At 39.8% G+C, this 288,358-nt stretch overlaps 3 protein-coding genes across 6 annotated transcripts; 1 reads left to right on the forward strand and 2 right to left on the reverse strand.

The window, feature by feature from the left end:
• Positions 1-526: 526 nt before the first annotated feature.
• On the reverse strand, positions 527-119,733 carry CDC42SE2 (CDC42 small effector 2). The gene is made up of 5 exons (XM_070792046.1): positions 119,622-119,733; positions 51,314-51,654; positions 12,267-12,368; positions 3,563-3,678; positions 527-3,036 (listed from the first exon to the last, which is right to left on the reverse strand). The coding sequence occupies exons 2-4, from the start codon at positions 51,365-51,367 to the stop codon at positions 3,580-3,582; spliced, it is 255 nt and encodes an 84-aa protein (XP_070648147.1). The 5' UTR covers positions 51,368-51,654; positions 119,622-119,733; the 3' UTR covers positions 527-3,036; positions 3,563-3,579.
• Positions 119,734-166,863: 47,130 nt separating this feature from the next.
• LYRM7 (LYR motif containing 7) lies at positions 166,864-198,003 on the reverse strand. 4 transcript variants are annotated; one of them, XM_070793210.1, is made up of 5 exons: positions 196,084-198,003; positions 194,516-194,718; positions 187,960-188,032; positions 185,180-185,247; positions 166,864-170,548 (listed from the first exon to the last, which is right to left on the reverse strand). In XM_070793210.1, the coding sequence occupies exons 1-5, from the start codon at positions 196,268-196,270 to the stop codon at positions 170,519-170,521; spliced, it is 561 nt and encodes a 186-aa protein (XP_070649311.1). In that variant the 5' UTR covers positions 196,271-198,003; the 3' UTR covers positions 166,864-170,518. The 4 variants fall into 4 exon arrangements, with proteins under 4 accessions (XP_070649311.1, XP_070649310.1, XP_019820142.1 ...); XM_070793209.1 differs by having other exon boundaries at positions 185,180-185,250; positions 196,084-197,994; XM_019964583.2 differs by lacking the exons at positions 194,516-194,718; positions 196,084-198,003 and adding exons at positions 179,550-179,631; positions 191,931-192,048.
• A 160-nt stretch (positions 198,004-198,163) lies between these two features.
• On the forward strand, positions 198,164-204,848 carry HINT1 (histidine triad nucleotide binding protein 1). Its single transcript, XM_019964584.2, has 3 exons — positions 198,164-198,377; positions 203,283-203,387; positions 204,528-204,848. Exons 1-3 carry the CDS (start codon positions 198,267-198,269, stop codon positions 204,690-204,692), a joined length of 381 nt encoding a protein of 126 aa, XP_019820143.1. The 5' UTR covers positions 198,164-198,266; the 3' UTR covers positions 204,693-204,848.
• The last annotated feature ends 83,510 nt before the right edge of the window (positions 204,849-288,358 follow it).

A 288,358-nucleotide genomic window follows, 5' to 3' on the forward strand; every position in this document is an offset into this window, starting at 1 on the left:
ACCATTTCTGATACTTTTATTGTAGAATATGATGATATAGCACATCTAAGTGATCTGTTCCCAATCCCTGACCAACCACACATTAAAGATTCTCTAACAGGGTCTGGGATCTGGTGAGTATACAGACGGGAATGTCTGTATACTCTGTTCTAAATCACAGTTTCTCAACTAGGGCACTCTGACAGTAGGTCTCTTGTGGGGACTGCTATGCAGCAGCACCCCTGAAGGGGTACCCCATCCTCAATTTCTGACATCAAAAAGTACTTCCAGACACTTTCAAAACTTCCCACACTTTCTGTGACAATGGAAATATTCTGTAACTCTAATATGATAGTGTGACTGGGAAATAGAATTCTTAGCTTTACTATTAAGTCCTACATATATACTGTGAGGACAAAATGCTTCAGCATGAAAAACTGAGCTGGATAATACCTTTGTTTAGTAGTCATAACTCAAAAGTCACTTGCAGCACCTTTTTAGCATTTCTTGTGTTTATTAAATATCTCCTAGAAAGAAAATAACCAAGTCAGGATTGAAAAACATTTATTGAATCAAAATCAAATACTTTATTATCTACAAGCCAACACTGAACTTACTTTATTCAAGAATGAACACAATGTACAAAAAAAGTATGCTTATATTATAAAAATATGTCAATTTTATCTCCTGGGTGCTGAGCAGAAGTCATTTTAAACAAAATCAAGGCAAACTTGCTTTCTATAATAGAACTGCTATAATTTAATAACAAAAGTGAGAGCTAATATATACTCACAAAGTATCTTTAAAGGCCCACCGATAATGCTGCATCGGAAATGCTGAACCCAATCAGCACAGTTCACATTTCCACTCTATGCTCACTGGCACCACCTCACGCCTACATCACAGGAAAGCACCTCTTTTAAGAATGCATGTCATTAGTTAACAGTTGTTAGCACATGTTTCAGCAAAATATTAACAGTCAATTCTATTTAGCTTCAATTTTCAAATGAGACACATTGTTATCGGGAGCAAATGACATCCCAAGGTTTAAAAACCTACTTATCAATGGGGGAAAGTGGACTCCCTAAAAAAACTGTGTCCAAGGTTAGTATCTTAAAAGTCTTGGTAATTTTCTTGAGTCGTTATTGGCACCTTCCTTGGCATGTGTTCCTGCACACAGTGGGGCTACTTGTGCCTGCCAGAGGCAGCTGCAGAACAATTAGAGGCTGAGGAGCGCAGCCTTTGGCTTACCCTGGAGACACGCTCCAGTGCTCACTGGAGAATTTGGTCCTTGGAGAATCAGGAAAGCGAGCGATCGAGAAAAAGAATAAAGTCAAATCATCAAGTAGGGAAAAGGGACCAGGGCTCCCTGTACTGTTCTAGGAGTTACACAATTATAAACTCTGTACTAAAGTCAAAATAGAAGTAGGCTAGCATTATCACTGACAGCACTAAAACAATCCATCGTATTTAAAGAGCGTGCACACTGCAGCGTCCGTCAGGACCCTGACTGCCAGTCAGAATGACACTGGTGGTCAAGCAAAACCCAGAATGTAGTATCAACACAATTAATGACATTAAATGAATTCAAGTTTAGAAGTTATTAAACTGCAAAATGCCTATTCTGATTGCTAAGCATAAATGTTTTTTCTTGACAGATTCTCTTGAGATTGACATCTACAGAGATCAAAACTGTAGAAATAAAGGACTGAATAATCTAGTGCCTGCTGTACAGGGTAACTTAAAAGAACTGGGGGAAGAAATCCTGCCATGTTTTACCTCTATAACCCAGTATTTATTCACTTACCTATTTATTAAGAACTTGTGACTAAGGTGAAGAGAACAGATCTAGATCTCTCTCTCTCTATGCAGTTACCTAATTCCTTACTGTTTTCTTCCAGTTAAGCCCATTTCCTGCAGGATATGGGCTAAACTGGACATAGGATTTTAAATTTCTAGTGGAAACCAAACCACTACCAGGCTTAGCACTACACCCTTAGGAGGAGCGTTTATAGAAATACAATTTGTGAGGAACACACACTTTGAAGCCCAAGCATTCTTGGCAATACCTTAAGTCACCACGCAGGTTGTTCTCACGGGCAACAACACAGCCAGATCAACCGCTGCTCCTGGCAACTTCCACTGTCCCACATTGTGAACATGGAGAGGCCACGGACTCCAGAGGCCGTGCTTAGAAGTAGAGGCTAAGAAACTCAACAAACTGCTACTGGAAGCCAACTGGATACCACAGTATTAAACATAAACAAGCAAAAACTGAGACCAAGCACACAAAGAAATGAACAAAGAACATGATGCTCAGAGTCAGACTGGATGAGGGTATTACCACACACTCAATAGATAAACACACTTGTTTACAATCCCAGGTCCTTGCTCGCAAATAAATAGATCGAACATTTACAACAGAATGAATGCCTTTTGAATGCAAGCTTTTCTTTTATTATAATTCTAACTAAATAAAAGTCATACTTCTAAAATAAGCTACAAGTTGCCTTTTTCTGTGAAACTGATGTGACTTGGTGCCACAGCTCACCTTTCTCTAATAGCAGCAGTATCATCCACCCATGGCAGCCAGGAACTCTCCATCTGGCATCCTGTGGGGTCCCACACAAGCAACTTCATAAAGCATGCAGACACTACTCTGCTGCAGTTTCATATGAATAGAAATGATCATTGTGCTTACAGGTCGCATACGTTCCAAAATATACAAAAATGGTGTAAATTAACAAATAAAAGCAGATCTTTGCTTACCAATAAAATCAATAAGGCAGAGGGGTTGAAGGTGGAAAGAAAAATGTGGGGGAAGAATGCAAAACAGTGCCAGCATTCACAAAAAAAGATCATGCTAAAATCAGACCCATAAAAATCAAGAATTAAGCCACAATCCAAAGAACTCTGTCCATGAGTCCAAAGGCATGCATGCCAGCTGAAGGAAATGCAGGATTCTTCTGACAAGTTTCTTCAGAGCAGAACAGGAACGTGTCACTGGAGCAGTCACAACAGGGTGAACAAGACGCCATCACGCTTCCTTTCTTGTAACTGAAAAGGAAAGAAAAGCAACCATGACAAAAAATTAACAGTTGTTGGAACAAAATACAGAAATTCACAATGACCTACAAAACCAGAAGAAAAAGCCAAATTATTTTTATACTTTAGGGGTTTCATGCTTCCATTTAGAAGTTGTCTTTTAAATTTGAAAATTTTATTATGTACGATTTACCCATAATGGTGTTAAATATAAAATTACTTCACCACACATGGGTTTCACACAATATCAGTAACTCAGTAACTTCATGTTTAAAGAACACATGAGAGAGATCTTGTCACTAGAATCTCAGTCAGAGGCTCCCCCAGAGCGAGACGTCTGAAAACATTTAAAGTTTCTCATAAGGAAAACAACAATCTGAAACTAATACCCAAATGCTGTAACTGACTGTGGACAGACTATTTTTGCCTTTTCCAGTAAGTTCACAAATTTTTTTTAATAAGACTTTTATTTTTTGAACTCGAGTCTGAACTAAGCCTCTCCTCGTCGTCGGTGGCCGTGGGGCTCTGAGGTACTCACTGAGGAGAAGTCCGGGGCTATCCGGCCTTTGTGTCCACCAGCTGCATCTGCACGTTGGCGGCCATGCCACCCCCGTAGCCTCCCTTGGACTGCATCTGGTTCTGAATGGAGCTGACCTGAGACAAGAAAGGAAAAGAACGGGTCAGGAACTAGGGCCACTGCAACCAATCAATTGACAGTTTGGCTGGGCTGCTTTTCCCAGAAGGGTACTTTTTATAGAAAAAAAAATTATATATATATCTATCTTTTTACAGACTTAGAAATTGTTTTCAATATATGGGGAGTGGTAAGCTGGTGGTTGAACAATTCTTTTTTTTTTTTTTTTTTTTTGGCCAAAACACCCCCTACTCCACTTCCCTATTACAAAAAAAAGTTTTGTAGTTCACAAGGTATTTGGCTACATTTCAAAACCAGTCAAAAGGATAAAGACGAATTCAAGTTTGTTCCTCAACCACCTTAATTTACAACCACCTCACATATTAAATCACCTCAATTTCTTGGATTAGAATCAGATACAAAAATAAAGTAGGAAACTGAACCAAAGATAAATTTTAAAAGTCCATGTGGTAAAATGTACATAATAGTAGTATCCTTATTCTAAAAATGACTTCAGTCATGTCCTGCTCTCTGCAATGCTATGGACTGTAGCCTGCCAGGCTCCTGTCCGTGGGATTCTACGAATACTGGCATGGTTTGCCATGCCCTCCTCCAGGGAAACTTCCTGACCCAGGAATCGAACCTGCATCTCAGGAATCTCCTGCATTGGCATGTGGGTTCTTTACTACTGGTGCCACCTGGGAAGCTCTAATATAGTCTTAGTAAAATCAGTAAAATGAAAAAGTATAAGCATTCAAATGAGGATTCAAAGACTTGGAACATTCAAAGGAAGCTTAGAGGCCACACCCCAAGAGCCAAGTCTGCATATTGAGGAACTGAGTAGTATACCCTTTCTCCTCTGAGCCCAGGGGAATCATTCTCTCCAGCTTCTATCACATGATTAGAGCCCCTGAACTTTATTTGACTCATCCTCTGCTGAGCCTATGATGTCTCCTTAACACACTGGGGGATTTTTGCAGAAACCTGTGGCCAGCAATTGGTTATGTAAGAGAAGACTGAAACATCTCTAGTCAATAATGAGTGAATACTCCCTCAGAATAGGCTGCTCTCAGGTTTACAGAATCACTTCAAAATATGACATCATGTAACCCTCACAATAGTGCCAGGAGGAAGCAGTTAAGAGTGAAGCTGTGAAAGCCTCGGCATTTACCCTCATCCCTGATAAAGGCAGAACCCCAGGCCTGCACCCTCCCTTCACCTGTGACCGTGCTGTGTGGCCCCAGGTGTGCCATATACCCCCCAGGACACAGCCCTGCCCACCGGAGAGACAAGCCCCTGTGCCACCCACCAGGCGGAAAGCTCCGGTTTCGCCACCAGGAGGCTTCCACAAGCCTCAGGACCACTTTGGGAACACACTGCAAGCAAGAGGAACTGTGATCCTGCAGCCAGCATGAAGGATCCCATAAACAGACAAAATCAGATGGCAGAGAGATGTTTCGGATGAAGGAACAAGATAAAAACTCACAAGAAACAGCTAAATGAAGAGAGCTACAAAAAAAAAAGAGAGAATTTAGACTAACGATGGTAAAAATGGTCCAAGATCTCGGAAAAAGAATGAGGCACAGATTGAGAACTTACAAGAGATGTTTAACAAAGAGCTACAAGATGTAAAGAACAAAGAGATACAAAGAATACAATACCTGGAATGAAAAATACACTAAAAGGAATCAAGGCAGGATAAATGAGGCATGAAAAATGAATAGCTGGAAACAATGGTAAGAATCACTGTTAAGGAACAGACTGAAGAGAAAACAATGGAAGGAAACAAAGCAGTCTCAGATACCTCTGGGGTATTAAACACACCAACACGTACCCTATAGGGTGCTAGAAGGAGAAGACAGAAACGGCCCGAGAAAACACCTGAGGAGGTTATAGCTGAAAACCTCCCTAACGTGAGAAAGGGAACACTCAAGTCTAGGATGCGCAGAGTGGCTCACAGGAGATGAACTCAAGGAGGGACACACTGAGACACATGACCAAATGACAAGAGAGAAAATATCAGCACAGTAAGGAAGGGCAACACATGATATACACGGAAATCCCCAGAAATTCATAAATTTATCCGCTGATTCTTCAGTATAAACTCTGCAGACCAGAAGGGAGTAGCATTATATATTCTAAGTAATGAAAGACAGATGGAAAATCTCTATACAGTCAGCAAAAACAAGTCCGGGAGCTGACTATGGCTCAGATCATGAACTCCTGATCACAAAATTCATGCTTAAATTGAAGACAGTAGGGAAAACCACTAGGCCATTCAGGTATGACCTAAATCAAATCCCTTAGATTATACAGTGGAAGTGACAAATAGATCTGACTGACAGAGTGCCTGAAGAACTGTGGATGGGGGTTCGCAGCCCCGTACAGGAGGCAGCCATGATCAAAACCATCCCCAAGAAAAAGAAAGCCAGCCAGGCAAAGTGGTTGTCTAAGGAGACCTTAGACCCAATCATGAGTATGAAAATGAAACAATGATTAGAAAATGTTCAACAAACAGAAGTCCAGGACCTGATGGCTTCACAGACAAATTACATCACATGTTGAGAAAAGAGTTAACACCTATCCTTTTGAAACTCCTTCCAAAAGAATGAAGAGGAAAAAATACTCCCAAGGTCATTTTATGAGGCCAACTTCACCCTAATACCAAAACCAGACAAAGATACCACACACAAAAAAAGGAAAGAAAATTACAGGCCAGTATCACTGATGAACACAGATGCAAAAATACTCCAACTGTATATTAAAAGGATCATACACTATGATCAAGTGACATTAATCCCAGGGTTATAAGAATTTTTAAATATCTGTAAATCTACGTCACAATCCATTGTCACATTTATTCAAAATAGTTTCAGAAGTCCTAGCCGTGACAGAGAAGAGAAAGAAATAAAAGGAATCCAAATTGGAAAACAAATAAGACTGTCACTGTTTGCAGATGACATGATACACAGAAAATCCTAAAGATGCCACCAGGAAACTACTAGAGCTCATCAATGAATTCAGTACAGTTGCAGGGCACAAAATTAGCACACAGCAGTCTTTTTCATTCCCATACACTAAAAAGAAGACCAAAGAGAGAAGTTAAGGAAAGAATCCCGTTTATCATCACATCAAAAACAATAAAAAACACAGGAATAAGTCCACCTAAGGACAAAAAAGACATCTACTCTGAAAACTATAACATGTTGATGAAAAAAATCAGAGATGACACAGATAGCAGGCTATATATACCATGTTCTTGGTAGAATCAGCACTGTCAAAATGAGAGTACTACCCAAGGCAATCTACATACTCAATTCCATTCCTATTAAATTAGCAGTGTCATTTTTCACAGAACTAGAACATCAGCCCTGGGATTTCTTTGGAAGGAATGATGCTACAGCTGAAACTCCAGGACTTTGGCCACCTCATGCGAAGAGTTGACTCATTGGGAAAGGCTCTGATGCTGGGAGGGATTGGGGGCAGGAGGAGAAGGGGACAACAGAGGATGAGAGGGCTGGATGGCATCACCGACTTGATGGACGTGAGTTTGAGTGAACTCCGGGAGTTGGTGATGGACAGGGAGGCCTGGTGATTATGGGGTCGCAGAGTCAGACACGACTGAGCGACTGGACTGAACTGAGAACAAAGTTATTAAATTTATATGGATACAGGAAAGACCCAAAATAGCCAAACCAATCCTGAGAAAGAAAATCAAAGCTGGAAGAAACAGGCTCCCTGACTTCAGACTATACTATATAGCAACAGTAATCAAAACAGTATGGTACTGGCACAGAAACACAGATCAGTGGAACAGGATAAAAAGCCAGAAATAAATTCACCCATCTATGGCCACCTAATCCATCACAAAAGGAGGCAGAAGTATGCACTGGAGAAAAGACAGTCTCTTTTCAGTGGTGCTGGGAAAACTGGACAGCTATATAAAAGAATGAAATTAGAACATTCCCTCAGAGAAGGCAATGGCACCCCACTCCAGTACTCTTGCCTGGAAAATCCCATGGACGGAGGAGCCTGGTGGGCTGCAGTCCATGGGGTCGCGAAGAGTCGGACACGACTGAGCGACTTCACTCTCACTTTTCACTTTCATACATTGGAGAAGGAAACGGCAACCCACTCCAGGGTTCTTGCCTGGAAAATCCCAGGGACGGGGAGCCTGGTGGGCTGCTGTCTATGGGGTCACACAGAGTCGGACACGACTGAAGCGCTTAGTAGTAGTAGAACGCTCCCTAACACCCTTCACAAAAATAAACTGGAAATGGGTCAAAGGCTTAAACGTAATGAGGCCAAACACTATAAAAGTCTTAGAAGAAAAGATAGAACACTGACATAAATTGCAGCAAGATCTTTTTGAATCCACCTTCTAAAGAAAAAAACTGAATGGCAGCTAACTAATTAAACTCAAAAACTTCTACACAGCAAAGGAAACCATAAACAAAATGAAAAGACAACCCACAGAATGGGAGAAAATATTTGCAAATGTGGCAACCAACAAGGGATTAATTTCCAAAATATACAAACAGCTCATGCAGTTGTATGTCAAAAAAAAAAAAAAAATCAAAAAGTGGGCAGAAGATATAAAGACATTTTTCCAAAGAAGACACACAGATGGCCAAAAAGCACATTTAAAGGTGCTCAACACTGCTAATTATCAGAGAAATGCAAATCAAAACTACAATGAGGTATCACTTCACAAGGGTCAGAATGGCCATCATTAGAGAAAGTCTTCAAACAATAAATGCTGGGACGGGAGTGGGGCTAAAGGGAGCCCTCCTACTGTTCATGGGAATGTAAAGTGGCACAGTCACTACAGAGAACAGCTTGCAGGTTCCTTAAAAACTAAGAGAACTGCTATATGACCCAGCAATCCCACTCCTGGCTGGGCATATATCCCAAGAAAACTAATACAAAGGATACATGCACCCCTCTGTTCACAGCAGCAGTATTTACAACAGCCAAGACAGGGAAGCGACCTGAGTGTCCACCGACAGAGCAGTGGATAACGAGTACGTGGTAGATATATACAATGGATTTTTATTACTCAGCCATTTCACAGAATAAAAATGCCATTTGCAGAAACATGGATGGACTTAGAGATTGCCATACTGAGCAAAATAAGAAAGACAAGTACATGATATCTCTTATATGCAGAATCTTTAAAAAAAAATGGTACAAATGAACTTATATACAAAACAAAGAGTCACAGGTGTGGAAGACAACACTGTGGTTACCCAGGGGAAAGGGGTGAGAAGGACACACGGGGAGGTTGGGACTGTGTAAAATAGAGAACTATTACAAACAAGGACCGATAACGGCCTGTATGGGAGAAGGATCTAAAAAAGAGCAGATGTGTGTATAACTTATTCATTCTGCTGTATGCCTGAAACTAGTACAGTGTTAACCAATTATATTCCAATAAAATAATGTGATTAATGAAATAGTGCCATTCACAGTACAATGAACGGACCTAGAGATTATCATACTTAGTGAAGTCAATCAGAGACAAATATTATCACTCGTGTGGACTCTAATTAAAAAAATGAACTTATTTATAAAACAGAAAGATTGACAGATATCAAAAACAAACTAATGGTTCCTAAAGGGGAAACACAGGAGGAACGGATAGATCGCATACACTAGTCTATTTAAGACAGATAACCAGCAAGGACCGACTGTATAGCACAGGGAAGTCCATTCAACATTCCATGATAATCTATATGAGGAAAGAATGTAAAAAAGAATGTATGTATAACTGAATCACCTCGTTCTACACCTGAAACTAACACAATACTGTAAATCAACTATACTCCAAAAATAGAATCCAAAGACTTCAACTGCAATCCCGGTTTATTCATTAACACCGTAACTCTGGACGCACTATTCATCTTCCGTGAACATCAGGTTTCCTACTTGTAGAGTGATTACAGATGATCATCCCTCCTAACCATCTTACACGGCTACTTTCTAGGGAGATATAAAAATGCTGGGGCATCTTCCTTTTTATTCTGGCTGTGCTGTGTGGCATGTGGAATCGTAATTCCCGGAGCAGGGATGAAACCCATGACCCCGGCACTGGCAGAGTGGAGTCTTAACCACTGGACCACCAGGGAAGTCCCAGTGGGGTATTTTCTTACTTTACCAAAACAAAGGCACAAGGTTATCTGCAAACTCTCAAGTGCTCTTAGTATATCCTGTCTTCATTTGTATCAATCAGAAGCATTTTGGAAACTCAGAATCACGCTAGATTGCTCGGAGCAGGAGGAATAGGAGGTGATGGCCTAACAGATTCAGAGTGAGGCAGGTTTAAATACATTCTAAGTGAAAATAGTAACAAGACATAAAATGCATAGCTTATTTGGGTCCAGTATGTTTAAGGCGAGAACATGTGATGGGGTCTTAAGTGGGTAAGTTTTCACTCATTTACTGAAAAATTCACTTCTGTGGAACTAACTCCAGTGACACCACATGAGTTACTGCAATATCTATATTCACATGACTAAACAACCAGTTTAGGTAAGAGTACCCTAAAAAAGAAACTAAAAGCCACAGGTCTGTTTAAGCAAACCTGCTCCACCTGAGGAGGCTATGGCCCACAGCCTATCAGTTCACTTTCTGCTCCTTTTTGGCAACACCAAGTTTTGTGGCAGAAAGTTGGATTTTACCATGGTGCCAAATAATTTCCTACCTAACACAACATGTTATCCTAGACTTTATAGGTATCCTAGGCCTATTTACAACAACATCTTTATATATTTTTACACGGTACATTCATAATGCCATGCAGATTATAAGAAAGACAAATCTGTTTTTCTTCCAAAAGTCAATTCTTTAATTTCAAACAAGAATTTGGACTTCCAGTAAGTAACCCTCATCACTCCTGTGAAATGTCGGGCTGAATGAGTTACAAGCTGGAGTCAAGATTACCAGGAAAAATAGCAACAACCTCAGGTAAGTGGATGATACCACTCTAATGGCAGAAAGTGGAGAGGAACTAAAGAGCCTCTTGGTGCGTGTGAAGGAGAAGAGTGAAAAAGCTGGCTTAAAACTCAATATAAAAAAAGTCAGATCATGGCATCCAGTCCCATTGTTTCATGGCAAGTAGAAGGGGAAAACGTGGAAGCAGGGACAGGACAGATTTCCTCTTCTTGGGCTCTTCCGACTCTTGCGACCCCACGGATTGGAGCCCACTAGGCTCCTCTGTCCATTAGATGTCCCAGGCAAGAATACTGGAGTGGGTTACCATTTCCTTCTCCAGGGGAATATTCCCGACTCAGGGATCGAACTTGGGTATCCTTGTTGCAGGTGGATTCTTTACCAACTGAGCTACAAGGGAAGCTCTTTTTTGCCTACATAGTTAAATTTTTATGAACACAAGTAGGGAAGAAGACGTGTTGATGAGAAATAAATTAAAATTCATCAGCTATAATAAATTTGAAACCATTCATTCTATTTATCTTTGTCACAATGACCTTAATATTAACAACAGTCAGCAGTCCATTTGGTCTCATCATTCCGCACAGATCCAGGAAACAAAGCTACTGAATTGTATTTTAACAGCAACCTGACGGCTCTTACGTTTCCACCAAAGCCGTTCAGTGTACTTTTCCTACAGACTTAAAACAAACAAGCTGTTTCCTTTCCAGGAAGCTACGAATGTCATCCCTTAGCCTACCCAGTAACTGCAGTGACAAACTTGTTTGCTGTATCCAGGACACCCATCCACCTATTTCACAAGTCTGTTCTCCTGTTAGGTTTTTTGTGAACAGAGTCCAGTCAGCACACAATGCAGCGTATCTGTGTTATGAAAGCCTTACTGACTCTCTGGTTCTAAACACTTGAGGGAACATTCAGACACACGTGCGCACTTGAGATCTGGGGGGAAAGTGACTCTGGACACACGGTCATTTGCTTCAGGGCAAGGATGAGGCACAGCCCGGGTAAAAACCCCCTCTAATGGTTTCTGTCACACTACTCTCTGTTTCTCTTAGATGCAAATTAGGGAGTAAGAGTTCAACTGAGTACATCTAAAGTCTCTTCTGAAGTTCACTGAAACCTCTATAACAAAGAGCAAATATGTGCAAATTTTAATCCTCTGCTAAGTGCGTGAGAACTTATGTTACAGTAATAAATTGCAAGCATTCTAGCATCAGATAAAGGCTAATATTTTATAAAGTAAAGGGGACAAATACATTTGCAAAGGCAACCCAACTGAACTTAAGAGAACAAAAAGGAGATTAAATATTACTAAAAAGCTGACCTCAAAGTTGCTGGGTGGGGTGGGAGGGATGGGGGGAATGGCGGCATGAGAATCCATGCGATAGTAACTTCCTTTCTGAACTCAAATCCTTTAAAAATTTTAAAGCGGTTACTCAGAAGAAATGTAGCTACAAAGAGTTTAGTACAAACAGAAAAAAAACACATGGCTTCGCAAACTAAATAAGAGATTTTTCCACTATTCATTTCTTCTCTTCACACTCACATTAAGTGTGTGTACTAAATGTCTGCAGTTCACTGGGCACAGCGCACTTGCCAGACAGGCACATCTGACCGCGCCCCAGGCCCCACCCACCTGCTCCACCCTCGTACTTACAGAGTTCATCCCACTGAACAGGTCACCTGACCCCACGTGAGCTGTGTGCACGAAGTTTGTGGGCTCTCCAATCATACTTCGGTCAATCCGCCGGCGCCTCTTCTAAAATATAAGGGATAATGTTCAGAAAATGGTCTTAACAAAAACTTATTCTGGTAGATTTATACATTATGCACAAATGACTCTCTATGAAAAATGTTTTTGCCCAGGACAGGAAAATACCTAAATCTTGGTATCGCCACAACCATCTCCTACGATGAACTCCCCCAGAGAAATATATGCACCAAAAAAAAAAAAAATTGGTAAAGCAGAATAATATTTAGAATTTAAAGTAGATTATTTGATCTAACTTCGGCCATCCATGTATTTGTATAATAACCATTTAAGTTTTATTCTTAAAAAAAAAAAAGATATGTAAAAGTATCATCTGTAACCATCGTTCATAACAAGACAGTATGACGTAAGTACTGAATTCTGTGTCTCATCATTAAACACCGATGCTATTCTGATGGTTATTACTTAGATCATAGCCAACTGCCCTTTCCTGCTGGAGTGAATCTGTCGGCTAGTGGTACAGGGGAGGCTGGGTTCTAGTCCAGTCACTGATTTCCGGTCTCTTCTGGCTCTAAGTTACAAACCGCCTCCCCGTCGCTTCTGACACCCATGTCCCAGCAGCCCCCAGGACTGCAGCTGCAGGTCACGGCAGCCCTTGCTCCACCACACTAGGGACACTTCCTCACCATGCTGCTGTGTTCAACTGAACCATCCAAGATTTTTCAAGAGATGAAGGTGATTTTAAATTAGACCCAAGTTTTCCATGATGCCTTAGATTCTGTGATCGATTGAAGAGGCCACGGGCACAGCTGCCTTGTGTCCCAATGCCAACTCTGTGTAGCCCCATCTTCTTCCCTTTCAACAGAATATTTCTCCTCAAAGTGCTACCCGATCAAAACCAAGGCAAGCTGCAAACTAGTGGAACCAGGTCAGGCTGCCTCCCAACGTAGTGTTCCATGTCGCCATCCCCTGAAATGTTGCTATGCACATGATACACCCTAAAAGCTTATCCAAGTGACAGCTCTCCAGGGTTAGGATGTGATTTTCTATAAAACCACAAAAGTGGCGTGTTCACACATTAATTTTAGACCTAAAATAGGTATTACTTTACTGTCTCTACCTTTTATTGCCACAGAATCCCAAAAGAAGTCTCGAGTTCAACAGTGGCTCTGGAGCATCTCCAGGATCATTGCTTCTCCCTTCCAGTGTTCTGTAGGCATATGGGATCCCTCTCTAGCTGAACACAAATTTTGCTACAGTGTACCAAAGTTTCTTCTATTATTTCTTTGATACTTTTCCTTATGTTCTTTGTTTGCAATTTCTAGAGCCTCTGTTATGGGGACATCTGAATGTGCCTGTGTGTCTAAGGAGGGTGGGGATGAGGAGGAAGGGAGAGAGTGTGTGTGTGACTTTCATCAGTTACTTGTTTCCTTTGTATGTTTCACTGAATTACAAAACAACTCCACTTCTTCCTCTTCAGGAATCCACATGTGTTCTTGTAGGCCAGAGAGTAAATATTTTAAGCCTGCAGGCCACACAGTCTGCCAAAGCTTTGACCCACTGTTATCACAGCAGGTAAGGAGCTGGAGACCGTGAGGCAGCAAGTGAGAATAGCGGTGTTCCATTTAACTTTTAAGCACAAAAATGGGTGGCTCACAAGTTCTGGTTTAGTGACCTTAGCCCTAGATCAGAAATTTTTTTCAGTGGTAGATATGTTACTTTTTTATCCATTATAATTTTAGGGGGAAGTTCTTTGTTTGCAGTTATTTTCTGATCTGAGACTTTATATTACACGATTTCCCTTTTTCTCTCAAAAATGCCTGATTGAATAAATTAGAGTCTGTAACAACAGGTATTATAATCTATAACAACCTCAGAGCCAACTCACTGGAAAAGAAGCTGATGCTAGAAAGACTGAGGGCAGGAGGAGAAGGGGGTGAGGGGGTAAGATGGTTGGATGACACCATCAGCTCAATGCACATGAGTGTGATCAGAGGAGATAGTAACAGGGAAGCCTGACACGCTGCAGTCCACGGGGTCGCAGAGAGTCAGACACGACTGAACACCACCACCACCACCTAGAAGCAAAATATTCATTCCTTTACTTCTCCAAATTTAATTACTTCAAGCCCCTTTTTAAAGGGTTAAGATTCAATCCATCCTTGGGGCCCTGTCCCCTAGGGCTATACAAAGACTTCAGGTTAAAAGGCTTGGCAGCAAGCCAAGTATAAGGCCCTAGATCCTCTGTCTATGTCCTTCAACCTTCTCTTTCTTGGCGAAACATACCACCCCCTGCTGCCTTTACACAGGGCCACTTAAGGACCCGCGCGGACTCCCCGAGCACAGGTCCGCCACCTGCAGCCCTCCTTCGATGCAGGAGGCCAAGTGCCGCCAACGCAGTCGCTTCCACCCAGTTCCTATTCTGCCCCTGGACTCTGAGTTTGTCTATTTCTATCCACCAAATTCAACAAAGTTCCCTTCACACTCTTCTCATCTGAGATGTTACAGCACAAGTCCCTAAATGGTCCTTGAGAAGCGGTGCCATCTCTTGTAGGACTAAGGAAGGGAAAAGGCAATGCAAATGCTAGTTTTGTGCCTACTTTTCCCTCGACAATACACTGCTACATTTCCACCAAACTTGTCTTATCAGAAACCCATGTTTCTCCAAGCACATCCAAATGCATCTGCACCAGAACAGGACATGAACTTTCTTGACACCTGATCAGGACAAACTGTTGGGGTTTCTTCCCCAGGATGCCCCTTGACTGACAGTAAAGGAGGAGGCTTCCAGGTTCTTGGCACACTCCAGACATAAGCAGAAAAGGGGATATGTCTACAGATGGAGACAACGGTCAGCAGTTATAGTCGCTGGACTCGTGGCATCTGTAGGACTGCGGACTTTGTGCAGACCAGCCTGAAGCGGCCACAGCTCCCCAAGTACAGAGGGTGCCACCTGGCTCAGCCAGAGGGCCCTCTAAAGCAGGCAATGGGCTGGCCTATTGCAGAGAATAAGATCTACTTCCATATCATTCTTGCCCCATGAATACATAAGACTTCTAATAGTTCTGAATCCACATCATCTCCTTCAGAAGGGTGTGTCTGGGGCTTAGAAGGTGGCTACACTGGGCCCATGAATCCACATTATGTGAGTTATTCCAACAGCTGAATTATTGCAAGATGCGGGGAGAGAGGAGTCACCATGGTACACTGAGGCCACCAGCTATCTCACCCTGAAATGTTTCCTGAGAGATCAATGAACGGATGTGCTTGTAGGTCGCTGTGCCTCTGAAGTAGCTGTAGTAATATGCACTCATAAACAATAACACAACAGGCATGCTGAATGAGAGAGGATGTTCAGGAGGAGACAGCTGAACTGATTCAAAGGACAGGATGACATCAACCTGCTTGCATCATAGTAATTATGTTGGGTGACTAATTCATCATCTGAAAATAATGACTACTTTTCAACTTGAACTTTATGGAGCTGAGCATCACACTTTTCCTTTAGACTTCACTTCATGACATCTAGTCTAACCTTGATTTTAGGGTAAAAAAGGAGAAGTTTCAGTCCTCCCTTCTTTAAGGCTAGAAGGAGCCCAGCTTGTTAAGCAGGGGAATGACATGATCAGCATGGTTCTAAAAGGCTACTCCATGATCACTACAATGGAAAGCACGGCGGAGGACACCAATGGAAAAGGTATTAGAATGATGCTGGCTAAAGGAGATTACTGAATTTCAACTACCAGTAGCAGAAATGGAAAGTTCAGGTTGAAGCTAAAATCAAAAACTGGATTTGAGAACTAGGGAAAGGTAAAAGTTATGAAAGATGAGCAGATTTCAGACTGAATACAGGGTATATGATTTACTGGATTAGACAATACTGGGAGAGCCTTGCTGGAAGAGTCATACTGGAAGAAGATGAAAGATTCCGTTTAAGACACACTGAATTTGGGACTTAGCCAGCAGTCCAGTGGCTAAGACTCCGCACTCCCAATGCAAGGGGCCTGGGTTCCATCCCTGGTCAGGGAACTAGATTCTACATGCCACAGCCAAGAGTCCCCATGCCACAGTTAAAAATCGCGCATGCTGCAATGAAGACGGACAATCCCACGTGCCACAACTAAGTCCCGGGGAGCCAAACAAATAAATGGAAAGAAAAAAAAAAAAAAAAGACACACCAAATCTACGATAGCTATGAGACATTTAAGTGAGGCCTAGCAAATGATATTCAGCGTGCCTCACGTTCAAGGGCACTGAATACACAGATAGAGGATTCTGAGAAGCGCTAACTAGAGATGAGAAACAGAGTCACCAGGATAAAGTGGTCTGAGTTAAGGAGACTTCCCAGGAAGAAAAGTGCACAGAAAAGCACTCCTCATAAGGCTGGATGAGGAAAATAAGCCATTAAAGCAAGCCAAAAAGGAGCAGCCTGGAAGTCAGGGGCAAAGTCAGATGTGGGCTCTGACTCTGACCCCAAGTGTGATGGGGGTTAGGTGACGCGCTGCACAGCTGGAGGGAGGTCAGGTGAAGAGAAGCGTGTCCCCTGGACTCAGCGCCTGCTCGGCACGCTGGTGACCCTGTGCCCGCAGTGACGGGGGCGCCAGCCATCAGGGGAGTGAGGGGAGGGGGCAGGGAAATGAGAGCTCCCACACAGAGGATGGGACAGAGTCTGGCCTCGAACGGGAGGAGACAGCTGTAGCTCAAGGGAGAAGAGGAAACCAGCAGACTGGATTTTTTCCCTTCAAGATGAGACAGACTTGATTATGCTTAGTTTCTGATGTGATAGATCCGAAAAGAAACGGGAGGTAAAGAAAAACGAAGGGTTATCAATATTATAAGTGCTCCAGAGAAGGTAGGAAGGACGGGATCCAGACCCGGGCTGAGGTGTTCTTCAGACTTCTGTTACTACTTTCTGAGTCAAAAACCTAGACTCTGAGTATAACTAAGTATTTTAAGATACAAAACTGAAATATTTTTCAGGCACAAGTCAGACATGTGAAGAACAGCCCACTTCTCTGGTGTGCTGTACCGAGAGCACAGGCCAGAGACAAGAATTAAATCGTGGGCAAACAGGGGAATTCCAGAGTCAGGCCTCTGCAAAGAAAAACAGGAAACGCTGTACTTCACTCAATACGCACGAACTGTTGTCAGTAGCAGAGTCACAGTTTTTCCTGGAAACATACTTTATTCTTCTTTATTCCTTATAGGGAACTTTACTAAAACTGTCAACCTTCTGAATAATTCCTGCCAACCTTAAAATATTAACTGTTATTCTGCGTAAGGCCAAGGCCCAAAGGTTAAAACAAATGAGTGGCTGTATTACCCTGAAGGACTAGGGAACATGTCTCTTCCCATTCAATGTGTGTCCACTACGCGTCATTAGAACTTTTGAGGGCTTCCCTGGTGGCTCAGTTGATAAAAGAATCTGCTTTCAATGCAGGAGACCTGGGTTTGATCTCTAGTTGGAAAGATCCCCTGGAGAAAGTAATGACAGAATCCCACTCTCCAGTATTCTCTCCTGGAGAATCCCATGGACAGAGAGGCCTGGCGGGCTACAGTCCACAGGGTCACAAGAGTCAGACACGACTTAGCGACTAAACCACCACCACCACCACCGTTATTTAAGTCCTAGAGACTAAATCTTAGATACTAGACAGTTGTTCAATGAAATGTTGATATCCAGAATTTGCTTTTATTTATCCAGAAGGGGTGGAGGGAGGCGCTCTTCCTTCCCTTATTAGTTTTTAAAAAGATACGTTCATGCATTTTGTTTTCCTCCTAGTCTACAACTTACATAAAAACTTATGCACTGAGTACTAGCAAAAATGGTTATGTCACAAATATGAATAAGAAACATTTACTTTCATGTCTGATTTTCATTAGAACATAATCTTATCTGTACTCTTTCTGAGGCCTTACAATTCTAAAATGCACTATGTACTTCCTGTCTTCCTCTCTTAACTCTAACAGATATATATATATTTAGGAGACATATTTGAAGTTTTTAAAAAATACACTGTGGAGCTACCACATCAACATACGGCGAACTGCAATACCCATTTAGTCTAAAACGCTGCTATCTATATGCAGTATTCATGCACTCCCATCACATGTTCCTTCTTTGAAAATAAAAATTACTAGGCCAATACAAAAGTAAAAATCTGGAATATAAAATTCAGACAAAGGATCATGCTGAGACTATGTTTCCAAAGGATCCCCTCTCTGCTCTCCCGCTCGTCTCTGATGTGCGCTCCGTCCCTCTGCGCCTATGTGCTCTGTGCACGCGGCCTTCTCCAGGGTGTCCTAGGGTCCCCTTTCCCCTCCGCCCCCATGTCTTCACCTTATTAACTACGCTGATGACTCGTGAGTCTACTTTCTCTTCTCTGAGCATTAGACATACATTCAACTGCTTACTGGACACGTCCGTGTGAATGCTGACAGGATACTCAAACTTCCTATGTTCACAAAGTGTAAAGCGTTAGTCACTCAGTCGTGTCCGACTCTTTGCAACCCATGGACTGTAGCCCGCCAGGCTCCTCTGTCCATGGGATTCTCCAGGCAAGAATACTGGAGTGGGTTGCCATGCCCTCCTCTGGGGATTTGTCCCAGGATCGAACCTGGGTCTCCTGCATTAGCAGGCAGGTTCTTTGCCATCTGAGAGGCCAGGGAATCCCACTTGTGATGGTGGTTCAGTCACTAGCTCATGTCCGATTCTTGTGCCGCCATGGACTGCAGCCCTCGAGGCTCCTCTTGTCTGTGGGATTCCCCAGGCGAGGATGCTGGAGGGGGCCACCATCTCCTTCTCCTGTGTCCACAAGTAAGCGTGTAACCTCACTTCTGCAGCCTGGTCCTCCTTTCCATGCCCCCTGGGGTGGGCAACGCTCCTAGCAGTACTTCAAGCCAGGGCTGAGGGCTCTGCTTCGCTCCTCCTCTTCCTCACAGTGTCACATCACAGCATCCTGGGGATTCGATTCTATCCTACCCTTCCTCTCTCCACCCCACGGCACTGCCACAGCCTTCCTTCAGCCCCACCGCCTTCCACCTACATCGCTGTAGTCACTGCCTAACTGATTTGCTAGAGCTTCACAGCCTTCCTTCCCTGCCTGATACTCCTTGCCCTGTATTTAGATCTACCTTTCCAAGTACAAAACTGATGTCACGCACCACTTTAAAATCCCTCAATGGCTTTTCAAAACCTGCAGGCTAAATTTAAACTCTCGAAGCCTATGAAACCCTGTTCTCTCTCCAGCCTCATCTATCAACGTTTTCTTGCATTCTAAGCTTCGGTCTGCTACTCGAAGTTCCTTAAACATGCTATGATCCAACTTTCTCACTTCTCTGCCCTCGATCTGAAGGATCCTTCCTACTGCTCCGTGGCTAACTCGGGCACCTCTTCTCTATACCCTTGCTCTGAGGTTCCATGCTCCTCCTTTCTGTACTCACAGAACCTTGTGTTCACCTCCACCAAAGTAAAATTTGCATTTCACACCAAATTTAAAAGGTCCGCTGCATCGCACATGTGCTCCTCACGGAGAGGGCATGTAAAACGTCAGCCCACCAAGGGCCACTGCCATACACCGCACAGAGCAGCTCATCAACACACGTTTTCTGAATGAATACTTTTATGAATATATAAACGTCACAGTCACGTGGTTTTTCAGGCCTAACTTTTGGAGTAATATAAATGCCCCACCTCCCTCACATTTCTATGTGCATGCGTGCGTGATAAGTTGCTTTGGTCGTGTCCAATTCTTTGCAGCCCCACAGACTGTAGCCTGCCAGGCTCCTCTGTCCATGGGATTCTCCAGACAAGAATACTGGAGTGGGTGGCCATGCCCTCCTCCAGGGGCTCTTCCCGACTCAGGCAGGGATCAGACCTGCTTCTCTTACAGCTCCTGCATTGGCAGGTGGATCCTGTGTGCATTAGCGCCACAGGGAAGCCCATATTGATCAAATATAGCTTCCAGGAAGTGATTACTGACTCACTTAAAAGTCCCTCTAAGACTCTTCTCTGGACAGCTTCCTGCACAAACGCATGCCACCGAGGAGCAGTTTAAGGCCAGGTTCCAGAGGCAATGGGAGGCTCAAGGTAAAAGCACAGGTGGAGCAGCCTCAGGCCCTTCAGGAAACACACACGAAATATGAAGGAAGAACACAAGAGCCTGCCATCTGGAGCAGGGGGAAAGGCTCGTACTCTCAGGCTCTAAGATAGCAATCACTTACGCCAATGTGGACGAAGTATTCGGAAGGCTAAAAGACAAAGATATACTACTGACTTAACTTTGTGACCTGGAGAGAGAAAGTTGAGAAAGAAGTATCACCAAACCCCCTACCTGTGAATGTATCAAGTAACTCATGATTCCCAGACTGTGTCGAGCAGTCGGCAAACATCCAGGGGCCCCATGGGATGTCTTCAGTGTGAGGGGAGCACAGTGATACTTAATATATGTACAACGCTGTGTGAACTAGTCCAAGATGACTCAGAATTCCAGTCTTAGAGCACACACTTTTTACAGTGACATATATTTGCAAAGCAGAGTTGTTCAGCAGCTGCTGTGCAAAAAGTCCAGTACTGCAGAGAAGTAGGTACGGAGCTGGAGAAGACGCTGGTGGTGTTCCGTCTGAGCCCAGAGTTTGAAGAGCTCTATAAAGCCGCACAGGCACACACATAAGTAATCATGGTTATTTGGGAAGGAAATAAGAATTTATTTTCTTCCTATGTATGTGTGTAACTTTTTCAAGTGACAGCTCAGTTTTTAGAACATAAATACTAAGTTGTTTCAGTTCAGTTCGGTTCAGTCGCTCAGTCGTGTCCGACTCTTTGCGACCCCATGAATTGCAGCACGCCAGGCCTCCCTGTCCATCACCAGCTCCCGGAGTTCACTCAGACTCAAGTTGTTTAGAGCAAACCTAATAAATAAATCTGTGAGGTATTTCTCTTGCCTTGCGAACACCATGAAAAAATTACTGAAGTGTTAAGGGAAATAAAAACAAAAGTTTGGGAGCCCCTGAAATAAGCTAAGTTAATCTTCTGAAATATCGACAGGGTCGCTAGGCATTGGGCATTTCTAAAACAAACAGCCACTTTTCCTATGATGCCACTGACAGTCCATGATCCCCGAAGTACGTGAGCTGCTTTCCAACTACATCCTACTATCCATCCAGTTTATACGACGGGGAGAAAATGACTAACGAAAGCTACATAAAAAGCTGTAACACAAAAAGAGATTTGATATTTTCTATAGTAAAGGAAAAGGATTTTACTAGTGGGTCTCACACAAAAATCAAAGCAACAGTTATGGCTTAACATCAACAAACCATGTGAAATGCCCTCTCCCAACCCCTGCTGTGTGGCACTGCCTGAGACTCAGCTCAAACATGACCTTCTGAGATGAGGCTGCTGGGCGTTCCTTGGTCCAAGCACTTAGAGCACAAAGCTCATTATTTCAATTTTAATGCTTAAAAATACTGCTTATAATTTATCTGCCCACAGCTGGACTTTCCTACCATGGTAAGAGTTCTTTGACCACAGCTGTGCCTGACACATTGGACAATGGCTGCTGAATAAAAGGATTTTAAATAAACAATGTCAGCTCAGTTCTCTAAAAACTGTTTGTCTTATCCAATAGTATGACCAAATATTTCTCAAGGACCTATCACATATGGAAGATGTTAAAAAAAAAAAAAGATGAAAATTCTAGTGGATTTTGTATTTCCACACAAGTAAATTACTTATCTGTTTTGTTGGGTTTTTCGCTTTTACGTCACAATACTGCTATCTCCCAGAGAATAGCTGCACCGTCTTTACTGTCTCAGCTTTTATGCTGGCTGTTAATAGGAAAGCAAGCTTTACTGTGCATCAGAATCTCTGTGGGGGCTTGTTAGAACACAGGCTGCTGACCTCTCCTTGCAGAATTTCAGATTCACCAAGTTTGGGGCAGGTCCAGGAACGTTCAAGGCTAACAGTGATACTGATGGCTCAATGGTTTAGAAATACTGACTCTGAAGATTTACAGCTGAATATTTTAAAACAATGGGCAATTCTTATGCCAGGCATACTTCTAAGCACTTTAAATACAGGAACTCATCTGATAATACCTTGAAAAGCAGTATGCTACGTTTTAACACTCCCTTCAAATCCAGGAAACTCTGGCAAAGTCTCACTTGGACTCTCGGCCAGTGCTCACGTTCCCGCCTTATATTCACATTAGTTAACCTCTCGAACTCTTAAACACTATTTTAAAGTTTGTGTGTGTGTTTAAATTATTTGGAAAGCCATTGGGTTGAATGGTTTCTCTCATTAAAAACAACAACCTAGCCACCAAAGAATGTGTTTTAATCCATAGTTTTCATCAAAAAGAAGAGCCTATTCACTGCAGCAAACAAAGAACGCTTCTGAACCTGCGAACTCCACAGGGCTCAGGGCACAGGCAGCAGTCAGGCATGCCCCTCTCCCAAGTCTTTCCGAGGAGAGGTCTATTTGCGTACTTTAAAAGCTGCTACCTGAGAGTTAAGCTTCTAATTTAGCACACACAGATAGACTAAGAGACTGCTCAGAAACGAGGCCAGTGGGCACCATCTCCACTTTCCTCTTGCCTGTTCCAAGTCCCCTAGTGTCTCCCAGGGGACACACTTTTTGATTGCCTCGCTGTGGTGGCCAGCTGGGCTCCAGGTCATGGGTCCCGGAACACGAAAGCAATCAACTAATTCTTTCCTAGCTATCACCGCAACGCCTTAGTGCATAGGGAACAGACAGAGATACCCAGCTCCCCGCTTTTCTGTGAAAGGGGTCTACTTGCGTAGCTCAGAGACGCTGCCTGAGCGTCTGACTTCCAGTCGGCCTGCATCCAGGTGACTGCACCATGCTGCCTGAGAGCCTCCCCTCCGAGCACTGATAGGCTTTGGCACACCCTCAGCAACAAAGAATGTGGCTGTGGGCGATCACTGGGTTTGAGAGCCCACCAAGAACGTGGACCAGGCTGAAGATAATGTTCAACCCCTGCACGTGGCCAGCACATCACACCTGGAAGAGGCGGCGTTTAACACACAGAAGAAACCAACAGAGTGTCCAGGAAAATGAAGAAACGTGGCCCCAAGAAAAGAAGAAAATAAAACCCGAAAACAGACCTTCACAAGATGGAGATAAGTGATTTACCTGATAATGAATTCAAAATGAAAGTCATCAAGACGCTGACTGACATCAGGAGGGCAATACCGGAGAAGAGTGAGGATTTTAACAGCAACAGAAAATGAAAGTACCAAACAGAAATCACAAAGCTGAAAGAACACAATTACAAAAAATTCAACAGAAGGGTTCAGCAAAAGACAAGCTCATGTGAAAGAAGGGATCAGCAAACTCAAAGACAGTGCAGTGGAATTTGACAGAAGGAGAAAAAAATAAAGAAACAAAAGTGAAGACAGAGTAATGAACAAGAGACAAAATCTAGCAGACCAATGTGTACGTTATATGGTGCCAGAAGACAGAGAGTCAAAGGCAGAAAGCTTAGCTGAAGAATACTGGCTGAAACATCTGCAACCTTGGTGAAAGAGACAGATGTCCAGACAGGAAACCCAGAGAGTTGCAAATAAATTAATATAAAAAGACCCACACTGAGATGCATTACAGTTAAACTGCCAAACCTGAAAGGCATACAGATACACACACAAGGGGCAAGAACCCCCAAAAATTATCTTTAAAAAGCAACTTGTTACATATAAAGCAATCCTCCACCCCTTATAGAAATGTTGGAGAATCGAGTGGGAAGGTATATTTTAGGTGCTAAAAGAAAAAAAACAAAAAACTGTTAAAAAAAACTATTCTACTAGCAAGCCTATCCTTCAGAAGTGGAAGAGACAAAGAATTTTCCAGACAAGCAAAAGTTGCAGAAATTCATCATCACTAGAACAGACAAAAAGAAGTTACAGGGAGTCGTTAAAGCTGAAACAAAAGGATGATAGGTACTAACAGAAAAGCATATTAATGTGTAATTATCACTGATAAAGGTAAATACACAATTAATGATGGTGGATAAACCAATAATTTATACTTACAAATACATATAAATCTAGTATAAATATTAGAAGACAAAATTAATAAAAAGAACCAGAACTATCATTTCTAAAACATTATGCAAAGTAAAAAATATGTAAATTATGACATCAAAAATATAAAATGGGGAGAATAAAAATATTAAGCTTTAGGATGCATTCAGTCTAAAGTTGCCACCTGCTTAAAACAGACTGTGATAAATGTAAGATGTCTTACATAAGCCTCATCATAACCACAAACCAAAAACAAAACCCTACAATGGATATACAACAAGAGAGATACAATGAATCTATACCACAGCACTAAAAAAAAATAAATCACAAAGGAAGAGAAACAGAAGAAACAAGAGTTATAAAACAACCAGAAAAGAACAAAATGGTAATACTAAGTTCATGCCTATAATTACTTTAAATGTAAATGAACTAAACATTCCTGTCAACAGACGTAGAGTAGCTGAATAAAACAGAAACCACAAGACCCAGCTATATACGAACAAGAGCACTTCAGCACTTCAGCTTTAAGGATACAGGTGGAAAGTGAGAAGAGAAAAAGGTATTCTGTTCAAATAAAAAACAAAAGAAAGCAGAGATAGGTGTGCTTACATCAAACAAAACAGGTAAGACTGTAAAAAGAGACAAAGAAGGTCGTTAAAAGGAGTCACTCCAGCAAGAGGACACAATACTTGTAAATATTTATGCACCAAACATGGAAGCACCTAACATATATAAAGCTAATATTACAGACCTGAAGGAGAAACAGCAATTCAATAATAGCAGGAGACTTCAATAACCCACATTCAAATATAGATAGATCATCTAGGTAGAAAATCAACCAGGAAACACTGGGCTTAATGACCCTTTTGATCCGATGGACTCCACAGACATTCTCAGAACACTTTACAGAACACTTCATACAACAGTAACAGAATACATATTCTTCTCAAGTACACATGGATCAGTCTACAGGATAGATCATATGTTAAGCTGCAGTTCAAGTATTAATAAATTAAAAAGACTGAGGTCATATCAAGCATTTTTATCTGAGCATGAAAATATGAAATGAGAAATCAATTACAAGGAAAGAAGTGGAAAACTCACTTAACATACCACTGACTGAGCAACAGGTCACAGAAAAAACTGAGAGAGAAACCAAGGGCCCTACCAGGCGGTGCCCGCCAACGCAGGCGACACAGGTTGGATCCCAGCCCCGCAGACCCCACAGGGTGCAAGGTCACGGAACCCACCTGCCACGACTACCGAAGCGCAGGCACCGGAGCCGGTGCGCCACGGGGGAAGCCGCCACAAGGAGGCCTGCTCACCACAACCAGAAAAGGCCCACGCGCAGCAAGGAGGTCCGGCAAAGTCAGAAACAAAATGCATTTTTAAAAACCTTTTCCAAGGGAAATCAAAAAACATTTTGAGACAAAAATGGATATATTGCATACCACTCTTCCGGGATGCAGCAAAAGCGGTACTAAGAAAAAGTTCATAGAAACAACTATGTTAACAACAGCAGAACTCCAATACAGTGTAACTCTATACCTCAAGTCGCTCAGTCCTGCCCCACTCTTTGAGACCCCATGGAATACCAGTCGTGGAATTCTCCAGGTCAGAATACTGGAGTGGGTAGCCGTTCCCTTCGCCAGGGGATCTTCCCAACCCAGGGATCGAACCCAGGTCTCCTGTACTGCAGGTGGATTCTTTACCAGCTGAGCCACTTCCCTGGTAGCTCAGATGGTAAAGAAACTGCCTACAATTTAGGAGACCAGGGTTCAATCCCTGAGTTGGGAAGATCCCCTGGAGAAGAGAATGGAACCCATTCCAGTATTCCTGCCTAGAGAATTCCATGGACAGAGGAGCCTGGTGGGCTATAGTCCATGAGGTCTCAAAGAGTCGGACACGACTGAGCAACTAACACACACACACATACCTCAAGTAGTTAGAAAAAGAATAAAGCCCAAAGTTAGTAGAAGGAAGAAAATAAGAGAGGAAATAAATGAAAAATAAAAAGGCAATAGAAAAGATTAGCAAAACAAAGAGCTACTTTTGAAAATAGGAAACTCTTTAAACTTACCAAAAATAGAATTAAGTTACAAAAGAGGAGACATTACAACTGAAACCATAGAAATACAAAGAATCACAAAGATTACTAAGAACAATTACATGCCAAAAAACTGGACAACCCAGAAGAAACTAGTAACTTCCTGCTACTGCTACTGCTGCTGCTAAGTCACGTCAGTCGTGTCCGACTCCGTGCGATCCCACAGACGGCAGCCCACCAGGCTCCCCTGTCCCTGGGATTCTCCAGGCAAGAACACTGGAGTGGGATGCCATTTCCTTCTCCAATGCATGAAAGTGAAAAGTGAAAGTGAAGTCACTCAGTTGTGTCTGACTCTTCGCAACCCCATAGACTGCAGCCTACCAGGCTCCTCCATCCATGGGATTTTCCAGGCAAGAGTACTGGAGTAGGGTGCCATCGCCTTCTCTAGATATTATATACAGAAAACCCTAAGACTCCACCAAAGAACTGCTAGAACTCATAAGCAAATTACGAAGGGTAACGGACCAATGGAAAAGATAGTCTCTTCAATAAACGGTGCAGGGAAAACTGAACAGCCACATACAAAAGAATCCAACTGGACCAATACCTTACACTACATCCAAAAATCTATTCAAGATGGATTAAATACTTGAATGCAAGACCTGAAAACATAAAACTCTAGAAGAAACCAGGAATAAGTTCCTTGACATCACTCCTGGCAATGATTTTTTTGAATTTGGTACCAAAAAATGAAATTTTGGAAATTTTTGGTACCAATGGAATTTTATTCAGTCATAAAACAAAAGATGGAAACACTGCCACTCACAACAACACTGATGAAACTGGAGGCCATGATGCTAAGTGAAATTAAGTTAGAAAGAAAAAATGAGTACTGTGCAATCTCACTGCTATCTGAAATCTGAAAACAAACAAACAAACAAACAACTAATGCAGAAACAGAGAACAGACCAGTGGTGGCCAGAGGCAGGAGGTTAGAGCCAGGGGTGGGGATGGAGTGGCAGAAATGGGTTAAAGGGCCGAAAGGTACAACTCCCATTCGTGAGTTCTGGGGTATAAAGTACAGCACAGGGACTATAATTGGCAATACTGTCTTCTATATTTGACTGTTGCTAAGAATAAATCTTAAAAGTTGTCATAAAAAGTAAAAAGAATTTATATGAGGTGCTGAGTGTCAACTGAATTTACTGTGGTAAGCATCTCACAATATATTCATGTATCAAATCATTACGTTGTACGCTTTAAACAAACACAATGCTACATGTTAATTACTTCAATAAAACTGGAATGTGGGGACCTTGTCCTACTTACAGATGGGAAGTAGTGAAATAAACTTTAGCTCCATCACCCTCGTATGACCTACTTCTCACCATTTTCATTCCTTACCTCTGGACTCTACCAAGATTTCTACAAACACACCACAAGTGTGAGTCATGGTTTTATTCCAGTAATGACTGGATAAGTCTTAAGCATACCAAGATGATTATAGAGTTCATATATCTATTTACAAGTATCAGTGATGATGTGAGTTACTAAACTCACTATCTCCTATCTGTGTCCACGAACTCCAAGTTCATGCCAAGTCTGATGAACACCGGAGGCAATATATAAAATACATTATCTTATACTCTACAAATAGTAAGCAAAACACATTATAGCAGAGGAAGAACACACAAAAACCATTAGACATAATAGAGTAACTGTGGGGAAAAGATATTATTACCATGACTTTAAAATATACAAAAATAAATGATTGACAGAGGATTTTATTACCTATTAATATTTGATGAGCTCTGATAGAGTGTTCAAAATGACATATAGTGGTTATGATTTGGTGGAGAGGATGAAAACCATGTGAATAAACTGCTTAATATAGGCCTCTACCTTACCTTTTTCTCATTATATCAAGTTTACTTAATAGGGCACAGAAGCCAAAAGATAACTGAAGTAACTGCTTACAGACCTTAGCTTAACTAGAATCCTGATGAAGGTGTACATAACCAGCACAGAATATAGCCTTCTTTTACTTTTTCACTTTGGTGACTGCAGCCATGAAAACAGAAGAGGGCTGCCCCTTGGAAGAAAAATTATGACAAACCTAGAACGCATATTAAAAAGCAGAGATACCTTTGCCGACAAAGGTGAGTATCGTCAAAGTTATGGTGTTCCCAGCAGTCATGGACGGATGTGAGATTTCAACCATAAGGAAGGCTGAGCGTCAGAGAACTGATGCTTTCAACTTGTGTTGAAAGGTGTTGGAAAGTCCTTTGGACAGTAAAGAGATCAAACTAATCAATCCTAAAGGAAAACAACCCTGAGTATTCATACTGAAGCTGAACCTCCAATACTTCGGCCACATGATGTGAAAAGCCAACTCACTGGAAAAGACCCCGCTGCTGGGAAAGACTGAAGGCAGGAGGAGAAGGGGACGACAGACGATGAGATGGTTGGATGGCATCACTGACATAAGGACATGAGCTTGAGCAAATTCTGGGAGATGGTGAAGGACAGGAAAGCTTGGCATGCTGCAGCTCATGGGGTCACAAAGAGTCAGACACAACTTAGAACCAAACAATTTTATCAATGTTTACTTCAGCATTTGCTAAAGATGTTCAAGTTTTTGACATTCAAAACTGTTGTTTCTTAAAGCTGTTTGTATAATTCTCATATCCTTAGTTTTTATTTTACTGATTTGGATTAACTTCTCAGTTTATTTTTTACACCTAAACAATAGCTTAGGGTATTCTAGAGCTACAATGATTAAATTTTTTAAACTGTTCTGAAAGGATTTGAGGCAGCTTTGTAACATTTTTGGCTTCCCTTGTCGCTCAGTTGGTAAAGAATCTGCCTGCAATGTGGGAGACCTGGGTTGGGAAGATTCCCTGGAGAAGGGAAAGGCTACACACTCCAGTGTTCCGCCCTGGAGAATTCCATGGGCTGTATAGTCCATGGGGTTGCAAAGTGTCAGACATGACTGAGCAACTTTCACTTTCACTATAACATTTTACCAGAGGTCAGTTCAGTTCAGTCGCTCAGTCGTGTCCGACTCTTTGCGACTCCATGAATCCCAGCACGCCAGGCCCCCTGTCCATCACCAACTTCCGGAGTTCACTCAGACTCATGTCCATCAAGTCAGTGATGCCATCCAACCATCTCATCCTCTGTCTTCCCCTTCTCCTCCTGCCCTCAATCTTTCCCAGCATCAGGGTCTTTTCCAATGACTCAGCTCTTCGCATCAGGTGGCCAAAGTATTGGAGTTTCAGCTTCAGGATCAGTGCTTCCAATGAACACCCAGGACTGATCTCCCTTAGGATGGACGGTTGGATCTCCTTGCAGTCCAAGAGTCTTCTCCAACACCACAGTTCAAAGACATCAATTCTTCAGCGCTCAGCTTTCTTCACAGTCCAACTCTCACATCCATACATGACCACTGGAAAAACCAAAGCCTTGACTAGACGGTCCTTTGTTGGCAAAGTAATGTCTCTGTTTTTGAATATGCTGTCTAGGTTGGTCATAACTTTCCTTCCAAGGAGTAAGCGTCTTTTAATTTCATGGCTGCAATCACCATCTGCAGTGATTTTGGAGCCCAGAAAAATAGTCAGCCACTGTTTACACTGTTTCTCCATCTACTTCCCATAAAGTGATGGGACCAGATGCCTTGATTTTAGTTTTCTGAATGTTGAGTTTTAGGCCAACTCTTCCACTCTCCTCTTTCACTTTCATCAAGAGGCTCTTTAGTTCTTCTGCACTTTCTGCTATAAGGGTGGTGTCATCTGTGTATCTATCTGAGGTTATTGATATTTCTCCCGGCAATCTTGATTCCAGCTTGTGCTTCCTCATGCTTCCAGCCCAGCATTTCTCATGATGTACTCTGCATAGAAGTTAAATAAGCAGGGTGACAATATACAGCCTTGACATACTCCTTTTCCTATTTGGAACCAGTCTGTTGTTCCATGGCCAGTTCTAACTGTTGCTTCCTGACCTGCATACAGGTTTCTCAAGAGGCAGGTCAGGTGGTCTGGTATTCCCATCTCTTTCAGAATTTTCCACAGTTTCTTGTGATCCACACAGTCAAAGGCTTTGGCATAGTCAATAAAGCAGAAGTCGATGTTTTTCTGGAACTCTCTTGCTTTTTCTATGATCCAGCAGATGTTGGCAATTTGATCTCTGGTTCCTCTGCCTTTTTTAAAACTAGCTTGAACATCTGGAAGTTCACGGTTCACGTATTGCTGAAGCCTGGCTTGGAGAATTTTGAGCATTACTTTAGCGTGTGAGATGAGTGCAATTGTGTGGTAGTTTGAGCATTGTTTGGCATTGCCTTTCTTTGGGTTTGGAATGAAAACTGACCTTTTCCAGTCCTGTGTCCACTGCTGAGTTTTCCAGATTTGCTGGCATATTGAGTGCAGCACTTTCACAGCGTCATCTTTCAGGATTTGAAATAGCTCAGCTGGAATTCCATCACCTCCACTAGCTTTGTTCGTAGTGATGCTTTCTAAGGCCCGCTTGACTTCACATTCCAGGATGTCTGGCTCTAGGTCATTGATCACACCATCGTGATTATCCGAGTCGTGAAGATCTTTTTTGCACAGTTCTTCTGTGTATTCTTGCCACCTCTTAATATCCTCTGCTTCTGTTAGGTCCATACCATTTCTGTCCTTTATCGAGCCCATCTTTGCATGAAATGTTCCCTTGGTATCTCTAATTTTCTTGAAGAGATCTCTAGTCTTTCCCGTTCTGTTGTTTTCCTCTATTTCTTTGCATTGATTGCTGAAGAAGGCTTTCTTATCTCTTCTTGCTATTCTTTGGAACTCTGCATTCAAATGTTTATATCTTTCCTTGTCTCCTTTGCTTTTCGCTTCTCTTCTTTCCACAGCTATTTGTAAGGCCTCCCCAGACAGCCATTTTGCTTTTCTGCATTTCTTTTTCTTGGGGATGGTCTTGATTCCTGTCTCCTGTACAATGTCACAAACCTCTGTCCATAGTTCATCAGGCAATCTATCAGATCTAGTCCCTTAAATCTATTTCTCACTGCCACTGTATAGTCATAAGGGATTTGATTTAGGTCATACCTGAATGGTCTAGTGATTTTCTCCACTTTCTTCAATTTCAGTCTGAATTTGGCAATAAGGAGTTCATGATCCGAGCCACAGTCAGTTCCCGGTCTTGTTTTTGCTGACTGTATAGAGGTTCTCCATCTTTGGCTGCAAAGAATATTATCAATCTGATTTCGGTGTCGACCATCTGGTGATGTCCATGTGTAGTCTTCTCCTGTGTTGTTGGAAGAGGGTGTTGCTATGACCAGTGCGTTCTCTTGGCAAAACTCTATTAGCCTTTGCCCTGCTTCATTCTGTACTCCAGGGCCAAACTGCCTGTTGCTCCAGGTGTTTGACTTCCTACTTTTGCACTGCAGTCCCCTATATACTCTATTTACCAGACTAGTTAATAGATATTCAGACCAACGAAGTGACATTTTATTTCTATCCTGCTAAATAGGCATCAGTCTTTATTGTGGACATACACCATTTCTTTCTGCATACTTTGTTCTAGAAGCAACAACCCTCTTCCTTTCCTTTGGAGAAATCACCTCTTCCTGACTCCAACCGTATGATTCTGATAGGGTGTCAACCAGAGTAGTCCACAACCATGACCATGGTGTGTGCACAGGACACAGCCTGGGCAGAATCCTTCCCCAGGAAGGACTATACAGCAGGGAGATGCCCTTTCCTCCTCATGGTGGTTAAAATGAGATGATGAAGCTGGAGCTGAGGGCAACCATGGAGAAAAGAACACCCACCTCTCGTCAGAAAGTAAGACGCCAATGTGCACAGAATCAAGAAAGAGAGTTGAGAAGCCCCAGGTCTTGGGGATGCTTATTAAACAAATGTTTCCTTTTCTTAAACAAATGTTTAAGTAGCCAGATCCAGCTTTCCTGTGGGTAGTCTATGCACTGATAATACCACCTATGGGAGTTTGGTTTCTAAGATAATAACCAAAAATCTCTAATTACTATGTAAGAATTAGTATTGATCCTTGATAAGTAAGAAAAATGGAGAGAAGCAAGGAGTAGACTGCAAGGATTGAAGGAAAAAAATCTGCCAAAATTTCAGAAAATAATCAACCTTTTCAGAATGCCGACTTGTACTGTATGGAGATACACTCTGGGAATAATAAATGACAATTCTACTTCTCTGGTTTCCACAGTGCGTGCACTCGCTGGAACGCCGGCAGTGGTCCTCAGGTGAAGAGGCTTATGTAAGAGCCAATTCTACAGAAAATGAGAGCCATGTCATCAATCACCACAGAGAAATCCAAACACCCAGCTAGCGTTATGAACAGGGACTGAGACCTAAGTCGAGGTACAGAAAGGCAAGGGATTTCATACTCGAAATACTTAACACAGGTGGGCTGCTGGTGACACACGTGAAATTCACTCCTAAGCGCAGTGCTGTCTTCACCTGGCCCTTTAGAGTTTAGCAGAGAAACAGCCTTTTCCCACCTAGTATAAGTTTCAAAGCTGGTAACAGATGAGAAGTTCACAGGAGGCCCCCAAATTTGTTTTTTTATAGGGAATCTCAAAGCAAGTTTACAGAGATCTTTTCAAGGGCAGAACTGCTAAATGCAAAACTGAAGGAATTAGCTGTTCTCCTCTCTCAGTGAGAAACCTCACGTGAACACCGTGATCTCCTTTGCTCTTCAGTGAGTGTCTGGTTTAAGCCACACACTGCAAGTATGAAAACGGAAACACAAAACAGGCTTGAAAACAAGCCTGAAATAGCTTTTCTAAGTACCAGTGATATATTTCTCAATCTCAAGAGTGCTAAAGTCTTTACACTAGTTTCTGCTACCATACGTCCACCTGAAGCTGTTCCTGTACATGTGTGCATATGTATATGGTGGGGGTGTGTATGTGAGCACACACACGTGCTCGCAATAGGAGGGAAGGGGCAGGGCACACACATCAGAAGAATGATAAGCCTGAGGACACGACATGAACTGATTAGAACCAAACAGGTGCAAAATGGCCGAAGAGTCAACTTTCACTCGACCTTAAGCCTCAGTGTATGCTCACTGTAACGCATCAGCAAGCTAAATGACGCCCTACGCCCTAGTTCCAAGGCTAATCAAAGTGGGCAGTGGTCCAATTCCTGGAAATCCCCGCTACCAGTCTCCCTGAAATAGTGGGAATAATCCTCCCACCCCAACCCATAATAACTAACCACGCGGTATGTCGGGGCTGTTCTCACCTTCCGAGATGGCCCACACTCTGTTGGTGGAATATGTTTCTCACTAAATAAATCCATTTTTCACCTATCACTCTGTTTCTTACTGAATTATTTCTGTGCTGAGACAACCAAGAACCTCAGCTTCATTAAGTCCTGAAATCAGGTGTGTGATCTCAGTCGAAGACCGTGGGTTTTGGCCAGGCTGGAGACCTGGTTCAAGTCCCAATCTGAGTTACAGTTTCATGTGTAGTAGGGCTTCCCTGGTGGCTCAGTGGTGAAGAACCCACCTGCCAAGGCAGGGGACACAAGTTTGAGGAAATGGCAACCCACTCCCAGTATTCTTGACTGGGAAACCCCATGGACAGAGGAGCCTGGGGGTATAGTCCAGGGGGTCGCAAAAGAGTCAGAAATGACTCAGCAACTAAACAAGAAGAGATAACTTCAGGAAATGACTGTATACTGAACAAAGAAAATGTGGAGTAATACACTGATATTACAGCAGTGAAACCTAAACTGGACTTCTTACCTCTGGAAGTAAAGATAATAAATTCGTGTTGTTTACGCCACTAAGCCTGTGATAATCTGTTACTGCAAGCCGCAGGACAATACTGTACCGAGAGGGCATATCACTTGCCAAGGACCCACAGCTAACGGAGGCAGGTCTGGGAGTCTCCCTTGTCCATTGTTCTTTTCTTTCCACCACCACATACACAGTTACTCAAAAATAAACACCTTCGTGTTTCAAAAACAGTCATGTAATCCCCCCCAAACATATATGTAAAATAGAAAAAGAAGATAAAATGCTTGTATTAACTTTTTGTAAATATTGTTCACAATTAAGTCAAGCAATGTTCTATAATTACTTTTCTTGTACTGTGTTTTGTGTTGAATTTCTTATTTGCTTAACTTCCTATGAAACCAACATATTGTTTCAACACCATCCACAAATTTCTTGCAGTATAACTGGTTAAAACGCTAAATGACTTACCCATATAGTCTGAAATTTCACTAAATGGAATGAGTATCTTTCACTCAAATGACCTTTAAAAAGGCCCAAAACATCTGCTTTTTTTTTTTTTAAACTTCAGGGTAATGTTCCTGTATTATTACTTTGATAATTTATTCTCCTCAATGACTATTTTCTACTTTGTTAAATTCTGTGGCAGATCTGAACTTTCAGGATTGATCATCTAATTTTCTTAACCTTTCCCTTGTACTTTCCATCTATTTCTTTTTTTAAATTTTGTTTCTACTTTTTACTTTTTAAAAAAAGATTTATCTTCTAGTCCTTCTCCTAGGCTTACTTCAGCTATATCAATCATTTCCAAACACTATGTGTTCCTCTGAATTTGTTCTTTCTCTCGCCCCCGCCCCTTTCTTTGGAGGCACACTGTTCTTGCTTCAAGGGCCTAACATCTCAATCATCTGAGGAATATTGACAGTTTCATTGTAGTTCTTCTTTATTTCCTGTATCATCAATTTCCTCAGTTCTTTCAGTGAATTTCCTTTAGCTTTCCTCAAGCCTGAGGATTATCTGACTGTGCACACGAGGGTTAGTACACATGGCTCTAGGCATGCTGACTGTTGTGATCAACAACAGATGAAATAATGGTGAATGGATTTTTCCCTCGGGGAGTCCACAACCACACACATCACTGGGTTTTTTCTGTAGAGTCAGTTCTCTAGGGAAGAACCTGCTTCAGGCCAGCCTGGGCCGCTCAAACCTAGCTGCAGGCCTTGCAGGAACAAGTGAAAGCCTCCGGTGTGCTTCTGGTCGGTATCCCTCTCTGCAGACAACTGGGTGTGGCTACGTTCGGTAAATTCCCAGTCTATCATCTGTTTTATTACCTTTCATTCATACTTACTGCTTTCTGTGAGTTCTTTTCCTTGTGGAAAAGAATACCATTTTGTATTTTCGACGCCTCTGTTGTTGCTACTGTTTAGTCGCTAAATCAAGTCCAACTTTTTGTGACCCCGTGGACTGTAGACCGCCACGCTCCTCTGTCCGCGGAATTCCCTAGGTAAGAATACTGGAGTAGGTTGCCATTTCCTTCTCCAGAGGGTTTTCCCAACTCAGGGAGCAGACCTGCGTCTCCTGTGTTGGCAGGCAGGTGCTTTACCAATGAGTCACCAGGGAAGCCCTCAGACTCCTTTAATGTCATACAAAGTGTAGTTTCAGGAGGGAGAAGACTGAATGTGGATGTGTTTGGTCCAATATCCTCTCTCTGTTACATACCTGGATCTCCCTTCCTGGTAACAAAACCAAACCGAACCAAAATACTTCTAGAAAGAGGCCCATTTTTCAAGCTTTGAAGGTTCCACTCATTTCAGATAGAATGTGCTTGAAAATAACCAATGGAGATTTAAACAAAACAACAAAACAAAACCAACCATTATTTAAAATGAGAGCAAACTACAATTCATCAACTCAGCGTCCATAAAAAGAGCACTAATGGGGCTTCCCTGATGGTCTGGGGTTAAGAATCCGCCTTCCAGTGCAGGGGTGCGGTTCTGATCCCTGGGGTCAGGGAGCTAAGAGCCCATATGCCACGGGGCAACTAAGCGCAATGCAGCCCAGCTACTGAAGCCCAGTTCTTAGCGCCTGCACACCACAACAGAGAGCCTGCCTGCCTCAACTAAGACCTGACGCGGCCAAATAAAGAAAGGCTAAGAAAAACAAGAGAGCACTTAACTGCAAGCCAGGCACTATGCTGAGTACTTAACCTGCCTGCCAATGCGGGGGCTGGAGGAGATAAGGATCCCTGGGTAGGCAAGATTCTCTGGAGAAGGGTTTGGCTACCTACTCCAGTATTTCTGCCTACAGAATCCCGTGGACAAGAGGAGCCTTGTGGGCTACAGTCCATGGGGTCACAAATACAACATCTACTTTAATATACTGAAGTCTATTAGGTATGTGTCAATATTTCTATTTGCTGAGGTTTAATTAATTTGCTCAAGGTCGAACAGTAAATATCCAATGTTGTGTATAACTTCCATTTAATTTATCGAAACACGTACTAGTGAAAAACTAGTCTGAAAATGGTAGGGTTCTGCCCATTAATTCACTAGCCTTAATTCAGTCTACTAGTTCACTATTCTTAGTAGTTTCCAAATCTGTGTGTAACGCATTTGACTAGACACTTGCCTCTATGCCTTTAAGATTATATAATTTTATGATTGTATGAAAATTATCCTCAACTCACCAAAGAAAACAAGTAACACACAAAAATAAAACAAATGCTGTCCCACCAGTTAAAACAGAGGGACATAAGCATTGAAACAGCTCTTCAAACAACGAAAAGAATGGTGAATCCACAAAACTAAGTGGAACATGAGCACTGGAAATATCTAAAAAATTAGAAGAATTTTTACTATGTACAAAGGTGATAAGAGACCAAACTTTACTCAGTACTGAAAGGAGCTATTTGGTGAGATCTTAGAATCTGTCTTGCATACAAGAGCTAACAAACTGATCTGGAGTATTTTCTACCCGTCATAAACATGTTTAAAGCAGAGAAAGATGAAAAACAGAATGGCTTTTATGTGTTTATGTCACAGATGAACAGATTAAGTGCTTTTAAAAAGGTCTTATATGGTACTTATAAATATGTCCCAGATAATTACTAAAATATTACTATAGTACAATATTAGGTCCCAGAAATTACTTAAACTCTAATTCCTCTTTAATCACAAATTATATAAAGTTAGCATAAACATTTTACTCTTCTACAACTATGAACAGTTTATTACCTAGACTTTACCTCTCTGATACTGACTTTTCTTTTTCTTCTGATTTTAAAAATAATACAATTGAGGTCCTTAACTTTCTATCCCATTTGTATATACCAAGGCCATGTGAGAATCAGGACCCAAACCACTAACTCTGGACAAATAAAGGCTTAATCCTCTTTATCTTTGCTGTTTCTAGGTTTATAAAACCCAATAATCAGTAAAAACAAAACAATGCAAAGGTTCATGCTATTGATGTTTCAGAAGAACCTTAATTTTAGCCATTTTAAAAATTCAATGCCTTATGAAGACACGCAGACTTTCACAGCATTTATACAAATGACAGAACATGTACCAAAGAAACTGTTTCCTACAAAAACACAACCATCTCTCAGATGGTGAGATGATTTGCAAAATATCTTTTAAGAAATGTTTCAGCATTCACATAAGCTGACAGTTCATAGGAGCTCACTGCTGCTGCTACTAAGTCGCTTCAGTCGTGTCTGACTCTGTGCGACCCCACAGACGGCAGCCCACCAGGCTCTCCTGTCCAGGCAAGAACACTGGAGTGGGTTGCCATTTCCTTCTCCAATCAATGAAAGTGAAAAGTGAAAGTGAAGTCACTCAGTCATGTCCGACTCTTCTCAACCCCATGGGCTGCAGCCTACCAGGCTACTCCGTCCATGGGATTTTCCAGGCGAGAGTACTGGAGTGGGGTGCCATCGCCTTCTCCGTAGGAGCTCACAATAGCTACTTAACATGACCTCATAGATGAGGAACATTTTCTTTATGAAGATATAGACAGTATTTTGTAATGAGCATAGAGAAAAAAATTGTTAGGACTTATCCACCATACATATATATATATATATTTTTTAAACTATTTGACCACAATATTTTTTTCTCTTCCTACTCCCCGAAAAAAATCTTTGAGTTTCTTTCCTATTTTTCCCCCCAGTGATAATTATTTTTATCACAATAAAGGTAAAATAATCCTGTTTCTCAACTCCAGAGCTCCATGTTCTGAACTGTTCTGTATTCAATGGTCTCATATGTGAATATGCTCACCTGGGAGTGTTGTAATGTTAGAGGAAAAGACTTAATCTTCTATTTTTACTTTGCATCTTTTTTTAGAATTAAATTTCAGTAATATTTAGTGCATAGGATGACAGACACGCCTGGTGGTTTCTCAGTGCACTTCTATAATAGTTACTAGAAACAGAGTAAATAGAATGCACTCGGACTAATGCCTAATCATACTTGAAACTAAACACGAGAATGAAAGCTCCTAGGGCATAACATCTTGACTTACTCTCTTCAAGTCACCTAAATGTGTCTTTCTCTGTACTCTCAAAGAACTCATGGTATAAAACCAATATGCAGAGGGGACAGTGTGGAAGAACTGGATTGGAGAATTTTATTTCAAGGAATCTCTGATTTGTGTATAATCCTGAAACTCACGACTGGAAATTAAAAAAAAAAAAATCAGGTTACTTTTCATTCTCATTAAATTAAAATGAAAGATTAAACATTTCCTCTCAGACTGATAAAAACTGAAAGTCTGAAAATACCATGCATTTGATGAGTTTACGGAACAATGGTTGGTACACTCCAACTGCTGGCGGGAACGAAATTTGGTAAAACCACATTTAAAACAGAAGCAAGGAGATTAAGAAGAGGTGGCAAGAATACAAAGAGTCCTTAATGACCTGGGTAACGATGATGGTGTGGCCACTCACCCAGAGCCAGACATGCTGGAGTGTCAAGTTTAGTGGGCCTTAGGAAGCATCACTATACACAAAGCTAGCGGCGGTGATGGAATTCCAGCTGAGCTATCTCAAATTCTAAAAGATGATGCTGTTAAAGTGCTGCACTCAATATGCCAGCAAATTTGGAAAAGTCAGCATTGGCGTTTTCCACAGGACTGGAAAAGGGTTGTTTTCATCCAAGTTCCAAAGAAAGGGAATGCCAAAGAATATTCAAACTACTGTACAATTGCCATCATTTCACATGTTAGCAAGGTAATGCTCAAAATCCTTCAAGCTAGGCTTCAACAATACATGAATCAAGAACTTTCAGATATTCAAGCTGCGTTTAGAAAAGGCAGAGGAACCAGAAATCAAATTGCCAACATCTGCTGAGTGTCATAGAGAAAGCAAAGGCATTCCCGAAAAACACCTACTTCTGCTTCACTGACCACACTAAAGCCTTTGATTGAGTGGATCACAACAAACTGGAAAACCCTTAAAGAGATGGGAATATAAGACCACCTTACCTGTCTCCTGAGAAATCTGTATGCAGGACAAGAAGTAAGTTAGAATCAGACACAGAATAACAGACTAGTTTCAAAACGGGGAAAGGAATATGTCAAGGTCATATGTCACACCCTGCTTATTTAACTTACATGCAGGGTACATCATACAAAATGCCAGGCTGGATGAATCATACACTGAAATTAAGATTACCAGGAGAAATATCAACAACCTCAGAAATACAGATGATACCACTCTAATGGCAGAAAAGTGAAGAGGAACTAAAGAGCCTCTTGATGAGGGTGAAAGAGGAGAGTGAAAAAGTTGGCTTAAAACTCCACATTCAAAAAACAAAGACCATGATATCTGGTCCCATCATTTTAACACAAATAGAGAAAAAGTAGAAACAGTGGCAGACTTTGTTTTCTTGGGCTCCAAAACCACTGAGGAAGGTGACTGCAGCCACAAAATTAAAAGATGCTTGCTCCTTAGAAGGAAAGCTATGACAAACCTAGATAGCATATTAAAAAATCACTTTGGTGACAAAGGTCTGCATAGTCCAAGCTTTGGTTTTTCCAGTAGTCACGTACAGATGTGTGAGTTGGACCATAAAGAAGGCTGAGCATCAAAGAATTGATGCTTTTCAATTGTGCTGGAGAACACTCGAGAGTTCCTTGGACTGCAAGGAGATCAAACCAGTCAATCCTAAAGGAAATCAACCCTGAATATTCATTGGAAGGACTGATGCTAAAGCTGACGCTCCAATCCTTTGACTAACTGATGCAAAGAGCCAACTCATTGGAAAAGATCCTGATATGGGACGACTGACGGCAGGAGAAGTGGGGGACAGAGGATGAGAGAGTTGGATGGCATCACTGACTCAATGGACATGAATTTGAGCAAACTCTGGGAGATAGTGAAGGACAAGGATGGCTGGCGTGCTGCAGTCCATGGTGTCACAAAGAGCTGGACATGACTTAGCAACCTGAATTAACAACAATAACATTTAAAACAATTGTGTCTTGCATGGTAAAAGCTAGTGTCCTTAAGACTTTAGAAACAGTAATTTCACCCCTTAAACTCTAGAGAAACTTATAGCATGTGTTCACCAGGCAACACATTCACAAAGACCCAAAAGAGCATCATTCATAACAGCCCCGTATTGGTAACAATTCAGAATTTCTAAAGGACTATATGGATGTACATGGTGTAGTCATACAACAGAACACTCTAGAGAAGAGGGAATTAAGTTCAGCTAACGTGAGCGACTTCACTTTCACTTTTCACTTTCACGCATTAGAGAAGGAAATGGCAACCCACTCCAGTGTTCTTGCCTGGAGAATCCCAGGGACGGGGGAGCCTGGTGGGCCGCCGTCTATGGGGTTGCACAGAGTCGGACACGACTGAAGTGACTTAGCAGCAGCAGCAGCAGCAACGGCTTCAATACAGATTAGTCTTTTAAATTTAATATTGAATTAAAGAAAACATTATATTATATTGTTATAATTATATCATTATATTAAAAAAAATTATATCCAGTGCAACACCACTCATTTAAAGTTAAAACAGTAAACCAACTACAGTGTTCAGGGCACACACAAATAGTAAAACCATAAAACACAGTAAGGAAATGATTACCCTAAGAAGCAGGGCAGCAGCTCTCCAGGCGTTGGAGAAGAGATGTAAATGAGAATGCTGGGGGGCTTCTGGGGGTGTTGGCAATGCTCCACTTTTTGACTTGGGTTGATTCATAATACAATTGTTTTTGAATTATTTATTATATAGTACATTTATAAGTAAAAGAAAATTTTAAAGTATTTTTTGGTGTGATAATGGTGCTGTGGTTATGTGAAATAAAAGTCATTATCTCAGAGAAAAAAACTATAGATAATTATAGATAAGATGAAATAATGCTTGGAATTTGACTTCAAAATATAAAAAAGGCAAAGTAGATGCACTGATCAGATACGAATTGATGCTGCTGGAGCTGAGCACATGAGGTTGAGTATACTACTGTCTACTTTTGAATTATTATTTTTGCTGATGTCACTTTTTAAGAAATGATAAATGGCAGCAACCTCATGGCTTGCTAAGGAATAGCTTGCTTTACTTTCATGTATATATCAAAAAACTCCAACTGAAATTAAATCAAGATCAACTTAATAAAAGCATTAAAGAAAACAATTTTCTTTCCGACATCAACAAATATAAAGGCCTTCTAGTTTCTAAGAAAAACGGCCTTCTGCTGCCATGTTCCTCCCGCCTCTCACCCGCCAGCACTCCTGCGCTTCTCCAGCTGGCATCCACATGGAATGCTAGGGACACGAACCAAGCACTTCCTGACCGTGCTGTAGGCACAGGCCAGGACAGGGGCACCTCATGCCAAGAGCCCTTCTAGTCTGTCTTCAGAGTTCATGTACACAAGTCCACACTTTCCCCACAGGTGTGAGAGCACACAGGGAGTACCACCCACCGCATCTGAGAGCAGCTTACTGTCTCTAGGAGGAAATCCAGAAGCTGCTCCCGAGACAGGACAGGCAGTTCCAGTGAGTGAGATAATCCTGCCTCATTTCCAGGTTTAGCATATGGTTAAGACATTTGAATCAGTCCTCTGCACTGCCTTTCTACAAAGTAGGAATATTTTTCATTTGTCTACTGATAAGGGTGATTTTTAATTTTCATTTACATAACTTCATCTGTTAAATGGTTTGAGAGGACTATAGTTATATGATTTTTTAGTTAAATTAAGAGCATGCATATTTGCATTTTCAGAAATGGGAAAAATGACACTGTATCAGTCAAATTCACACTTCATTTAGGGTATTTGGGAATGTGATTCCTGAAAAAGGAAGTTCTACATGAATCATGCCATCTGGGGTCATCAACACACAGTACTGATGGAGATGCATCACACACGAGCAAACACTCTTGCCTGGCATAAATCCTGTGAAATTCCAGAATGCCCTTACCAAGAGCTTCCTCTAGCCACCTTTCATTGAACTATTGCTGGCTCTTCCTCTCGGTCTGAGGTCTAAGGTCTGCAAGCAGCCTCTGTCTACTGACCACCCCATCTCCCTCCAACTCTTCACCTATTTCCCTTGAAGAAACCTCAGACTCTCTAATACACGGAGAACAGTGCCCTTCATTTTTTTTTAAATGACAGTAACCACTTCATCACTGACATACACAACCCCTACTATTATGGATTAGAACTGCACATCAAAACAACAAAAAAAGTGGAAGTAAGAAAAGTTACTGCAGGAAATAAGCAATCTTACTTCAGATGTGCTAGGCACACGACTGCAGATGGCAGAAGAGGACCCCCCGGCCGGCAGCGCAGGAAGGACACGGTACCGCGCGGCTGCAGGACGAAGTCTCGTCAGGCAGCGCTGCCTCTCCGTCTGGGCACACAGTAACACTCAAACCACTGAGAAGGGACACGCACTTCACTTAAAGAACAAAGCCATCCAATGATTTCCCATTTCCCAAGTGTAAAAACCAGTCTTTCCATGGCCTGGAAGGCCATACATGACCTGGCCCTTCACTATCTCTGACCTCATTTCCCACTACTGCGGCCTTGGCTCACAGCCACTCCGCCCTCTTTGATATTCCTCTCATACATACAACCCTGCGCTTCCAGAACTCTTGCACTCTCAGTCCCTCAGACTGAAGCGCTCTTCCCTACCTAACTGTGTGCCTTAAATCTTAGCTTAAATATCATTTCATCAAAGAGGTCTTTCCTGTACACTCTTAATCCGTCCCCCACTTCCCCTTCTCTATCTTTTCTTCTGCTTTCTTTTTCCACAGAACATTTACCATTATCTGACATCACAGACTCCTCCACTAGAATGACAGTGAATTAAGTCATAATGTCTGTTTCGCTCACTGTTATTTCACCAGAACCTGGCTTGCTGGAGAAATATTGGTGTTAATATGATGACTAGCATAGGTGTCCAAATAAAGTAACACATTTCAGAGATAAAAACCATTACAAAACATCAGTACCGTGTGGGAAAACACTATATAGGGAAAGCATGTAATGTGAGTAGAAAGGGGGGAGGTTGTAAATCAATATTTATTGTTTCGGAGGATAACTCAGAAGTTTATTACCTTAACTGTGGTGATGGAATTCCAGTTAAGCTATTCCAAATCCTGAAAGATGATGCTGTGAAAGTGCTGCACTCAATATGCAAGCAAATTTGGAAAACTAAGCAGTGGCCACAGGACTGGAAAAGGTCCGTTTTCATTCCAATCCCAAAGAAAGGCAATGCCAAAGAATGCTCAAACTACTGCACAATTGCACTCAACTCACACGCTAGTAAAGTAATGCTCAAAATTCTCCAAGCCAGGCTTCAGCAATACGTGAACCGTGAACTTCTTGATGTTCAAGTTGGTTTTAGAAAAGGCAGAGGAACCAGAGATCAAATTGCCAACATCCACTGGATCATGGAAAAAGCAAGAGAGTTCCAGAAAAACACCTATTTCTGCTTTACTGACTATGCCAAAGCCTTTGACTGTGTGGATCACAATAGACTGTGGGAAATTCTGAAAGAGATGGGATACCAGACCACCTGACCTGCCTCTTGAGAAATCTGTATGCAGGTCAGGAAGCAACAGTTAGAACCGGACACGGAACAACAGACTGGTTCCAAATAGGAAAAGGAGTACATCAAGGCTGTATATTATCACCCTGTTTCTTTAACTTATATGCAGAGTACATCATGAGAAACACTGGACTGGAAGAAACACAAGCTGGAATCAAGATTGCCGGGAGAAATATCAATAACCTCAGATATGCAGATGACACCACTCTTATGGCAGAAAGTGAAGAGGAACTAAAAAGCCTCTTGATGAAGGTGAAAGAAGAGAGTGAAAAAGTTGGCTTAAAGCTCAACATTCAGAAAACGAAGATCACGGCATCCGGTCCCATCACTTCATGGGAAATAGATGGGGAAACAGTGGAAACAGTGTCAGACTTTATTTTTTTGGGCTCCAAAATCACTGCAGATGGTGACTGCAGCCATGAAATTAAAAGACATTTACTCCTTGGAAGGAAAGTTATGACCAACCAGACAGCATATTCAAAAGCAGAGACATTACTTTGCCAACAAAGGTTCATCTAGTCAAGGCTATGGTCTTTCCTGTGGTCATGTGGTTTTTCCATGTGGATGTGAGAGTTGGACTGTGAAGAAGGCTGAGTGCCAAAGCATTGATGCTTTTGAACTGTGGTGTTGGAGAAGACTCTTGAGAGTCCCTTGGACTGCAAGGAGATCCAACCAGTCCATTCTGAAGGAGATCAGCCCTGGGTGTTCTTTGGAAGGAATGATGCTAAAGCTGAAACTCCAGTACTTTGGCCACCTCATACGAAGAGTTGACTCATTGGAAAAGACTCTGATGCTGGGAGGGATTGGGGGCAAGAGGAGAAGGGGACGACAGAGGATGAGATGGCTGGATGGCATCACTGACTCGATGGACATGAGTCTGGGTAAACTCCAGGAGTTGGTGATGGACAGGGAGGCCTGGCGTGCTGAGATTCATGGTGTTGCAAAGAGTCGGACACGACTGAGCGACTGATCTGATCTGATCTGATCTGTGGTGATGGCAGCATGTGTATACATACATTCAAACTCAGCAGACGGAATATATTAATTATGCACAGTTTTTTGGGTATACCAATTATAACTCAAAAAAAAAAAGCTGGTAAAAAAGTCCACTAGCATTTCAATGCACAATAAGAAGTAGGTAAAAAATTCACTGAAGTACTATAAACAGCTGACAGATCTTGTTTTTTAAAAAATTAAGGTGCAAAACAGCAACCATTTAAAGATTCCTACCTTAGCATATACGTAGCAGCAACAACCGCAGCATTTACACTACAGCCAATTTTAAAGGTTTAGATTACCACGGCTCAAAAAAATGGGACTCTATTTTATTCTGTACTATACTGTGCTAAAACTAAAGAGTAGGAAGGAAAAGTATGATTCTTATGCTACTACTCAGAAAAATGCATTCTAAGTTCTTCCCAATACTGAGCTGTTCCTTTTCCACACATGGAATGCGCAAGAGCAGGGGGCGGTAAAGGAGTGGGAGAGTCGGCACACAGCACTCAATTCTGGTACAGACTTTGGGGAGCTTTAGAGATGACCAAGCAGCTTTCGAATAAGGCACTCTTGATACTGTCTACTACAGCTGCAAGGTACGCTTCTGTAGGCTGTAAGCACGCACAAAATGATTAACGCACCCTTTAAGTGTCTCTCCCTAACGCCAACAAGCCAGCTGTTCTTCCACCACAGTAACCATGAGGCCCTGTGCAGTGCTGTGCCGTTTTTCTCAGCAAGTCAAAAAGGTGGAATATTTCAAGCAATTACCTATTATTAAACAATAACACAATACAGACATGTTATATGTGCACAGAAACACTCAAACCGCAAATGCTTTGTGTATCAGAAAATGTATTTCTAATGTCCTGTACTTGTAATTCTAAAGTCTTATGGCTCCCACTCTTTAAAATTCCCAATCTATGCCATTCTAGTTTGAGTATACCTGTAAAACAGAATGTTATATTCATTATGAATGCTGGCAATAAACAAATCAACCTTAAAAAATATGGAAATAGAACTTGTGGTTTCCTGTCAGACATGTAAGGGGCTTAGAAGATGTCGTGCCAATCCACATGATCAAAAAGTTGAACTGAAAATCAACAATTCTCAGGTCCTTTAGAAAACTGAGATCACAGAACCAACCGCTGCCTCCAGAACTGGAGAGACAGGCCAGTACAGAAAACCACCATGGACTAGAGTGGAAACCCCCAGGTCATGCAGAACCAGAGCAGGACAACCTAAGACTGTAACTGAGGAGTTCCTGGGTGAGGAGTGTGGACAGCTGTAGCGTTTAGGGGGGCCTGTCTTAGGAGGGCCCCCGTGCTCCTGGGAGTTTCACCAGCAGGAACTCTAGCATGTTCTCAAAGTGAGTACCAGAGAAAACTCTCCTTTTCCTTCAGCCAAGAGGAGGGAAAGGCAGACATTTTAAAATAAGATACAACACTATACGCTGGTTCAGTGCGTTTGGTTCTGATGTTATCTGAACAGAGACAGGCCTATCTTCCCTGTCTCCTCTAAAAGGGTATTTTGTCTATCCAGAGAGTACTGTAATGGAAGATATGCCACTGAAACAGAACAAATTCAACATCTTTCTTTTCACAGTCTAACTCTTTTAGATAAGATGATTTTCCTCTTTGACTACATTTTTCATGTTGGCTAGCTACAGTTAAAGAATGTGTCACAGCTATCCGGGCACTTGACTGAGAGTCTCTGAAGTTGGGGCTGGAAACGGAATGCGTGGCCTCTTTCTGGGGGAGAGAGAGGGAAGCATTCACAGAATGTGAGCGCTGGGAGGGGCCTTGGAGGGAATCTGTGGTAGGCAGCCTGTGAAGTTGGTCCCAATGATCCCCGTCTCCTGGAATTCATGCCTTTGTCTACTCCCCTCCCTCGGGTGTGAACTAGATTTAGCGAGTTAATTCTACAGGCCAGAGCACAGCAAAAAGTGGTGGCAAGTCACAGAGATTCTGACGTCCACCTTGCCTGCCCTCTTCCTCACACTAGCGGAAGCCAGTCACCACGCCGTGAGCTGTTCTGTGGCGAGACCAGTGTGGCGACTAACTGAGGGAGGCCTCCAGCCAACAAGGAACCGAGGCCCTTATTCCAGCCGAGACTCTTGTCAGGACTCAGAGAGAAACCAAACCCTGCCAATAACTGCTTCAGTAACCGAGAAAGCAGGTACGCTCGGCACTGAACCCTGAGGTAGTTATGGCCTCAGCTGTAACTGTCACCTCAAAGATACCTTAAGTCAGAGGACTTGGCTGAACACTGCCTGGCTTCCTGACCCACAGAATCTGTGAGATAATAAACGTCTGTTTCAAACCACCATGGCTCAGGTTACCTTGCATCATCTTAGTTATGGACAAGGAAGTAGCAACCCACTCCAGTACTCTTGCCTGGGAAATCCCATGGAAGAGGAGCCTGGCAGGCTGCAGTTCACGGGGTAGCAAAGAGTCGGATGAGACTGAGCGACTAACACTAACTAAGTGAATCTGTGAGATAATAAAAGTCTGTTTTAAGCCACTATGGTTTAGGCTAACTTGCGTCATCTTAGGTAACTAATACTTCACCCAATCCAATCTCTATATTCTCAGTGACCTAAAGGCGATCAGGAGAGGTTTGATACTTTGCCTGAACTCTGACTCAGACCACATCAAAAAACCACACCTAGACCACTGCCACACACAGGCCCCAGGTAGGGTTCTCACAGCAATTTACAATTGTTGTTGCTGTTCAGTCACTTCAGTCGTGTCCGACTCTTTACAACCCCACGGACTGTAGTCCACCAAGCTCTTCTGTCCATGGGAACTCTTCCAGGCAAGAATACTAGAGGGAGTTGCCATTCCTTCTTCAGGGGATCTTCCTGGACCAAGGATCAAACCCACATCTCTGGCATGGGCAGGCAGGTTCTTTCCCACTGAGCCCCACCAGGGAAGTGCAATTTATAATGCCCTTCTGCAATCTGGCACTATGGAAATTTGCCTGCTCTTCTTAACAAAGCATCCCCTCAAAAGAAACCTATTTTGCCAGCTCCTAATTGACTGAGGTTATATCAGAAACTAACCAACTTTGGGGAAGGGAAATGTCCAACTGCAGCCTCCTCCAGCCCGTCTGTCTCAACTAAGGAGTAAAAAAAAAAAACTGAAACAAAACTGAGAAGCGCTTGTGTAGGTCACAGTCCAGGGGGCTCAGGCTCACTAAAGACCGAGACCTAACCACGCAGTGTACCATGCTTCCCGTCCCCAACATCTCACCAGTACATCATCAGTGTTCCTGTGTGAAAATACAGGGAAATACCATCGAAAGCTCTGGACCTCTCAGACCTTACTTAAACACAAGTCCTACAGAGACAACAGGGCAGAAAAGCAAGGACACCACGGAGAATGTTATCCCGGGACGCCTACAACTGCAGCAAAGATTAAGCAAAGCCTGATCCCCACACAGACAAATACAAAACTGATACTACAGGCCTGTTTCCCTCAGTTTCTTTTACTCAGCATATTATCACAAATGACTTTCAACAAAAATTACAAGGCACAGTACAAACAGTACGGTGATGGGATTCAAGTATTCTAAAATCTTTCAAAACTGCTGAAAATGCAATCACTGGCAATGTAAGTCGTAAATGATAAATTGTACACAATAACAAATGCACAGGTAAACATGGTTACTGAAATAAATATTCATTTTATGCTTAAGTAAATTTGAACCTTTCTCATTAAAAGTCAGGAGAAGCAAGAATGTTCAGCCATCATCGACACTATTCAATACTATATTGGAGGTCTAACCAATGCAGAAATATTTCAATAGGGATAAAAGTTTATATATGAGAATTAAGACAAACAAAATGTCATTATATGGAGAAATTTAAGAAATATAAAGCGTTCAGTATGGTATCTGGATAAAAAATTGGTGTATAAAAATTATTAATTGCTTACAAAATAGCAAAAAAAAAAAAAAATCCACTAGGAAATGTAATAGCAAAACAATTTCATTCAGAATAGCAAGGAAAATTCATTTTAAAAAATCTAGAAAAAACTGAGCAAGAAATATGCAAAACTTACATGATGAAAATTTTAACTTACTAAAAGAACATGAAAAGGTCTGTATAAATGAAGATGTATGCTATGCTTCTCAATGGAATTACTCAAAATTCAAAAGATGTCAATTCTCATCCAATTACATCTAGATTCAATGCAATTCTAAAGTAAACACCTAAATGATTTAAAAGATGCATGACATATCTCATTCAAAGAAAAAAATACAAAAGACAACACAGCAAAAAACCATGTCATAATCCGTCTTAAAAACAAGATTTATCAAAATAGTTTAAGAAGAGCTACATACTAAGTAACGGCAGCAGGTGCAACGGCACAGGTGTAAACATGTAACCAAAAGAACGGAACAGATTTTAAGAGCAGTCTCTTTAAATACATGAAAACGTAGTATATAATAAAGGTGACATTTCATATCACTAATAAAAAGACTGGCTATTTAATAAACTGTTTTTAGATAGCTGACTTAACGTCAAAGAACAGTCAGACCCCTACCTCATCCCACACAAAGCAACCCTCCATACTTCATGGATCAAAGAACTAAATGTAACAGCATTACAAAAGGAGTAAAAGGGAAGCTGGTGAGCCGTTAACAGTAGGAATCTGTACCCCCACCACCACTGTACAGGCATTATGTTTCTGCTGTATCTATTCTGGAACTCTGGAGTCTCTTTAAGGCTTGCAACTTCCAGGGGAAAACCTGAAAGGTAAATTGCAGCTAGTTTCAGTCAGCGTCAGCTCTCAGCAGAGGAGCAGAGCAGGGCTCCCCTCCTCCCACAGCTGTGGTCTTTGTACATCACGCGCACAACCTCTGGGGAGCCAGGGTGGGCAAAAACGAGCCTGTCCTCCAAACATCTCCACTTCTGATCACAGAGGAGCAGACCAGCAGACGGGCGGGCCGCCACTGCTGGTGCTCAACTCCCCAACTGTTGCAAGGCCCTCATCCTCTGGCTGAAGTGATTTCCAGAAGACTTAAAAAGCCAGTGCCCTTTCTTCTCCTCTCTGCCCTCACTTTTTCATATTTTCCCTTTTCCAGAGCCAGACATTAAAGACTAGGAGATTCTAAAACAACTGTATATACAAGGAAAATTAAAAAGTGGACTGTGTATACGACCAGGGAAAGGGTCAGAAAAGATCTGAGGAGACCTTAAGATTACATCTCATTCCTCCTTTCATATTATTACAAATGTTACTCCAAACAGAATACAATAGAAATTCATTTATTCAGCCAGTCAGCCAGCAAACCAGCTAGCATGTATAACCACATTCTCCAAGGTATTAGATGCGATCCTGAAGTTATAAAGGAAACATGGTCAGGGCCCCTAAAGAAGAGACGGCAATAGTTACCACACAAGAAGGTCCATCCTACCATAGAAAAATGAACTAAAAGAGCTGGTGGAAATATTGCTGAGGGGTTTTCCCCTAAGTCAGGAGAAAGTGGGGAAGATTTCACAGAGTTGACATTCGATATAGGCATCTTAAAAGATGAAGAGAAAACTGGAGGGGGAGGGTAGAATTTTGGTAGAGGTAACAAAATGTGCACAGGTTAGAAGGGACAAAAGTGAGGCAGGCAGCAAGAAATGGCCAGCGCAGACTTACTGTCCACTCAGGGCAAAAAAAATGGAACCTACGTCTACAAGGAAATAAGGATAACGGCATCTTCCCCAGAGAACTGCTGTGAGGACGATGAGATGGTAAATCCTGGCTCGCCACCTTCCACCCACTCATCTCCAAAGCCGACTTGGCTGTTCCACCGCAGGGTGTCTCCCTCTCCTCTCACGTGTCCACCGGAAGTTGGTCTACAACGTTCTCAATCACATTTGGTAGTCTACTACAGCTCTTCACATACAGCATTTACTCAAAAGCAAACTTACTTTTTTCTTTCTTTAACCAGATGTTTAGAATTTCACTGACAAGCCTTGGAACGGCCCTGCAATCACTACTGGAATCCTGGTTCTTAGCCTGAGAATCAACAGTATGCATACCAAGTACCCCACCCAATTTGTGTGTGTATCACGTCATATACTTACGGGTTGAGGCTGTTCTGCGATACAGCAGTTGAAACACAACCAGAATTCACTCATGCTGATAGTCCAAGTTATAAATGAGCACCAATGAAGTTTCCAAATCTCAACTCGGGAAGCTTCACAAAGCACGCTTCTCAATGCGATCAATGTCCAATGATGCCAAAATAATAACTTTATTACTTCTCTGTACTTGTTCCTGGAAGTCAAGTGTCTTTTACAGTCAATCTAATAAAGAAAAGGTCAGATTATTTCCTTTCTTTGTTTCTGGTCTACAGAGACTTGCTTCTGAACCACCAGGAAAAGTATAAAAATTGTTGTCTTGACTCAGGGCCTCAACAGGTGGTCTAGAAAAAGAAAAAAGGAAAGAAAACAAGTTACTTTACTTATCCTTGGAAGCTTATTTCTTAAATCCCTGATAAAATTAAGAATATTTCAAAAAAAGTAAACACTGAAAAAAAATCAAGACTTTAATAAACTGATAAGTCACTCAACAGAAAAATATTTAAGTACTGAGTGTCAGGTATTAGTAACATAGGAACTCAAAGGAAACGGTAATCCTTGCCTTCACAGAGCATTCTGTTTTGTGACTATAAAAGCTTTTCCCAAAGCTATGACTCTAAACCAGGAAGACATAAATGACTGCTATTTTTACATTTGCATAGAAGATCTTCAGTGAAGATTAATGCATACATGTTCAATGGCACACATGTAGGCCATAACAAGGCATGAATTTGGGACCCTCATTCTACACAGTCTAAAGGACGTGCCTTCTAACATATTACAGGAAAATGATACATTAAGTTTTAAGCATATGTTCAGAGAAGATAAGGAGGAAGAAAATGTACACTATCATCACAGTTAAAATTCAGAAACTGGAATGCATTTTCAAGGAGAGGTGAACTTTCCTCACCTCACCCAAACTCTGAAACAAAGAAGAAGCAGTCTTGCAACTGGCTCTGTCCAATGAAGCGAGTAAATACTATGAAGGTTTATAAGCTCAAAAGAAAAGTATGTTTCATTTATTTCCTCAGCAAGAGTATCAGAGCAAAGGGTTATATTTACAACATCAAGAACATTATTTCAGCTACTATTTACTTGACAAGCTTAATTCCACCCTGAATCAAAGATCTTGGCCATTAAAAAAATTACTGTGAAATCTTTTAACCAATTCTATGAAAACAAATATGCCTTTGTTTGACACTGAAATTCCTTTTGCTCACCACTGCTATTGTAGCACATACAAACACTGAGTTACTCTGATGTTTCAACTCTACTGGATTTGAAATCTGAGGTTTTAAATCTACTATATGATTTATTCTATCATTATATTTTCTCATCTACATACCATGCCAGGCAACACCCTTTTTACTCATAATTTATCTTTGCCAGAAACCACTGTCAAATTAATTTTACAATGGAAGGTGTTTTATTTTCTTCACTTTTTAACTAAGTAAATGTTCCTTCTGTTTAACACTTAAAATTAATCAATGGCTTCCCTATTTAGAAATCCACATTTCCACAAATTCAAATGTCCTTCCCAGAGTAAAGCTATTCCTTATTTTTAAAATTTTAAAATACACATTTTCCCACTACATGTACTACTTTGAAAGTGATATTCACAATAATTCTTAATGTTTAGTTGAAGTATGACTGCTTAAAGTATAATAATTTGTATTTCTGGAGATAAGACAGAAAAGATACTTAAGTGTATCATCTAGAAAACAGATAGGATGAAATACATTTTCAAACCAAGGGGATGTTTGCAGCTCCACAGGTTTTTATTTGTTAAGTAAACATTTAAGTCTAAAAATGTTTCAAACACGCCTTGGAATATCATACCAGTATACTTTCCTTCTTCTTGCTTTTCTAAACAAAATTTCTTTTTAGAATTTTTTACAAATGTGTATATACTTAGAACACATTTATACATAACACCTTTAGAGAAGTACTGAATTTGTCACAAAAATTTCCACAGACACTAATAATAAATATACTCATAGTTACTTTCACTTCCTGAGCTCAGTGTTGCTTAAAACACATCCACACTGAAAACCTTACTTTTAATACCTTAAGATAACAAAAGAAGTATCACTTTGCAACATCAACAACTAAACTTGGCTTTAAACACAACTCAGCAGATTCCACACATACATCAGGGGTCAAACTGGACTACAGTACCAGAGCATCTCACCAACCACAGTTTCATTAGACATACGATTTTAGAAAAGCTTACGTGAACTGTCAGGCTACTTAGTGATTTGCAGAGCTTCCTTGCATTAAAAGCTCAGTCTCTCGACTTTCAGAGACTGGCATTGAGTAAAAAAGTATGGAAGTAAGCAGTATGCTCTGGTCAAAACTCTAACCTCCTCAGCCCCTCCCCCTCCTCCTCCCTTTCCACACCTAAATCAAATGCTGCAGATATAAGCTTCATACTTGCCTGAACAGTTTCACTGCTGACAATTTAAAGAATTTATGTCCCAACATCCTACACACAAATCAATAAAACAAAACTTTTTAGGTCAACTTCCAAAGAAACAGTAAGGCCATGACTCGGAAAAAAAAAAAGAAGGCAACGAGGCATACCTCTAACCAAAAAATTTCTTTTCCTTTTTTTGTGAAATACTTTAACTCAGCTGAGGTACAGAGCATGCTTAGTTTGTGTGAAACAGAATTGGATAAAATTTAGAATTTAGACTTTGAAATAAAAGAACAGTGGCAATTGTTAATACTACCTTAATTTTTCACAATGTTAGCCTGAGGAACTGACAAGCTCTGTTAGTTATAAAAATGGAATGCTACACTGCCAGTGTCACAAGTCTGAAATGAGGGCTAAATGAGGGTGTACATAAGGGTAGTGCATATATTACAAAGAGTTATACTGATATAAGATGCTCTTATTTGTTATCAAAATTAAAATAGCAAACAGTACAATGAAGTAACAAAAAATAATGTGTAATAGCTGTGAATTTTTAGCAAACAACCTAAAAGTCTACATTCCCCACCACACCAAAAAAAAAAAAAAAAGGAATAAAAAAAATTTTTTTAAAGAACTGAGACAATCTACAGAGTGGGAAAAAATATTTGCAAACAATGCGACCCACAAGGCCTTAATTTCCAAAATATACTAACAGCTCATACAACTCAACAACAACAAAAACAGCTTAATCAAAAAATGGGCAGAAGGCTAAAGAGACATTTCTCCAAAGGAGACATACAGGTATATGAAATAAGTACATGAAAAGATGCTCAACAGTGCTATTATTAGAGAAGTGCAAACCAAAACTACAATGATGTACCACCTCACACCAGTCAGAATGGTCATCATTAAGAAGTCTCCAAATAATGGAGAGGGTATGGGGAAAAGGCAACCCTCCTCCACTGTAGGAAGGATGTAAATTAGTACAGCCACTATGGAAAACAGTATGGAAATTCCTCTGAAAACTAAAAATAGAATTACCATATAATCTAGCGATCCCACTCCTGCACATATACCTGAAAAAACCATAATTCAAAAAGACACGCGCACTCCCATGTGTATAGCAGCACTGTTTCCAATAGCCAAGACATGAAAACAACCAAAATTTCCATCGAGAGATGAATGGGTAAAGATGATGTGGTACATTTATACACTGGAATACTACAGACATAAAAAAGAACAAAACAACGCCATTTGCAGCAATACGGGCACAACTAGATTATCATGCTACGTGAAGTAAATCAGAAAGAGAAAGACAAATACCGTATGCTATCACTTACATGTGGAACCGAAAATACTGCACAAACGAACATACCTATGATGCAAGACTCAGACACGGAGAAGAAGCCTGTGGCTGCCAAAGGGGTGGGGGCTGGGGAGGATTGGACTGGGACTTCAGAGTTAGTAGATGCAAACGATTACATATAAAAAGGATAGACAACAAGGTCTTACTGTACAGTACAGGAAACTATACATCCTAAATAAACCACAATGGAGAATAATATAAAAAAGAATATATAACTGTATAACTGAGTCACTTAGCTATACAGTAGAAATTAACACAATATTGTAAATCAACTATACCTCCATAAAAAACTGAAAAAAATGAACTGTACTCCATTCATACAAAAGAATACTACAGTAAGTGGTAGCTGCATCCAACACACAGGTCACTTCTCACTGCCATGTTACTGAGGACAAAATAATGCACGTGCAAAGACCTCATGTATGCGAATTTCAAAAACAAGTTCAAAAAAAAAAACAAAAAAAAACTTCAACTAAACTATTTTGTGTAGAGATGCATACTGCTGCTGCTAAGTCGCTTCACTCGTGTCCGACTCTGTGCGACCCCATAGACGGCAGCCCACCAGTCTCCCCCGTCCCTGGGATTCTCCAGGCAAGAACACTGGAGTGGGTTGCCATTTCCTTCTCTAATGCATGAAAGTGAAAAGTGGAAGTGTAGTCGCTCAGTCGTGTCGGACTCTTCTCAACCCCATGGACTGCAGCCTACCAGGCTCCCCCATCCATGGGATTCTCCAGGCAAGAACACTGGAGTGGGTTGCCACCTCCTTCTCCAATGCATGAAAGTGGAAAGTGAAAGTGAAGTCGCTCAGTCGTGTCCGACTCTTAGCGACCCGGTGGACTGCAGCCCACCAGGTTCCTCTGTCCATGGGATTTTCCAGGCAAGAGTACTGGAGTGGGGTGCCAGTGCCTTCTCCGAGAGATGCATAAGGAAGTGTAAAAGTAAAACTAGAAAATTATAATACAAGTGAGGAACGTGGTTATCTCTATGGCTGAGGGCAGGAATTAAGAACAGGAAGAGATGCACAAGGGCTCTTGGAATGCTGATAATATTCTACCTCTTGATCTAGGTGGTAGTTACTCAAGTACTTGCTTTATAATTTTGTATTAAATGTACATTTACGGTCTATGCAATTTTCTACATATTATATCTTTAAGTAACAATTTAAATATATAAGTAAAAGAAGCAAGTACTAACAATTTCAAGTTGTTGGGAGTCATGGAAATGCAAAAAAAAAAAAAAATCAAATAAAAATGAACATCCTTACTAGAGACTCTGAAGGACCTGGTAAAATTTGGGATGTTTGGGTGGGGAGAGGGATAGTAAGATCTGAAATTCTACCAAATGCCAAAGAGGTTTCCAGCAGAAATGCAGAACCTACTAATCAATGACCAAGTCTGAGTTCTCAGTAAAGCCATATCATAGCTGCACCAGCACTAAATCCGTCTCAATCTAGTTAAAATCATTCTTTTGATAGTGACTTGCAGTACAAAGTTCTTCCGGCTGGGGGTGGGGGGGCAGGGGGGAACATTCTGAAAAGAGCTTTCAAACTATGTATTTATCACAGACCTTCTTTTCTGTGGCTGAAGTTCAAAATCAAGCCCCTGTTCCCTGAACTCAGTTATAAAAGGCACACTTGGGGGCACATGCAACTATGGAAGTAAGGTTAGTTTTTCTTCTTAGAATGACTGATTATAGGTTAGTCTTTCCCACTGTTTCATGTGGATGTAATCACATAGTATTAAAAAAAACAAAATCTGGCTTTTTTCATTCAGCATGTTTCTGAGATTTTCCATGATGCCTCTATTAGCTAATTCATACAGACTTCCACTGTATAGACGCAGCACAATGTAACTGTTTCTATTTGTTATTTCCAGTTTTTGGCTATTAGAAATGCTTCTGTGAATTAGTATATACAAATACTCATGTGAACAGAAATTTTCACTTCTCCTGGGTAAATATTTAGAAAGAGAACTACTGAGTCGTATTTTAAGATCAGTTTGAACTTTAAACTGTTGGCCAGTTTTCCAGTTCGGCTGTACCATCTTGCATTTGTACCAGCAATGCATGAGAGTTCCACCTGTTCCACTTCCTACCAACACTCTGTGTCCTTAGTCTTGTTAATTTCAGTCATCCCCCTGTGTATGAAGTGCTATCTTGCTGTGATAGCAAGCCACTCATGTATTTTCTTCCTTGGCTAGGTATAATCAGATCTTTTGCCCATTTTTAAAATTTATGTGTCTTTTTCAGTTGTGTTATTTCCATATTCTAGATCTAGTCTTTTGTCTGGTAAGTATATTGTGAGTATTTTTTTCCTAGTCTTTGTCTTTCCATGTTTTAAAAAACAACATGTCTCAAGAGTTTTTTTTAATAAAGTCGAGTTTATCTATTTCATCTTTTATGATACGTGTTCTAGGAAATGTGTGCATGTTTCCCCAAACAGCTTTTCTTCAGTTATCGTTTCACCCACAATTTTCATTTTTTACTTTCAGTCTATAATCCTCTTTTAGTGGTTAGTGGTAGTACAAAGTAAAGGTCATGATTCCTTTTTTTGACATGGATATACAATTGCTCCAGATCATTTCCTGATGGATCCCTTTGCCTACTGACTTGATTTGGTACCTTTTACTGAAAATCAAGTACCTGTTAAGTTTGTGTCCATTTCTGGGCTGATTATTAATTACACTGACCTATTCCTACACCAGAACCAGACTGCCTTTCCGATACATGTATGCGAATGCTAAGTCTCTTCAGTCGTGTCCGACTCTCTGCAACCCCATGGACTATGGCTCGCCAGGCTCCTCTGTTCATGGGATTCTCCAGGCAAGAATACTGGAGTCGGTTGCCATGCCCTCCTCCAGGGAATCTTCCCAACCCAAGGATCTGACCCAAGGATAGAACCCGTGTCTTATGCCTCCTGCGTTGGCAGGCAGGTTCTTTACCTCTTGGCGCCACCTGGGAAGCCCGCTATAGTTTCATGCTATGACTTGAAGCCAGGTAGTGATAAATCTTCCAAAGTATTCTTTTACAAGATTACTTTGCATTGTCTAGATGCTTCACATTTCCACACACGTTTGAGGATCTTTGTCAATGTCTTAAAGAAAAAAAAGCCTCTGAATCTGACTGGGACTGCATCTTTTTCTGACATTTGGAAATTTACATTTTAACAATATTGAGTATCTAATCCATTAACATGGGGCTTCCCTGGTGGCTCAGCAGTAAAGTATCCGCCAGCCAATGGAGGAGGCATGGGTTCCATCCCTAAGCTGGGAGGATCTCCTGGAGGAGGAAATAGCAAAACCTACTTCAGCATTCTTGTCTGGAAAATTCCAGAGAGAAAGGAACCTGGCATCTGCAGTTCACAGGGTTGCAAAGGAATCAGACCCAACTTAGCAAGTAAACAACAACAATCCATTAACATGGCGCAGCCAACAGTCTGTAGACTGTACAGGTTTCCTCTGTATTTTTTGTTGCATCACTTTTTTTGAACTTTGTTTACAGCTTTCCTCAGAAAGCTTCTCTTTTTTCTTTTTTGGCTGCACTGTGTAATTTATGGATCTTAGTTCCCTGACCAGGGACTGAATCTGGATGAAAGTGCAGAGTCCTAACCACTGGACAGCCAGGGAACTCTCCATATGAAAGCTCAAAAGTCAGAAAGTCAAAAGTCTATTTTCACCACAGATTAGGGGGTTTATCTTACTTCTGACAAATTTTCATCATGGATTGGTTTATTTTACCTTTCCCAGGATAATAAAGCCATCATCCCACATAGTTTCATTTAGGTTTACTTTTACAAATTACCGTGGACATTAATATTTTATAGGTATAGTTAGGTAGCACTTTCAGCCTACCCAGGCTTTTCCTTTCTGACATCTTCCTTTTCCCCTTAATTAAAACCCAAGTACTTAACCCAAACATATACACATATACGGGAGGGTTTCTTATGTTGGCTCAAACCTGACAGAGTCTGCAATGTAAACAGAGTAATACATAAGAAAACTACTGTTCCCTTCTCGAACTCCCGCACTGCTCACCCTTATATGAGAACAAACACCACGCCTATCTTTTCTAGCTTTAACAATAAATCCTCCTCCTTTTCCTTTCCTGCTACTCTCCTTTCCTTTTTCCAGTTTCTCTCTCCCTTTTCTATCTCTTCATCCACTGTCCTAAAACCCTTCATTAGCGATACAGAGTTAGAAATAACAATTCTGTGACAGAGTAGGTTCTCAATTATTAGTTCATGGATTGAAAGCTATCTTTTCTCCTGAGTCTAGGTAGATATTTATACCCACATACTAATGAACATCTCATGTGGTCTCCTTGTTAACATTATCTGTAACACTGAATTCACTGTCTTTTCCCCCACATCTGTGTCTATATAACCTTTCTTAGTGGGTGGCATCATCATACAAGGTTTACCAAGCAATACATACTCAAATTCTATCCCACTACCAGCAGTCCAGGGAATTAAAAATCGTACTGTAAAATACTTTCTTATATTTAAACAAATTTTTACTCTTATTCAGGGCTGTGCAGCTGGTGCAGTTGTAAAGAATCCACCTGTCAATGTAGGAAAACATGGTTTCAACCCCTGGGCTGGGAAGATGCCCTGGAGAAGGAGATGGCTTCTCACTCCAGTATACTTGTCTGGAAAATCCCATGGACAGAGGAGCCTGGTGGGCTACAGTCCATGGGGTTGCAAAGAGTCAGACACAACTGAGCACATTGTATTGCCTTTTTCTAAAAAATTAATACAAGCACAAAGATTTTTAAAGTATTGGTAAGCAATAAAAAGCTGTTTAAAATGGCAAATACGACATATAGCGACTAACACTTTATGGGCTTCCCTGGTGGCTCAGACAGTAAAGAATCTGCTTGTGACGCGAAGAGACCTGGGTCAAGCCCTGGATTGGGAGGACTCCCTGGAGAAGGGAACGGCTACTCACTCCAGTATTACTGCCTGGAGAATTCCACGGACAGAGAAGCCTTGTGGACTACAGCTATGGGGTCGCAAAAAGCAGGACACGACCGAGCGACTAGGACGTTCACAGTCACAGTCACGGCGTTAGGAAACGTCCTAATGGAATTCTTTGGGCTTCCCAGGTGGTGCTCACGGTGAAGAACCTGCCTGCTAATGCAGGAGACGCAAGAGATATGAGCTCCATTAAGGAGGAAATGGCCACTCACTCCAGTATTCTTACCTGGAAAATCCCATGGACAGAACAGACGGAAAGGGCTACAGTCCATGGGGTCACAAAGAGCTGGACACGACTAAAGCGACTTAGCACGTCCCTCTCTGTTCGTAGTCATTTTTAAGTTATCAAGGTGTTTCTTCTGGTATTTATGAATAAGACGACAACTGCTAATTCTTGTTACTGACTTTTAGATAATTTAACCTGATTTTCTGTTAAAATAGATTAGAATATGTCTTTTTTAAAATCACTGCCTACCCTCAAGCTCCCTTTTACTTATCAACACTGGTAACAGTTTTTGGTTGAATCAATAATCAATGTTTGTTACTACAACTGCCACTGCTGAAACAAGTCATCTATTAGAATTAGCTATTTTTTCTTGAATAATCATTAGTTTTTCTGTGGTTAATAACTCCTAAGAATTTGTGTTTGCTTGGTTGCCATTTCCTTCAGAGGGTAAAGAATCTGCTTGCAATGCAGGAGATCCAGGTTTGATCCCTGAGTGGGGAAGATCCCCTGGAGAAGGAATGGCTACCCACTCTGGTATTCTTACCTGGAAAATTCCATGGACAGAGGGGCCTGGTCAACTATAGCTCAGGGGGGTTACAAAAGAGACACGACTGAGCAACTAACACTTTTCACTTTCTCCCAGGGAAGATTCCTGACCCAAGGATTGACCCTGCATCTCCTGCACTGGCAAGTGGATTCTTCACCACTGAGGCACCAGGGCCTGCAAAACACTTTAATTAGCTTTGTACAAGACCTGTAATTTCCAAATACCTGAACATGTGAGTAGATGCACTGAGTTAAATTTTCTTTTGATTTCATCACATGACTAGCCTCTTGCTTCAATCTTTACTAGCTGCTCTCAAGGCATATTTCCTTTGGTTCCTTTCCTAGGTTGATGCCCTCTTTCCAAGAATCACCTCTTCCTTTTTTCATCCGCCTCAGCTTATTTTGTAAAAAAAAAAAAATCACACATTCCAGTTCACTATCTCCCCAGTGAAGGACAGCCTGGCGTGCTGCAGTCCATGGCGTGGCAAAGAATCTGCCATGACTTGGCGAATAAACACCACCACCACATTCTAGTAGCTTCTTAAGAAAGGGTACAGGGAAGAAAAATGTTTTAAATGCTTGCATTTGACATCTAACTGACCGGTTAAATACAGAATATCAAGTTAAGGATCTTTTCCTCCGGATTTTAAAGGCACTGTTTCACTATTAACTACTTTCAGGAGTAGCTGCTAAGAAGTCTGGGGACATAACTTTGTTTCTTTGCTGGTGACACACTTCTCCCTCCTCTGGGAAGTTGAAAGAGTTTCTCTTTACTTTTGGAATTCTCAAGGTGTTCAGCGATGTAACTTGGTTTGGTCCTTTTCATTCATTGTGCTGGGAACTGGATGAGTTCTTTCAAACTGAAGAAAAGTATTAGTAACCATACTACATGGTTGTTGAGAGAATTACATGAAGCACTTAAGCTTAGCATAGCTAAGTGTAAATAATATTGATGATTATCAATATTTATCCACATTTACCAGTTTTTAGATCACCATTTTTTCTTGCCTCCCAATTTTTCCTTTCAACTTCCTTCTTCTGCTTAAGATTTTTTTTTTTTAGTAGTATGTGCATGCTAAGTCACTTAAGTTGTGTCCAACTCTTGTGACTCTACTGTAGCCCACCAGGCTCCTCTGTCCATCAGGTCCTCCAGGCAAGAATACTGGAGTGGGTTACCATGCCCTTCTCCAGAGGATCTTCCCAACCCAGGGACTGAACCCCCATCTCTTTTGTCTCCTGCATTGGCAGGTGGGTTCTTTACCACTAACGCCATCTGAGAAGGACATCTTTTTAAATATGTAGCTACAAGTGGTAAGCTTCTCAGGTGTCTCTCTAAAATTGTGGATTTTCTTTTTCATTTTAATTTTGAAATAATTTACAGAACTACTATAACAGAACAGAAATATGTCATGTACCCTTCACTCAGTTAACACTGTTAACTCAAGGTCTGTATTTTGTCCTTAGTCTTGTATGACAGTTTAGCTAAGTACAGAATTCTTGGCTGACAGTGTTTTTCCTTCAGTCCTTTACACATGTCATTCTGACCACTACTGTTGTTGATGAGAAGTCAACTGTCAATCTAATTTACCGTCCTTTAAACATAAATTTACTTTTTCTCTATGAAGGCTCTTAAGATTGTCTTTGCATTTGACTCCAATTTCACTGACTCTCTAGCTTCAGATTCATTTCTATATATGTATGATTCTTTTACCTGTTTCTACTGCTATTTAACTTTTGCTATTAATATTTTCCCCCAGCTAATGACTTTCATTTCAATAACCACAATTTTCATTTCCTTCAGTGTCTGTCTTTCATTCAGATAGTTTAGACTTACAGTGTTTTTCTGATTATTCTGTTAAAGCCCAGTGTTCCCAGGTTGAGGAACAACCCATGAAGCACCGTATGTACTTTCTAGTGCTTAGAAACCCATAAAGTGAAGTATAAAATTCAAGTTTACATTTTTTAATTTCTCAGCTTGAGATTCTCACATCACATGTATAGTCACATTCATATTACACACTGTTATCTACATGCAAGCACAGAAAGAGTAATAATGTAGTGACTTAGAATTTAGACTCAGATACTAGAGAGCCTACATCGGAATCCTGCATTCCTCCACACTCTGGATGAATGATCCTTAACCTCTGTGTATCTCAGTTCAGAATTATATAAAATGGAGTTTTTAACTATCTGCCTTAAAGGTGTATGTGAGGATTAAATGAGTAAATTTAAACTGCTTAGAATAGTGCCTTGCACACAGCAAATTTAAAAAACAAGATAAGTTTTTATTGTTGGCATGATCAGATGATTAGATCACGCTAGTCAATTCTAAAGGAATTCAACCCTGAATATTCACTGGAAAGACTGTTGCTGAAGCTGAAGCTCCAATACTATGGCCACCTGATGTCAAGAGTTGACTCACTGGAAAAGACCTGATGTTGGGAAAGATTTAAGGCAAAAGGAGAAGGGGGAGGGAGAGAATGAAATGGTTAGATAGCATCACTGACTCAACGGCTATGAATCTGAGCAAACTCCAGGAGACAGTAAAGAGCAGAGGAGCCTAGAGTGCTACGGTCCATGGGGTCACAAAGAATCCCATGGCTTAGAAACTGAGCAAAAAACAAATGATCATTATTGTCATCACAACTGCATCATTCTTCTTCCCCTTCATCCAGGGAAAGTGAAAGTGAAAGTCGCTCAGTTGTGTCTGACTCACTGCGACCCCATGGACTATACAGTCCATGAAATTTTCCAAGCCAGAATATTGGAGGGGGTAGCCGTTCCCTTCTCCAGGGGATCTTCCCAACCCAGGAATCAAACCAGTGTCTCCTGCACTGCAGGTAGATTCTTTATCAGCTGAGCTACCAGGGAAGCCCAGAGAACTGAGCAGAGACAAGCTTCCTTGATGCTTATCTAGGCAAGCAGACAAAGATTTTTCTAGTCCATCTATCTTTCTGAGACAAAGTAGCATGCATACAAAACTACATGAGTATGTTTATTATAATTTTATAATTAAGAGGGCAAGTATTAAGATAAATAAAGCAAAAGCAGTACTAAGGTTGTAGAGCATACAGTAAGATTAACAATAGAGGGTTTTCAGTTGATAGTTGAATAAGGAATTCTACCTTACTCCACCTATCACTTATTAATTACAAAAAAAAATACACTCATAATAAATTATATTTAGCAAGGTTTTTCACTTAGTTTAGAAGGCTATGTATATCAGAAGATTAAACTTGTTGAGGGGAATTCATAAAATACCTACTTACTACCTGAACTGGCTGCCTTGTCTGTTTTGCAAGAGGAGGAGGGCAGTTAATTAAAGGCTTGAAGAATGAGAAGTATGTAATCCAAGCTTCCTGGTCCAGCATGGAGTACCACCCCATCCATCCCTTGGGAATGTGAAAGCTGATTAGGCACAAAGTACAATCATTTATCTGGGTGCGGAACAAGGTAAGGTTCAGACCAGGCTTTGATATGGTGTTTCAGATTCATCCCCAGAGAGCATCAAAGCTCACTGTGATTTCCATTTGACTGTGTCCTGCCTTGAGACTACTGCCTTAGGACTTTTTGTTAACTTGGTATTTTTCCTGGGGGAGGTGGGATGATACATTTTCAGCAATCAGTGATATTTTTTGGCTGAGAAAAAAGTTTAGAAGATTTGTTATAATAACAGAACTACATCAAGCTAAAGAGTACACTTAGTTGTTTCAAATTTCTTCGCTCCAACACTGCCACAAAAATTAACTTCAAACCGTATTATCAAAGTGCCTATAATACCCTACAAGAGATGACTAAGGTTATTAGGTTATCAAGTTTCTTCTCAAGCTTAACGTCTAGCACAAACAAAAAAGCCACATAGAAGACATTTTACTTACACAGTTCACACCACTGGCAAATTAAAGATGAACAATGACAGTACCCAAGACAAACGTATGTCCTTTGCTAAAGACTGGTCAGACAACCAATTTACATACAGCTTTGGCGCTCTCAAACTTACCATAAATTATCATTTTTTCCCACAGTTGCTTAGGTCTCCACAAGCTTATCCTTAAGACTAAACAGCTTTTCCTATTCTTAGTGTGGAGGAAAGGAAACCAATGCAGAAAAAATAAGCCCTTAGTAAAGTCACCTGGGACTGAAGCGACAAGTGGGGAAAATTCTGAAAGATTTCAACAAATACACTGCCATTAACTTCACTACAAATAAAACCTACCAAAATAAGTCAAACTCATTACAAATACGAACCATTGGAACCCTCAAACAAAACTAATAATGGTAACTGGACTACTGCTTCAAGTACTAAAATAAAATTTACAGTTTAAAAGAGCCAAATGACTTTAAAAAAAGAAAAAGAAAATATCCACACATACATACAGAACTGAACCTACAGGTTAAAAAAAAAAAAATTTGGAAAACACCACAATAAAACCCCTTGGGAATTTTCCAGAGAAAATGTGAATCAATGCTTTCAATTACAAATAGGCACCTGGAATTCTGACCTGTGTTCTAAGGCACACACAGGAGAAATATGCTGCCCTTAGTTAGAATGAGTTTGTATTTCTCCAAAAGAAGAATCACTACGCTCTTCAGGGGAAAACCTGCTGTTATTTTAGCTTTTAAATGTTTTCTTATCAAAGCCATAAGTCAAGTTATATAATTATTTAAAAAAAACAGGGTAAAATAACATTCCCAAAAGTTAAAATAGGTATTTTCGTATTTTAAATGATCTTCAAAATACCTTGAAAAATTAAGCAACTCTGCTATTCACCTTCGTAAGCCCACACACAATTTCAAGAATAAGGTGTACTTTTAACTGGGAAAAAAAAATGGAATTTACATAAACCAACACTGAGTATCCAGACTATATAGAAGAGACTTGAAAGGCCTATGAAAGCATTCACAGATTTGACTACAGACGAGTTAGTGCTGTGACAACGTTAAAGAAAAAGTAAAAAATATATCCATGTGGGACTACAGCGGTGGTTTAAAAGCCTTTTTGGTTGCTTAGAGAAAACAATGTAAGGTAAAAATACTTCTCTATCACCTTTTTATCTTCCAGGTCCAGAATGAAATTTAATATATTCTATAAAAAGTGTTAACAGTTTACATGTAAACATAAATATAGGAATGCTGTTTTAAAACAGGTTATCTTAAAGAATGTTAATCGCAAAGGTAATAGTGAAGGTAGCTCAACTTGGGGGCAACACAAAGAACACCTTGCCACAAAGAAAATGTATAATACTTGTGTTGTATTATCTATTGAAAAAAGCGTTTCCCATTGCTATATTGAACTTTAGTGCAGTGTAACCATAAGGAAATTAAAAAGCACATGTACATTTAGCTTCTTTTCTTGGTATTTCTTTCTTCAAATTAAAGCAGGTAATCAATAACTTTCTGATCTACACACGGACATCACCAGATGGTCAACACCGAAATCAGACTGATTATATTCTTTGCAGCCAAAGTTGAAGAAGCTCTAATCAGTCAGCAAAAACAAGACCGGGAGCTGACTGTGGCTCAGATAATGAGCTCCTTATTACCAAATTCAGACTTAAATTGAAGAAAGTAGGGAAAACCACTAGACCATTCAGACATGACCTAAATCAAATCCCTCATGATTATACAATGAAAGTGATAAATAGATTTAAGGGACTAGAATTGATAGATAGAGAGCCTGATGAACTATGGACTGAGGTTCGTGACACTGTACAGGAGACAGGGATCAAGACCATCCCCGTGGAAAAGAAATGCAAAAAAGCAAAATGGCTGTCTGGGGAGGCCTTACAAATAGCTGAGAAAAGAAGAGAAGCGAAAAGCAAAAGAGAAAAGGAAAGATATAAGCATCTGAATGCAGAGTTCCAAAGAATAGCAAGAAGAGATAAGAAAGCCTTCCTCAGCGATCAATGCAAAGAAATAGAGGAAAACAACAGAATGGGAAAGACTAGAGATCTCTTCAAGAAGATTAGAGATACCAAGGGAATATTTCATGCAAACATGGGCTCAATAAAGGACAGAAATGCTATGGATCTAACAGAAGCAGAAGATATTAAGAAGAGGTGGCAAGAAAACACAGAAGAACTGTACAAAAAAGATCTCCACAACCAAGATAATCATGATGGTATGATCACTCACCTAGAGCCAGACATCCTGGAGTGTGAAGTAAGGTGGGCCTTAGGAAGCATCACTAGGAACAAAGCTAGTGGAGGTGATGGAATTCCAGTTGAGCTATTTCAAATCTTGAAAGATGATGCTGTGCAGGTGCAGCACTCAATATGCCAGCAAATTTGGAAAACTCAGTAGTGGCCACAGGACTGGAAAAGGTCTGTTTTCATTCCAATCCCAAAGAAAGGCAATGCCAAAGAATGCTCAAACTTTACCGCACAATTGCACTCATCTCATGCGCTAGTAAAGTAATGCTCAAAATTCTCCAAGCCAGGCTTCAGCAATACGTGAACCGTCAACTTCCAGATGTTCAAGCTGGTTTTAGAAAAGGCAGAGGAACCAGAGATCAAATTGCCAACATCCGCTGGATCATGGAAAAAGCAAGAGAGTTCCAGAAAAACACCTATTTCTGCTTTATTGACTATGCCAAAGCCTTTGACTGTGTGGATCACAAGAAACTGTGGAAAATTCTGAAAGAGATGGGAATAACAGACCACCTGACCTGCCTCTTGAGAAACCTATATGCAGGTCAGGAAGCAACAGTTAGACCTGGACATGGAACAACAGACTGGTTCCAAATAGGAAAAGGAGTTCGTCAAGGCTGTATATTGTCACCCTGCTTATTTAACTTCTATGCAGAGTACATCACAAGAAACGCTGGGCTGGAAGAAGCACAAGCTGGAATCAAGATTGCCGGGAGAAATATCAATAACCTCAGATATGGAGATGACACCACCCTTATGGCAGAAAGTGAAGAGGAACTAAAGAGCCTTTTGATGAAAGTGAAAGAGGAGAGTGAAAAAGTTGGCTTAAAGCTCAATATTCCGAAAACAAAGATCATGGCATCTGGTCCCATCACTTTATGGGAAATAGATGGGCAAATAGTGGAAACAGTGTCAGACTTTACTTTTTTGGGTTCCAAAATCACTGCAGATGGTGACTGCAGCCATGAAATTAAAAGACGCTTACTCCTTGGAAGAAAAGCTATGACCAACCTAGATAGCATATTGAAAAGCAGAGACATTACTTTGCCAGCAAAGATCCGTCTAGTCTAGGCTATGGTTTTTCTAGTGGTCATGTATAGATGTGAGAGTTGGACTGTGAAGAAAGCTGAGTGCTGAATAATTGATGCTTTTGAACTGTGGTGTTGGAGAAGACTCCTGAGAGTCCCTTGGACTGCAAGGAGATCCAACCAGTCCATTCTAAAGGAGAACAGCCCTGGGTGTTCTTTGGAAGGAATGATGCTAAAGCTGAAACTCCAGTACTTTGGCCCCCTCATGCCAAGAGTTGACTCACTGGAAAAGACTTTGATGCTGGGAGGGATTGAGGGCGGGAGGAGAAGGGGACAACAGAGAATGAGATGGCTGGATGGCATCACCGACTCGATGGACATGAGTTTGAGTGAATTCAGGGAGATGGTGATGGACAGGGAGGCCCGGCGTGCTGTGATTCATGGGGTCGCAAAGAGTGGGACATGACTGAGCGACTGAACTGAACTGACTGAACTGAACACCTGTTAACTGGATAACAGAAATAAACTTCAGCATGCATTCTGAATTCAGGATTTCACCATACATGGATACATGGATTATTGATATAATACAGTTTACCCTTAAACAAAGCAAGAGTTAGGGAGTTGAGATCCTTCCCATAGTAGAAAATCCGAGTATAACTTTAGACTCAGTGCTTCATACACAGTTCCACACCCACAGATTCAATCAACCATGGATCATGTAGGACATATTTACTGGGGAAAAAATCCCCATATAAGTGGACCCAAGCAGTTCAAATCCATGTTCAAGGGTCAACTGACCACATAAGTGTATCTGACAGATACTATTGAGCAACTGCTATGTACTAGGCCCTCTGAACATGGTAATGATCAAAAGGGGGTGGTTAGAACAGAACTAAAAGTTTTAAAAATTTTATTACACACTAACCAGGCTGAACATAAATACGCAGCAAGCACCAAACTGCAAGGTTGCCTTCTACTTCTAATTCACTGTTAGGTTTTATTCGGTTAAGTCCCAGGACTCTGACAAGGAGAGCTAGGCATTCAAGTAGTTCACAGCTGGGGCATACTCACTAAGGTACTGACGTAGAATTCTTGGTATTCCCATCTATTTCAGCCCCTGATGGAGTCAGATAAGATAAAAATCATACGGATAACTGTAGGGTTGCTCAAGGTTCAAGGAGAAGACCAAGCTCTATTTAAGGGGAAAAGTAAACCTCCAGAATGCCCGCATATGTGGCAATGAAAGAGAGTAGAATGCAGCAGAACATACCAGGAATTCACCTAAAAGCTACTGTTTTTGTGCCATATCATACTGCACATTGGGTTTTCAGTCATTCTTTTTTGTATAGAAAAACACAAGTGAGAAAAAACTGCTATTTTTTCCTACAACTATGTAAGTTTCCACAACTTCATTTTCCAACAGGAAAATTTCTCCTGCCTCACGCAATCCTGAGGCTCTTTAATGAATACCCATCATCATGCTAGACTGGCCATTCCGATCTGAAATTTGGATTGCCTTTGAAATAACAGCCATCAGAGTTCACAACTATTACACCACATTTCTAGTGTGGGGATATGTAAAAAGAAAACTATAGAGTTGGGACTACAATATTCCTTACAGACTTGAGGAACTAAAGGCATTCAACCTGGCTGCCATTTCAACCATCAAAGATCATGTGCTACCAACAAAAAGCCTGAGTGGAATCAGACCATAAGGTAGCCACGTGCTGTGTTACAGACAAGGTACCGAATGAGCATTACAGGCACAATGGTAGTTCCTTAGTACAAAGGTGATTACTTGCCCAAGTGTAACAAGGTAACTAAATAATAAATGTTTTAAATGTTCAAACCTTTTTGAATCACCTTATAAAATAACTCTAAACAATAATGGGGGGAGTTTTCTAATTCCATTTAAAACAAGATCTTCATTTTGATATTCAAAGGAAAGCATGTAATAATAGAAACTTTCATCATGATGGTATGAGGAGGAAAATGGTTTCAGAAACAGAAAATATCACTCAACAACATGGACCAGACAAGCAACAAGGATATACTGTGTAGCACAGGGAATACAGCTTTATTCTGTAGTAACTTTATTTATTTATTTTTTTTTTTCATTTTATTCTTCCAATTTTATTTTATTTTTAAACTTTACATAATTGTATTAGTTTTGCCAAATATCAAAATGAATCCGAGTTTAAGTTATAAAAACACTACTTTTTTTTGGAATCACTATTTTGTACGCCTGAAACTAATGTAATATTGTTAATCGAGAGGGAGTTCCCTGGTAGCCTAGTGGTTACGATTCTGGGATCTCACTGCCATGCCCAGGTTTAATCCCTAATGGGAAACTGAAATCCCACAAGCAGTGTGGCACGGCCAAAAAAATAAAAAAGTTAACCAACTATACTTCAATTTTTTTAAAAAATGAAAAAAAATATGGACTAGTTCTGGTCCATAAACTTAAATCATAGCAGGTCATACATGAAAAATACAATATTCTTGGATTTTCCAGTCTGTTTTTGTTTTAGATAAGAAAAATCAGTGATAGAAAATTATAAAGAAAGGTTCAACTAAATTGTAAACCCCTAACAAAGAAAAAGAAAAAATGAGCACTAGTCAGATATTACACTGTGTATTTCAATAAACACTATCTAATTTCTATAATCGTAAGAGGTAAGTATTATCCTTACTTTGGAAATAAAGAAACCACAGCTCAGATATGTTAAGTAACTTAATGGCAGACCACTTTCTCTTACTTTTTTAAGGTACAGTTCAATGCTGTGTTAAATAACACTTATGACATACAGATTCTTGTAAACTCCATCAAGACAGACTCCAAATTATTATCTCTTATAGCACTTAACATGGTAATGCGTCCCAATATTTGCAAAAAAAAAAAAAAACAACAACAACAATGAATTAAAACTAGGCTCTACCACTTATTAGTTAAGTGGCACTAGTCTATAACCTCTCTGAGGTAAAGTTTTCTCTCATAAGGATTATACCAACATCGCAAGATTACTGTGAGACAGGGTTGGTTTCTTTGCTGACACAGGTCCATGGAGTCAAAGCTATGGTTTTTCCAGTAGTCATGTATGGATATGAGAGTTGGACCATAAAGAAGGCTGAGCACCAAGTCACTGATGCCTCTGAACTGTGGTGTTGGAGAAGGCTCTTGAGAGTCCCTTGGGCAGCAAGGAGATCAAACCAGTCAATCCTAAAGGAAATCAATCCTGAATATTCATTGGAAGGACTGATGCTGAAGCTGATACGAAGAACTGACTCATTAGAAAAGACCCTGGTGCTGGGAAAGACGGAAGGCAGGAGGAGAAGGGAAGGGCAGAGAATGAGATGGTTGCATGACATCATCAACTCAATGGACATGAGTTTGAGCAAGCTCCAGGAGATGGTGAAGGACAGGGAAGCCCGGCGTGCTGCAGCCATGGGGCACAAAGAGTTAGACACGACCGAGCAACTGAACAGCAACAAAGGGTTAGCTCCTCTGCCTCCACGCTACTGTTTTTGGGGGCCAGGTAATTCTTTTTTGGTGGGGGAGGGTACTGTCCTGTGCACTGAAACGCATTTAACAACGTCTCTAGCCCTTATCTGACTGCCCTGCTGGCTCAGACGGTAAAGGGTCTGTCTACAATGCGGGAGACGCGGGTTTGACCCCTGGGTCAGGAAGATCCCCTGGAGAAGGAAATGGCAATTCACTCCAGGCCTACTGCCTGGAAAATCCCATGGACAGAGGAGCCTAGTATGCTGCAGTCCATGGGGTCGCAAAGAGTTGGACACGACTGAGCGACTTCACTTTCTTTCACTTTCACTAGCCCTTATCTGGAGAAGGCAATGGCAACCCACTCCAGTACTCTTGCCTAGAAAATCCCACGGACGGAGGAGCCTGGTAGGCTGCAGTCCATGAGGTCGCTACGAGTCGGACATGACTGACTGACTTCACTTTCACTTTTCACTTTCATGCATTGGAGAAGGAAATGGCAACCCACTCCAGTGTTCTTGCCTGGAGAATCCTAGGGACGGGGGAGCCTGGTGGGCTGCCGTCTATGGGGTCACACAGGGTCGGACACGACTGAAGCGACTTAGCAGCAGCAGCAGCCCTTATCTGGTAAAAAGCCGGTAGCATCCCTCTCTACCAGTTGTGACAACCAAAACTGTCTCCAGTCAAAATGATGGAGAATGGAGTATTCAAGAACCAGTATACTAACGCATATATATGGAATTTAGAAAGATGGAAAAAATAACCCTGTGTACGAGACAGCAAAAGAGACACCGATGTATAGATCAGTCTTATGGACTCTGTGGGAGAGGGAGAGGGTGGGGAGATTTGGGAAAATAGCATTGAAACATGTATAATATCATGTATGAAACGAGTCGCCAGCCCAGGTTCGATGCACGGTACCGGATGCTTGGGGCTGGTGCACTGGAACGACCCAGAGGGAAGGGAGGGGAGGGAGAAGGGTGGAGGGTTCAGGATGGGGAACGCGGGTATACCTGTGGAGGATTCATTTCGATATTTGGCAAAACTAATACAATATTGTAAAGTTTAAAAATAAAATAAAATTAAAAAAAATAATAATAATACTGCAAAGGAAAAAAAAAAAAAAACGAACTGGAAAAGTATGTGATTTTCTCTACTCTAGAGAGTCCCCTTGAGATGGGAGAAGGGCAAAATTTCCTGAGCCAAGCCGCTAATGATAATACTCGTAAAAACAACAATCAGCAACACAAAATTCTAATAACTTTATGTGATCTAGTAAAGATGGCTGCAAATTCTTGATTAGGCCTCCAAATGAGAGAGAAAGAAATTCCCTACCTTAAATTCAAACAACCTAGGTGACTTCTCTCACCTAAAGAATGAAGCTCAAGTCATGATCTTGAACTGATGAGGTCACAAAAAGCCTGGTACCTTGTGCTCAGAAGTCCAACAACACTAAGACTGCCATGCTGGGAAGGCCACAAGCGTTTCAGGCACGCAGGTTAGGAGTCCCAGCTGAGCCCGGACTCCCAGCCTCCTCAGCCAGAGCAACAGGCGAATGGTTCTGCAGTCCAGACCACGTGCTAGCTAAGACTATCCGATGACCTTTGTTGATGCCTCATGTAAGAGAAGACTTACCAAGACCTGTTCAAATTCCTCATCTTCTAAATTTAATAAAATAGCTGTCATTTTAAACCACTAAGGTTTCAGGTACTTTGTTTTCACATAATTTGTTATATTTTTCATGCATATACTTGTCTTCTTTTTTTCCCCCAGGAGACATTTGCCTCCCCAACTTTATTTAGTGATTTATGGCTGCGCTGGGCTTCACTATGGGGCGTGGGCTTTTTCTAGTTGTGGCAAGTATTCTCTAGCTGCAGTGTACAAGCTGCTCACTGTGGCGTCTTCTCTTGTTGCAGAGCTCGGGCTCTAGGTGCATGGGCTTCAGGAGTCGTGGTGTGCGGGCCTGCCTGCCCCACAGCATGTGGGATCTTTCTGGACCAGGGATTGAACCCATGTCCCCTGCACTGGCAGGCAGACTCTCCATCACTGGAGTATCAGTAAAGTTCTACTTTTCCATTAAAGATTTTCACATGTTTTAAAGAAAAATCTTTACAATTTATCATTATTAACTCAGATGAGGCCATCCAATTTCTATCAAGATGATAAACAATCATGTGCTACCGGTCTCATCCTCCAAAATAAAGCCCTGAGGGAAAAAAAAAAGCAGTCAGTCTGGATTCCAGGACCAGCATAACAAAAAGCACAAAATCTGATGGGGATAAATTTCCATTGATTGTGCTGAGTAGACACTGGAGACCTCTAGTCAGGAGCAAAGGGCGGCAGGAGTCAAAAGGCAAGATTTTTTGTTTTTGTTTTTTTTAGTTTTTAAAAAACTAAAAAGCTTTTTTCAGTCTGCCTTTATCTTTCCCTTGATTGCCCCTTACCAGAAATGAGCAGAACAGCTCGTATCTTTGTCAGCAGGATGAAATCAGGACAGCACAGAAGGCCTACGAGGGGAGAGTTCATGAACACTGGTATGAACAGACTACCCTGAGGTCATTCACTCGTCTCAGTCCTTCTCCTCTCAGAAAACACTATAGAATGGCGGTGAATTACGATACAAGGAAACCACCTCTTAAAACCTCTAAGAGTTTAAAAAACAAACCCTGATCAGAAGCGGCCTAACGCAGTAGTAGCCAACAGAAAAGCCTAACAGCAATTCAATGCCAGGTGGCTGTTTGACCCGAGATCAAGCCCCTCCTCTCTTAAACTCACTCAGACCAACACAAACGAAGGTCTGGCTGTTGGCCATTCCCTAATCCATATTATTAGACTAAGTGGATAATATTCCTTCCCAAAGAATTATTAGCTTACTAGCTAAAATAAGTATTTGGAGCAAGCCATAAAACGGTTATAAAAGACACATAATACATCAAACAACCCAACCACTAATGCAGAATTAGTGGATTAGATGCTCCAGGAATGAAGAGACCGAGGGGGGATATTGAGTAGTATGAACTCAGAAGAATCTAGGGAAAAGAATCAAGTGGAGGGACCTCCCTAATGCTCCAGTGGCTAAGACTCCACATGTCCGATACAGGGGGCCCAGCTTTGATCCCTGGTTGAGAAAGTAGATCCCTAGAGCCACAACTAAAGATTCTGCATGCCACGATAGAAGATCCTGAGTGCCATAACTAGGAACCGGAGTAGCCAAGTTAAAATAAGTTTTTTTTTTTTTTTAAAGATAATCTTAGAAAAAAGAATCAAAGGGAAATACTGAGTATGAAAAGAAGACATCAAGATAATAGGAGTTTCAGAAGGAAGGGAAAAAACAAAGTTTCAAAAAAACAACAAACATGTTAAGAAACAATGAGAATAAATTTCCCAGAATTAAAGACAGAAGTGAAGATTTAAGCATGTCAAGAGCCAAACATGTAAGAAAAAAGCTCATTCCTACAAATATTGAGTGTGAAAGTGCAAATGTTTAGTTGCTCAGTCATGCCTGACTCTGAGACTCCACGGACTGTAGCCCGCCAGGCTCCTCTGTCCCAGTGTTCCCAGACAAGAACACTGGAGTGGGCTGTCATGCCCTTCTCCAGGGGTTCTTCCCAATCCAAGGATCAAACCCAGATCTCCTGCACTGCAGGAGGATTTTTTACTGTCTGAGCCATCAGAAATATTAAGAATACTGTGTGAGTTGATAGTACTTTTAAAAGTTTACATGTAACGCAGAAATATCACTTTTGGAAATCCAGAAGTAATCTCGAGTAATTCAGGAAAAAAAACAACCCTATATGCCAAAAAAATGTTTCATTGCAATACTTACTACAGTAAGAGGGAAACTCCCAGATACAACCTAAATTACCTAACAACCAGGCAATAATTCATGGTTTAAGGATATATTTATAGCCATCGTCATAGTGTTGAAAAGAGGGTATGTTTAACAAATTTTACTATTTGAGCGGGATCTAAAAAATCCAAACAACATGAGAAGTTTACATTAAAACTACTATGAGCATTTAATTTTCTAATTATTAAAACTTAAAAGTTTGCTTTTAAAAATGTGATAAGTTTGGTAGCTTGTGTTTTGATAATGTCTAGACTTCATCAAGAAACAGCCAATAACAATTATATTTCAGATAGAATTTACAGAAACATTAGCTTCTGGAAGTATTTATGGTATATTTATACTAAAGGAGAGTATAATATAGCTACTTTTTATTGCACAGGAGTAGCTTATGGCAGCTTTTGGACTTTATAACTAATAAAATACTGTATGGAAAATTTCAACATCTATCCTGCCAAAGAAAGTACTTGGTCTTATTTCTACTAAGTGCTTTATAGTTTTATCATTTTCATTAGCTCGGCTCCACACGAGACTACTGCCTGCCTTGGATTTCTGGAAGGCTGCCCCAATTCTTCTCTCCCAGGCCTTGTTGCCAGGGTTGCAGCTGCACAACCAATTCTTATTAAAATGTAAGTCTTTGAAATGCAGGTCTATGGAAAGGGACATAAAGGATTTCATTATCTTTTCTCAAAACTCACAGCGAGGATTACACCCCCACCCTTTCCAAGCCATTCCACTACTTAGCAGCCTTCTCCATCAACTCACACACCAAATGTAACAAATGCAGCAGCTGTTTTAAATAACTCAAATAACTCATAAAGGAGTAGAACTGCATAATAAAGAACTTAATGTCTAGCAAAAAATACTTTCAAATGACTTCAAATACATATGATGTATAATAATTATTTCAAAGTGACTTCCAGTGAGTATGATGTCATTATATAGCTGGATACTCACACAATGTGAGTAATAACACTTCTAAACACTACTACTAAATAATTTTAAAGGACAAACATTTGCAAGACAATACACACTTATGTGATGATAATTTCAGAAACTTCAAATTAAGAAAAAAACTGCAAGTAATTTACTCAAATTGTAAAATATCTTATTAGCTCTTAATTTTGTTGTAGAACTACTCATGCCTCTAAAATTTTCTTGTAAAAGAAGAAAAAACCTGAAGAACAATTGACACTATTTTTCCTTTTCTTACTAGAATAGAATCTCATGTACTTTTGTGCTCTGGATAAAATCCCCTGCTTAAACACTGCTTAACTGTACTTTTAAAAGACAATTTATGACTAAATTCATCTTATGAGAAAAGTTAACACAAGACTGTCAAGATCATGAAGGTAAAACTAGTTTCAGTGAAAAGTATTAAAGTGGTTAGATAGTCTGTTGCAAAGTAAAATTGAGGTTTCTTTTAAAATTAAAATGTAACATTTTTAATACTGATACACCATTGGGATTCTTATAACATGCAGAACCTTCAAATTTTAACTGTATTAGAGAAAAGAAGTAAAGTTAGCAAAATTCATTGGGGTTAATTAATATAGCTAGTCTGTTCCCTGGGTGTTTCATTCCTGGTTAAACAGAAGAAAAAAATAGGGAAGACAGAGAGAGGGAGGCAGAGACCTTTGAGGATCTCATTATACAACACAGACCTGAAGTTACAGCAATAAATCACACTGGAAGAAAAGAAAAAAAGTTCTAAAAAGTGACCACATGTTGCATATTTGATGACTGAACTGAAATTAAGTACATTATATAATGATTTTAAACTTGTTAAAAATACTGCCTGAGATCAATTCATGTCCATTTTCATGGCTACTATCAAAAAAATTAAACAGTATCAGCGTTGAGGATGCGAAAAAACTGGAAGGAACCCTTGTGCACTGTTTGTTAGTAAAATGGGACTGCAAGGAGACCCAACCAGTCCATTCTGAAGGAGATCAGCCCTGGGATTTCTTTGGAAGGAATGATGCTGAAGCTGAAACTCCAGTACTTTGGTCACCTCATGTGAAGAGTTGGCTCGTTGGAAAAGATTCTGATGCTGGGAGGGATTGGGGGCAAGAGGAGAAGGGGACGACAGAGGATGAGATGGCTGGACGGCATCACCAACTCAATGGACATGAGTCTAGTGAACTCCGGGAGTTGGTGATGGACAGGGAGGCCTGGCGTGCTGCGATTCATGGGGTCGCAGAGAGTCGGACACGACTGAGTGACTGGACTGAACTGAAAGTAGTGCAGCTCCTATGGTAAACAATATGGAGGTTCCTCAAAAATGTAGAAATAACTCTATTGTATGACGCAGCACTCCCACGTCCGGCCATGTACTCAGAAGAACTGAGGGCAGGATCGGGAAGAGAATCTGTACACCCATGTTGTTAGCAGCGTGACTCACGTAAGACAAGCGGCAGCATCAAGGCCAATGTCTTTGAGCCAATGAACAGATAAACAAAATGCGATATATACACAAAGTATTATCATGATACATACATACAGTGGAGTCTTAAAAAGGAGGAAATCCTATCACATGGATGGACGAGGCTTGAGGATATTATGCTAGGTGAAATAAACCAGTCATAAAAAGACAGATGCCATATGATTCCACTTACATGACGTGTAAAATAGTCAGAGTTGTTTTGTTTTCTTTTCGGCCATACTGCGTGCATGGCTTGTAGGATCTTAGCTCTCTGACCAGGGACTGAACCCAGGCCCAAGCTAAAATAGTCAAATTCACAGAAAACGGAGCAGAATGGTAGTTACCATGGGCTGGCAAGAGGAGGAAAAAGGGAGTTGTTTAATGGTTACAGAGTTTCAGCTTTGCAAGATGAAACAGTTACGGAGATGTGTTTCTCAACAATGTGACTATACTTGGCACTACTCAACTACACACTTAAAACTAAGCTGGTAAATTCTATGCTACATGTTTTTTACCACAATAAAAAACATTTTTAAAGTAATTGGAGGTCTCACCCTTACAGATTTTCATGAGTTAGTAAAGATGAAAAATGGAATGAACTTTTTTTTAAACTAAGTACCTCATATTAATCTGGAGTTTTGCTTGTTTTGGTCAGGTATGTAGGTAATATATCATCATGGTGTAAAAAAAGGAAACAAAAGTAAATCATGAAAACTAAATTTTCTTCTCATCATTATCCCTAGCCACAAAATTCTCTTCCCAAGACACAGCTGCCAATATTAGCTTCTGCTATAAGCCCTTCACAGAAATTCTAATGATATACAAGAATATAAATTTTTTCCTTTAAAAAATATTTTCATGAGACCAAATACATTATTTGTCACCTTGCTTTGTCATTCAACTCTGTATCTTGGAAATCAGGCAGTTTCAGAAACTTAAAAAAAAACTGCCTCTCTCACTTTTGAAAGGCTGTATTTTATCTTACAGGTGTAACCCACTTTCAACAGGTGGGAAGTTGTGTTGTTCCTAATTTTTTACAACTACAATCATGCTGCAAGAAATTATCTTGTAAATTCACAAATGTGGGATATGAGACAGTGGGATTTATCGCTAGGATAAATTCAAGGAGTGAAACTGAAGAATCAAAGGGTCTGTTTATATATTTTAATTTGGGAGAGGCATTTTAAGTTTTGACAGATATTTTCCAAATCTTCTAAGAAAAGTACGTACACTCCCACTAACAACGCATCAGAGGGACTTCCCCAGTGGTCCAGTGGTTAAGAATCTGCCTTCCAATTCAAGGGACGTGGGTCAATCCCTGGAACTAATAGGCCCACATGCCACAGACTCGATGCAGCCAAAAATAAATACATTAAAAAACAAAAAAAAACAACACACTGGAACATCTGTATTACCAATCCTAAAAGGCTCCCCTAACTCCAGCATTTTAAAGGGAAAAAAACTATCTTTCTACCCTGAAGTGGAGAACTAAAAAAACACACCAGTGTATCAGGTAAATATACTGAGTTCAATAAAATTAAAATCTACAATGTTGAGTAAGACTATAAGGCTTGATCTGCAGCCTAAGAAAAGCACTCATCCTAATAATCGCCAGCTAAGTCTTGGTTAGGCCTCTGCCAGTCTCACATTTCTTTCTTCAGAAATCTACTCTTATTCTATAGTTTTTGACCCAAATAGCTTTATTTATATCAGCATCATAGTTATGATTTGTAATCAAACTGATTTAACCGGCCTAAGACAGTAACTGTTTCCATTTTGGTGGACAAATCTCTTAACTCTGGGCAAGTACAGAAATCAATCAGTATTAATAGTCATGTGCTATTAAATACATCCATACGAACATTATTATTATACTTTATGCTCTATCTACTAAGATATTTGAAAGACAAGAAAATTTGATATGCTAAATTTCCAAGTTTAATTTATTAAACTTTTCAGAATTACAAATTTTAAAACGATTTGTTTGCTCTACTGACAAATCTGCCTTGTTAACTCCTTGAAGTATCTGAGGGAATCAGAGAAAAGTCAGAAGGTCTAAAGATGTTAAATAATTAGGTATGAAAGCACTGCAATATTTAAGAAGCAATACTTAGTCTTTCTTATTGGGCATTAAAACCCAATGACAATATATACAGCACTGAACTTTTTAGTGAGTTTTACAGATCAACTTTTTATTTTTTTAAGGCAACCATCTTTAAAGAGAACTACAGAAATAGAGAACCACGGGAATATGATCTTGGACAGGAAATGTCTATCTCTACCTTAAGATTAACACATTTCATTTAGTATCATTCCCTACAAGCATTTTTTAGCAAACATGTGCACTAAAAGCATTCACAAATATTAACAAATAGTAGTAATAAATGAAAATGGTATCCTGCATGACTACTCTTCAAAAAAGAAATGGATGTCTTCCATCCATAAAGCACAGAAGAGTGTATTTTCTCATGCTGCCAGAAAATACTCCTTAATCAAAACCAAAGGAGGGCTGCTTTTTTGATTTCCTCATGGAAATCACGGCCTTTACAGTAAGGACATAGGGCAATAGCTACAATAAAACCCAGCTGCTGTCAGTTCAGTTGCTCAGTAGTGTCCGACTCTTTGCAACCCCACGAACCACAGCACGCCAGGCCTCCCTGTCCAGCACCAACTCCCAGAGTCCACCCAAACCCATGTCCATTGTGTTGGTGATGCCATCCAACCATCTCATCCTCTGTCGTCCCCTTCTCCTCCCGCCTTCAATCTTTCCCAGCATCAGGGTCTTTTCCAATGAGTCAGCTCTCTGCATCAGGTGGCCAAAGTACTGGAGTTTCACCTTCAGCATCAATCCCTCCAATGAACACCCAGGACTGATCTCCCTTAGGATGGACTGGCTGGATCTCCTTGCAGTCCAAGGGACTGTCAAGAGTCTTCTCCAACACCACACTTCAAAAGCATCAATTCTTCGGCACTCAGCTTTCTTTACAGTTCAACTCTCACATCCATACATGACCACTGGAAAAACCATAGCCTGGATTAGACGGACCTTTGTTCGCACAGTAATGTCTCTGCTTTTTAATTGCTATCTAGGTTGGTCATAACTTTCCTTCCAAGGAGTAAACATCTTTTAATATCATGGCTACAATCATGATCTGCAATGATTTTGGAGCCCAGAAAAATAAAGTCAGCCACTGTTTCCCCATCTATTTCCCATGAAGTGATGGGGCCAGATGCCATGATCTTAGTTTTCTGAATGTTGAGCTTTAAAGCTCAACTTTTTCACTCTCCTCTCACTTTCATCAAGGGGCTCTTTAGTTCTTCTTCACTTCCTGTCATAAGGGTGGTGTCATCTGCATATGTGAAGTTACTCATATTTCTCCTGGCAATCTTGATTCCAGCTTGTGCTTCTTCCAGCCCAGCGTTTCTCATGATGTACTCTGCATATAGGTTAAATAAGCAGGGTGACAATATACAGCCTTGACGAACTCCTTTACCTATTTGGAACCAGTCTGTTGTTCCATGTCCAGGTCTAACTGTTGCTTCCTGACCTGCATATAGGTTTCTCAAGAGGCAGGTCAGGTGGTCTGGTATTCCATCTCTTTCAGAATTTTCCACAGTTTATTGTGATCCACATAGTCAAAGGCTTTGGCATAGTCAATAAAGCAGAAATAGATGTTTTTCTGGAATTCTCTTCCTTTTTCCATGATCCAGCGGATGTTGGCAATTTGATCTCTGGTTCCTCTGCCTTTTCTAAAACTAGCTTAAACATCTGGAAGTTCATGGTTCACGTATTGCTGAAGCCTGGCTTGGAGAATTTTGAGCATTACTTTACTAGCGCATGAGATGAGTGCAATTGTGCGCTAGTTTGAGCATTCTTTGGCATTGCCTTTCTTTGGGACTGGAATGAAAACAGACCTTTTCCAGTCCTGTGGCCACTGTTGAGTTCTCCAAATTTGCTGACATATTGAGCGCAGCACTTTCACAGCATCATCTTTTAGGATTTGAAATAGCTCAACTGGAATTCCATCACCTCCACTATCTTTGTTCCTAGTGATGCTTCCTAAGGCCCACCTGACTTCACATTCCAGGATGTCGGGCTCTAGGTGAGTATGAGTGATCACACCTTCGTGATTATCTGGGTCGTGAAGATCTTTTTTGTGCAGTTCTTCGGTGTATTCTTGCCACCTCTTCTTAATATCTTCTGCTTCTGTTAGGTCCATACCACTTCTGTCCTTTATTGAACCCATATTTGCATGAAATGTTCCCTTGGTATCTCTAATTTCTTGAAGAGATCTCTAGTCTTTCCCATTCTATTGGTTTCCTCTGTTTCTTTGCACTGATTGCTAAAGAAGGCTTTCTTATCTCTCCTTGCTATTGTTTGGAACTCTGCATTCAAATGGGTATATCTTTCCTTTTCTCCTTTGCTTTTCCCTTCTCTTCTTTTCTCAGCTATTTGTAAGGCCTCCTCAGATAGCCATTTTGCTTTTTTGCATTTCTTTTCCTTGGGGATGGTCTTGCTCCCTGTCTCCTGTACAATGTCACGAACCTCCGTCCATACTTCTTCAGGTCCTGTGTCTATCAGATCGAGTCCCTTAAAACTATTTCTCACTTTCACTGTATAGTCATAAGGGATTTGATTAAGGTCATACCTGAATGGTCCAGTGGTTTTCCCCACTTTCTTCAATTTAAGTGTGAATTTGGCAATAAGGAGTTCATGATCTGAGCCACAGTCCGCTCCCAGTCTTGTTTTTGCTGACTGTATAGAGCTTCTCCATCTCTGGCTGCAAAGGATATAATCAATCTGATTTTGGTGTTGACCATCTGGTGATGGCCATGTGTAGTCTTCTCTCGTGGTGTGGCTTATTACATATATGTACGTTAGTTGCTAAGTGGTCCAGCAGTAGGCCTACCAAGCCTACTTACCTCAGCATGGCACTGCCGCTCGGATGGCAGTGATTTCTGGGTACTTACACCTGGACCTTAACCAAAAAACTAGAGATTTAGTATCAATTTCCATTTCCCTAAACTAGTTAATCAGACTTTCAACAATATTTTCTAGCTATAAATAAGGACGGATATATTGGCTCCCATTGCCAAAATTGAAGAGCTCATATCATTAATCTATGCCCTCATAATCACCCAAGCTCCTTCCTGATTGATATTTACAAGTTATAGGAGAAACTTGGAGCCATTCAGAGGCATTGTTTAAATGAATATTCTATTGAAACTTTGCAGCTTTATCATTTTCTATAATGTACACATTTCTTCATTCTTTCACATTTGGTGAGCAAATTATTCCTCGTGTGTGTGTGCGTGTGTGTAATTCCTAAAACCACCTGACAGTTTCAAGTAGGCTAGTACCCTATAGCAAGGTGCTATCAAGTCAGAATGAAAATTATAGGATGAGAAATCAGTCACATGAACAAAAAAATCAGAAAACCACAATTTAATATTAAACATGTATTTTCTGGATTTTTTTCCCTCGGTAAAATTAACATAACATTTCCCTATCACTAACGAAAACATGCTATCATGATGCCTCACTAATTAGATAATCATAAAAATTAACTTATTCAACATATATTCGTTGAGCTCCTATTATATGCTAGGCTCACATATTTAAAAAACAATATGTAAATATAAGTCAGCAAATTATAAAGTATAGTAAACATATTTTTAAATGCATACTAATAAATTTACCAAAGATATAAGTTTAAAGACTACCAGAGATTAAAATGGAAACACAGGGTAAGTAGATAGAAATAACTGAACTTTTAATTTTGAGCAATTATGACATGGCAACAATTAACACTTTGAAATATGGCCCTTACAGATGTTAAAACAGAATTTTTAAAAATTCTTAATAAAATGGAAGTAAATTGATCTCTTTAACATTTCATTTATAAAGAAAACCGAAAGGCTGGCTTCATGCTCAGTGGTGAACACTGTAGACGTTCCAATTAATGTAATGTTTTGTGAAACATCAGAGGCATTAGATTAATGAACAAGACAAGATGCTCATTGTAATCACAATGTTCTATGAGTTCCAGCCAATGCAGCTGGTAAGCAAACCATGAAAGATATAAAATCTGGAAAGGATAAAGCAAATTATGTTTCGTTACAAATAAGGATTGCACTCTCAGAAATTCTAAGTGAATTTAATTAATGGATGAAATTTATCAAAAAGTAGTAATCTTCCTAATGTTAGCAATACATAAATTTAAGCTGTAATAACACACTAAAGAGGCAGTAGAGCTGTGGTTAAGGACACAGACCTCAGAGTTAAGCAGATATGAGTTGAAATCTCAACTCTACTACTTCCTAGCTGAAGTCACCTAATGCCTTCAATTTTCTCAAGTGTTAAAATGAATGTAATTTATCAAACAGTTAAGGTAATGCTGAAAAGTACACCAAGCCTGTCATTTAATGAAAGACATTATTATTTGTATTATCAATAATAGAAAGCTACGTGTCCCTTCCATAAACAAAAGAGGTATTACATTAAACATACACGAACCTTTCTGAAATCTAAAAAAGCACAAAATTTCAAACTATATCTGGCCCCAAGATTTGGAATAAAGGATTGTCCTGTAAGATTCTCATGTCTTCTTACGAAAAAAACCAATAACAACATACTACCTTTTAAAAAAGTCAACCAAAACCCTGGTTCTGCACAACTGTTTTACAGTTCCAGAGGAGTCAAGGGTTCAGCAGGCGTCTCCCCCAAAGAGCTAAATCAGTATGGATGATGGCTACTCCTTTTCCTCTAGGACCAAACCACAGTTAGGAACCTACTCATCAGGAGGGTTGTTCCGATACTGTCAGCCTCTTTCTGTCACATTAAGCTCCACCAGCAATGGTACAGATTACATATTTGTTTACCACCTTAACTCTTGTACTTAACACCTGAAAAAAATCAAAAAAAGGACTGCACTATCTGCCACCTTGCACACCTGTATCAGAGACTTGCCTAATTCACAATTCAAGTCTTAGCAAGTCCTTTGAGTTATCATTATATGATATAGAAAAGGTTATAATAAAGATGTATATGCATTGTTGTATATGTCCCAATACTTTGGCTACCTGATGCGAAGAACTGACTCACTGGAAAAGACCCTGATGCTGGGAAAGACTGAAGGCAGGAGAAGCAGGGGACAACAGAGGATGAGATGGTTGGATGGCATCACTGACTCCATGGACATGAGTTTGAGCAAGCGCCAGGAGTTGATGATGGTCAGGGAAGCCTGGCATGTTGCAGTCAACAGGGTCACAAAGAGTCCAAACTGAACTGAACTGAACTGATGCTATGACGCTTTGGGACTTATTGGCTCATGTAACTGAATGAAGTCTAGGAATACCATCTGGAAATGGAAATGGCCACCCTCTCCAGTACTCTTGCCTGGAAAATTCCATGGACTGAGGAGCCTCGTAGGCTACAGTCCACGGGGTCACAAAGAGCCAGACATGACTGAGCAACTTCACTTATACCATCTTTAGGGAAGAACTGCTTCAGCATCTCAACAAAGGTGATCAGGGTGTGTTTCTGCTCTATCTCCTCCTTCCCTGTTGGCTTCTTACTCAACTGACTTTCCTTTTATGGTTGGAAGATAGTTGCCGGGCTGAAATTCAGCAGGAAAAAAAGTATCTTGATCCCAGTATTTCTAGCAAATGCCGAAGATCATTCTGATTGATTTAGATCATATGTCTGCCATGACTGCCAGAGGTTAGAACACGTTTCATTCCTACATGAAATAAAGTACCTTGGTGATCTGAACTTATTCTGCTGAATAATGACATTGCTGAATTAAAAATAATGGTTCAAGCACATTATTCAACTTTCCCTATCTTCTTAAAAAGTTATTATCCCCCATTTAATCACAGAACAACAATAAAAAAGTAAATTCTTCCCTGAATATAAATCATTTTGAAGGATTCAGAATGTATTAGCAGATTACAACAAAGGTTTATGATATTCCTTAACAAAGCTGAAAACAAAACTAGATTTTCAGGAAGAAAACAAGTTTCTTATTTCACTTTTTCAAGATTATAATAGCAGAATCTAAAGAAAACAACTACATGGATATCTTGAGTTAGAGGAGGAGGAAAGGTGGTTTTAACAAGTTTTAAAATAGAATCATCTTGGGGCTTCCCTGGGTCCAGTGGTTAAAACTCCACTTCAACTGCAGGAGGCACACATTTGTTCCCTGGTTGGGGAACTGAGATCCTGCCTGCCACCAGAAGCAGCCAGAAAATTTAAAAATATAATAAATTTAAAATAGAATCAGCTAAATACTCCATCCTGTGACTCAAGGCTCCTCAAAGACACTAGATCATCATCAACCCTCCTTCCTCAATCTCTGTACACAAAACCAGGTCCTAAGAACAGAACAGAGATGCACACGTCAGGAAGTCTTTTTGTCAATGTGCACTGCAAAGCCAAACGCAAATTATTCCTCATTTATGACGTTCTTACTATTTCTCATTCCTATAATTAGCAGAGAAAACAGAATGTAAACGATTCCATCTATACTGACAGAGAAGATAGCAAAACCTATGGGATTAAAAGCCAATTTTCAAACATACAAGAGAGCAGCTGATTTTCATGGCAAAGTTGAATAAAAACAAACAGCAAATTGAGTAGAACTAACTACCTGAAAATGTGTTACACACAAGTCATCTTAAATCAGAAGCCAAACTTCACTAGAGAAAAGCAGCGTGGTTAAAGAAACGTGCATAAAAAGAACATAATGATTTAAATCTATGAACTGATGTTCCAAATTCTCTACTGTTCAAATAATTTAGCTCAGTTAAATGTACAATGATGACTTTTTTAAGAAGACATAAATGTGTCACACACATCAGGGACATAAACACAGTCCTTGACATCACAAAGCTTATAATGTGCTACGAAGGCAATACACACAAACATTACTAGACAGTTCAGAACATAATGAAGTATAAATGCCAGTGGGTAAAAAGAAAGAGGGGAGTCAATGAACTGGGATGATTTCCACAGCAAGTAACAGAAAATCTAAGAGCAAAACTGCTTAAACAGTAAGACAGTGTACTGTGTCACATAATAAATGAATCTACCGTGAAGACTAGTGAATGTGAAGGAACAGTGAATGTGGCCCAGTTCTGCTGCTGCTGCTGCTAAGTCGCTTCAGTCGTGTCCAACTCTGCGCGACCCCATGGACTGCAGCCTACCAGGCTTCTCCATCCATGGGATTCTCCAGGCAAGAACACTGGAGTGGGTTGCTATTTCCTTCCCCAGGCCCAGTTCTACTTCTCTGTAATTCTCTTACCTCTGCCCTTCTTTAGGTAAGGGAATAACCCTTCAGGCTGGTAGCACAAGAGCTACAACAGTTTCAGAGGTCACATTCAAATAAAACAAGCTCTGGAGGAGGGACCACTTCTTTTCCTTTTTCTCAAAAGCAAGAAAACCTTTCCCAATAGCTTCTCTCTGACTTTCCTTTTATTTCCCATTGGCCAAAACTGGATCTCATGCCCAGTCCTTTGGAACAATCACTTCCAACGGCAATGAGACCTACATAAAGAAGATTAGACTGGATGCTGTAACTATGACGACCATCTCTTTAAAGATGGCTGAACAGATCAAGGAAGACAAGCCTTGGAAGATGGTATGATATGGACTGGTGGAAAAAAAAAATGACAGAAAATACATAGGCAAAGGAAGGGATGTGTCTAACTGAAGAAGAAAGTCGAATTGCAAACATACATTAAACACACTGTTGCTGCTGCTAAGTCGCATCAGTCGTGTCCGACTCTGTGCGACCCCATAGACGGCAGCTCACCAGGCTCTGCGGTCCCTGGGATTCTCCAGGCAAGAACACTGGAGTGGGTTGCCATTTCCTTCTCCAACGCATGAAAGTGAAAAGTGAAAGTGAAGTCGCTCAGTCGTGTCTGACTCTTCACGACCCCATGGACTGCAGCCCACTAGACTCCTCCGTCCATGGGATTCTCCAGGCAAGAGTTACTGGAGTGGGGTGCCATTGCCTTCTCCGAAAAATCGGTAAAGAATTCTCTTAAACCATGCTGGAGTCATTTTCTGTAACACAAAAATTAGCTTACTATTCGACAGTTGGTAAATGCTAAGCATGCAGGAGGAGTAGTCCTCTCTTTATGGGAAGGATTTAGATTAATCACCAGTGGGGATAGTCAGACTCACCACTCACTCCTTTCAAAAGAGCTATCTCTGGGTTGAGAACATTCCGTATTACGCATACAGATGACTGCAGACTCACTGTCAGTGTTGTTCCTTGATGGTTTCTGCTCATTTGGGTTCGAGGTTTTACTCAAAAATCCACACACTCACAGCTGGTCCTATCTGCAAATGAAAGCATGCAATTAGGAGGCAAAAAGCTGCCGAGAGCAATTCCTTCCTCCCCCACCCACCTATGATTAACTGATCCACAAGAAAACCGAATTTAAACACCAGATTCACTAAGTCAAGCAATTCCTTCCTCCCCCACCCACCTATGATTAACTGATCCACAAGAAAACCGAATTTAAACACCAGATTCACTAAGTCCAATGTTCAAACTAAGCAACTTATACTTCAAAGGGTGTAATGTAGTTATTACAGTTACCACCCTTTCCCATCATGTAAATTTATTGTAGTGTCCACAATATACCAGGTGCAACTCTTGTGTGCCAGGTGGAATCCAATACACATTTGTGTTTGGTGGCGGCACACAGGCTGGCTTACACAGGGTGCTAAAAGAGAGCTGCCGACATTCATAAATTAGACGACTTCACATAAAAATCAAATTATCTGACCTCTCTTGGAGGAAACAACAAAAAAAGGCCAGAAGATCTGGCAATACTGGGCCCACTTTCCCACCTGGTAATAATCTGCTGGAGCTGATCAGCAGCTAATCTTTCAGATGGGACATGGGTTTTGCAGTTCTCCATACATGTCATCACTCTCTTCTATCATAATCCAGCTCACAGTTATCTGTCTGAAGTCTGCTGGCATCTGAACTTGCAAACTCTGCTATGTATTTATAATAGCTCATGGGAAATATTTATTACTATCAAAGACAAATCTGTTTTTCTGCCTTGTGGATACAATACAGCACAAGAAAAACCACGTTGGCTCGGGAATCAGAGGTCGCTAGGTTTGAGATCTAATTCTGCAAGTAACTATTTATGTGACCTCAGGTCTATTTTTAACCTAAAGTATGTATTTCTTCATTTATAGTCCTCCAGATAAGCATATAAGCACTTAAAAGAGTCAACAAACAACAGGTCTAAAATCTAACATGTCCAGACTGAACTGGTAAATCCACTGCTGTCTGACAGTCTTTCTCATTTCAGTAAACTGGCCTGGAATCCTTGCAGTTTCGGTTCCAGACTCAAACCTCCAAGTCTTTATCATATACTCTCCCTCATCCTCCCAAAATCATTGAAGTGGTTGATTCTCTAGATATAGTCTGAACAGATTCTAAGAGTCTCATAAAAACCATAAAAACAAACAGCAATTCCTCCCTCAGAATCAATTACCTTCTTCAAACTGCCTATAAATTCAACTATTTAAATAATGATAGCTTGAAATTTCTTACTCCTTGGAAGGAAAGTTATGACCAACCTAAAGAGCATATTGAAAAACAGAGACATTATTTTGCCAACAAAGGTCCATCTAGTCAAGGCTATGGTTTTTCCTGTGGTCATGTATGGATGTGAGAGTTGGACTGTGAAGTGCCGAAGAATTGATGCTTTTGAACTGTGGTGTTGGAGAAGACTCTTGAGAGTCCCTTGGACTGCAAGGAGATCCAAGCAGTCCATTCTAAAGGAGATTAGCCCTGGGATTTCTTTGGAAGGAATGATGCTAAAGCTGAAACTCCAGGACTTTGGACACCTCATGCGAAGAGTTGACTCACTGGAAAAGACTCTGATGCTGGGAGGGATTGGGGGCAGGAGGAGAAGGGGACGACAGAGGATGAGATGGCTGGATGGCATCACCAACTCAATGGACATGAGTCTGAGTGAACTCCGGGAGTTGGTGATGGACAGGGAGGCCTGGCGTGCTGCGATTCATGGGGCCTCAAAGAGTCGGACACAACTGAGCGACTGAACTGAACTTTCAAGGTCCCATATAATAAAGAATATTTAGTATTTTATAAAAAGAAAATACTGGGGATGCTACATATCAAAGTGACACATTACATTTTATAAGCTTATAGTGAAGCAAAGTCACTCAGTCGTGTCTGACTCTGCGACCCTATGGACTGTAGCCTACCAGGCTCCTCCGTCCGTGGAATTTTCCAGGCAAGAGTCCTGGAGCGGGTTGCCATTTCCTTCTCCAGAGGATCTTCCCAAACCAGGGATTGAACCCAGGTCCCCGCACTGCAGGCAGACACTACCATCTGAGCCACCAGGGAAGCTAAGCTAAGCTGACAATTAACTGGGTCATTATGCTTAATTTGAATAATTAAGAAATCAGAAAGATGACTAGAACTAATGGAATGAGTTTAGCAAGGTTACGGGATACAAAATCAATACTCAAAAATCAATTCTTTTCTATAGAACATTTGTTCACTTACTCTATACCCCAGCCATTACATTCCTAGGTATTTATCTAAGAAAAATTAAAGTGTACGTCTACAAAGCAGCTTTATTTTTAAGTGCCAAAAACTAGAAACAACTCATCTTTCCACCAACAGATGAGTAAATAAACAAAATATAAAGCCATTCAATGTAATACCACTTGCAGTAAAAAATATTATACATTCATTCACATGAATGGATCTCAAAATTATTATGCTGAGAAGCCAAGAGTATACTGTATAGAATCCATTTATATAAAATTCCAGAACCACAAGAGATAGAAAGCAGTTCGGCTGACTGCCTGGGAACAGGCAGGGTATGTGGCCAAGAGAAGAGGAAAGGCCTACAAACAGCTTTTGCTGGAGATATTTTTATTACATTGAGTGTGGTGACAGTTTCATAGAGTGTGTGTGTGTGTGTGTGTGTGTGTGTGTGTGTGTGTGTGTGTGTACATATATATAAATTAACCAAATGGCATACTTTCAATATATGTAATTAATTTTAAGATAAAGTAATTCATCACAAGTTAGTCATTGGTAGCAAGACTGATTAATATGAAAAATAGAACCCTTTTAATGCATTAAGTTTGAAAATCATGGCCACAGGTACACCTGAAACTAACACAACATTGTTAATCAACTACACTCCAATATGAAACTTTACATTTTTTTTAGAAAGACTAAAAAAGAAAGAAAAATTTATGGCCACAATCTTTTCTCTCTTCAGAAAATAACTCTTTCAAAAGTATAATATCTAATGCATGTAAATCAACTAAGTTAGAACACATCCTCACACTGAACATTAAAAAAAACTCAAAATGACTTAAAAACTTAAATATGAGACACCAAAAACTTCTAGAAGAGAAGAGAGGGAAAACATTCTCTGACATAAATCATACCAATATTCTCTTAGGTCAGTCTCCCAAGGCAATAGAAATAAAAGCAAACTAAATAAGCGGGACCTAATCAAGCTTATAAGCTTTTGCACAGCATAAACAAAACAAAAAGACAATCTACAAACTGGGAGAAAATACTTGCAAATGATGCGATGGTTGAGGGCTTAATTTCCAAAATATATAAACAGCTCATACAACTCAACAACAAAAGAAACAAACAACTCAAGAAAAGAAGGACAGGTCTAAACAGACATTTCTCCAAAGACATACAGATGGCCAACAGGCACTGGGAAAGATGCTCAACACTGCTGATCATTAGAGAAATGCAACCCAAATTACAATGAGATATCACCTCACACCAGTCAGAATGGCCATCGTTAGAAATTCTACCATTAAAAGATGTTGGCAAGGGTGCTGAGAAGAGGGAACCTTTCTACACTTTTGGTAGAAATGTAAATAAGTGCAGTCACTGTGAAAACCAGTACAGAGGTTCCTTGAAAAACTAGAAGCAGAACTACCATATGATCCAGCAATCCCATTCCTGAGCGTGTATCCAGACCCGTGTTCACAGCAGCACTACTCCCAGCAGCCAAGACACTGAAACAGTCTAACGTCCACTGACAGGCAAGCAGATAAAGACGATGTGGTATGTGTATACAATGGAATACTACCTAGCCACAAAAAGGAACAAGATGTCATATGCAGCAACGTGGATGGACCCAGAGACCATCATACTGAGCAAAGGAAGTCACAGAAACACAAATACCAAATGATAGCACTTACATGGGGAATCTAAAATACACGTGAACATATCAAAGAAACAGACAGACTCAGTTACAGAGAACAGCCTAGTGGTTACCAAGAGGCAGGAGGGATGGGAGAGGGAAGGACTGGGAGTTCGAATCAGCAGACACCAACTATCATATATAGAATAAACAATGAGGTCCGACTGTACAGCACACGGAACTATATTCAATGTCCTGTGTAAGTCATAATGGAAAAGAATATGAAAACGTATATGTGTGTAACTGAACCACAGAGAAATCAGCACAGCAGAAATCAGCACAACATTGTAAATCAACTACACTTCAATAAGAAAGAAAATAGATCCTGAGTCAAACTGAGTCAAACTGTCAAAGTTTGAATTCTGGCTTTGCCACTTATTAGATGTGTTGACTTCCGGCAAGTTATTCACCATGCCTCACTTTGCTAAACTGTAAAACAGGCTATAATTCATAAGGCAATTTTGCAGTCTCAATTAGGTTAATACATGTAAAGTGCTTGAAACACGGTCTGGCACAAAGTAAGCCCTCAGGAATGTGGACATCAGAGGGGAATGGAGTTTAACACATGATACAACATTACAAGAGTAATTTTCCTAGCAAGTCACAGGACATTTTAAAATACATGTACAGATTCGCAGCAACTGCAGTATGACACAGTGTTTAATAAGAGTTTACCTGTTTTTGTTTATGGTTAGTATTAAGCCATTTCATTATTTTCAATTTTTGACTGCCATAGAGAACTGCAGCAAAATATTTTAGTTTCATGAGAAAGTTCCATCAACTATAAATGAGGACAAGGCCACTTCAGAGAATTCTTGTAAGAATGAAATAACACGTATCAAGTGTTTATACACTTGGCACACGGTAGCTCCAAACTGATACTATCTCATTATGCTATTATTGTATACAGGCCCATATATATAATATGTATATACTGTATAGGCACATTACAACTAGAGCATTACTAATCATCCAGTCCTTATTTGCTTAGATCGTCCCAGTTTGCACAGGTTTTCACAAAGTAATTATTAAAAGCCACTCCCCTTTCTATCACAGTATGTCCCAGTTTAAGATGATAAACTACCTCAGTACGTACCAGTTTAGATGATACATTATATGATCACCCTAACATGTAACTAAAATACTTTCAACATTTTCCCTCTATCTAGATCTTCATCCTCTTAATATGCCCTTATTCCCTTTTTAGGGGCATTAGCTCTTTGGTATTCAAAGCACCATCCACTTTCCAAACACACACACACACACACTCACACACTCACACACACAATCTCTGGCTCTCATCTCTTTATATTCAGTTCAGTCACTCAGTCGTGTCCAACTCTTTGCGACCCCATGAATTGCAGCACACCAGGCCTCCCTGTCCATCACCAACTCCCGGAGTTTACCCAAACTCATGTCCATCGAGTCGGTGATGCTATCCAGCCAACTCATCCTCTGTCATCCCCTTCTCCTGCCCCCAATCCCTCCCAGCATCAGAGTCTTTTCCAATGAGTCAATTCTTTGCATGAGGTGGCTAAAGTACTGGAGTTTCAGCTTTAGCATCATTCTTTTTATTAGCCCTTTGCTATTCAAAGCACCATCCGCTTTCCACACACATACACATACACACACACACTCACTTACTCAGGCTCTCATCTCCTTATCCAAGTGACTGGTGACCTCAGTGCTTCAAGTCCCGCTCCCTCTCATACACCTCAGCAAGGTCACACTTTCCAAAACCAATCTTTTTGAAATTCCTATCTGTTCTTCTGATCTGAATTCCAGATTCAAACTTAGGGACCTGGGATTTCCCTGGCAATCCAGTGGTTAATACTCTGTGCTTCCACTGCAGGGGTGGGGGTTCAATCCCTGGTCAGGGAAGTTAAGAACCCACATGCCAAGCTGTATGGCCAAAAAAAAATTTTTTTAATTAAAAAAAAAAACAAACAAACCTAGGAACCTAAAAACACCACCAAAGTATTAAAACTTTAGCACTCTTTAGGGATATATGCATTTTAACTCCTAGAGAGATGATACCTTAATCCAAAGTAAAGAATGTTTGCTGCTGCTGCTACTGCTGCTAAGTCACTTCAGTCGTGTCCGACTCTGTGCGACCCCATAGATGGCAGCCCACCAGGCTCCCCCGTCCCTGGGATTCTCCAGGCAAGAACACTGGAGTGGGTTGCCATTTCCTTCTCCAATGCAGGCAAGTGAAAAGTGAAAGTGAAGTCGCTCAGTCGTGTCCGACTCTTCTAGACCCCATGGACTGCAGCCCACCAGGCTCCTCCATCCATGGGATTTTCCAGGCAAGAGTACTGGAGTGGGGTGCCATTGCCTTTTCCAAGAGAATGTTTAATAACATGAATTTCAGTTACTGTGACAGGTGAGTAGGGAAGATCATTTGAGGACCATTTTCTTTCCACAAATCAAAAAATTTAGGTGGGTTTCTACGAAATAAGCATGTCACAAGTCTGGATTTCCTCCTTTGCGGGTTCCCAAATAATCCAAAGACACCAAAGGCTGCAGCTCAAATACTAGACAACAGTTCTTGAGGGCTCTGGCAAGTGCCCTCCTTCTTTCATGCTACCAACGCTCCCCTGGTCATTTCAGTCACTCCTGAGTTCAACTACTATTTAGATACTGATGCAAGTCCTATCTCCAGCCCAGAGCCCTGCAGCTCACATACCCAGCTGCGTACAGCACTTCACCTCTGCCTCTAGCTTCACTGAACTCTGCTTCCTCCCCGCCAGTCCTCTACTGCATTCCTATTCAGCTCCCCCATCTACCCAGTTCCCCACACCAAAAACAAGGGTATTTATTATCCTTGCCTCCTGCCCTTCATTCTCTCCCTCCATAGCCAAGTAACCATATTCTCTCAACTATTTTTCTAACCTGTTTCTTCTCAACCCCAAAACCACTAGTCAAGGTCTGGGTACCACCACTATGTCTAAAAAGTTCATAATAATTGCAAACTGATCTCCTGGTTGCCTGTCTCAGTCCCTCCAATTCATTCCCATTTCAGCTAGAACAATCCTTCTAAAATCAATGTCTGATTGTGTTTTTTTCCTACCTTAATACACCCTTTAATGATTCACCATTATCCTTAAGAACAGTTCAGTTCCTTAATATGATTTCCAAGGGCCTTTATGATTTGGTCCCCATTTTTGTCTTCAACCTCATTTACTGCCTCTTCACTTCATAACTGTGCATTCAACCATTCTCAATTTCTTTTTGCTTCTCAAAAACACTAGGCTCGCTCACTCTCTTGCTTCTGGAGCATCATACTTACTTACTACCTCTGCAGGACATACTCTTCAGAAATTGACATGGCCATCACTTCCTTTAGGAAGGCTTCTCCAACCCTCTAAACCTATGATGGGCACTCTTCCCATGTATCATGTGGACACTTACTCTGCAGAATTTATCAATTCTGGCTGTACCTCCAGGGAGGGAGGTGTTACTTAGGCCCAGAATTTCAGATATAGAAGTTTGGGAATATGCCATCCTGTTTTGGGTGCCACATCTTCAGAGACATTACTAAACTAGAATGCATCCAGAGAAGAGAAAGCAGGATGGCAAAGAGTCTGAAAACTATGCCACATAAGAGAGTTAGCCTAGCAAAAAGCACAGGGAAAGATATGACAGCCTTCAAATAATCGTGGGTCTTAGTATACAGCATGTGAAGAGAGAAAAAAAGACTTACTGTGGGTTGATTGTCAAAGAAGATGGATCAAGAGCCATTAACGTACAAGTTTCAGAGAGGCCTCCAAAAGATACTGGGTTGTCTAGAAAAGTAGTGAATTCACAGTCACTAGAAGTTTTATAGATCAGGGACACTAAAAATATTCCTACATTTGAAAGAATGTCAGACTAGACGATATCTAAAGACCAAACGAATCCTCAAGATTTTAAGACACCTAAATTCATAAAATATTTAAAACATGACTAGGTAGCAACTGAATTTAAAGTACATTACTTAGCCCGCCCAAATAAGAATAACTTTCTAAGATGTGAGATTTAACTGCCTGTTTCATAAAAAAAAATCAGAGGAATTATTAATCATAAAAATAACTATATTGTTTTTCTACATTAATGAACTTTTTAAAGGAAAATTCAATTACAATGAAAGAAAGGAGAGTCTCCTTTCTCTTTCGACTCTGTGAAAAAAGAGAGACACCCCTCAATGCCAATTTGTCAATTTGTTTATATACAACACATTTCTCCAAGGGTAAAACAGCATCTAAAAAGGCTTATTTGGGACATACTAACTTTTAAAAAGATTTTGGAGGCTAACAAATATTTGGTTTCTGATTTATACATGGGAAAGAGCAAAAAGGCAAGGGAGAATTTTAAAAGGTTTCCTAATGTTTCACACAAGTGTAATGGCTATGGGCACAAGAAAAACTACTAAGAACGGGGGGGAGGGTGTTTGTCCTTTCTGCAAAGGAAGCTATTTTTGCATGAGTGAGAATAAAAACACAAAGAATATAAGGTATTTATCCTCATGGTATGACTTAAAAAAAAAAAAAGCACATAAAATGTCTAAATTAGTAACTCACTGTCATGTTTAACTCATTACTACTTATAATCTCCATACTCTTTTACCAGATAGGAGAAAAAATTTATTTTCATTAAAACATCAGCTTCAATAAATACGTTGCACTCTTAAGCATGATGAGATTTTTTTATTTCTCTCCATGAGAACAACTTTACAGTAAGAGTAAAATAAACTGTAAAACATTATCTCTCTGTACAACTTTCCAAAACACTTCTGCATATAAGAAAGGCTGTACGTGGAGGCAACCTACCCTGGGAAAGACTGCTAGTGGTTGGATTTTGTCCCATTCTCTGTCTAAGCTCGCTCCCCCCCCACCTCAAATATGCTGAAGTAGGACCTCTGAATGTGACCTTATTTGGAAACAGGGTTGTTAGTGACGTAATACTGGAGTAGGGTGGGCCCCTAAATCCAGTATGATCAGTGTCATTATGAGAAGCTGGCCTTGTGAAGAAAACAAGACATACTAACAGAAAAACCACACGCTGACATCAGAGGCTGAATTATGCAACTGCAAGCCTGGGGAACACCAAAGATTGCCAGCAACCCACCAGAGGTTAGGGCAAGGCAAGGAAGGGTTCTCCGACAGGTTTCAAGAGAAACAGGGCCCAGCTGACACCTTCATTTTTGACCTCCAGCCTCCACAATGGCGAGAGAACAAGTTTCTGTGGTACTTCACTGCGGAAACTCCAGGAAATAAACACACCTTCCATTTGGTTAGAAGAGTGAAAAAAGTCAAGAGAAATCTCAACGTTACAGTCATAATCACTGTAACTCATTACCCAACTAAAACAGGACTTGGCCTTCCTTTCCAACAGTCACCGTCAGCACGGTCTCCAGCTCATCACAGAAGTGAGCACACGTTTCTATCCACTACCCCATTTACTCACCATCTAGGAGAGGGCTGTCCAGGCCACTAGGGTTTACAAGTGTGTGTGTTTCCATGGTCTTCTATTTGGACAGTTTTCCACGTACTTACTTTACATCTTAATCACTGATTTTGACTAGACGGTACAAATACCTAGTAAAATGGGACATAACGTGTTTCACCCTTATTCTCCTGTCCACAAAACACCCTTCATTCCAAAGATGACCATTAATTGGTTATGTATCTTTCCTCTGAGATTCCATTCATTTAGAAAAATATATCATGAACCTGACAGACATCAGGGTAACATATTCTGTGTATTATTCTGCACCTTGGTTTTATTGCTTCATGAATGTGCCGATCATTCTGTATATGTAGGACTTAAATTATTTGCTGAGTATTCCACTATATAGATGCATAACACATTTAACCAGTGTCATAGAGATGGATATCTAGATTGCCGCCACTATTTCCAATATTAATCACAAGTGATCCTGTCATGGCTATCTCTTTATTATCTTCCCACTGAGTCCCTTCTTTGCTGCCCTATTTAAAATGGCATTCCCTATTCCCTAGCCTGGCTCTCCTTATCTTGCTCCCATGCTTTCCTTTTTCCTCATAGTGCTTTAATTTTTGTTTGGCATTATACATGCATTATATATAATGTATGTATTAAATATAACTCATTTTCATCACTAACCAGAATGTAGGGTCTTATGAAGATACATATTTTTATTTTAGTTTGCAGCTGAACACCTAATACCTGAGTGACTCGCACACAGCTAAAGCAGTTAAGTGTTTATTGAATAACTGAATGTTTTTATTTAAGCCCACGTAAGATAACACAGTGCTCACTTTGGGAGCACATATACCAAAAAAAAAAGAAAACACTACATAACTAAAAAGTACATCTTCCCTTCAAGGCAAAATAAGTCACAGTTCCCAAACTGATCAGTAACTTGTCCTCTTTATCTTGTATTAATTTTCCATTGTGTCAAATGAAATTGTTACATTTTAGTTTGATTCAGATTTGATGTACCCTGTGACTTAACTTAACTTAACTGAGCCTACTTAACTTAACTTAACTGAGCCTACTTGACCAAGCATAATGTTTTCTGCTCCTTCAGAATATTAACCCAAATAGCAGGTGCTTAATTGAGTCTGCTTCGCTATATGCAGTGGCCCTCCTACACTGACAATATCATTAACATGCAATTTCTTCTACCAGCTGTGCTTTTTCAGAGAGTGACTCAGTATGGTATTATTTCTGGTAAATGCAGAGGGGGCTGAAATCTCAACTTATCTTGAGAAAGTCAGAACATATTTAATTTGCCCCAATTGACTTAATAAGGAATGAAGATGTGATAAATCGCATCACTGTCTTGCAGAGAAGGACACGAGGGACTAAAAGTACAAATTGTTCATTGAGAACTGAAAGTGGCGGGGGCGGGGGCGCGGGAGACTTTAAAGAAAAATAACAACAAATGGAAAATAGATTCTTACCCATTTTCAGATTAAAATCTGACAAGCCTGCTGCTTGTACTATAAAAATCTCTCTAAAGGTTCAACTGTTCAATATACAACTTTATAAGTATATATATTATTATTATTTACTACGAAAATCTCCATTTGAAAGAAGACTGGCAACCAATAGTTTATTTCAAGAGAATGCAGCTGACTGGTTTCCTAACAACTTTAATTCCACACATTTCTGCACAAATACAACCAACCATGTCTGCAACCAAGAGCCAAATAACCCCTAAATCTAGCAAAGCAATCATGAGGAAGGTTAATGGGTATTGGGTCATGTTTATTACAATAGCAGCACTTTGAAAAGTTCTTTATGCTTAAGAGCAGAAGGGGAAACATGATATATGAAACTGCAAGGTAACTTAGATGTAAATGACAATCTTGATCTTATATGTATTCTGAAAATTGGATTTCTGAAAAATAATTCACATATTTTAAAAAACAATTATGGCCATATAACAATAACTTGAGACTTTTTTGATGAGAAAAAGGAGTGTATTGGATTGCTTATGAAGGCTTTCCCAACACCCAAAAGTTTTCATGCTAAACATTCCCTTCTAATATGTTTAAGGTTTTCTTTTTTTATACTCATCTCTGGAAAATCAAAAATTCATCCTGCTGTCCAGTGTGAGGTAGAGATCCAGTTTCCTTTTTTCTTCTCCTAATTTTTATGTTTTAGCATCTCTTCCATGAGGTTCTGATTACTATGTTCATTGCTCCATGAACCACTGTAAAAACTACTCTGTCTCATCATAAAGGTCAATTATAAATTTGTCCAAGCTTTCAAGGCAAAATTTAAAAGTAAATGAGATAATTTACTTAAACACACACCACCAATTAAAGCAGAAGATAATGTTGTTCCGCTAACTCAAGGGCCTGCAACCTAGTGCCAGGTGTGACGCTTTCCAGGAGGTACACAGGTCTGCACAGCTTTAAGGAAATCAATCTCCAGATCTCCACCTCCCTCCTGTACCCTGTACTAAAACTGATGTGCATCATTCATTCTTTTTCCACCTTCCTTGTCACAGTAGCCCTCCCACGTTATAGAAGACAGTCATACTTTTTACTTGTCATAAAGCTTAGTAAGGAACTTTGCTTCCAAGAAATTGCCAGGGCACCAAAGGGATAACTGGGAGGATAAGGAAGAGTCTCATATAAGCACAGCAAGAAATACTGAAAGAAACTCATGGCAAAAAACTCCTTACCTGATCAATCAATTAATGGCAAGACTCCTTACCTAATCAATCAGTGTTAGAATTCACAAGTGAAAGTAATTATCCAGTGGTTGTTCAATGCAGAAACTGCCATTTTTATTAGAACTGAAAAAGTAGATATTTCTGACAAGAAAACATATCCACTTTGGCTGGTTTGACAATGAGGACTAACAAGTTTTATAGCAACATTTTCCATGAAAATGAGTAAGCAGAACCCACAAGGTCATGATTTTCGGAAAGCAGTGTTTGTTTTTTGCAATGAACTCTGATACATATGGTATTTCAAAATCAAAATATGCACTGCTTAATTTTTCACAGAATTAGAATAAAAAAATTAACAATTTGTATGGAAACACAAAAGGCCATGAATAGCCAAAGCAATCTTGAGGGAAAAACAGCTGAAGAGTCAGGTTCCCTGACTTCAGACTACACTATTAAGCTACGGGAATCAAGACAGTGTGGTACTGCCACAAAAACAGAAATACAAATCAATGGAAAAGGACAGAAGTTCAGAGAAAAACGTATGCACCTATGGTTAAAGGAAGTAAGAATATATAATGCAGAAAAGACAATCTCTTCTATAGGCAGTGCTAGGAAAACTGGACAGCCACACGTAAAAGAATAAAAGTAGAGTACTCTCTAACACCATACACAAAAATAAACTCAAAATGGACCAAAACCTGAAATTAAGGTTGGATACTACAAAACTCTTGGACGGAGACAAAGGCAGAGCACTGTTTGACATAAATTGCAGCAAGATCTCTTCTGATCCACCTCCAAGAGACATGAAAATTAAAAAAAAAAAAAGGGGGGGGGGACCTAACTGAACTTAATAGCCTTTGCACAGCAAAGGAAACCATAAATAAAACGAAAAGACAACCCAGAGGATGGGTGAAAATGGAGGAATTGACAAGGGATTAATCTCCAAAATATACAAACAGCCCACACGGCTCAATATTAAAAACAAAAACAAAAACCAGTGCAATCAAAAAATGGGTGGAAGATCTAAACAGATACTTCTCCAAAGACATACAGATGGCCAAAAAGCATACAAAAAGACGTTCAACATCACTAATTGTGAGAGAAATGCAAACCAAAAGCACATGAAAGTATAATTTCTTACCAATCAGAATGGCTAGCAAAAAATCTACAAATAAAATATGCTGGAGAAGGTGTGATGAGAATGTAAACTGGTACAACTGCTGTGGAGAAGAGCAAAAAGTAAAAAGGAAACACAGAACACTAAGATAGAACTGTATATAATCCCACTCTCGGGCATATATCCAGAGAAAACGTAACTTCGAAATGATATATGCACCCCGATGTTCCCTGGGGCACTATTTACAACAGCCAGGATATGGACGCAAGCTAAATTCTGTCACAGAGAAACAAATAAAGATGAAGTACATATATACAGTGGAATATTGCTCAGCCATAAAATAGAACAAAATAATGCCATTTGCAACAACATGAATGGACCTAGAGACTGTGAAACTGAGAGAAGTCAGTCAGAGGAAGACAAATACCATGGGTGTGGGAGCTAAAAAATGGTACAAATGAACTTATTTACAAAATATCAATAGGAACAGTCACAGGTGTTTGTTTTTTGTATTTGTTATTTGGTTACCAAGAGGGAAAGAGCAGTGGGAGGGATAAAGTGGGAGACTGGTACTGACATATACACACTGCTATACGTGAAATGGATAACTAATAAGGACCTACTGCATAGCACAAGGAACTCTCCTCAATATTCCCTAATGACACAGGTGGGGAAAAAATCTTTAAAAGAGAGTGGATATGTGTGTGTGTGTGTGTGTGTGTACACATAAAAAACCTGATTCACTCTGGTACAGCAGAAACTAACACAACATTGTAAATTAACTACACTCCAATAAATTTTTTTAAAAAATGCACTGCCTGGACTTCCCCGGCAGTCCAGCAGTTAAGACTCCAGGCTTCCAAGGCAGGGGGCGCGGACTCAATCCCTGGTTGGGAAACTAAGATTCCTGTATGCTGAGTAGCGTGGCCAATAAACAAATAAGTGCATAGCCTATATTTATCCTCCTCCTCCCCATTTCAGAAATAAAATTCCCAGGAATTAGAATTATTCCACGCTACAGTTATGAATTAAAAATCTGAGGTAATTATGAAGAATCAAAAGTTCTTTTTTAACAGTAGTCTGAAATGCTATAATATGATAATTACTGGATGAACCCAAAACAGTAACATTCCTAACAGTGAGTGATCTTGCTTTTCTTGGCTGAACAAATTTGTATCAGTAATATACACAGCTATAGCTATGGGCATTTTTTTCTAATGTTTCTTTTACTCTGATAAAGAAATAGATGCTATGAAAAGCATAGAAATATACTATTGTCTATTGTGAAAATATAGAAATGTTTTAAAATTTGGTTATCACTATCCCCCAAAGCTATAGACACGGAATAGTCGTACGTGTACAGCCGTGTACCTACCACAGCACTCTGACGACGACTTTCCCTTGAAACTCTCCAAAACAGATAGGCCATAAGGTGTACCTAATTTAACCACTTCTCTTTACTAAAACTTTTAAGTAATTTTCAATTTTCTTCAATACAAATAATGCATCATTGAACATTTCTGGATAGAAAGCTTTTTTCAGGATAAAAGAAACATGGTTGATCCATGCAAAGGAATAATATTCACTACAAAAAGGGGTGAGTACTTACACACACTAAAACATGGCTGAACCCTGAAAAACAAACACTAAATGAAGGAAGCCAGTTATAAAAAATGCAAATGGTACAATCACTTTGGAAAAGTTCAGTAGGACCTCAGAATGTTAAACGTCAAGTTACAACATAACCCAGCATTTCTACTCCTAAGTATATATCTAAGATAAATTAAAACATACATCCATACAAAGTTCGAAGTAAATATTCAGAGCACCATTATTCATAATAGCCCAAATGTGGAAACAAACCAAATATCCATTAACTGATGAATGGATTAACAAAATGTGGTATAGATTCATACAAATAACATTCAGCCATGTCAGAGAATGAAGTGCTGATAAATGGTACAACAGAGATGAACCTTGAGACATTACGCTACGTGAAGAAAGCCACGCACAACAGGCCACAAACTGTATGAACTCACTTACATAAAATGTCCACGCGAGGTAAATCCAGAAAGAAAACAGACTAGTGGTTGTCACAGGCTGGGAGGAAGGGAGGAATGGGGAATGACTGCTAGCTTCTTTTAGAAGTGACAAAATATTCCAAAATTAGATAGTGGTGATGCATGCACAGAACTTACATATATACTTTTAAAAGGTGAAATATGATTTATAAATGACAATTCTGACACCAACTGCGATGTGAAGAAAACACCAATGTCAAGCAATTCTCCAACACCAACTGGGGGTCATACAATTCACCTCAATTCTGACAGTATCTACCTACAGATAGCATCACATCCTGTAAGTTAAGGGCTCAGCCCTTTGAGACCGCTCCCCTGCCCTTCAGAAGTCACATTATAAACCCTGGTTGTCACTGTGTTTCTGAGCTTCCCACGAAACTCCTCAAAGGTTTGATTAATTTGCTAGATCCACTCACAGAATTCTGAGAAATATTTCACTTACTAGACCACCAGCTTATTAAAAAAAAAAAAAAAAAAAAAGGTATAATTCAAGAACAGTCCTGTGATACACTGGGCAAGTCACGGGGCAAGGGGCACAGCGCTTCCATGTTCTGAGGACTCCACGCACTCAGCACCTCCACGTGTTCACCAGCCTAGAAGTTCTTCGAATCCCATCTTTTCAGATTTTTACGGAAGTTTCATCACATGGAAACTGACTGACTGAATCATGGCACTGGTGATTCAACCTCCAACCCCCTTCCTCTCCAGGTCAGAGGGGTGTAGGACTGAAAGTTCCAACCCTCCACTAATCACTCCCTCGGTTTCCCTGGCAACCAGTCCCCAACCCCACAAGCCTTTCAAAGTCATTCATTAACATAACAAAAGATACCTTACCCGCTCTCCTCACTCTCCGAAATCCCAATAGTTTTGGGAGCTCAGTGCCAGCAACAGGGGACCAAGACCAAATAAATATTTACTACAAATCACAATATCTGAATAAAGTTGTTACAAAAAAAGACATTAACATCCTCCTTCAAAAAAAAAAAAAAAAAAAAAGGTAGGGCGTTAAAGGAAGGTTACTTCCTGAGGGTTTACTCTTAGAGGCAGAAATACGACTAGCAAATATGATATTTGCCAAACTGTATTCAAAAGGGTTCTACAGGTTTATATGTTCTCTCTAGCAAGGCATTTAGTATCTACGTCACTGTACTGGGGTGAAAAAGCACCATTTCTTAAATCTTAAATATGAAAAAAAGAGACTGGCTATTGATTATTATTAAAGTTGAACACTTCTTCCCTATTTCAGTCATATTTTTCTTTTGCAAAGGGTCAGCTGGTTAGTTGTTAGCCTTTAATATAGGCATCTTTATGTATGCAATTGTTACACATAAACATTTTTATTTCTCACTAAACAGAGAAATCAGTTACTTTCTTACCATTCTGGCCAGCAATAATTAACTCATCCTGAGTTCTACTTCAGCCTTTAAAAGTTTTCCATGAGGTCAAAGTACTCTTTAAAAAAGTTGCAATAACCACTTTCCCCTCAGATAGGCAGACTGATGTGGCACTACAATGGAGTCCACTTGGATGACATATATTCCCACTTTCCTGAACACAGATCACTTTTAAGGTAATTGTCCAAAGTGACTTGCAGAGATACTTTCAAATAATAGTGAGCAGTAAAAAAGAAAAAAACTATTAACACCTTCTACAGGCCAAAGTAGAAGTACTGTGTACTTCATTTAATCCTAACAAACCTACTACCCTAACTTAATCTAAAAAGAACACAAAAATCACCAAGGGTAAGATCCTGCCATACTGAAAATATATGGCAGAGTTATGAATCAAACTGAGGTGTGCCTGATTCTAAAGTCCACATTCTTTGTGCCACTTTATAGCTTTTCCCAAGCTATCAGACAAGACTTTGAATACGAGTACTGCCAGTTACAACGTGACTAATTATTTCTAAGCTTCCTCAGTGTATGTGTACCATTTTTACAAAAACAAAGTCATTAGTCACAAAATAAATATAAAAATGGGAGGCTTAAAAATTCACTGTAAAATGGAACTTTTTAAAAATACCAATTTTTAAAACAGCGAGATGGAATAATTCTAAACACTTTTCTTGAATTTATCAAGATTCACAATACCTACCAACAAGCAAAGGTTCTTGCATATCCATTTACAAACACGTGATCACTCAGTGAAAAACCGTTTTTTAGGGACTGACTGCCAGTCCTCACTTTAGCCAACGAATGCGTAATTTTTTCAGCAGAAAAAGCCACATCAACTACATTGCTTTTTATTCTCCTTTACCACATGAGAAATGTTTTCAGCAATATATGTACTATCCAGGAAGTAGCACCATGTGGAGTAGCAGAAATGGCTATGTTAGCTACCAAAGAGAGAAAGTCTTCAGGGCCTGGTGAGCAAGCAGTAACACAACACGGAACAGGACAAGGTCGAGAAGAACAAAACCAAACCAAGAAATCACCTACTCTACCCTATGTAACGGATACCACTGTGGTAACAGAAAAGTCATTTGAATTATACAACTCTCACAGGACCCTTCATTAGCTTTATTTATTTATTTTTTCTTCATTAGCTTTAAAAACTGCTACTTTAAGACCAAACCATCTACCTGACAAGATCAGGACTGATATCCAAAGGATACAACACACCAGTAACAATCCCACAAAGATTTTCACATTCATGAAACAAAAAAATAACCTGAACAGTAAAACAAGAATCCATATACCAACATTTTCATTTTCCAGGAACTCATTCATTCTTCACTTAAAAAGGGTAGGATTATCTGATAAAATTAGATGAAGTCCTTCAATAAAACACATTTTTCTTTTAAAATATCTTAGTATTAAAGTATCAATATGATTTGGGGCAAACCAAAAAATAGGAACTTAGGTACAGCCCCCTACTTTATACTAGGGCTATTATTAAAATAATTCTTCTGTACATAGACTCATGTACTGTTTTCCTTAGCTGGTATAATACAATCAGGCTATTGTGCAATGGTAAGAGGGCTCTTAAGAAAACAATTAATGCTGAAATAATTCTTGTCTTGAGGTAACTTACTACATTCTACTCTCCCCCATAAGCACCATTGTTTTCAATCACAACTTTAGTTTTACCCTGTATCAACAAAATTTCCACTCTGTAAGATCCTTTCAAACAAATAATAAAAAGTAATGCTTTTATAAAGATCACACTATTTGGTAATGTACGACATTATAGAATAGTATATGTACTAAGATCTTGCTTTTGTAGAAAAAAGCAATTTGTTGATTTGTCTGGAAGGACAACATTCATCAAAACATAACTAGTAGATATCTTAGGTAGTTATGTTAACTAAGTAACAGTTATCTTAGCAGTTATCTTAAGGATTATGGATGTGCTTTTATTTTTTAGATTTTATGTGTATTCTGATTATCTGCATTAAACACGTTATTTTTTTTAAGCTTGTGCATAAGACAGAACAATGTGAATTAAAGAAACCTGTGAGCCACATTTTATTCAATACCACCAATTCAAACCCACATATTCAGAGTTAAGATAATGCAACTGTTACTCAAGAAACGTTACTGAAATCGCCTCAGTCAACAAGGTTCAGTTTTTAAACAATAAATTCCTTCAAACAGGAAAATGGCGCCTATAAGAAAGATGTAGCTTCATGTCTGTTTTTACAACTGGGGGGTAAAGGTGGAAAATGGCTTGGAATGCCCAGGTGACCATAGATAAGGAAGACCACAGGGGAAAACTACTAACACTTGAGAGACAAGACAAAATGACTTCATTGATTTAGACACTGATTCGTAAAAGAAATCACAGAAGAGCAGAAAATAAATAAATTAGAGACAGTAAATACCTACAGGATGATAAAGGGAAAAAGAAAAAGCCAGAAAAAACTGAATGTTCGTATATTTGTGTAAATCATTCTGAAAAGCAAATTTAAAAAATTATCTAACAATTTATAACTCAAATTGAACCAACTCTGGTTTCTTCACCAGGAAAAGCATGCCTTTCAATTAAGACTCAGTAGCAGACCCATCAACACCCTTAGAAATGCAAGACCTCCTGTGCCTGCTTTTGCAAAGAACTAGTTAAAAACGAGGTAAACAGCTAAGCAATTAATATATAAACAGCCAATTTTTACATATTAAATCAATCTAGAAGTAATTGTCAGAAGTGAAGGGAATGCAGTTTTGAAAAGACACACAAGGTAAAGCACAAAGGTAATTTTATTAACTCATATGAAGAAAGTATCTTTCAACCATAGTAAGTAACTCCACTAAGATAAACCATAAGAAATTGCCAATATTCAAGCATTTTTTTTAATCTATAAAAACAGCAATTTCATATGGTCCCACTAAGAGGTCTAGTGATTGATATTTAACAACCATCTCTCTGGGGGAAAAGGCCCTGGTTTATAGCTTTTGCCCATTTTCCACTGTAGCCTGTCAATACACCATCACCGAACACGAAGCTGGAGAGACGCACACAGTCACACCATCAGCTCACCAGCTCCAACACACCCCTGGTTCCACCTAATGCTCTGATCAAAGGATCAGCAGCATGGTTCCTAAAATCTTCTCCTTCTCTAAAACAAGCTGCTGCCTGAATTATCCAGTTTCCCACTTATGCTATGAAGAAAGTAAAACAGTGATGGGGGGCACGGGCTATTTTAAACTGAGCAGTGAGGAAATGAGTTGATATTTGAGTGAGATCTTAAAGATAAGAGGCCAACCATAGGGGGAAGACTATTTTAGGCAGAGGAAACAACCCATGTAAAAGCCTTAATAAGGAAAGAACAAGCAGGACATGTTTAAGAAAACAAGCGTTAGCGTGGCAGGCACGTAGTGAGCAAAGATGAAATGCTCCTGAGAGGGCGGCAGGGCTGCAGCACATACACAGCGGGGTTTTATTTCCCGGATGACTACAGCTTGTATTCTACTCTGAGTAGACTGGAAGCACTTTCACACAGTAGTTTGATGAATGTTAAAAGAATGAATGAATGCATACTTCAGTGAATCATTTTAACAATCCCTTATGAGACTTAAGTCAAAGCCTATTAATCTTATTACCCTTCTCAATATAATCATTCTGGTTACTTCACAATCTATGTAGAACGTTACGAAGTTAAAGCAATGTAAGTATGATGGGCCTAACCTATGAATATAGCTGAAATAAATGCAGTAGTGGTTAAGACTATCCATCAGTTCAGAAATAATTATTTTATTAATCCAAGATGGTTATTTCACATGTGAAATACTAACATATGAATTCAGATGTGAAATACTAACATATGAACTAAAAGTACAGAATGACAAATTCAATACTGTAGGAAAACATTTGCTAGCATGTCATCTGAAATGACGTTACACAGAAGGTAAGAAAGTTTTTAAAAAATTCTAATAGTCATATGTGTTCATATAAATTGTATTTTAATTTCCTATTTAATGTGAAAGAAAAACAAAATACCAAGCCTGATTTATAGATGTTATTGTTTAGTAGTTAAAGTATGTAACAAGCATAAACAAGTTAAATTATACTTGCATACTACAAATCTGTAAAGATTCATACATGTCCACACCTCTATGATCATGAAAATTAAGTCCGTATTATTAGCCACAGAACAATCTGTCAGACAAGACAATCAGGACAGAAATTACTACATATTATACAAAAACAGTTAAATAGTTAAGATTGGTTTATAAGGAATATATGCTTGCACATAAAAAATTACTCATTCAGGAGTATCTAAGCCACCTATCTCAATAATTTATTTAAAAGGATTTCTTTGAATCAATAGGAAATGAGACCTGTAACTCAGGAAAAAAAATTTTTTTTAAATCTTGTCTCATCAGAATGAAATAGTTTGCATATACTCTTGAACTCTCATTTCCTACCTAAATAGCAGGTTAAGTTGAAGTTTAAATATATTCAGTATCTTTCATTAAGAACACAAATATACATATAGTATGACTCAACAGGCATGCACACTAACATACCTAGCTGCTGCTTTACCACAGAATACAGTAACTGTGCTGAGAGATACTCCCCCTCTCTTGTGAGGGTGAGTAAACAGGCAGTCCAGTACCGAAAAGAGAAGACTCAGTAGCAAATTTTTGTACCCTGAACATCCCTCCCGCAAATCTTGAGATTTCTGTTTGAGCAGTCTACAGAAAAAAAAAAAAAAAAAGCTAAGAATACTGCCAGGAAAACTACTCTTTTGGTAATGGCAACTGCTTTCCTTTAATAAAAGGAGTTTGGCAACAGAAAAACAATTAGTTTTGCTTTCAAGTCTCATTTGAGCCCATATTCCTGATAAAGCAAAGGTAAGCGCAGTCCCAGTGTCTACATCCATGTAAATCAACAAGACTCAGAATTCAAGAAACAAAGCCTAAAGAAATATGTGCTCAGTCGCATCCAGCTCTCTTCGACCCCAAGGACTGCACACCACCAGGCTCCTCCGTCCACGGGATTTTCCTGACAAGAAGACTGGAGTGGGTTGCCATTTCCTCCTCCAGGGGATCGTCCCAACCCAGGGATGGACCTGTGTCTCTTGCACTGCAAGCCACCAGGGAAGCCTAAAAGAAACATGCGGCAAGCCAACAATAGTTTTCTTCTTAGAGTGGCTCCCTACTTTGAAATTTGGCTTTCCTTTTCTTCATTCCATTTACCTTAACCTCTTTCCATTCCTTTCTCACCTCCTCCGCTGTTTACCATTTTCCTGGGTATTTTCACCTTCTATACAAAAAATTCATTTCAAACTTATCATTTTCTCTTGTATCTAAATTTGTGTTTACTTAATTCTTATGGGACTATATGGTTTTAGGTGAAATACTTTTAATTGAAATACTTTTACTTTAGAGAAACATACATATAAGCTGTTATCAAAGACATGAGTAACAAGCAGCCATTCGCTTAGCAAATGTGACGCCCATCAGGTACCAGGAAACCTACGTTTCTAGGGTGGGACAAGCCAAGGAAAAACTAGTAGGACATGTCATCAGAGAGGTCAGCCACACAGATGATGGAAGACCTGGCAGGCACTGTTGTATTCTGGCATTTACTCTAAATGATATGGAAAATCTCCAAAGTGTTTTGAATACAGGAGTAAAATAATTAGACTTTCATTTCAAATGGACTGCCCAGGTTGCTACGTTCATGAGACCAGAGAAGAGCAAAAGTAGCAGGGAGACCAGACAGGAGATGACTAATAACACAGGCGAGAGATGATGGCTACGTGGGGGAGGGGCGCGGGGGTGGGGAGTGCAGATGAAGACAGAAAGCTGTGGTCATGTTTATTCTTTTTTTAATTTTTAAAAAGTTTTTTTGTATTTTTGCTGAACTGGCAAAACACACAAAATTTCGTTGTGGCACACCGGCCCCATGGCATACGGAATCTTACTCCCCCGGGGCAGGAAATCAAACCCACATCCCCTGCAATGGAAGGATTCTTAACCACTGGATCACTAGGAAGTTCCCGCATTTATTCTTATGGTAGATTTTAAGGTAAATAAAGGACACATTCTCATGATACACTATTGTGAATTAGTGTGAATGTGTAACAAAAAGGAATCAAGAATGTCTACAAAGTTACAGTCAGAGAAACAAAGATTCAGTTCAGTTCAGTCCTGTCCGACTCTTTGTGATCCCATGGACTGCAGCACACCAGGCCTCCCTGTCCAACACCAACTCCCAAAGTTCACTCAAACTCATGTCCATCGAGTTGGTGATGCCATCCAACCATCTCATCCTCTGTCGTCCCCTTCTCTTCCTGACCTCAATGTTTCCTAGCATCAGGGTCTTTTCAAATGAGTCAGCTCTCCGCATCAGGTGGCCAAAGTATTGGAGTTTCAGCTTCAACATCAGTCCCTCCAATGAACACCCAGGACTGATCTCCTTTAGGATGGACTGGTTGGATCTCCTTGCAGTCCAAGGGACTCTCAGGAGTCCTCTCCAACACCACAGTTCAGAAGCATCAATTCTTAGGTGCTCAGCTTTTTTATAGTCCAACTCTCACATCCAAGGCACCCCACTCCAGTACTCTTGCCTGGAAAATCCCATGGATGGAGGAGCCTGGTGGGCTGCAGTCCATGGGGTCGCTGAGTGTTGGACACGACTGAGCGACTTCACTTTCACTTTTCACTTTCATGCACTGGAGAAGGAAATGGCAACCCACTCCAGTGTTCTTGCCTGGAGAATCCCAGAGATGGGAGAGCCTGGTGGGCTGCCGTCTATGGGGTCGCAGAGTCAGACACGACTGAAGTGACTTGGCAGCTCAGCAGCTCACATCCATACATGACTACTGGAAAAACCATTGCTTTGACTAGATAGACCTTTGCTGGCAAAGTAATGTCTCTGCTTTTTGATATGCTGTCTAGGTTGGTCATAACTTTTCTTCCAAGGAGCAAGTGTCTTTTAATTTTACGGCTGCAGTCACCATCTGCAGTGATTTTGCAGCCCAAACAAATAAAGCCTGCCACTGTTTCCCCATCTGTTTGCCATGAAGTGATGGGACAAGATGCCATGATATTTGTTTTCTGAATGTTGATCTTTAAGCCAACTTTTTCACTCTCCTCTCACTTTCATCAACAGTTTTTTTTTTTTTTCCATCAACAGGTTTTTTAGTTCCTCTTTACTTTCTGCCATAAGGGTGGTGTCATCTGCATATCTGAGGTTATTGATATTTCTCCCGGCAATCTTGATTCCAGCTTGTGCTTCTTCCAGTCCAGCATTTCTCATGATGTTCTCTGCATAGAAGTTAAATAAGCAGGGTGACAATATACAGCCTTGACATACTCCTTTCCCAGCTGGGAACCAGTGTGTTGTTCCATGTCCAGTTCTAACTGTTGCTTCCTGACCTGCATACAGATTTCTCAAGAGGCAGGTCAGGTGGTCTGGTATTTCCATTTCTTTCAGAATGTTCCACAGTTTGTTGTCATCCACACAATCAAAGGCTTTGGTATAGTCAATAAAGCAGAAATAGATGTTTGTCTGGAACTCTCTTGCTTTTTTGATGATCCAACGGATGCTGGCACTTTGATCTCTGGTTCCTTTGCCTTTTCTAAATCCAGCTTGAACATCTGGAAGTTCCTGGTTCATGTACTGTTGAAGCCTGGCTTGGATTCAGTTGACATTTAATAAAATGAGGCAAACTGGAATAGGAACAACCACTGGAGTGGGAGAGGGAGGAAGGAGAATGAGGAGTTCAGTTCTGACAGGTTAAATCTGGGATATCTAACTGAAAATGCTGCCTAAGCCAGCTGAAGGTTAGGAAAGAGATCCAGGTGAGAGATAACATTCTTAGCTTGAAATACATGATAATTCCAGCTAGAGGCTGAGATGAGATCACAGAAGACCATGTATAAATACAGAAGAGGTCTAAACATAGAGGTCTAGAAAACTGCCTTATTTTTCAGAAGTTGGGGCAACAAAAAGGAACCAGCAAAAGAAAGTGAAAATAAGCAGTAGTGTCCCAGAAACAAAGGGAGGAAAGATTTCAAAGACGAGAAACTCACTGACCACTTTCAAACGCTTTAGCTGCTACATCCAGTGAGTAAGATTGAGAACTGACTAGGGAATTTGTTACCAAGGAGGTCACCAGTAAGCAATCTCAACAAGAACTGTTTAGGTAGCAGGGAAGATGAGAAAAAAAAAAAGAAATTTTGTGCTGGATCCAAGACAGAGAGGGAGTGCTGGTGGCCACAAATAACAACTCTTTTGAAGGACAGCAGCTGAAGAAAAATGTGCTATTGGAGTACGTTTGTTTTTAAAGATGAGAGATATTTTAGCATATCTTCATGCTGATAGGAATAATGCAATACATATGGGAAACACTAATGAGACAGCTCACTGGCTGGCAGAATGGGATGAATCCTGAGGCAATGCAATGGCCCTGACAGGAAGTGGACACAACCAAGAGCAAGAGAGGACGTGATGATCATAGCAAATAGGAAGTGCATACAGTCTGGGTATAGAAGCGAGGAGACATGCAAAGTTTTCGCCTGATTGCTTTCATTTTTAATACACAGGAAACAAGGTCATCAGCTGAAAAAGAAGAGAAAAGAGGCACCAGAGGTTTGAGGGGATGTATAAAATAGTCATTTGGGCAGCTGGTGGGGTAATTCCACCAGGGATCCATTGATACTACGATTAAGGACTGTGAACAGCACAAAGGACCCTCCTTGGCCAACACAAATGGAGAACAAGTCAGCATAGGAATGTCTTCCTTGATTCAAGCCCAGCTGCCAGGTATCAGCTGGACTGGAAGGAGAATTGGATGGGTGGGTGGGGAGGAGGGAGGTTGGCAATTACCAGGTAAGCACATGAAGTGAGAGGCCCTGAACAAGAACTGGATCTGAGTGCTCAGTCATGCCAGACTCTTTGCAACCTCATGAACTGTAGTCCACCAGGTTCCTTTGTCCATGGGATTCTCCAGGCAAGAATTCTGGAGTGGGTTGCCAGCCCTCCTCCAGGGAATCTTTCCAGGGATTGAACCCACGCCTCCTGCATTTCCTGCATTGGCAGGTGAATTCTTTGACACCTGGGAAGTCCAAAAGAGAACTGAGGATATACAAAAGCGAAAAATTTTAAAGTGGACTATGGATTCAAAGTACGGTAAATAATCAAGCACGCATGTAGAAGAAGGGGGCTCAGGGCACTTAAAAAGGGAGCAGCAGCAATGAATCGTAGGTCCCAGACACAGAAGTACAGTTCAAGTGGGGGGTCATCAACAGAAGGAACTAGAGAGATAGCAAGCTGAAGCTGGGACAGAATGCTTGGAAGTGTGTCCTGTGAAATAATAAAGTACAGGCGGGTCTGGTTAAAATGTAACAGAACTACTTTAAAGACTAAAGCAAAACCTCTCCCCAGGCAAAGTGAGCCTGTAGACGAGGGTAACTAGAAGCCTAAGGGACTAGAGCTGAAGAATACTGCAGGAATAGTAGCTGGAGGTTCCCACACATGGAATCCCCAAGAAAACCATTTCCAGCACTCCTCTAGAGCCAGCTTTGAACAAACTGTCCAACTCAGAAGGCACAGAGGCCACATGAAAACCCCACCTGTCCCCCCAGGCCCCTTTCCCCACCGAGGTGGACCCGGGACAGGTGATTCCAACAGCATACTAAAGAGGAGCTGGCAAAGTGAAAAAGAGAAGCTGATTCTCAGGACTCTCCCTCCAAAGTAGACCTCTTGCTCTGAAGCAGTTCAGAGCTACGAAGAAAAGTTCTATGGCATGGAAGAGTTTGAATACATTGTTATTCTGAACACACGCCTTCTAATGACAAAAATAAGACTGTGTACATGTTCATCACTCAGTTATGTCCGACTTTTTGCAAACCCATGGACTGTAGCCCATCAGGCTCCCCTGTCCATGGAATTCTCCAGGCAAGAATATTGGAGTGAGTAGACTTTCCCTTTTCCAGGGGGCCTTCCTGATCCAAGGATCAAACCTAGGTCTCCTGCATTGCAGGCAGCTTTTCTACTGTCTGGGCCACTAAGGAAGCCCCTAAAATAAGACTATTACTGACAAATAAGCAGAAGACTTTTTACCACCTAGAACTAGATAAGCTACCTGGTTTTCCTAAGGGCTGGAGATTCAGGGAAAGACAATCTCTAGGGAGGCCTTGAAGGTACAGTGAGAGAAAGTAAGTTGTTTTCTGCTTAAACTCTTATCAAGTCCCATCCATTGCATCCCTACAAATATCCAAGGGCTCCCACTATTAGGTGCTGCTGCTGCTACGTCGCTTCAGTCGTGTCCGACTCTACTCGACCCCAGACACGGCAGCCCACCAGGCTCCCCCATCCCTGGGATTCTCCAGGCAAGAACACTGGAGTGGGTTGCCATTTCCTTCCCCAATGAATGAAAGTGAAAAGTGAAAGTGAAGCCGCTCAGTCGTGTCCGACTCTTAGCAACCCCATGGACTGCAGCCTACCAGGCTCCTCCGTCCATGGGATTTTCCAGGCTAGAGTACTGGAGTGGTTTGCCATTGCCATCTCCGCTATTAGGTGCTAAATATATCCAAAAAATTCATTTTTGCTTTACTGAGCAAAAAGTTAACACAGATTAAAGTAAATGAAACAAAAACGATTTTGGTTTAGTACAAGATGCTTACATACATTTAATTCTAAAGATTTAATAAAAAATCTTAGTCTTCTCCTTTTCTTGAAATTGTTTTGTTATTTTTCTAACTTTGTGAATTACAAGCTTAATTTACACACATTTAAAACCAATACTTATTTGTTGGGACCTCTCCGGTGATCCAGTGGCTGAGACGACACACTCTCCCAATGCAGGGGGCCCGAATTTGATCCCTAGTCAGGGAACTAGATCCCACATGCTGCAACTAAGAGTTTGAATGCTGCAACTAGAGATCCTGCATGCCAGAACTAAGACCTAATGCACATAAATAAGGAAATAACTTTTAAAAAAGAAATGCTCATTAATAAATAAAATAATCAATACTTATTTAAGAAATTATAATAGACTCAAAAAAAAAAAAAGGGAAGAAATCTTAGCATGAATTTCTGGGTAAGCTTCCAAATGGAAACAGTGCTCAAAATTCAGTCACCCTCAAATACACCTAAATTGAACACGGCATTATCTAACGCTTTCTAGGAAAAAGAGGGAGTCTGTTCTATTACAATCCATTTTGACCAAAATAGATTTGCAGGTATTTTAATGGTGTCGTGATAAAGATAACTCATCACCAAATTCTGGGCTTTCAATTCAAAAACTCCCTTTGGATGAGGTCCCAGAGCAGTTTCAGCTAAATCTTGCCCTGTTCGTTACTTGTCAGTATTACAGAAAGTGCAACTGAACTTAAGCTTTGAACTGAGGGAGCAGAATGTATAAAGTTAATAATTAACAAGCTAAATTCCAAGTTTTTCCAGGTAGTATGAATAAAATCAGAATAAAAGCCCTCACCAAACCACTGAAGATAAGCACCATGTTTCACTCAGTTCCTCTCAAGAATGCACACGGAATCCATAACGTCCCCCTCTGAAACACACCTGAAACTTTACTAACAATTAATATTCAATAAATGTTAAAATATTATTTTCATAAGAACTGAGATTAACACTGAAATAGATGAAAATCAATATTGCAACTGAGAGAAAAGTCTTATGGAGCCTTAACAAAGTATTTGAGACTCATCCTAAAGCAGATGAGAAATCTTTCATGATTATCTTCTTTCACAATAGAGACAACTGGGACCTAAAAACACACTAGCAACCGATCCTACTGAATAAATGTGAGAGATGAGGTTAAAGCACTTTTCGAATGTTAATTGATAATCTCTCTCACAATCTATTCAGACAATATGGGCACAGTTGCAGTATGTCTTACCAGTGTGTTTCTTAATAACTTTACTAATTACATCTGATAAAGAACACACCTTCTAAATTATACTAAAGGATATTACAACAACAAAAAAGACAACTGCCTACAAGTCAAACATATCTTGACGAAAAAAGCATCAACACACTTTAAGTGTTCCAACAATTATTAAGCGGAATGATGCTCAAATTTATTTAGCCTCAAAACATTATAAATTACTCCAGGGTAGGAAATAATGCCTTGAAAACACAGTATTTTTGTAAGGTACAACAATAAAAAAAATCCAGTCATTAAGAGTTCTAATTTACTGGTAAAATTATTTAAACATGTCTCAACGCTGCGGACTGTCAAGAACCTTGATAAAATTCTTGCCTCAAATAAAATAAGCACTTTTTGTTCAACATATAATGCTTACATTATTCTTATCATCACTGTTATCATTTGTCACTAGGTTTCTCAACAGACTAGAAGGAGTACACATGTGCATTACCAACTCATCATATGTAGTTCTATAAGAACTACATATTTAAAGAAAAACTAACACAACCCTCTAGCACTAAAGTTTAAGAGATCACTTTCCTTATTATTTGTAGGAACCATAAAAAACTATTAGTAAAGTCTAAAAATCTGAAAATTCTATTGAAATGCACACAAAATCTTCAACAACATATAAGGTGTTAACACGTCAAAAGTGTCCACCTAAATTCAAAAGTTATCTGTAAAAAATTAATATACTTTATACTGTAATTATCAAGATTGACTTTGCAGCACATTAATTTGGACTTCTGAAGAATCCGAATAAAAATAAGTACCTTCTTATTATACGTAAATAAGAGAAAAGCAGACAACACAACCTTTATGTTAAGAATTAATGCAGTACGATCAATCATTCTCGTTTCTAGAATTAATAAATGCAATACTACAAATCATTCTCTTTTTAGCAAGCAGTTTTACCAGTTTTAATACCAGATGGAAAGTTCAAACATGGAACCACAAATCATTACTCAGAGTCCTTCACTTGTCACTACTATCAATGCAATACTACATTTATTTGCAAATAGTGACTAAAACGTCAAAATAAAATTTCTGAAAAAGTGCTTTATTTAAAAATACTTCTTATAGAAAAGGAATCCACTAGTTCTCCTGGAAGATTTTTAAAAGCAGAACATGCGCAGTACTGCAAAGATTATTTACAGAAAACAGAACCAGAAGTACATTACTATTCAATAAATACACTGTATCAACAACATCTCATATGGGATAGAGAACAGAAATACTAGTTTGTTAAAAGTCTTCTTCCCTTCATTAAAAAAATATGGATTTTATTAAACTGACAATAGGAAAATGTAACCCAGTAATAGTCTTAGCCCTGTAAAGTTACTTATTAACCTCTAAATAGACTGCTATGACTCTACACTTCCTGCTGTTCACCTGCCATCTTTTGCAATTTTAAATAGGCACCAAGTGTGTAAGACAGACTGTCCTTGCAACATCATTAATGAAGAAAGAACACACTCAGCTTAAGCTTAAGAAAAAGATAATTGTGGGTTTTGTCTGCTCCGAAGAATCAGCACCCAACACAGGTGCCAGCATAAAATAGGTGCTTAATGAATATCTGTAGAGTAAGTGGTAAGGTTTAATTATATTACTGCAACATTAGCTTTCTTTCGTCCCTTAAGAGTTCTCTCTTGCTCAAAAAAGCAACTCAAAACCATGCCAGAGTCCCTCAAAAGCATATAAACTTCTCTATTCATAATAAAATGTAAAGCTGGGTCTCAAAAGAATCAAATATCAATAGAAAACAAGCAGCTTTTCTTCACCTTCCCTATTCTTTCAAAAGAAAATTAGATCAATAATGTTGATTTTTAAGAAATATCAACATGTCTACCAACTTTCCTCAAAATTAAAAAAAAATTCACATTTCAAACGTATTCTCTATGCTCCTAATATTGAAAATAACTGATTTTTCAACACTATCTTGGATGAAATAAAAATACAAGCTTATAAACCAAAATAACGTGTTTGCCAATTTTTTCCTTCTTCTGAATCAAGAGGGTCTGTGCCTAAATTTTTACTAGCTATGAGATTAGCTTTGTCTGACATTTCAAAATTCACTTTCATGCGTTTTACTGAGCATCTACTATACGTCAGGCCCTTTAACAAAATGTTAATTTTGTAAACTGAACATTAGCACCAAAGTCCCCTTCAAAAGCGTGTCACTTAAAATAAGAGCAGCAGCTAAAGAGGACTCTCAATGTTTCCTGTACACCTTAAGTCAGCGTATCGAGGCTCTTTTCACCTATTCATGCGGCATCAGCGAGCCACTAACTACCACACCCGCTACCAAAAAATCACTAGTAAGGCGGCAAGCGCTGGGTAAAACAACCTGTAAGAGTAGGACGAGCTGCTCTTCGGAGGTGGTCAGGGCTTTTTCTCCGCGGCCCATAGCGAACCGCGGCGAGACCCGCGGGCGCTCGCGCCGGACGCCCCGGGCTAGAGTCCGACTCCGAGCCGCGGGCCCCGCCCCGCCGAAACTCTCACCTGGAGGACCCGGGCCCTCTCCACCCGCCCCTTGCACCACCCTCCCGACTTCCAGACAGGCAAAGTTTGGGGGAGGGGGAGCCTTCATTTCCATTTTACAACAGGGGGGCAGTGGGCTCTCACCCGTCCGCCAGTCTTGAATCCGGAACAGAGTCTGGAACCCTCTCCCAGAAGGAATGGAAGAAAAACCAAAGCCACGGTCCGCAGGAGGACGTCGCCCAGACCTGAAAATGGAGCCGCAGGCTCAGCCCGCAGCGCACGGCGGGCAGGGCCGGGCCGCACTCGCCCCGGAGCCCTAGGAGGTAGGGGTTCAGGGCGTCGGGCCTCCGCCCCAGGGGCCGCGAGGGCGAGGTGGGAGGCCCGGGGCGCGCCCCGGGCCGGAGATGCACTCACCGTAGCCTTTTGTCTCCGCCGCTCGCTCCGGCAGCAGCCGCTCTCGGCGCCGGCTCCGCGGCTGCTGTCCCCCCACGCCCGCAGCTGCGCTCCCCGGCGCGCTCGCCGCTTCCTGGCCCCTCCCTCCACGCCCAGGCTCGCGCGCAGGCGGGGCGAGAGGCGGTGCGCGCTCCGGGAGCCGCGGGAGGGCCGCGCCGCCGCGCAGCTGCCGCCGGGCTGGCCCCGCCCCCTGCCCCGCCTGCGGGGATGGGCTCTGGCCCGCACCTCCGCGACGCGCCCGGCCAGTGGTCTCCGCGGGTTAGAAGCCCCTTCCCGGACAAGCAGAGGGCAGAGAGTCCGGGCTGGAGCCCGCGCGGGAAAGAACGCGCCGGAAGATGGCGACCGGGGCTGGGTGGGAACGTTCGGGAGCCCCTCCCCACGCTCAGGCCGGCGGCCCGCCGCGGCGGCTCGCGCCCCTTCCCCAGACAGCGCGGAGAGGCGGCGCCTGCACTAATAGTGCAGACTCTCCCAGGCGGACGAGGGTCGGCGCTGAGCCGTCTGACTGACCGCCTCTCAGTAGCAGCTGAGAGGTACATGCCCTGAAATCACCAAACCACCCTTTAAAAAAAAAAAAAAAGGAAACTTAAGAATTGTTGCATCCATCATTACCTGTCTTAAGGCCGAGAATATCCACCTGGCATTTGATATGCATAAAACTAGGACTTCCCTGTAGCTCAGGGGATAAAAGAATCTGCCTGCGATGTAGGAGACCAGGGTCGAATCCCTGGGTCGAGAAGATCCAATGGGGAAGGGAATGGCAATCCACTCCAATATTCCTGCCTGGAGAATTCCATGGACAGAGAAGCCTGGCGGGCTACTACAGTTCGTGGAGTCGGACGCGACTGGAGTGACGAACACACGCACACACTGGATCTGTGAGACTCCCTTATCTGTAATATTTTCTATGTCCTAGAAATCAAACACTTAAGAGTGCCCCTTTCTAGCAGCCAACCCTCCACCAAAATGCCTACAATACTTGGAATATAACGTAGTACATCTTCCCCATCTTGACTGATGTTAGTACATTAGTTTTCTCTTCCCCCTAAATTATAGTTCTCCCTTGCTCAAAAAGCAACTCAAAACCATGCTGCAGTCCTTCTTCTAGTTAGTTACTGAAGTCAAAAACTTTGGTCTTTGGCTCCTCATTCTCTCTTCAGCTCCAAACTGTCAAGAAGGTCTCTTGGTTGTAATACATCAGACTCAGACCACTTCTCACTTGCATCACTTTTATCTTCTCTGGCCTGTATTTGGGTGGCCTACTAAATGATCTTCTTGCCCACTGTTACTGCAGTCTATTATCAAACAACAATCAAAAGGACTTCCCTGGTGGTTCAGGGGTTAAAAATCCACCTTCCAGTGCAGGGACACAGGGTTTGATCCCTGGTAGGGGAACTAAGGTCCCACGCTCAAATAGGACAGGGGGAACTAAATCTGCCCAGGCAACTACTGAGCTGGTACACAGAGAAGCCCACAAACTGCAATGAAGAGCCCAGGCAGTCAAATTAATTAATTTAAAAACAACAACCACCAACAAAAGAGAGAGAGAGAAATGGAAAGGAAATGGCAACCCAACCAGTATTCTTGCCTGGAAAAGTCCATGGACAGGAGCCTAGCGGGGCTGCAGTCCATGGGGTTAGGCGACTGAGCAGACATGCCTGAGGAGGGTGGAGGGAGGTGGGTTGGTAGCAATAAACTGGTAGAACTAAAAAACCACCACCAGCACCACCAGAATACCTTCCTACAGGAAAATCAGCTGCTGTTTCATCTGGTCACTTTCATCAATCTCTGGTCTGTTTCATCAAGGTCTGTTTCATCAATCCTCCACTGCCTCCCTATTTCCTAAACTGTAAAAGCTAAGGTCTTTACAGTGACCTACAAAGCCCTTAGATTTGGCCTTTTGTTTTACTTTCTGACTCCAGTTCCAAACGCCTGTATACTCCAGGATAGGGTCTTTGGCAGAGCTTTCTCTCTGCAGGTAACATTCTTCCCATGGCTCAAATCTTATCTTAAATGATGATGCTTAGCCTGACCACACTATTTAAAACTGTAACCAAGGGATTCTCCTGGTTATCCAGTGGCTGAGAGACCATGCTCCCAATGCAGCAGGCTGGGTTTGATCCCTGGTCAGGAAAGTAGATCCCACATGCCATAACTAAGAGTTTGCATGCCGCAGCTAGAGATCCCACATGCCACAAGTAAAGATTCGGCAAGCCAGAACTAAGACCCAGAGCAGCCAAAAAAAAAAAACTGTAACCACCCCAAACCCAACTCTCAATCCTCCCAGCTTGCTCCTTCTCTTCCCATGACACTTAAAATCTTACAAAAATCTTTATAATTTATCTATGTATGTTTATTTTTTAATGTCTGTCTTCCCCAACAGATGAGATTTTCGTCTGTTCTGTTTAACTGATCTATCCCAAGTGCCTAGAGTAAATGGGAAAAAAAAAAAAAATTAAAATTTTCTAGGTAATAAAAAGTACAAAGCATCAAAAAATGACCAATTTTATATTTTTCTGTTTCTATCAATTAACCAGAAGACTCCTATCTATATCATAACACAAGCATTTTGATTTTCTGATTACTCGAGTACAGTGATGACTTGACCTTCAGTTTTTCTAACTACTGAGATCATGGTATCCTATTTCACTGGAGAAGACAAATTAAAGGAAACTTTCTGCTGTAAAACTTAAAAAGACCCATTAATTGTAAAAATGTCCATATCTTGCCATAATGGAAGAGAATATTAAGAATGTATATATATATATAACTGAGTTACTCTGCTGTACAGCAGAGATTGCCACACCATTGTAAATCAACTATACTTCAATTAAAAAATAAAATTAAAAAAATCCTATGACAAAAAGAAAACAGGTAATTCCTGAACTTGATATATACATTTATAATCCTTCCTTTGAATTACAGATGTAGTCATCTTGTGTGAAGGCCTTTAGTAATAACATTTCCTATCATTTATGCATGATAGAATTTATTATGTAAACTTATTATGTAAAATTATTTATTTCCAGATATTTCATACTTAGTTTATAACACATCATGTGTGATCAAATATCTTAATACATAATTTCAGTTGCTATAGCTATTCCTATATACTACTTGCCAGTAGAAAAGAAAGTTAAGAAGACAATTCCATTCAATCAAAGGATACATTTTGTATGAAAGTCTGTGCATATGATTATTTGCTCAGTATTATACTTATGGCATCGTCTCTTCACATATATAATTTATCCTTTCTGATTTAAAACTAAGGCTACAGATGATCCCTTATAATTTAGATTACTTTTATATAAAATTGAATAAACTGCTTTTATTTGAAAAAACATTGATTCTATATATTTCATTAATGTAAAAACATGGTTTGTAATTACAATAGTACCAAACAATTTTTTCTGAAGTCATTATGATGATGTGTCTGTACTGTTCTTTAAATTGTTGATAGGTAAAAACTTATCTGAAGAGGACAGAGTAGAGGGCTTCCCTGGTGGCTCAGTGGTAAAGGATCCACCCGCCAATGCTGAAGACACGAGTTTGATCCCTGGTCCGGGAGGATCCCACATGCCTTGGAGCAACTAAGCCCCTGCGCCACAACTGCTCACCCTGCGCTCTTGAGCCGGGGACTCATGAGCCCCAGGCTGCAACTACTGAAGCCCGCTCACTCTGGAGCCCGTGCTCTGCCACAGGAGAAGCCACTGCAACGAGAACCTTGCTCACTGCAAGGAAGAGTAGCCTCTGCTTGCTGCAACTAGACAAAAGCCTGCACAGCAACAAAGACATGGCACAACCCAAAATAAATTTTAAAAAGACACAACAGAAAATAGACGAGTGTTCATAATTCATCCACATACTGCTAAAGTTAAATGCAGCTGTTACAGTACAAAATAAAATGGTTTGCACGCGTACTAGTCCACAAACAAGAAAATGATCTCAACAAAACTAACATGGTATATTTGTGCCTTAACCCATGGAAACATTAGTACCAAGGACAACAGAAAGCAATCTGTTGGTCTAACGAACTGCTATCACTACTCATAAGCTCACGTAGCTACCACACTGGCCTAATGATGCAATCTCTTAGTTAAGTAAATTTTCCTTTAAAATTTTTACAAGAAGTGGATTTTTCCTAGAAGTATACTATTACTTTTTTTAAAACTGCTTTCCAAAATTCAGTACCAGTTATTTACCACATACAGGAGAGATGGTATATAGGGTTAGAGTCTGGAGTTCAAACTCTGATGCGTAATTAGCGGGGTGACCCTGACCAAAGTTCTTAATCTTTCTAAACCTGTCTTTTCTTCTCATTTAATCGGGGGTAGTATTTACCTCCAAGAGTTGTTGAAGGAATCAATGAGAGAACTCAAGCAAAATTCTTAGCCCTGGGCCTGGCACATGCTCAGTGCTGGTAAATGCTAGCTATTATCCTCACACAAGCATATAATTAAGCTCATTGCCCTATATTTGTAATACTGAGAAAATGGTTCATAATCGGCCCCAAATGGGACTGTTTGGGTTCTACATCAAGATAGTATTATATGCAATTACATGAATATTTTAAAAAACTGCACTAACATTTCTTTTACCACCACTACGTGCCAGGCACAATTCTAGGCAACAAAGGAAGCTAAAAGAAATAAGGCCCAGACCTGGAATAGCTTTACAGTTAACTGAAAGGAGACATACCACTACCAAGTAACTACTTTCAAAATAGTATGGCCGTACTTCCTTGTTTGTCAATGTCCTTCTCGACCCGGCTTAAAAGTTATTTGTGCCCACTCTCATTCTCAATATGTCCAGATTTGAATGACAAGTATGTATAAATTGCTTGGGGTACAGAGAAGGAACCATAAGTTTCATGTAAAGCTGAAGAGGCTTTAGCTCCTTGAAATGAACATCCAACTTGGCGAAGTGGTTTAAAGGAGGGAGAAAAGGCAGAGGGAAGATTTCATTTGTACTGTTCTGAGTCAAAACTACAAAGCTTTTCCATACTTGTTAACAGACTTAGGAAATCCCTTTGACCAATGTTCTATGACTTAGCTTGAGGATCTCGTATTTTTTTCCTGAAGATACATCATGGACACTCCAAAACACGAACTACACAACTGGTATTCATTTATTTACACAACAAATATCTGTTGAGCATCTACTAAGTATATATGATCTGTCTTTGGTGTGATAGAGGATACCAAACAGATTTACAAGACAGAGTCAAGCAATGTAAAATCTAGTTGTTAACACCACATTCCTTAGCTAATTCGTCAACAAGATAATGGGACACAGCACACAAAGTGTGGTTTGGGAAGACTGAGGAAAATCACGAAGCACATGGAACTTACTGAGAAAGGAGAATATGCCTCAAAGGAGGACCACAGGTCATCGCCCTTCTGTGACTGGAGCAACCAGGTAGGAGAGGAACCTAAGTCAGACTCCTGCTTTACACTCTTACCCAGAGTTGACCCTTGCTGCTCATCAAACCACAAATATCCTTTGAATGCCTGCTGTTTGCCAGGTAGCATACCAAATGCTGTGGGAAAACTTAGTATACACCGTGGTCTTTGTCCTTAATGAAATGTCACACAGCAATATTTGAATAATTAGATAGCGTAGTAGCTGAGGGGATCGCTGAGGTCTGTATCAGTTTCTTAGAGGGAGAGGAATTTGAGGTGGGTCTCTGGGAAGAATAAAGTCCAGATCTGTGTTTTCTAAACTGTGGATTGTACATCTTATGGTGGTGTGGGAGATGACTAGGTAGCACACTTAAGAGGGGTAGGGGTGAGAAGAAGAGGGGAAGTAGCCTGGGATACATGCAGCTCAATATGTAGCCACAGAGCTTCAATATGTAGCCTGTAATATAGTTTACATTGTAGCTCCTTAGCTTAAAACACAACAAAAACAAACAGAAAGAGAGCTAGGAATTGTAATAGAAATGTCTTCTGGGGACAACCAGAGAGGAAGAATGGAACCTTTTGAGAATCACTCTGCTATGTCAGGTGAGAGACCTCAAGTAATGAAGAATTTCTTTTTTTGTTTCTCTTTTATAGTTAACTCCTATATATGGCAAGTAATTCAGATTTTCCACATGTGATAGCCATCAAAGTTTCTTTTATATGTTTAAGGTTAAAAATATGAATCAGCTAAACGAAATCTCTCAAGTCAACAACAGAGGCAATAAAGAGAAAGGGGATGTGGCACTTTAGGGAATACAAAGCTTGGCGAGCCAATGTTCCGTAATTGGCATGTTAAAGGTGTGTTCCCAGGGAGAGCAGAGGCCATATTGAATCTTGAGCTGAGTACTGGCATACAAGCATGGGGAAAGCAAGAGTTCAAAATTCGGGTAACCTAGAGGGGGTGAAGTCTGCTACACGCCAGAGGAGTGCTCCTTCTGCACCTGGAGGAAGCTCCTTGGCCCAGAGGAACTAGCAGAACTGGCCCCTGGAACCTGTTGGGAAGCCATTCAGCAGACACCAGGGGGACTCCCATCTCTGTGTCTTATCAGGGCTCCAGCAAGATGGGACATGGAGGCTCCACATACCTCAAAGTGCCTGCACACTCCTGCCCTTAAAACAGGCAGGACAGACATGTTACACCTCCCCCTAGCACAGAGAACTACGTGTGTTTTCATAAAGAAAGGTGGTGATGAGTAAAATTTGGCGGTACAGTTGAAAGAAGTAGAAGGTGGCCAAGTCAGGAACTTTCACATCCCATCCTCCACGTCTCCTCCAGTGAGTGTTACTGCCTAATAGTGTTTCAGCTCTTGCTTCTGGCCCTGTGATTAGCTAAGCTAAGCAGCTGGGAGGACTCTCGCTGCTTGCTTTCTGTCATTACCTCTGTAGTAGGGTCCATGCACTGTATATCCCCGGCACTGTACCAGGCAGTTGGCTGAAAACACATCACCCGCTCCACCCTCAATATCCCATTCCCTAAATTTGGGAACCTGTAAGCAGAATGAGATATCATTCCCACAATTATGTTATGTCACACCTCATACGTGGATGCTCAGTGATGTCTGACTCTCTGTGACCCACCCCATGGACTGCGTAGCCTTCCAGGCTCTTGTGTCCATGGAATTTTCCAGGCAAGAATACTAGAGTGGGTTGCCATTTCCTTCTCCAGGGGATCTTCACAACCCAGGGATTAAACCTGTGTCTCTTGCATCTCCTGCATTGGCAGGAGGATTCCTTACCACTGGGAGCACCACCTGGGAGTTACCTCATAGTTGACCTTAAAGTAAGACCATCCGGGTGGGCCTGATCCCATTACCTGAGCCCTTAAAAGCAAAGAGTTTTCCATGGCTGGTTGCAAAAAAAGAAGCCAGAGAGATTCAAAGCACGAAACAGGTTCAATGTGCCATTGCTGGCATGAAGACAGGAATGTGGCACACGAAAAGGAATACAGGAGGCTTCTAGAAGCAGAGTGTGGCCCCTGACTGGTGGCCAGCAAGGAAACAGGGACCTGAGTCCTGTACCCATAAGAAACGGAATTCTGTCAACAACAAAAATGTGCTTTGAAACAGATTTCCTCCCCAGCTCAAGTCTCCAGATGAGAACTCCGACTGGCAGGCACCTTGACTTCAGCTGTGTGATACTGTGAGCAGAAAATTCAGCAACACCATACCATGCTGGACTTCTGACCTAGAGATAATATGAGCTAATAAATGGGTGTTGTTTTAAGCCACTGATGGTTAAAACTAACATAATGCCTGTCACTGAATTAACCCTTCTCTAGACAAGCTCCAGCCTCAAGACTGTGGGAACTGCCACTTGTCAATACATAGACAAATGGATCAATTCTCAGGCATTAGTAAATAAGCCTGTGTCACTTATGAATATACAAGGAGGGGAATGAAGGGAAAAGATTGGAATTCCTGATAACTTGGCTTGGGAGGGACTTATATATTATTTTCACTTGGGTTAAAAAAGGAAATATGACCTTATTTTGAAATAACTGGATGGTGAGACTTTACTAATTTTGGGTGCTATTAGAATTTCAGGTAGCATAAGAGAAAGAAAAGACAGAGGAAACGTGGTGTTCTCTAGTAAAAAGAGAATGATCTCCTGGGCCAAGTGGATATGAGTATGTTTTGCAGATTGGTAGCTGTCTGATCATGGACTTATCGGAAATTTTCTTAACCTCTTCAAACCCAAGACTATTAAAGTATGGAAAATAACTATCTAATAAGACTTGGGGAGAATTAAATAAAATAACTCATGTAAAACTTCAGTGCCTGTGGCACAGTAGACTATCAATAGTTTATCGATTGTTTTTTTAGTCACTAAGTCACATCCGACTCTTGCAATTCCATGGACTGTAGCCTGCCAGGCAAGAACACTGGAGTGGGTTGCCATTTCCTTCTTCAGGGGATCTTCCTGACCCAGGGATCAAACCTGTGTCTCCTGCATTGGCAGGTGGATTTTTTTCACCACTGGCCATCCTTTTCACAATGTCTTTTGCAATGTTTCTAGTTATTATGGCATATATGCGATTAATGCCATCCTACAGAAATATAATGCATGCCACACTTGTACTTTAAAATTTTCTAGTAGTCACATGAAGAAAAAAGTAAAAATATGAAACTAATGCCACATCTCAATTCAGTACAGCCATGTTTCAAGTGTTCAATAGCAACGTGTAGCCAGTGGCTATAGTACTTGGACGGCTCAGTACTAGACCTCTAAATAAATATTTCAATTAGATATCTTCTACTCTTTGGAATAATCTAAAATAAACATAAATAGGTCACTGATAGGTAATTATAGAGGTATGAGAACATATATGCACATACATTATACTCTGGCACATACCAAACCCAGATGATTTGGGTTTTCGTCATTGTTGTTTTACCATCAGTTCTTAGCTGCAGTGAGTCATATTTCAATCAGGGGAGCAGGGTATCAGTGGTACATGGGTTTCTAATTTTAAATTCCAAAACATACCACAAATCAGAGCTACACAGTCAAAGTAATACCAGGCAATCATGAGAGCTGGGTTAAAACAAAAACCTATCTCACATACTTGTTCATTTTCAAAGTAACTCTAATAAAAGATTATATATTTATTTCCTTTGCTTTTTCTCTGAAGACAATGGTATAGACTTTTGGATTCTACAGAAGCTTTTTTTTTTTTTTTCCTTTCTAAGTCATTATCTCCGTTATGTGGGAATGAGGACAAAAGCAAATCAGAACTATAGAAAACAGCAGGCACTGCACAGCAACCATGGAAGGACTTGCAAAAAATCTGTGATACTTCTACGAGGATCTTCAAAGATGATCCAGACAGTGATCTTGCTCCTAGAGAAAAAAATAGGACATATCCAAACACATATAATACAAGGTATAACATGGAAAGAAAATGAGAGATATCCAAAAAACACACCACAAGTACTGGTAAAAACAGAATCCTTCTCGGTGGGGATTAGGAAAGGTTTCCTGGCAAAGTATCCTTTGTGAGCGGTTTTAAAGAATGGTCTTTAAAGGATGGTTAATTCAACAGGGCTCAATTCAACAGATACTTGTTGCCAACCTACTGTGTGGCAGGCACCATTGTAGGCAGGGGGGATCTACTGATGCAAGTCTGCATTTAAGCTGGATGGGAGTGAAGAATGGTGCAGGACAAGTAAAACCAGCAATACAGCACTGCTCTGGATTCCAATCACTTTCTCCATCTCACATTACCCCTGACGTCCCTCTGCCTCTGAAGTCTTCCAAGGCTCTGCCTCTTGAACCTACAAACAACTTCTTATCTCTTCTCTGTTTCTGACCTTTCATCTAGAGTAAGATGTGGGATTCCAGAAAAAGAGGTGTTTCATTCTCTGACCCCTCACCATGCAATCACACAGACTCTGCTCACCCCCAGCTCCGGCTCTAGCTCTAGTCAGGAAGCCACAGAATCAAGAAGCTGCCACCACAGCTTCCGGCTCCCGCATTACGCTGGTGTGAAGAGGAAGTTGGGCACACTTTGCTAAGTATTATCACAGACATAGTTCTAGTGGAGGACATTTGACTCAGCCTGTGATGATACGAAAAGGATTCCAAAAAGAGCAGATGCTTGAGAAGAATTATCCACGAATGAAAGGAAGGATGAGGTGTTTTTTTTTTTTTTTTTGGCATAGAAAAACAACCTGATTGAAAACAGGGTGAGATGAGAGTATGATGCCCTTAGGGAACCAGAGAATGAGAGCAGTTCAGAGAAGGGTTACTGTGGGCACAGAGAGGAAATGATTCTGGACTTGCCGAAAGAGGCTAGAGCATGTGAAGGAGTTTGGATTTATTTAGAAGATGATAAAAAGTAGAGCAGAAAGACAAAATGTACCAAAGATGCTACTTTAAAAGAATAAAGTTTACATATACAGACATATCATCAGTGTATCATATATAACCTTTGAACTTCAAAATATCCTTGTTTTGATAACTTACTTGACAAGCTGCATGTAGCATTTATTTATAAAGGGCAGTACGTGAAAACCTGAAATGAAATTATAGTACCAACATGATTATTTCATGCCTATCTGTTTTGCTTTTAAAAAAGCGTGTGAAGGTTGATTTCTTCCTAATTTCCCATTTATCTGAACAGTTTTTATTATTAACTAAAATTTGTCTCCTTATGAACAGTAATTGTACATACCTGAAATTCAGGGGTCAACGTCAATTCCATGAGTTACTTTGCTATTCATGTATTGTCTCCTAGACATTTTTTTTCTTTTTTCATTTTTCTCTTCTATCATGGTATAAATTGCATACTCTATTAAAAATAGGTTATATACAAATAGAAAAAAAAAGAGAGACTCTCTGAAAACAGAATGGTATCTTAGAAAGAAAATTAACTTATTTGTGGGGTGATATTAACATCTTAGCCATTTGACAAATTCATGGGAATTTCCTCAATTGGAGAAAATGAAAGTTTGTTTTCTTTTTTTAAATAGTTATCTTTAATAAAAAGAATGATTTCCATAGTGATTTCTTGGTTTAGAAAAGTGAAAGAGACTCAAAGATGTTAATTACATCTTCCTGCTCCAGGCAAGATCTGCCCAACATATTCTTTTGCTCATCAAAAATTACTCAGTTCTACTTTTATATTCCATTAACTCATACATTTTAAATCAATAAGAAAGAGATACAAAAAAAAAAGAGAGAGATACAAAATATTAAGAATTCTGATAAGCAGCTATGTTTATTCATTATTTTTCTTTGTTTTATGCATCTCTATATAGTCTTTAAAAGTGCATTTCTAAAATTAACAGAGCTTTTTTTGTGTGTGTGTGTTTTTAGGTCTACAGAAACACTGACTGAAAAGTAGAGAGTTCCCATGTAGTTCTCATCCTCCACCCCAGCCTCCCCTGTTATTAACACCTTGCATTAGCGTGGTGTAATTGTTACGAATGATATTTTTCTCAACAAAGTTTTAAATTTTCTCTAAGAATTCTTGGATATCTTCTGTTAGTTTTACTCCTTAGGGCTTCCCTGGTGGCTCAACAGTAAAGAATCTGCCTGCAATGCAGGAGATGAGGCTTTGATCCCTGGGGTTGGAAAGATCCCCTGGAGTAGGAAATGGCAATCCATTCCAATATTCTTGCCTGGAAAATTTCAAGGACAGAGGAGCCTGGTGGACAACACTCCGTGGGGTAGCAAAGAGTCGGCCATGACTGAGTGCGTGTGCGCGTGCACACATACATACATACACACACACACACACACACACACACACACACTTGATATTCTCTAATATTACTATTAGAAGTTTCTTTCTTTATGTTTCTAGTTGTTTGCTACTAGTAGTATATAGGAATGCAACTCATTTTTACATAAAACATCTTGTTAATTTTAGATTATTTTAGGTTGTCTACGTAAACAATCATATCAACGGCATATCAACTGACCACTTAATTTCTTCCTTGCCAATTCTTATGCCTCCACAGTGCTTAGGACTACCAGTCTAAGGTTTAACAGAAAAAAACATTTTTTTCTATACCTGTTTTTAAAGGGAATGTTTCTAATATTTTTCCACTTGGACTGATGCTTGCTTTAGATCATCTATAGTACTCTTAATCAAGTTAAGGAAGATAAGAAAGTAGACCCAACATATATATAATTGGCATCCTCAAAAATTAAAAACCCTTCCCCCACAAATGACCATCCTAAGTTTTTAAAGACATAAATCAAGAACACTTTTTCTCCAAATAAAAGGTATTTTGACTGTTATGGATCAAATAATATGAGACATATTCCTAGCAAAAAATTATTGAGAATCAAAGATAAAGAAAGAAAACCTTAGTTTGCCAGACAAAAGTTTAAGGTACAATAACAGTCTCAGATTTCTCCTGATTAAAGTCAGTAAAATAATGTCCTCAAGAACTCAAAGTCCTTATGGAAAGAAAGTGTGTGACTCAAGAATTTTATGCCCAGTAAATTGCTTTTCAGGTATAAAAGCAAGAGAAGTACAACTGCTTTTAAACTGCTTTTTTAGTTGGGACAGGAAGGAAAAAGGTAAAGACTCAAGTAATATGTTTAAAAAAATTCATCTGGCATTGGGAATTTTTAAAATGTGTCCAGGTGATTCTAATAGGCAGCTAGATTTAGGAACCACTATGAACTATGGGAATAATGATATTTACTCTCCTTTTCAAGCCTCAATTGTACATGGTAAGTACATCAAACACTATTGATTTCTACCAGTCTCCGGGCAGTTGAACAAGGAGATACCAATGTGTAACAATCCATATATAAAATCTTGTATGAGAAAACCACGTGTTTTTTCCTCCTTTGTTTGAGATATTATTTTAGTATACAATCTTGGCAAGAACAAGCTGTTCTTGATTATGAATCTGGACAATTTTATAGAAGTCACCAATAAGAGTTACAATAAATAAATCCAATCAGTCCCATCACTTCATGGGAAATAGATGGGCAAACAGTGGAAACAGTGTCAGACTTTATTTTTCTGGGCTCCAAAATCACTGCATATGGTGACTGCAGCCATGAAATTAAAAGACACTTACTCCTTGGAAGAAAAGTTATGACCAACCTAGATAGCATATTGAAAAGCAAAGACATCACTTTGCCAACAAAGGTCCATCTAGTCAAGGCTATGGTTTTTCCAGTGGTCATGTATGGATGTGAGAGTTGGACTGTGAAGAAAGCTGAGCACCGAAGAATTGATGCTTTTGAACTGTGGTACTGGAGAAGACTCTTGAGAGTCCCTTGGACTGCAAGGAGATCCAACCAACCAGTCCATTCTAAAAGAGATCAGTCCTGGGTGTTCTTTGGAAGGAATGATGCTAAAGCTGAAACTCCAGTACTTTGGCCACCTCATGCAAAGAGTTGACTCATTGGAAAAGACTGATACTGGGAGGGATTGGGGGCAGGAGGAGAAGGGGACGACAGAGGATGAGATGGCTGGATGGCATCACTGACTCGATAGACGTGAGTTTGAGTGAACTGTGGGAGTTGGTGATGGACAGGGAGGCCTGGCGTGCTGTGATTCATGGGGTCGCAAAGAGTCAGACACGACTGAGCGACTGAACTGAACTGAACTGATGGCCTGTGTCTGGAACATCCATATCAATCATGGAGACTGATTAAAAAAAAAAAAAAAAAAAAACAGCATAGACAGGACCAAAAATCAAATAAATTAGAAAACAAACAAAAACACAGAGGTAATCATCTGTAAGCTCTGGTATTCATTAAATTTCAAATTTAAGAATGTTTTTGAGGTCTCCTCTTGGAAGAAGAGGAGTTGAGGACTAACTTAATCCTTGCCCTTTCTTTCTTATTCCCATAATTTTCTTACTGTTTTGGGTCTTCCCATCAGCTTATTTGCTTGGCTGTGGACGTGCTCCACAGAAGCAACAAAATCCATTCCAGCTATCTGTATCAACCTATTCGGCTGGCTCAAGCTGGAGTCATCAGTAGTCAATTTTTTTCTTTCTTTCTCTTTTTTTTTTGTGTATTACAGGAATAACTTTGATTGTCCCTTATGAAGTCATGGTGTACTTCCTAGTGAACGGGGCCTGGACTTTTTATCATTAAGCAGTGTATCTCTATCTCTAGTAGTACTTTTTGTTTTAAAGCCTGATATTAAAGCTACATCAGCTTTCATTTGGTTAGTATTTGTATGATCTAACTTTTGCCATTCTTTTGCTTTCAACTTTAAGATCTCTGTTCAAAACAATGGGAGTTTATTGAATTCTAATTTAATAGCTATTGGGAACAGTACATAATATCTATCATTTCATTATTTGCTGACTTCTGTTGTTGTTGGGATCTAACTGTGGCTCCTTTAAAGGCTACACACTGCAGGTGTAAACTTGGGCAGCAGACAATTCAGAACAACTGTTCATAGATAAAAAATGTATTTTCTTATGGGCTGAAGTTATAATAAGCCTGCTGAGCTAAACCAGAAAAACAAATATGGTAGAAATGACTAAGTTGTGAGGTCAGAATTGGTTACATTATTTGTGCAGCCCTCTGCAAAATGAAAATGCATGACTTTTTGTTTAAAAATTAAGAATATCAAGACAGTGACAGCAGAACATTAAACCAAGTTTAGCATCCTTCTGAACATGGGGCCTATGTGATTGCACAGGATGCATACCATGAGATTGGCCCTGAGTGAGATGGACACTGCTTGCTGAGCTGATCTATTCCCTTTCTGTACAAACAGAGTCATTTGTTCCATTAGGAATTGAGTGAAATTCAAAGAAGAAAGCTGATACTAAAAAATGTGTCATAAAACTCTTTGGAAAGCAATTGATAACCTTCTTGTAAACATACATGGACTTCTCTAGAAAGAATACACAAATGAATTCTCAGCTACTGACTTCAGAAGACAACTTACCCTAATTACAATAAATAAGCAGAAATGTTAAAGAGGTGAAGAGATTAATTTACTACAACTATTATCACTTAGTAGAAGGTGGAAGGAAAAAATATCTTGGAATTCGATTCTGTTTTTTTAAACATTTTCCCGTAGGTACTACCCATTCTTTGGATTTCACTGTGGAAATAATAACTTAGATAAAAACAAGTATATATCAGTGAGTTGATAATGCATGAGTGCTGCTGCTAAGTCGCTTCAGTCGTGTCCAACTCTGTGCGACCAAGTCGCTTCAATTGTGTCTGATTCTTTGCAACCCCATGAACTATAGCCCGCCAGGTTCCTCTGTCCATGGGATTCTCCAGGCAAGAGCAATGGAGTGGGTTGCCATTCCCTTCTCCATGAGTTAATAATACTTGTGTAATTAACAGAAGAATATCAAGCTAAATTGTAATTTGGAGATCTAGTAAGATATCACGCTTTCATTAAACTGAACAAATGAAGAGCAATATTATTCATTCATTCAACAATTATTTACTGAGGGACCATTATGTGTCAAGTGTGTGCTCAGTCACTTCAGTCCTGTCTGACTCTGTGTGACCCTATGGACTGTAGCCCACCAGGCTCCTCTGTTGATGGAATTCTCCAGGCAAGAATACTGGAATGGGTTACCATTTCCTTCTCCAGGGGATCTTCCTGACCCAGGGATCAAACTGGAATCTCTTATGTCTCCTGCATTGGCAGCTGGGTTCTTTACCACTAGTGCTACCTGGGAAGCCCATCTGTCAAGTAGTCGACAGTAAAAAACAAGATTTTGTGTATATATATGTATATACACATATATGGGGGCGTCCTTGATGGCTCAGTGGTAAAGAATCCACCTGCCAATGCAAGAGACTTGAGTTTGATCCCTGGGTCAGGAAGATCCCCTGGAGAAGGAAATGGCTATGCACTCCAGTATTCTTGCCTGGGAAATCCCATGGACAGAGGAGCCTGGTGGGCTACAGTCCATGTGGTCGCAAAAGAGTTGGACATGACTTAGCAACAACACAACAACCACCACCACACATATATGTAGGTATGTAAATGTATGTATCAGATATTAGTATGATAAGAAAAACAAGCAGTTAAAAGGAATAGGAAGCAAAGAAGGATTAAAGGGGTGATAGTCAATGTAGGTTTTACTGAGAAGATGACATTTGAGGAAATGCTTGAAGTAGATGTAGGTACTATGAGAATTTTGAGTATGTTTGTGGATATGAAGAGATTGAAAGAAAAGAGATAAATCATGAAAGATGGTCTGCGAGGGGGTAAGGGCGTGGAACAAGGGACATAGAGATTAAGGATCTGGCCCTGTAAAGAGAAAGACAATTCATTTTCTGCGATCAGAGAAACTGACCTAAAAATGAATTCAGAATTAAAAGGGGAATTGTAAATTATTGACTTTCATACAGAATTAAGGTGATATTGGCAACCTTAATCCTATGTGACCTAAGACAAAGGCCAAGGAAAGAAGGATGATATTAGTAGAGAAAAGAAATTGCATTAGGTAATAAGAATATATAATTTGAGAGCTGAAGTTAGAATAAGGAAAGGAAAAAGGAAAAATGAGCTTATTTAGAATAATAAAGGCAAAGACAGTGTTTAATGAGTTATTAGTACCACAGCTTATAAAAGAAGCATCATGTAAAACCAGACCATAATTTTATAATCTTAAGAAAAACATATGGGGGAGGAAAGGATTGGGAGTCTGGGATTAGCAGATGCAAATGAGTATATACAGGATGGATAAACAACAAGATCCTACTGTACAGCACAGGAAACTAAGATAAACCATAATGGGAAAGAATATGAAAAAGAGGAGATATATATATATATATAAAACTGAATCATTTTGCTATATATCAGAAATCAACACAGCATTGTAAATCAACTGTTTTTCAATAAAATTAAGTCAAAAAAAGAAAAACATAAAATACATGAAGGAAATTCAGGGGGTAGAAATTATCTAGCATGCAACAGAAATTTATTTATTGTCAATAAACACTGGTGTGGATTCCATGGTCCCTGGCAGTGAAGGCAAAAATTGCATACATTATGGCATATATTATTCATTTTATGCTATAAGAATATATATAAAATGATTGATATAAGTACATATTTTGTTGGAATTAACTGTAGGACAAATCTACCATAAGCCTTTATGTTAAAGGGGAATTAGATAACATAATAGATAATATTTTTACCATAATTTAATTAAAATTAGGGAATCGGTATATAAAATTTTATAAACCAGAGGACACAACATCAGATTACAGGTAAACAACGATCTAAGTCACATGTTTTGTGATGATCACACAATACAGGAGTGTTTACTCTTAGAGAATCTTCCTAAATTCTGAATAAGATCTAGCCAGAGTTACCCCTCAGTATATAAATGCACTTTCCTGATAGCTTTTACAAAGTCCTGAAAAAAACGGTCAGTAAAAATTATACATGCAGTTTGAGAGGTAACTAGGCAAAAATAAACACACAAAGGAATGTTAACAGTAGAAAAATATAATTCTGCTGTGTTTATGAATGAAAGAATAAAATTAAAAAGTAATTTATTAATAGATTCTGAGCTAAGACAAGACATAATAAAAATTCATAACATGAATTTTGAAATTCAGAAAAAATGTTGTATAAAACCGAGAAATGTTTAAAATCTGTAATTAAGCCTATAACACAGAGAGAGAAATTTCCAGGTGCCAGAAATTAAAGATAACTCACTTATAGAGTGGGAAGTGTATTAAGTGATACTAAGGCAGATTACTGGATAAAAATGCTGACTCTAGTAACCAGAGACTGAGGTTTAATAATCACAGGAGACTGTAACAACAACAGCTGCCTTCACCCTTTCCAAGCAGAATTGTGAAACTGTTACTTCCTATAAAAAAGCAATGACCTGTAGAAGGATTTCCTCTCTGAGTAGAAACAAACACCGTCATATCAGAGAAGAGTGGAGGAAGTTTACTCTTAGCAGGACTCTGGGATAAAGATCCCACTCCCCAACTGAGAAAACAAAACGAAGCTAAGCTTCTCTCTCAGATATGGAATCTGAATTTATTCTACACCTATAGTGTGGCAACTCCCTGCTGAGACATTAACACAGGAGCTGGACCCCAGTGAAAACCACTGAGGGGACCTGGCAGTAACAAACCCCAAATCACTCTACAGGGATGCTTCTGCAACAATGGTCACGTGAAATTTGCACTCAATGTTCACAGTAAAAAATGACAAAACATATGCAATTAGATTACAGTTCACAAAAACATAACAAACAGGAACACAAGCAGCCTTATGAACTTAGTTATAGAAAAATATTTTGCAAAATTATTACCTTTCAAAGTGTTTTAAAAATTATATAAAATTAATTTTTAAAGAATAATAAAGAATCTTTAGAGAAAAAACATGAACCAAAATTATAGGATAATACATATGAAAGAGAATGGGTCATTTTGATTTAAAAAATACGATTTCTAGAAATGAAAAAGTCATTTGAATTGAAAAATGCAATACATTTACTATTACTGTTGTTAATAAATTACAGATTACACACAGCTGAAACAAAATAGCCACATGGATGATAGAGTAGGGAAATTTTCAAAATATGTTATGGAGTGATAAAGGATGGAAAGTAAGAATGTGAGATTAAGAGACATGAAGAATATACTGAAAGCCCCAATACAGTCTGAAAAGTGTTTGAGAGAGACTGGAATAAATACAGGAGAGGCTGTATATGAACACAGTGGATGAGATTTCCCAGAAATGATGAAATACATAAATTTCAAAATCAGAGAAGGCTGATGAAGAATAAATAAAAGTAAATCCATATCCAGACACATAACAGTGATTCTACAAAATAGATAAATGATTACTACAAAATTTCTCAGATAAAAAGAAAAACCTGAAAGGCAATAGAAGAACAGTATCATTGACAAATGATGTATCCGTGGCCACTACAAAAACCAGAGAGCAGAACATAATAAATACTTTCAAAGTCTTGAAGATAAATGACTGTCAGAATACAAGTCTCTATCAAGTAAGATTATTCTTCTCAAGTGAAAGAGAAATAATGGCATTTTAGACAGGTGGGTTAAGGGAGTTTGCCTCTCACAGAGGCTCACAGAAAGAACCCTGTTAACAAAAAAGAAAACTGAATTAAGGAAGAGTAAGATGTGAGAAGTAACAGTTATCAAAGGACTGGAAACAGTTGACCAAAGAAAACAACAGAAATGACTAATTTGGATGTTTAAAATAAGGTGATTCCCCCCTCCCTTACAAAAAACCAGGTGCTATTTTCTTGAGAACTAGATAAACCTATTTGAAAGTTTATATGGAAAATAAGCCAAAAGAGTTGGTAAAATTATGCAGTAGAAGAACAGTGTGGGAACTCACTCTACAAGACATTCAAATATTGTTATAGAGATAACAGAATAATGTGATACAGACAAGTCAGTGGAGCAGATTAGAAAGCACAGAAACTGTTGTATTATATGTTGGATTTCAGTATATGACAAAGGGAGCACTTTAAGTCTTGTGGAAAAGCGAGATTAAACAATTAGTGTGCTAGAATAACGGTTAGCTATTGGGGAAAAATAAATTTAATCTCTATCTACCTGAAACTCCACAGCAAAATAAAATTTATGCTGATCAAAGGTTTCCATGTAAAAAAAATATAAACTATAAAAGTACTGTAAGAGGGACTTACCTGCAGTCTAGTGGTTAAGGCTTCACACTTCCACCACAGGCGGTACAGGTTCAACCCCTGGTCAGGGAACTAAGAGCCCACATGCCTTGCAGTGCGACTAAAATGTAAAAAAATCTTCACGAAAATATGAGAGAATACTTATTAAAATCTCTGACGTGGAGAAGACATTTTTAACTGACAAAAAAAAAGACTCTCAAAAACTAAAAGAAACTGATTTAAAAAATACATAAAGAGACAAGTGACATACAGGAAAAAATACTTGCAATTCATATAAACGAAAGAAAACCCAACAATCCTATAGAAAAATGGGCAATGGCCACAAGGCGTGAACTTACAGTTCACAGAGAAGGAAGTTCCAATGGTTGTTAACATACGTAAACATACAAAAAACTTTTAAATTATTTATTTATTTATTTGGCTGCATCTGATCTGAATTGCAGCAGGCGGCATCTTGAGTTGCAGCTTGCAGGATCTAGTTCCCTGACCAGGGATGGAACCAAGGCGTCCTGCATGGGCAGTGTGGAGTCTTAACCACTGAACCAGGGAAGTTCCCCAAAAGACTTCTGACTTCAGTTATAATAAAAGAAATGCAACTTGAAACTTATACGATGGATTGTTTGCCTATTTAATTCGTAAACAACAAAAGAGTTTCTAACACATTGTTAACAAGGGAATAGGTAAATCTTTTTTAAATTTTTATTCATTCATGCCTTATTTCTGCTCAAAATGTACTTGATAAACCTGAAAGTGACTTGATGGGGAAATGTTAATTGCTGCTTCAGATAGAATCCGTAATTTCATTTTCTTACAAGAGAAGTATACTTCTTATACATGAAATAGTCCAGTGCAGGATTTCCTAGTGAGGGGAGCAAGGGAGGTATAGGAATGGAGGTCTGATCATCCATGAAGTCACTCAGGGACCTAAGTTGATAGTAATTCTGTTTCTTCAGAAAGTGGCTTTCCAAATTGCCTGGAGTAGTGACACCCAGCCAAAGAAAGCAGAAAGAACATGGAGAAGACTGCATGGGAAATGTCTTCGCCAGCTTGGGCTGCTCTAACAAAATACTATATGTCGGGTGACTTTGGCATTAAAATTTTTCTTCTCATAGCTCCAGAAGCTGCGAAGTCTGAGATCAAGAAGATGCCCACATGGCTGGGTTTTGATAAGACCCTCTTCTGGATTCCAAATGGCTCACTTCTGGTATGGCAGAAAAAGAGGGAGCTACTTCTTAGGGCTCTTATAAGGGCATTAATCTTGTTTATGAGTGCTCCATCCTCATGATCTAGTCCCCTCCCCAAACCCCATCTCAAATAACACTGCACTGAGATTAGGCCTTCAACTTAACAAATCTTGAGTGTTTGCAAACATTCAGTTCACAGTAGGACATTTTAATGGAGCACTGATAGGAGGACAATAAAATGCTTTTGGAGAAGAATTTATTGAACTCAAAAAACACATGCCTGTCGATGCATGCCCTTTGAGGAATTTATACTACAGAAATTTCATAGAATTTATACTATATTTACACATGTCAAAACAAAGTCTATACAAATATACTCACTACAAAGTTGTTTTCAGTAGCAAAAAACATTAAACAACCTAAATATCCAAAGTACGGTGATTGGTTCAATATATTACGATACATGTATCTAATGGCTATTATAAGAATTACAAAGCCATTATACTATATTTATATAATTAGTATAAATATATATATTTATATTATAAATAATAATTATATAAATCACTACAAGGAATGAGGAATCTGTATATGTACTGATGTGAAATAATTTCAAAGAAATATTTTTAGATAAAAAACAACATGCAGAACAGTGTGGGTAATATGCCATCATTTACATCAGAAAGAAAAATGTATATTGTAAAGTAAAAAAAAAAAAGAAAAATGTGTACACACCTTATATGCTTATATATGCATATATTGCTTCTGGATAGATATACAAGAAACTGATACTAATAATTGCCTAGGGAGGGGTCCTAGAAGGCAAGGGGCAGAGATGAGAATAAACTTTTCCCTGTACAGCTTTTTGTAGCTTTAAAAAAAAAAATGGTTTTTGGATGTCCCTGGTGGTCCAGTGGTTAAGAAGCCACCTGCCAGTGCAGGGGACATGGTTCCTTCCTGGTCAGGATCGCAGCCTATGTGCCACACTACTGAGCCTTCCCAGGAGCTGTAGCTACTGAAGCCCATGTGTCCAGAGCCCACGCTCCTTACCTAGAGAGTAGCCCCTGCGCAGCACAACTAGAGAAAGCCTGCATGCAGCAACAGAAGACCCGGCACAGCCAAAAATCAATTTAAAAAATTTCATTATGTACAGCCTAGTCAAAACAAAATGCTTAAAAATATACCAAAATACAACAATAATAATAGGAAAGATGGTGGGAATTAAGCAGAAATGCAGTTATGAGAAAGAACCAAGAAGAGAGTAGAGACCTTTTTAAACCTGAAATAATTTAAAGACATGTATGCAGGATAAAATTCTAAGGCAACTGCTAAGAACAGATACAAAATGTACAATTTTAAAGTAGAAAATGAGTGGAAAAAAGTTAATTACTTCAGCAGAAGGCAAAAAGGAAGAACCAAATAGGATTGGTAATAATAAAGTCAAATATATCAGAAATCAAAATGAGTGTGAGCTGATGGAAAGTCACAAGCAGAAGACAAAGTAACATCAAACAGGCTCTTTTTTTTTTTTTTTTTTTAAACAGGCTCTTTTTGATTGAGCAGGCTGCCAATCACCAAAGATGTAAGAAAAGTCACATTAAGATCATTCAATCCCAGTCAAATTAGCCAAGACCAGAACAGATCATCCAGCTAATCCACAAATCAGAACAATAATATATGGTAAGCCATTATGTTTTGCAGTAAAAGTTATAGAGTTTGGACTTTAAAAATTATAATAAAATACTTGTGACAGTTTTGTGCTTATGCATTTTAAAAATCTGTAAAAAAGACAATTGGGGGAAAATGATTAATTCCAGCCAGAAACAGATTCAAAAAGAAAGTAAAACTATAAATAAATATAAGCTATTAATCTAAAAATATATCTTCATTCAAAACACTAGGTTTAGAGTTTACATTAGATTTCTTAAAAATCAAATGTCAGTAACAGTTACTTCCCAGAGAATTAAAAAGTAGGGAAAAGGCACAACCGGGTATAATTGGTGTAGCTTTGTTATAAAGTTACACAAGAAGAATATGGAGAAAGAAAACTTAAAGGTCAATTCTGCTGATAAACATGGATGCAAAAGTCCTAAACAAAATATTAGCAAATAAAATCCAGCATACACACACACACACACATATATACAGAAAACATATATATGTGTATTGTTTAGTCATTCAGTCATATCTAACTCTTGTGACCCAGTGGACTGTAGCCCACCAGGCTCCTCTGTCCGTGGGATTTTTCAGGCAATAATACTAGAGTGGGTTGCCATTTCCTTCTCCAGGGATCTTCCCAACCCAGGGACCGAACCCTTGATATATGTGTATATATGTTTATACATCTATCATGACAAAGTTGATATTATAGCAAGAATGCAAAGCAGGTTCAACAATGACAAATCTTTAACATGATTCATTATTGTCCTCATTAAAAGATTCAAAAAAGAAAAGTCATTTTATCTCATTAGGTGCAGGAAAAGAAAACTCTTGGAAGACTATAAATAAATAGAAACTTTCCTAATCTGAGTAAGGACATTGTACAGCTTTTTTCACTTTTAGCTGTTAGCTTCATTTCTGCTTCTCTATATCACAGAGAGCTGAAGACTGACAACTGTTATTTCCCATGCACCCTTGCTGTGGTTTGGTTAGATTCTGCCAATGGAGACAATGGTGAGGATTTAAAAGGGGACAAAGCGAGAGAAGCTATTTGTTTCCTTCTCCTGCTTTGGGCTTTAGCAGCAGGAGCAGCTGGAGCAGCTGGGGCCCAGCTGCCCAGAAGCACAGCATTCCTGGGCTCTGAGTTAACAGCACTTTCACCTTTTTGCTCTTTAACCTTTCCAAAAATTCTGTAATTAGTTCCCTGTGTTAACTTCCCTCTGAACATCCCTAACTAGTTTCTGTTTTTTAAATTGACTAATAACTGACAAAGGTGTCCACCAGACTCGGCAACAAGCACCACTAGTGATTAGGGGGAGCACAGGGGCTCTCTGGGAGACTGAGCTGACAGGATCAAGGCCCTGCCCCCATAACTTCATTCAACCTCAGTTACCTCCTCAGAGGCCCTAAGTACACCACACCAGGGGTTAGGGCATCAGTATGAATTTGAGGGGGACACAATCATATCAAGGATATGTGCCCTGAAAAGGGGCAAGGAGCTAGGCTGTTGGTGTTTGCACTCTAAAACTAAAGAATTTTTTATTACCTTTAGAGGCCAGTGTCCTTTATTGAAGGGAACAGAGACCCTGAATAACTCAGATAAAGGATGTAAGTCTCACAGAAACCAAAGACCAAAGCCAAAATTCCAATGGATGTCATGGGAACTAGAGAGCCACCAGAAACCTGGGCTGCTCTATGTTTACAGTCTATGGGGCAGCTTCTTTATACGGTGCTGTAGGTTGGGCAGACAATACAAGACACGTCTAACACTGTTACTAACCACGAAGTCGGTTATGAACTTCTAACAAATATTCCACTTACCCACAGTTACTATAATATTAGTAAAACAGTGGCTGCTATTGTTAATTCTAAAGTTTCCTTTTCCAAAATCTTTTGTACTACTTTTAATTCCGGGATTCTAGAAACTGGTGAAATATACCATGTTCGAAAGACACAAGATTTTAATAATTCAAATAAACAGAATTTTTCACTTTTATACTTGGTGAGAAAGGTTGCTAATGGAGACAAATACAAAAGTACAAAATAAAATTCTATAAATTAATGTTCAGTTTTAGTTTTTATAAAGCAATGTATTCAACCTGATGACGAGTCATTAACTACCAAATATAGAAGAAGTTAGATTTCATAACTATAAAGTCTTACTTCTTTATAAGACCACATCTTGTAAAAGGATCTTTTCTAAAAATACCATGTATATTACTGATGGTAATGGCGCCCCTTCTGAATGGCCAGTTCCTGAGCTGACTGATATTCTAAATATATGTAGCCAGAATAATGTTAGCATTCCAAGTCAGCTTTCAAGTGGTCTGAGTAATTTTATAAGTTAGGGTTTGTTCAGACAAGCAAACCAGTAAGTATCTATTTGGTAAGTAGAGGTGAGTTTGTGGGGATTTCCATTTGGCTTTTCCTACTACAACAGTCCTTATTCCAAGAGTACAGCAACCAAAGTCGGGCTACTGTTAGCTCCTGAGTATGTCTATTCCAACGGTGAATGTCAGAACTGAAGAAATAACCATAGGGTGAATTTAAGAGCCTACTGAGCTTGCAGTAAAGTAGACTAGAGACCCAGTTCCAATAAACATCTGACCTTCATAAGCCCCTACTCTGACTGATGGACCACAGTGGTGCTTTGGTTCTCTAAGAATTAGTGCCAGTTCAGAGCCAATGAAAGTTTGCTTATTTCACCTTCCTCAGTGCACATCACCCTGGTAAATGACTGCAGGTCCCTTTGGGTAAATTTAGGAGCAAGATTTACAGTATATATTTTGGCTGTGTATTAGGGTTGTTCCCAGGGGAACCTGGTCTTCCATTTATTTAAGGGCCTCTGGGTCTGTGAACTGGCTCAGGTCTGGAGATTGCCTCAGGAGCCAAGATTATGTATTAGGTGACTTCGACTCATCAGACCTAGAGTTTCCTGCTTATCCAAATCATATAAAATACAAATGACAGCAACTTACTGAAGGAAGATTTCAGTACACTGCTTATCTAATTCTGACCTAAGGACACCATGAGCAATTAGCCAACACCAAAGATCTCTATCAGAGAAGGCAGTGGCACCCCACTCCAGTACTCTTGCCTCGAAAATCCCATGGGTGGAGGAGCCTGGTAGGCTGTAGTCTATGGGGTCGCGAAGAGTCGGATATGACTGAGCGACTTCACTTTCACTTTTCACTTTCATGCATTGGAGAAGGAAATGGCAACCCATTCCAGTGTTCTTGCCTGGAGAATCCCAGTGATGGGGAGCCTGGTGGGCTGCCGTCTATGGGGTTGCACAGAGTCGGACACGACTGAATCAACTTAGCAGCAGCAAAGATCTCTATGGGGCATCCCAAGTGGTGCTAGAGGTAATGAACTCGCCTGCCAATGCAGGAGACTCAGGTTCAACCCCTGAGTCAGGAAGATTCCCTGGAGGAGACATGGCAACCCACTCTAGTATTCTTGCCTGGAGAATCCTACCGACAGAGGAGCCTAGAGGGGCTACAGTCCACAGGATCGCAAAGAGTCAGACACGACTGAAGTGATTTAGCACACATGCATACAAAGGTCTCTAGGGGTCGTCTCATTCTGATTATTGCTTTGGGCTTTGCTGCCATTACATTTACCACGTCCACCTTTTATATTAATCCTGCCCACCCTGTCTTTGGCAACGAAGCATTGTCATTTCATCCTATCATCCTTTGGTTCCAGGTTTTAGTGAACCAACGACTCACCTATTGGAAAGCCACTCTTAGTTTCTTAGCGTAACAAATCAGATCCAGAATGTCTCCTTTGTACACCCGAATCAATAAATTTGACCTGATCCTTCTTTACATTCTTTAAACCCTGATCTAACACTTAGAATCCCAAACATATTGTACATTTTTATCAGTTGAAATTGGCAAAATCTTGCTATTCTTTTGGTGTTTTTGGTTTTCATTTTGTAACTGACCTCATTTTATAGGTTATTTTATAAATTACCTCCTGAGGTCTGCAGGATTAAAGTCTAGATCTAGTTTGAGAAACAATGAGGGATGGGTAGGGATAAGTGCTAAGGAGGCTCTGCCTCCTGCAAAAGCACTCTCTCAGGTTCCTTGGGTAAGGGGAGATTGACCTTCTTGTGCAGAAAGAAGGGCTATTTCTACTGGAATAGAAGGCACGGCAGAATTTAAAGGTCGCAGACTAAGTTTCATTCAAACCTGCCCATAAAGTCTCTTTAGCAATTTTGAAAGTCCCTCTTCTTCCCAATCAATGCTCCAACTTGAACAAAAAAAAGACCTTATGAGAATGGTTAAGTTCAATTTGCCTTCTAATTGAATCACCCACAGGATTAGCCTTTTGTTTTTCAGAAAAAATTCAGAAGCTTTTGCTTCTGCATGAGATAGAGTTTCTTTTAGGACAGTCATAAACAAGTTTGTAATTCTGAACTTCCCTAGAATTCCCTGGCTTGTGGAAACAGTTACCTTAATATTAAAAACCAAATTCCCCTAGTTTGAAGGCTCTCACACACACAACTGTAAAACCCTGGGCCTCTGCGGAGGTTCTCTTTTACAGACTATCTCTGGGGTTTTGCAGGTCGTCGCAGTGTCACAAGGCACGCTTGGCCACTGTGCGTGGCGCTGCTTTCAGTTGGCTCTGGGCCGCCACGCCATACGCCCCACAGGCTGTGGCTGGAGCTGGCACCGCAGCCCTCCTCTGGAAGGGCGCTCTGAGCCCCCCCTAAGCCACTGATGACACAGGGGCCAGTACTTCACACACTGTCTTGCCTGTCACAGCTGCTTCACCCAGATACCCACTCCCTCTCCCTTGGGCTGCTGTTCATGCTGGTGCAGCCGCCCTTTCCATGCCCAGCTGTGCTGCTTCTGCGTGCTCTGCTGCTCTGCCCTACTCCACCGCCGGGCCTCCGGCTTTGGCTCCTGCTTCTGCTGTGGTCACCCTAGGCTTTGCAGCCAGTCAGCATCGTTCACCGTCATCACCAATCTGCCTTACGCCGCTGGTACCCACCTTTTATAAAATGGGTAGAAAAACAGTTTCCTCTTGCCTGTGTTCTGTCCTCTTACAGAATCTGGCCTCACAGCTGCTTGGCGCCTGAGGTGTGAAACAGTTTAAGGAGTCTCTGGTGTTATCTGCACACGTCCCTGTCTTTGTAGGGTGGCATAGACAGGGTAATCGTGCTGGTTATTAGGACACCAATAAAACTTGTGGGGAGTCTGTGTCAGAGGCACTGCACTACAGCCAGAAATCCTCCTGAAATCACAGGTCTTGTTACTGAGTTTAGTTCAGTTTGGTTGACTCACTTCTTACTGAGTTTAACTTCTTAACTTCTCAACTTCTCACAATAGTTTATTGTGCTAGGCTTCTTTAAGACTGTGCCAGATTTCTTAACAGGAGCGGCATAACCTACTTCTCTTTTACCCCATTTTCTACTCACTCTGAATTCCTGTCATGAACACAGTTCAAATGCTTGTCCTCGAAGATGCCAGTGTATACAAACAGACCCAGTGCTGTGCGAGGGCCTCACTCCACTCTAGAATACGGACAGTCACCTCTCTGTGGGATCTGAAACTCTCATTCAGCTTTATCAGAGGGAAGTGACTTTATTTTATACGTATGTGTGTGTATGTCTATCTGTGTGTATATCAACAACTATTTGTCAAATACATGGATTGTGACAGATGCTCCAAGTATATCTACAGCAAAACAAAGATCTTTGTTTGATCTTACTAGCTCTTTATGTAAAAAGAGCTTACATTTAGTGGGAAGACAGACAATAAATAACAAATACAATAAATAAGTCCTTCAATGAAAGGACTGATGCTGAAGCTGAAGCTCCAACACTTTGGCCACCTGATAGAAACAGCCGACTATTGGAAAAGACCCTGATGCTGGGAACGATTGAAGGCAAAAAGAGAAGAGGGTGGCAGAGGATGAGACTGGTTAGACAGCATCACCAACTCAGTGGACATGAACTTGGGCAAACTCCAGGAGATGGTGAGGAACAGAGAAGCCTGGCACGCTGCAGTCCATGGGGTCATAAAAGTTGGACACAACTGAGCAACTAAACAACTATAAATAAGTAGAGTATGTATTCGTAGCTGATGGATGCAGAAAAAAATGTTAAACAGTAGAACAGGGTAAGGATAATCAGAGGTGTCAGTGGTGTGTGTACATGTGTGTGAGTGTGTGCCTGCATGCACAGGCAGAGCTGTAGTAGTAAACCACCTGGTTAGGGCAAGTCTCACTGAGAAGATTCTCTCACTGAGGGAAGACAAGAAGGAAAAGAGAAAGTTAGCTAAGAAGACCATTTCCGGGAGAGGGCACAGCCTGAACAGTCATTCCCCAAGAGTGTACGTGTGGAGTAATGGAGGGACAGCAAGGGAGCTGGTGAAGAGGGGTGAAGCAGAGAGGAAGGCAGAGTAGAAGGAAATGGGGTCAGAGAGATAACGGGATGCCAGCTTTAGCTGGACCTTGAACCTGTTATCAAGGTTTTCACTTTTACTCTGACTAAAATGGGAAGTTTTAGAGGGCTTTGAGCAGGCAAATTATACAATCTGTCTTACATTTTTTAAAGCTCTGGCTTCTAACTATGAGGTTTACAGGTTATAGGAAGAGAGACAGTGAAGAAGTTATGAGATTAGTCCAAATGACAGAGGATCATGGCTCAGACCAAGGGAGTAACCAACGAGCTGATGACTACTCAGATTCTGATAATATTTGAAGGGACAGTCACATAGGTTTTCCCAACAACCTGGACATAAGAGACAGACAGGAGTCAAAGCTAACTCTAAGGTTTTTACCTGAGCAGATGGAAGGAAGGAGCCATCATGAACTTTCAAGTTGCCAAGATTGGGAACGCTGCAGGTAGGCCAAGTTTAAAGAGTAAAATCTGGAGTTCTGTTGGAGACCTGTAAAGTATGAGATGCCTCTTAGATATTCAGGCAGATGTTAAACAGGCGGTTGGATATTTAACTCAGGAGGGAGAACTGGGCTCAAGAGAGGGATCTGGGAGTTGTCAGATAAGAGGTGGCATTTACAGCCCAGAGAGCAGATGAGATCATGAAGGTAGTGAGCTTGGATAAAGAAGAAACAGCCCAACACTTAGCCTGGGGCACTCCAACACTACAAGATTAGAGAGAAGACATCAGCTTGGGTAGAGACTGAGAAGAAATAGCCAGGAAGGTAGGAGGGACACTAAGAGACTGTGGTATTCTGGAGGCCAAAAGAACGTGCTTCAAAGAGAAGACAGTGATCAATGCCATAAAATGCTGCTGGTCAGGAAAGATGAGGACTGATAATTGACCACTGGAATGATCAATATGAGGTCACTTGATGGCCTTGAGAAGAACAATTTTGGTGGAGTAGTGTAGGCAGAAACTTCACCAAAGTTGGTTCAATACAGAGTGTAAAGGGAAAAATTAGAGGGAATCTACAAATGGCTATTGAGTTTAACTGTAAAGAAATTGGACAGGAATTGGACAGGTGGAAGGAAAAGTAGGTCAAAGGTTTTTTGTTCATTTTATTGAAGACAGTAAAAATATTAGCAACCTTGTAGGCTTATGGGAATGTCTTAGTGGAGAGTGAAAAGTTGGTAACAGGGCCTTGGGAACAGAAACTATTAGCATGATGTCTTTTATTGGGTGAGAGGGAATAAGACCTAGTGCATAAGCTGAGGGAACAGACTCAAACAGAGCATGAATAATTCATCTATGGCAATAAGTTACTGGGGAGGACATTTTTCTTTATGTGGAAAATTGTATTTTTAAAATATGGCTTATACTACTGGTCATAAGAAAGCAGAGTGTTTGTCAGATCAACGGAAAGTCAGCTTCTCAAGTTGGCAGCTGTGCCCCTACACACCCTCCCCCAGCACTCACCCTGCACACACATGCCCAGTTCCAGGAGCGGAGGTCGAGGCCCCATGCACACTTAGGGAAGGCCGAAGAGAGGGGTCTTTACGGTGGACGCTGACATTCACTTCTGGTTTGAAGATGGTCCTGAGCTGATTAAAACATCAGGTGGAAATGAGGAAAGAAACACTTAAGTTTTACAGTCAGTTGAGTTCCATTTAGGACTAGAAAGGAGAAGAAAGAAACGATTTTCTATTTTAAGTAAATAGACAGGGTGATGATGAGTCAATAAATTAGCTAAGAAACACTGCTAGGAAGGAAAGAAAATAACCTGCTATTTTGAGAAAATGGATGGGGCGACAATGACTTCATCACATTAGCTAAGAAACCAGTCAGCGCTTATTGTACCTTTCAGGGGGAGAGGCCTGAAGACTTGAATCTTGGACAAATCTAGAAGCTTGGTGGCAAGCAGAGTAAGTAGCCAAGGCTGGATAAGCAGTAGGATGAAGGTAAACAATGACAGCGCAATCTGTATTTTTCTTTCTGAGGGAAACGCTGGGAACGGTACTGAGAAGCGCAGGGTGCTGTGCCCCACACTCACGTCCTCCCCTGCTTTCATGCTGGTCACTGTCACTCTGTTAAAGAAGCCGGGCGAAGTACAAGATCTGGACAAGGAGCAGACAGTATGTCATCTGACACCAAACGGGATCACAGGGTACTCATCTGCAACAGACAAAGAGTAGAAATGCAAATACAAGGGCAGTGATGTGTGAGTCTTCACCTGCATTCACTTTGTTTAAAATTTCATTTAGCAATAGCTCTGTTCTCTTTGATTAACTCTCATTATCAAATAATGCAAATAATAGCTAACATATTAAGAACAGCACCAGGCACTGCTCTAAGTAGTTAAAATGTATTTAATTAATTACAAGTAGGACCATTATTCTCCTTTATAGATGAGGAAGCTGAGGAACAGAGAGATTAGATAACCAGACACTGCACACAGAGCTAGTGCGTAAGCTGGGAGTAGTCCATGCAGTCTAGTGATGAAAGCCAGTGATCCCACCTACTCCGGAATATTCTATATCAGGACTCAGGGACATCTGGATTGCTAAGAACTACTTACTACTTTGTGGGTTTGTGAAAAATCTGTTTTATCTTTGTATTATGAGATTCCACTTCAATACTGAAATTTGACTGAGTAGAAATTTCTTGTCTTCACAGAGATTTTAAAGTCGAAAAACTTAGCTACTGTTTCTTATGAATCCAAACAATTTTCTGGGAGTGTTAACCAATTGCAAGCCTTATGTAATGATGAGTCAGAACTACTTGAAAGGTTTGGGGGTGACACATAATTTATATTGCTAATTATCACACTAAACTTACAACGTGGTACAACGTTTATTGTGAATAATGCTTCAGGTATAGTTTAACTATTCAAACTATTTCTGACTTTATGTATACATGTGAATCAATGCTAACTTGTCATGTTTTTTCAATTACCAGTATTTAACAATTAATAAAATATGAAAATTCACACAATTCACCTATGGAAAACAACTGATAGCAAGTGGGGAAAAAAGAGGGCTACGAATAGAGAAAAAAAATGAGAAAGAAAAGCTCATTTTCTGCAAGTAAGTAAACATATTTTCCTATCTTATAAACTGTAGAGGTGGAAAAATGAAACAAAGAAGTCAGAGGCTATTCTGCTGGGCATGAAGTTCCTCCGGCCTGTAACACAAGCAGTTATGAAAGGGTCACTTTCTGGGGAAACTGTGGGTATTCTGGGCCTTGTTGCTGTTTTTTCCACTGATGGTGCGCTCATACAAAGGCGTACTGCATTGTAAATTCTGAGGGTAAGGTTTACATTTCTCACTTCATGCGTATTTTGCACAGTATCTGGTACTTTGCATAGGAGAGGGTGTAGTTAATAAATGCTGAGTTGGCTGGGTATGATGAATAATTTCATGGGTCAACCTGATTGGCTAAAGGATGTCCAAATAGTTGGTAAGACCCTATTTCTGGGCATTTCTGTGAGGGTGTCTCCAGAAGAGATTAGCATTTGAGTCAGCAGCGTGAGTAAACATGGTCTTCCTTACCAATGAGGTAGGTGCAAACAGAACAAAAGGTAGAAGAAGGACGAATCTGCTCTGTTGGAGCTGAGATATCCATCTTCTCCCGCCCTCAGACACGGACATCCTGGTCCTGGTCAGACTCCAATCTGGACTGACACCACATGGTTCTCCCACTCCTGTTCTTAGGCCTTTGGACTGGGGCTGAATCCATATCACTGGCTTTCCTGGTTCTTCAGCTTGGAGATGGCAGATCATGGGACTTGGCCTCCATAACTGGCATGAGCCAAGTCCTATAATCAGATCAGATCAGATCAGTCGCTCAGTTGTGTCCGACTTTTTGCGACCCCATGAATTGCAGCACGCCAGGCCTCCCTGTCCATCACCAACTCCTGGAGTTCACTCAAACTCACATCCATCGAGTCAGTGATGCCATCCAGCCATCTCATCCTCTGTCGTCCCCTTCTCCTCCTGCCCCCAATCCCTCCCAGCAGCAGAGTCTTTTCCAATGAGTCAACTCTTCGCATCAGGTGGCCAAAGTCCTGGAGTTTCAGCTTTAGCATCATTCCTTCCAAAGAAATCCCAGGGCTGATCTCCTTCAGAATGGACTGGTTGAATCTCCTTGCAGTCCAAGGGACTCTCAAGAGTCTTCTCCAACACCACAGTTCAAAAGCATCAATTCTTCGGCGCTCAGCCTTCTTCACAGTCCAACTCTCCCATTCATATATGACCACAGGAAAAACCATAGCCCTGACTAGATGAACCTTTGATGGCAAAGTAATGTCTCTGCTTTTGAAAATGCTATCTAGGTTGGTCATAACTTTCCTTCCAAGGAGCAAGCGTCTTCTAATTGCATGGCTGCAGTCACCATCTGCAGTAAGCATTTAGATGTACCACTCTGTTTCTCTAGAAAACCCTGACTAATTTACACTGGATCACAGATTGGATGAGCAAAACACTTAAGTCTCAAGTGAGGCACTCCTGGAAATACTTCTGCCTTGGAGACACACAAAGTGTGTATAACTTGAAGATTAAAGTCAAATACACACAGGCACGGATAATGTAGACCTGTGCTCGAGCAATCAGGCATAGCACACGGTTCACAAACTACCACTTTGAGAATGGCTTGTCCTGAACAAACTACCAACAACAGAGTTCTGCCCTAATTTACTTTGTGATCTTAAATGATTTATTATCTCCTGCCATTCTACCCCATTTTCTACATCTATAATTAGATGTTCTATAAAGGTGCTTTAAAGTCACATTAGCTAAATGTGCCACTGCAGATGAAGGGTTACGTGCTGCTTGCTTGGAAACACTTCCTGAGAAAAAAGTCAAAAGTATTTTTAAGTTGGGTTATTCCTAAAACAAATGACATCATTAAGTGCGAGTATGTGATCAGAGCATGGTGTACTGATAGCTTTCGTTTACAGAAATTCAGTACTTCTAATTACTGTACCAAACATTACTCAGCCACACTGATACAAAATACAGATGAATTAGAGTAATCATAAGCAGAATTAATCAAGATCTTATTCCAGGAGACACCAACATCATAGATGCTGTGGCCACCCAGAGCTTTTCTTTTCCTGCACTGTGTATCAGAGCCATAACACAATGTGTTTGCAAATGGTGTTTATAGCAGTTTAAGTCCTGAATACAAGTGTTACTGACCCATCACACCAAATTCTTATTTTTCAGCCTTACTGGTTCGCTATTACGGAGGGAAGTAATAAATCTCTACAGTTTCTGGAAAAATGGCCAGACCTTGTGTTTTAATGTAAAAGGTCAGAATTTCATACTTCAGAAAGGGGATACTGAGATACATTCAGAATTAGAAACAAATGTGGGCTTATATATAAGCTGCTATCAATCAGGGAACTTCCTGGTGCCAGACTTAGTTGAATGGTAATTGATTGTTTAAAAATTTTGAAATACAGCAGGATTATGAGTTGACCACTTACTGGTATAATGTACATCATTATTTTGTCACCATTATTAATAACAACAATTTCTTTTGTTTTTAAACTACATCATGTTCAAGTCACTATGCCAAGATCATAGGGACTTACAATGTCACATACTTGTGCTTTTTTTTTTAAATAAAAACTTTCATTGGCCAAGATGGTGGAGTAGGAAGACCCTGAGTTCACCACCTCTCATGGGCACACCAAAATGACAACTATTCACAGAGCAGCTGTGAATGAGATCAGTCTCGTATTCTCATCAATATGAAAAAGACTGGAATCTAGTAGAAAAGACGGTTTACAATTAAAGTTATAAAGGAACCTCAAGATGTGCAGGGGAGGGGCAGAGATGCAGAATAGTCGATACCCATTCCCTGAGCAGGTGACCCACAAATGGGAGGATGATGACAATTGCAGAGATTTCCTTCAAGGAGTGAGTGATCCAAGCACCACACTGGGCTCCCCATTCCAGAGGTCCTGCACTGGGAAGATGAATCCCCAGGACATTTGACTTTGAAGGCCAGTGGGGCTTACATTCAGGACACTCAGAGGACTGTAGGAAATAAAAGTCTCTTTTCTTAAAGGATGCACACAAAATCTCACATGCTCAGGGAGCTAGGGCAGAAGCAGTTATTTGAAAGGATCCTGGGTCAGACCCACCTGCTGATCTTGGAGAGTCTCCCAGAGAGACATGGAGGCAACTGGAGTCACCCTAGGGACACAGATTCTGGTAGCAGCCATTTTGGGGAGCTTGTTCAACCACGTGAACACTGGTTCTGGCAAGAACCACTTTAGAATCCTCCCTCTAGCTTAAGCTATAGGATCTGGCCCTGCTCTGCCTACCAGCAAGGTGGCAGTAACCCTAGGATTAGGACCCTCATGCCTCAGCCTGATCTAGCAGTGGGTCCTGAAGCCAGAGAGCCTGGGACCCAGCTCCACCCACCACTGGCAGGCACCAGGTCCAGGATTTCCTGGGCTCAGGCTCCACCCAGCAGGCAGACACTGATTCCAAGACCACTACAGCCCCATAGCCTTCTGCGAGAGGACCCAGCCCACTCTTCAGGAGGCCCAAACCAGCTCTGAGACACCTTGGAGTCCTCACCCAGCTGCCCCAGGACCTGGCCTCATTCACTAGTGGGCTGACACAAGCTCCGGGACACCAGGACTCCACAGCCAGCTGTGTCAGGAACTTGCCCAGCCCCCCAGTGGACCAACAGCAGCTCCAGGACCCCTGGGACCCTGAAGTCAGAGATCCAGGGGCCTGGGTCTGCCCACCAGTGAACCAGCAGTAGCCTCAAAACTCCATGGGCCTTTTAGTGTCTCATGCATTTCTGCTTGTTTATGTTGTGTGCAGTTATTAAGAGTGAAGTTTATCATAGTGACACAAGCCTATCTCAGGAAAACAAGGACAATTTCAAATAAACTAACATTATATCTACAGAAACTAGAAGAACAGGAAACAAAATCCAAAGTTAGAGAAGGAAAGAAATAATAAAGATCAGAGCATAAACAAATGAAATAGAGACTAAAAAAAAAAAAGAAAAGATGAATGAAATTAAAAGCAGATTCTTTGAAAAGATATACAAAATTGATAAACCTTTAGCCTGGCTCATCAAGAAAAGAAGAGGGCCCAAATCAATAGAATCAGAAATGAAAAAAGAAAAGTTACAACTGGTGCCACAGAAATACAAAGGACCATGAGACATTAGTAAGAACAACTATATACCAATAAAACGGACAACCTAGGAGAAATGGACAAATTCCTAGAAAATGTACAATCTTGTAAGATTGAACCAAGAAGAAACAGAAAATCCAACCAGACCAATTGCCAATAGTGAAATTCAATCAGTAATTGAAAAACTCCCAAAAACAATAGTCCAGGACCAGAAGCCTTCACAGGTTAAGGCTTTACAGGTCTGGCTTCACTACCAAATATTCAGTGTTAACACCTATCTTTCTCAAGCTATTCCAAAAAACTGCAGAGGAAAGAACACTTCCAAACTCATTCTACGAGGCCAGCATCACCTTCATACCAAAATCAGACAAATATATCACAAAGAGAAAATTATAAGCCACTGAGTGACTATAAAACTACAGTAATCCAAACAGAATGGTACTGGCACAAAAATGGAAATTCAGACCAGTGGAACAGGATAGAAATAAATAAACAAACCCACACACTTATGACCAATTCATCTACAGCAAAGATGAGAATATACAGTGAAGACAAGACAGGCTCTTTAATAAGAAGTTCTGGGAAAATATGTAGCATAATGAAATTAGGACATTTTCTTATACCATATACAAAAATACATTCAAAATGGATTAAACACCTATATATAAGATCAAGACCCATATAAAACTCCTAGAAAAAAGATAGGTGGAACACTGACATAAATTGTAGCCATATTTTTTTTTGCATATGTCTCCTAAAGTAAAAGAAATAAAAGCAAAAACAAACCAATAGGACGTAATAAAATTTAAAAGTTTTTGCACAGCAAAGGAAACCATCGACAAAATGAAAAGTCAATCTACTGAATGGGAAAAAATATTTGCAAATGATATGCTGCTGCTGCTGCTGCTGCTAAGTCACTTCAGTTGTGTCGGACTCTGTGCGACCCCATAGACAGCAGCCTGCCAGGCTCCCCCACCCCTGGGATTCTCCAGGCAAGAACACTGGAGTGGGTTGCCATTTCCCTCTCCAATGCATGAAGGTGAAAAGTGAAAGTGAAGTTGCTATGACCAATACCCAAATATCCAAAATGTAGAAACAGCTCAAAGAGCTCAACATAAAAAAAAAAAACCAATGAAATAAAAATGGGCAGAAGTTCAGAAGAGATTTTTTTTTTTCAAACAAGACAGACAAATGGCCAACAGGCACATGAAAAAATGCTTGACATAATTAATCATCAAAATGATGATTAATCACTTTGCAAATCAAAATCACATTGAGATAACACTTCACACTTGTCAGAATGGCTAGCATCGAGATGACAAATAAATGTTGGCATGGACATGGAGATAAGGGAACCCTTAAAAACTTTTAGTAGGGTGTAAATTGATACAGCAGCCATGAACACCAGAATAGATTCCTCAAAAAAACTGAAATCTAGGGATGATAAATGATTTATTCAAAGACCCAATTTTCACTGACAAAAGCCATTATCAGAACTTAGTTTCCTGTTCACTCTTTAGTAAGCTTATCTCCAGATGATGTTAGATAATTTATTAAATGAATAATGACCTCCATACATTAACTCACTTTGAATCTCAACTCAAAATTAGCTCTTCTTTTTTATGGGCTTGCCATCTTCTTTTGGTCTGAATAGGTACTAAACTATCCCTGGGATACTTATTTCTCAGAAGAGAAACACCCAGTTTTAGAATTTTGCCTCTCTTGCTCAAGCACTTTGAGCTAATTATGGAAAAGCCTTATTTGGTACAGTGGATTCTGTGCATGGACCAGATGTCCCCTTCAGAAGGAGGCATTCTTTTCCCTAGTTCTGGGGCTGTTAACAGCTACTGTTCTTTCTAGGAGTTGTCCCATTGAAGGAAACTGCCTTACTCAGGTTTTTTCTTTTCCCTGGGGTTGCCCCACCTTCAGTGACTATTGATACTCAGGAATAACAGCCCAGTCCTTACTTCAGAACAAGTCTGACAGCCTCCAGTGTAGCTGCACTGCAGAATTCAACAACTCCCTCTGCCCAATCTTGCTACTCTCACTCTCTCACAGAAGTTATTCCTGACAGTACTCTCTAATTTAAACCTCCTGCATGCATATCTCTGTCTTGACGTCTGTTTCTCTGGAAATCTTACCTAAAACAGTATGCTTTTCACTCTGTTGCCAGAGTAAAAGATACAAGGGGAAAAAAAAAAGGTACAAAAGACGTTTGTGGCAGAAAGCTTAAGGTTCCCCCAAACTTCTGCTTGCCTCACAAAATTTATGTTTTTCATTCCAATTTATATATTTTAAATGGTGTTAGGTATGAGTTATTTTATGTTTACTTCCTTAAGAGGTTAAAGCACACTATCTTGTATATTTTGCAAACCATTAATACATTTATATTCTTAAAATTTTATTTCCTGTGTAGCATTAATTACACTATAATTGCCTACCTTCTGAGAGTCCTTCCTGCTAAACTACCTTCTCTTTGAATCTCTAGCACCTATATCACAGTCCACAGCTCCATTATAGGATCCTCAGTGAATTAGCAACTGCTCTTCAAGACAGACATACGATCAAAAACTATAAAACACACAAGGAAAGACTGTGTCATGAACAAAGAGGAGTACTGATGACCTAAATACTTGACACAACAGCATGTTCTGAAAGAGTGTGAAATTATCTTTAAATGATGAAAGCTGTAAAAGATATAAGGAACATATTACTGTGAAAAAGGAACAACGCATTTGATATAAAAAGCATACACAGTACCTAGAAACGAAAAATAAAGTTACGGAAATTAAAAGAGAAATACATGGGGTGGACAAACACCAGATAAGACAGCTGCAGCTGAAGAAAGCGGTAGTGAACCAGAACAGACAGAAAACCAGTGAAAGTAAGCAAAGTGACCAGAGGGAAGCACAGCACGAGAGGCCTCACAGGAGCTCCCGTAGGAGGAAAGAGAGGGTGCTTGTGAGGCGATATTTGAATATATTACGGCAAGAAATTTGCATAATTAATACACATCAATCTTCAGAAAGATGAAGTACACCAAGTGTTGAGCAGGATAAATGAAAAGAAAATCGCTGCCTAAACTACCAAAGACAAGGCAAAAATCTTTAAACAATCTTTAAAGGGCAAACTAGCCAAAACGAGCTGCAATTAGATTGCTGATAGACTTCGCAGCAGTAAAATAAGAGGTTAAAAGACAATGCAACAGTATCTGTGAAGTGCTAAGGGAAATAATGGTGCCATGGAATTCTGTACTTAATGAAACTATTATTCAAGAGAAAGGGCAAAAATAAATGTTTTCACACAGAGAGTCACTGAAAGAACTATTAACAATGTATAGACTATAAAATGTATATATTAGTACAGAAAGAGAGTATATAAGTTTACCCCTGAGCTCTCTCTTCTGGTCAACTGCTTAACCGTTCTTTAGTTCTTTCACCAATACTACACTTAAAAAAAAAAAATCATTACACCTTTGTAGTACTTTTTAAACAGCTTTATTATGACTGAAATAGTTAACTGTACATATTAAAAATGTACATACACCCATGAAACCATCACCACAATCAAAATAATAAAAATATCCATCACCCTTTGAAATTTCCTCATGCACCTTTTCAATCCCTCCCTCCACCCATCTCCCTGCTCTTTCTCTGGCAACTACTGATCTACTTTCAGTGATTATGAATTAATTCTCGTTTTCTAGAACTTTACATAAATGGAATCATAAAATATGTCCTTGTTTTTGTCTGGTTTCTTTCACTCAGGGTAAGTATTTTGAGATTCATCTATTTTCTTGTTTGTAGCAATAGTTCCAAAATCACTGCAGATGGTGATTGCAGCCATGAAATGAAAAGACGCTTGGCAGAAAGTGAAGAGGAACTGAAAAGCCTCTTGATGAAGGTGAAAGAGGAGACTGAAAAAGTTGGCTTAAAACTCAACATTCAGAAAATGAAGATCATGGCATCTGGTCCCATCACTTCATGGGAAATAGATGGGGAAACAGTGGAAACAGTGTCAGACTTTGTTTTTTTGGGCTCCAAAATCACTGCAGATGGTGACTGCAGCCATGAAATTAAAAGATGCTTACTCCTTGGAAGGAAAGTTATGACCAACCTAGATAGCATATTCAAAAGCAGAGACATTACTTTGCCAACAAAGGTCCGTCTAGTCAAGGTTATGGGAGAAGGCAATGGCACCCCACTCCAATACTCTCTTGCCTGGAAAATCCCATGGATGGAGGAGCCTGGTAGGCTGCAGTCCATGGGGTCGAGAAGAGTCGGACACAACTGAGCAACTTCACTTTCACTTTTCACTTTCATGCATTGGAGAAGGAAATGGCAACCCACTCCAGTGTTCTTGCCTGGAGAACCCCAGGGACCGGGGAGCCTGGTGGGCTGCCGTCTATGGGGTTGCACAGAGTAGGACACGACTGAAGTGACTTAGCAGCAGCAGCAGCAGCAGCAGCAGTCAAGGCTATGGTTTTTCCAGTGGTCATGTATGGATGTGAGAGTTGGACTGTGAAGAAAGCTGAGCGCTGAAGAATTGATGCTTTTGAACTGTGGTGTTGGAGAAGACTCTTGAGAGTCCCTTGGACTGCAAGGAGATGCAACCAGTCCATTCTGAAGGAGATCAGCCCTGGGATTTCTTTGGAAGGAATGATGCTAAAGCTGAAACTCCAGTACTTTGGCCACCTCATACGAAGAGTTGACTCATTGGAAAAGACTCTGATGCTGGGAGGGATTGGGGGCAGGAGGAGAAGGGGAGGACAGAGGATGAGATGGCTGGATGGCATCACTGACTCGATGGACATGAGTCTGAGTGAACTCCGGGAGTTGGTGATGGACAGGGAGGCCTGGCGTGCTGCAATTCACGGGGTTGCAAAGAGTCGGACACGACTGAGCGACTGAACTGAACTGAACTGAACTACTCCTTGGAAGGAAAGTTATGACCAACCTAGATAGCATATTAAAAAGCAGAGGAATTACTTTGCCAACAAAGGTCCATCTAGTCAAGGCTATGGTTTTTCCAGTGGTCATGTATGGATGTGAGAGTTGGACTATTAAAGAAAGCTGAGTGCCAAAGAATTGAGGCTTTTGAACTGTGGTGTTGGAGAAGACTCTTGAGAGTCCCTTGGACTCCAAGGAGATTCAACCATCCATCCTAAAGGAGATCAGTCCTGGGTGTTCATTGGAAGGACTGATGTTGAAGCTGAAACTCCATTACTTTGGCCACCTGATGTGAAGAGCTGACTCACTGGAAAAGACCCCGATACAGGCAAGATTGAGAGTAGGAGAAGGGGATGACAGAGGATGAGATGGTTGGATGGCTTCACCAACTCAACGGACATGGGTTTGGGTGGACTCCGGGAGTTGGTGATGGATAGGGAGGCCTGGCGTGCTGCAGTTCATGGGTTCGCAAAGAGTTGAGACATGACTGAGTGACAGAACTGACCTGAACTGAGCAATAGTTCATTTGTTTTTATTTGTGAGAAGTATTCCAGTGTATAGATATACTAATTTGTTTATTTCTTCATCTGTTGATGGATATTTGTTTTGTTTCCAGTTTGGTGCCATTACAAATAAAGCTGCTACAAGTAAGTCTTTTTTAAAAAATTGAGATATAATTGACATTCAACATTATACTAATATTAGGCACACAATATGATTCAATGTTTGTACATATTGTCAAATGATCACCACATTAAGTCCATGCACAGCTGCAGATCTTTTTTTCTTGTGATGAAAACTTTTAAGACATACCCTTAGCAACTTTCAAATATACGATATCATTCGCTGTAGTCACCATGCTGTACATTACAAACCCATGGTTTATTTTATAACTGTGTAAGTTTGTATCTTTTGATTCTCTTCGACCATTTCTCCCACTCCTCAAACCAAGAACCCATTACTATGAGTTTGAGTTTTTTGTTTTCTTCTTAGATTTCACATATAAGTAAGCACATCTGATATCTGTCTTTCTCCATTTGACTCAGCAGACAGGGTCCACCCAAGTTGTCATAAATGGCAAGCTTTCTTTCTTTTTAAATGGCTGAATCATATTCCATTGTCTATATGCATACACACATGTACATATATACACATATATACATTTTCTTCATCAGTCATTCATTAAAAGACACTTAAGTTGCTTCAATGTCTTGGCTATAATAAATAATGCTGCAACGAACATGGGGGTGAGTATATTTTTTTCCAGTTAGCATTTTCACTTCCTTCAGATAAACATCCAGAAATAGAACTGCTGGATCATATGGTAGGCCTATTTTTAAAAAGGTATATACACTTCAACAGTACAGCATTATACTTCAACATCTGTTTAACTACAAAGTGAGCACCATCACAAATTTCGTTACCATTCATCACCATACAGTTGGCCTCCTTTCCCTCTGGTAACCACTAATCTGATCTCTGTATCTAGGAGTTTGTTTTTACTTTTTAAGATTTCACATACTAGTGAAATCATAAGCGTTTTGTCTTTCTCCAACTTACTTAACATAATACCTTCAAGGTCCATCCATGTTGTTGCAAATAGCAGGATTTCATTCTTTTGTATATGTAAGTCACACCTTTATCCATTCACCCACTGATACACACACACACATGCTGTTTCAATATCTTGACTATTATAAATAAAGGCACAATAAACACAGGCGTGAATGTATCTTTTCAAATTAGTGTTTCCATGTTTTTCAGATAAATACCCAGAAATGTAGCGGTTGGGCCATACAGGTGTACTAACTTTTTGAGAATCCTCCATACTGTTTTCCATAGTGGCTGCACCAAGTTACATTCCCACTCACAGTGCACAGGAGCCCCCTTTTCTCCACACCCTTGCCACGCACTTGCTATTTCTTATCTTTTTGTTAACAGCTATTCTAACAGGTGTGAGATGATAGTTCACTGTGGTTTTGGTTTGCATTACCCTGAGGATTAGTGATATGGGATATCTTTTCAGAAATTCCCTTGTGGTCCAGTGGTTAGGAGTCCATACTTTCTCTGCTGAGAGCCTAGGTTCAATCCTGGTTGGGGAATGAAGATCCCTCAAGCCACATAGCTCGGCAAAAAAAAAGAAAAAAAGAAAAAAAAAACCTAAAAAATACCCCAAAACCATCTTTTCATGTACCTGTTGTCCATTGAATGTCTTCTTTGGAAAAACATCCATTCAGATCCACTGCCCATTTTAAAATTACTTTTTTTTGCTATTTGGTTGTATGAGTTCTTTATATTATAACCTCTTACCAATATATTACTTGTAAACATTTTCCTCATTATGGAAGTTGCCTTTTTATTTAGTTGATGGTTTCCTTTGCGGTATAATATAAACATGTAAATCTTCATGCTTTCACTTCTCTTGGGTAAGTATCTAGGAGTGAGAGGTTTCAGTCATAAAGGAAGTGAACACTAAACTTTGTAAGAAATGGCTGAATATTTTTCCAAAGTTGTTCTGCCACTTTATATTTCTCCCAGTAATGTATGAAGATTTTGGTTCTTTTACAACTTTGCGAAGACTTGGTATGTTCAGTCATTCTAATTTTAGCTCTTCTAATAAGTACATAGTAGTATCTCATTATGATTTTAATTTGTAATGACAAATGATGTTGAGATCTTTTTATGTGCTTTCCATTTATATATTTTCTGATGAAGTATGTACTTAAATATTTATCTAATTAAATTTTTTTATTATCTTATGATTAAAAGTTCTTTATATTTTCTGGATAAAAGTTTTGTTATTAGTTTATGATTTATAAATATTTTCTCCCAGTCTGTGGCTTTTCCTCTCATTCTCTTAACAGTTATCTTTTACAGAGCAAAGTTTTTTTTTAATTTTGACAAAATCCAATTCATTTTTATGTATTGTGCTTTTGGTGTTATAGCTCAGAAATCTTGGCCTAAACAAAGTCACAAAGATTTTCTCCTGTTAATTCAGTTAAGTTTTACAGTTTGAGATTTTATATTTAGCTCTATGATTGATTTTGAGATTATTTTGTATATGGTGCCAAGCGTGGACCAGAGCTCCACTTTTTTGCATATGCATACCCACTTTTACTCTTTTGCCACAGCTGATTTAGCTGATTAAGAACCTTTATTATTCCTCATAAAGTTGAGTAAATTTACCGGTTCTTTACAAAAATGCTACTGCAATTTTAACTGTGACTACAATAAGTTTAGAGACCTGGGAATAATGAACAAGAGTATGTTTCTCCAATTATTTCACTGATACTATCTTGCTGAAGTCACCAAAGTCAGCTCCATGTTGGTTTTTCTAATGGAATTTTAATCATGATCACAATGCAGTCACTCCCTCTCAATGAAACACTTGTTTTGACTTGACTTCCAAGATTCTATACACCAGAGGCCAACAAACTTTTTCTGTAAGGGAGCCAGATAGCAATTTTGGGCTTTGGGGATCATACAGTTTCTGTTGAAATGACTCAACTATGCCACTGTAGTATGAAAACAGCCAAAGAGAAGATGTAAATGAGTTAAGTTTGGTAGTATTCCAATAAAAGTTTACTTACAAAAAAAGACAGGGGGTCAGATCTGGCCCCTGTGAGCCATAGTTTGATAACTTTTGCTCTACATTCTCTTTGTTTTCATCCTACCTTATTGGAAACTTCTTTGTCTCTTACCTCTTTAACTTTTAACATCCAAGTGCCCCAAAAGACTCATTGACTTTTCTTCTCCTATGCATGCGTGCTCAGTTGCTCAGTCATGTCTGACTCTTTGCAACCCCACGGACTATAGCCTGCCAGGCTCCTCTGTCCGTAAGATTTTCCAGGCAAGAATACTCGAGTGAGTAGCCATTTCCTTCTCCATTTCTTCTTCTATATATATAATCAATTTCTTGGTGATTTTATCCAATATCATGATTATAAATATTTTATCTATATTAATGGCTCCCAAATTTGTACCTCCAGCCCAGACCACTTTCTGAACTACAGACCTTAATCCAAGTCTTATTAACATCTACACTTGGATCATCTTTCAGCTATTTCAATGAATAATGATATGTACGTGCTCAGTAGTGTCTGACACTGCAATCCCATGGACTGTGGCCCACCAGGCTCCTCTGTCCATGGAATTTTCCAGGCAAGAATACTGGAGTGGGTTGCCATTTCTTACTTCAGACCTTCCTGACCCAGTTAACACATGCCCAAAACGAAACATGTCATCTTTTTTTTCACAAGTCTTGTTTTATTCCACATTACAATTGATGGCAACAATATCCTTTCACCTGCTCAGGCCAAAACCCTTGGGATTCATGCCTGACTCCTTGCTTTCGCCTCATTTCAATCCATCAGTAAATCTAGGAGCTCTATTAAAATATACCCAGAATTCTGCCACTTCTCACCACCATTACCACTGCCACTCTGGTGTAAGCCACTATCATCTCTTACCCAGAATAATATGCGAGAAACTTTTAGCTGGAAACCCTGCATTCATCTTTGCCACCATGATCTATTCTCAGCACAACAGCCAGAATGATGTCTTTAAAACTTAAAATCAGATCATATCGCTCCTCTTCCCAAAACCATCTAATGGCTCTGCATTTTATTCAGAGCAAAAACCAGTCCTTAAAAACAGCCTATATAATCTGGCATCTACACTCCTCTGCCGTATCATTTCTATGACTTTGTCTCCTACTACTCCCCATTTATAATCACTTTGCTCCTGGCTCCTAAAACACAGCAGATGAGAACCTGTCTCAGCAACATTGTATTAGCAGTTTCCTCTGCTTGGAAAGCTCGTCCCTTAGATATCTGCAGGGCTCGAGTCTCAGATCCTTCATCTTGGTTCAACTATCACTTCCTTAGTTGGACCTTCCCTGATCTCAGGACTTAAAATTGCAACACTGTTCTTCTAGCTTTCCCCTCTCCCTTTTCTGCCTTATCTTTCTCCATGTTACTTATCACCTTCTAATTTATTTTAAAATTGTGTTTATTATATGTCTCTCACCTACAGAAAGTTAAGTTCTCCCAGGGAAGTGAATTAGTGACAGTCTCAAAAGGAAATAATGATGTACTTTTATATATGTTTGTGGAAGATTTATTCATAAAGGGACTGTTTACAAAACTGTATGTGTAAAGGAACTCATATGGATAGGAGCAGATAAGATGTTGCTACCCCAGATCTGAAGATGAGAGGGAAGCTCTTATCCAAACAGGAAGGAAAGAACTGTACAGAGGTCAGCCTGAGAGAAACTTTGAGGGACACCCCGTGAGGCAATCTCTCAGGGACAGAGCCAGGCAAAGAAATACCTGCCGTTGCTCTCTTCCCTACTCCTGATCTCTGGTCAGGGTCCCCCACTGGCTGAACCAACCATAGGTCAGAGGATACAGGAGCCATTTCAGGTGGTTCCTACAGGTTATTCTTCCCAGAGAAGGCTGAAAGCAGCATCAAGAAGGGCTGAGTGTATGTAAAATTATAAACAGATGACGAGGTAGGAATTTTTTTTTTTTTTTTGCTTTGGTTCATGGCTGTATCCTACTTATGGTAAGTCTACAATAAATGTGTGTCTAGGTCTTTGCTCAAGAGAGAGGGAATGATCAATTAATGCCAGTTGCTGATGACAGAATGAATAAAATAAGAATTGAGAACTGACCTTTAGACTTTCCAAGCACAGGTCAACAGTAACTGGGACAAGAAGGGTTTTAGTGGAGTGGTTGGGATTAAATTCTGACTGAGGTTGGTATAAGAGAGAATGGTATGGAGAAGAGACAGTAAAGATAGAAACTTCTTAGGACAAGGAAGAGCAGAATAGTGGTACTGAAGCTTGAGGGTGGGGTTCAAGAAAAAAATTTTTAAGATGGGAAATATTTCATAATGTTGAATGCTGTTGAGAATAATCCAGTGGACAGAGGGGGAAAAAATATTTGGCAAAGGACAGAGGAGAATTGTAGGAGCAAAGTCCCTGAATAGCTAAGAGGGTTAGACTGAGTCCAATAGTAACTTGGGATATGATCAAAGTAGTTTTACATGGTACCAGAAAAAAAAAGGGGGGCTACTCAATAAATGATGGTGAAGCAAACTGTCACCTTATTAAAAATATATATATATATCCGGCTCATATCATAAACAAAAATAAATTCTAGATGGAAGAAAGGCCCAAACATAAAAAGCAAAACATCAGTATTCAGAGGAAAGTGTATACTAGAACATTTTTATGACTTTGGAGTAGAAAAGAATTTCTTAAAAAGCTATAAATGCAAAATTAATAAAGGAAAAGATTTATTTAAAGGAATACACTAAAAATAAAGCCCCAAACTACAGGCTTATCATAGAATTCAAATACAAATTACATACTGGAAAAAGGCAGTTGCATCACAGATAACCAACAAAGGAAAATAGCAAGACTATATAAGGAAGCAGTAAGAAAAACCAGGTAACCCAACAGAGCAAGGTGAGCAAAGGATACGAGTTCACATTCATAATGGAAAACTGTAATGACCATAAACATGGCAGGACGATCCACCTCATCAGTAATCCAGAAATGCAAATTAAAACAATGTGATACCTTTTCATATTCATCAGTTTGACAAAAGTGAGAAAAGTCATACATAACAACAGTGGGGATATGGAGAAAAGGAATCTTACACATGTTATTGGAGTATCAATTGGTAAAGTTACTAGATTCCTAGAAGACTAAAATATGTACATACACTATGCCTAACAGTTCTGCTTCTTGGTATATATTCAGATAAACTTTTACATTGGTGCAAGAATCCATGTGCCAGCATTTTCAGCAAATTTGTTTGCAATATCAAAAAAAAAATGAAACAATGCTATTGCTTATCAAGAGACATGGATAAACAAACTAGCTTATTGTTACAACAGAATAAGACATAAAACTGAAATACCTAGATACTTATCCAACAATATAGATAAATCTCAAAACTTAATGTGTGGTAAAAAGCAAGCTGTAGAATATATGAGGCATAACACTATTCATTTGCATTTTAAAGCCACAGAACAAAACTCCATATTGTTCTGAATACACACACATTTAATAAAAGTATAAAATAAGTATGGGAATGATATCCACCAACTATAAATTATCTCATCTAGGAATACAGAGTTTGTCTTTCATTTTTTAGTTCTATATATATTTTTAAAGTTGCTTCTTATTTTATAGTTTTGTTTGCTATTATAAACAGGATCTTTTTTCCATTTCACTTCTCATAGGTTACTCCTGATATATAGTAAAGTTAAATTAATTTTGTATTTATCTACTTTCACTTTAGAAAATTCTGCTTAAGAATTGGAATTTTCATTTCTTTGTTGACCTATGGCTTTGTGCTTACAGGGAAATGATTGCTATTCCACCTATTCTTATTACTTTGCATTTTTTTGGACATTGTACTAATGTTAAAATATGCAACAGCAGGCAAAACGAGGACCAAGTTAAACACAATTAGACTCAAGTCTTTATTTCAATGTTCTGAACCAAATGTTATGCAAGCTCTCTCTCGTATTTCCCTTAGCTTCAAATCTTTAGTGAAGGATTCTTCCTCACACATGCCTGCCAAATCTGATTCTCCTGCCATACACCCTTTCTAACTTCTGCCAAAAGATTGTTTTACAAAGTCCTGCTGGGCCTCTGAGCCTAGATATCTGCAATTAGAGTTTGTACCATCTTCTTTCAATAGGTTTCAACAGTCAAAGTGAAATGTTAGATGTGGGTAATTCTCTTTGGAAACATAGGAAGTTTTTTTTAACCTAACTAAAAGAGATTTAATTCAATTTGACATCGTACCTGAGAAGTGAGGCACTAAGATATTCATCGTTCTCAAAATTTACTCTCTAGAGCACTGAAAATCTTTGTTTCACAACAGGCCAAAATCTCATAAATTGTTTTAACTGATCTAATAAAACTATTAAATAATGTTAAAATTCATTTGAAATATAAATACATGCTATTTAAGGATAGGGTGCCAAATCTAAACATTTTATTATGACAGTGAAACCTATAGTTGATATCTTAGTATATTACAAATGAAATTTATGGCAGAGTCTTAAGGCACAAAGACATAATGCACACACACACACACGTACATATATACACATACACACATATGTAATACATATACATATAAATGATGTATATATTATATACACGTCTTAAAATGTCTAAGCTACTAGCTTTAATAAACATTTGAATTAATGAAAAAACATTAATTTTACATGTTAATTATTAATCTCTATTGTTCCTAATGATAACTACATTGCAAAAATAAAGAACTACTTTTTGATGAGATATTTAAATTAACATGAGTGAAGAACAAGGGAATTCAGATTAAAGAAAAAAGCTAGATAGAAACTTCTAAAAATGTTAAATAATACTGAAACAATTAAAATATACATCAAACTTCTTCAACTTTCCTCAATATATAAAATACAGACGTTTAGAGAAATAATAACGGTAATAATAATAGTAAGTCAGAGAATTTACCAGTGATTGTATTATGAAGACTTTCAGCATCTTCTTAAAAGGGCAAATTTCAAATGTGAAGCAACTTTTACTTTTATGTAGGTTTAATTTCCATACACACAATAAGAAATATGTATGAGAGATAAAAAGTTATGTAATGAATCTTCTATATAATTCATTTCATATACTAACTAATCTTCAAATTATTAGGTAACATAAAGGGTAGTCTCTGGTTTACTGTTAAGTATACTATGTCAAAATAATTTCAACAATTTACTTACTAAAATTAAATACTTTTTAAAATATGACATTTATATTCAGTATGACTATACCAATATGTTTTTGCCAACAAACAAAGCATTTCGCGTTGAGAATCTTGTAAAAATTAAAAACCCTGTGTCATCAAACGGAGAACTGACCAGTGAATGAAGGGAACACACTGTTCACCGAGCAAACGGAAGGGTAGAGATGTACAGATAAAAGAGAAACAAGAAGAATATTAAATACAATTCTGTAGTTCCTACCATTAGATGGTAGAATGCCAAGCTGTTTTGGGATACTGTCAGTCTTGTCAGGAAAGAAACACGTTGAAGAAAACAAGCCACTTAGATCTTACTGATTATAATGAAGAGGATGCAGCCACATATTATATTTTCACAATAATCTCTGGCTGTGGTCTAAGTGCAGCTAATTCTACTAAGCCTGTATTATATAGTTTGATCAAGGGCCACTATTTCCTTAAGAAATTAGGATTTCTTTATTCCTTTTATCATACATGATTTTGACTTTTTATTCATCTATCTTCAGAAGACTGATTCAAAGTTTTCTTTCAGGAACACAGAGATATACTCTGTCTCTAAAATGAAACTGTATTATTATTTCTTAGCTACTGAAATGATTTCAGTCTTTTAGGAAACAAAGGCCACCTTCTATGGAGTGTTGGCACAACTGTGACTTTTAGACTCATTTAATCTTTTGGGAGACTAAACATTCATTTAATCTAGTAATTTTAATCTAATAGTTTCCGTTCACATGGGAAAAAAGCCACCAACCTGCCAAAACACTTCATTCTCAAATAGCTATGATAAAACCAAAATACTCATCAAGGTCAAAGAGAAGTGAATATAACTCCCTAGCCATATATTTCACTTTATGCTGTTTGATTTTCAATGAAAATGAAATGTCTTCTTACCTAATGTTCTTTAGAAATACTTAACTATGTTCCACAGTTTTCAGCAATGTCTTTTCAACATGAAAGCTAGTTATGAAACTATAATTCACTCATTTTCAATATGCCATTTTAGAGAAAAATATCTGCATTTCCAGGAGTTTGGTTAGAGTTGTATATTTTAAAATTAAAAATTGACAAAGACTTAATTTTATTTTTTTAGTAAAAGTCATTGCTTCTGAGTTGGTGCATCACAATATGGCACATTTTCTATAAGAAGGTCTTTCCTAGGGACCAATTCTGAAAGAAAAACAAAGAGAGTATTTAATGTCATTAAAATTCAATTCAAATAAACTCTTTTCCCCCTAAAATTTGTAACAGTAAAATATCTAGTTTTAAGATAAATCTTCCCAGTGATATTTTACTTCAGTTACCTTCTAAGGTGGTGTTCTTTATTTTAAATGGATAGTTTAGTAGGATTCTCATTTCAGGTTATACAAAAAAATACATGACCAAATTAACACTTTATTAAATATAATTAAATAACAACATTAGCCTTCAATTAAATTTTAAATAAAAAAATAACAACAAAACACCTTGTCAGACAAGTAGCAGACTGCAGGTTAATGATAATTAAAACTATCAAGTGGAAAATTAGTTTATAGTACCAACGATATAAAAAGCAAGACGACTTTTCTACTTTAAAGATCTCAGGGAATTCCCTGTCAGTCCAGGGGTTAGCACTCTGCACTCTCACTGCAGGGTGCCACTTCCCTGCCTGGTGGAACTAAGACCCCACAGGCAACTGCAAATCCAACAGAACTGTGGCTGTCAACTGGAGGCATTCTGCGTGGTCATCGTAACAGAAGAGTGCTTCTGGAATTTAGCGGGGACAAGCGAGATATGTGCGGGACAGGCTGTGGAGTGAAGGACTCGCTGTTTAAAATGACAGTAAGGCCCGAATGGGAAACACTGTTCAACAACAAGGATGATGATGACAACAAACGCTGAGCCCTAGGTAAGACATCCTGCTGAAGTCAACTGCGGAAAAGCTTGTAAGATACAAAACTTTTAGGAGAAGAACTAAGTGGAATCAAGTGAACTGTTACAATCAAAGATGCTCACACCAAATTCTATGAAGTAACTTGCTTATATTCTTCAAAAACAACAAGGTCATGAAAGACAAAGACAGACCAAGGAACTGCTCCAGATGAAAGGAAAACTAAAAAACATGATGATTAAAAGCCATTTGTGTGATCCTCAACTGGATCTTAGAGCAGAGATCTAGCCAATCCATTTTTTTTTTCTTCTGCTATAAAGGACGCTGTTAGGACAAACAGAAAAATTTGAATAAAAGAACTGAATCAACATTAATATACTGACCTTGATCATTATACTGTTGTTATGTAAGAGAATGTCTTTGCAAATTTAGGAAATACACAAAGAAATATTTTTACAAAATATACACTGAAGTATTTCTCCAGCTCTAAACTCAAGCAGGCTGTTATGATCTGAAAAATGCTCATCTGGGGGAAAAAAAACCCACATTATGTCTGCAATTTACCTTCAGAAACTTCAGGAAAAAAATGAGGGAGAGATGATAAAGCTAATGTGGTAAACTGTTAGAATTTGTAGAATCTGGATAAAGGGAATTAACATATTCTTTGACTTTTCTTGTATCTTTTCTATAAATTTGAATCATTAAAAAACTCTTATAATAAATTCAATTCAAAAGGAAAACTGAAATTCTTACAAAAAGGAGAAGTGAGCTGACTAAAGAAAATACTTTTATGAGCCACATGGTAAATCTGGCTTACTGAAATGAGAACTCGTTAAATAACTATTATTTAACCATTATTTATATCTCACTTGCTGCTTCCAAATCTTTGTAGGTTTCATCAGAGAGCATATTACAGTTTAGGTTTTAACTTATTAACAACGACAGTAAATTGTTTCACTTATCAAACATATAGGTGCTTATTTTTTCCTGGGCATTACATCAAGAAAAGAAGACACAGAGATGAATATATAATAGTCACCTCAGTACAGCACAGTGACTGCAGTTAATAACATTGTATTGCATATTTGAAAGTTGCTTAAGAGAGTCTTCAAAGTCCTCACCATGAGAAAAAAAAAAAATTTGTTAGTATGTATGGGGACAGATTAACTCAATTTACTGTGGTGATCATTTCAAAATATATATAAATATAGAATCATTATGTTGTATGCCTGAAACTAATGTAATGTTACATGTTAAGTATATACCTCAATTAAAAAGAAAAAAGCCTCCTCAGCTTCAAATAGTTCACAAGCTAGTGGAAAAGACAGATTAACCAAAAGTCCAACAAAAAATGGTTTAAGTAAGTAAGAGATTTAATTTTCTCACGTATCAGGAAATACAGATTAAGGCGACCCTAGGCTAAGGCAGGGCCTTACTACCGCCTCCAAGGACCCAGGCTCTCTGCCTTTCCTTCATGCGTGGTGTCTGTTGTCAATGCTGCTGCCACATCCCCTCTGCATTCCAGGCAGGAAGGGGGAAGGGGGCAAAAAGCGGAGTGCCGGCTTGGCCTATGCCTTTTTAATGGAAAAACAACAGCTTTATTGGAAGCAACATTCAGCAGACAGCTGCTTTGCACTGGCCAGAAAGGTGTTACATGGTCTAAAAAATCATCCCTACCCCACTGCTCCCTGCCTGTCACACTCTACTCTCAACATAGTTTTTCAGTTAGTAAGAAAGAATAGATACTGGAGAGGCAACAAGCCTACCACCCTTTTGGCTGCATAACATGAATATACACCCTTCTTCCCATACACAGAAAGCTACATCTGTTTGCTATCTGACCCCTAAGGTCTCATCCATGTTCAAAACCAGGACCTCCAGATGATGTGCTGTAGCCTTTCCATTAGGTCCAGCTGTGGGTCACACGGTAGCTGCCTACTGGACCACAGCAAAGAACAACAGGATACAGCAATAGAAACCTGGAATGGAAAACACATGGCAGTTACTGCTCCACAGCAAATCCTAAATCCTTCTGGACAGGAAGAGCAAGAGCTCCTTGCTCATGGCAAAGCAATAAACTCCGGTCGGCCAAACTGGCAGTAGCTCATCCTGTTTTCTGGGAGACCCAAAGACCCTCTATTATCCACTGTCCTTCAAGGCTCCTGGTCTGTCCTCTAGGGGATCCAGATGTGGGGATATTAGGGAAAATGCTCTTCTTTGACACTCGGAAGTTTTCACAGTTTACGTCCTGTTGATATGGGTTAAGGGATTGGGATGGCCTTTAAGAGCTGAAGAGACCTAGCTATGCTTGGGGTTTCTGGCAATACAATTTATTCAAAAATTTTATAAGCTACACATCTATTTTCTCCCAGTCATTTCCATGTACAAGTAGCGACAGGCAAACATCCTGACAATTACTAAGCATGAATATTTTCATCCTTTGGCAATGGTCTCTATGTTGTCCCAAACCTCCCTACCCCTTAGTTTAATGGACACGTCTTAACACAATGAAAATCTACAGGCTCAGGTGAATAAATGCACCCTATATCTGATCTTTGTCTGGCAAAAGAGAACGATTAGGGATACTGATCTTATTTCATATTAGAGCTAAGAGGTCCCTTGCTTGTACTGGCTTCAGTTTTAGTGGATAGTAGCAGCTGGCATTTTTTCAGGTCTGCAAGGCTCTAAATTATAGGACCCTCAATCAGTTCAGGATGTGGCGAGAAAGGGCCCCTAGCAAAGCTGTACTTCTTTCCATCTTTGCTTCACAGACTGACTCATTTAATCTGCATTAATCCTCTTTTTCAATATTTTGCTGAAAGTAGAAAGAAATAACGAGCACATACTGACATTCTGATAACACCCCTATTGCTGTAGCTGCACTCCTAAGAAACAGTAAGTGGTATGTTCACCACTACATAACAAGGGCCACCAGCTTAAGGCCTGGGATGGTCAGGTCCATGCTAACAACACTCTCCCCAACCCCTGCTTTCATTTCATATTTTATGTTGTATAATCTCAGGTATCTCACTTCTTGGCAACAACTTCTATTGTTCTTAGTTAAAAGTAACAAAAGCTGACTGGCTAATTAGGCAGAAAAGGCATCTATTAACAGTTTATTGGTCTAACTCAAGGGGCTTAATTAATTACTGTGAGGGCTTAAGAATCAGGCAGGCTTGAGGCTAACCTTTCAGGAACACTGTCCAAAGCAATACCATGAACTGGCCTGATGATGAAAACTGCTACTGCCTACAGGGCACTAGAAAAAACTACCACCATTTCTATGCTCATGGAGCATGATACACTATATTTAGGACGTTGGCAGAAACTCAACTTTAATACATCTGCTCCTGCTACGCCAATGACACTTCTGGAACAGTAACTTGACTCTGCAACCACTGACGCTAACTCTTGCCAGAAAAATGGGTTCTGTGCCAAGCCTCTCTTCTCAAGCTCATTTAGGAATACGGGAAATATAGTGTGCTACATATCCATGCCTGAGCTGCAAAGGAAACTAAGGAAATGAATATTCTAGATTCTGTTCTGGGAATTTATAACTCATAGAGATGGAAATCCCTGAAATACAACAAGGTTATTTAAAAACTGGTAAATATCCAAAATACAATATATTAAAAGGATCGTACACCATGATCAAAAGGGATTTACTACAGAGATGCATGGATTTTTCAATACCCACGAATAAATTAATGTGATACACCACATTAATAAAATGAAGAATAAAAATCATACGATCATGTCCATAGATGCCAAAAAAGCATTTGACAAAATCCAACATCCATTTATGACAAAAACCTCTCAACAAAGTGAGTAAAGAGGGAATAAACCTCAACATAATAAAGGTCATATATGACAAGCTAACATCATACTCAATGGTGAAAACCCAAAAGCTTTCCCTCCAAAATCTGGAACGGGACAAGGATGCCTACTCACCACTTTTATTCAATACCATTTTGCAAGTCCTAGACAGAGTAAACAGGCAAGAAAAAGAAATAAAGGCAAGTAAAACTGTCACTAGTTGAAGATGACATGACATAATATAAAATCCTAAATATTCCACCAAAAAATCGTTATAAGTAATAAATTTGGTAAAGTTGTGAGGTAACAAAAACAATACCAAAAAAACCTGTTGCATTTCTATATACTAATAATGAACAGAATAAATATCAGAAAGGAAAATTAAGAAAAACATTCTATTTACATACATATGGATAAAACATCTAGGAATAAATTTAACCAAGGAGGCGAAAGACTATTAACCTGAAAACTATAAGACACTGATGAAACAAACTGAACACAAATAAATGGAAAGATACTGTGTTTTCATGGATTGGAAGAATTAATATTGTTATTGAAATGTCCACACTACCAAAACCAATCTACATATTTTATGCCATTCCTATCAAAATTTCAATGGCATTTTCCACAGAAACAGAACAAACAATCCTAAAATTTGAGACACAAGGACTCTAAATAGCCAAAACAAATCTTTAGAAAGAAGAACAAGACTGGTGACATCACACTTCTTGTTTCAGACTTTACTACAAATCTATCACAATCAAAACAGTATGGTATTGGCATAAAAACAGACATATAGATCAACGGAACAGAACAGAGGGTCTAGCAATAAATCCACACATACACGGTCAATTCATTTACACCAGAGCAGTAAGGAATATGCAACGGGGAAAGAGGAGTCTCTTCAGTGCATAGGGCTGGGGGAACTGGACAGTCACACGCAGAAGCATGAAAGCAGTCACTTCCCCTCGTTCATCTTTATACCACTTTAGAATGAGTTCTTCACTCAGAACTTCAGCTTCATAAAAAAGCACCACTGTTTTCTTGAAGGCGTTCATGAAATGAATGTTGTCATAGCTAGAGTAACTTTTTATTCTTGAAGGCGTTCATGAAAGGAATGTTGTCATAGCTAGAGTAACTTTTTAAAACAGAGATTAAAGAATCAAATTTGTTCTCTCTTGAACCCACAGGCATAAAGTAGAAAAAAGAGATCCATATATAACTTAGCAGAAAGGAGGCCATTATTAAGGCAAAATAGCATTATATCCTATAATCATGTAAGAGTCAAAAGTTTTCAATCCTGAGGGAAAATTAAATATACAGAAAGCCAAAAGAAAAAAAAAAAGAAATTTAAACTAATATTATCATACTTAAAACTAGGCTTCTGAAATATAGTTATCAAATTTAGTTACCTGAAATTATCTAAAATTTTATTCATATAATAAAGATAACATTTTGCTATAATTGCTATAGGACACAGAAACTCTAAAGATTACTATTAAGATTAAAGCTAATGACTATAAATTTTCAATTTAGGATTAACCACGTTTATTGTCCTTAGAAACATTACTTAGATCAAATAATTTCTGATGATGCTCATAAACTAAAAATAACTTTGAAAGCTGTATAGGAATTAAGAGTACTAGACATTCAGATTTACTGTTGCTGTTTAGTTGTTAAGTTGTATCCAAATCTTTTGTGACTCTATGGACTGTAGCCCTCCAGGCTCCTCTGTCCATGGGATTTCTCAGGCAATAACACTGGAGTAGGCTGCCATTTCCTTCTCCAAAGAATATTCCTAACCCAGGGATCAAACATCTGCACTGGCAGATGGATTCTTTACCACTGAACTACCAGGGAAGCCCATTCAGATTTATAAAGATGTAGTAATCAAGACATTATGGTAGCGATACAAGGACAGAAAAGCAAACTAACTCAAGAAATTATGAAGTCAAGGAACAGATGCACAAATATGTATTATTTGATTTTATGTTAAAGGTGATCCTATAGTGCAGGGGGGGAAGAGTGGTCTTTTCAATAAATAATGCTGGATCAACTGAATATTCAAATATTAAAAAAATACATCTTGGTTCCTATCTTACTCCATATAAAAAAATCAACTCTAGTTGATACAACCAAAAAAAATATCAAACGATAAAGCTTTTGGAAGAAAGCTGATCACTTCATGACCTTGCTTGAGATGGACAAAATTTTCTGAAACAAGACTCAGAAAAGTATTAACCATAAAAGAAGAAAGAGATTAAACTGGACTACATTAAAATTAAGAACTTCTCATCAAAAGATAAAAACAGCAAAACAAGGGACTCCCCTGGCGGTCAGTGTTTAAAACTTCATGCTGCCAACGCAGGGCATGCAGGTTCTATCCCTGGTCGGGGAGTTAAGATCCCACGTGCCATGTGGTGTGGCCAAAAGATAAAAAACAGAGAACAAAAATGAAAAATAAATAGCAAAATGAAAAAGCTAAAAGTAGATTCTTGTAATATATATATATACCCAACAAAGGATTTATATTCAGAACATATAAAGAATTCCTTCAAATCAATAATAAAGAGGCAGGTAACCTCTTAGAAAAATGAACAAAAGACCTGAACAGCCACTTCAGAAAAGAGAATATCCAAATGACAATTGAACACCTGAAAAAGTGCTAGTACTTCGTTAATTACCAGAGAAATGCTAATTAAAGCCACAATGTGGTACCATTATATACCACCAGAAATGCTAAAATTAAGAGATGCTTAGTATCAAGAGCTGGTGAAGATATAAAGCAACTTGAGTTCTCAGAAACGGCTCCTGGAAATGTAAATTAGTCTAATTACTTTGGAAAGCTGGTCAGCAGTACCTATTAAAGCTGAATAAACATATACCATATGACACGGACATTTCACTCATATAATATTCATAGAAATGCTGCTCTATCCAATAATAAAGATGAATGGCACAAAGACAGAGAAAGAAGCCAGAGAATAGAGAAATCCTATATGATTCCAATTTATTATATTGGGTTAAAAACTGATACTGTTCAAAGTCAAGACCGTGGTTATACTTGCAGGGAAGGGCTGACTGGAGGGGTATGAGGGGTCTTTGGGGATAGCAGTAGCATTATATAACTTGATGCGGAGATTGGTTACATAGGTATTTTAGTTTGTGAAAATTCACTGAGCTGTACTATTATCAACTGTGTACTTTTCTGTTTTTATGTTGTTTGTGTCTTTGTTATTGTCCCCTCAAATACTTTAAGGAATGAAAACCAAGTATTATATAAAATGAGATTCTACTGAAGCCCCACCAGAAGTCGGAGGTACAACAGAGGATCCTCAACTATATTCCCATTTTGTGTAATCCCAATTCTCCTAAATTAAAATAACTTGAATCACACAGAAGAAAAGATAAAGAAACAGATTTAGTCTAGGTAGGTGACAAATTATACTATGAAAATTAAGAAGGCCAAATAAATTATTACAAAAACAGTCCTACAGGCAAACCTGTTATATATTGCAGGTTTGGTACCAGGCCACTACAAATAAAGTATCTCAATAAAGCAAATCACACAAATTTTTTGGTTTCCTGAACCATGTAAGAGTTATGCTTACACTATACTAATAGTCTGCTGCTGCTACTGCTGCTAAGTCACTTCAGTTGTGTCCGACTCTGTGCGACCCCACAGACGGCAGCCCACTAGGCTCCCCCGTCCCTGGGATTCTCCAGGCAAGAACACTGGAGTGGGTTGCCGTTTCCTTCTCCAGTGCATAAAAGTGAAAAGTGAAACTGAAGTCGCTCAGTCGTGTCTGACTCTTAGCGACCCCATGGACTGCAGCCCACCAGGCTCCTCTATCCATGGGATTTTCCAGGCAAGAGTACTGGATCGGGGTGCCACTGCCTTCTCCTTACTAACAGTCTACTGAATGTCTAATAGCATTATGTCTAAATACCTTAATTTAAAAAGACTTTACTATAATATATTAACCATATTCTGAAACTTCAGCAAGTTGTATTAGTAAGATCAAAGAGCACTGATCATGGATCACTGTAACAAATACAGTTAATAAGGAAAAAGTGTGAAATACTCCAAGAATTGCCAAAATGTTACACCAGGACACAAGTGAACAAATGTTGTTGGAAAAATGGCACCAATAGACTTGCTTGACTTGCCTGCTTGACAGTTTGTAATAGTGCATTCTCTGGGAAGTACAATACATTGAAGTATGCCTGTACTGTCTTTGTAACTGAAGTTTTGCAATACAACCAGTGGTTAAGATTAAAAAGAAAAAACAACAAAGAAAAAGAAAAATGTCTAGTAAAGCAAAGTTTCATAATTCAGCACTTTTAAATACAGCCTTACAAGTGTGTACAATATATACCACACTGGCAAAATCAAACTGTTTTACTAATTAGCATTAAAAGCACTGTAATTGCTCAATAGTTTAAAATACATTGCAAGCAACATTCTTTTTTAATATTACTTACTCAGCGTATTGTGGTCTGTGTGAATACCTTGTATAACAGATGTTCTGAGTATCAATTCAACATCAGAACCTATTTTTATTAGCTGTTAAGAAAACAAAGAAAAAGAATAAGTCCTTTGCGTACTTTTTCAATGGTTCACATTAATGTACTGTTTTTGAAAACTACAGGTTTACTACTACAATTTCTTTTTAGGTGATACTTGCGTTTAACCTTTTTTTTTTTTTTTTTTGGCTATGCTTTGCAGCTTGGGAGATCTTAGTTCCCCATCAGGGATGAAACTCACGTCCCCAAAAGTGGAAGTGTGGAGCCTAACCATAGGACTGACGGGGAATTTCCTTGCCTTTAACTTTCTGTAACCATTCCAAGCTTATAGAAAGCTTAGATATGCATATACTTTTACCTTTTATCTATCCATTACATATTTTGATCCAGAACAGATTTGGAATATCTTTTGTTGTAACATATATTTTAAAATATGTTTAAAATGTGCAGTTTTCTTGTTATTCTTTTGAGTGCATCTGAATCTTTCTTATACTATAGAGTTGGACGTTCTGAACACTAGTAAAAGCATTGCATTAGGAGTCAGAATACTTGGGACTCCAACTCTGGCTCTGTCATTGAGTGTGAGTGTGTGGCCGTGGGTTAATATCTACTCTCTTTAAGTTTCAGACCTCATCATCACAAAATGAAGAACCTGGACTAAAACAGTTATTCTCAGAGCTGTGTATCCTTGGGAGGATCTTGAGACTCTTTTAGGGGAGTCATAAAGTCAAAATTATTTTCATAATACTAGAGCCATTTGTATTGTTTGAGCTGTGAGCAGTAGAGCTTTTTCTTTGGAAAACCATTTCTACTTGAATGAACCATTGACAGACAAACTCTGATTATTCAGATTTGGGTAACTGGCAGATGTTTCCTTGCAGATGAGTGATATGAGTACCTTACTTCAAGAAAACAACTGACAGTCATTTGCTGATAATGACAAAATTTAAGCTTTTAAGCAAAAATCACAATTCTGGAGAACTTGTATCTGTCATTTGAAGCCTGACAAATTCCCAATACTTCAAGACTTTTCTGATGAGAGGGATATTAACAGATGCAATTTAAAAATATTACATACTGAACTATGTCAGTATTTGGAAGGTCCGCATTACTTGGTAAACCTATGTTTTTCAAATCATTACTGCATGCTGTTACAAAGCCATGCATGGGTAAAAGACCCACTCAACGGGAGAAACGTTAAAATCTATTGGTCTACTAAATGAAGACATGAGGGCATATGAAAGAATGTCCTAGAAAGAAGCGACAGCATAAGTGGCCTCAGACAAGAAAGTTCTTGGTAAATTAAAGCACCCTCAAAGAAGGCACTAAGCTGGATGAGTAAGAAGTGCGTGGTGAGTTGAGGTGGGAAGTTAACAGGAGTCAGATGATGCAGTGCTAAAGGTCATGGCAGGCAGAGACTTTAGATTTTACTTTGAATGGGATGAGGAGCCATGGGAATTGTGAACAGACTAGCCATGCGATATGCCTTTTTAAAAGGCTCATTGTCTTTTAAGTATTGAAACTAGGCTGCAGGGAGTTAGAGCAGAAGCAAAGACAGCTGCTAGGAGGCTGTTGTAAAAATCCAGTGAGAAATAATGGTGGCTTGAACTAGGAAATAATAATGGGAAGATAAGAAATGGTCAAATTCTGGGTATGTTTTGAAGTCAATAGGATTTGCTGTCAGATTGGATGTAGATGTAAGAGAAGGAAAGTAGTCACAAAAGAGAACACCAAGGTTTTTGGTCTGAACATAAAAAGGAGGGAGCTGCCATTCACTGACATGGAGAATGCTGTAGGGGGCAAAGCCTCACCTCCTGACAGACCTGAGAAGGGGCTTAGTAGGGTAGAGAAAGAAAAACAATGAGCCTTCTCACTCACTGGAGGTGCATAAACTGAGCTGAGGTTTAGGTTTAAGGCTGGAAACAAAGCTAGATGAGAAACAAGGGATTAGGGGAGAAGACAGGGGATAAACAGGATGTGGTTATGTATGAGACCTCGAACTACTCCCCCCCCACCACCACCGCCCCCCAAGGAAATAAACACACACACCCACCCATTGGTCTAACAGAAAACAGAGTTCCACACTGCAACTAATCTTTAAAGAAATTTACCAATTGGTTAGGTATGGTATCAAAGAATATTCACAACTATTTGAAAAGGATAATATATACACCTACCATCTTCCAACTATGTACCTATATAAGGCTGAATTTTCTTTGTATAATTCAGTCTAAAAAACACATTGCACCAGGTTGAATAAGAAAGCAGATACGAGAATTTAGCTGACCCCTATTAAGCCAGACATTACAGAGATTTGCAAAAACATAAAATAATGCCTTAGATAGCATCACTATGAACAAAGCTAGTGGAGGTGATGGAATTCCAGTTGAGCTATTCCAAATCCTAGAAGATGATGCTGTGAAAGTGCTGCACTCAATATGCCAGCAAATCAGGAAAACTCAGCAGTGGCCACAGGACTGGAAAAGGTCCGTTTTCATTCCAATACCAAAGAAAGGCAATGCCAAAGAATGCTCAAACTACAGCATAATTGCACTCATCTCACACGCTAGTAAAGTCACGCTCAAAATTCTCCAAGCCAGGCTTCAGCAATATGTGAACCATGAACTTCCTGATGTTCAAGCTGGTTTTAGAAAAGGCAGAGGAACCAGAGATCAAATGCCAATATCCGCTGGATCATCGAAAAAGCAAGAGTTCCAGAAAAACATCTATTTCTGCTTTATTGACTATGCCAAAGCCTTTGACTGTGTGGATTACAATAAACTGTGGAAAATTCTTCAAGACATGGGAATACCAGACCACCTGACCTGCCTCCTGAGAAATCTCTATGCAGGTCAGGAAGCAACAGTTAGAACTGGACATGGAACAACAGACTGGTTCCAAATAGGAAAAGGAGTACGTCAAGGCTGTATATTGTCACCCTGTTTATTTAACTTATATGCAGAGTACATCATGAGAAACGCTGGACTGGAAGAAGCACAAGCTGGAATCAAGATTGCTGGGACAAATATCAATAACCTCAGATATGCAGATGACACCACCCTTATGGCAGAAAGTGAAGAGGAACTACAAAGCCTCTTGATGAAAGTGAAAGAGGAGAGTGAAAAAGTTGGCTTAAAGCTCAACATTCAGAAAACTAAGATCATGGCATCCGGTCCCACCACTTCATGGGAAATAGATGGAGAAACAGTGGAAACAGTGTCAGACTTTATTTTTCTGGGCTCCAAAATCACTACAGATGGTGACTGCAGCCATGAAATTAAAAGACGCTTACTCCTTGAAAGAAAAGTTATGACCAACCTAGATAGCATATTCAAAAGCAGAGACATTACTTTGCCAACAAAGGTTCATCTAGTCAAGGCTACGGTTTTTCCTGTGGTCATGTATGGATGTGAGAGTTGGACTGTGAAGTGCTGAAGAATTGATGCTTTTGGACTGTGGTGTTGGAGAAGACTCTTGAGAGTCCCTTGGACTGCAAGGAGATGCAACCAGTCCATTCTGAAGGAGATCAGCCCTGGGATTTCTTTGGAAGGAATGATGCTAAAGCTGAAACTCCAGTACTTTGGCCACCTCATGTGAAAAGTTGACTCATTGGAAAAGATTCTGCTGCTGGGAGGGATTGGGGGCAGAAGAAGGGGACGCCAGATAATGAGATGGCTAGATGGCATCACGGACTCAATGGACGTGAGTCTGAGTGAACTCCAGGAGTTGGTGCTGGACAGGGAGGCCTGGCGTGCTGCGATTCATGGGGTCGCAAAGAGTCGGACATGACTGAGCGACTGATCTGATCTGATAAAAGTTATATTTACAGTATACACTAGTCTATTAAGTGTGCAACAGCATTATGTGTAAAAGAAAATCATGGGGACTTCCCTGGTGGTCCAGTAGTTAAGAATCCACCGTCCAGGGCAGGGGATGTGGGTTCAGTCCCTAGAGAACTAGGATCACACATGCCCTGGGGCAACTAAGCCTGCGCTCTGCAACAGAAGATCCCACAAATAAAACCTGACGCAGGTAAATAAACAAAACAATATTCATGCCTTACTTAAAAACACTTTATTATTAAAAAATGCTAACCAGCATCTGACAATGCAGGGTTGCCCCAAACCTTCAATTTGTATAAAACACAGACTCTGTGAAGTGCAATAGAGCAAAGCACAATAAAATGAGGTATACACGTACCAGATTGTTAATAATCAGTTTTCTGAATAGCAAAACAGTACAGACCTTGGCATACATCTTTAAACTTCTTTTCAAGTCATGACTTGATTATAACGTCATTTTAGCTGCTTCCATAGATAAAAATTCCATAGTCCCCATTTGTCCTATCATAAGACTAGGTTAAATCTCTCCTGTTTTATGTTAAAGGGAAAGAAATCCTTAGGCTATCTCATTTTGTCTCATTATTGTATTACAGATATTTACTACTTCAAAAATAGCATTTTCTCTACTAAGTATAAAAGTATTTGCATAAAATTTTTTGTTTCAATATGTGGAAATTCTATTAAACATGGAAGAATTTCTCTAAATTGTACCTTCCTCTTTACTAAATCAATTCTTAGAATCTTAATTAACCCAGCAGATAATTTTTCATTTTCTTCCTAAGGGTCCTTTCCCTTACATTTATACAAAATTAGGTCCGGGAACATTTAGGAAGCAGTGTTCCTTCCTAAGACAGAGACAATGTAGGTATGCATATGACTTTATACAGGAAAAGAATCAGTGTGCACTTTTTCAATGAACAAGCACTGGGAATACTAGGGAGCTCACAGAGTAGTGTTAGTAGTGGACTATCTTCCACTAGGGAAGTGACTAAAATGCAAATACAGAAAGTAAAGCAAGAACATTTCATAAACTCTGGCTATTCAACTTCCACAGCCAAGATATGATTAAAAAAAAAAAAATTCTGTCCAGCTGAGCTAAGTGAGTAGAAGTTTTCTCTGCGTAACTTAAGAGAGAGTTATCACACTCACTCTCCTTAGTCTGTCACTTGCCTTAGACAAAGAGAGCATCTCTGTGAGTTTCTAGGTTGGTTTAGCTGTTCTTGCTTTGATCATGGTTATACTTATGTTGAAGAAGGCAATGGCACCCCACTCCAGTACCCTTGCCTGGAAAATCCCATGGACGGAGGACCCTGGTAGGCTGCAGTCCATGGGGTCGCTGGGAGTCGGACATGACTGAGTGACTTCACTTTCACTTCTCACTTTCATGCATTGGAGAAGGAAATGGCAACCCACTCCAGTACTCTTGCCTGGAGAATCCCAGGGACGGGGGAGCCTGGTGGGCTGCAGTCTATGGGGTCGCACAGAGTCGGACACGACTGAAGCGACTTAGCAGCAGCAGCAGCAGCATACTTATGTTCCTTTCACTAGGCAACTTGCTATCTTATAGATGTAGGCACATGACCCTTGAGGAGGTGAGCCATACCAAACAAGTGAAGGTCATTTATAGTTGTGATGGCTTTAACTATCAACTAATGGTTTTTATTTCATAAAGTCTCTCCATTTTTATCATTTCCTCTAGTTGCTAAAATTTGAGTTTTATCGTAATTGAAACATTTAATACTGTACCTCTTCTATTTTCTTAGGAGAAGTTTCAGTTTTATTACATTTGAATTCTTCATTTATCTTTATTCGGGCTGCTAGAAAAAGAAAAAAATATGCATATAGTTATCTGCTTTTCTAATTTATAATTCCTGTCCCAATAATTTACATAGTATTCATTATATTACAGTACTATATGCTATATACATATATATCTATTATTTTTCTAGCAGAAAAAAATAATTTTGCCTTGTGTAAAACAAAGTGAAAAATAAGAAATTTATTTTAAAAGTCTTTTGGAGAGCTTTTTACAGGCTGGAAAATTTGTAATTAAACCTAATACATATTTTCAGCATTCTAATAGTTTTATTTCCTGCTTTTTATTTCTAATTTCATTTGACCCTCTAGCTGTGAGATCCTAATAAATTCAAATTAATACTTTGCTTTTGTAAATATAAGGATCTGAATTAAAATGCTTTTATTTAAGATGGCAAACTCAATACATATAAGCATGTTTAACTATCCCTCCTCCAAAACACTTAAAATGAAGATACGGCAGCAAAGAGGATATGTAAATTATTTTGAGTGCCTTGGCTGACAAGTAAAGCGATGGACAAATGAAAGTTTGTTTATATAATCCAATGATTTGGCATCACTACAGCAGAATAATATCATATAACTGATAAATTGCCTTATAGTGCTGCTGTGAGCATTTAATGGTAAATATGTAGTTAGCTATTCTTATAATTATTTCACTTAAAAACATTTAAAGGCACAAAACTATGCTATGGTGATGGAGATGAGCCATAGAACCTTCCTTCTATGCTTAATACATGTCAACATGTAATGTGGTTAAGAGTTCAGGCTTTGGAGCCAGAATGCTGAGGCTAAATCCCAGCTCCACCAATCTTTTCACATTACTGTCAGTTTTCTCATCTGCAAAACTAGAAATTATAACAGTAACTACCTAACAGGTCTATGATAAGAATTAAATTAGGAATTTGTGTAACATACATATAATATGAAGCATATACTTTAATATTCAAGAAATGTTTTTGGTAAATTACAAAAACTTGAATTCATAGGGACAGTGGGGACACTTTACCTAGATGCCCTCTTTTTTTCCCTTTTTTTAGTGGAGGTTGAATTTTTAAAAACAAATTTTACTGGAGTACAGTTGATTTACAATGTAGTGTTAGTTTCTGCTGTACAGCAAAGTGAATCAGTTATACACATACATATAAGCTGGAATCAAGACTGTTGGGAGAAATATCAATAACCTCAGATATGCAGATGACACCACCCTTATGGCAGAAAGTGAAGAAAACTAAAGAGCCTCTTGATGAAAGTGAAAGAGTAAAGTGAAAAGTTGGCTTAAAGCTCAACATTCAGAAAACTAAGATCATGGCTTCCGGTCCCATCACTTCATGGCAAATAGATGGGGAAACAGTGGAAACAGTGGCTGACTTTGTTTTTCTGGGCTCCAAAATCACTGCAGATGGTGATTACAGCCATGAAATTAAAAGACGCTTACTCCTTGGAAGGAAAATTATGACCAACCTAGACAGCATATTAAAAAGCAGAGACATTACTTTGCCAACAAAAGTCCATCTAGTCAAGGCTATGGTTTTTATAGTAGTCATGTATGGATGTGAGAGTTGGACTATAAAGAAAGCTGAGTGTAGAAGAATTGATGCTTTTGAACTGTGGGGTTGGAGAAGACTCTTAAGAGTCCTTTGGACTGCAAGAAGAGCCAACCAGTCCATCCTAAAGGAGATCAGTCCTGGGTGTTCATTGGAAGGACTGATGTTGGAGCTGAAACTCCAATACTTTGGCCACTTGATGCAAAGAGCTGACTCATTTGAAAAGACCCTGATGTTGGGAAAGATTGAGGGCAGGAGGAAAAGGGGACAACAGAGGATGAGATGGTTGGATGGCATCACCGACTCAATGGACATGGGTTTGGGTAGACTGGGAGTTGGTGATGGACAGGGAGGCCTGGCGTGCTGTGGTTCATGGGGTCGCACAGAGTCAGACATGACTGAGTGACTGAACTGAACTGACCCTTTTTTAGATTTTTTCCCCATACAGGTGTTGAGTAAAGTTCTTTGTGTTATATTAGTTATCCCATGCCTTATTATTTATCTATTTTATATAGTGTACATATGTCAGTAACAATTTCCCAACTTATATACTCTCCCTCCTAAGGCATCCTCTTAAAGAGCTTTAGAAACTGAGTATGACGGAGCCTGGTGGGCTGCTGTCTATGGAGTCGCACAGCGTCGGACACGACTAAAGTGACTTAGCAGCAGCAGCATGACCAACACAGAACTTAAACTTTAGAGCTCTGAGTTCCAGAAAAGACAGAAACCACTTTAAACAGTGAAATACTGAATCTGGAACCATTTGTGATAGATTCCCTTTCATAGTTTCATAGCTGCTGCCACTTCAAGAAAGACACAGGCATTAACAATATGGTAGTATCTGGTCCTAGAGAATGTGAAAATTTGATTATATAATAGAGAAATGAGTTTCATGGCTTGAATGTAAGGCAAGCAATGGAGCACAGTGAAATTCTGATCCTTTTTTTCCTTATTCTTTATGAAAACATGATCTTTTACAATTTTTCTTTAAGTAAACACTTCTCAAAGTAGTGTAATATAAACTCATTAAAACAAACAAACAAACATTAAGAGAGATAGTGAAGGTCATTGCCCAAGGGAGGTCTTAACCATACAGGGTCTCTTGGACTACTAGCAGCCAACTGAAAAATGGACTTGCTTCAAAGTGGCAAAGTACAAACTTACCTTCTAATGCTCTAGCATCATTTTTAAAAACCTGTTGTCTGGTCCTGTGCAATGTTTTAAAGAGCTGTAAAACCTGGAAAGAAAATCAGAATTCAGACCTCAAAAGAAAAAATTTTCACAGTTTACATAGTTACAAGGATTAAACAGCATTTATTTCTTAGATTATTTTTCAAAATAGCTGGTGAAAACAAGAGTTGGTCAAAATAACTCCCTTGATTATTTATCTTTAGATTAAAAAAATTAGCCTTATGTATTTACAAAAATAAAACAAAATTCTTTGAAACAAAATAATATGAGAATGGTTAAAAAGTTAACAATCCCCCTGCCGAAATTAGTTTGCTAAGGTAACCAACTTTACTAGTCTGGTATGTATTTGTTCTCATTTTTCTTAACATAGACCTTCATCTGCTCTTAAAGTCATATACACATGCATACAAACTCATGAACATACTACATCTTAAAAGAGCCCAGAAGGAAGGTGCTTCAGATAATTTCAGTTCAGTTCAGTTCAGTCGCTCAGTTGTGTCTGAGTCTTTTCGACCCCATGAATCGCAGCACGCCAGGCCTCCCTGTCCATCACCAACTCCTGGAGTTCACTCAGACTCACGTCCACCGAATCAGTGATGCCATCCAGACATCTCATCCTCTGTCGTCCCCTTCTCCTCCTGCCCCCAATCCCTCCCAGCAGCAGAGTCTTTTCCAATGAGTCAACTCTTCGCATGAGGTGGCCAAAGTACTGGAGTTTCAGCTTTAGCATTAGTCCTTCCAAAGAAATCCCAGGGCTGATCTCCTTCAGAATGGACTGGTTGGATCTCCTTGCAGTCCAAGGGACTCTCAAGAGTCTTCTCCAACACCACAGTTCAAAAGCATCAATTCTTCTGCACTCAGCTTTCTTTACAGTCCAACTCTCACATCCATACATGACCACTGGAAAAACCATAGCCTTGACTAGATGGACCTTTGTTGGCAAAGTAATGTCTCTGCTTTTCAATACGCTGTCTAGGTTGGTCATAACTTTCCTTCCAAGGAGTAAGCGTCTTTTAATTTCATGGCTGCAGTCACCATCTGCAGTGATTTTGGAACCCCAAAAAATAAAGTCTGACACTGTTTCCACTGTTTCCCCATCTATTTCCCAGATAATTTAGGAAAGTTTAATTGTGATTTCTCAAAAAAAGAAGTAGAATGCTGAGACTTCTGAATATTTAAGACTGTGCTTAACAACAACAACAACAAAAGCGTATTCAATATTGTCCCCCCAACACTGTTCTCTCTTCTGTCCCCTCAATTTCAGTTATGGAAAACAATGAATTTCTGAAGCCAGAAATCTCTAGGTCATTCTTTAAATCTACCTTACTCCTCATGGAGAAACCGTAGGGATTTCTCTCTAATCTTTTGGATATTCTCCATCACCCAAAACAATTTAAATTCAGATCTCTCCCTATCTTGTGCTTAGACTGCTGACAAAGATTTGCCACTCTGCCACCATTCCCTCCTTTCCCCCAGTCCATTCACCAGATAACAATACTGAAACTTGACTGAGTATATCCTATGTGCTAGGCACTATTCAAGCATTTTACATATATGAGAAAACTTATAGCATCATAGGCAGACACCAAAAGAGAAACAGGAAGCAGAAAACATAAAAATAAAACGAAGATTAACCAAAGAACTTTCTCAGAAACATACGTTATTGCAAACATGGAATAACAACAAAAAGAAGTTATAGTAAATTTAAAAAGGAATGTTCAGAAAATGCCCCAAAGCTCTTGGATATCAAATGAATGACAGCAAGGATTAAGTTCAGAAAAACTGCCCAGAAAGTAGAATGGGTAGTTGAGGAAAGGATAATAAAATTAAAGGAGTAGTCTAGATGGCCCAATAGTTACAGTCACAGGATCTCCAACAAGAGAGAACAGAGAACACAGATTCTAAGTGCTCAACACAAACCCATGCTGCAGCATATCATGATGCAAGTTCAGCACAATGCTAATAAAAACATCTTGGAGGAAAAAAACAGTTCACATGTAAAAAAAAGAAAATTAGAAAGCCGCCTGATTTCTAAACAGCATCACTGTGAGAAGACAATGGTATAAAATCTTCAAGTTACACATCCAAACTATCACCTAATTGCAATTACAAATTGGTATTTTCAGAAATGCAAAGTCTCTTATTTGCTATATGCCCTTTCTTGGAAAGCTATAGAAGACGACTGTGCTCCACCAAAACAAGGGCCTATCTCTCTCTCTCTCACACACACACACACACACACACACACACACACGCATGCAGGCACACACACCATGGGAACGAGGGAGACAGGTGATCCAACCCAAGAGAGACAGAGAGGATGGTAAAGGACAAATACAGGTCAGAATTTGTGCACCCAGCAAAGAAAGCAACTATTCTGGACTAGAGCAAAAGGCTGCATTGCTCCAGAAAAGATGATGCTAGGAAAAAAAATGAAGCTAGTAGATACCAGTTTTGCTCATAGTTTGGGAATAGATAAGTAGGAAAACCAATAATAAAAAAAAAGCAGTTATTAACTTTAAGAAACACTAAGACTTAGGAAAAAAAGTCAACATAATCATATATTTATATTAGAAGGCTCAGCTCTGGACAAATTTTGTATACTCATAATAATACCAAAGATGAAAACGGATTCACCAAAATTTGTATACTGAGAGAAACAGGGTATTAGGGGGAACTTAGTTCTCACACTCAATGCAGACGGTGATGGCAGCTATAAAACTAAAAGACGCTTCTCCTTCGAAGAGAAGCTATAGCAAACCTAGACAAAGCATTAAAAAGCAGAGACATCACTTTGACAACAAAGGTCCACGTAGTCAAAGTTACGGTTTTTCCAGCAGACATGTATGGATGTGAGAGTGGGACCATAAAGAAGGCAGAGCACTGAAGAACTGATGCTTTAGAATTGTGGTGCTGGACTCTCAAGGAGAGTCCAAGCAAATAGATCAAATCAGTCAATCTTAAGGGAAGTCAACCCTGTAATTAAGTAATTGTTTAAACTCTCCCTACCTGCCAGACTTCTGTATGAAGTTACTGTTGCATCCACCATGCCTAGAGAGTACAGGCTACATGCTGGCTATTAAGTGCTACTAAAAGCTATTATGGACACTCAAAGTTTCTTGAAAGAATAACCCTTTACAATTCTGTTTCTATCAGTCCTGTGACATATATTAAAATGTACTAGGAACAGAGTTCAGTAGTACAAGAGGAACTCTTGGTGGCTCCCTGTTATTGACCAACCATTATAAGCACTGTTTGTTTGTTTTTCTCACTATACTATAGCAGGTCAATTTCCCTTTTCCATGTTTATGTCTCAACCGGCCATACTGATAATACTTAAGGTTGGTTAGGGATGGCTGGTCCCAGAGAATTGTACTCTGGCCAGGAATGCGCACAAACTTGTGATCTCGATCCTGAAGGGGGCATCACCTCCCAAGCTCGTTCAGAGCACTCAGGAATCTCAGGTCTCTGCTCTGTCTCGTTAAGTGCTACTTTTGGCAAGTGTTTTTGCCGGGATTCGATTTCCTTGGTTACCTGCGCACCTTTTGGTTATTTGACGAAATCTTTTACCTCATCGGATGGTTTCAGCGTAGGACTTTGGGGTCTTGTACAATTCCCAAGGATGCGAAATGGGTCCCTCACAGAAACGCTCGGTGTGGAAACGGAAAGGGGGCAGGACCCAAGTCACCGGCGTGCATCACGGATAAACCTTCTGTACTTGGTAGACGAAGAAGTAGGACCACCTGTACCGCCCTCCCTCCTCCGCACCTGCACAAACCCTCGATTGCCCTCCAGGGTTGGTTACAGGCTTCTCACGTGTAAAGGCCACATCCTCAGCGGAGGGTCCTGAACCTCAGTTACAGAGACACCAGACTATGTTCGCAAGGCCGCTCTCTTACCCTCCCCGCTGGCATCGCATTCTACCCCTCCTCGGACCCAGTCACCTTGGCCGCCTGACCCATGGCTCTCGCCTCCGCTTGCGGCCACTTCTCCAGCGGTCGAGTCGCCCCGCCTCCCGGCAACCAATCACGGCTCACCATCCGCCCGTCCCCGCCCCGTAGCTTTGTTCCTAACTCACCGCAACCAATCACCACAAAGCATCTCCTTCGTAGCCCCGCCCCCCGCGAAGGAACAGGCTAGGGGGGTTGGGTAAGACGGTGACCTCTGGGAAAACCGCGTGGAGCCGCCGAGCTCATTTACAGCAGAGACAAGAACGGAAATAAAATGGACGCCATGTTAGTTAGGGGCAGAGGCACTTCCGGCCGTTTCTGAAGCATCCTCTGGTGGTAGAGTGTCGGTTGATAAATAGCACCTTTATGTCCTTACCTCTTGTTTGGGGGTTGGGGTTATCTATTAAGGAACCATTATTTTAACGTTTCTGAGTTGCAGATTTTGTGTTTGCAAAAGTGCACAAATAAGAGCCAAGCCCTAACAACTATTGCAGGTGTTGATTGGAACGCCGACTTCCAAAAGCACTGTTCACACTTTACCCCACTTCATTCCTCTGGAGGGTGAGGCTGAGTTACTTCTCTAGATCACACGTTGCCTACTCAACATGCCCTATTCGGTTTTGCTGGTCAAGAGATTGGAAATAGTTTATTAGCAGCATCACGATCATAAAACTTTTAACTACATTTAACTTATGACTGCAAGCATCAAGAAAAAAAAATCTCAACCTTGCTCCTATTGCATAATAATTGTCTTCCCTACTCCCTGCAGTTAAACTTTAAGGTAAAATTAACTTTTTTTCAGCTTAACCTTTAGGTAAAATTGGCTTTTTATTAGAAATAAAGATTTGGACCAATGGATCTTTAAGAACCCTTTCCTTCTCTGTGATTTATGTCATTTTACAGAATATTGCAAGTCATCATGAGAATAGCAAGATAATATTATTTTTTGAAAATGAAAATGCACTGGAGTGGCAAAAGAGTGTTTAAACATAAGCAATTAAGCCAAATATACTGGATACTGTCTTTTATTCAGGAAACAAGAAGATGATCTTCTGATTCTGTACAGTAGTGCCTTTTGATTGCTAATGAGTGATTCAAAGATGCTTATTTTCATTTTCAGTCTAGAATCACAGCCCAGTGTCCTGAAATTCATAATTTATTGTTATAATTTCTGGCTAACTAGGGTCCTGTATTCAGTTAATCAAAACTACTTACATGCCAGAATTTGAAAGTACAGTTTTCATAGTGCCCAAATCAATTCATTTCAAGCTTCTCTTCTCTTCAGTAAATCTGTATGGTTCCTTGAACTGTTCCATAAATGAGGTGACTATTCTGCTTGTTCTGGGAATACGTCCTGGTTTGCTGGCATCTCAAAGTGTAGGACCCAGAACTGAATAAGAAATTCCAACATGTTCATTATATGAAGTCATAGAACTATGTGGTAGGCAGGATAATGGCCTCCAAAAGATGTCCCTCTTTAAATCCTAGGAACTTCTGAATATATTATTACCATGCATGACAAAATGGACTTTGAAGATGTGATTAAGTATTTTCACAACTTATTGACCAGAGATATATTATGACACCTTTTGTTACCCGAACATTACTGACTGGAGTGTTTCAGTATTCACTTACATAATAAATCGCTGGCTACAGGCGTTAAGTTAGTTTCTGCAAAAATCCCCAGTCGATAATGTGCTAAGATGGGGAAGTTTATCCTGGGTTTTCTGATGGGCACAACCTAATAATCACAAGGATACCTGTAAGTGGAAGCAGGAAGCAGAGTCAGGGAGAGGTTTGCAGATGTTCCCCTGTGGTCTTGGAAGATGGAGGAAGTGGAAGATGGGTGCAGGTGGCCTCTAGAAGCCAGAAAAGGCAAGAGAACCATTCTTCCCTAGAGACTTTAGAAGGAATGCAGCCCTGTGGACACCAAGATTTTAAGCCCAGTGAAATCCAATTTGGACCTCTGACTTCCAGAATGTTACTGGCTTGTGGCCCCTTCCATCTTCAGTGCCAACAGCAGAGCATCTTCAATCTTTGACTCTCACACCTGCTTCCATCATCAAATCTCCTTGTCTGAGTCTCACTCTCCTGTATCCTTCTTTTATTTAAAGGCATCCCTGTGATTATATTTGGCCCATCTGGATAACTGAGGAATCTCCCCACCTGAATACCTTTAATTTAATTGTATCTGCACATCCCCTCTACCATGTAAAGTAACATTTTCACAGGCTCCAGGGATTAAAACATGGAAATCATGTGCCTACCATACCAGTTTGGGTGAAGCTTATCAATAAGGATGAAATGGAAGGAAATGAAGTAGGAGAAGCAGCGATGGGCCTGATCACTTAAGAGCTTATTAGCCAAGTTAAGGACTTTATATTTAATTCTATGGTGAAATGTCTTACTGGCAGGAGACTAACATCATAATTTATATTATATAAAAATCATTTTGGGTAGTATATAGCAAATGGACTATAGTAGAAGCAAATAGGCAAGCCAGGAGGCTCTTGAAGTACTCCAGGGAAGATATGGTAGTGACCTGGTGAGAAGGGGAGGTGAGAAGTGATTAGATTCACCTGTGTTGAAAATCCACAAAGAAGAGTTGATGACTTCAAGGATTTTGGCTTGAGCAATCTGGTGAATGGTACTACAGTAGAGGCAGAAGGCTGCTGGAATAGGTTTTTAGATTGTTGTGGAGGGAATAAAAATAAATTTGAAGTGCTTGGTAGACATCCTACTGAAGGTAGTGAGTAGGCATAAATATGCTTCATACACCAATCTGGAATTAAGAGGTTGGGAGATAAATATAGACAGTCATTACTCTGTAGATGATAAAGCCTCTGATTTAGTGAAAGATGACCATAATATTTATTACGCCAACCCATACAAACTCTTTTCAATGTTTAATTTTGACAATTTCGGTCATAAAGTTGCAGGAATGATAGAATGTACAAACACCTTTCACTCAGTTTTCCCTAATGTTAACATTTTACAATAGTTGCTTTATCCTCTTCTACTTATCTGTATCTTGACATTTTTGAGGATGTCTTTACTGTGTGACCCCTGAAGAAGGGAATGGCAACCCACTCCAGTATTCTTGCCTGGAGAATTCCATGGACAGAGGAGCCTCGGGGAATACAGCCCAAGGGGTCGAAAAGAATTGGACACGACTAAGCAACTCCAGTACTCTTGCCTGGAAAATCCCATGGACAGAGGACCCTGGAAGGCTGCAGTCCATGAGGTCGCTAAGAGTCAGACATGACTGAGCGACTTCACTTTAACTTTTCACTTTCATGCATTGGAGAAGGAAATGGCAACCTACTCCAGTATTCTTACCTGGAGAATCCCAGGGACGGGGGAGCCTGGTGGGCTGCCGTCTATGGGGTCGCACAGAGTCGGACACGACTGAAGCGACTTAGCAGCAGCAGCAGCAGCAAACAACTAATGCTTTCACTTTACTGTTTAAACAGTGAATTGCACACACCATATCCCTCTACTCCTAAACACTTCAGTAGGTGTCTTTCCGACAGAAAAAAAAGACATTCTCTGGCATCAGTGGTTCTCAAAGTGTAGTTCCCAGGCTAGAAGCAACTGTATCACCTGGAAACTGTTAGAAACCTGCTAATAAATTACAGGGCTCCACCCCAGATCAACTGATTTTGATAATTTTGCTGGATGTTTGTGGGGAAATTAACAAGATTTTCAAAACTGTTTCCTAATTTGTACACATTATTTAGATTTCACAAATTGTTCCAGGAATGTCTTTGATACCAAAAATACCAAATGAGACACTTTTGTGATTAAAGAGGGCCACCATCAATAATTTCACCAGGGCAAAGTGGTAAAGGTGTAATTTTTCATAATATGGACACTTGGAAATTAGGTGTTAGCTAGAGAAGAGGGCCAGGAGTGGAATCCACACTGAGAGGCCTGGAACAGAGGGCTCACTATGAAGGGAAAATAGCATCCAGAGAGGTAGGAGAGTAAAGGCTGTTGCTGAAAAGAAGGAATGGTCACAGAGGCAAATGTTGCCAAGAGGTCAAGTATAATGGCAACTGGAATTGCCTATAGGATGTTGTGTGAAACCAAATTGGAAAAGGAGTACATCAAGGCTGTATATTGTCACCCTGCTTATTTAACTTACATGGAGAGTGCATCACGCAAAATGCTAGGCTGGATGAAGCACAAACTGGAATCAAGATTGCCGGAAGAAATATCAATAACTTCAGATATGCAGATGACACCACCCTTATAGCAGAAAGCGAAGAACTAGAGAGCCTGTTGATGAAAGTGAAAGAGGAGAGTGAAAAAGTTGGCTTAAAACTCAACATTCAAAAAATTAAGATCATGGCATCCGGTCCCATCACTGCATGGCAAATAGATGGGGAAATAACAGAAACAGTGACTGACTTTATTTTGGGGGGCTCCAAAATCACTGCAGCCGTGAAATTAAAAGACACTTGCTCCTTGGAAGAAAAACGATGACCAAAATAGACAGCATATTAAAAAGTTGAGAGATTACTGTGCCAACAAAGGTCCATATAGTCAAAGCTATGGCTTTTCCAGCAGTCATCTATGGATGTGAGAGTTGGACTCTAAAGAAAGCTGAATGCTGAAGAATTGATGCTTTTGAACTGTGGTATTGGAGAAGACTCTTGAGAATCCCTTGGACTGCAAGGAGTTCCAACCAGTCCATCCTAAAGCAATTCAGTCCTGAATATTCATTGGAAGGGCTGATTCTGAAGCTGAAACTCCAATACTTTGGCCACCTGATGCAAAGAATTTACTCATTGGAAAAGACCCTGATGCTGGAAAAGATTGAAGGCAGGAGGAGAAGGGAACAACAGAGGATGAAATGGTTGGATGGCATCACCAACTCTATGGACATGAGTTTGAGGAAGCTCTGGGAGTTGGTGATGGACAGGGAGGCCTGGCATGCTGCAGTCCATGGGGTCGCAAAGAGTCAGACATGACCGAGTGACTGAACTGAATAGGATGTTGTAAGTGGAGTTCCTTAGTGATCTTGATAAAAGGCAAATAATTTTAATAAAGAACTATAGACACAATAGAGAAGGCAATGGCACCCCACTCCAGTACTCTTTGCCTGGAAAATCCCATGGACGGAGGAGCCTGGTAGGCTGCAGTCCATGGGGTCGCTAAGAGTCAGACATAACTGAGCGACTTCACTTTCACTTTTCACTTTCATGCACTGGAGAAGGAAATGGCAACCCACTCCAGTGTTCTTGCCTGGAGAATCCCAGGGACAGGGGAGCCTGGTGGGCTGCCGTGTCTGGGGTCGCACAGAGTCGGACACAACTGAAGCGACTTAGCAGCAGCAGCAGCATAGACACAATATATAGAAAACTCTTCTTAAAAGGAGCAAAGATATGGAGGGGTATGTGGGGCTTAGGAAAGGTGTTGCTCCTTTACGGTGGGGCATCTTACATTATGTTGATTACTGCTGGGAATAATTCTTTGCAGAACAGTCCACGGAGGTTTGGCTTCCCTAGTGGCTCAATCTGTAAAGAATCTGCCTGCAATGCAGGAGAGCCGGGTTCCATCTCTGGTTGGGGAAGATCCCCTGGAGAAGGTATTGACAACCTACTCCAGTATTCTTACCTGGAGAATCCCATAGAGCCTGGTGGGCTAAGTCCATGGGGTCACAAGAGTCGGACAAGACTTCGTGACTAAACCACCACCACCACCACCACGGGAGGTTTACAAACTACTGATGCCTCCAGAGTTTGATTTAACTGGTCTGGGGTGTGGCGAAGTTCAGAGATTTTTTTACATGCTACCCAGGTAACTGTAACGTGCAGTCAAGGTTGTGAACCACTGCTAGAAAAAGAAAATTAACGCAGGGGGCTTACTTGCTGGAGCTAAGACCTATGTAGCTGAGAAACCAAGTATCACGGTGTCTCTGCCCGCAAAAACGGCCAGTACTGCTTAGGTTTCAAATCTTTTCAGTTACAGTATCCAATTTTTCCTACAAGCGTCCATAAGACAAGCGAGGGACTTTCTGCAGTAACTACGCTCCTCGAGAGACAAGAAAGGAAGAAAGAAAAACGACCTTGGTGCCGATTGCTGGGTCCTGTCATCGAGAACCTCTCTTTGGCTGGGTCTCGCTCCCGGGTTCCCCTAGAGCTCCCGCGCGCAAAGCAACACCCGAGCGCAAGTCGCCAGTGCGCATGCGCACGAGTTGCTGGGGCGTGCTAGTGGCGTGTCCCTGCGCAAGCTTGTCGGCTGGCTCCCGCCCTCTGCCCGCGCCCCCGGCTCCTCCCTCCTTCCGACCTTCTCCCCGGCCGGACGCACGGGAGGGAGGCAGAGATGGCAGATGAGATCGCCAAGGCTCAGGTCGCCCGGCCTGGCGGCGACACGATCTTCGGGAAGATCATTCGCAAGGAAATCCCAGCCAAAATCATTTATGAGGATGACCAGGTAGGCTCCGGGCGCCGCGTCGCTCGTGGGCTGAGACGGGGCAGGCGCCTGTGGACACGCGGGTTTCCCGTGGAGGGGAGGGATGGGAAGGGTCGGCGTGCGCCGGGGAGAAGGGAAGACACGGGGCCCTCTCCTGCGGCCTCGGCCTCGGGCCCCCAGCCAGCGGGCAGGGCCGCGGTCGCTCCGAGGTGGCCGGCCGGCGCGTGCCGGCGCTCCGGTTACGCGTTATCAGCCCGGGGCGCGGGCCAGGCCGCCGGGCGCTCGCGGGCCCGCACCGCGGGGTCTGGGCGCACGCGCGTGTGTGTGTGGAGGGGTGGGGGGCGCTCCGGGTCCTCCGCTTGGGCGCCCGCCGGCTCCCGGGTTACCTCGTACTTCAACTGTTAAGGAATCTGACAATCTCGCCAGCGCTCTGCCTGACAGGGAGAAACCCGATCGCACCCTGACTCGGGCCCAATCTCCGCGATCTCCCGCTCACAGCCGGCCTGCCCGGGCGTTTCCGGGCGCCTCTCCCCGCCGCATTGCGCTAGAGGCCGGGGGCGCACGGCCTGGGGGCGGCGCAGACGCCCTGGGCCTCCGCGAGGGACGCTCACCGACGGCCACCCCTTGACCCCCACTCTGCTTCCCCTCCTCTTCTCGGGCTTCGAACTCCCAAGAGTGAACCTGCTTCTGGGATTTGCTTTCCTTTAGGCCCTCCCAGGAAGGAATACTGATCAGTATTCCTGCAGTATTTTACAGGAAGTAGTTTTATGCCAAAAGATTAAGAGTGTCGCTTTTCATGACCTCACTGTAGGTTGAAATGGTTTTAGAAAGGCCGAGTTCATTTGACTTTGAGACATCTTGTGTAAAATATTTAGTGGGAGGTTATATTTTGGATCTCAGATAAAGCTGGACAGGATGGCTGATTTAGATAAAAATTTTGTAACTTTTTAATAAATTCACTATGAAATATAGACTATAAGGAAACACCTAAGTTTTAATTCCTCGAGGTGAATTTATTTACCCTTTTTATCTGTTAGGGAAATTCTTTTGTTTTAGAAAATGTGTATTTCTTTAAAAATACTTTTGCTGCTGCTGCTGCTAGGTCGCTTCAGTCGTGTCCGACTCTGTGCGACCCCATAGACTGCAGCCCACCAGGCTCCCCCGTCCCCGGGATTCTCCAGGCAAGAACACGAGTGGGTTGCCATTTCCTTCTCCAGTGCATGAAAGTGAAAAGTCAAAGTGAAGTCTCTCAGTCGTGTCTGACTCTTAGCGACCCCATGGACTGCAGCCTACCAGGCTCCTCGGTCCATGGGATTTTCCAGGCAAGAGTACTGGAGTGGGCATTGCCTTCTCCAAAAATACTTTTAGTTGCTTTTAATAAGTGATCGTTGACATACTGACTTTTGAACCATCTGAGTTCCAACAGTATAAACAGCAGGAAGCAGTCATGATACAGCATATTTGTACAGAGCACCAAGTATAATTACCCGGAGACAGTTAGCAGGAAAAGGTTCTATTAAGAAGCTTCTGCCTTCACTAGAGAACAAGATTCAAAACTATTCAAGGGGTATGTAATTAGTCTAAATGTTACCTATCCTCTTCATTTCTACAAAATAGATATATTTCCTAAGTAGTTGAGTAAAGTGGGAAGAAATTAAGGTTAGATAATCAGTAAATTTCTTATTATAAAAGTGATCACTGCCATAAAGGAAAAAAACCAGGAAATTGCACAACTAGGGCTCCTAACCTCTAGAAGGGGGGCACTAGAATCAAAAGATTTCCTTTGAGTGGTGCTGGGAAAGCTGGACTGCTGCTGCTGCTGCTAAGTCACTTCAGTCGTGTCTGACTCGGTGGGAAAGTTGGACAGCTGCATGTAAATCAATGAAGGTGACCACACCCCCTCACACCGTAGTCAAAAATAAACTCAAAATATCTTAAAAGACTTAAACCTAAGACATGATGCCATAAAACTCCTAGAAGAGAACATAGGTAAAACATTCTCTGACATAAATCATACCAATGTTTTCTTAGGTCAGTCTCCCAAGGCAATAGAAATAAAAATAATAAACAGGTACAGTGGTTTAAGACTTTGCACTCACAATGTAGGGAGCCTGGGTTTGATCCCTAATTGGGAATGGGCTTCCCTGATGGCTCAGATGGTAAAGAATCTGCTTGCATTGCAGGAGACCTGGGTTTGATCCCAGGGTTGGGAAGATCCTCTGGAGAAGGGCATGGAAACCCACTCCAGTATTCTTGCCTGGAGAATCCTCATGGACAGAGGGGCCTGGTGGGCTATAGTCCATGAGGCCCGTGGGGTCACAGAGTCAGACACGACTGAGTGACTAAGCACACACAAAACAGATCCCACATGCTGCAACTAAGAGTTTGCATGCCACAACTAAAGATCCTGCATGCAGCAGCCAAGACCCAGCACAGCCAGGAACCTAATCAGATTTACAAGCTTTTGCATAGCAAAGGAACCATAAAAAAGACAACCTATGACTGGGAGAAGATATTTGCAAACTATTTAACTGACAGGGGCTTAATTTCCAAAATATACGAATAGCTCATTGAGCTTCCCTGGTGGCTCAGATGGTAAAGCATCTGCCTGCAATGCGGGAGACCTGGGTTCGATCCCTGGGTTGGGAAGATCTCCTGGAGAAGGAAATGGCAAACCACTCCAGTACTCTTGCCTGGAGAATCCCATGGACGGAGGAGCCTGGTAGGCTACAGTCCACGGGGTCGTGAAGAGTTGGACACGACTGAGTGAGCACAGCCATTTAAATAAATAATAAAAAAATAAACAAATGGAACCTAATCAAATTTACAAGCTTTTGCATAGCAAAGGAACCATAAAAAAGACAACCTATGACTGGGAGAAGATATTTGCAAACTATGCAACTGACAAGGGCTTAATTTCCAAAATATACGAATAGCTCATACAACTCAACAACAGAAAATACCCCAATCAAAAAATGGCAGAAGACCTTAATGGACATTTCTCCAAAGACATACAGATGGCCAGTAGGCACATGAAAAGATGCTCAACATCATTAATTATTTAAAAAATGCGAATCAAAACTGTAATGAATCAGAATGACTGTCATTAAAAAGTCTGTGAAAAATGGTGGAGAAGGTATGGGGAAAAGGGAACTGTCTTAGACTGTTAGTGGGAATGTAAGTTAGTACGGCAATATGGAAAACAGTATGGAGGTTTCTCAGAAAACTAAAAATGGAATTACCATATGATCCAGCAATCCCACTCCTGGGCATATACCTAGACAAAACCATAATTCAAAAAGACAAATACATCCCTGTGTTCATAGCAAAATTATTCACAGTAGCCAAGATAGGGAAACAACCTAAATGTCCATCAACAGATGAATGGATAAAGAAGATGTGGTACACGTATATACAATGGAATTCTATTCATCCATTAAAGAGTGAAATAATGCCATTTGCAGCAACATGGATGCAACTAGAAATTATCATATTAAGTGAATTAAGTCAGAGAAAGACAAATACGATATGATGTCGCTTATATGTGAAATCTAAAATATGGCACGAATGAACCTGTCTACAAAACAGAAATAAGACTCACAGACACAGAGATCCAGACTTACGGTTGCCGAGGAGGAGAGGGGAGAGGGGGTGGAATGGGAGTTTGGGATTTGTAGATGCAAACTATTACATTTAGAATGGATAAACGAGGTCCTACTCTGTATAGCACAGAGAACTATATCCAGTATCCTGGGATAAACTATAATGGAAAAGAATATTAAGAATGTGTATGTGTATAGCTGAATCATTTTGCCATCCAGCAGAGACTGGCACAACACTATAAATCAACTGTGAAAGTGAAAGTCGCTCAGTCCTGTCCGACTCTTTGTGACCCCACGGACTATAGGTCCATGGACTACTCCAGGCCAGAATACTAGAGTGGGTAGCCATTCCCTTCTCCAGAGGATCTTCCCAACCCAGGAATTGAACCCAGGTCTCCTGCATTGCCACTCCAGTGTTCTTGCCTGGAGAATCCCAGGGACGGCGGACCCGGGTGGGCTGCCGTCTATGGGGTCACACAGAGTCGGACACGATTGAAGTGACTTAGCAGCAGCAGCAGCAGCTCCCGCATTGCAGGCGGGTTTTTGTCAGCTGAGCCACAAGGGAAGCCTAAGGATACTGGAGTGGGTAGCCCATCCCTTCTCCAGCAGATCTTCCTGACTCAGGAATTGAACCAGGGTCTCCTGCATTGCAGGTGGATTCTTTACCAACTAAGCTATCAGGAAAGCCCCCCAAAACTATACTTCAGTAAAAAATATGAAATTCAAAATTAAAAAAAAATTCCTTTAGAAATTATGTATATGCTGGTAGCTGAGGAATGAATAGTAGTTTAAGTTAGACAAAGTTGGGGTTATGGAAAAAGAGGATCTTTGCAATAGAGGGAAAATCAGTTGAGAAAGCCCTGAGGGTGGAGAGAGGTGGAGTGTGACTTGAGCAGGAAGAGTTGCATGAGAATATATTGGAATAGTAGACAATGACTAGCATGCCTAATGGCTTCTCAACCTTTGGATCTTGGTTAAAATGTAGCTAGCTCAGAATGGTTGCCCTTGACCACCCAATCAAAATTAGGTTTTTCTGTGATAATCATTTACTGCACTTGTTACTTTTCCTTTGTAACTTGTAGATCTTTGTTGTATTTTATAACATGTGGAATCTTTGGTTAAGTACGCCTTTATGTGTTTAAAGTCAGTCTTCCCATTAGACTGTCAGTTCCATGAAAAGTTCCATGAAAAGTATTGTGTCCACTTGTGATCTCCTACCACTGGGGAACCCCAGTGTTTCTCCCATGGGGTTAGTGTGAAAATGATAAATTTAGGCTGTAAGACTATATATGGAAATTTTGACTTGTTTCCCCCTTTTTTCCAGTGTCTTGCTTTCCATGACATTTCCCCTCAAGCACCAACACATTTTCTGGTGATACCCAAGAAATATATATCTCAGATTTCTGCAGCAGAAGATGATGATGAAAGTGTAAGTACATTTACTAACATTATTCATTTTTTTTTGCTTTTTAGATTGGGAGACTAAATATCACCCTTAAGGTTATGTCACATTTTTGTTTTCCTAAGGGCATACTGAGGAAAAATGGAAAATCATTAGGGCTTCAATGCAATGTATAAATAGTGTGATTTTTTAAGTGAGATGTAATTGACATATAACATTATATTAGATTTAGGTATACAACATATTGATTTATGTATATACAACAAAATTATCACAGCAAGTCTTGTTAACATCCATCACCACAAATTCTTAAACAAAAAGGATTCTAAGCAAGGATTAGTTGGTGAGACTCATTTTTCCTTAATAAGAAATAGTGTATCATATAGGAGAGAGTTCATTGGCTCTTGTATTAATGCATTAAAGGAAAGAAAATTAATTTGATTTTACCAGGATGTACAGGCCTCAATTAAAATTTTTCTTAGTGCTCTTTGTGGTAGATGATATACTTGTTCATAACTGCTCACTCTTCTATGTAGGGGTGCATTATACTTCTGGCCTCATTGATGTTGGGCCTGGTCATATGACTTAATTTGACCAATGAGTACAAGCAGAAGTGATACATGTCTTCTGAAAAGAAGTTAATACCTGGTCTGCCATATTCTCTCCAATCTCTGCCACTGTGATCATATAGAGACTGTTCCATCAACTTGGGTTTCAAAGTGAAAAAGATCTGGAATATAGAGCCTGGTTGACTTGTGATCAACATGGAGTGAACAAAAGAAATGTATCTTTGATGTAAACCAGGTTTTTGGGTGGTTTGTTACAACAGCATAACCAAATCTGTCCCAACTGATAATATGCCCCCATAACAAGCAAGCAAGGTGTCTGCTTTATAAGAAAACTTAAATACCACTCGGAGTATGATCTTAAAATTGTTTTAATTAAGCAGATTTATGTCTATAATTTGTTTATTGAAATTAGTAATTAATAAATACCTAATAGTATTATATTAGGATTTAAAAATGTTTCCAAATACTTGCCCAAAGTCTGTTTCAATTTAGTAGCTTTAAAATTTTTCAACTTGGTAGTTTGTTACATGATGACAAGAAACTATAAAGCTATAAATTACTAGTGCTTAAGAAACTTTTTTTTTTTTTTCCCCCACAGCTTCTTGGGCATTTGATGATTGTTGGCAAGAAATGTGCTGCTGATCTGGGCCTGAAGAAGGGCTATCGAATGGTGGTGAATGAAGGTTCAGATGGGGGCCAGTCTGTCTATCATGTTCATCTCCATGTTCTTGGAGGTCGGCAGATGAACTGGCCTCCTGGTTAAGTGTGCTATAGGGATAATTTTGCCTTTTCTATGATCAGGTTTGCAAGTTCCAATATGCTAAACAAGTTGTTTTTTTTTTTTGCCTGTGTATGGAGGTATTGCAAAAATAATTTTTAAAACCCATACATAATAAAAGACATTGTTGCATGGCCTGAATTCTGTATTTGACTTACTCTTAAAAATATGTTTGTTGGAATGTTTGAAGGTAGAGTTCATACCTGGGAAGGTTTTATTTTTTCTCCCCAAGGAGGACTCAGCATCATGTATGTGGTTATAATGGTGTGACTGATGTTTGAAGACAAGTTTAAAAATGTCATAAATTTAGCTTCATCTTTGAAATATGCTTTTTAGAGTAAAATATCAGTCCAGGGGAAGATTTTATAATCCAATTTTTTTTTTCTTCCTACGAACAAAGGAAGTGATGTGATTGATCTAGAAAGTGACAGTTGTGGCACTAGAAATGCTTGGTGTCCAGCTCACATGTTTTCCCTGGACTATTGGAGATAATTCGGAAGGGATGAAAGTAGGTTTCTCACAGAAACTTTGATGGTCATATGAAGGCATACAGTAGTGTTTCCTTATTACCCTAACACTGAGTATTTATTATAAAGACTTTGAAAATATATTATTTAGAATTAATTCTCCAAATTGAAAACTCATTGTTTTGAATGTGTACGTGCACACTAGCAAAAATATTTTTAAGTTTTGCATGAATCTGACTATGTAGAATTGAGGTAGGTAAATCTCAGGGTCTGAGATCTTAGGCAGACTGACACTTATTTTTGGTCTTGCCATGTACCCTAGCCTTTCTGGGGTTGTACGGGCCAGATGGCTTTGCTTCTCTGCTTTCCTTCACATAGGCACTTTCCAGTTTCTAAAATTTATTTAATATTCCGTATCTGCTTTTGTCTCTTTGCTCATTTTCTTTATAAGTTCCTTCCATTTTTAATCCCCAAGACCATTTTAGTAGATTTTGACACATTTTATTGCAAATTTTTTCTTCCAAATTTTTTAATTTATTGGTGATTTAAAAAAATTTGGGGGGTAGATTAGAGATACTGGCTGTATATCTTACAAGGGAATTTATTTTCTGTCATTTTTACTTTGTTTATGGTATTTAAAATATAAAGTTTATCAAATTTTAATTTAGTTCACATTTTTAAAGGATTTATTAAAAAAGAAAAAATTTCCCCTGATACTGTATAGCTTTATGTATTTTTATGACTTATTTTATGAGGGAAGGTCTGGGGCAGGGGAGGAGTTTTGGAGGGACTTGTGCCACTGTAAAAAAGGTAATAACGATGGGACTTCCCTGGTGGCCCAGTGGTTAAAAATCCACCTGCTAGTGCAGGGGACACAGGTTCAATCCCTGGTCTGGGAAGATCCCACATGCAGTGGAACAACTAAACTGATGTACCACAGCTACCAAAGCCCAGGTGCCTGTAAACCATGCTCTGCAACAAGAGAAGCCACCACAATGACAAGCCTGTGTACTGCAACTAGAGAGTAGCCCCCCCACCCCCCCGGAACTAGAGAAAACCCACATACTACAGATACCCAGTGCAGCCCCAAATAAATAAAAGTACAAAATTTTAAAATGTAATAATGCCCCAAATCTTTCAAGCTAGGCTTCAACAGTACATGAATCAAGAACTTCCAAATGTACAAGCTAGATTTTGAAAAGGAAGAGGAACCAGAGGTCAAATTGCCAAGCCTGTTGAATCATAGAAAAAGCAAGAGAATTTCAGAAAACATCTGCTTCATTGAGTGCACAAAAGCCTTTGCTAGTGTGAATCACAACAAACTGCAAACCTTAAAGAGATGGGAATCAGTTCAGTTCAGTTCAGTCGTGTAAAACTCTCCGACCTCATGATCACAGCACACCAGGCTTCCCTGTCCGTCACCAACTCCCGGAGTTTACTCAAACTCATGTCCATTGAGTCGGTGATGCCATCCAGCCATCTCATCTTCTGTCCTCCCCTTCTCCTCCTGCCCCTAATCCCTCCTAGTATCAGAGTCTTTTCCAATGAGTCAACTCTTTGCATGAGGTGGCCAAAGTATTGGAGTTTCAGCTTCAGCATCAGTCCTTCCAATGAACACCCAGGGCTGATCTCCTTTAGGATGCACTGGTTGGATCTTGCAGTCCAAGGGACTGTCAAGAGTCTTCTCCAAAACCACAGTTCAAAAGCATCAATTATTCGGCTCTCAGCTTCCTTCACAGTCCAACTCTCACATCTATACATGACCACTGGAAAAACTATAGCCTTGACTAGGCGGACCTTTGTTGTCAAAGTAATATCTCTGCTTTTCAACATGCTATCTAGGTGGGCCATAACTTTCCTCCCAAGGAGAAAGAGTCTTTGAATTTCATGGCTGCAATCACCATCTGCAGTGATTTTGGACCCCCAAAAAAAGTCAGCCACTGATTCCACTGTTTCCCCATCTATTTCATATGAAGTGATGGGACCAGATGCCATGATCTTCGTTTCCTGAATGTTGAGCTTTAAGCCAACTTTTTCACTCTCCTCTTGCACTTTAATCAAGAGGCTTTTTAGTTCCTCTTCACTTTCTGCCATAAGGGTGGTTCATCTGCATATCTGAGGTTATTGATATTTCTCCTGGAAATCTTGATTCCAGCTTGTGCTTCTTGCAGTCCAGCGTTTCTCATAATGTACTCTGCATACAAGTTAAATAAGCAGGGTGACAATATACAGCCTTGACGTACTCCTTTTCCTATTTGGAACCAGTCTGTTGTTCCATGTCCAGTTCTAACTGTTGCTTCCTCACCTGCATATAGGTTTCTCAAGAGGCAGGTCAGGTGGTCTGGTATTCCCATCTCTTTCAGAATTTTCCACAGTTTATTGTGATCCACACAGTCAAAGGCTTTGGCACAGTCAATAAAGCAGAAATAGATGTTTTTCTGGAACTCTTGATTTTCCGATCATCCAGTAGATGTTGGCAATTTGATCTCTGATTCCTCTGCCTTTTCTAAAACCAGCTTGAACATCTGGAAGTTCACGGTTCATGTATTGCTGAAGCCTGGCTTGGAGAATTTTGAGCATTACTTTACTAGCGTGTGAGACGAGTGCAATTGTGTGGTCGTTTGAGCATTCTTTGGCATTGTCTTTCTTTGGGACTGGCATGAAAACGGACCTTTTCCAGTCCTATGGCCACTGCTGAGTTTTCCAAATTGGCTGGCATATTGAGTGCAGCACTTTCACAGCATCATCTTTCAGGATTTGAAATAGCTCAACTGGAATTGAATCACCTCCACTAGCTTTGTTCATAGTGATGCTTTCGAAGGCCCACTTGATTTCACACTCCAGGATGTCTGGCTCTAGGTCATTGATCACACCATCATGATTTTCTGGGTCGTGAAGCTCTTTTTTGTACAGTTCTGTGTATTCTTGCCACCTCTTCTTAATATCTTCTGCTTCTGTTAGGTCCATACCATTTCTGTCCTTTATTGAGCCCATCTTTGCATGAAATGTTCCCTTGGTATCTCTAATTTTCTTGAAGAGATCTCTAGTCTTTCCCATTCTATTGTTTTCTTCTATTTCTTTGCACTGATCACTGAGGAAGGCTTTCTTATCTCTTCTTGCTATTCTTTGGAACTCTGCATTCAGATGCTTATATCTTTCCTTTTCCCCTTTGCTTTTCGCTTCTCTTCTTTTCACAGCTACTTGTAAGTCCTCCTCAGACAGCCATTTTGCTTTTTTCCATTTCTTTTCCATGGGGATGGTCTTGATCCCTGTCTCCTGTACAATGTCATGAACCTCCGTCCATAGTTCATCAGGCACTCTGTCTATCAGATCTAGTGCCTTAAATCTATTTCTCACGTCCACTGTATAATCATAAGGGATTTGATTTAGGTCATACCTGAACGGTCTAGTGGTTTTCCCCACTTTCTTCAATTTAAGTCTGAATTTGGCAATAAGGAGTTTATGATCTGAGCCACAGTCCACTCCCGGTCTTGTTTTTGCTGACTGTATAGAGCTTCTCCATCTTTGGCTGTGAAGAATATAATCAATCTGATTTTGGTGTTGACCATCTGGTGATGTCCATGTGTAGAGTCTTCTCTTGTGTTGTTGGTAGAGGGTGTTTGCTATGACCAGTGCATTCTCTTGGCAAAACTCTATTAGCCTTTGCCCTGCTTCATTCTGTACTCCAAGGCCAAATTTGCCTGTTACCCCAGGTGTTTCTTGACTTCCTACTTTTGCATTCCAGTCCCCTATAATGAAAAGGACATCTTTTTTGGGTGTTAGTTCTAAAAGGTCTTGTAGGTCTTCACAGAACCATTCAACTTCAGCTTCTTCAGCGTTACTGGTTGGGGCATAGACTTGGATTACCATGATATTGAATGGTTTGCCTTGGAAACGAACAGAGATCCTTCTGTCGTTTTTGAGATTGCATCCAAGTACTGCATTTGAGACTCTTTTGTTGACCATGATGGCTACTCCATTTCGTCTAAGGGATTCCTGCCCACAGTAGTCGATATAATGATCATCTGAGTTAAATTCACCCATTCCAGTCCATTTTAGTTCGCTGATTCCTAGAATGTCTATGTTCACTCTTGGCATCTCCTGTTTGACCACTTCCAGTTTGCCTTGATTCATGGACCTGACATTCCAGGTTCCTATGCAATATTGCTCTTTACAGCATCGGACCTTGCTTCTATCACCAGTCACATCCACAACTGGGTATTGTTTTTGCTTTGGCTCGATCCCTTCATTCTTTCTGGAGTTATTTCTCCACTGATCTCCAGTAGTATATCGGGCACCTACTGACCTGGGGAGTTCCTCTTTCAGTATCCTATCATCTTGCCTTTTCATACTGTTCAGGGGGTTCTCAAGGCAAGAATCCTGAAGTGGTTTGCCATTCCCTTCTCCAGTGGACCACATTCTGTCAGACCTCTCCACCATGACCCTCCTGTCTTGGGTGGCCCCACACGGCATGGCTTAGTTTCATTGAGTTAGACAAGGCTGTGGTCCTAGCGTGAATAGATTGACTAGTTTTCTGTGATATGGTTTCAGTGTGTCTGCCTTCTGATGCCTTCTCTCAATACCTACCGTCTTACTTGGGTTTCTTTTACCTTGGATATGGGATATCTCTTCATGGCTGATCCAGCAAAGCACAGGTGCTGGTCCTTACCTTGTACAAGGGATATCTCCTCATGGTCGCCCCTCCTGACCTTGAACATGGAGTAGCTCCCTCGGCCCTCCTGCGCCTGCGCAGCCACCGCTCCCTGGACGTGGTGTTGCTCCTCCAGACCACATTACCTGCCTCCTGAGAAACCTGTATGCAGGTCAAGAAGCAACGGTTAGAACCGAACATGGAACAATGGACTGGTCCCAAATTGGAAAAGGAGTACGTCAAGGCTGTGTACTGTCACCCTGCTTATTTAACTTCTATGCAGAATACATCATGTGAAATGCCAGGCTGGATGAAGCACAAGCTGGAATCAAGATTGCTGGGAGAAATATCAACAACCTCAGATATGCAAATGATAACTACCCTATGGTAGAAAGTGAAGAGGAACTAAAGAGCCTCTTGATGAAAGTGAAAGAGGAGTGAAAAAGCTGGCTTAACACTCAACTTTCAGAAAACTAAGATCATGGCATCTGGTCTCATCACTTCATGGCAAATGGGAAAAAGTGGAAGCAGTGACAAATTTTCTCTTCTTGGGGTCCAAAATCACTGCATATGGTGACTGCAGCCATGAAATTAGAAGACGCTTGCTTCTTGGAAGAAAGGCTATGACAAATCTAGACAGTTATTAAAAAGCAGAGACATCACTTTGTTGACAAAGGTCTGTATAGTCAAAGCTATGGTCTTTCCAGTTGTCATGTATGGATGTGAAGAGTTGGACCATAAGGAAGGCTGAGCACCTAAGAATTGTTGCTTTAGAATTGTGGTGCTGGACTCTCAGCAAAGGATCAAACCAGTCAATCTTACGGGAAGTCAACCCTGAATATTCATTGTAAGGACTGATGCTGAAGCTCCAATACTTTGGCTACCGATGTGAAGAGATGGCTCATCAGAAAAGGTCCTGATGCTGGGAGAGATTGAAGGCAGGAGGAGGAGATGACAGAGGATGAGATGGTTGGATGACATCACTGATTCAATGGACATGAACTTGGGTGGATTCTGGGAGATGGTGAGGGACAGGGAGACCTGGCATGCTACAGTCCATGGAGTCACAGAGTCGGACAGGTTTTAGCAACTGAACAACACCACCGACGAGATATGCACTATGCTCTATGTATTAAATATATTATTGATAAAAACCAAACTGTGTACATCTTATTACATCCTGCAGCATTTACTCAGAAATTATATGAGTAATGTGAAAGTGTTAATTATTCAGTTGTATCTGACTCTTTGTGACCTCCTGGACTGTAGCCCACCAGGCTCTTCTGTCCATGGTATTCTTCAGGAAAGAATCCTGAAGTGGGTTGCCATTCCCTTCCTCAGGGGATCTTCCTGATCCAGGGATCAAACCTGGATCTCCTGCACTGTAGGTGGATTCTTGAACTTCTGAGCCACCGTGGAAGTCAAACGTGTGATGGATACTTGTAATCTCTGATGTTCACCATTTGAACTCCCTTTGAACTTAAGGGATTCCTTATCTCCCAAGTGAAAAGACATCTAGTATTCTAGCTCCTCTGCCAGCTAGGATGCAAGCCTTTCACTTAGGCTCTGCCAATCAGATGGATTCACCTGAGATTTTGAATTGGAAACTAATGACACAAAGAAACAAAGACAGTGGAGACTGCTTTCTGGTGTCGGTGGCAGCAGCATCCAGTTGGCAGACGCAACAGTGTTTGTGCTGCCAACTGTTAGATCCAGTATTAGATAGCAGGAATGACAGCAGAGCAAGCTGCAGTCCTGTGTTCAGTGGCAGCAGTGGCAGGGCCCCAACAGACTACCTTTCTGGCTCTGTTTTTGGCTGTGGTATTATCTGCACAGGCTCTCTTGATTCTTGCCTGTTTTACCAGTAATCTGTGGGCTAGACATTAAAAATTGATACATGTATTTAAATGCTGGAGAAGTTTTTACCATGAATGGTTGCAGGCAATAGATACTCAAGGAAGGGTGGGGTGAGGTGGTGGAGATTTGAGATTAGTTACTTGGCCAATTTTCAGATGAAGACAAGGAGAATCCAGATACCATTAACAAAATGGATTTTCATAGCCCATGGTAACTAGTACTAAAATAGCTAAAACATTCCATGGATCACCTGTACTATGTCAAATGAGGGCAAGACTGGACTTCATGTGCTACCGCCACAGGAAGATACGAAGGGTGAGCGGAATTCAGGATTGTGGAGGTGTTGTGATTGCTTATAATACTGCTGAACATCTGAGACAGAAAGAATGACCTTCTATGGGGCCACCATCATCCTGATACCAAAGCCAAAGATACCACTAAAAAAGAAAATGAAAGGCCAATATCACTGATGAACACAGACATAAAAATAATCAACAAAATACTAGAAAACTGAATCTAACAATACATTAAAAGATCATATGCCATGATCAAGTGAGATTTAATTTTATTTCAGAGATGCAAGGATTCTTCAATATCTGCAAATCAATGAGTATGACATACCACATTGACTGAAGAATAAAAACCATGTGATTTCACTGCAGCACTATTTACAAAAGCCAAGGCATGGAAGCAACCTAAATGTCCCCTGACAGAGGAATGGATGAAGAAGATGTGGTACACATACGCAATGGAGTATTACTCAGCCACAAAAAGAACAGAGTAATGCCATTTGCAAGCTCATGGATGGACCTAGAGATTATCGTACTAAGTGAAGTAAGTCAAAGACAAATATCATATGATATCATTCATAGGTGGAGTCTAATTTAAAAAACATACAAATGAACTTATTTACAAAACAGAAATAGACCTACAGATATCAAAAATAAACTTAGGGTTACCAAATGGGAAACACAGTGGGGATGAATGAAGCAGGAGGTTGGGATGAACACACACACGCTACTACATGTAAGAGAGAGAACCAACAAGGACCTACTGGGAATACTGGGAACTTCACTCAGTATTCTGTGATAACCTATATGAGAAAAGACTCTGAAAAGAATGAATATATGTATATGTCTAACTGAATAACTTTACTATATGTCCAAAACTAACACAACACTGTAAATTAATTACACTCCAATAAAATTAAAATTAAAAAGACATCCCATCATTCTTCTTTCCCTTATTTCCTCTTTATATGATGTATCTGCTCTTCTGTGAACAGCATCAGCAGCATCTAAAAATAAAACAGTTCAAAGGCCATCACCAGCTATGAGACTGATAAGAATGTTACTCTTGAGAGCAAGAGTTTATCCTTTTAAGATTGTATTTTATCACAGCACCTTATATTTGGCCACAGAGCACAGGTTCGATTCAGGAGAGCATTAAGGTTTTTGGTGGACTGCATTTAGTCATTCAATAAAACTTTAATGGAGCAGATTTTTGTTATTAAAATAAATTATGTTCCACTTCAAAAGGTCTTCCTCAGAACTTTTGTTAATGCTGTGAATTTAAAAAAATATGCTACATTATTAGTAAATAGGAATTGCATTTTCTTTTCTAAAGTTCATGAAATGTCTCATTCAAATACTTGTTTGCTACTAACTATGGTTAGGCAGAAGACAAAGGATGATTTTTTTTTTTTCTGTTGGAAATAATTAATCATATTCTGCATGTAGGATATATTCTGCAGTTTATTATTTCATCAAATATGTTAAAAATGTTTCAGAGAAAGAAGATGGCTATCAGAGAAGGCTCATGTTTGCTAAATGGAGGACATAACCCTTCTCAACATCAAGCCAGTGTGTTGAGATTCAGTTACGAGGTGTATTTATGATTCTATAATAGCTTTTGTTATTTACTCTCTTGAAAGCCTAATGAATAGCATTTCTCTTTGGCAGATAGGAAATACTTTGCATTAAGTTCCCTAGAGGATTCCAAATAACTAACACCCCTTTTCCTTGCCCAAGTTTTGGGCAAACTGAGAAAACAAAAGAGTAAATATAGAGGCCAACATTTTTATCACATCTTCATTTTTGTTAGAGAGGAGGTTGGGGGATGTGGCTCTAGGTCTGTAACCATGTGGCTCTAGGTCTGTAACCATGTGTCCCTGCTAATACTTAACCCACAATTAAGGAGATTAACCTGAAGAGGGGTAAAGGGATTTGGTGGGTTGGCAGGGGCTGTGAGCCTCTTGAGGGCAGTTGGCTTGTAAGAGGAAGAACAGCAGAGCTGAGAACTTGCGTTAGTGGTTATTCTTTACAGATTTACCAATCAGAGAAATCACTCCAGCCTAAGCCCTCCTCACGGAAGCCAGGAGTAGAAGAAAGGAATTCCATTCCTATATTCCTCGGCTTTTTGTTTTTCTAACCCACTGACTGAATTATTAAGCCTGTGATCAACCATAGGCTGTTTGCAGTTTTGTCGCCCTTTCATAAACGGCTCTTCCCAAACGAACCACTTCTCTTTGGGGCACTATTCTGGGTTTGTTGGTGGGAGTGTAGATTTTGATCCCAGAAGGCTAGGAAATGGGTAAGAAAATACACTAATCAGTCAACACTAAAGATAATTCATTTCAAAGGCTGAAAATAATTTTATATTTCCATGCCAAACTATGTCCAGTTATATCGCCAACATAGCACATCAGAGGTTCTGCAGAAGACTGAATAAAAATAGTAAGGTATAAATACTCTAATAATATAATAATAGTAATAATAAATACTCTAAATAAAAATAAATACTCTAAAAATAATAAAATAATAAATACTCTAAAAATATGGAACTATATATAATGTGAATATTAGCCTTTTCTTGTTATCAAATTCTCAGAGAGAAATGAAAGTCTAATAAATTTAAGCCCAGAGACAATTTGAATAAAGGAATTAAAATCCAAAATCAAATCTCTTGGTCTTGTGACTTAAAAGTCCAAAGTTTAAAATTATTAAAGTTTGTTTTTCTACTGGTTTTAGTGAGGGACTAGATGCTTGAGCGGGACTGGGGTTCCTTCTATAGCTATGGTTTCAGCAAGCTCTCATGGAAGGTGTATATTTTCTTCAGAATTTCAGAAATAATCCCTGTTCAGAGCCAAATTTCTCCTGAATCTCCCACTTTAGAAAGTTTAAAGTGTCCATAGGCCCCATCATAACCAAAATTTTAAAAAGATATCTCCACTCCAAAAGCAGGAAGTAGGGGAAAGCCAGATACACTGCTTTAGTGCCAGTGAACTCAGGGGGTAGGGAGTAGATGAGCCCTGGGCTACAAAGCTCCAAGCAGGAGAAAATCCACTGCCAAGAAAACCCACAATCAGTCACCCCTCACCTCTCAAAACAAACCTGCTCGTCAGGTCTTTCTCTTTTGCCTCTGTATTAATCATTATCCAGAGGAACAGAGCCAATAGAACATATGTAGATAAAGAGATTAAGAGGAGATTTTATATAAGAATTGACTCACCATGGTTATGGAGGCCGAGAAGTCCCACGATCTGTCATTTGCCAGCTGAAGAACCACTGAGGTTGGCTGTATGATTCAGTCTGCATGCAAAGGCCTAAGAAAAGAGGAGGAGACTGGTATAAATCCCAATGTCGAAGGCTGGAGAACCAGGAGCTCTGATAGCCTAACACTCAAAGGCAGGAAAAGACAGAAGTCCGCGCTCCTGTAGACAGAGAGGGGAAAGAGAGAGGAAGAGAGTGAGAGAGGAGGAGAGAGAATTCTTGAAAAATGATATGATAAAATGATACCCCACATTCCTGAGCAAGGGTCTTCTTTCTTAAGTCTTCTGATTCAAATGGTAGTCTCTCCCAGAAACACCCTCACAGATGCACCCTGAAATAATGTTTTTTTCAGCTCTTTGGGGCATCCCTTAGCTCAATCAAGTTGACACACAGAATTAACTATCACAGCTTAATTTAACTATTAACTTGGTTGTAATTCTCCAACTCTGAAGTTTCTAAGCAACTGCTTGAGGTCTGTTAGTCCCCTTATTTGTCTCATCCTCTTAAAAGCCCAGGACTTCATATGAGGGCCCCTGGACCATGGGCTGCTGGTAAAGATGTAACAACCAGTTAGGGGTTGATAGGGAGAAGCCCTGATCAGTAGGGTTTGCTGATTTTCATGGTGTAAAATCAGGGCCAGCTTTAAGCTGCCAACTCAGATGTGCAGTAGAATAAAATTTAGAGTTTCCACCTAGTTATAAATAATCTCAAGAATATAGATAATTGCAAACTGTAGTATAATAATTAGGAAGTGATGACTTTTGAGTATATATTGTTTAAAAAAATCTTTTAAAAATATTTATAGACTCACAGAAGTTGCAAAATATCAGAGGAGGGTTCTGTGTACCCATTACCCATTTCCCCCAAGGTAATACCTTACATAACTATCAACTATTATGAAACCAGGAAATTGAGATTGTATTACTTTTGCTTTTAAAAAATTGTAAAACTAAAAAAAAAAAAATTGTAAAACTTTTAATTGCTATAAAATACACATAACAGAAAACTTACTATTTTAACCATTTTCAGTGGATAGTTCAGTAAGTTTTAAGTTTATTCACATTATTGTGTAACCAGTCCCCAGAATTTTTCCCTTGCAAAACTGAAACACTATACCCATTAAACAACTCCCCATTCCTCTTACCCCTTGAGCCCTGGCAAACCACCATTCTGCTGGATGGTTTTTCAACTGCTCTGTATATGTCACGTAAGTAGAAAAGATAGAATTTGTCTTTTTTGTGTCTGTCTTATTTCACTGGCATAATGTCCTCAAGGTTCATTCATGATGTAGGATGTGTCAGGACTTCCTTCCTTTTAAGGCTGAATACTATCCCATTGCATGTATATACCATGCTTTCTTTATCCATAAACTATTGATAGCTACATGGGTTGTTTCTAATTTGGCTATTGTAAATAATGCTGTTATGAACATGAGTGTTGCCTTTGTTTTTAATATAACTTATTTAATTGTAAGTTTGTATAATTTAATTTTTAACAATGGCTGTGTTTAAAAACTAGTTTGCAAAATTACTGACACTTTAACAGTTGGCTATTGAGAAACACTGTACCAGCTCCAGCACACCAGTGGATCTGAGTCACTTCAGACATGGGAATGGGCAGTATTTGTTCCAAGACAACAGCAGAGGAGAAATAGAACCAGAGTGCTAATGTGTCCCATTTGGGGCTGCCTCCTGTTTTAGGCTGAAGCCACCATACCCTGCACTGGCCAGTTTAAAGCACTCCCCCTATAGAGGATTTCTCATAATTTTCCTTCTCTACATTCTTGGGGTTGATCTTTGGAGAGGGGGCCAGTGTCCCTGACGGTTCAGCATCTTGTCCTTGTACCTTTTGCAAGGATGTTTCTGATAGTCAACAACAGAATTCCTGTCTCCTTTTATAGAAGGATGATTTGTCTATACTGGGCTCTATGCTTGTTAGCAAGGACAGATAAGAAAGCAATCCTCAGTGATCAATGCAAAGAAATAGAGGAAAACAACAGAATGGGAAAGACTAGAGATCTCTTCAAGAAAATTAGAGATACCAAGAGAACATTTCATGCAAAGTTGGGTACAATAAAGGACAGAAACAGTATGGACCTAACAGAAGCAGAAGATATTAAGAAGTGGCAAGAATACACAGAAGAACTATACAAAAAAGATCTTAATGACACAGATAACCACAATGGTGTGATCACACACCTAGAGCCAGACATCCTGGAATGTGAAGTCAGGTGGGCCTTAGGAAGCATCACTATGAACAAAACTAGTGGAGGTAAAGGAATTCCAGTTGAGCTGTTTCAAGTCCTAAAAGATGATGCTGTGCAAGTGCTGCACTCAATATGCCAGCCAATTTGGAAAACTCAGCAGTGGCCACAGGACTGGAAAAGGTCAGTTTTCATTCCAATCCCAAAGAAAGGCAAGGCCAAAGAATGCTCAAACTACCACACAATTGCACTCATCTCACATGCTAGCAAAGTAATGCTCAAAATTCTCCAGTCCAGGCTTCAACAGTATGTGAACCAAGAACTTCCAGATGTTTAAGATGGAATTAGAAAAGGCAGAGGAACCAGAGATCAAATTGCCAACATCTGCTGGATCATCAACAAAGCAAGAAAGTTCCAGAAAAACATTTACTTCTCCTTTATTCATTACACCAAAGCCTTTCACTGTATGGATCACAACAAACTGTGGAAAATTCTTAAAGAGATGGGAATACCAGACCACCTGACCTGCCTCCTGAGAAATCTGTATGCAGGTCAAGAAGCAACAGTTAGAACTGGACATGGAACAACAGAGTGGTTCCAAATTGGGAACGGAGTACGTAAAGGCTGTATATTGTCACCGTGCTTATTTAATTTCTATGCAGAGTACATCATGAGAAATTCCAGGCTGGATGAAGCTCAATCTGGAATCAAGATTGCTGGGAGAAATATCAACAACCTCAGATATGCAAATGATAACTACCCTAATGGTAGAAAGTAAAGAGGAACTAAAGACCCTCTTGATGAGTGAAAAATCTGGCTTAAAACTCAACATTCAGAAAACTAAGATCATGGCATCTGGTCCCATCACTTCATGGAAAATACATGGGGGAACAATGGAAACAGTGACAGACTTTATTTTCTTGGACACCAAAATCACTGCAGCCATGAAATTAAAAAAGATCCTTGTTCCTTGGAAGAAAAGGTATGAAAAACCTAGACAGTATATTAAAAAGCAGAGATATTACTTTGCTGACAAAGGTCTGTCTAGTCAAAGCTATGGCCTTTATAGTAGTCATGTATGGATGTGAAAGTTGACCACAAAGAAAGCTGAGTGCTGAATAATCGATGCTTTTGAACTGTTGTGTGCAAAAGACTCTTGAGAGTCCGTTGGACTGCAAGGAGATCCAACCAGTCAACCCTAAACGAAATCAGTCCTGAATATTCATTGGAAGAACTGATGCTGAAGCTGAAACTCCAATACTTCAGCCACCTGATGCAAAGAACTGACTCATTGGAAAAGACCCTGATGCTGGGAAAGACTGAAGGCAGGAGGAGAAGGGGACAAGAGAGGATGAGATGGTTGGATGGCATCACCGACTCTGTGGACATGAGTTTGAGCAAGCTCCAGGAGCTGGTGATAGACAGGAAAGCTTGGCGTGCTGCAGTCCATGGGGTTGCAAAGAGTCGTTCACGACTAAGTGACTGAACTGATGCTTGTTGTTTAGTCGCTAAGCCATGCCAGACTCTTTGTGACCCCATGGACTGTAGCATCACTAGACTCTTCTGTCCATGGGATTTCCAGGCAAGAATACTAGAGTGTGTTGCCATGCCCCACTCCAGGGGCTCTTTCCAACCCAGGAATCAAACCCAGGTCTCCTGCATTTGCAGGCAGATTTTTTTTTTAACCACTGAGACACTAGGGAAGCCCTATGCTTTCTGGAGCTCTTATCTTAGACAAAGTGTGTCTGTGCCTCAAGAGGACATCTTTCTTGTTATATCAATGGCATTGCAGGTTATAGACATCTTTTCACTGGTCAACAGTGATTTTCACCTTATGGATAAAGCCAGTCTTTAGATGGAGGGAATCATCCCCGGAGGCTTTGTGAACTCCTTTAGTTTCCCCGAATGCCTAATGAGGTTAGAGAATTTCTGCTTCTGCTGCAAACTGGAAGACTGGGCCTTAATAATTAATAAAGGTATAACTCAAGTAGAGCAAAGAAGGCTTTATTTTATTCACAGTTTGTAGCAGAGGGTCAATTTTCCAGAGTGTAATTTTTTTCCAAGTGCAGTATATGGTTAGAAGCTCTAGTAGGCCACTTTTATAGAACAAGTACACTTTTGGTGAGTGCTGTTCATAAACCATAGTCGTGTACTTTGGGGCCTCATTAAATTTCACGTGTGTGTGCGTTAGTCGCTCAGTCGTGTTTGACTTTTTGTGACCACGTGGGTGCAGCCTGCCAGGCTCCTCACTACTAGATCTGATAGGAAGCTGTAATTAACCTCTATTTTTCTTCAGAGAAGAGGCTAGAAATGTAGCATCTTGTGAGGTTCAAGTGAGAGACTAAATAGAGGAGAAAACCTCAGGAAGGAAGGGGTGCAGCATCAGCTGTTCACCTGGGTGCCCCACAATGTCGGGGAGATGTGCAGCACACCCAGGTTGGGGGCTCACCCGAGGCTGCCCCTCTGGCCAGTTGGTCACCTTTACGTTCTTCCTCCTCTTCCTCAGAGGCTAAGTGGCAGCTTGGGGACTCTTCTCTTCCTCACTATGTATTGCTTATTACTAGGTATTTTAGCCAATGAATTTAGTAAGACTTATTATTGTGTGTATTCCTGTGTTTCTTTTTGCTGATTACACAGCACACATACACCCCCCTCAATGACAGTTGACCATTTGGGTGATGTTTTTACTAGTGAGTTTTAAGTTCTTTATATATTCTAAATACAAGTCCCTTATCAGATATATGGTTTACAAACATTTTTTCCCCATTCTGAGTGAGGTGTCTTCACTTCAATATTACATTTTCTCAATCTTTTCATTACTGCCAATCCAATAGGCAGAAAAAGTGTCTCACTGACTGATTTGTATCACACTTTGTCCAGGTTGAACACATTTTTATATACTTACTAGGTATTACGAGTGCTTCTAATGTATGTTGCCTGGTTCTATATTTTGCCAAGTTTTGTTGGTTTGCTCCTTTTTTTTTTTTTTTAATCTAATAAAATGTCAGTAAAACTTTCTGTTCTGGCCTTCTTCCTGGCTGATACACCTTCCTAAGGACCTGGAAGGCTAAGTTCAGTTTCCTAGAGCATGGCACTGCAGGGAGGGCTGGTCCTCAGCCTGGCTTTAGGTCTACGGGCTTCCCACTTCTTTCCCTTTTCCCCTGAGGCAGTGCACAGGGTGTCTATACCCTGGATCTCATAACCACACTCCTTCCATCTCCCTACAAGGATCCCTCCACCCTCATCCCCAGTGAACTGGGAGCCAGGTACCAGTAGACAGTAACAGACTCTGGTGGGCTCATCCCTGTGGCCCTGTGGACACATTGCTCCATTCCGTGCAGGAAGGGGAACCAAATGAAGGTTCAGAGTTCACACAGGGCCCCTTGTCGCAGAGGTCTTGCAGGGATCCAGTGGTTAATAATTTTGTAACACAAAATGCTATGCTAAAATAAATGTTTTTTAATACCAACTTTTAGGTGGGAAACACATCACAGTTTGCATACAGTTAACTTGCAGAGGACCTTTCATAACCCAGTTATACGTGTGGAACCCTGCTCTGTCAAGTCCATGTTAATTTGATCCTTGCCCTCACATTTGTTAATATGTGGCTGTCGCTGTAAATTCTCATATGAGCACAGTCAGTCTGAAAATATATAAACTATCTTGATCTTGAGAAGCTTGCTGGTGAAATCAAGCTAAATTTAGTATGCAGTTTTCCAATACAATTAACCACAAGATTGAAGATTACAAATCTAAATGATGGTCATTGTTCATTCCAATGCAACAGAAAATCAAACCAAAACAAAACAAAACACAAAAATATAAACAAACCAACTAATCAACAAAAACCAGGCTGGAAGTGAATAGCTGGTTAGCATCAAGCCATATTAGTCCCTTGGGAAATCTCATGTCTAGATTTTAGGAATAGGGTTGAAGTAAATAGGTCAGATTAATAGGGCAGGGGGAAGAGCTTTGAGAAAGTTCAAAAGTTTACTGTTGGCCTTTATATGGGACTTAATGCTAATTAACTTACCTGAAAACAAGTCTGCTTAGTAAATAATAGAATAAATAATTATGGTTTACTGTTTTCATAACTTAGTCTGCATCATTTTTCGGACAGTGGTAAAAATTAAAAATAGTACACAGAAAACAGGTAAGATGCAGTCATAATACTTTGTTTATTTGATTTTGATAGGTGTTTCTTAATTAAGATAGTCTGGTAAACAGTTTTTCTTCAGGGCTGTAAACCGTACATCTTGGAGTAAGTGAAGTAAATGCTGCATTGTACCTGAACTCAGATTCGGAATCTCATGGTAAGTGTGGGTCCTACTTATTTGTCTCAGGGTCTTCAAGGTGTCTTGTGCGCCATGAGATTCTTGATCTCCCTCAGAGGACTGTATAAGGAGCAACAGAAAACACTTACATGAAAACACTTGGAAAAGTACAGCGAGCTAGTACTCATCTCATGGGTTTGCTGTGAAGATTAAAAAAATTAGTATTTATTTGGTGCCCGATGTGTAGTCATTGTGCAGCTCACGTTACTTATTTTTATTCTCCTTACGTCTTACGTTTAAACCCATACCTTGTTTTGTACACCATCAAAAAACATTTCACCATGGGAAAATCAGAAGATCAGTTGAACATTGAATTCAGCTTTGTAAGTGGATGACTTAAAAGCCATCTGATGTTGGCAAATCACTTGTCCTCTAAGTTATCTGTATTTTATCTTTTTGCATATAGTAATACTATACTCAGAAAATGTGAATATTTACTGTGGATTTCTGATTAAAAGAGAAGCTTCTGTTTTTTAATTTGTGCTCTGCCTATTTCTCTGACGAAAGGCATCTATTTTCGCTGATTCCGAGTTCTGAGCACCATCCCCTCATGCACTTCTCAGTGTTCCCACAGCAGGGCAGAGCAGCACCATAAAATGAACACTAGTCAGGCTGAGCCGTTAGAATGCATGTCGGCTGGCCCTCACCTTACTGGATTCTGCAGGCTCATATGAGACCCTGCAAATGCTTTGTCTGAAGCTGTGCTTATTAAATTCACAGGTCCTTCTGAAAAATGCTCATACCCTCTGAGCATTCTGTGTGTGTATATATGTTCAACAGAATCAGAGGACTACAATTTACTGTTTAGTATGTAGAACTGCCTTTCATTTTGTCTGATGCAATCCTCCATGGAAGGTAACAGAAACCCAGCCTCATGCTTGGGAGAGCCACTGTCTTTGCTGTTGTGACTGAGAGCATTCGTTTGAGAAACTATCAACTTGCTACCTCTAGAGCAATCTGTAGGTAGGTTTCTGTGGAAACACTGGTAAATTAAAAAATAAAAAGTAACTATATAAATGAACACATATGGGCAAAATTTTTCAATGATAAGCTATAAACCAAATCATTAAACTTTTATTTTTTTTTCAATCCTGCTTGGCAATGCTTTCAGAAAAGTTCCTATGAAAGATAGCGTTTTATTTGCTACCCTGTTCTCCAAAAAGTCTAGGACCTTCACTGACACCAACAGTATTTTACTACTATTTAATTAAAAGCCACGCCTAATGGCTTGCTAGTCCTTATTTTGAGCAAGTTTTACTGTGTGTATCCTGGTGTGTATGTGTGTGATTACATGTTTAGGGCCTGTCTGGCAGACTTGCAAACAAGTCAACAAGTGTTTGTTCAACACCATGTGCTGAATACACTGCTAATACAGGGGGTTTCAAAGAAGCAAAGAATATAGACTTTAAAAATGTCCAGATTGGGGTTGAGAGATAAGACACAGGAGGTAAGACTTGTAGGTGTTAAACAGTTATTAGCATTCTACATTTTTTACCATTGAAAGTGGATAAGCACTAAGATTTTTTCAGTTCAAAAATTTTGATTCTATGATTTATAGGACAAATAAAAAGAATATATAAGCAGGTCCTAACTTTTATGGCAAAGCATTAGCATTAGCATTACCGTGAAAAATTAACAGTACCAATAAAGATTCAAGGTTGATTTTTCTGGCCCCTCAAACTCTTACTAACTATAAATTAAGATGTAAAAGAAAGAATTCTCATATTTCTCATTCCATTTGGAAAAAAATAACCAGAGTTTTTCCATTTTCTGTGGGCTTTTTATTATATTCTCAACAAAAAGTACTTAGGATAAAAACTGAGCAATGTAAACCCTTCCCAATGCCTTTTTAAAGTATACTATCTTAAAAGCTAGCTTTTAAGTTAATCAACAAGTTTTTTGGGGGGCCATACTGTGTACAAGGCACAGGGAATGCAAAGACAAATATGAAATAGGTTTTACTGTTCTATATTTTATGTATTGACTTTATTTATTGTGATTTCTAAGGAAAAGTACTAATTGTGGAATACACTCTGCCTACTATTCTCTCTCTTGGGATAACAAAAACATAGGAAATGATTCTCTTGTGTGTCCACATAAGAGAGCCACAATATCTGTGGCTTCTTAGAAGTCAGAGGTTATTCTCAGACTGTAATTTCAATATTGGCAAAATCCTCCACACAAGTGACTTCCAAATCCACATCCCTAGCTTTGAACACATCTGAATTCCAGTAAAAAAAATTCAACCACTCAGTGGAAATACATTTGGATATCCTTGCTCACCTCAGCTGAACTTAACTATAAGTACCATTATCATCTGCCCCCAGCCCCAATCCCCAACAGACTTCTCTGATGAAGAGTACGACCGGAGTGGTGTTCACCTAAGGTTGAAACTTTGGAGTTATCTTAGACTTCTTCTTCTTCCGTATATCTCATGATGTGTCATTAAAGACTGTCAATTCTTACTTCACAACTTCTCTCATATTAGACTCCTTTTGACTTCTGGAGTCCCCACTCTAAGTTTAAGCTCCTATCATCTGTCTTATCCCCTCACTTCCACTCTGTCCTTTAATCTCCTTAGCCATCCTTTTCATAGCAATCTTCTGAGAGAACTACTTAGACTTCTAAAGGTACCTCTAGTTCAAAGATACTATAATTCCATTATTCAAGAACATTTAGAATTTCCCTGTTATTTAGAAGATCAAGCACCAATTGGCATTCAAGGATTTCCAGTCTGGTTCCAACACATATTTCTAATACTGTCCTCCACTAGGCCCACATCGGGACTCTCTGCAACATGTCTGACAGCACATTCGTGCCCCAGAACTCTTCCCCATTTTGCTCATCTGTTGTTTTTTTCTCTGTATTCACATATTAATCATCTGTCCAAGCAGATCCCTGGTATCATTTTTGTTTTTGTTTTTTTCAGTTGAATTTTCCTTAACTGCTCTGTTTGCAGTGATCTTTCCCCATGGCGGAATCAATAGCAATGCCTGTGCTTATATATGGCTTTTTTTGTGTGTATGATGTTTATAGTTCTCCTATTTAAATGGAGACTTTTCATTGCTCGTTATATACTCTGTTGCACATAAAGCAGCTCTCAGCATGTATTTGTTAATCAGCCAACTGAATGAATGATTTAATAAATGGAAAATGAATGAAGACTTAGGCTAAACTGACTTGAACTCAAAGTCTTGCATATGATTTTGAACACTTAAAACTTCAAGAATGGCTTTATGTTTTCCCCAGATGCTTTGACTGGACTGTAATCAAGTCAGGAAGAAGACATCATCTGTTCTTCTGAAGGAAATTAAAGGTTTGGGGAGTCAGTCAGGAAATATCTGCTGGAGTGCCCAAAGAACACTTGTAGTCATAGATCTCTCTGAGCCTCAAGTCTCTGAAGATTCAACAAAGAACACAAAACATTCACAGAGAAATAAAGAGTTCAAGATTTGCCTTTGCCATGCCCAGAAAATTGAAAACCAAAATTTAATATCCTTGATCTTCTTCCCAGGCTTCTGGGAAATGCCTCCACCATGAAGGCACCAAACCTCCCTCCACATTATGTCAAGAAATTTTGACAAAAACCCACGGACCTGTGTTGAATATTCATCATTAGAGCTGTCAGCTTCAGTATGGGACACCTTGTCATTAGGGCATGCCATGTCCAAGCGCATGGTGTGATGAGAATTACTTTAGGGTACAAGGCTAAGAGTTTATCTGCCTGGATTAGCACACCATAACAGTCCACAGAGTACATGAACATTTACTGAATAACTTCATAAGGGTAATGGGATTGAAAGGGAAATTGATTAACTGACTTTGTTTCTTCTTTATTGACATTATTATCATTTAGGCTTGTACATTTGTATAGAGTAAGCATGATGAAATATTAAAAAGTTATTTTATTCTATTTTATTTCTAGATTGTTTTATTGTACTGAGGTTCCAAAACTGAAATAAAGAATCTGAATGAAGGGAATAGAATGAAGATCTTCATTCTATTACTAATCAGTTATCTGTGTACATGGTTAGGATATTTCCCCTTGGCCAGCTTTTCATAAGCATCACTGTTTTGATCTGTGAGGTTGCTGATCGAATAAATTGACTTGTAGGAGTTCTAATTATGCTGCCTTTCTATACAGTGGGAGAAAGAGGATTTCCTTTTCCCCTTCACACATTTCTTGTTTGGGAAGGAAAGGAGCCCTTATTGACACTTTGACAATGAATTAGTGTGAGGCTGGGCTTCCACAATAAGCAAAGAATAAATACATGATTTATATGTTCTCAACAGCAGGTATTCTGACCTTGTAAAATTTCCTTGTTTTTCCTTTTCTTAGGAAATTCACTGAAGATCACTGTATCTGAAACTCTGCTTTTGCTGCTTCTTTAAAGCCCAAGAAAAAGCATTGTGTTAGCTCAGTCTCCTCCTCCAAAAAAAAATCTTCCTGAAGAACTGTACTACGTTTCCTTGTCTTGAAGGATTTCCAGGGTGCTATGATTTCTGATGAGTCTTTGTCAGTTTGAAACAGATGACCACTTAATATCAGCACCATCATGGTGACAGAAGCACATGAAAAAATTAGCAAAATTAATAAATGATTGACACAAAGTATGGGATGTTAAAGATGATCATTTTGACAAGGAATTGTCCATTCATTCATTCCACAAATAATTCCTTTGCACTTACTTTGTGCCAAGTACCATTAGAGCAACTGGGGATACAATGGTGAATAAAGTAAGAAAATTCCTTGCCTTCATGGATCTATGCTGTACCATGCAAGTTAGATTATAGGCAGGCAGAAAGGGAATAAATAGCATAACTGCACATTGTTTTATGTGTTATTGAGCTGACTGTGGCTCAGATCATGAACTCCTTATTGCAAAATTCAGACTTAAATTGAAGAAAGTAGGGAAAACCACTAGACCATTCAGGTGTGAACTAAATCAAATCCCTTATGATTATACAGAGGAAGTGAGAAACAGATTTAAGGGACCAGATCTGACAGACAGAATGCCTGATGAACTATGGATGGAGGTTCGTGACATTCTACAGGAGACAGGGATCAAGACCATCCCTAAGAAAAAGAAATGCAAAAAGCAAAATGGCTGTCTGAGGAGGCCTTACAAATAGCTGAGGAAAGAAGAGAAGTGAAAGGCAAAGCAGAAAAGGAAAGATATATGCATCTGAATGCAGAGTTCCAAAGAATAGCAAGGAGAGATAAGAAAGCCTTCCTCAGTGATCCGTGCAAAGAAACAGAGGAAAACAATAGAATGGGAAAGACTAGAGATCTCTTCAAGAAAATTAGAGATATCAAGGGAACATTCCATGCAAAGATGGGCTTGATAAAGGACAGAAATGGTAGGGACCTAACAGAAGCAGAAGATATTAAGAAGAGGTGGCAAGAATACACAGAAGAACTATACAAAATGATCTTCATGACCCAGATAATCATGATGGTGTGATCACTCACCTAGAGCCAGACATCCTGGAACGTGAAGTCAAGTGAGCCTTAGAAAGCATCACTACGAACAAAGCTAGAGGAGGTGATGGAATTCCAGTCGAGCTATTTCAAGTCCTAAAAGATGATGGTGTGAAAGTGCTGCACTCAATATGCCAGCCAATTTGGAAAACTCAGCAGTGGCCATAGGACTGGAAAAGGTCCGTTTTAATTCCAATCCCAAAGAAAGGCAGTGCCAAAGAATGCTCAAATGACCGCACAATTGCACTTGTCTCACACGCTATCAAAGTAATGCTCAAAATTTTCCAAGCCAGGTGTCAGCAATACGTGAACCCTGAACTTCCAGATGTTCAAACTGGTTTTACAAAAGGCAGAGGAACCAGAGATCAAATTGCCAACATCTGCTGGATCATCAAAAAAACAAGAGAGTTCCAGAAAATGTCTATTTCTGCTTTATTGACTATGTCAAAGCCTTTGACTGTGTAGATCACAATATACTGTGGAAAATTCTTCAAGAGATGGGAATACCAGACCACCTGACCTTCCTCTTGAGAAACCTATATGCAGGTCAGGAAGCAACAGTTAGAACTGGACATGGAACAACAGACTGGTTCCAAATAGGAAAAGGAGTATGTCACAGCTGTATATTGTCACCCTGCTTATTTAACTTTTATGCAGAGTACATCATGACAAATGCAGGGCTGGATGAAACACAAGCTGGAATCAAGATTTCCAGGAGAAATATCAATAACCTCAGATATGCAGATGACACCACCCTTATGGCAGAAAGTGAAGAAGAACTAAAAAGCCTCTTGATGAAAGTGAAAGAGGAGAGTGGAAAAGTTGGCTTAAAACTCAACGTTCAGAAAACTAAGATCATGGCCTCTGGTCCCATCACTTCATGGGAAATAGATGGGGGAACAGTGGAAACAGTGGCTGACTTTATTTTTGGGGGCTCCAAAATCACTGCAGATGGTGACTGCAGCCATGAATCTAAAAGATGCTTACTCCTTGGGAAGAAAGTTATGACCAACCTAGACAGCATATTATAAAGGAGAGACATTACTTTGCCAACAAAGCTCCGTCTAGTCAAGGCTATGGTTTTTCCAGTAGTCATGTATGGATGTGAGAGTTGGATTGTAAAGAAAGCTGAGCACCAAAGAATTGATGCTTTTGAACTGTGGTGTTGGAGAAGACTCTTGAGAGTCCAAGGGAGATCCAGCCAGTCCATCTTAAAGGAGATGCGTCCTGAGTATTCATTGATGTTGAAGCTGAAACTCCAATACTTTGGCCACCTGATGGGAAGAGCTGACTCATTTGTAAAGACCTTGATGCTGGGAAAGACTGAGGGCAGGAGGAGAAGGGGATGACAGAGGATGAGATGGTTGGATGGCATCACCGACTAGATGGACATGGGTTTAGGGTAAACTCCGGGAGTTGGTGATGGACAGGGAGGCCTGGTGTGCTGCAGTCCATGGGATTGCAATGAGTTGGACATGATTGAGCGACTGAACTGAACTGAAGGAAATAACTCAGCATTTCAACTGGATGGTCACAGAAGACTTCTCTGAGGAGTGGACATTTATACTGAGATTTAAAGGCTGTAAAGAAGCTAGACCTGTGAAAAGCCAAGGAAAAGATTCTCAAGATCTTAAGGGAAAAGTGAAACTGGATAAGCTGAATCTTAAGGGAAAAGGGAAAAGGGGGCAGGATCCAAATCATGTTTATCGAATCTTGAAGGACAAGGTATAGAAATTTCTCTTTATGGAACTCAAGGTAAAATGGAAAGACTTAACTTTAAGTTTATCCGATTTGAGGTTTTAGACAGCTGATGAACTGAGTCACAGTGTTATAATCAAGTTAGTTCCCTGACTCCCTGTGCTGTCAGGGGTTTCCCTTGTATAGTTAGCGTCACATGAAGTGGAGTCAGTAGGTGGAGACAGACGTGTGTACCACTAACTTCTCCTTGACTAATGAGCTCAATTTCCTAACAGCTTCTGAGAGGTGCAGTAAACTCTCAAGGCCAGTCAAAATTCTAGTTCATTTTTCACCACCATTCCTGGAGTTCCTACACTCTAACCAGGCAAAGCACATCAAATGATCCACAAGCCTATGAGGAAAGTGATTCTACTCTTGACCACTCTTTCAAAGATCCACAGGGTTACGTGAAAGACAAAGCCAGCTCCTAGTCTGGGACATCATCAAAGGGGCTAGATATGCAAACAGTACCTGATGCTGTCTCTCTCTCTCCTTTTTTTGCTCTCTCACCTACTATTCTTCCCCACTGGTACTGGTTTCTTATAAAAGTACCACAAACTTAGTGGCTAAAAATGACACAGATGTATTATGTTACAGGTGAGAGGTCAAAAAATGGGCCTTGCTGGAAGAAACCAAGATGTTGGCAAGGCTGCATTCCTTCTGGAAGCTCTAGAGGTGAATATTTCTTCATCTTTTTCAGTTTCCACAGGTCACCTGCACTCCTTAGTTCTTGGCCTCTCCAGCCATCTTCAAATCAGCAACTGCAACATTCTGACCTCTACTTTTGTCATCACATCTTCTCTGACTTTGACAAAGACTCTTCCGATTTCCTTTCTCACTTTTAAGGACCTTCATGACTATTCTGGGCCCATGCCAGATAAACTGGGGTAATCTCCCCATCTCAAGGTTAGCTGATTAGCAACCTTAATTCCATCTGCAATCTTAACCTCCCTTTTCCATGTAACCTAACATCTTCACAGGCTCTGGGGATTAGGAGCATAGACATTTAGGGTGGGGTGCATCATTCTGTCAAAAACACTATCTTCTACCTAAGCCACTGCAAAGCAAGGATACTTTAAGGTCAAAAAGAAGTCTAGGATGATGAAAATGTTCTGGAACTAAATAGTGGTAATGGCTGTACAACTTTGTGAATGTGCTAGTAAACTACTGAATTGCACACTTTAAAATTGTGCATTTCTAGTGCACTGGGACGACCCAGAGGGATGGTATGGGGAGGGAGGAGGGAGGAGGGTTCAGGATGGGGAACACATGTATACCTGTGGTGGATTCATTTTGATATTTGGCAAAACTAATACAATTATGTAAAGTTTAAAAATAAAATAAAATAAAATAAAATTGTGCATTTTATGGCATATAGATTACATCATGATAAAGAATATGTATACAAAAACATATAAGTTGATTCTATGGGTTGTATTCACTAAGCTGTTTTATCTGTTGCTTTACTTCCACATAAGCAGGAAATATCTCTCACAGTCACTCCTTTCCAGCTTCACCCAATTCAATTTTCCCCTGAGTGGGAATGAATGAATCCAGACATACCAATTTCAAGAAAGAAAGATTACAGAAGAGACAGATATGCAATAAAATAGGCTATATTGGTACTTCAAGAATGTTTCTTAGATAACTGAGCCTTTGAGCCCCATACCAACCTTGTCATACACTAGCAGATCTTGTTGGGCTCTGTATAATTTGGAATAATTCCCAAGTAATTGAAATATGCACGTGAAAAACCCTCCTAAGAGGGTTTGTGTGGATGTTTGAATGGTACATGTTAGTAAATATTCTGAAGTAAATAGAGACAGTAATGAATCAGCTTCAGATGCATCCCAAAGTAAGGAAGTAAAAGTTGCATGCCACTGGAGCATATTCATTTGGTGACACTAAATCATGAAGAATATAAAAGAAAAAAAAAAGGGCTCTAACAGTCCTCCATCTGAGACTACAGGCTTAAATTGTAGAGAATCAACTAACAAGCCTCATTCGACCTGACAGCAAAGCCTCACGTAGAGGTGAGAATGTTCATGCAAGGATACCAGGCCACAGGGATAATCATTATGTGGTCGAGGTTTGCAAAACTTCTCTATGCAACACACCACCTCAAAAAAGAATATATGTGGAGGTTTGCAGCAAGCGTTCTGGGCTTCACTTCTCAAGCATAAGCTTGGTTAGAAGGGAGAAGGTGTTAGAAACGGAGTGTGGAGATGGAGAAGGTACAATGTCAATTAATACTGAAAACTGAACCCCTGAACTGCCACTCATATTGGAGTATATACTATAACTATTTATCCTGGCTGTCTCTTTCATCTCTGTATTCACCATAGGGGAAATCCAAAACTTAGATGAAAATGGTATCTGTTAAAAGTACTTTTTATTCACTCTGAAAAGTGCCTTTATTTTTTAGGAAGTCTCATAACACTTATTAATTCTCCCATACTGCTGTCATGAATGACAAATCTGAGATAAACTTCCCTTTTTGCTTTGAGTTTGCATTTAAAAGAATATGATTCTGAGAGGTTTTAAGAATTTACAGTGAACTCACTGAGTTATTTACTGCCTAAATTTTCCTTCATTCTCACCAAGAGAGCACATTTATTATATTTTCTCCCTCTGTGCATTTATATTTCTGTGACGTTTCCAGAAATGGAAGGAAGTGGGGAATTGGCATACTTATTTTGTAGTCAGGGAGACTCTTCACTGTTTAATAGCTCATAATACCACTGGGATAGTTGAATCAACTACAGGTTTTGGCTAGAGATTTTTCTAGCTTGAATTTTTCAAACTGTGATCAATCCATTTCCACATTGCTCCTACAGCTGTATGTAGTTTATACTTCAGAATCTCTGAAAACATAGCTTACAAGTTTTCTAGTTTTAGATGGGGTGGGAAAGTCCTTTGATGTTTTTGAGGTGAAAACTACCCATCAAAGAAGTGGAGTTAAGCATGTGCACCAGAAAAAAAGAGTATATCCTATTTCTATACTTGAAATAAAAAGGAGAAAAACATAACCCAAAGTCCCTGCAATTGAAACAATATATTTTATGAATTTCAACCTTCCATAGTAATTTTATCCCAATCTCTCACGGGCCCTTGGAAATGTTAAGACAACCAAACCAAAATTATCAGTAGGTTTGCTATCCAAACCATGACTTATCCACAACAAATTGTGAAATCTCAAATTGCTTCTGCATGTAGTATGTTTGTGCTATTTCCCCCCCGGCCCCACACACACACCCTACATCAGTTGCTTAGTCTTAGGGATTGCAACAAAGCTTAATGCAGTAAAAATCCTATTATGGGACACTTTGCTCTCCCACAGATTTGGACAGCATGAAATATAGAATTCATTTCTTTTCCAAGCTTAAGTAGTTGGGTACCAATCTAGAGTAATTGAAATTTTGGGTTCTTGTCTAGGATCATCAACCTACTGTTTCTCTTCCTTTCTCTATGAATGGAAGTCTTCATAGACTTCATAGTCTCTTGTAATTTATGTAAAATATGGACATTTACGCAAAATGAGTTCCCAGAGTTATGCAAAGCCTTATTCCTCACCCAGCAGCAATTTCATAGGACAAACACCTTCTGGATTGACGGTCAAATTGCGTCACTCACAAATTGTTTAGTGGTTCTTTTCTTTCTTCTTCGCCCACCTTTTACATGTTGGTGATCAAACAAGCCTTTCTCCCTGTGGTGCCCATCGAGAACCCTGAGCACCCATTACAAACCACCTCTCCTATTATTTCCTGGGCCAAACCCGTCTTGCCTGCCTTACCGTGTGGGGCTTCCCGTCCCTCTCAATTTGGCAATATTCACATTTTCTTGTGTTGGCCGCTCAGTCATGTCCGACTGCGACCCCATGGACTATGTAGCCTGTAAGACTCCTCTGTCCATTTTCTTGGTAGATGCTTTTTCAGTAAAAGGCCTTAGACATAGACTATGTTACAGTTTATTTTTTATTTTGGTTGCCTGGGGACTTTTAGAAAAAAAAATCCCTGTATTTTTTGTCCCAGACTCACATACACACACACATATATATATAACATGAGATTGCAAAAGGAAGTTTTTAGTCTTAAGTTTCCTGAGCCTTTAAAAATGTTTTTTTAATTATTATTTTCTTTATCCCCCAGTTTTACTGAGATATAATTGACAAATAACACTGTATCCATTTAAAGTATACACAACATAAGGATTTGATATATGTATATATTGCTAAATGATGTCTCATGGCAGGGGAAACATGAGTACCAAAAGGGCTGGTATCACATTCTCACAGCTTAAAACAAGGGATAGGGAAAAAAAACATCCTTTAGCTCTTGGCTGGGGTTAGAAAACTCCTGGGGAAGGTCTCTTGATTGTTTCCACTTGGGACACATACTCAGTCTGGAGCAATCGAGGGCCCAGAGATTGGAGACTAAGTCTCAGCCTGTGTTATGTGTCCATCCCATGGTTAGGATATTCTGGGTCTGTTTACAAGGATAAATGGAAGGCAAGCTTGTAGATTAGCTATCCAAAGGAGTTTTCCAATGAAATGACTGCAAAAGCTACATACTACAAAACAACCACCATGCTAAACGAGTTGCTGAGATGGCAAGAAATTAAAAAATCCAAGGAGCCAAAAAATAAAGTGAAAGAAGAAATCCTGGGAAGTGGTTTAGCCTGAAGGAATCTATTTAACCTTAGTGACTGTGAACTTTTATTGTGATTGCTACAGCAGGTAGAACAGACAAGGTATGTTTTTATTATAAATTTTCCCTCAAAAAAAAAAAAAAAAAGGGGGTGACCTGAAAATATGAGCAAGGAACAAGAGACCATAAAAATGATCTAATAGACTCAGACAAGAGCCATATAGAACCTCATGTCAGAGACCATCTGTCTAGATTTTATTCCTTAAAGACATAAGGACAACCCTAAGCCATCAGTCTGACATGTCACTGATCTCTGGGGACTCTGAACTGAGGCTTTGGGTCTGTGATAAAACTGCCTTTATGTGTTCTGTGTGTTCCCTTTTCTGCTTTATTTACTCATTCTACAATTGTGCTGCGCACCATGCTGTCTCTGTCCTTAAGGAGGTCACAGTGCGAGAGAAACTCGAGTTCACAACCAGATAATGACACTGCTGGTGACAAGTGCTGCAGCAGAAGAGTAGACAAGAGGTGAGAGGAGCTCAGGAGGAAATTCCCAAATCCACTTGAGAAACTAGGCTGGTTTTAAGTTGTCACCTGAAGGCAGACAATTGAGGCTGGGCACTTTGGGCTGTGGGAAGAGCCTGTGCAAAAGCACAGAGCTTAGGAAGAAGCAGGGTGCACGTGGAGAACCTCCAGAGGTTCAGTATTACTGACTCACAGAGGGAGTGTGTCGAGGAGGAGATACAGGGACCAGGCCTGAGATTTTGCCCGTAGGTTGGAGGGTATTAAAGGATTTAAAGGTCAGTGACATAATTGTGGCTGCAGGAAGGAGCACTCAACAACAGTGTAGCAGCTATTCAGACCAGGGGCGACGATGAACTAAACCAAGGCAGTGGGGGCAGGGGGATAAATCTGAGATACTCAGGAGGTTAAATTCTCATGACTGAAGAAGTCCAGCAACAGAGAAAGGCAAGGCAAGGACGACTCTTTGGTTTCTAGTTTGTGTGATTAGGTGTAAAGTGTGAATAAAAGTTGATTATGAAAATGAAAGATAAATGTTGGTTGTAAGAATGTAATTTGAAAACTATAGGGGAGTTGGGGCAAAAAATCCCAAGGAGGTAGGAAATAACCTAAATTGGTCAGCTAAGCACAAAGAAATGCTATTGGACAAAAGTGGAAAGGGCTGGTTTTCAGAAAGACTCAGGGCTGGTAAAATTAGCCAAAGCGAGGAGGAAGAGGATTATCTTTGTTTCCTGGTGCCATTAAAAGCAACTGGGATGGATGCCCAGGATCCTATTACAGCAGTTTTAGCTTCCTCTACAGACAGAACTTTAGTTTCTTCTTAATTCTCCAATGAGTTTTTGGTATTTTATACAGAGTTATTTCTTCAAAGGAAGAGCAAAATCTGAGTTTGTCCTGTTGGGCTTACAAATGCTCTAGTTAAAACACATTGCTGCTAAGTCACTTCAGTCGTGTCCGACTTTGTGTGACCCCATAGACGGCAGCCTACCAGGCTCCCCCGTCCCTGGGATTCTCCAGGCAAGAACACTGGAGTGGGTTGCCATTTCCTTCTCCAATGCATGAAAGTGAAAAGTGAAAGTGAAGACGCTCAGTCGTATCCGACCCTCAGGGACCCCATGGACTGCAGCCTTCCTACATCCATGGGATTTTCCAGGCAAGAGTACTGGAGTGGGGTGCCATTGCTTTCTCCGTAAAAAACACATTAGGGCAATCAAATATACACAGGTTAGTCTCACCCATGCTTGTCCACACTATCTGTCCTTCTAGGTGCCTTGGCTTCTTGCTAAGTCTAGAGTGTTCCCAGAACACTCAAATATGTGGTTTTCTAAAGAGGAGGTGGGAAAAGGAACATTATCGATTGTTGCTAGGCTTGTTGACTTGTCACTCCCCCATCTCTTTCTCTGTGTCTGGCTTGAGCCATGAACCATGAAGTTGAGTCATAGCTCAACATTCTTCGCCTCTTCGCCTCTGCCACTGCTCATGTTTTGAAGAACCTGACTTGCTCTTCTTGACTTTTCCTTTCCACTCTTTCTCTTCATCATGTCCTAGACCTTCATATGTATTTATTTTATAACCTGAGTAAATCCAAAGGCTCCACGTTGCCAGCCTCCGCACTGTCACATTCAAAGAATTGGATCAACCAGAAGTAATGAAAATTAATTTGAGTCTTCATTTATGTCTCACGAAGAACATTAAAGGAGACCCAATTCAAAATTCAGGCTTCCCGGATAGCTTAGCTGGTAAAGAATCTACCTGAAATGGGGGAGACCTGTGTTCGATTCCTGGGTTGGGAAGGTCCCCTGGAGAAGCGAAAGGCTACCCACTTCAGTATTCTGGCCTGGAGAATTCCATGGAGTGTATAGTCCATGGGGTCAAAACGAGTCGGACACAACTGAGCAACTTTCACTTTCAATTCAAAATCCAGAGGACTGCTTTTCAGACAAGCCACTTCTGCAGTCTTCTCACTCCCAGCTCCCTCATAGATCCACAGATGCTTCCATGGATGAGTTTCTGGTCCGATTTCTTAGTCCCCTACCCTGACTTATTACTTGCTTCTGTCTAACAGGGTTGAAGTGGCAGGAAGGGAAGGCACATGCCAGAAATGTCTAAGTGGGCTGTGTTGAGAGATTCTATTGATTTTGGTTGCAGTGCCCTTGAACTTTTAACACTTAATTGGAATTATTTACATGCTTGTTTCTCTCACCTAGATCAGTAGTCCTCCATAGAAGTATCCTAGCCCACTAAGGTGTTGGAATCAGGCTTGAGGAAGGGCTTGGGTTATAACGATTTTTCAGGGAATTGTGCTTAACTCTTAGTCTATGCAATTATCTGGAGTGAGTGACCATAAAATTCTGGATGTACTGAAAGAGTGAAATACTAAACAGTAAGAACCAAAAAGGTAGGCACAGCCACTGTACTCATTTCTATTCTTTAGCTGTAAAAGGAACGAATAAATGCGCTTTTATTGTGTAAATTGGGATCTATTTTAATGTCTTAAATGCCAGTAGTTGTAATATGTCTTAATCACAGGTTAGTTGCTTTCAACTTGAAGTTATTAATATAAATTTTATAATTCACATATTATTAAAAGAAATAAATGGAGGAATAAGAGACAAGGCAAAGACCGATTCTAAACTCATCTGATGCATGCAGATTTGGGGGACTTCTCATTTTTTTTTCTCCTGGAAAAATAATGAGTTTTTTATTATCAGCCCAGATCTCACGATGCAGGATTTGCTTGAAACTCAGCCTGATATTTGCTGTTAAAGTTTTCATATAAACTTTGTATTGATTCTGTACTAAAGGATATAGAAAAGTGGTTTTAGGCAAACAGTGAATGTGTGCGGGACCAGTTTCCTTTTTTTAAATTTGCCTCATTATATATCATTGTCACCCTCCTCGTGCTTCTGTGGTCACATGGTTTTGCTATTCTTAGTAGCACTGCATCTGATTTACCACGCCTGGGACACTGTCTCTTGGGTGTGTGGGAAGACCGAAGTTGTAGTTTGGGTGCCAGAATATGAGAAGTTTCTTTCTATTAATATACTTATAAAGTCAGAATATACGTATTATATACATATACATTACATACATAGGTAGAGAGAGAGAAAAAGAGAGGAGGAGACTGTCTCTAAATTCCAGTCCCTTTCCCCTAAGATCCGTATTCACATCTCTTAGTGTCTAAAAAGCACCTTAAATGTAATTAGCAGTACAACAAAGTGTTAATTTAGTCCCTTCGCAGGTTATCTTTTCACAGTCTATTCCATTCTAATAAATGGTAGCACCATCCCCTCAATGGCAAGGACGAAAAGCTAGATGTTATCCTTGTATCCTCTCCATTTATCACCTTCCACATCCATCAGCAAACACTTTGTGGTCTACCTCCAAAATAACTCTTGAATTTGCCCACCTCACTCTTTGCCCAAACTACCTTTTTTTCTATCTTAGAGACAGTTGCTCAGTCGTGTCTGACTTTGTGACCCCATGGACTGTATGGAATTCTGCAGGCCAGAATACTGGAGTGGGCTGTTCCCTTCTCCTGGGGATCTTCCTGACCCAGAAATTGAACTGGGGTCTCCTGCATTGCAGGCAGATTCTTTACCAACTGAGTTATGAGAGAAGCCTTTTGTAATCTATCTTATATCATTTTTTATCCTGACCTCTGTGATAACTACTTTGTTAAATAAGACAGCATTATTGATGGACAATAATAACTCAACATCTTCCATATGACATACTCTTGCTATGTGTAAATAATATAAACAACTATGATTTGATCAGTTATTTATTTACTTCAGAAATAGTATGTTTTTAATACTAGTGACCTCTGAAATGCTTATTTAATCCCAAATAATTATAGTAGCAATAAAAACTAAAAAGTAAGTGGTAGTCAAAAATGACAATCTATATGGTGTGTGTATGTGTGTGTGTCTGTGTCTGTGGTGTGTGAGTGTGTAGGCAGTGCTGAGGGAAATATAAGAGCTAACCTCAGCATACATCTGAAATTTTAGAGAAAGGTCAGAAACTGTCCCCTTTTAAACAGCATAGAGATGATTGTAATATGGATATCTGACTCCCTGTTAAAAGAATATAGCTAATTTAAACATCAATTTGTAAGCACAGCAATGGTATGACTAGGATGTTAAGTGCATCTCAGTAAGGAGTCTTAGGAACATCCCTGATAATGGAGATGTTACATTCCAAATTAAGGTGGCTAACTGAACCAAGGTATCAAATTTTACTCTTCCTCAAATGCAGCTAAAAATTCAGTAAGGGGTTAACATTTTTTTTAGTATGCTTAAACAGCAAGGAATGCTTTAAAGGGATTTAAAAGATAAAGAAAGACAGTGAAAACAAAAAAAAGAGAAAACATACACAAAATTTTGGACGCTAGAAAAGAGACAGATACATGGTAAGCAACTTAGCAGAGTACAGACCTGAATACTAAGCCAGTAAGAGCAAAAACTGAGAAACAATCTGATTTTCATTGCAGGGTATTCAAAGATTCATAAACTGGAAGTACAAAATACCTCTGAAACGGAGCTCAAAGAGAATGTTAAATAACACTGATTTGATGAAAACTGAATGAAAAATATATTTCTGAACTTAACCATTATATGTTTCTGGGCAACGGATTCCACTCTACCCACAATAGTTCAGGACTGGAAAGAGTGAAATGCAGGGCCTCTAGCCTAGGGAACATAAAGCAAAGTTAATGGCATTGGTACAGTAACAAAAATAGGTAGGTTAAGTGATCTTATGCAGATTGTTTACTGAGATCTCAATTTCCCTCATCCCCTAGAACTCTAATAGACAGTACTGTCCCTCCAAGGAGAAGGTAAAAGTCTTGTATTTAGGAAAACGGATTAGCTCAGAGTTTGATTTGGGCAAGGCCTAATCAATTTTCCTAAATATAAGGAATACTGTACCTCAGAGGATCTCAACAAACAAATAAGTGTCTCTCAACAATAAATACTGTATATCAGAGTTTCCTGATGAACAACCTACCTGATCACTCTACTTAAGAAGGTTAAACCCCACAAGTCAACTTACTCATTATGGGCTTTCAATCAGGTTTTTAAACTTTCAGCAGAAGGACATATAAAAATAAGTCAACGAAAAGGAAAATAAAGGTAGTTTGTTGGAGACAGACACTACATTGTTTAAAAAACCTACCAAAGACTTAGATGGATATACCAGGTGCATGAATTGGGAGATTAAAAAATGAAAAGTCTATAGATTCAGTATAATCTCAACCAAAATCCAAGTAGGATTTTTTGGACAGAAATTAGTGAGCTCATATTAAATGTATACGGAAATGCAAAGGGCTAAAAGTAATAAAGATAACCCTGAAGAAGCAGAATAAAGCTTGAGATAGTGTACTTCCAGATATCAAGACTTATTGCAAAGAGAAAGTGACTATGACATTCACTGTAAATATGACAGTGTGATATTAAGTGAGCATTGATAAACTGAACAACAAAACAGAATAAGAAGCTGAATAAAAAATAACAAACACATATAGGGTTAGTCTACATGTTGTTTCACTCCAATACAGTTAGAAAAGAACTGTATTTTCCCCAAACTTCAGATAAACAATTAATAAATGAAAAAATAATAAACCTAAGCATCTCCAATCTATAGTATATCTATTCCAGAAGTGTCTTCTTTGGCATATCAGAGTAAGCTCCTAATGGACCAACCGCCACAGAAATGTTAGCAATGGCACAAATGTTACCATGACTAGTCAACAAGAAATCTAGAATTACTCATGCCAATCCATTGAGAATGATTTATAGTCCATCTAAGGAAGAGGTGCGGAGAAGGCAATGGCACCCCACTCCAGTACTCTTGCCTGGAAAATCCCATGGACGGAGGGGCCTCGTGGGCTGCAGTCCATGGGGTCGCTAGGAGTCGGACACGACTGAGCGACTTCACTTTCATTTTTCACTTTCATGCATTGGAGAAGGAAATGGCAACTCATTCCAGTATTCTTGCCTGGAGAATCCCAGGGACAGGGGAGCCTGGTGGGCTGCCGTCTCTGGGGTTGCACAGAGTCGGCCACGACTGAAACGACTTAGCAGCAGCAGCAGCAAGGAAGAGGTGGTACCATTAATAACTTCTGCCAGACTTCGCGACAAGTTTCTTTCCGTCTTTTCTATTTGTAAGATGCTCACCATTGGGAACGCTGCTCTTACTGTACAAACACTGAGTTAGTAATTCCTTCAGGTAGAATGTCTGAATAATCAGGGGTAGTCACATTTCGGAACTCACAGCTAAACTGGAATTTTCATCTTTGGTGATTTGTAGAATTACATTTCAGAGTGTTCCTAAAACACATCAGGTGCTTTGAGGCAAACTGGACCAGAGGCTCTGGCTGTAAAGGAATTGGTAGCCAGGAGGAGCACAGGAGGAAAGGAGTTGTCCAATACATGAGATCAGAACTCGGGCCTTACATTAGTTTGATTACATATTTGGATCTCTATTAGTCTGTTCTAAGTGACAATTTCTTGACTCATCATTCAGTGGAGGTTGTTGAATTCAGATTTAAAAGTACCTCTAACTGATTAGTTGTAATAATTGGTCCTTTTTCTGAAAAGGGGTCACCATCAAAGTCCATAGGTAGATTTTTAAGGTCATTTGTTTACGTAGGTGCAAGTGGAAATGCTACTGGCTATAATTTCCTGTGGTCTCATTTAATGAGACCAGAATTGCGCAGAGTTTTTTTTTTTTTTTCTTTCTCCTTATCATGGGGGTCTGATGGCATATCCAGCAGTTGGTAAGATTAAAAGTAGTGGCTACTGTTTGGGATGATCTAAGAAAGGCATTAGAATAACTCTGTTCTGACCAACAGTTATCAGAAAGAGAAAAGAAAAGAGAAATAGGGTAATTACAGATGGACAACAACAGGGGTCAAATGTAATTGAGAAGACAAAGGTATATCCAGAGCAGACACACTTGGGCCTTCCCTAGTGGCCCACTGCTTAAGATGTCACACTTTCAAAGCAGAGTGTGTGGGTTCGATTCTTGTTTGGGGAACTAGGATCCCATATGCCTTGCAGTGCAGCCAAAAAATAAACTTAAAAAAAAGAAAGAAAACAGAGCAGACACAATTGACTATGGATAGAAGAGTCCTTTGGAACCCCTAGAAATAATCCCTTTGGTGTGTACTTAGTGTGACAATTCCATTTGCAAAGCAAGCCTATCTCTATTGGAGGAGTTGTGTCATGAAGCAGAAAGAAATATTTTTGTAGTCATTACCCAAGGACTTAGAAAAAGGGAAGGTCTGTGGGTTATTTAAAATATCCATGACCCGTGTGGTATGTTTACTCCAAGGAAAAGATTGACCAAAGGGGGCAGGATTTGATATAGAAAGAGCACTGCTAGTATCTACCAAGTATTGATGAAGCGGACCATTTACATTTATAGTTAATTCACATTAAGTGTATAAGATGAAGGCAGTATGTTGGGTGCTTTTTCCTTTCCTGGAGTATTCTCATTGATCTGAATCGAGGGATGTTTATGTCTTGGTTTTCTTCTGTAAAAGGGATCAATGATTTTTATCTAGTACTCTTTTTATTGATAATATCTATAGCTGTCCTCCAGTTGAGCTATTTCAAATCCTGAAAGATGATGCTGTGAAAGTGCTGCACTCAATACGCCAGCCAATTTGGAAAACTCAGCAGTGGCCACAGGACTGGAAAAGGTCAGTTTTCATTCCAATCCCAAAGAAAGGCAATGCCAAAGAATGCTCAAACTACCACACAATTGCACTCATCTCACACGCTAGTAAAGTAATGCTCAAAATTCTCCAAGCCAGGCTTCAGCAACCTGAACTTTCTGATGTTTCTGATGTGAACCGTGAACTTTCTGATGTTCAAGCTGGTTTTAGAAAAGGCAGAGGAACCAGAGATCAAATTGCCCACATCCGCTGGATCATGGAAAAAGCAAGAGAGTTCCAGAAAAGCATCTATTTCTGCTTTATTGACTATGCCAAAGCCTTTGACTGTGTGGATCACAATAAACTGTGGAAAATTCTTCAAGAGATGGGAATACCAGACCACCTGATCTGCCTCTTGAGAAATCTGTATGCAGGTCAGGAAGCAACAGTTAGAACCGGACATGGAACAACAGACTGGTTCCAAATAGGAAAGGGAGTATGTCAAGGCTGTATATTGTCACCCTGCTTATTTAACTTATATGATGATTACGTCATGAGAAACTCTGGACTGGAAGAAACACAAGCTGGAATCAAGATTGCCGGGAGAAAGATCAATAACCTCAGATATGCAGATGACACCACCCTTATGGCAGAAAGTAAAGAGGAACTAAAGAGCCTTTTGATGAAAGTGAAAGAGGAGAGTGAAAAAGTTGGCTTAAAGCTCAACATTCAGAAAACTAAGATCATGGCATCTGGTTCCATCACTTCATGGGAAGTAGATGGGGAAACAGTGCAAACAGTGTCAGACTTTATTTTTTTGGGCTCCAAAATCACTGCAGATGGTGACTGCAGCCATGAAATTAAAAGACCCTTACTCCTTGGAAGGAAAGTTATGACCAACCTAGATAGCATATTGAAAACCAGAGACATTACTTTGCCAACAAAGGTTCGTCTAGTCAAGGCTATGGTTTTCCAGTGGTTATGTATGGATGTGAGAGTTGGACTATGAAGAAGGCTGAGTACTGAAGAATTGATGGTTTTGAACTGTGGTGTTGGAGAAGACTCTTGAGAGTCCCTTGGACTGCAAGGAGATTCAACCAGTCCATTCTAAAGGAGATCAGCCCTGGGAATTCTTTGGAAGGAATGATGCTAAAGCTGAAACTCCAGTACTTTGGCCACCTCATGCCAAGAGTTGACTCATTGGAAAAGAGTCTGATGCTGGGAGGGATTGGGGGCAGGAGGAGAAGGGGATAACAGAGGACGAGATGGCTGGATGGCATCACTGACTCGATGGACGTGAGTCTGAGTGAACACTGGGAGTTGGTGATGGACAGGGAGGCCTGGCGTGCTGCGATTCATGGGGTTGCAAAGAGTTGGACACGACTGAGCGACTGAACTGAACTGATAGCTGTCCTAGTTAATAGGTGGTCTGTTAGGAAGTGGGTCACCTACCTTTTTGATCTGGAAGGCCTTAAGTTTACTTGGGGCCTGCCTTGTTTTGTTCTCATGGCCTTTCAAAATGTCATACCAGTTGTTACAGGACTATTTCTCATTCTAATTATTGTTTTCTAATTAGGCCTTAGATTTCAGATTTAATTTCACTAACAAAAATGAAAAGAAAGGTCTGAAGTTAACATCATTGACTTCTTTAACTCCCAAATGTTATCAGAGATATTTTCTAGTCTGTCCCACAAAAACTGCTATAATTGCATATTTGATCTTCCTTCCTGGAAAATCACAGTGCGATTAATGAAACCAAATCTTTAATAGATCATTCAATAAAGAAACATTTTTATTACAGATAAAAGAAACATTTTGAAAAAATATATTATATAAAACATTTTTATGAACTAGAAAAATACATCATTAATTATTAGTAATAAATTATTTTCTAAATTGAAGTCTCAAGAGCTTGGTCATGTGACTCATGTTCACAGGGCGTGAATGAAGCTGATAAAACTGAACAACTGAATGCACAATACTGAAGATCCAACTTTGAATCTTTAGTTTCCCTGCTGCTGCTAAGTCGCTTCAGTTGTGTCCGACTCTGTGCGACCCCATAGATGGCAGCCCACCAGGCTCCCCCGTCCCCGGGATTCTCCAGGCAAGAACACTGGAGTGGGTTGCCATTTCCTCCTCCAGTGCATGAAAGTGGAAAGTGAAGTCGCTCAGTCGTGTCCAACTCTTAGTGACCCCATGGACTGCAGCCCACCAGGCTCCTCCGTCCATGGGATTTTCCAGGCAAGAGTATTGGAGTGGGGTGCCATTGCCTTCTCCCAGTAAAGTACAACCACCCTGAAAATTAAGTCAGAGTTGGTTCACAATGCACTGTGTTTTTCTCTCTCCTTACTATCTTTGCTACAATGCTGTCAGGTAATTTTGAACTGAAATTGCATATTTTCAACAAAAGAATGTTAATGAAAAAATGTGCCTGAAGTTATTCTATTTTTTGACTGTATATAATTCAGTGTTTCCAGAAGCATGTTTTTTAGAATACTATAACTGCAGGGTATAAATAGGTATTAGAAGAAAATAGGAGAGGGAGGTAGGAAGAGACTGAGATCAACAAGTTTAGGAAAAAGCAATGTACTAATCAATGAAAAATCATTTGGTTTTGCTTTTTCCTTTAATATTTCTCAAAGCATGTCCATTACAATGCATTGACTAATGAAATTATCAGACAAGTCAACTGTTCATGAAGAAGGAAATGGCTGTGAAGAAGCAATGAATAATTGCTTAAGTAGTTTGTGTAGTTTAAGAAATAAAGCTGCAAAGAAAACAAAACTATGTATTTCAAAGTCTCTCTTGGCAAGTGTTGAATTCTGTGAAGATTTCCAGTCTCAAGGGAATGAATCATTGCAGCTGCCTTGCTGCTTATTAGAATGGCTTTTGTAGTCTGACTATGCTGATGTTTTTTCATAAAGCATTGATCATGTAGTCTTTCCTATGAAAACCTATGGGAAAACCAAATTTATATTTATACTAAATAACATTTAGAAAAATTCATTTTAATTTTAGGATTCAATTAATGTAACTAAATAACAGTGAAAAAAATCTTGCATTCAGAAGATGGAGTAGAGCAAGTAAAAAATTTAAGAGGGTATAAGGTAGGGCAGAAAATTAAGCATTAAAGAACAACATAAAACACTAAAAACAGGTAATGAATATTACTATTACAAAAATCTTAGAAGTAGTTTCTCATGGAAGATTGTTCAAATGTTATTCATGATGCATTCTACAAAATCAAACTTTCAACCCTTACAGAAAAGAAATTATGTCTGGGTGTTAAATGAAGGGGGGGGTGGAAATGAATTATAAATTGAACTGAGCTGAAGGAGCTATGTCACTGCACAGTATACATTCCCCTACTGTTCTCTCCTGCATCATTTCACCTGCCCACTCCCTTATTCTTTGTATATTGCTGGTGTTAAACCTTAAGGCCGATTTCATGAGTCTGCCTTCATGTTAAGCTTTAAAATCAAGAGTGAAAGGAAAAATCGGGGCTTATATATATACATACAAACATATATATATCAAATCAGATGAGATCAGTCGCTCAGTTGTGTCCGACTCTTTGCGACCCCATGAATCGCAGCACGCAGGCCTCCCTGTCCATCACCAACTCCCAGAGTTCACTCAAACTCACGTCCATTGAGTCAGTGATGCCATCCAGCCATCTCATCCTCTGTTGTCCCCTTCCCCTCTTGCCCCCAATCCCTCCCAGCATCAGAGTCTTTCCCACTGAGTCAACTCTTCGCATGAGGTGGCCAAAGTACTGGAGTATCAGCTTTAGCATCATTCCTTCCAAAGAAATCCCAGGGCTGATCTTCTTCAGAATGGACTGGTTGGATTTCCTGCAGTCCAAGGGACTCTCAAGAGTCTTCTCCAACACCACAGTTCAAAAGCATCAATCCTTCGGTGCTCAGCCTTCTTCACAGTCCAACTCTCACATCCATACATGACCACAGGAAAAACCATAGCCTTGACTAGACGAACCTTTGTTGGCAAAGTAATGTCTCTGCTTTTGAATATGCTATCTAGGTTGGTCATAACTTTCCTTCCAAGGAGTAATCGTCTTTTAATTTCATGGCTGCAGTCACCATCTGCAGTGATCTTGGAGCCCAAAAAAATGAAGTCTGACACTGTTTCCACTGTTCCCCCATCTATTTCCCATGAAGTGGTGGGACCAGATGCCATGATCTTCATTTTCTGAATGTTGAGCTTTAAGCCAACTTTTTCACTCTCCACTTTCACTTTCATCAAGAGGCTTTTAAGTTCCTCTTCACTTTCTGCCATAAGGGTGGTGTCATCTGCATATCTGAGGTTATTGATATTTCTCCTGGCAATCTTGATTCCAGCTTGTGTTTCTTCCAGTCCAGTGTTTCTCATGATGTACTTTGCATATAAGTTAAATAAACAGGGTGACAATATGCAGCCTTGACATATTCCTTTTCCTATTCATAACCAGTCTGTTGTTCCATGTCCAGTTCTAACTGTTGCTTCCTGATATATATATATATATATATATATATATATATATATACACATACATATATGCCATTACAACTAGCCAAGGTAGGAGTCCAGGTATGTGATCAAATCCCATAGGATTTTCAGGGACCCAGGTGGGTGCTGATGCTTATGAAGAAGCAGCATTCAGGGTTTCAAAAACCTCAACTCCATCATTTAGGGAAAAAATAAAGTACAAATATTTTTTACCATATCACAAAGAATCCTGCTTGGATTGAAAAACAACACTCCATATGGTAATATGGAGCCACAAGTAAATGAAAGAAAAAAATTACCTGTCTTGTGAGTAATTTCCTTTATTTGAATTAGAAATGTTCATTGCCTGTAGTTTGCTGAATTTTAAACTCTAGACTTGAGGATCCAAAATAAGTTATATGTTTGATATAACACCTAAGGACATCTGAGGACAACCAAAAGGTCTTGTGGGTTTCATGATGTCAAAGCAAAAGCTGACAAAGGTAGCAGGCAAGAGAGAATTTATTCAAGTTTATTACCAGTATGGAAGGGAGAGCACAAGCTGTCTGAACTCAACCCTACCGAAATAAAGGGCAGGAGGGTTTTTAAATGCTGGGGTGAGCAGGAGAACGTCGGCCAGCTGTGTTTGCTAACTGACTTTACTCAAAGGAAAAATAAACTTTCTTGCATCTTTGTGACAGAAAGTAGTTTTATAATTCGAATGAAAGTAATCACCGAAGTCAGGCTCCTACTCTTCCAAAGAAACTGGAAAATAGTTTCTATCTTCACTGGAAAATAGTTTGCTATCTTCACTGATGATTACACTTTAAAAGGATGACTCCCAGGTCCTTGAGAAAGACAGTTCTGGATTGTAAAACTGACAAGAGGCCTTTGAATAGTGTTTACAACTTAAAGGAACAGAAAATAATTTAAAATTATCAGTTTTCTGAAGTAAGTGCTCTAAGCAAAGAGAGGTCAGGGATCTAGAGGCAGAAAAAAATCCTGTCTAAAGACTGGCCAAGCTGAGGAGAAGGTTAATATCACCTTGGTTAGTCCCCTCTTTTTGCTCAAGGGAATTTAAGTTCCCCACTGAACTTCTGAGAAAAGCTAGTTCATGGAGTTGATTTCAGCACATTTCTGTTGTTGAGGACCTAGTTGAAGCATCTGCTGGGCCAGGATAGTAGAGAATATTTGCTGGATGGTACAAGCAATGAAGCATTTAATGAAGGGGTTTCAATAGAAATACAAAGAAAAACAAACATTAATGGTTGAAGCAGACTTTAACACAGAAAGAGACTCACAGACTTACAAAATGAACTTACGATTGCCTGGGGGCAAGGATAGTCAGGTACTTTGGGAAGGTCATGTACACACCACTGTATTTAGAATGGATGACCAACAAGGACCTACTGTACAGCACATGGAACTCCGCTCAATGTTCTGTGCCAGCCTGGATGGGAGGGGAGTTTGGGGGAGAATGGATACGTGTATATGTATGGCTGAGTCCCTTCTCTGTTCACCTGAAACTACCACAACATTGTTAATTGGCTATACCCCAGTACAAAATGAAAAGTTTAAAGTTTGGGAAAAAACAAACCTAGTTTTGGAGACCAAAGCTCACATAGTTGAAAAGATTCGGTGGTAATTCAGTGCATTTTCTGATTTGCACTCTGAAAGTTTTTGGTGATGAGAGAAACATCAGAGAGGTCTGGGTTTTCTGCAGCAGAGAATGGAAGATGCAACAGTTCCTATGGACTTCTTGAGTGGCCCATGGAGCAGCAACTTCAGGCATAAATCTGCCCTTACGTGACCTGCTCTGGTATAAACCTCAAGTCAGCCAGCTTCAGTTCGCAGGACTACTTCTGGTTCTGGGCGGACAGGCCAGCTGTGAAACACTACAGAATCCCAATAAAGATCTGGGCAGATTTTGGTTCTCAATGATGCCAAGTCAGGAGAGTGGGAGAAAATTTGGAAACATCAGTCTGTAGACCTGGAGTCTGATATTGAAGGGAAATGTAAAAAATTTAAATTTGATAAGAATTGACAACTCATGTAAAATGTACAGGTAGGTAACAAAATAGTTTTACTTACAGAGAGGTAAATAATAGATCAAAGGCAACGAACAGGCCTAGAATTTAATAACTCACAAGGGTGAGCTATAGTTTTTCTATTGAAATATAAAATTTCTCTTGACAGTCTAGGTGCTTTCATTCAAAGATAAAGTAAGATTATCCTCAATCTTGAAGTAAAGTCTAGTCTCATTAGATTTGATTTGATTATTAGGCAATGCCAAAGAATGCTCAAACTACCGCACAATTGCACTCATCTCACACTCTAGTAAAGTAATGCTCAAAATTCTCCAAGCCAGGCTTCAGCAATATGTGAACCGTGAACTTCCTGATGTTCAAGCTGGTTTTAGAAAAGGCAGAGGAACCAGAGATCAAATTGCCCACATCCGCTGGATCATGGAAAAAGCAAGAGAGTTCCAGAAAAACATCTATTTCTGCTTTATTGACTATGCCAAAGCCTTTGACTGTGTGGATCACAATAAACTGTGGAAAATTCTTCAAGAGATGGGAATACCAGATCACCTGATCTGCCTCTTGAGAAATTTGTATGCAGGTCAGGAAGCAACAGTTAGAACTGGCCATGGAACAACAGACTGGTTCCAAATAGGAAAAGGAGTTCGTCAAGGCTGTGTATTGTCACCCTGTTTGTTTAACTTCTATGCAGAGTACATCATGAGAAACGCTGGACTGGAAGAAACACAAACTGGAATCAAGATTTCTGGGAGAAATATCAATAACCTCAGATATGCAGATGACACCACCCTTATGGCAGAAAGTGAAGAGGAACTACAAAGCCTCTTGATGAAGGTGAAAGAGGAGAGTGAAAAAGTTGGCTTAAAGCTCAACATTCAGAAAATGAAGATCATGGCATCTGGTCCCACCACTTCATGGGAAATAGATGGGGAAATAGTGGAAACAGTGTCAGACTTTATTTTTCTGGGCTCCAAAATCACTACAGATGGTGACTGCAGCCATGAAATTAAAAGACGATTACTCCTTGGAAGGAAAGTTATAACCAACCTAGATAGCATATTCAAAAGCAGAGACATTACTTTGCCAACAAAGGTTCGTCTAGTCAAGGCTATGGTTTTTCCTGTGGTCATGTATGGATGTGAGTGTTGGACTGTGAAGAAGGCTGAGTGTTGAAGAATTGATGGTTTTGAACTGTGGTGTTGGAGAAGACTCTTGAGAGTCCCTTGGACTGCAAGGAGATCCAACCAGTCCATTCTGAAGGAGATCAGCCCTGGGATTTCTTTGGAAGGAACGATGCTAAAGCTGAAACTCCAGTACTTTGGCCACCTCATGCGAAGAGTTGACTCATTGGAAAAGACTCTGCTGCTGGGAGGGATTGGGGGCAGGAGGAGAAGGGGATGACAGAGGATGAGATGGCTGGATGGCATCACTGACTCGATGGACGTGAGTCTGAGTGAACTCCGGGAGTTGGTGATGGACAGGGAGGCCTGCGTGCTGCAGAGAGTCGGACATGACTGAGCGACTGATCTGATCTGATCTGATAGATGCAACAAGAATGGTAATTGACTACACAGACCTTTTAAAATTGACTTTCCTGGGTTTTTCACAAAAAATTCTCAGACTGGGCTTTTAAAGCAGTGAGACTAGAAAGCTAAGCAAAAAACTCATCACTAGGTTTCACCTGCAGTTGTGGCGCTGCTGCTAAGTCGCTTCAGTCGTATATGACTCTGTGCAACCCCAGAGACGGCAGCCCACCAGGCTCCCCCGTCCCTGGGATTCTCAGAACCACCTGCCAATGCAGAAGGTTTAAGAGACATGGGTTTGATCCCTGGGTCAGGAAGATCCCCTGGAGGAGGGCATGGCAACCCACTCCAGTATTCTTGTCTGGAGAATCTTAGGGACAGAGGAGCCTGGTGGGTCACGGTCTATAGGGTCATAAAGAGTTGGACACAATTGAAGTGACTTAGCACGCATGCATCTGTAGATTTGGGTGACTCTCTCTCTCTTCTTGGTGTTCCCTAAATACCCTAAGAATCCTGTTCCTGAGAGGAAGTGATCTTTCTTACTGACTTTAAGGCTGGGCATCCTCTACCTAGACACCAGGCCAGAGTTTCTAAGAGAGTTTTGTAAGCATTGGCTCCATAAAGTAAACCCTGTTTTCTTAAACATCTTTGTTCATATCTAATTCTATGCACATCATTCTCAGATTTGCCATTCCAGTTAAAGCCTTGGTTACATAACCAATGTTTTCAATTATGTCCTGCTACAAGGATGACAGATTCTTATTGAACCAATGAAAATAATTATATTGCAACGAAAATAAGTAATCTCAATAAGAGTTTCTGAATTCTGGAGGAATCAGCCAGGGAGAAAAAGATGAATGTTTCGTTTCTATTTATACAAGTATATTCTACTAAACTGTTATGTTCAGTTCAGTTCAGTTCAGTTCAGTCGCTCAGTCCTGTCTGACTCTTTGAGACCCCATGAATCGAAGCATGCCAGGCCTCCCTGTCCATCACCAACTCCCGGAGTTCACTCAGACTCACGTCCATCGAGTCAGTGATGCCATCCAGCCATCTCATCCTCTGTCGTCCCCTTCTCCTCCTGCCCCCAATCCCTCCCAGCATCAGAGTCTTTTCCAATGAGTCAACTCTTCGCATGAGGTGGCCAAAGTACTGGAGTTTCAGCTTTAGCATCATTCCTTCCAAAGAAATCCCAGGGCTGATGTTACAGATAGATTAAGAGAAAAGAGAACATGAAAATATCAACAATATTCCAAACAAAACCCATAATCTTCCTTCATCAGTTCTTTCAAAACTAGGTAACTAATTCTTGCCCTGCTAGGTCAGCATTCTTGTCCTAGGTTAGCATTCTCATGAGCCCATCAGCATCTCTACTACAGTTAGGGAAATCTGGACTCAGTCCAAATTCAGGGAACCATCAGAGTAAAAAAAAGTCTGTGGATGCCGTAAGAGTTAAAATGGCTATGGTTAAAGATCTAATGAGGGTTCACTACAAAAATAATGCAACTGGCAAGATAATTTGTTTGGTGGGAATATAAACTGGTGCAGCCACTAGGGAAAATAGTTCAGAGATTCCTCAAAAAATTAAAAATAGAACTACCATATGATCTAGCCTACCCACTTCTGGGGATACATCCAAAAGAATTAATATCAGGATCTCAGAGAGCTATCCATGCTCTCGTGTTCACTGTGGCATTATTCATAATAGCCTAGACATGGAAGCAATCTAAATGTCCATCAACAGATAAAGAAAACATGGTATATATACATATAGTGGAATTCTTTGACCAAGGACACCTACTTCTCTTTCCGTCTATCCTTCTGGAAATCTAGTCGCTTGTTAGCACTAACTGAACTTGCCATATGCCACTGCATATGACACGGTTAATCAATTCATTTTTTACGAATATTTTTTCCCCCTTGGTTTTCTATTTTCACTTTTCTTTTGGAAAGCTGCCCAAATAAGAAACCTTAAGTCATTCAGGACACCTCCCTTTGGCTTAGGTTTTATATTTGGTGTATGTTACTACTTTAATTCTCTCTCTGATTTGTCTTATTGTAAAGCAGAGTATTTAAGAATGGAGACTTGAAATCAAGACAACCAAAATGTAAATCCCAGTCCCACTGTTTATTAGCTATGTGATCTTGGGAAATAATGGTAATAGTTAAAATAAGAATACAAATAAGAATGAGGCTCTGTGCCAGGCATTATTCTGAATACTTCACACATTTCAATTCAACTATTACAACTTATGAGATAGATCCTATTGATAATCTCATCTTATAGGTTAGAAAACTGATAAACAGAGGTTGAAGAACTCAAAAAAGATCACATAAATAGTAAATGTTCAGCCAGAATTCAAGCCTAGTCTACCTTTCATTTTTTATTTTGGGCTTTCATCTTGATATCTACCATGTAGTAAACAATAAATATCAGTATTCTTATTAATATAAATACATGCCTTTTATCAAATTTCATCATTTCTTACTTGTACTATCACGTAAGTATTTGCATTAGTCTCCTTCCCTGTCCCCAGGTTAATCATTCTCACACTGCTACCAAGAATATCTTTTTTTTTTTTAAAGAAAAATGAATTAACCATAATAGTTACCTGTATGAAAAGTTTTTAGTGATTTCCATTTATCTACCAGATATAATATTCAAGCACAGCATGGTGTTCAAGGCCTTAATAGTGTTGCCCCAAATTAATTAATTTTCTCACCCCATATTTTATCATTTCTCCTTCCTCATTCATTCCATGCTTGCCTAACCCCAGCCACAACAAAAGTTTACTGGTCCACATGGACCTGTGGATTTCACATCTTAGTGTAGGCTCAGTGGCATCAGCTTACTATGTTGAACTGACAGCAGGGTATCACCGGGGCCCAACTTGGTTTCAGTTGGGAAGCAGGGGCTAAGGGGGTCCCTGGGTAAAATCTGTCCTTAGTGTGTGGATGCCAGGTAACAGATAAGGGAGCTATGCCCATGAAGGCCACTAGGCGGTCTCAGGTACTAGGTCTGATTCTCAGAGAGAGCAGTAAGCAGATGAAGCTCTTTCACAACAGACTCAGGGCCCATGCTGCTTTGGAATTGGAGGGTTCAAGTTTAAGAGCTACTTGAGGACAGCCACTGTCCCATTTCTAAATCAAATGCAAGACAGCTCCAGGAGCAGAGGGAAGGTGACAAGGTGGTGCATTACTCAGCACCTGGGGAGTGGGAGGTAGAGGGGTAATCACTGAAAGGAGGGCATGAAGCTGCTGACTTGGAACATATGTGAGGTATTCCAGGGATCCCAGGAACAGGAGAAGAGATACTGTGGTTGTTGGGTTGCTGAGTTATGAATATTCTCCAGTTAGGCTTGGAGCTGGCATAGGGAAATTGAATAATAATGTGGAATATGGATAATAATGTGCCATTTGCACCCATATATGGGACTACTGCAGAGAAGGCAATGGCAACCCACTCTAGTACTCTTGCCTGAAAAATCCCATGGACGGATGAGCCTGGTAGGCTGCAGTCCATGGGGTCAATAAGAGTTGGGCACGACTTCACTTTCACTTTCACTTTTCACTTTCATGCATTGGAGAAGGAAATGGCAACCCACTCCAGTATTCTTGCCTGGAGAATCCCAGGGACAGAGGAGCCTAGTGGGCTGCCGTCTGGGTCACACAGAGTTGGACACGACTGAAGCGACTTAGCAGCAGCAGCAGCAGCATGGGATTACTGGAGCTTCCCTGATGGTTCAGGGGTAAAGAATTCGTCTGCCAATGCAGAAGACACAGGAGAAGTGGATTCAATTCCTGGGTTGGGAAGATCCCCTGAAGGAGAGCATGGCAACTCACTCCAGTATTCTTGCCTGGAGAATCCCATGGACAGAGGAGCCTGGCAGGCTACAGTCCACGGGGTCACAAAGAGTTGGACATGACTGAAGCGACTGAGCACAGCATGCAGCATGCCATTACTGAGACACTTAAGGATGTTAATCATAATTTATTTTGTGATACACTATACAACTTATCTGGTGAGGCTCATATTTTTGATCTTATATTTAAGGATTACTGATCTCCCAAATTTGCTGCTACTCTCAGGGTAGTATTTCAAGAATTTCCAGGCTTTCTCCTGCATTTTCCATAAGTGGAAAAAAAAGGGACCTAGGACCCAGTGGAAGACTGGGTTTAAATCCTGTGTGCTAGAGTGTGAGTCTCAGGAGTGAAAATTGATGACTAAAAGCAATCTTGATTTATGGTAGACTGCAGTGGTGCACTGTGAATGCTAAAAGACAGCAATATCTGCAGCGGTCAGATTCTAGGTCTCAAAATTAGGACCTCATATGATGTATTCTTCCTTTTCCAAGACACCCACAAATGACTCATGGTCTTATTCCTTCTTCCAAATGGCCCCTCAGTCACTCATCATCCAGGAGTGACTCATTCTACCTTGTTTACACTTGAGCATATCAGACAGGAGTCCTTTTCATACATGTCATGATTTCCTTGAGGGACGTATGTTTCTAGAAGGATGCTGAAACACACACTTGCACCTGGGTGGAACTTCTCAAATGTGTGAAATGTGATCTACAGCTTGGTCAAGGCCCTGGCATTTGAGCTTAGAGTCTATCTCTAGGTATCAGAGTCCTTAACACCGATTGTAAATGCCTTCCTATTTCCTTTATGTTTTTGCTTTGTTGTAAAGAAACACTAAACTTGGTGGAAGTATGTTGGCAGTATGCAGTGTAACAACAGGACTGGTAATTAGATATTTTAAAATTCTAATCAGCCTGTTCCTGTAACCTAGTCTTCAGTGCCCCTAGCCTATAATCACTCCCAGAGATCTCAATGCCTTTGATTTTGTTTAATTACCAATGAAAAAGTAGATACTCATTCTTTGTTATCTCCCTGCTGTCTTACAATGACATTTACTTTGATATCATGTAATTCTGAAAGTATCATCAGTACAGTAGTCATCATTACTGTAACACACTATCTGACAATATTCTACTTATTTTGTTTCCCTGAACTGTCACCAGAGACGTCCATTAACACAAATTTTGTCACACTTTTGGAGGTAAGCCACAGATACTCATGTATCTTCTTTGAGGATTCTCTCACTTTGAGTGTGTGACATATGTTCCAATAAGGATAGAAAAGGAAACTAGCAAAGATGACATCTACCCAAGTCAAAATTTTTCAGTTACAAAGGGAAAACATACGAAACCACTGCAGGAATTTATTTACAGCTTAAAATGTACATTTAAAAATATTATAACCGAATAGAAATCAGAGAAACACATTCTTACTCCTAGGTTCTTGTATCCAAGCATTTGATTCATAGTTGACTTGTAAAATAAATTTTCCAATAGTTCTGGACAAGATGTAATATGCATGGAGGGAGAAATTCTGTATGTATATATATGTTTATCAATTTTCTAAATTGAAAAATGGAGATACAAATATATATCCCTAGATATTACTTCCTAGTGATTTCATGTGGATAGACTTAGAAATCCAAGAGATTCCATTGGCTTAGGAAATAAATATTGTTTTTTTGCAAAGAAAGCCATCTTTACGTTTACATAATAACTAGTCTGATCTCATTGATGGGCTTAATATACCATCAAACCACTGCTCTGTGGGGCCAAGCATGATCCTTAGGAGCCAGTACATAATCATATATCATCAAGTACAGGTCATTAGAAGGGACGATATGGTCTACAAATGGCCACCGGAAAATTTTCTTTAACCTTCACTAGGGCAAAAAGAAAAGAACTAAAGGAATTTGACTGGGAATAAGGGGCTGGTTTGGGTTGAGCTGAGTGGGTCGACAGAGAAGGCATGGAATTGAGTCCTTGTGGGAACCTGAAGCCTTACACCCCCATCCCCACACCCCAGCAATGGCTGTCTTTGGTCTACAGCCCCGCCAGCCAAGAAGGACACTTCATCCAGGCCTAGTAGCCGAACAGACAGAAATACAAAGACAAGGCCCAAACCTCACTAGCCCAGGCTAAATCTTCCAGACACTAATGAGTCTAGGCACAAGGGCTGTTGGTGGCCACCGCAACCCACTGCAGATGCAAAAATGATGAGAGTGGCTGCATGAGGGAAGGGACTTAGGCCTTTTTATTCACTAGGAAGGTCCCAGAATAGTGCCTGGCACAGGATAGGTGTTCAATAAATATCTTATGATTAAATCTCTACCTTCTACATAATAACCAGTCTGGCCACACTGATAGGCATTATACAATGTCTGCTTTATAAACACTAAATGTCTGAGGCATGATGATTACCCAGCAATTTCAGACACACAGACATATTGGGTATGTGTTTCTTTAATTAACCTAATACAATGGGAAAAGGACAGTCTCTTCAATAAATGTGTGCCGTGCTTGTGCTTCCCTGATGGCTCAGACGGTAAAGAATCCGCCTGCAATGTGGGAGACCTGGGTTCAATCCCTGGGTTGGGAAGATCCCTTGGAGGAGGGCATGGCAACCCACTCTAGTATTCTTGCCTGGAGAATCCCATGGACAGAGGAGCCTGATGGGCTATAGTCCACGGGGTCACAAAGAGTCTGATATGACTGAGCGACTAAGCACACAACACATACAACAGGATGAAACAATCACTGTCTTACATCATATACAAAAATTAACTCAAAATGGATTAAAACCAATAAAACCTCTAAGTAAAACATAGGCAGTTAGCTCCTTGATATCAGCCTTGGCAATATATTGTTTTGGTTTTGACACCAAAATCAAAGAGCAAAAATAATCAAGTTGGAACTATATCAAACTAAAAAAAGCTTCTGCACAGCCAAGGACACCATCAACAAAATGAAAAGGCAACCTACCCAATGGGAGAAAATATTTTAGAATCACATATCTGATAAGGCACTAATATCCAAAATATATAAAGAACACACATGGCACAGAAAAACACCTGAACAATCTGATTTAAAAATGGGGAGAGGACTTGAATACACATTTTTTTCAAAGATAGCATACACATGGCAAACAGGAACATGAAAAGATGCTCAATATCATTAATCATCGGAGAAATGCAAATCAAAATGAGATATCAGCTCACACCTGTTACAACTGCTATCTTCAAAAAGACAAGATATAAGAGCTAGTGGTGAGAAGGGAGCAAAACGCAACCCTTGTGCACTGTCAGTGGGAATGTAAATTGGTGCAGCCATTATGAAAAACAGTACAGAGGTCCTCAAGAAATCAGAAGTGGAACTATCATATAGTCTAGCTATTCCACTTTTGGGAAAACTAAATTCAAAAAGACATATGCACCGGTATGTTCACTGCACCATTATTTACAATAGCCAAGATCTGGAAACAACCTACATGTCCATTAATAGATGACTGAATAAAGATGTGGTATGTATACACACCAACACAGAAACACATACACAATGAAATATTACTCAGCTATAAAAAGAATGAAATCTTGCCATTTATGATAACATGGATGGAATTATGAGGGTACTGTGCCAAATGAAATGTCGGACAGAGAAAAGAGAAATACTGTACAATTTCACTTATATGTAAAATCTAAATAAACTAACAAAATACCAAGTTCAGATACATAGAACATATTGATGGCTGCTAGAGGTGGGGGGTATTGGAGAAGGAAATGGCAACCCACTCCAGTGTTCTTGCCTGGAGAATCCCAGGGACGGGGGAGCCTGGTGGGCTGCTGTCTATGGGGTCGCACAGAGTTGGACACGACTGAAACAACTTAGCAGTAGCAGTAGAGGTGGGAGGTGGGGCAAAAGGGTGATGGGAGTCAAAAGGTGCAAAAGTCTAACTTATGCAGTAAATAAATCACGGGGATGTAATATTCAGCATGGTGACTACAGCTAATAATACTGTATTGCATATTTGAAATTTGCAATACAAATACAAGAGTCATCTTAAAGGTTAACAGAAGAAAAAAAATTCTATAACTATGTATGCCAATGGATGTTAACTAAACTTACTGTGGTGATCATTTAATGATATCTACAAATATTTTATGCTGTACACCTGAAACTGATACAGTGCTATATGTTAATTATACCTCATTAAAAGTAAAAATTTAAAAATTTACTTTAGAATTTCTACAATACATAATATAGTTTCACCTATTTTGAACCCGAGGTACTGCATAAAGGTGCCTACAATGCTGTACACACCTTTCAAAACAATTGTGGTAACATTTAACATGAAATATATCCTCTTAAAATCTTAAGTGTACAATAAAGTCTTTTAAACTGTATGCACAAGGTTGCACAGCAGATCTCTAGAACTAAATCGTCTTGCATAGCTGACATTTCATACTTGCTGAACAGCAACACCCCCACTTCCCCTTTTCCTAGCTCATGGCAGCCACAATTCTACTTGATATTTCTGAGTATGGCTACTTTAGACACTTCATGTAAGCAGAATCACGTAATATCTGTCCTTCTGTGACTGGCTTATTTCACTTAGTATAATGTCTTCCAAATGTATTCATATTGTTGCATATGGCAGGATTTCCTTTTTATAAAAACAAGTTTAAGGTTTGATGGAATCTGTTCACATATTCTAAAGGCTGTATCTTTCCATGAGAAACTGTTCACTGATTTCTCAAAAGTATATTCAGTAGACTTGAATGTTTTCTTTTAATTATGTTAATAATTAAATATAATAATAAATATGTTAACATTTCATAACTAACACATATTCTGCTAGGATGGCACATGGCACGTAGGATATAACTTAAATAATAATTATAGGTTATGATTAATAATAATAGTAATAATCATAGTAACACTCTAGTGTTACTCTTGGAGTAACACTGTACACATAGGATTTGAATAAATATCTAACACTTCAGTCTAAGCAGTGTTCAAGCTGGGCTCAACAAGTTCAGGGTATTTTTAATCCTTTCTTGCAATCAATCAAAAAAATGGAGCCTATTCACTTAGTGTTAATACATATCTGATCCCAGGCTAAAAGCTATTCACATATTCAAACATTTTTTTATCCTTATGAAAACTGTGTAAAGAAAGTATGATTATCCTTATTTTATAGATGAAGAAATGAGGTTTAAGAAATTGTACATTCAAGAAAGTACAATTTACACACAGCGTTGTGCAAATTATACGTGGTATGTTCACACTCTAGTGCACTCATCAGGTAAGACCCGTGCTGCTCAAGTGGCAGTTGTGAACCACTTATTCTGGGTTCAACACGAGCTAAGTCTGTTCTGGAAGGTAAATCAAATCAATCACAATTCATTGTCCCATTAATATATCAGAATTGTCAACTAGAGGGCGTCTGTTATCCTCATTAGAAAAACAGAATTTCTATCTCAGTGTGTCATCGCTCTCTTCACTGAGAAAGTCCTGCTTAAAAAAAAAAAGTTAGCTGAACACTACCGTGTGTTTAGTGACATAGTCTATGTACATTCTGATGCAGCTCCTTATCCAGGTGGGGATGGCTAGCAAATTGTTCATGCTGGCAGGGGTCTGCAGGACGCTCTTGGAGTAACACTGTACACACAGGGTTTGAATAAATACCTAACATTTTAGTCTAAGCAGAGTTCAAGCTAGACTCAACATGGTCAGGGTGTTTTTAATCCTTTCTTGCAATCAATCAAAAAACTAGAGTCTATTCTGTATACACAACGAAGAAAGGCACTATAACAGAAGGTGGTGGTGATTTTAAAAATCAGGATCCTTGCCCACTTCAGGAAGTTTGCCATCTGAATAGAGAGAAAATCTAATGTCAAAACATCTAGTGATACTTAGGCATTAATGATAAAGGGCCAATAAATGATCTGTGTAGACCACAGGAGCCCATCCTTGCAGCTGGGGAACAAGCTCTGGGTTGATCTGCCAGAGCTTCATGGTAGAGGAAAAATATAAGCAGGTCTTTTAATGATGAAACACTCCATATGGTTTGAGAAAAATGCACAGGCAGAAAAAATCAGCACATTCCCAGAAAAATGAGGGAAAGTAATCAAGAAGAGTTAAGAATCTGAAGGAAGACGGAGGAGCAGACTAAGAAGGTAAACTTTCCCTAAGGGACATCAAGTGCACATGCTTAATAAGCATATTGAGTTTCTTTAAGGAAAGCTTTTTACTGCTAAAGGCTGCCTGTCTTATAAGTGAGCAGGGACTTGGGTAGAGACAGTGTTTTCCATTTTTAGTATGCAAGGGTGCACTTTTTTTTTGCATAAATGTGACTGCATGAATTGTCATGAATAGCCTGCAGGTTCAGTTTCAGTTCAGGTTTATGTATGAAGGATGGGACATTTTATGTATGAACAACTTCTAAAAAGTCCTACTCTGGCAAAGAATCCATATATTCATAGCGTTTAGACATATCTGATCCAGAGTTTAGGCTTAAGTCAAAACGGATTTTCCTAGGAAAACGTTAGTAAGTAACACCCTGGGATATAGTCCAGAAATAATCAGTTTCCATTACTTTGCCAACTCTGGGAGTTGGTGATGGACAGGGAGGCCTGGCGTGCTGCAATTCATGGGGTCGCAAAGAGTCGGACACGATTGATAACTGAACTGATGATATCCTCCAAGTTTTATATGGTGAGTTTAAATTGAGAAAGCTTGTTAAAATATATACCTAGGGACTTCCCTGGTGGTTCAATGGCTAAGACTCCATGCTCCCAATGCAGGGGGCCCAGGTTCAATCCCTGGTCAGGGAACTAGATACCGCAACTAAAGATCCTGCATGCTGCAATGAAGATCAAAGATCCTGCATGACAGTACTAAGACTCAGTGCAGACAAACAAATACATATATTAAAAAATATATGTATACATTTGTTACAGAAAGGAACTAACTTACTAGTAGCAAATATTTCTTTAATTTTCCTCCCTGTTAAGCTCTTTTCTCATACATTGTTTTTATTCTTACAAAATACTAAACATGCGAAGCCACAAACTCAAAATGAGTGAAAGACAATGGCTGAATGTGAGGTTTGTTCCTCTCCATTTCAAAGTGAAAATGTTGTCACTGTCCTAATTCATAAAGGAACCACTCAGGGAATATTTAAACTGCCAACTATATCTATATCTCCATGCAATTCATGTAGTATAAGAAAATTCTTAATTATTCATATTTAAACCTGTGTAAATGACTCACAATCCTTTATTGAAAGCTTTAATAGCCTAGGTTGTTTCATGGAAGAAGGGAAATACCTGCCAGAAAATCCATTAACATGCCAATAATTTCACTAAGTTTCAGCAAGTGGTTAAGGTGAAATCAAGAAGGGATATATTTGCATTTCAGCTTAAAATAATAAACTGACATTTGCTTAACATTTCTAAGTGAATTTACACATCTTTCCCACAAGCCTTTATTTTTGTATTAGTTGCTTCTAATTTCCAGATATACCCGTGTGTAGTTAGAGTTAACACCAAACTAAGCCTGAAGAATTCATTCAAGAGAGGTGGAGACACCAGAGGAGAACAGGAAGTCCCCAGTGGCTATAACCACACACGTGGTTGTGTAGAGACACCTGGTCAGAGGCACAGATTCCTCGGAAAGGAAGAATCTGAGTGGATGAGTTGGCATCAGGTCAAGGACAGGTAAGACTTTCAAGAGAAAACAGAGAAAGGGAAGCAAAGAGAACAGGATGACAAATTAAAATCCAGGAGTCTGATCACAGAAAGGAGAGATGGCGTGCCATTTTTAATCAAATTTTAAAAAAGCTGATGGGATCAGAAGAAAGAAGTCAGAACTTTGGGATCAAAGAGATGCATTTGTTCCTTGGAAGGGCCGGACCTTAGAGTGGGGCCTGCTTGATGGCCAGAATCTCTCACTGCTGCTGCTAAGTCGCTTCAGTCGTGTCCGACTCTGTGCGACCCCATAGATGGCAGCCCACCAGGCTCCCCGTCCCTGGGATTCTCCAGGCAAGAACACTGGAGTGGGTTGCCATTTCCTTCTCCAATGCATGAAAGTGAAGAGTGAAAGTGAAGCCACTCAGTCATGTCTGACTCTGAGTGACCCCATAGACTGCAGCCTACCAGGCTCCTCCATCCATGGGATTTTCCAGGCAAGAGTACTGGAGTGGGGTGCCATTGCCCTCTCCGAGAATCTCTCACAATTGCCCTCAAATGCTTTGCGTTCGTTTGCCTCTGTATGTATGTGAATATTCTGTCCTAAAACTTGCAGTCTAAATTTCTATTTTTTCAGCACCTTTCCATTAGTGAACTTCAGATACAAAAATAGAGGTTCAATAGGTTCCATGGGGTTAAAGTGTGGAAGGAAAGATTTTCTAATTTAGAGTTCTGAGCAAAAAGCTTCCAAAACACTGTCTGTCTTTCTACCTTTTTGCTGTCAATCATGAGTTTCATTTTGCCTGCAGAGAAATTTTGTTCATGAGCAACTGCTTTCCTATAGGACAGAATAACACTTGTGACAGCATCCTCAGTGCCCCATCATTGATGTATTTTATTCACTATGGTGGCAAAGATTAAAACCAACTCTCCAGTGAATCTGTAGCTTCTTACAGAATTCAATTTGAATTCAGCACAAATGAATGAGCCATTAAACATGTTCCCTATTTTTCCTGTCACTGTATGATATTAAATCCTTTAAAATTGTTAGTTGTTCTTAGTAATTTACACTGCTTGAAAATAATATGCAGTGACATAGCAAACAGAAGTCAAATCTACAGCTGATTTAACTCAGTGTACTCCAAATCACAATTCATTTTCCCACTAATACATCAGAGTTGTCAACTAGAAGATGTCTATTATCCTTATTACAGTAACAGAATTTCTATTACAGTGTTTATCACAAAATTTCATAGAAAATACTTTCTGTCGTGCCTTGTGAGAGAGCTCTTATTATGTGTCGAAGTAAACTAGATACCCTAGAGATCCTATTGTAGAGAAGCTGGAACAAGAACATGATCTAAATTATTTGTTCTTAGGATGGGAAAGAATAATAGACTTGATGCTGTTAAGTCACTTCAGCCGTGTCCGACTCTGTGCAACTCCATAGACGGCAGCCCACCAGGCTCCGCCGTCCCTGGGATTCCCCAGGCAAGAACACTGGAGTGGGCTGCCATTTCCTTCTCCAATGCATGAAAGTGAAAAGTGAAAGTGAAGTCACTCAGTAGTGTCTGACTCCTAGCGACCCCGTGGACTGCAGCCTACCAGGCTCCTCCATCCATGGGATTTTCCAGGCAAGAGTTACTGGAGTCGGGTGCCAGTGCCTTCTCCGATAGACTTGATGAGTGATTTCTAATGTTTGGCCAGAGTCTAGTATTTTTGTGTTACTATAAACCACCTGATCTTTAAATTTAGAACATCTGGGTGAAGCATTAGTTCATAGAGATTTTTTGTGAAGGTCAATTCTGAATTACTATTTATGCTATGTGTTTATGCTCTTGCTTAGGAAATTAGTTAAGGCGGTAAGTCGTTTTATCGTTTTATCCCTGTATTTTGTGAAAAGCAGTACTCAGCTACGTGATACTGGCTCTTACTTTCCAAGAATACTTGTATGCCCGCACCGGAGCTTGAGCGTATGCAGCGTAATGGTGGCAGTGTAATCTGAACAGCACCCATGCAGGCAGTTTCTTTTTTCATGCCCACTCAGAAAAAGAAGAAAGAAAAAGAAGGCCTGTGAAAACATTTGTCTGTTCCTTCTGAGACAGAACAAATCATCTTTCTGTTTACAAAGACCTTCCATTTTACGGGAACATAAAAACTCAGTTGTCACAGCTAGAATTTATCAAACATGTTAAACGTAATACCAACCATGCTACTAGCAGTCAGTATTCCGTGGGCGAGGTTGATGAAGGTCTGCCGGGGATCCTATAATTCCTTCTATAACAAAGAAATGAAATGATGCTACAGCAAACAGAAAGGAATTGCTACTTGAATTGGTTCCTCTGAGCTACCTGTATGAAATATAAATTATACCCATATTAGAGATCTTTATGGGGTTTCCCAGGTGGCGCTAGCGGTAAAGAAACCACTAGCCTGCCAGTGCAGGAGACACAAGAGACACGGATTGAATCCCTGGGTCAGGAAGATTCCCCTGGAGAAGGAAATGGCAACCCATTCCAGTCTTCTTGCCTGGAAAGTTCCATGGGCAGAGGAGCCTGGCAGGTGACAGTCCATCAGGCCACAGAGAGTCGGACATGGCTGAAGCAACTTAGCATAGTACACAAACAAAAAGTGTTTATTTCACTGCTTTATAAGTATTAGTCAAATAAGTGAATTAATATATTTCACTAAAAACACAATCAGCAATATAATTCTTCTAAGACATCACATTTGAGTCCAATGATTAAAATTTTGACATAGGCGCATATACTTTTCTATTATTGAAAACAATTTACAGAGGAGTCTCTGTCAAAATACCCAATTCTTATATTTAAGTATCATTAAGTTTAAAATACGAGTCATCTTTGTAAAGCTTCCAAGATTTATTTCTAAAAGACTGAATAAATAAATATTCTGAATTGTACTCATGTCTCAAGCCAAACACTACTTTTCAGAGTCCTGAAAGCAGCAACCTGTACAAAAAAGAAAAGAAGAAAGAAAACCACACACTGTTTTCATGTAATTCCTGGAGGCCTCTGCATTCAGAGCCGAGAATAATTGAGAACCACATTTTTTTTTTTTTCTGTACAAATACAAATAGAGAGAAGTTGGCCTCCTGAAGATTTTGAGCGATCTCAGACTCAACAACTTCTCCAATATCAATGTGTTGGATCCAGCTGAGACAGTAAGGGGAATATACTTCATACTGGATGCTTGGTATCAACTACCAGGTCCGGCCTATGGCATCTAACCTTGTCAATATGGGTGAGGTAGAAACATTCAGTGTGGTCAGTGTGTCTGTTCAGTTCAGCTCAGTTCAGTTCAGTTGCTCAGTCGTGTCCGACTCTTTGTGACCCCATGAATCGAAGCACGCAGTTCTCCCTGTCCATCACCAACTCCCAGAGTTCACTCAGACTCACGTCCATCGAGTCAGTGATGCCATCCAGCCATCTCATCCTCTGGCGTCCCCTTCTCCTCTTGCCTCCAATCCCTCCCAACAGCAGAGTCTTTTCCAATGAGTCACTCTTCGCATGAGGTGGCCAAAGTACTGGAGTTTCAGCCTTACCATCATTCCTTCCAAAGAAATCCCAGGGCTGATCTCCTTCAGGATGGACTGGTTGGATCTCCTTGCAGTCCAAGGGACTCTCAAGAGTCTTCTCCAACACCACAGTTCAAAAGCATCAATTCTTCGGCGCTCAGCTTTCTTCACAGTCCAACTCTCACATCTATACATGACCACTGGAAAAACCATAGCCTTGACTAGACGGACCTTTGTTGGCAAAGTAATGTCTCTGCTTTTGAATATGCTATCTAGGTTGGTCATAACTTTTCTTTCAAGGAGTAAGCGTCTTTTAATTTCATGGCTGCAGTCACCATCTGCAGTGATTTTGGAGCCCAAAAAAATAAAGTCTGACACTGTTTCCACTGTTTCCACTGTTTCCCCATCTATTTCCCATGAAGTGATGGGACCAGATGCCATGATATTCGTTTTCTGAATGTTGAGCTTTAAGCCAACTTTTTCACTCTCCTCTTTCACTTTCATCAAGAGGCTTTTTAGTTCCTCTTCACTTTCTGCCATAAGGGTGGTGTCATCTGCATATCTGAGGTTATTGATATTTCTCCCGGCAATTTTGACTCCAGCTTGTGCTTCTTCCAGCCCAGCGTTTCTCATGATGTACTCTGCATAGAAGTTAAATAAGCAGGGTGACAATATACAGCCTTGACGTACTCCTTTTCCTATTTAGAACCAGTCTGTTGTTCCATGGCCAGTTCTAACTGTTGCTTCCTGACCTGCATACAGATTTCTCAAGAGGCAGATCAGGTGGTCTGGTATTCCCATCTCTTGAAGAATTTTCCACAGTTTATTGTGATCCACACAGTCAAAGGCTTCGGCATAGTCAATAAAGCAGAAATAGATATTTTTCTGGAACTCTCTTGCTTTTTCCATGGTCCAGCGGATGTTGGCAATTTGGTCTTTGGTTCCTCTGCCTTTTCTAAAACCAGCTTGAACAACTGAAAGTTCACGGTTCACGTATTGTTGAAGCCTGGCTTGGAGAATTTTGAGCATTACTTTACTAGCGTGTGAGATGAGTGCAATGGTGTGGTAGTTTGAGCATTCTTTGGTATTGCCTTTCTTTGGGATTGGAATAAAAACTGACCTTTTCCAGTCTTGTGGTCACTGCTGAGTTTTCCAAATTTGCTGGCATATTGAGTGCAGCACTTTCAGAGCATCATCTTTCAGGATTTGAAATAGCTCAACTGGAATTCCATCACCTCCACTAGCTTTGTTCATAGTGATGCTTTCTAAGGTCCACTTGACTTCATATTCCAGGATGTCTGGCTCTAGGTCAGTGATCACACCATCATGATTATCTGGGTCATGAAGATCTTTTTTGTACAGTTCTTCTGTGTATTCTTGCCACCTCTTCTTAATATCTTCTGCTTCTGTTAGGTCCATACCATTTATTTCCTTTATCGAGCCCATCTTTGCATGAAATGTTGCTTTGGTATCTCGAATTTTCTTGAAGAGATCTCTAGTCTTTCCCATTCTGTTGTTTTCCTTTATTTCTTTGCATTGATTGCTGAGGAAGGCTTTCTTATCTCTTCTTGCTCTTCTTTGGAACTCTGCATTCAGATGCTTATGTCTTTCCTTTTCTCCTTTGCTTTTCACTTCTCTTCTGTTCACAGCTATTTGTAAGGCCTCCCCAGACAGCCATTTTGCTTTTTTGCATTTCTTTTCCATGGGGATGGTCTTGATCCCTGTCTCCTGTACAATGTCACGAACCTCAATCCATAGTTCATCTACAGTGTGTCTGTAGTGATAATGTATCCAGATCATCAATTTGAAAATCCCTGTGCCCAGGTTTTCATATGATTATCTGATGCTCAAATAGCCACTGACTGGAGTTTTACCTGAGAATTATGACCAGCAAAATCTTGGTAGGGGGGGAGGAAATCTCTAATGAATTTGAAATGAATACAGATGATTTAAAGAACCCAGGAGACATTAAGCGATGTGGGTTTGATACTTGGGTCAGGAAGATCCCCAGAGGAGGGCCTGGCAACCCACTCCAGTATTCCTGCCTGGAGAATCCCACTGACAGAGGACCTTGGTGGGCTCCAGTCCACAGGGTTGCAAAGAGTTGGACATGACTGAAATGACTTGGCACACATGCACAGATGACTTTAAAGAGAAATATATAACATGATAAGTACTTCTCACTAGAGCCTAGACCTGAATGCCTGACTCTGTAGATAAGAGAATTTTAAGTTCACTGCATCATAGATCTCAACTAAAACCATAATTAATTTGAACCCAGATGAAGAGAAGAGAAAGGAGCAGCAGCAGGTTAATCTTTTATCTTCTGATGAAAGATACTACATCTTGTTCTTTGAGTTATGAAACACAGACACTGATCCTTGCCAAGTTTTCTCTTATTCCCCTTTCCCTGTACCCTAGAAAATAAGTTTTTTCTCTTGCTATGTCAGAGACCACAGTGCTACAAACTCCCCTCATCTTTGTCCTGAAGAAAGATATCTTTCTTCTTGAAACAATAGAAAGAAACCTATGCCTTCAGCCAGTATTTCTATTACATTTCAAGGACCTTGGGGGTGAAAGGTGTTTCCGTCTCTTTTGAGGTTTGGGTGATGGGTCCATTAGACGGTTAGTCCAGTTTTCATCTGGTGGCAGAATTCACGGTTCCGAGTAGCGAAGAATTACCATCTTTTGTGGGTCAGACGATATCACAAATGGAGGAGGAATAATCATGTACTTTGCCTTGTTTTAAATTTGTCCAGGCATTCAGCTACACAAACTATTCCTCTTTGCTCTGTCTTAAATGACAAACTGGGGAAAATACAAAGGAGCACTAAAGAAATTTATCCCAAATTACTGCAGGGAATTGAATTTGTGGCTCAACTGAAATAGGTAACCACTTCTATTTAACAGGCTATCAAGAGGTATCAGATGGCACTGTGATGTATGTTCTTTACAATGACCTTTGGCAGGCTCTGGTGGGGTCCTGAGGCATTTGAGGCAACGATTAATGGTACTGCTTTCTTGCGAATTTTCCTGTTAACACTCTGTGAAGAAGAGGAGTCAAAAGGTTGGTTTCTTATCTAATAGTTTTTTGGTGCATTTATTTCACCTCTTGCAGAAGGACCATCAAAGAAGCAATGACTTTTAGAGGGAAAGAAAGGAAGGAGACATTTGAATGCCAACATTTAGTAATTATGATATGTGGACTGCATTTGGCCTTCAGTTAGGCCTGCTATGATACCTGTCATTTTGTGTTTAGGTATGTAATTTGGACTTAATTAAGGCAATTTTCAACTAATGTATGTTAGAAAAGATTATTCTCCGCAGTGGTTCTCTGATCTTACTTATTGCAAAACAGTGATGTAAATTAATGTAGACAGAAATGGGAAAAAAAAAACTACTCTTAATTGAGGATAATATTCAATAGATAATTATGACTTTTCAAGAAAAGTAAAAAAGTTATATGTATAATTAAATTCAATTTATTAAAGTCACTTCCTACGTCTTTATTCAGATTTTCCAAAGCCATGAGAATAGAGTTAAAAATGTCTCAAACTTCTAAAATTAAATGTGTTGTTTCAATAGAAAATGCCCTTCCTGATTCACAATTAATCTGAAATCAGTAGTACTCAAAAGTACTTTTGCTTTTTGTGCATTGTGTGGCATGTGGAATCTTAGTTCCTCGACAAGGGATCAAACCGGTGCCCCCTTCATTGGAAGCACAGATTCTTAACCACTGGATTCCAGGGAAGTCCTAAATAGTACTCATTTTCAATGCTTCCAAGCTTCCTTAGGTTACCTAAATTATGTATATTATAACTGTCCTTAAGTCATCTTTTATAGAAAATTTACTAAGTGTTTTGCAAAACAATACTGGGACACTGGAAGCCTAAAACTCCATACAAAGATTCACTCACACTCAAACTGAAAGGAGGAAGGAGGAAAAGGAAGAGGCTGCGGCAAGTTATTCTAAAAAAATAAAATGCAGAATACATACTCATTTTAAGATAGCCACTACTCTGGACTTCATGATATTCCACTATGTGCAAACATTAAAGAAAAAAAAAAAATGGATAAGAGACTTCTATAGAGAATGAAAGGAAACTAGAGATCTTAGATGAAGAATGAAAAAAAATTAAAAAGCAGAGTAAATGAAGGAGTTAGATGAAAAGGAAAAGTAGATAATCTGCATAAGAAAAGAAGTTGCGAAACACTCTTACTAGGATACTCCTCATTTTGCTGACTTGTTGCCTGGTTTCAAATTCAGGTAGCGTGTAAGTGGACTACTGCTTATCTCTATATAGTGCTGTGGAAAGGGAACGATGAGAAAGTGGATAATTAACTAGAAGCAATGATTTCCAAAATGAAAAATTTAACAGAAAACAGGATAATTACATGGCACCTATTTCTCAGCATGTGAAGGAAAAACTGAAATACAATGAAAATATTGAGAAATATATCATCATGAGAGATAGGACCTCACTTCATCATTCAACTGTTAGGAAGTCTACAAGAAAGAAGGGGAAAAAAAAGAGGGAGGAATTTATCAAACAAGTAATACAAGAAAATATCTCAGTCATAATATTTATACTGAAAGGGCCCATTGAGCAATGTCATCAACAAAACCATTAGGATAGATTAGCAGCAGCACCTAAAATATAGTAGGTAAACAATCTGGATCCGCTAAGAGAATCACCAACAATGGATGCTAAAAAATGAAGAAGTGATACCTTTAGAGTGTGAAAAAAAAGATATTTTATCTATGATTCTATGTTCAGCCCACCTATCAGTTGTTTGAATATTTGATAAACATTTTTAAAAAAGCAAAGATTCAGATTTTATCATCTATTCATTTTTTTTTAATGACAAGAAGACCTCAGGTGTACTCTTGGAAAATAAAAGGAAAATCTGAACATTAAGTGAAATGGTGGCACTAACCCAGGAGGCAAAAAAAGAAAAAAAAAAAGGGAAAATACAGTGCTTTTCTAATGATTTTACAAATATCAAAACAATTTGCTAACAATTTTGTGCCAGGATTACAATATTAACACACAAAGTATAAAATTATTTAGAATATAAAAATGAACAATTAGCTTAAACCACAGCGTTGTAAAGAATGCTATACTGTCGACCTGGATCTGAGCGACAGGCAGCTTCTTAGAAGTTGCTCTGATAGAAGGCAGGCCCATTTACAGTGGTTATCACAACATTCGTGACAATGCTTGAATTAATGCATTTGTATGTAAACTTATGTTACTAACTAATTTTTTACCATTTTTTATGGATACTGTTAAAATATTTTGCTTCTGATACACAAATATTTCACTATTTTAAAATGGGTACAGTTGTACTGGTATGTACTAGTTGAACAGCAGCTTTGAATGGATCCAATTTTGAAGTGAAAGTGAAGCTCCTAAAAGAATATCTCCAAGAAGAAAAATAAAATGATATCAAACAGTTGGTAACTCCTGAAAAACTACTGGAAGATATTTGGGATACAGTAAAATTACTTCTCTCAACAAGAAAACAGAAATGTAAGAAACTCATAGTCCAAAAATGAAGCAAGCTAAGAAAGAAGATTTTAAAAGAAAAGAGTATTTAACCTTGATGCTAGAACATGCTCCTTTGAGATGCACAAGTATTAGAACCCAGCAAAGGGAATGTAACTGGAACATATTACTAATATAAAAATAAGGCAATAATATACATACTGTTCATCTGAGCTCATCCTTTAAAAACAATCTCTTAAGACTCTTCCATAAATAATTATTTATGATAACAGAGGAGAATGTGGATTGTATCAACCATAACAATATTTATGGCAGGTAGAGCTGAAAGAGTTAAACATATAATTAAGAAGGAATGCTGACAGTAAATGGTAGGGAGCGAGGAAAAAGTTTGCCTGTGCCTATAAGGTGATGGAGCAATTAGGAGAGATATAAGCACATTATTTAAAGTTAGAAGTAGGAAAAATAAAAACAATATTATAACTATTAAATATTGGGAAGGGAAGGAAAGATGTTGTTCCATTTGAGTTAAACTTCATTTTCTATAGTGGAGAAGCAATAGGAAGCAACCATCTCCAACTGATAAGCCAAAGTATAGTAGTATGTTTATATTACTTAGAGGAATGAAGGTAAAAGAGCACCCCTTCTGCCTCTCCCAAACTAAAAACAGAAAATTCTGAGTATTTACTTCCAGGGGACTAGAGCTCAGAAAAAGCGCAGAGCAGAATATTACCAAGCATAAGGTGTTTAGATTTACTATTTCATAAAAATATTTTAATTATTTAAACACATAAGGACAAAGGAAAGTCATTATAGGAGATTGATAAGTAGCCTGACCAAATCTTTGCTGGGGAATTGGAATCAAGTGGAACCCTGTAACTCCCAACATACCTGCTCCCCACTACCCTGCCCTGGCTAGTTACAAAGGTCCTCTATGCCTCTATGTTCCTGGGCCTCTTGTTTGTAGAAAAGCTGAAATCTACCAGGCCTCCCTGAGTTACAAAAGAGTAGGCTTAAGCAGTTAACGGTTAGGACAACAGAATCACAGATTCAGTGTTTGATGCATATTCCTGAGTTATTTTATAGATACTAGAACTACCACTTGGCTTCCCTGGTGGCTCAGCAGTAAAGAATCTGCCTGCAATGCAGGAACTGTGGGCTTGATCCCTGGGTCAGGAAGATCCTATAGAGGAGGGCAAAGCAACCCACTCCAGTATTCTTGCTTGGAGATTCCCATGGACAGAGGAGCCTGGCGGGCTACAGTCCAGTGTGTAGCAGAGAGTTGGACACAACTGAAGTGACTGAGCATGCACAGAACTGCCACCAGAGGGAAAAAGCTAACTGCAAGATGACCAGATGGTAGCCATGACATAAATTGCTCCATCTTGAATAGTACTGAATCTGTGCCTAGCACAATTCTAAGAACTGGTGTTAAGAGAATGGGATTAACACTGTAACTCATGATAATCTATACCTTTGTGAGCATCAAAATAATTGTAGTTTTTTTTCTGCCTGTATATTTAGTGGGCAATTAAAACTGTCCGCAAAGAGATGCCTCAAACTCATGTCGGAATCTTTTGCTCTAAGACCTCAATGTCCTTTCTCAGCTTGAAGCAGTTAACAGCTACATAAGATATACCTTCATCCTCATCCCACAGAAATTCCCCCATTCCACAGGAATGATATCTGATGGGCAGAATTTGTAAGCAGCTGTTTGCAGGAACCCACCCTCAGCAGAAAACCTGTTTTCTCCTGTCACCTTAGCAAGGCTATATTATAACTAACCTTAAACCAGACACTCTCACGCTCCACTCATGTCTGACCCAAACATACTTTTCAAATCTTTTGATCACAGAATACCTTGCCTAACTTGTTGACTTTTCCCTTAGATCAAAGAAGTAGAAATGAGGTAATTAACAGATGATCAGTTTTCTTCCCAGACTTCCCCTTCAGTAATCTCATGAACAAACTGTGTGAACAGGATAGCATCTAAATAAAGACGGTGAGGAGCTCACAAGCCTGCATGCGGTGGGAGATGGCTCCCAGTCTGAGCCTCTGTCTTGACGATTAGCTGAGATTACTTTCCCCTTGCCCTTTAAAATTTTCATGGCTGAGCAGAATCTCTGGAGTTGTTTTTTTGGGGGAGGGCATGAGTCTGCCTTTCTCCCCAGATTGCTGGCATTCTGGTGAAATGTGAACTTTTCTCTCGATCAACAACTGCCTCTCAGGTATTGATTTTTGGGCTGCACGCAGCCAGACCTGAGTTTGGGTAACTGAATGACACCTTAAGAAAAATGGATAACGAGCATGGACATGGGTACACAATTTTTGAAAGGAAGGCAGCAGGACAAAATTTATCCTCAGTTTCTCTATAATGAAACTGAAGTTTAGAGAGTTAAAGTGATTATCCAAATATTATTGATAGTAAATAGAGAGTACAGAAGTAGATATTGATCTCCCATATTTTAAGCCCTTTATATCCTTTGAGATTCACTCTTTTTCTAAGCTCCTTATATTCATATAAAAGAGCAATATGCTCCAAATCCTTTTTTAATTCTTTTTTTTTGGTGCTTATTTTCCTACAAAATGAAAACTTAAAAAAATTCACTCTGCCTTTAAAGTGACTCAATTAAAACCAACTACATAACATATATTAAGGGAAAGAGTGCAATGTGGTAAGATAATGCGTTCTTCTTACTGCAAGTAATTGGTAACCCTGAAATTATCAGGATTCCTGTAATTCCCTACACCCCATTGCCTTAAGACAAAATGACAACTGCCTAGATATCTGTTTAATAAAACATGGAATTTTTGAAAAGCAAAACCCAACTTCACATTGTATGCAAGAGAAACTATCCTTAATAAAGTAATTCAGAATGCTTAAAAATAAAGGGATGAACAAAGGTATGAAAGATAAATGAAAACAATAAGAAAACAGGAGTTATTTCCTGATATCAAATAGACTAAAATTCAGACCAAAAGGCATTGGAAATTAAAAAAAAAAAAACAACATGTAATACTTGTTAAAATAAAGTGGAAATTAGGCTTGAAGACCCACAAGCAGACAAAACTAGTTTAGCCACATATGCAAAACTTAATCTAATTAATGCATGTGAAACTTACGTAGGTTACTGTAAATGAATGAAAGTGGAACTTAGATTATTTCTTATAAATACCGCTGACAATCACAAAGGAAACATAAGTTATCATCCTAAAGTGATAGAAGAAAATCACTTTTAATCAATTCTTTGCTCTCTGGAAACACCATTCTGAAAAGCAATCACTGTGAGGTTAAATAAGTTGCTCATTTTCATTTTGTAAGCCATCCTGTAATAACAAGCCTCTGAAGTTCATACCGCTTTCCCATCTAAAGTCTTCCTCTTGGTGAACAGTTTGTTCCTTACTCAATTAAAATATTCACATCAAGCAAAGCTCTCTGAACTTTTTCTTGACAAACTAAAAGCCACAATTCATAAAGAAGATACAATAATCATGAAATCTATGTACACAGAAATCATTTTCATAAAGCAAAAATTAAAAGGAAGTAAAGGGTAAACAGAAACCATTAAAAAGAGGAGTGTCATAACTCTCCTGTCTAAACTCTCAGTCTAAAATCAAGTAGATAGTAAGTAGGCAAGGATATATAAGACCTATGCAACACTGCCAACAACATATTAGAATAGATACTACGTAAGTCCAAATAGAGAATATTTCTTCTTCAACACAAATGAAATATGCACAGCAATTTACTAAATATCAAGTCATAAAGAAATCTCAGTAAGTTCCATAAAATAAAAATAGAAAAAAAACATTCTTTGATGACAATGCAATGAAAATAGAAAATTAATAACAAAATCAGAAAATTCCTCAATGTTTATTGAAGGAAGCACTGTGTGAAATAATTCTTAAGTAAAAGGGGTAATAAAACCTGAAATTTCTATGCTATAAAACAATCAAAATAGACTACATAGCTTATGCAAAAAATTAATATCAATGTAAAACAACCCATGACTATATAAGAAAGTACAATTTATTAAAATTGAGTCCAATAAAGATAGAGAGCTTGAGCAAATCATTTCCCACAGAAGAAATAAAGTTATCAAATTTCTACCCTACAAAACAAGCACAAGGCCCAGATGATTTCACAGGGAAATAAAATCTAGTTCTAAAAAAAATATGAAGCTATCAAAGTGTTCACTCAATATGTCAGCAAATCTGGAAGACCCAACAGTGGTCACAGGACTGGAAAAAGTCAATCCTCATCCTAATTCCCAAGAAGGGTAGTACTAAAAAATATTATAACCATCAGACAGTTGCACTCATCTTCCTGACCTTATGCTAGTAAAGTCAGGCTTAAAAGCTGGCCTGCTAGGCTTCAGCATTACATGAACCAAGAAACTTCCAGATGTCCAAGCTGGGTTTAGAAAAGGCAGAGGAACCAGCATGAATTCCTAATATTCACTGGATCATAGAGAAAGCAAGGGAATTCCAGAAAAACACCTACCTCTGTTTTATAGGCTATGCTAAAGCCTTTGACTGTGTGGATGATAACAAACTATGGAAAGCTCTTAAAGAGATGGGAATACCAGAGCATCTTACCTATCTCCGGAGAAACCTGTATGCAGGTCAAGAAGCAATAAAGTTAGAAGCCTGTGTGAAACAAATGATTGCTTCAGGATTGAGAAAGGAGTACAATGGGGCTGTCTGCTGCACCCTTTATTTAATCTACACACAGAGCGCATCATGTGAAATGCTGGGCTGGATGAGTTACAAGCTGGAATCAAGATAGGTGGGAGGAACATCAACAACCTTGTTGCAGGAAGACAGACCCCTTCCAGGGCCCAAAACTGGGCTCTTGTCTAACACTCGGAAATGAATTGTCCGAGGAGACACATGTGCTGACAAAGTAAGAGATTTTATTGGGAAAGGGCACCCAGGTGGAGAGCAGTAGGGTAAGGGAACCCAGGAGAACTGCTCTGCCACGTGGCTTGCAGTCTTGGGTTTTATGGTGATGGGATTAGTTTGCGGGTGGTCTTTGGCCAATCATTCTAATTCAGAGTCTTTCCTGGTGGTGCACGCATCACTCAGCCAAGATGGATGCTAGCGAGAGGGATTCTGGGAAGTGGACGGACAAGCGGTGTGTCCTTTAGACCGTTCCTGAATTCTTCCGGTTGGTGGTGGCTGATTAGTTCCGTATTCTTTATCAGGATCTCCTGTCATAAAACAACTCATGCATATGGTTACTATGGTACCTGGCCAGGGTGGGCGGTTTCAATCAGTGTGCTTCCCCTAACAACCTCAGATATGCAAATAATACCACTCTAATGGCAGAAAGTGAAGAGGAACTTTCTTGATGATGTTGGAGGAGGAGAGTGAAAGAGCTGGCTTAAAACTAAATATTTAAAAAGCTAAGACCATGGTATCTGGCCCCATTACTTCACGGCAAATAGAAGGGGAAAAGGTGGAAGCAGTGACAGATTTCCTCTTTTTAGGCTCTAAAATCATGGCGTATGGTGACTATAGCCACGAAATCAGAAGATGATTGCTTCTTGGCAGGAAAGGTATGATAAACCTAGACACTGTGTTGAAAAGCAGAGACATTACTCTGCCAACAAAGGTATGTGTAGTCAAGGCTATGGTCTTCCAGCAGTCATGTATGATTGTTAAGAGCTAGACCATAAAGAAGGCAGAGTGCCAAAGAATTGATGCCTTTGAACTGTGGTGCTGGAGAAGACTCCTGAGAGTCCCTTGGAAGGCAAGGAGATCAAACCAGTCAATCTTAAGGAACCTGAGTACTCATTGGAAGGACTGATGCTGAAGCTCCAGTATTTTGTTCACCTGATGCAAACAGCTGACTCATTGGAAAAGTCCCTAATGCTGGGAAAGACTGAGGGCAGAAGAAGAGGGTGGCAGAGGATGAGATGGCTGGAAGGCATCACTGATGCAAAGGATATGAACTTGGGCAAACTTCAGGAGATGGTGATGGACACGGGGGCCTGGCGTGTTGCAGTCCATGGAGTCGCAAAAGAGTCAGATATGACTATGCAACAACAAATAAAAAATACATTTTAAACATCGTTCCAGAGGAAATAAAAATGAAAAATAACTCCCAAATTCCTTCCATGAAGCTAGTATTAATAAAACACTAATACCTAAACTTGAGGAAGATCTCCTCTCTCACAAACTCACACAAACACCATTAACACACAATGAACTAATTATAATGACTACAGTTCAACAGTAGAAGTCCACTAATATATTAAATTAAGAGACTTAAGGAGAAAAATGAGATAATTATCTGAAAAGATGCTTAAAGGTCTTTGAAAAAATTCAACATCTATTCCTTATGGAAGCATTCAACAACAGGGTACTTCTTTGTCCTGTTAAAAAAAAAAATGCAACAAGCTTGTACCATATTCTTCTTTTTTTACTGGAGATTTTTGAGAAAGGGAAAAAAAAAATGACCCAGTCAATCTCAGCCAATGATCAGCCAACAAACTGATCTACAAACACAACTGTGGTACTTTCTAGCAGAAAGACCATAAGGAGTCTTTTATAAGAATAGATCTTTCAGTAGAATAATTGTTTATTTTATGTGATTCAGATACGGATTTGTAGGACATGATTTATTGGAAAAAGTTACACAAGCTATTTAAAGGGGCACACAATTGGTCTACTTTGGCTGAAATGATTCTCTGTTCAAGTAATGTTACATCAACACTGCTTAAAAGTCTGTATGCTAAATCCAAACCAGAAGACACCTTTATAAGGGAGGGAAAGGACATTTTGGGGATTGTGTTGACAGTCTCAGATCATTCCTAAAACAGAACCTATATATTGCTATTATCTGCACTGTTTTAGTTATTCATAATTTTAGTACTGCATAGGTTCTACACTTTGTATAGAGCATGCTTTTACAATCCTACTCTGGATATTATCTATCCATTTAGAAGGAAGACAATGGGGACAATACTGACAGGGGTAGAGACAGGTATAGGAATAAAGGGAAGTGGAAATGGACATTTGATATGAAGCCAGATTTAGAGACTTTTTATTTAATGTTGCTACCTCACTTAATGGGAAACAACAGTCATTCTTACTAAAGTAAGGAACAAAGTAAGCGTACTCCCCATCTCCATCTCTATTAAAAACATTGTACTTGGGGCACTGATCAATGAAATCAAATAAGAAAAAAACAGATGAAAAAGAATTGGAAATGAAGAAGTAAATAGATCTCTTTGAAGATGATATGACATTCTAACAGGAGAACTCAACAAATCAAAGGTAAACATTACTCAGTAAATTAACTAAGTTAGAAGTGTGTAAATTTAATATGCAAAAACTAAAAGCCTTCACTATGTAGCAATGATCAATTAGAAGATACAAAGAAGAAAAAAAAATCCCATTTACAATTCCAACAGAAAATCTTTATAAATATACTTAAGAAACATATAACACTTAACAAGGAAGCCAGGAAACACTTCTGAAAGATACAAGAAATGCATTCCTTTTTCTTGGACAGAAAGATTCAGCATCGTAAAAAGAGCAATTATTCCTAAATTTATATATGAATTTAATGTGATCTAAATAAAAATACTATTTTTCTAGATCTGAACAGATTTATTGTGATTTCATGTGTAAAAAATATACGAAAAAAAGGTAGGCAAACTCTAGGACTAACTCTGTAAAATAGTAAAGCAAGCTAGAAATTATCTGTAATTAAAACAGTACATCAATTTACATTCCCATTAATAGTGCAATAAGGTTCTCTTTCCTCCATACCCTCTCCAGCATTTATTGCTTATAGATTTTTTTTAACAATATAAAGGGCTCTTTTATTTATTTTTTTTTCCCATTTGTTAATTTTATTTTATTTTTAAACTTTACAATATTGTACTGGTTTTGCCAAATATCCAAATGAATCCGCCACAGGTATACATGTGTTCCCCATCTTGAACCTTCCTCCTTCCTCCCTCCCCACACCATCCCTCTGGGTCGTCCCAGTGCACCAGCCCCAAGCATCCAGTATCGTGCATCGAACCTGGACTGGCGACTCGTTCCATATATGATATTATACATATTTCAATGCCATTCTCCCAAATCATCCCACCCTCTCCCTCTCCCACAGAGTCCAAAAGACTGTTCTATACATCAGTGTCTCTTTTGCTGTCTCGTATACAGGGTTATTGTTACCATCTTTTTAAATTCCATATATATGTGTTAGTATACTGTATTGGTGTTTTTCTTTCTGGCTTACTTCACTCTGTATAATAGGCTCCAGTTTCATCCACCTCATTAGAACTGATTCAAATGTATTCTTTTTAATGGCTGAGTAATACTCCATTGTGTATATGTACCACAGCTTTCTTATCCATTCATCTGTTGATGAACATCTAGGTTGCTTCCATGTCCTGGCTATGATAAACAGTGCTGCGATGAACATTGGGGTACATGTGTCTCTTTCAATTCTGGTTTCTTCGGTGTGTATGCCCAGCAGTGGGATTGCTGGGTCATATGGCAGTTCTATTTCCAGTTTTTTAAGGAATCTCCACACTGTTCTCCATAGTGGCTGTACTAGTTTGCATTCCCACCAACAGTGTAAGAGGGTTCCCCTTTCCCCGCACCCTCTCCAGCATTTATTGTTTGTAGACTTTTTCATAGCAGCCATTCTGACCAGCATGAGATGATACCTTATTGTGGTTTTGATTTGCATTTCTCTGATAATGAGTGATACTGAACATCTTTTCATGTGTTTTTTAGCCATTTGTATGTCTTCTTTGGAGAAATGTCTGTTTAGTTCTTTGTTCTGTTTTTTGCTTGGGTCATTTATTTTTCTGGAATTGAGCTGCATGAGCTGCTTCTATATTTCTGAGATCAATTCTTTGTCAGTTGCTTCATTTGCTATTATTTTCTTCCATTCTGAAGGCTGTCTTTTCACCTTGTTTTTAGTTTCCTTTGTTGTGCAAAAGCTTTTAAGTTTAATTAGGTCCCATTTGTTTATTTTTGCTTTTATTTCCATTACTCTGGAAGGTGGGTCATAGAGGATCCCACTGTGATTTATGTCAGAGAGTGTTTTGCCTATGTTTTCCTCTAGGAGTTTTATAGTTTCTGGTCTTACAGTTAGATCTTTAATCCATTTTGAGTTTATTTTTGTGTATGGTGTTAGAAAGTGTTCTAGTTTCATTCCTTTACAAGTGGTTGACCAGTTTTCCTAGCACCACTTGTTAAAGAGATTGTCTTTTCTTCACTGTATATTCTTTTTTTTTTTGTCTTTTTAAAAAATTTATTTATTTTAATTAGAGGCTAATTACTTTACAATATTGTATTGGTTTTGTGATACATCAACATGAATCTGCCACGGGTGTACACGTGTTCCAAATCCTGAACCCCACTCCCACCCCCCTCCCCATACCCTCCCTCTGGGTCATCCCAGTGCACAGCCCCAAGCATCCTGTATCCTGCACCGAACCTGGACTGGCGATTCGTTTCTTATATTATATTATACATGTTTCAATGCCATTCTCCCAAATCATCCACACCCCCTCCCTCTCCCACAGAGTCCAAAAAATTGTTCTATACATCTGTGTCTCTTTTGCTGTCTTGCATACAGGGTTGTTACCATCTTTCTAAATTCCATATATATGCGTTAGTATACTGTATTGGTGTTTTTCTTTCTGGCTTACTTCACTCTGTATAATAGGCTCCACTTTCATCCACCTCATTAGAACTGATTAAAATGTATTCTTTTTAATGGCTGAGTAACACTCCATTGTGTTTATGTACCACAGCTTTCTTATCCATTCATCTGCCAATGGACATCTAGGTTGCTTCCATGTCCTGGGTATTATAAACAGTGCTGCGATGAACATTGGGGTACACGAGTCTCTTTCAATTCTGGTCTTCTCAGTGTGTATGCCCAACAGTGGGATTGCTGGGTCATATGGCAGTTCAGAACTAACACCCAAAAAAGATGTCCTTTTCATTATAGGGGACTGGAATGCAAAAGTAGGAAGTCAAGAAACACCTGGAGTAACAGGCAAATTTGGCCTTGGAATATGGAATGAAGCAGGGCAAAGACTAATAGAGTTTTGCCAAGAAAATGCACTGGTCATAGCAAACACCTTCTTCCAACAACACAAGAGAAGACTCTACACATGGACATCACCAGATGGTCAATACTGAAATCAGATTGATTATATTCTTTGCAGCCAAAGATGGAGAAGCTCTATACAGTCAACAAAAACAAGAGCAGGAGCTGAGTGTGGCTCAGATCATGAACTCCTTATTGCCAAATTCAGACTTAAATTGAAGAAAGTAGGAAAAACCACTAGACCATTCAGGTATGACCTAAATCAAATCCCTTATGATTATATAGTGGAAGTGAGAACTAGATTTAAGGGACTAGGTCTGATAGATAGAGTGCCTGATGAACTATGGACTGAGGTTCGTGACATTGTACAGGAGACAGGGATCAAGACCATCCCCATGGAAAAGAAATGCAAAAAAGCAAAATGGCTGTCTGGGGAGGCCTTAAAAATAGCTGTGAAAAGAAGAGAAGCAAAAAGCAAAGGAGAAAAGGAAAGATATAAGCATCTGAACGCAGAGTTCCAAAGAATAGCAAGAAGAGATAAGAAAGCCTTCCTCAGCGATCAATGCAAAGAAATAGAAGAAAAGAACAGAATGGGAAAGACTAGAGATCTCTTCAAGAAAATTAGAGATACCCAGGGAACATTTCATGCAAAGATGGGCTCGATAAAGGACAGAAATGGTATGGACCTAACAGAAGCAGAAGATATTAAGAAGAGGTGGCAAAAATACACAAAAGAACTGTACAAAAAAGATCTTCATGACCCAGATAATCACGATGGTGTGATCGCTCACCTAGAGCCAGACATCCTGGAATGTGAAGTCAAGTGGGCCTTAGAAAGCATCACTACGAACAAAGCTAGTGGAGGTGATGGAATTCCAGTTGAGCTATTTCAAATCCTAAAAGATGATGCTGTGTGTGCTGCACTCAATATGCCAGCAAATTTTGAAAAGTCAGCTGTGGCCACAGGACTGGAAAAGGTCAGTTTGCATTTCAATCCCAAAGAAAGGCAATGCCAAAGAATGCTCAAACTACCGCAGAATTGCACTCATCTCACACCTTAGTAAAGTAATGCTCAAAATTCTCCAAGCCAGGCTTCAGCAATACGTGAACTGTGAACTTCCAGTTGTTTAAGCTGGTTTTAGAAAAGGCAGAGGAACCAGAGATCAAATTGCCAACATCTGCTGGATCATTAAAAAAGCAAGAGAGCTCCAGAAAAACATCTATTTCTGCTTTATTGACTATGCCAAAGCCTTTGACTGTGTGGATTACAATAAACTGTGGAAAATTCTGAAAGAGATGGGAATACCAGACCACCTGATCTGCCTCTTGAGAAATCTGTATGCAGGTCAGGAAGCAACAGTTAGAACTGGACATGGAACAACAGACTGGTTCCAAATAGGAAAAGGAGTACATCAAGGCTGTATATTGTCACCCTGCTTATTTAACTTATATGCAGAGTACATCATGAGAAATGCTGGGCTGGAAGAAGCACAAGATGGAATTAAGATTGCTGGGAGAAATATCAATAACTTCAGATATGCAGATGACACCACCCTTATGGCAGAAAGTGAAGAGGAACTAAAAAACCTGTTGATGGAAAAAAAAAAAAAACTGTTGATGAAAGTGAGAGGAGAGTGAAAAAGTTGGCTTAAAACTCAACATTCAGAAAACAAAGATCATGGCATCTGGTCCCATCACTTCATGGGAAATAGATGGGGAAACAGTGGAAACAGTGTCAGACTTTATTTTTTTGGGCTCCAAAATCACTGCAGATGGTGACAGCAGCCATGAAATTAAAAGACGCTTACTCCTTGGAAGGAAAGTTATGACCAACCTAGATAGCATATTCAAAAGCAGAGACATTACTTTGCCAGCAAAGGTCTGTCTAGTCAAGGCTATGGTTTTTCCAGTGGTCATGTATGGATGTGAAAGTTGGACTGTGAAGAAGGCTGAGCGCCGAAGAATTGATGGTTTTGAACTGTGGTGTTGGAGAAGACTCTTGAGAGCCCCTTGGACTGCAAGGAGATCCAACCAGTCCATTCTGAAGGAGATGAGCCCTGGGATTTCTTTGGAAGGACTGGTGCTAAAGCTGAAACTCCAGTAGTTTGGCCACCTCATGCAAAGAGTTGACTCATTGGAAAAGACTCTGATGCTGGGAGGGATTGGGGGCAAGAGGAGAAGGGGACGACAGAGGATGAGATGGCTGGATGGCATCACTGACTCGATGGACATGAGTCTGAGTGAACTCCGGGAGTTGGTGATGGACAGGGAGGCCTGGCGTGCTGCGATTCATGGGGTTGCAAAGAGTCGGATATGACTGAATGACTGAACTGAACTGATGGCAGTTCTATTTCCAGTTTTTTTAAGGAATCTCCACACTGTTCTCCATAGTGGCTGTACTAGTTTGCATTCCCACCAACAGTGTAAGAGGGTTCCCTTTTCTCCACACCCTCTCCAGCATTTATTGCTTGTAGACTTTTGGATTGCAGCCATTCTGACTGGTGTTAAATGGTACCTCATTGTGGTTTTGATTTGCATTTCTCTGATAATGAGTGATACTGAGCATCTTTTCATGTGTTTGTTAGCCATCTATATGTCTTCTTTGGAGAAATGTCTATTTAGTTCTCTGGCCCATTTTTTTGATTAGGTCGTTTATTTTTCTGGAATTGAGCTTCAGGAGTTGCTTGTATATTTTTGAGATTAGTTGTCAGTTGCTTCATTTGCTATTATTTTCTCCCATTCTGAAGGCTGTCTTTTCACCTTGCTTATAGTTTCTTTTGTTGTGCAGAAGCTTTTAATTTTAATTAGATCCCGTTTATTTTTGCTTTTATTTCCAATATTCTGGGAGGTGGGTCATAGAGGATCCTGCTGTGATGTATGTCGGAGAGTATTTTGCCTATGTTCTCCTCTAAGAGTTTTATAGTTTCTGGTCTTACAGTTAGATCTTTAATCCATTTTGAGTTTATTTTTGTGTATGGTGTTAGAAAGTGTTTAGTTTCATTCTTTTACAAGTGGTTGACCAGTTTTCCCAGCACCACTTGTTAAAGAGATTGTCTTTTCTCCATTGTATATTCTTGCCTCATTTGTCAGAGATAAGGTGTCCATAGGTGCGTGGATTTATCTCTGGGCTTTCTATTTTGTTCCAGTGATCTATATTTCTGTCTTTGTGACAGTATCTTACTGTCGTGATGACTGTAGCTTTGTAGTATAGTCTGATGTCAGGCAGGTTGATTCTTCCAGTTCCGTTCTTCTTTCTCAAGATTGCTTTGGCTATTCGAGGTTTTCTGTATTTCCATACAAATTGTGAAACTATTTGTTCTAGTTCTCTGAAAAATATTGTTGGTAGCTTGATAGGGATTGCATTGGATCTATAGATTGCTTTGGGTAGTATACTCATTTTCACTATATTGATTCTTTCAATCCATGAACACGGTATATTTCTCCATCTATTTTTGTCATCTTTGAGTTCTTTCATCAGTGTTTCATAGTTTTCTACATAGGTATTTTGTTTCTTTAGGTAGATTTATTCCTACCTACTTAAAATAAAGTATTTTATTCTTTTCATTGCAATGGTGAATGGAATTGTTTCCTTAATTTCTCTTTCTGTTTTCTCATTGTTAGTGTATAGGAATGCAAGGGATTTCTGTGTGTAATTTTATATCCTGCAACTTTAGTATATTCATTGATTAGCTCTAGTAATTTTCTGGTGGAGTCTTTAGGGTTTTCTATGTAGAGGATCATGTCATCTTCAAACAGTGAGAGTTTTACTTCTTTTCCAATCTGGATTCCTTTTATTTCGTTTTCTGCTCTGACTGCTATGGCCAAAACTTCCAAAACTATGTTGAATAGTAGTGGTGAGAGTGGGCATCCTTGTCTTGTTCCTTACTTTAGGGGAAATGCTTTCAATTTTTCACCATTGAGGATAATGTTTGCTGTGGGTTTATCATATATGGCTTTTATTATGTTGAGGCATATTCCTTCTATGCCTGCTTTCTGGAGGGTTTTTATCATAAATGGATGTTGAATTTTGTCAAAGGCTTTCTCTGCATCTATTGAGATAGTCACATGGTTTTTGTCTTTCAATTTGTTAATGTGGTGTATCACATTAATTGATTTGGAAAGATTGAATCCTTGCATTTCTGGGATAGAGCCCACTTGGTCATGCTGTATGATCTTTTTAATATGTTGTTGGATTCTGTTTGTTAGAATTTTGTTGAGGATTTTTGCATCTATGTTCATCAGTGATATTGGCCTGTAGTTTTCTTTTTTGTGTGTGGCATCTTTGTCTTTTGGTATTAGGGTGATGGTGACCTCATAGAATGAGTTTGGCAGTTTACCTTCCTCTGCTATTTTCTGGAAGAGTTTGAGTAGGATAGGGTAGTTTTGATTTGCATTTTTCTAATAATGAGCAATGTTGAGCATCTTTTCTTGTGTTTATTAGTCATCTGTATGTCTTCTTTGGAGAAATGTCTGTTTAGGTGTTCCACCCACTTTTTGATTGGGTTGTTTGTTTTTCTGGTACTGAGTTAAACGAGCTGCTTGTATATTTTGGAAATTAATCATTTGTCAGTTGTTTCACTTGCTATTATTTTCTCCCCTTCTGAGGGTTGTCTTTTCACCACGTTTATAGTTTTCTTTGCTGTGCAAAAGCTTTTAAGTTTAATTAGAAGTAAATGATGGTGATAGGCAAGTACACTGAACTTAGTCATGTCTGACTCTTTGTGACCCCATGGACTGCTGCCCACCTTTCCTTCTTTTCCAGGCAAGAATACTGGAGTGGGTTGCCATTTCCATCTCAAAGGGATCTTCCCAACCCAGAGATCAAACCTGTGCCCCTTGCATGGGCAGGCAGATTCTTTACCACTGCGCCACTTAGCAAGCCCCATAGAGATCTCTAGTATGGTATAATTTATATTTCATACAGAAGCTCAGATATATGAAAAACTGCTGCACTTGACCCTCTGTAAAAGAAATGCATATTTAAACCACACCAAAACTATTTCTCACTTATCAAGTTAGCAAAAATTTAAAAGCCTGATTACACATTTTGCTGATTAGGTTGTAAAGAAACAGCACTTGCTTATATGTACTTGCTGGAGTACAGATTGTGCAATCCCTATGAAGGTGAACTTGGAAATATCTAGGAAACTAGATAAACATGTATTTGTTCACACAGAAAGCCCACAATTATGACCCTACCATGAGATACAACTTCAATAATCTAAAAATACTTATGTACACATTTACTGATTTTAGTGTTATTTGTGATAGAAAAATATTGGAAACAACCTAAGAGCCCAAACATAGGAGAAAAAACTATGATTCATGGAATGCAGTTCAGCTGTATATAAAAATAAGAATTATCTCTAAGAACAGAAACAAAACAATTGCTGGGATATATTTTTAAGCAAAGTATATAAGGTAAAAAGATCAAACTTTATTCTATTACTTCTGCAAGGAAGATGTGATATATATATGATTCTAAATATAATTCCTCACTAAAAGGAACCAGGACCCCTTGGCATTAATACCAGATATGAGATAGGAAATGTTAAAAGTAAGCCTGAAATAAATTGTAAAGAAACTAAGCAAGTGCCAAAACACTGATGAAAAGATGTCAAAAGGACAAAGGAATTCTGTTGTAAGAGCTCCTGCTCGACAATTTGAATATTAAAAAAAGATTAATAATAAATTATGACATATTGAATAAAAAAATTCATGAGTCTTAGTAAGATGAAAAAGTTCTTTACAGAAGAATATAATAAATATACAATAAATTATAAAGTATAAAATTACAGTTTTACAACTACTAATTTGATAATGGATTCTGGAAAGTCATCCTTAATGAATGCTCAACCCACTGAATGGAAATTTGTTGAGGAACAGGTATTTACACAGCCTCAAATTATCACAGTACAGAGAATGGCAAAGATGGAGGAGTAGAAAAACCCTGAGCTCACCTCCTCTCACAAGCACATGAATATCTCAACTCTCTGAACATTGATGAGCAAGACCAGAATCTACCAGAAAAGATTTTCTAAAACTAAACGTATAAAGAAGGAGCCACAATGAGACAGGTAGGAGTGGACTTGAGATATAATCAAATCCCATACCCACTGGGAGGAGGACCCATAAATTGGAGAATAATTATATTACAGAGATTTCTCCATAGAAGTGAGAGTTCTGAGCCCTACATTAGGCTCCCCAGCCCAAGGATCCTGCACGGGGAAGACAAGCCCCCAGAACATTTGGCTTTGCAGGTCAGTGGGACTTACTTTTGAAAGCCCCACAGGACTGGGAGAAACAAAAGACTTCACTCTTACAGGGCACACACAGAACTCATGAGCACTAGGACCCAGGTCCAAAGCAGTGATCTGATAGAAGTCTGGGATAGACCCACTTGCTAGTCTTTGGAGAGTCTCTCAGAGGGATAAGGGACAGTTGTGGCCTTTTCTGGGGACACAGACACTGGTGGCAGCCATACTTAGGACCATTCTACCATGTGAATACTGTTGCTGGTACCTGCTGTACTGATTCATTAGCACCTAGAGCTGGCCCCGCCCAACAGCCTGTAGGCACCAATGCTGGGACACCTGAGGCCAAACACCTCACTGGGTGGGGACACAGTCCCCCTCATCAGCAGACAGGCTGCCTAAAGACTTCCTGAGCCCACAGACACCTCTAGACATGACCCTAGACACAGCTCTGCCCACTAGAGGACCAAGACCCAGATCCACCTACCAGTGGGCAGGCCCTGGCCTTTCCTACCAGGAAGCCTGCACAAGACTCTAGACCAGCCTCACAAACCAGAGGGTAGAAACTAGGCACAAGAAAACTGTGATCCTGTAGCCTGCGGACACAGTCTGTCCACAGCAGGCCAGATCCTACCCTAGGACCAGCTGGGCCCTGGCCTTGTCCACTAGTGGGATATCTCAGACCTCATGCCCAACTGTGTCAGGAACTCCCTCTGCAATCCCCAATGACTTGAAATGAACTCTGGGATCTTTGGGCACTGCAACCAGACTTTCAGTCTTTATGCCAGTAATCCAGCATTAACCCCAGTGCCGGGGTCCAGCCCTGGCAGAGTCAGGGGTTTTGAAGGGGAGACGGCATCGGCGATCAGGAAACAACAGCTTATCTAAATGTTAATTAAAGATATAAAGAGTGGTTAAATAAGGATAGCTCAGTGAGGAAATTCAGTGGAGAAAAGAGGCTGAATAATTCAGCCAGAAGGTGAGAGAAAGAACAACATGGGGAGACCAAGCTTCAGTGAACAAGGCCTGCACTTTATTTTCCAAAGTAGTTTTTATACCTTAAGTCATGCATAGAGGATAATGGAGGAAGGGGTAGAGTCATGCAGCAAGCCAGACTTTCTTCCTGCAAACTTATAGCAAAAGTTTAGGTGATTTGCATCATCTTCTGGCCTGGAGGCCTGTTAACATTTTAAGACCCTTTCTTCAGAAAACTTATTTTTCTCTAAAGGTGATTAGTCAGGCGCCACCCTCCAAAAGCATTAGATAAAGTTGCATTCCTATAGGGCAAAGGTGTGGTGGGCTATAACAAGAAAAAGAATGAACTCAAGGGTCCAAGGTTACAAACATTAAAGCTATTACTTACACCAATTATATTAATCAAAACACTGCCAGGGACACAGCAGGTAAGGGATATGGAAACTTAGCAGCAAACATTGGCCCAACAAGTGAAAAACCCTTCACCAATACAATTTCTAATCAATCTTTCAACTGCTCAAAGGAATCTGTATTCAGACAGTTTAGAACATCTCATGCCTCTCACAGTTGTGAACT

The sequence above is a fragment of the Bos indicus genome, chromosome 7 (assembly GCF_029378745.1).
Source record: "Bos indicus isolate NIAB-ARS_2022 breed Sahiwal x Tharparkar chromosome 7, NIAB-ARS_B.indTharparkar_mat_pri_1.0, whole genome shotgun sequence".
Taxonomy (NCBI): domain Eukaryota; kingdom Metazoa; phylum Chordata; class Mammalia; order Artiodactyla; family Bovidae; genus Bos; species Bos indicus.

What these genes read in the sequence shown, in the direction of transcription:
- HINT1 (XM_019964584.2), top strand. Translation starts at nt 198,267, where the DNA reads ATGGCAGATGAGATCGCCAAGGCTCAGGTCGCCCGGCCTGGCGGCGAC. An exon ending in TCATTTATGAGGATGACCAG is followed by an intron (nt 198,378 to 203,282) that starts GTAGGCTCCGGG and finishes CCTTTTTTCCAG; the next exon opens with TGTCTTGCTTTCCATGACAT. An exon ending in CAGAAGATGATGATGAAAGT is followed by an intron (nt 203,388 to 204,527) that starts GTAAGTACATTT and finishes TTTCCCCCACAG; the next exon opens with CTTCTTGGGCATTTGATGAT.
- CDC42SE2 (XM_070792046.1), bottom strand. Translation starts at nt 51,367, where the DNA reads ATGAGTGAATTCTGGTTGTGTTTCAACTGCTGTATCGCAGAACAGCCT. An exon ending in TCGCAGAACAGCCTCAACCC is followed by an intron (nt 12,369 to 51,313) that starts GTAAGTATATGA and finishes CTTATATTTTAG; the next exon opens with AAGAGGCGCCGGCGGATTGA. An exon ending in TGTTCAGTGGGATGAACTCT is followed by an intron (nt 3,679 to 12,266) that starts GTAAGTACGAGG and finishes TTCTTGTCTCAG; the next exon opens with GTCAGCTCCATTCAGAACCA.
- LYRM7 (XM_070793209.1), bottom strand. Translation starts at nt 196,270, where the DNA reads ATGTTGAGTTTTAAGCCAACTTTTTCACTCTCCTCTTTCACTTTCATC. An exon ending in TTGCGTGATGCACTCTCCAT is followed by an intron (nt 194,719 to 196,083) that starts GTAAGTTAAATA and finishes TCTTAATTCCAG; the next exon opens with ATTGGTGTATGAAGCATATT. An exon ending in TTTGTGGATTTTCAACACAG is followed by an intron (nt 188,033 to 194,515) that starts GTGAATCTAATC and finishes TTTTCTTTCCAG; the next exon opens with GTTTTACAGCTCTTTAAAAC.